The following is a 288,358-nucleotide window of genomic DNA, read 5'->3' on the forward strand; positions in this document are numbered from 1 at the left end:
CCAGAGTGTGAAAGAAAGTAATATGTGTTTTTACTGTAGGTTTGTGACAGGAATCAAATTCAGAATAAGCCTGAGTGGATAACAAGGACTGAGTCTGAGATCCATGCTGTCCCTTTTAAAACAAACATGCAGAGTTAACCTGTGGAACTCATTGCTAGGGGATATTTCGAAGGCCAAAACTATACCAGGATTCTAAAAAGAACTAGATAAGTTCATGGAGGATAGGCCCATCACTGGCTATTTGCCAGGATGGTCAAGGATGCAACCCCATGCTCTGAGTGTCCCTAGCCTCTGTTTGCCAGAAGGTTGGAGTGTATGGCAGGATGGATCACTTGATGATTGCCTGTTCTGTTCATTCCCTCTGAAGCACTTGGCACTGGAAGACAGGATACTGAGCTAGATGGACCATTGGTCTGACCCAGGATGGCCGTTTTTATGAAACAGAAAGCTGTAAAATATTTGAGCAGACTTGACTTGCAGCACCAAGTCCAAAGTAAGGACCCTGCTGAAAGGATAGATTTCAAAATGCTCTGGAGAGCAAGGATTCAGTTAATTAGCATTGTTTAATTAAAATCATGTCACAGGCAAAGGAGCTGGTGCTGTCATTAGAGCCAATAATATAAGTAGCACTAAGAGCAGGAGGAAAGTGAAATCTTCCATATTGCTGATGTGCAGCTAGTTAAGGGACAGCGTGGATCTCAGAATGGGTCCTTGTTACATACGCAGGCTCATTCTGAATTTGATTCCTCTCCACAACGCTACCATAATCACACTTATTGCTGTGGTCTTTGCTAATGCTTTAGATCGTGGACTGGAAACTTCTCAGCTTATTGTGGCATTTCAAGCTCCTTGGAATGCTTCCCACCCACTTAGTGCCCGAAAGCTGGGCTCAGCTATCCAGATTGCCATTGATAAAGTCAATACAGACCCATCTTACCTGGGTAACTACACCATGGATTTTGTTTATGCTGATTGCGGCTGTGATGCCAAGAAGTCCGTCAATGCTTTCATCCATCAGGTTCAGAAGGAGAACGTTTTGGCCCTGTTCGGACCTGTCTGCTCAGAAGCAGCTGAGGTAGGTATGACTTCCCACCACTTTCTCTCTCCCAGCCTTGCCACTCTCTGTACTGTGTGTATTTCTGCTTTCCTTATGAGTTGACTAATTCAGGGAGTTGTGTTTCACCTATAAATCTCTAAATGGGCTACCTTAAAGATGTGAATTTAGCGCTGGTGCTTGAGTTAACAGCTGCTTGTGGAAAGTGGCCCCTGGGAAGTTGTTTCCCCTGAATTCTTCTCAACTCTGGAACTTGCTTTCCTCATCCTTGGTCTGATACAGCATGAGATTGCTGGCTGTCAGAGCATTCTGCAAAGCTGATCTCCTTTCACAGGCTTTTGTGAAGGGATGAATTAAGAGGGAGAATGTTGTTAGTTCTGATGGGCAGGGAGCATTTTAGTTGTGCTGTCAGTCCAAAATGTATTTTAGTTCGCATGTGTGCTTAGATCTTAGGGCACAGTGTACAAATCAAGGGAAAAAAATAAAATTGACAGGTTTCAGAGTAGCAGCCGTGTTAGTCTGTATCCTCAAAAAGAAAAGGAGTACTTGTGGCACCTTAGAGACTAACAAATTTATTTGAGCATAAGCTTTTGTGATGAAGTGAGCTGTAGCTCACGAAAGCTTATGCTCAAATAAATTTGTTAGTCTCTAAGGTGCCACAAGTACTCCTTTTCTTTTTGCAAATAAAATTAAGATATTTGCTCCTTGGCGGGGGGGGGGGGGGGAACTATCAGTTCTGAAAGTTAATGAAAATCATGGAAAGGATAAAAGTGATACTTCCTAATAAATAACACTTATTCTAAGTCTAGGACATTGTGTCTATCAGATATATCCAGGCTATTATACACAGTTAACCCCCTCCCCCACCAACTTATCTCAGGATAGAAGAACGATAAGTTACTGTCTATTGTTAAAATGCCCATATTAAATTATTCCCATAGGCTATTTTAAAAGTTGCCTGCCGGGGTTGTTTGCCAGTTTCTACAGGCAGCTTGGAAAATCTCAGCTGTTCTGCTTACGAAGCTGCTTATGGCTAGTTAATAGAATTCTTTCTGTAAGTCAAATCTTCTTGTTTTACACCAGTAAGTTTCATGGGTCAAAAGCCAAACCTCAGTGACATTGAACAGGATTGATTGTTGTTGTTGTGAAAATTTTTCTTTTAAAATCTGCTGGAAACAACTGAAGACCTTTTAGTAAGAATGTTAAGAAGTTGGCTGACTTGTAAGCAGTGATAGGCAAAAGGCCCAGAGTTTTTGTTCTATTTGGATTGGAATCCAGACGGTCAAAGGTTCATCTGAATCTCTTTGGCCTGCCAATCCCATCAGAACTAGCTTTCTTTTGAGATGTTCATTTCCTCCTGAGAAAGTGCAGGTTTGTTTGCACTATAGTCAGAGCTACAGTTCGCACGTTGCGTGGCAATGAACAATGTGGGACTTTGACTACAAATAGAGCTTTGCCATATCAAAGTTCACAATAAGCAGAATCTGGTATACTGTGGGATTACCCCCCACCCCTCACAGTTTCTGTTTCTAATTATAGAAGTGGGTTTGGAATAGTCTTTCTTGTTCAACTTTCCATGCCATTGCTGCAGGATTGTTCCCTAGACCTGTCCATTTGGTGCATTGTCCCATCTGGTTTAAATATACCAACTGATGGCGTTTCTGCTCCTCTCCTTGGGACTATTCATCAATGTAACAGGGTAATTTCCCTGTGCTGGTGATTGATGATTAATTAAGGCCCTCTGCCCCTCATGCTATGCCCTGGTACAGATACCACCAGATCTACTTTATTCTGTAGTTTCTCTCTCTTTCCTGTCTTCTTTTCTCTCTTTTTTTCTTCTTCTTTAACTCACTGTCCCCAGTTCCCCATTCACACCAGTTAACTTCATGTCTCTTGGCCTGGGAGATCCCCTGTTGTCTCTGAGGCCACAGCGTGTGCTCCCAAGGCTCAGCTGCACAGGCAGCGGTCGGAGATCAGACTTTGAGACAGCAGCCAGGTGTCTCAGAAAGATGCTTCTAGGGCCAGCTGCCTTAGAGGCCACTGAGGGAGCAGCCAGTTTCCAAGGGGGCACCACCTGCTTGGGGCATGTTTGTACTGAAGTTGGATCCAGGGTCATATCAGAGCTTCCCTGACTTTGCTAGTCCCTATCCAGCCACCCATTCCCAGTCCCTGATCTCACCCCTTCCCTTCTGATCCCGATTCCCTGATCCTTTCTGACCCCTTCCTTCCTGACCCTTCCTTTTCTGCTTCCCATTCTCAAGCCTATTCCTGCTCTCTTCCTGTGACAAATTGTTTACATGGGAAAGTGATTTTCAGACCATATCAATTCCCTCATTGCAAAATATTTCAAATAATCAGGCCTGGATATCGGGAGAGAGGGGGTGCACGGGGAAATGCGAGTGGGGTGGGTTTTGCTCCTGTGCAGTGGGAGGGGCGCTAGAGTGCAAGGGAGGGTTGCGGGGAGCAGCACCATGGGGAAGGAGCTGCGGGATGTAAAGGAGAGGTGGCTCTCCCAGGGAGAGCTGTAAAGACAATTGGAGGGCAGAGGTTTGTGCAGGGCAAAGGGCCCATACAGTTAGGGGTAGTGAGTGAGCAGGTGGCCCCTACCAAGAGCCACAGGAAAGAGGCAGGTGGAGAGGGAGATGAGGAGCTGCAGAGGAGCTGGCTAGGTGGATGGTGAGCAGAGATCTACACTTAATGTACAAGAACTTGCTTGCTTGTCTCTCACTTCCCCATCTCTCTGTTTGTCTCATCCATCCCCTGCATCCTGCCTTAATGTACTCTGGGAGCTCTTTGGGGCAGAGACGGGTCCAACAAGTGGATCTGATCCTGGACAGGCGCCCTTAGGCACCCCTGTAATAACGAATAATAATACAACCGGGAGGGAGTCGAAGCTGGAGAATTGGGGCGTGGGAGGAGCATGGTGCCCACAGGGAAAGAGCTTCCTTCTCAGCAGTTCTGTGACATCAAAGGCTTGAGATGTCGAGGAGCAGGTAACCCTTGGCTTCTCCACTGTAGCACATTGACCCCAAGAGTGGGCAAGGAGATACGGTGATAAAAGGAAGTCAGAGCTTAATTAGCCCCCTTTTGGATCTGTGCTGTTCATACTCTCTCTCCAGGCAGGCCTTAGTGGGGTTGATGTCCTAGATGGAAATAATACTGGAGCCTCGGCGCCAATGCCCTCAGAGAAGTCCTCAAGAGCTCCCCATAACACACCATAGCCCTGCTCTAAGCATGTATTAACCATGGCTAACACTGTTGAGCCTGGCTTGTCCTGGCCTACGCTTATAGGCAAGCTCTGCTCATCACTGCTTCAGCTCTACCTGTCACTGACACCCACTGTCAGCAGTGAGTCTATTACTAACGTAGACAGGCTCCTCTCTTCCACCCCCCCATTCCTCTATCTCCCTGCCTTCCTCATTGTCTGTGACACACTCCTCAGGTAGTCAATGGATGCTGAACACGGTTATTCATGAATGCGCCTTTGAATTCTTAAATGGATTTGCTGTGGCTGTGCTCCCAGCAGTTTCACATTTGCTTGCCATGTGTGAGCTAGGGAATGAGTTTCTTGGCAGGAATGTTGGAACACAAATTCGGTGTTTGTGTAACCCACACACCTCCTGGGTGAGGTGCTCTGTCCCATTTAGCGGCACTGAGACCACTTAGAGAGAGATTAATGAGTCTGCTACAGACTTAGCTAAGGGCCATGTGGCTTTTAGCTCATGCAGTAGAGGCTCATGCATTTAGCTACAGAGATCTTAGGTTCGATCCCGCCTGCCGACGACCGGGATCTGTTAGTGTTACATTTGCAATTGCAAGGATCCACACTGGAAACCTGACTCGAGGGACTCATACCCATCTACTCAGTGACCAGAACCATACAATATGACCTGCATGTCCAATCCAAATAGCTTGATGGTCAAAGCAGCCCTGCCAGGATGAAGCTTGCAGGCTGAAATACGGTGGTGAAAAAGTATCCAGCAGATAATTTCAAGTGACAGAAAAATTCATGAAAGTTGTGATCTGCTCGTGATCAGTGTGGATTCTAATAACAGAATATTCATGCCAGCCAGTTGAACTCTAGTGTTCACACTCTAGTCACATTCATGCTCCTGGGTGCAGAAGCACATTGGACCTTCTCACTATTCCTACCACTCCTTTATAGCAGCATGCTCCAGGGATGGCATCATGGCAGGCCTGGGGGATTCAGCTCAAGGCAGCATCTCTTGCAATTGCCGGGATTAGATAATGGAGGTTCCGGCCCCAGGCTCGCAGGGATGGAATGCGAATGGGCAAAGGACTTGTCCATGGCACCCAGTCATATTCTTTCCTACACTGCTGTTTGTAATTACCTTGACTTTATTACTTATATTAATTACTGAGATCAGGACCACATTGTGCTAACTGCTGTACAAATGCAGTGTGAGATAGTCCCTATCCCAACAAGTTTAAACAGCCCAGGAATGGAAGGGGAAATAGAGTCCCAGAAATGTGAAATGATTTTTCCATTGTCCCACAACAGAGCTGGGAATAGAACCCAGCTCTCCTAAATCCTATGCCTTAACTACTGCACCATGTGTCTTTTACCACCTTTCGTCCAGCTGTGATCCCAAAACAGTGCTGATACCCAAACCAATTTAAATGATTTTTCAGAGTATGTTATACCAATAAAATAAAAACCAGCAGGATCTTATTAAAGAGGAAAAGGCAAAATGCCACATTTTTGTGAATACAGAAAGAATCATAGTAAGCAGTTAGTTATAGCTATAACATTCCATTCAATTTCATATTTATTCACACATTCATTCACACACACACATATACACACACACACAGATTCTGCAAGGTTGTTATCATAGTTACCAGCCTTAGAGTTGCTCATGCCAAGCCATTGGCCAGGTGGCCTGGACATGAGGAGGGAGCAGGACCTTGTCTGATGCTCCTGGAAGTTGGTTTGCAGAATCAGACTCCAAGGTTCTCACTTTCTAGAGTCCATTTTTATAGGAATTTCTTCCTATGCCAGTCTATGGGAATTGCTTCATCATGCTGTTGCTGAATCAATCAGCAGATGGCACATTCCTGACGGCTCCGTGCTGCTAGATGTTATCTTGTTCTTTGGTTCTCCCATTCTTGAGGCTGTTGGGTGGATTCCAGTCTGCCCTCCGGGGGTCCTCTAGTTATTTCCACTTGACGCCTTCTTCAGCTGATGGACACTGGATTCTTAGGCTGGCACCTCCCTGATCATTCAGTTATTATCCACACCAAGCATCCATCCACATACATCCTCTATCTCTATTTTAATCACAACTGTTAATACAACAAAAGGGCAGGGAGTCTCTGGGTGCTGTTTCTGTTGTTACAGAGTATTGCTTTGAGTCTCTCTCTGTGTGAGTAGTTGTTGTTACAAAGAATTGCTTTGAGAACAGACTCTGTCTTAGAATGTACTAACACAATTAGCAGCTTGCAAGTTTTACACATAGAGGGAGAGAAACAGTACCAAAACCCAAGAGACCTCTTAATTAGTAATACCCTGGAATTTAAACTATGGGGAATCAAACTCATTTGTGATTTTAATACAGAACTTCTTTAATATGATCCAACAAGTACGCTCCTTCAAGATTCTTTAGCAAACATTTTACTAACATCCAGATATATAACATCTCTACTGTGCTTCTTTTAGCTACTAGTTTTGCAATTCTGTGTTTAAAAAAATAGAGAAAAACCAATCAAGCTTGTCTGGCAAGATTAGTTTCTTATGAATGTAGACTATTTATAGTTTCTGGCACCTTTTGCTTTTAGATATTTAGTGATTATTTTTCTCTCTTCATAGTTTGTTTCAATATTTTACTATGTTTAGAAATTAGATCTAAATTAGATCTAGGATCACCCTTCTTACTTTGGCTGAATGCTGGTATGTTGTTTTGCTTTCCCCCAATCTTCTGGTGTCTCCATAGAGCTTCAAAATTAAATCCAAATGTAAATTCATTCACTGTTTCCCTTTACACTCTAAAAGCTGATTCACCCAGGCCAGCTGATTCATATACATTCTCCCTTTTCAGGAGTTCCTTTACCTGATGTTCACCTCTGCAGCCCTCAGCACGTAGATTTCCGTTTGTAAAACACAGCTGCCTTGAGACACAGCTCACCACAAAAATGCTTATCTTCAGTCATTGACCACTTTCAGTAGAGTATCCATAGTTGTTTGTTCGTGTAATCTCCCTGAAACTCTGTTGTTAGCGTCACTCTTCCACTTCACTACTCAGTGTGCTTACTCGCACACCTGTTATACCTGTGACACTAAGAATAGTTTGCTCTTATATACTGCCTTCCCCTTTGCTGTTAACCCAGCCTACACACAGAGCTTTCAAACAAAGAAATACAGCTGTAATGGGGAACAGTCCGTCAATCAGTTCTGTACCTTCACGCACTTGCTACTCTGAGTAGTGTGTGTGTAGTTATGTTTGCAACCTAATTTCCACTATACGTTTTCATGCCTCCTTGTAAACACCACAAAAAAAGGTTTTATTGGCATTGAAAGTGGTGGATTAGATTTTGGGTCCAAGGTGGAATTTTCCTATGAAACTTGAAATGATGTAAGCAAGGGATTTTTTTTGAATGACAGCACCCTAAAATTAGAGAGACACACCCATCCAGGTCTAAAATGTTGTTTAAAGCCCATGCAAACAGTTAATAACCTTTTAATTGGCAATCTCACTGGGGATTTTCAGCCACAGTGATCTTTGTATCGTGCATAAGATGATGGGTTTCCATTTAAAATCTCTCTCTGCCCCCACACCCCCCCCCTCAGCTCTATCCCTTTTCCTTGCAGAGAGAGACTTCAAAGGCCATGTCTTGATTAGAAAAATAGTTCAAGTTTTCAAACGTGTTAATTAACGTCATTTTAAACAGGACTTTGCTCCCAAGGTAGGCAGGGCAAGTTGTGTTAACTGTTGTGTGTGTGTTGGATGTGGCAAGCCCTAGAGGGGAGCCTTTGTATTAGCTAACGCGTTTTTTTAAATAGGCTGTTTTCCTTGTCTAGACGTGGCCAAAATGTAACCTGATTTCTAGGGAAGATTGTCAGTGGGATAAGAAAATGTTAGCCATGAAAAGAGGATGTACAGCCATCTCTCCCCTTTGCATCATATCACAGAGGGCATGATGTCAGTGCAATCGGCCTCATCATAGACTCCTATAAAGCATGCTTAAAGGTGATTTTGCAATTGCTTATAACAATTGTATTTGCTTAATCACTTATGATTGTTTTATTTTTAATTTCTCCATGACTAACCATTCCCAAACCTAAAACAAATTCCTCATAGAAGACAAGCGGCTTTTTAAGCTTGGAGCATTTTTGTTCAGCCATTTCTGAGTTACTGGAACATACATCTCCTTGCTTAGATGAAGTATGAAAAGCTGGTCCATCTGGGGCCACTAAATGGTTTAGTAGTTACCTATGGAACCATCTGCTCCAATTTTATTACTTTTGTCTTTCCTTCTCCCCGATTTTCCTCCTGTTCATCACACTCACTTATTGCATCTTGTATCCAATTACACGGTGAACTCTTCAGGGTAGGAACTGTCTCTTACTGTGTGTATGTACCGTGCCTAGCACATAGAATCATAGAATATCAGGGTTGGAAGGGACCTCAGGAGATCATCTAGTCCAACCCACTGCTCAAAGCAGGACCAATCCCCAATTTTTGCCCCAGTTCCCTAAATGGCCACCTCAAGGATTGAACTCACAACCCTGGGTTTAGCAGGCCAATGCTCAAACCACTGACTATCCCTCCCCCCGAAGGGAGATCAGTGAGGTCCTGATCTTCGCTGGGGTCACTAGGGTACTGTACAATACAAATAATAAATAAAAGTTTCAGTAGGTAAAAGTGGGTTTCAGAACCAATTAGGAGTGTGTGAAAGTGGGTTACAAAGAAATTCTGGCGGGAACTCTGTCATAGCGTTAACCAAAGCGACCATAGTGATATTTACATCGAGTCTTAATAGATGCAGAGTGAATATCCTTCCGGGAGCAGTGGGAGGAAAAAAAAATCTCCCTTTTATTGTGCTCAGCTCTATGTGATCCCCAGCTCTTTCAAATATGTAAATTCCTTTTGTCAATGGGGAAAATATTTAAAGATATACATGGCCATGAATGCATGGGATAAGATATGGGAAATAAGCACTGCTCAGTAAAGGTACGGCATATGACTCAAAAAGAACAGGAGTCCTTGTGGCACCTTAGAGACTAACAAAGCCACAAGGACTCCTGTTCTTTTTGCGGATACAGACTAACATGGCTGCTACTCTGAAACCTGTCATATGACTCAGTGTAAACTACTGAATAAGCTTGTGCTTTTTTGCAGAGGGCCAATGGAAAGCCGGTGCCTGTGGGACTTATATGGCATGGTGGTCTTTTTCTTTTCCTCTGTTCACTGGTGAATTTCATCCCATGTAACCAGTTCAAATATAACAGCAGTGAACCCCTGCCCTGCCGGAGCTTCTACACAATTTCAGTTGCCCAATAATTTTAATCATAGACCCACAGTAGCTGCTCAGCAATGAGGTGATGCTAAATGCTGTTTGAGAAGTGACTCTTAAAGCCTACAAGGAGGCTACCCTTGTGGATGTGTGTTTATGTTATTTGTTAGGTGTGTTTGACTTTGTGGGTAGAGAGAAGAGCAGAAAAACTTTCAGGCTGACTTTTGCTGGCAGCCAGAATCATATGAGATGCTCACTAGAGAAAGTATTATCCCTGATTATCAATGGTATGGGTTACCTTAGCAATGGAGAAACCTATCTGGACTTTTACAGGGATCCCTATATCATCAGGACTCCTTTAATAGACTTCATTAATGAAATGTCAAATTGGCACCACTAACTTTTCTCTTTCACATCATTCTTATCACAGAATAGAGCCTGCAGCATGAAATATTTCTGTGTCCTCATTTGAATTTGAAAGTGAACTTTGATTTGACCATGTTTTTGATACTTCCATGTTTTCATTCTAAAAACTTCCGAATACTTGAGGTTTAATACTATGAATTCTCAAGAAAAATGAATTTCAATCCTGACTATGCACTAATTTCAAATAGCCTGTGTTGAACAGAAACAATGCAGCATGGTTTATGTAAGTAACCAGCACAGTGTGAATTTGTGTAACTTGCATAGTCATTACTGATCTTTTGTTGTTCTGAATTTTGAAAATGATTCCTACCTTTTGTAACAGATCAAACTAAGTCTTCGTACTGAAACAACCACAGACATGAGGATGTCCAAAATCTTGATCTGAGTCCTCATTTTGTGGCATGAGTCGAGCTCTTAGCACTTAATTTGAGGAGTGAGGGAAGAATTTGGAATGTTGAAGTCAATGGAGTTAACCAGGGATTAATTTGGTCCATACAATATTGAACCCCAATTCTTAGGCTTTACACAGGATAAGCTAGTTCTTCAGCTATACAGCATCATTGTTCTATAACAATATGGGGGGTATTTCTGATTTCACACTGGTGTAAATTAGGAATAACTCAATTAAAATTAATGGAGTGACTGTAAAACTGGTGTGAGAGGAGAAGCAGATGCCAATAAACCTTATTAATCAAAACAATTCACTGCTACTTATCAGTCTAACCTTTGCATTTTAAATACTGGCATTAAATAACAATGTCTGAAAAAACCCTTTTTGTTGCCACCTAGATTACTGGTTTGCTGGCTTCTCATTGGAATATCCCCTGGTTTGGATTTGTTGGCCAGAGTCCAAAGCTGGACAATGCAGATCTATATGACACCTATGTCAAACTTGTCTCCCCTCTGCAAAGGATAGGGGAAGTTCTGCATAAAAGTCTGCAGTATTTTGGCTGGAAATATGTTGGATTATTTGGAGGTTCATCTGATGCTTCCACCTGGGAGAAAATGGATGAACTCTGGACGTCTGTCGAAAACCAACTCAAAGTCAATATCACTATCACTGCTAAAGTCAGATACAACACAAAAGATCCAACTCTCCATCGGGAAAACCTCAAGTACATATTGTCTGTTGCCAGAAGTAAGTTCCAGTTTATATACAGTTTATATATGTTTTATACTGTCTGGCTTTAAAGGGACTACATGTAGAAGTTTGCCAAATACAGATGAATGAAAAATTACTACAACACATTACTTGTATCAATCTGGAAGCTTATCTGGTATAATTTTATTAAACATAGTGGGCTATTAGGGTATGTCTACATTGCATACTAAGCCCAGGCTCTGACTCAGGGTTCAGTCCAAGCCTCCCTTCCTTCCACAAACAAACCAGTCTGACTTGGGTTATCAAGCACTCAACCCCTAGGTCCTAAGACCCTGCCGAGGGTGTGGGTGGCTCAGATCCTGAGTCCCTCTGAGACTTCGCTCCAAGTCCAGTAATTTTGCAGTGTGAATGCATGTCAAGCTGCAGACCCAGGTCAGAAAGTCTTTGTACCACAGTATAGATGCATTAGCACGGCTGTGAGACCAGACTCCAGCCATTTTAAACCCAGGTTTACAATTCAGTGTGGATGCTCAAGCACAGGCTTGGAAATATCAAAGCCAGAGGTCTAGGTCCCAAAGACCCAGGTTTAGTGTGCAGTGTAGACATACCCTTAGTTACCTGTGGACTTCAATTGGAGAGCAAAATATGGCCCGCCATATTTAAAGCAAAAATATGCTCATACCCCTCTCCCTCCTCCCCCACAGAGTATATCTTGACTCGTATTTGTGTAATAACATGTCAATGGGAATAGACTATGGGAGTGGAATGTGATTGTCAGATCAACCTGGCTGAACCAGAATTTTGCCCTTAGCTTGTCTCACATATGTAGGTCAGAGGAAATGAGATGCACAGCGTTGCCTGGGGCTTATTCATTTTTATGCTTAAGGAAAGAAACTCTAGCAGGAAGCTTGAATTGACTACTTCTTGGTGTATATGCTGCATTATTATTTTAGAATTATTATATTCAAAAGGTCAACTTTGAGTGACTTAGAGGGGGTTGATATGTTCTCACTAGCTGTGGAGTAAAGCAGGCAAGGCTCTATAAATAGGAAACATTCCCCTCTGAGTGAGAATACAGCAGAAAGAGTGTGTTAGTGTGGGTGGAACCTGGAAACCACTGACTTAAATGGGTTCATTGTGATTTGCATAGACATCATTGTGCTAGGCACCATACAGTCTATGAATAGGCGACACTCCCAAACAGGCGACACATCTCAGAGGGATATGAAGAGTGATTCAGATGTTGACTTGTTTTTAATGTAACTGGAGAACTCTTTTTATTCTTTATTTCAGCGTCCTTGTTAATTCAAATAAATTCAATCATAACTACATAACAGCAGCAAACAAAAGAACTCCCCATATGCAACACTGATCTCATTTCAGTTTGAAGTGCATAGCACTGCTGTGACTGTCAACTACTGCAAGAAAAAGGATCTAAAAGCCATGTGTAACATGCAAATGGACCAACAACAATTTGCAAGTCTGGTTAGCTAGACTTGTTAGATAAACTCGTTCGTTCGTTAAATGGCTTTAGAAACGTCTTTTTCTAAAATAGCCCTTTGGCAGCTGGTATGTCCCCGTTAAAACTGACTTCTAAAGGGTTTAGTTACAGATTTCTCTCCAGCAATCAAAGGGTTAAACGTGGCTTGTGAGCGGGGAATGACTAGAACCGGTTGAAAAATTTGAAACAAAATATTTTCCCATAAGAAAGCTGGGTTTTGTTGAAATGAAATTTTTCCATCTAAATGAACAAGAGAAACATTTTATTCTGGGCCAGCATTGATCTGTGTCCTAATCCAATCCAGTGCCTCCAGGGAGTTGTATTTCCAGGTCTCTCATGCCCCTGTAGTCCTCTATCGGCCCAGCTGCCTGCCTGGACTACATTTGCCATAACATTATAGTCCCTCCCTGTTGCCATACCCTCGTGGCACGTCAAGGACAGGGAATCACTGGGGTCATTAGAGATCTAGAACTACTACACTCATAAGGAACTGCAACAGCTCGGGCAGACACGGAGGTTAGTGTAGACCCAAACAGAAATGCAATGGGTTTGTTTCAAGTTGACAAAGTGAAATGAAATGTTTAAATTCAGGAGCATTGATTGAAATGCTTCGACATTTCCAAATCAGAATGTTCATTTGGAACTTCGACAGAAAGTTTTGAGATTTCAACTTTTTGTCCCAATTTGGAATAAAAGCAAATGGCAAAATATCAAAATTTCCTGAATTCCACCCTACTTAGCCAATCTCTTAGCTCATTGTCTGGGTCCCTCTCCTCCCCCACCCCTTTGCTTCACCAGTGACAAAGTGGGAATTTTTTGTAATATTTTTATGACTTCTGTTTGTGCCTCAGTTTCCCCTGTATGTTGCATTGTTTCCTGGTGGGTGGAAAGAGACTGTTTGCTCTTGGGGCAGGCTAAGACACAGGTGTGAATTGTGCCTAATTGTCTGGGGTTTAGGTTCCATATCAGTGGAGCTCTTGAGAATACAATGGCAGATCCAGTTGCCTGGTCATTGACATCTAGCAAGCAACGCCATAGAGGGATATGAACTTCCCCACCTCTCAGCAGGGCAGCTGAATGGCATTTTCCCAGCTCGAAAACAAAGGACTGGGTGGAGTTCAAGTGTGGGCTGAAAGAGGCAATCGGGGGCACACTTGGGGCTCTGATCAAGGAGGTTGGAGAGATGGAGCTTGAACAATGGGTTTCTCTATGGCTTGGCTGGGCTTTGGGATAACCAGAATGGACTGTGCTTTAACCTTCATTCCTCTAGGCTAACCTAGGGACTTCCTATGCTGTGTTCCAGATGACTAATAAACCCTACTCTTTTGACAATGCTGTGTGAGGGTCATGGCACGTGCTTGGAGAGGCGCATTGGTCCCCGAAAAATATACAAGTCTCCATGGGGGTATGTTTCAGTTGGACTTGCTGAACAGAGCTGGGGGTGTGAAGCAGGAGTGCTGCAGGAGGCGGTGAAGCCGTGTAGCTTACCCTGGAGGATGTGTGAGATCACTTGAGGGGCTGGCTTACTGAAAGAGTTCCTTCGAGAGACTGTCCCAAATCTGGGGCCTTAGCACTGATCCTGTGGATCCGTGACAGATAGCAACCCCATTCACCTGCTTGTCTGCATCTTCCACACGTTCCATACGTTCTTCTATGCTGTCCCCTGTGCACAGAACACTCTCCCACTCCATGGTCTTAGGGCATCCGTCTCCACAGGGCTCAGCCTGATTGTTTGGGCTGTATACATGCAGGGACTTGCCCATAGGATTACATAAAGCACTTGAATCACGCAAGGAGCTCCAGTTGCTCGTAGAAATAGAGAGAGCTCTCTCCCTGCCATTCAATGGACAACATGTCCTTCCCACCATGCTGCTGACAATGTGTGTCAGTATTCCCTGGTGGCACAGTTACACAGGTCAGCTTTCTGTATTCATGAAAACTCTGCCTATGGACACAACTTTTCCAAATCTGGTCACAGGTGAGAGGAGAAGACAACTTGTCCAAAACAAATCAATTGACCTGTCAACTAGAGCTGGTCAAAAATATTTCATCAACCAATTTTTTCAAATATTTTTGTGAACAAACTCCTGGAAATGTGCTGGAAATGGCCCACCTTGATTATCACTTCAAAAGGTTTTCTCTTCCCCCACCCCACTCTCCTGCTGGTATAGCTCATCTTAAGTGATCACTCTTCCTACAATGTGTATTTTTTCATGGTCTGTGTGTATATAAATCTCCTCACTGTATTTTCCACTTTATGCATCCAATGAAGTGAGCTGTAGCTCACGAAAGCTTATGCTCAAATAAATTGGTTAGTCTCTAAGGTGCCACAAGTACTCCTTTTAATTTTAATTTTGGTCAGCATGTTCCTAGATTTTCAACAACCACAGCAACAACAAACCCCCAACATTTTCTGTTAAAAAGCAAAACACAATTTGGTTTTCATTAAGAATATTGGGTTTTGATAAACTTTTTGTTTTCAAAAACTAAATTTTACTAAAACCAGGTTTTGAAATCACACAACTTTTTATTTTTTTTGGTTGAAAACCATCATAAAGTTTGGGGGAAAAAAGAATGTTTTAAAAATTTCCGCTAAAACAATGGGAGACCTTTGTTTTATTCCTGGAAGTATGTGATCAAGGTTCTTCTTGATCCGTATTATACAGAAACCTCATCGGTTTAAAAGCTATTTGCTTTGGCAGTGCAGAATTCTGAAGCAAAATGCTTGGTGCTCATTGGCATGTCAGTATGCAAATGCTTGGGTAGGTCAGAATGATTTCACAACAGCACATGGTTTAGCTCTGCAGCAAGCTGCAAGTTTTGCCTATTGCTTTCAGCTACAATAAGAATTTTTTTCTGCTTGTGTTTTGAAAGGCATGATTACAGAAAGCTTTCCTCATATTTAGCCTCCACACCTTTCCCTTATTAGCACGTCATCTTTAAGGAGAAATGAAGAAAGATACTAACTCAAATAAACATGTTACATCAGAAAACCTACGAAGCTGAATATAATTGCGGTGCACAATTGTAATGCTGGCGACAGACCCCAGCTGAGTCATTTCCGTTCACTCTTAGGCTCATGAGAAGCTGATCTTTGACAGGGTTCCTGCTGACTTTCTCTTTGGCACCAACAGCATCTTGAAAGTGTTTTGATTTTCCCTTTGTAACTAGACGACAATGACAAGATGCAGCCTAAGGATTTTGCTCTCCTTACTGAAGATTAGTACTTTGCTCTTACTACATAGAAAATGTGAAACTGACAATACAACAGGCTGTGACCTAAATCCTCCTACAAATGCCATTCTATGACACCAAAGTTAGCACTTCAGAAGAGAAGAATACAAGGCAGACTAGAACCTACTGCCCCTTTTTGAGCTGCATAGGAGATACGTAGCATAAGTCAGAGGAACTGTTCTGAAGAGCAAAGGATCAGAAGAGGAGCAGAATTCCTCTGATCCATTACAGAGGTGCATCTGACTGTTTAGGGCCATGCCAATACAAATCAGTGCAGAGGGGGAAGAGATAATGTGTACATCATAAAGAGCAGGAGGAATTGGGGTCGTGGTCAGACAACTCATTGACATGAGGGTCAGCAATGTGAAAGGGAAACAGGAAACCTGTGGAGGGCGCATGCCCCAACCTGCTGACTTTCACCTACTCAGGAGAAAAGGACTCTTCGTGTGATGCTCGAATTGTCAGGCCCTCGAGCTTCTCTCGAACATCCAGTCCCACCGACAACAGTGGGATGTGATTTGTGTGTATATGTAGGACTCAGGTTGTAGATGGCTATCAGCATTAGCGAATGTTTGCATGCAATGGAGCTATAAGGGTTAGTGTAATCTGACCCCAACCTGTTTGTTTCCATTGGGCGCCACAGTGATACAAATAACTCCATCTGGAAAGTATATATTCTTACATGGGGAGTATTCCTTATGTAGCATCTGCTCGCTGGACTTCTACACATATCCTTGCTAGAGTGGCTGGAAATCTGACCCCCCAGCTCCCCGCATGCAAAATATGTGCACAAGAACAATATCTTTTTGAAATTTCCCTCTTGGGAAATTCTGTTTTTGTGGGTAAGGGTTCCCCCAACATTCACTTTCTTGCTGTTTTCCACTTTTTTCCAACTGGGAAACAGTAAGAAATTATGGGAGAGTTGCTGGGTGGGGGTGGATAACTTTTCATGTTTAAAAGTAACACTATTACAGTTACCACTTAGAAGTGAAATTATTACTTTCTTTTACTGCCAGAGAGAACATTTTGTTACTGTTTTCCAACTGACACAAGTTAGTTAAAGGTCAAAAAGTCACGGCGGGGGGGGGGGGGGTTAGTGGTGGAGGCAGGAATCCAGAATTTCAGAACAAAAAAATCACTCTTTTTTTTCTTCTCAGGGATTTTTGTTTTAAAATAGTGCAAATAAAAAAAAAGACTGTGATAATTTTTTCCACAATTTTTAAATTTTTTTTTATTGAAACCCCCCTTGACAAAAATACCCAAACATACCCAAAAAACACTTTGTGTGAGGAAATGTATTGACCATCTCAAGTTGCCACTTGCCGGTGACCTACGTCTGCAGAGGTTTCCTGGCTATGTTTGGTTGCTGCCATGTGTCTGTTGATGGGAATGTACCACTCAGTGTGTTTTGAGCTACCCCGTAGATTTGCTTTTTTTTCCTGGAGTAAATTACTACAGATATTTCTACCTCTCTACTGTGAAGCACAGAGACGCCTATGACCCTGGCAACTCTTATTCATAACAGTTACACTTTCTCACATGACAAATCACATTGACTTCAATGGGACTACTCACATGAGTAAGTAGTGGGTAAAGTGTGTAGGATCCTCGTTCCTTACTTTCTAGCTACCACTGAAAGCCTCAGTGAGCCATGCATGTTTCATTTACACAAGACCATGACAAAGAGTTTTGATTGACATTGGTCCATGCTGGTTAAAGCAATAAATATGATCAATGTGTAATCATGAGCCATGTAATTTAACTCTTCTTTTTAAAAATCATCCCAGTGTTGATTGGCAGCTCTGATTGTCTTGTCCATTTTTTTTTAATTTGGTGGATGAATAGGGCGCAAATGACTAAACACCTTTTTCTCTTGCAGTTATTGTTTTAATCTGCAGCTCTTCAGATGCCAGGTCTATTATGCTGGAGGCCAAACATCTAGGGCTGGTGAATGGGAAATTTGTGTTCTTCGTTTTGCAGCAGTTGGAGGTCAGTGGCAACCTGGCGAGTATTGCTCCAAGTTGGTTTATTAGCACTTGTTTTTGTATATCTGGAACCTGTCACCAGCAGAGAATTGACACTGAAAATGTTGTAGCAAGAAAACTTTATCAACCAACGTACGGTAACGATGGCCCTGACTCTGCACCACAGTTTGTGCTAGCAGATCACAGTTCAAGCCCAAGCTCAATAATTGCACTTTGAACTAAGAGCACCATCACTTTAAGCCACTTACTCTACCCTCATCTTTCTCCTTCAGGACAATTTTTTGAAAGAGGCATTAAGCAGCGAGAAGAACAGCAGTGTGCTTGAAGCCTACCAGCCAGTGTTTCTGATTTCCCTCAGCCCTTATGGAGGATACACTATGTATTCAGATTTTCTGAAGCAGGTCTATGAAAAACTGAAGGGACAGCCATTTTACAGCTCACTTTCTTCAGAAGAAGAGGTTTGATATGGTCGTCTCTAATTGCTGCACGTGCGGCCACTGGGTTCAAGTCATACCAAGGGCCATCTCCCTCTTGTGCAACTTGTGTGTGTAGTTCTGTTGATTCCACCAGGAGTACTTGAATGAGGTGGCCTGAGATAAAAAACATATGTGGGTCACCCATTTATTGATTTTCAGTGGGTGGTGATGATATTGCCAGTTAAGTAGAAGGGTGACTTGAACCATTTTTATAGAGGTTTTCTTTCACTCTCATGCCATCCTATCTGGACAGTGATCCTGGTTGCTTTTCTATACAGAGGATCAAATTCGTATGTATGTAGACACAGCTCCAATTGCAGTCAATGGAAAATTGCACCTGCTTACTCCAGGGCTGAATTTGGCTCAGAAATTCACTGTTGACTTTGTCCCAAGGTTTAGTATCAGTGCTATAAGGTTTATATGGAAATTTTGTAAGCAAACCCTATACTCATTCTCTCGGGAGAAGGCCCTTCTGTCTAAATCCTTTATCTCTGAAGCTGAAACATTGCTTTTCCATTTTGCACTTTTCAGGTGAGTTCTTACTCTGCCTACCTGCATGATGCAGTCCTGCTTTATGCCCTGGCCATCAGGGAAATGTTAAAAGAAGGGAAAGATATCGGAGACGGACGAGCACTTGTCAACACTTTGAAAGGCTACAACAAAACCCGTTTGTATGGTAAGCTGCTGATGCAGAGATTTTGTCAATCACATGTAACTGACTTAAACTAAGCATCTCATGAATTAGCACACTTCTTATTGTCTTAGAGGGAAGATATTCTTGATTTGCTCTGGGCAGTGTGCAAAGTAACATCTTAATTCAAATTAATCCTTTTTAAAAAAATTTTTTTTTAAATACTGATGAATTGTAGAAGTTTTTCAAAGGTATGTAAGGTTGGATTCTGCTCTCAGTTATTGGAGTGTAAATCCAGAGGAACTCAATCCAGAGAACTAGAAATATTATCCTACTTTATTTTTGCTAAAATGGTGGCTTGCTTGTAAGCATTCATTTTTCTTTTCTTTTTATGCCTTAGCAAAACACCAGCTCTTAGCAACCCCCACGTCTGTCATTTAAAAACAAACAAACAAACAAACAAAGCGTTTTAGTGCTGGCCAAGGTGTACTTCCCATGTTCCCCTTTTTGCAGAAATGGTAACAAAGCATTATTGTGTTGGGGTTTATAGAATCCATATACCAAGAGAGTAAGGAAGGGGTGTAGGTGGGCACTACAAACCCAGAGCTGCTTTAGTTGGAACTGTTTCTTGTCTTTATAAACTGTTTGTTTCCAAAATTGCTTTGAAATTTTTAACTTTGAAAAATATTGACAAGCTCCATAGTTAGCAGGGTGTTGTCTTCTATTGAAAATGGATCCTTGAAGCTTACTTGGGCACCAGACAACTTCAGCTCCAGTTCACTCTTGTTGCAAATCGGGTTCCTGGTTTCCCTCCAGTTCCCTCTGAGCTGGGCAACTCTACCAGTCTCACTGCAGCCCCTGGCTTCTCTGGAAAGGCTCTCTCACAGAAGGACTTTCCAGAGACAAGTCCTGCCTTGCTCCTGAACTGACAACTCCTTCCCCCTTGGTTTAAAGGGTTCCATAGTCCTCCTTCATGGGGCAGTACTGCAATTCCAGCAGGCTTCTCCAGCCCACCAGTCCCCAGGTTCTTGAACTCCTACACTTCTTCCCTTTGGTTCCAGGGCCCCACAGACCTCCTTCTTAGGGCTACGCTATGGTTCAGGCAAGCTCACTTGGAGGGTGCCTGGCTTGTGCTTAGCTGGGTGTCAGCTCCAGCCTGTTAGCTACTAGTGCTAAAGAAGGAACATGGAATTAACCGTGAACCAGAAAAAGCCCAGCAGTGTTGAGTGAGTATGCTATGTACTCTTTTATCTTTCTAGGGGTTACTGGCCTGGTGTATATCGATGAATCAGGTGAGAGGTGGATGGATTACTCTGTATATGGTCTGCAGAAAGCTGGGAATTCTTCACAGTTTGTTCCTATTCTTAATTATGATGTCGAGAGAAAAACAATCAGGTACTGCGGGTAATATTTTTAAGTGAAACTACAATATTGAAAGTAGCTTATGGGTGATAAAAGTCACCCCTGTTCAGAGAGCAAGCACAAGGCCTTGAATATTGCTCAATATTGGGCTTATGTGTTACATAGGCCTTGTCAGATCCTCTGCACGGGGGTGAAATTCACTGGTTGTGAACATGTCTGCCCAATGGCTGATGCTAACAGAAGATTTTCTGAGAGTACTGCCTTACAGAGTTAATTCTTCTAGGACAGTGTTTCTCAAACTTTTGTATTGGTGACCCCTTTCACACAGCAAACCTATGAGTGCAACCCCCCCCCCCTTATAAATTAAAAACACTTTTTTGGTATTTAACACTATTATAAATGCTGGAGGCAAAGTGCGGTTTGAGGGTGGAAGCTAACAGCTCATGACCCCCCATGTAGTAACCTTGTGATCCCCTGAGGGGTCACAACCCCCAGTTTGAGAACCCCTATTCTTGGAACTGCTGCAGATATAACTTCGCAGAGCTTAGTTAGAGCAAATGAGACAGCCTTATATAAGTAGAATATGTTTTGTGTTTTAGTCTTATTGTATATGACCAGCATATGCTCTGATATTGAACTCATATGAAAGTGGCCTCTTTTCTGTAGTACAGGTCACACACATAAGTTACATGCATCTTTGTTTCCACTTGCCTTTTCTATTAGGGCACACTTTGTCAAAATGAAAATGTCTTACACAAGCAGACAGTATCACCTGAAAGTAATGGCTCTGCTGAAAGGCAATCAATTGCCAACCTTAACTGAATGTATCTGAGAGTCCATTAGCAGGTTCCCGATTGGCACATGTTGATAATTAGCAAGTTTTTTTCTTTTAAAGGGTATTGATTACAGGCAGGTGGATAATTTCCAGTGAAACACTTTCCCATTGGAAAAAAGGGTTTCAATGAAAATTTTTAATTTTTACAAAATATTTTGGTTTTTTTTAAATTTTCATTTCACTGGTAGTTGCACCGCCCTGCCCCGCCCCACGTACACACTTTCTGCCTTTTTTCCAACCTTTGGCAGCTGAATAAGAGCAACAAAGTATAAGGGGCACTGTTATGCGCTGAAAGTGTTTCTCTTTGAATGTGTTATTTTCAACACCTTGACAGTTTTCTAACAGACAAAGGTTGGGAAATGTTAAGGAAGTGTTGGAAAGTGGTGAAAAATCCTATTTTTAGCACCTTTTGCTGTTTAAGACTGTACAAATGTGTTACACTGGTTTTAAATAGTAGAAAGGTCTCAAAAGTAGGCTTCTCCCCCAAGTTCTACCTTTTTGTCAATGGGCAAAAAAGGGGGAAAGAAAAAAGGGGAAATCGCCCCAAATTTAGCAACCCTAAAATTTTTCAGCTTTAAAAAACTAAAATGAAATACGTTTGAATTTGAGATGAAGCAAAAAAAAATTCACTGTGTTTCTAAATATTGATTTGAAAGAAACATACATCTAAGGGAGCAGGGAGAACTGGAAGTCCTGGCACAGTCAAGGAATTATGATGTGATTGGAATAACAGAGACTTGGCGGGATAACTCACATGACTGGAGTACTGTCATGGATAGATATAAACTGTTCAGGAAGGACAGGCATGGCAGAAAAGGTGGGGGAGTTGCACTGTATGTAAGGGAGCAGTCTGACTACTCAGAGCTCTGGTATGAAACTGCAGAAAAACCTGAGAGTCTCTGGATTAAGTTTAGAAGCATGAGCAACAAGGGTGATGTCATGGTGGGAGTCTGCTATACACCATCGGATCAGGGGGATGAGGTGGACGAGGCTTTCTTCCGGCAACTAATGGAAGTTACTAGATCGCAGGCCCTGGTTCTCATGGGAGACTTCAATCACCCTGATATCTGCTGGGAGAGCAATACAGCGGTGCACAGACAATCCAGGAAGTTTTTGGAAAGTGTAGGGGACAATTTCCTGGTGCAAGTGCTGGAGGAACCAACTAGGGGCAGAGCTCTTCTTGACCTGCTGCTCACAAGCCGGGAAGAATTAGTAGGGGAAGCAAAAGTGGATGGGAACCTGGGAGGCAGTGACCATGAGATGGTCGAGTTCAGGATCCTGACACAGGGAAGAAAGGAGAGCAAAAGAATACGGACCCTGGACTTCAGAAAAGCAGACTTTGACTCCCTCAGGGATCTGATGGGCAGGATCCCCTGGGAGAATAACATGACAGGGAAAGGAGTCCAGGAGAGCTGGCTGTATTTTAAAGAATCCTTATTGAGGTTACAGGGACAAACCATCCCGATGTGTAGAAAGAATAGTAAATATGGCAGGCGACCAGCTTGGCTTAACAGTGAAATCCTTGCTGATCTTAAACACAAAAAAGAAGCTTACAAGAAGTGGAAGATTGGACAAATGACCAGGGAAGAGTATAAAAATATTGCTTGGGCATGCAGGAGTGAAATCAGGAAGGCCAAATCACACCTGGAGTTGCAGCTAGCAAGAGATGTTAAGAGTAACAAGAAGGGTTTCTTCAGGTATGTTAGCAACAAGAAGAAAGTCAAGGAAAGTGTGGGCCCCTTACTGAATGAGGGAGGCAACCTAGTGACAGAGGATGTGGAAAAAGCTAATGTACTCAGTGCTTTTTTTGCCTTTGTCTTCATGAACACGGTCAGCTCCCAGACTGCTGCACTGGGCAGCACAGCATGGGGAGGAGGTGACCAGCCCTCTGTGGAGAGAGAAGTGGTTCGGGACTATTTAGAAAAGCGGGACGAGCACAAGTCCATGGGGCCGGATGTGCTGTTTCCAAGAGTGCTAAAGGAGTTGGCGGATGTGATTGCAGAGCCATTGGCCATTATCTTTGAAAACTCATGGCGATCGGGGGAGGTCCCGGACGACTGGAAAAAGGCTAATGTAGTGCCCATCTTTAAAAAAGGGAAGAAGGAGGATCCTGGGAACTACAGGCCAGTCAACCTTACCTCAGTCCCTGGAAAAATCATGGAACAGGTCTTCAAGGAATCAATTCTGAAGCACTTAGAGGAGAGGAAAGTGATCAGGAACACTCAGCATGGATTCACCAAGGGCAAGTCATGCCTGACTAATCTAATTGCCTTCTATAATGAGATAACTGGCTCTGTGGATGAGGGGAAAGCGGTGGACGTGTTGTTCCTTGACTTTATCAAAGCTTTTGACATGGTCTCCCACAGTATTCTTGCCAGTAAGTTAAAGAAGTATGGGCTGGATGAATGGACGATAAGGTGAATAGAAAGCTGGCTAGATGTCGGGCTCAATGGGGAGTGATCAATGGCTCCATGTCTAATTGGCAGCCGGTATCAAGTGGAGTGCCCCAAGGGTCGGTCCTCGGGCTGGTTTTGTTCAATATCTTCATAAATGATTTGGAGGATGGTGTGGATTGCACCCTCAGCAAGTCTGCAGATGACACTAAACTGGGAGGAGAGGTAGATACACTGGAGGGTAGGGATAGGATACAGAGGGACCTAGACAAATTAGAGGATTGGGCCAAAAGAAGTCTGATGAGGTTCAACAAGGACAAGTGCAGAGTCCTCCACTTAGGATGGAAGAATCCCATGCACCGCTACGGACTAGGGACCGAATAGCTCTGCAGCAGTTCTGCAGAAAAGGACCTAGGGGTTACAGTGGATGAGAAGCTGGATATGAGTCAACAGTGTGCCGTTGTTGCCAAGAAGGCCAATGGCATTTTGGGCTGTATAAGTAGGGGCATTGCCAACATGATCGTTCCCCTCTATTCGACATTGGTGAGGCCTCATCTGGAGTACTGTGTCCAGTTTTGGGCCCCATACTACAAGAAGGATGTGGAAAAATTGGAAAACGTCCAGCGGAGGGCAACAAAAATGATTAGGGGACTGGAACACATGACTTATGAGGAGAGGCTGAGGGAACTGGGATTGTTTAGTCTGCGGAAGAGACGAATGAGGGGGGATTTGATAGCTGCTTTCAACTACCTGAAAGAGGATTCCAAAGGGGATGGATCTAGACTGTTCTCAGTGGTGGCAGATGACAGAACGAGGAGTAATGGTCTCAAGTTGCAGTGGGGGAGGTTTAGGTTGGATATTAGGAAAACCTTTTTCACTAGGAGGGTGGTGAAACACTGGAATGCGTTACCTAGGGAGGTGGTGGAATCTCCTTCCTTAGAAGTTTTTAAAGTCCGACTTGACAAAGCCCTGTCTGGGATGATTTAGTTGGGGATTGGTCCTGCTTTGAGCAGGGGGTTGGACTAGATGACCTCCTGAGGTCCCTTCCAACCCTGATATTCTATGATTCTAAGGGGAAAAGGAGTTCAGGAGAGTTGGCAGTTTCTCAAAGAAACAACATTAAAAAGGCAAGTGCAAACTATCCTGATAGGAAGGCGAGATGGGAAAAACCTTAAGAGGCCAATATGGCTCCATCAGGAGCTCTTTAAGGACCTGAAAATCAAAAAGGAATAATACAATAAGTGGAAACATTGCTAAGGATGAGTACAAAAGAATAGCCCCAATATGTAGGGACAAAATCAGAAAGGCTAAATGAGCCTAGCAAGGGACATAAAAGTCAGTGAGAAGAGGTTCTATAAATATATAGGAGCAAGAGAAAGATGATGGAAAATGTAGGTTCTCTATTTAGTGGGGAAGGAGCTAATAATGGACAACATCAAGAAGGCTAAGGCGTTTAATGCCTATTTTGCTTCAGTCATCATTAAAAAGGTAAATTGTGATCAGATACTTAACACAATTAATATTAACAAGAAGGAAGGAGCGCAAATCAACATAGGAAAAGAACAGATTAAAGAATATTTAGATAAGTTTAGAGGTATTCAAGTCAGCAAGGCCTGATGAAATTCATCCTAGGGTACTTAAGAAACTAGCTGAATCAATCTCAAAACCCTTAGTGATTATCCTTCAGAACTCAAGGAGGACGGGTGAAGTCCCTGAGCCCTGGAGAAGAGCAAACATAGTACCTATCTTTAAAAAGGGGGACAAAGAGGACCCAGGGAATTATAGACCAGTCAGCTGAACTTCGATTCCTGAAAACATACTGGAATAAACTGTCAAACAATCAATTTGTAAACACTTAGAGGATAATAAGATTGTAAGTAATAGCCAACATGGATTTGTCATGAAGAAATCATGCCATACCAATCTAATTCCTTCTTTGGTGCAGTTACTGGCCTAGTGGTTGGGGGGGAATCTGTAGACATGATACACCTTGATTTTAGTAAGCATTTTGACACAGTCCCACATTACATTTTTATAAACTAGGGGAAAATGATCTGGATACATTATTATAAGGTTGGTGCAAAGCTAGTTGAAAGACTTACTCAGTGAGTAATTATCAGTAATTTGCTGGCAAACTTGGAGGACATGTATAGTGGGGTCCTGCATGGGTTTGCTCTGGGTCCAGTGCTATTCAATATTTTGATTAATGACTTGGATAATGGTGTGGAAAGTACACTTATAAAATTTGTGGGTGACACCAAGCTGGGAGGGGTTGCTACCACTTTGGACGACAGGATTAAAATTCAGAATGACCTTGACAAATTGGAGAATTGGTCTGAAATCAGCAAGGTGAAATTCAATAAAGACAAGTGCAAAGTACTTCACTCAGGAAGAAAAAAATCAGACATGGTAACTACAAAATGGAAAATAACTAGTGAAGTGGTAGTACTGCTGACATGGGTCTGGGGATTAGAGTGAATCACAAGTTGAATGAGAGTCAACAATGTGATGCAGTTGTGGAAAAGGCGCTTATGTTCTGGGGTGTATTAACAGTAGTGTTGAATGTAAGACACAGGAGGTAATTGTCCTGCTCTACTTGACACTGGTGAGGCGTCAGCTGGAGTGCTTTGTTGAGATCTGGGTGCCGCACTTTATGAAGGTTGTGGACAAATTGGAGAGAGTCAGAGAATCATAGAATATCAGAGTTGGAAGAGACCTCAGGAGGTCATCTTGTCCAACCCCCTGCTCAAAGCAGGACCAGTCCCCAATGTTTGCCCCAGATCCCTAAATGGCCCCTTCAAGAATTGAACTCACAACCCTGGGTTTAGCAGGCCAATGCTCAAACCACTGAGCTATCCCTCCCCTCCAAAAAAACAGCTGTCACACAGAATGGCCGCCTCAAGGATTGAACTCAAAACCCTGGGTTTAGCAGGCCAATGCTCAACCCACTAAGCTATCCCTCCCTCTCATAGAAGAGCAACAAAAGTGATAAAAGGTTTAGAAAACCTGACCTATAAGGAAAGGTAAAAAACGAGGGCATGTTTTGTCTTGAGAAAAGAAGACTGAAAGGAGTCTTTTATAAAGAGAATGGTGATCAGTTGTTCTCCATGTCCACTGAAGGTAGGACAAGAAGTAAAGGGCTTATTCTACAGCAAGGGAGCTTTAGGTTAGATATTAGAAAAAACTTTCTTACGACTATTTATGGATAGTTAAGCTCTGGAATAGGCTTCCAAGGGAGGTTGTGGAATCCCTGTCATTGGAGGTTTCTAGACAAACATCTGTTAGGGATGGTCTACGTAAACTTCACCCTGCCTCACCGCAGGGAGCTGGACTAGAGGACCTCTTGAGGTCCCTTCGAGCCCTACGTTTCTATAATTCTATAACAAAAACTGTGTTTCATTTCATTTAAAAAACCCCTGCAGAAAATCAGAAATTTTTGATCAAAACATTTCAAAAGGATTTTTTTTTTCCTGGTAGAAATTTATGGTGGGGTGGGGATTACATTTTCTGATCAGCTCTAGTATTTATGAGCTTTTAGAAATTATGCCAATTTTGTGTTCCCCATTGGAAAATAACTTTAGGAAAGGAGGACAGGCAGTAGAAATGGTCACTTACATTTATCTATCTCCATCTATAGCCCAACCATGGAAATTGCCTACATCAGCTGGCTGGCTGGCTTTCCTCCCAAAGACAGACCGTACTGTGGGTTTTATAATGAACAGTGTGAAACTTCAGTTATAAGTGAGTATGGTCATACTTAATGAGATCAGCGCTCTTGGGCACATGGGAAGGGGAAAGAGACAAAGGAAATACTTTGCTGCTATTTACCATCTTTCATTCAAAGATCAAAGAAGCTTTTTACAAACATTGATTAATGAAATTTCATGATACCTCAGAAAAGGAGAAATGTTGTGAGTGTGTCTGCAGTATACCATCCTCATTTTACAGGGAAATTGAGGCAAAGAGAGCCTAAGACTTAAGGCCAAGATTTTCAAAAATGGATACTTAAATTTACATACCTAAATCCATATTTATGCACTTAAATAAGTAGAGCTACTGTGTGCTCAGGACTTCTGACAATCAGGCTATTATTTAGGTGTCAGTACTACATCCATATTTAAGCATTTTTTGAACATTTAGGCTAATATTTTCAAAAGTGTCTGCTAATCATTGGTGATTTCCATTTTTTGGGTTCACAACTAGTGACACTTAGGGCTGATTTTCACAGGGGGTGAGCATCTCCGACATCTCCAGTTGAATCCAGTATGAGCAGTGAGTAATCCGCATCTCTGAAAGTCAAAAGGAGGGTGGCTCTGTAGGAAATGTTAGGAGGGCATTATTCCACTGGATTCTCCACTAGGAGCCAATTAAACTGGTGTTCCAGCTGTTTTATGCCGCCTGAGTGGTGCAAAGCCCCTGGATTGGAGCCAAGGATCAACCAAGCATATGATATCAATATGAAGCAAGGTGACCACTCACTCCTGAAAAAATCACCTGTTTGGTTGTGCCATCAAGATTTTTCTCCACCTCCATATAGCTGGGAATGATCTGTATCATGTCTTTAACAGGTACACCAGTGACCGTTCTGATTGTCGTCCTGTTGTTAACAGCCTCAGGAGCTGCCAGCATAATGGTGTTTTTAAAGATCCAGGAAAGGAAGCTGCAAAAGCAAATGGATGACATCTGGTGGAAAATAAACTACAATGATATTAGTATGCTTCAAGATCATAAGGTAAAGCAAGACCTTGAAATACCAGGAATCACACTAGTTATAAATTATACTCTAAGCGAGAAGGAATCCATAAGTTTGTGATCATGTTAGCAATTAACCATGCTTTTATCATGAAGTTGTAGAAATTTACTTATAGCAAAGTACATAAGCATGTCCTTACTTTAAGCACTTAAGCAGTCTTATTTAAATCAATAGGCCTTGTGCTTGAAGTTAGGCATTCACCTGAGTAATTTGCAGTATCAGGGCCTAAGGAGTTAATGGGTCAAACCATGCCTGTGGTCACAATGATGGGATCTGGAGTGATTCCTTTGTAGTAGTAGATGCTCAATACAGGACTGGGTCCTTATACTATGTTGATCTGACTAGTCGTTGATCCTTGCCTGGCAGTGTTAGGTCAGGAACACTTTTTCCCAATGATTTCTAAAACATTTTCTCAGCATATTACTCGCTAATGGGTGAAATATACTGCTATCCAGAGGAGCAGCACAAGGTATATTCAGCACAACAGTTCTACTTACACCTTAGTTGAGAATAGTTTGGAGAGGGCTCATATTAGTTCTTTGTCAATCCTGAGGGTGGACATAACCCGCAGGGTTTAAATATAGAGCTTTCTGAATACCGATTTTTTCAGTTCAGTGGCTGAACCGAAAAATTTAAAAAATTCATTTCAGGTTAATCGGAAATGATTGTTTTCAATTTTTTTCAGAGAACTGAAAAAGTAAAAAAAAAAAATCGTTTTTAAAAATGTTTTCATGGTTTTATTAAAAGTAAAATTGAGGGAAATACCAAAATGAAACATTTTCCAAAACGAAAAGTCAAAACGTTTCGTTTCAGAAATTCCCAAACTGAACCTGTTTTGACATTTCAGAATTTTTTTTTGACTGGAACAATTAGCCAAAATTGATCTGAATTTGTGAATTGTGTTGGTCAACCCAAGTCTGCATTTTTTTGTGTGAAAAAACCACATGCTTTCTCATGAAATTTTTGTGCCCATTTCTATTTATGTGGGTCCTATACTTTGTGCTGGTCCTCTGTATAGGAGTGAAGCCCAAGCATATGTGATTTCCTTCTACATCAGGGTTGGATGGCAACTTGCTTTTCATTACCTGTGTTTTGTCTTTATCATTTATGGTAGGCACTGTAGGAAAACCCATTACTGGGGTTCTTCCTCATCAGTTTGTCTTTGTCAATATCGGCAAGTCTTAGGTTTGTCAAAATTTACCTAGGTTATTTATGAATTTTTAACAGTATCACGTCTCTTGTGTTTTCTCCTAAAGGATCATTTTGAGCTATCAGAAACAAGCACACCAGTGTCTAAAGGACAAGAAAGTGTTGCGTCCAGTTTGATATTTTCAAGCAATTGGCGGTCTGGGCTGAAGGACAAGCAGGGGAAAGACGTATTTTATACCACAGTAGGTCTTTACCAGGTACGACTACAAAGGGAGATTAGGTGAGCTTCAGTGGGCGTACTTTCTGCTCTGTTATGTTAACTGTGTCCTTTTTGGTTTCCTTTGTGTGGCTTTGGGTGCTCTCTACAGGTAAATAGGGCACAAGATGGCCAAAAGAATAAAAGCCACAGTAGTTCTCAGGATTCACAGGTAGGACTGTGAAACTGATGGTGCTAATTTACTAAGGTTGCTGATAAATGTCCAACTCTGCTTTGCCAAAAATGGCAGATTGCAGAAATGTCCTATATGAAATTCTGACAGAGATGGAGTCAGAGTTTTTGGGTAGTATAATTGGCCTTCCAAAAAGCATGACGTATCTTATCAGTCTTAACTTACTGGCTATATAATATAGTATTTTTCCTATGACAGCATTGCAGTTCTTGGTAATTCCTACACGAGTACATTATTTCATCTGCAGAAAGTTGTTCTGAAAATATATGCTATATCGATTAACATAATTGGGCAGCACGTTATATAAGAGAACCTAAATTAAAATCACTTCTGGACTGTATCGTCTGTGACAACCATTGTTAATTTGACTGTTAGCACAGGGTCTTCACTTGACTACCATGCTTTGTTACAGTCAGCTGGCTTCCCAATATAAATTTGGCATCTTTCCCTTCAGAACCCTTAAAATTTGATTTAAAAGGCAATTTCAACTTTGTCTGTCACTGGGCAAGTTAGTAATCCAGTACCTTGTACAGTGAAGCTCATATTGGTCATCTCTTATGGCTGCGTGTCTGTACAGGGAAGGATACTTTTAACCATTTTAACATATGGGAGTTCTAAACTTCTAAGCACATGCTATGTTTTCTCATAGGTCCCTTCATAACCTTTTTGTGCAGATCTCTTCCAAACTGTTTCTGTGTTAAAGTACTGTATGTTGGATTCCACCTTTCTGAATATTCGTTTCAGGGAACTCTTGTTGCACTCAGGTATATAGATAACCAAATAGATGCCTGGATTCGGAAACAGTCAGTCCTTCATGAAGTTCAGATGGTAAGGTTCAACCTCAACATGATCCTCCTATGCCCAACTGAAATGAAATGCAAATTATGTTACAAACATACTGTAGGTACTGCTGAATCGGGCAACTGGTCCGTCTATCTTTAGCAAGTTGAAATTCACATCCAGAGCCTGCAGTATTTTGTTGGTATTGAATCTGGGAGAAGATTGGATTCTACTTAGGCTTCATCAGTGTCATGCATTTTGGTTTTGCACACCTTTACATTAAAAAGATATTGACATGCTGGAGAAGAGCAATAACAAATAGGACTTAACTGACTGACAGGAGGGACTGACTTTTTAGGAGAGATCCTGGGCCAGATTGTGATACCTTTTCTCATGTTGAGTGTTAATCTTGCTCCAGAAGTAATCCTATTGATTTCAACGGGTCTAATCATGGTTCAAGGTTCTATTCAATGTGAGTAAGAGTGTCAGAATCTGGCCGCAAAGGACTAAATATTTATACTGTGAAGATAAATCAGGGAAATAACTGCCTTCTCCATCTTAAAGGTATAAACATTAAGAAGGGAGAGGAATTGTCTAGGATGGTCCAATGGAGTATTTTCAGGGGCTGTGAAGAAGATATTAAGCTGAAATAATGGGCATTGTCCTAATAGTGGTGATCTATCAGGCTAGAATAGACTCCTGGGGGCTGGAATAGACTCCCGGAAATGGTGGAAGTTCAAATGCTTGAATCATTTGAAACAAGACTAGTCTCAGGAATAGAAAATATATTGCAGAGACATTCCTGAACTAGCCAGGCTTGGACAAGGATGAGCTAATGACCTTTTCATTTCTAACTTGTAGGATTCTTGTAATAAACAATGGCTAAGGAACAACTCGGGTGTGGGGCTGTAATGTAAACAAATGTGTTTAACAAGGCCTCCTTGCTTTCAGATGCGCGAGTTGAGGCATGAGAATCTGGTGGCCGTCTTTGGTATATGCACTGAAATTCCAAATATCTGTATTATTACAGAGTACTGCAAGAAAGGAAGCCTGAAGGTGAGAATACCAGCATCATTTACACCAATAGCCTTTGGGTTGACTTGTAAGAGAGCTTGCAAAGGAGCTGTTCTGAGCTCTTGCCAGGTCAGCAAGGACTGATTTTTCCTCCTTTTTGTTTGTTAGCTCTTTTTGCTGCCTACTCTTGCTCTGTTGATATCAGGACTTTCCTGGCATCTAGTATCTACGACTTCAAGTGCATGTGTCCCTTCCTACTCCTATGAGTCTTCATTGCTTTAGTGCTCAGTTCTTTCTTATGTGCAACCATTTTGTGAATACCAGGTATGAGAAGCAGAGTAGCACCCTGGAGAACAATAAAAAAACAGAGACATTACGCCACAGAGGCAGTGAGTATTAGGACATCTTATTTACCAAGAAACATCTTATTTACTCAGCTTATTGTGTAATAAAGCTCTACAGAATTTGTATGTAAATATTGAATCAAGTTTGTAATTACCACTTGCCCAATAGTGATATGTACAGACTATTCTCAGCAACTGCTGATTTGGAGACCCGTACACATGTATTAGGAAATAAGTTTTCATTTCCAATAAATGTTCACAGAGCAAATAGACTGAGTTCAGTTCCATGTGCTCACTGCACCTCCATCTGATGAGATTCAGTCCAATGTCATTTTGAACGTTTTTGTTTTTCAGGACATTTTAAGGAACTCTGATATTGAATTGGATTGGATATTCAAACTCTCTTTTGCCTATGATATAGTCAATGTAAGTATGACATTGAGTTGTTTTCTAATAGAAAACCTTATTAAAAAAGTTATGGAGCCTAGAAATGCTTATTGCTCTGGACTTTGAACACGTCAGAGACAAAAATGAGAATAATACACTATCCCGTTGGAGCCAGATGGAAGTGCTGGGTTTGCATTTGATAGAGGGTTGAGGAAGTTGTAATTGTAAATTACCCTTATTTTATTGCATGTATTTATTTTATTAATTTGGGAGTTCTGTTGCAGTGGCCTATGCTTACACCATTAAACAAATTAAACATTTGTTACACATGGGGAAAAAAAAGGGGGGGGAGACAGTTAAAAGTAAAACATAAAAAGTTCTAAAGTTTTGAGAAAATTGTTTGACGTTGTAAGCTCTTCAGGACTGGACCAGCCATTCAAAAAGAACTAGATAAGTTCATGGAGGATAGGTACATCAATGGTTACTAGCCAGGATGGACAGGGATGGTGTCCCTAGCCTCTGTTTGCCAGAAGCTGGGAATGAGTGATGGAATGGATCACTTGATGACTACCTGTTCTGTTCATTCCCTCTGGGACACCTGGCACTGGCCACTGTCAGAAGACAGGATACCGGGCTAGATGGACCTTTGGTCTGACCCAATATGGCCGGTCTTATGTATTCACTATGTACAACACTGAGCACAAAGGAAGCCTAACCTGGTTGAGGCTTCTAGACAGTACTGCAATATGAACAATAGTAATAAATAATACACAAAACCATTATTTTAACGTTTCTCTTCTCATTTGTACAGAATTGTTTTCCAAAAGTAAAAATTTTGCTTGAAAATTTATAGATGCTACTAAATGAGGGGCGGGGTGGGGGCGGTGGGAAGGAATTCAATGTTGAGTTGCAGCTCTTACCATTCTGATTTTGTTGTTAAAGTCTGATTCTGGTTTGTGTGTGTTATTAAGACACAAGATGGGAATGAGGAGAAAGGGGGAAAGATTACCAAATGATACAAAAGGTTGCTTATTTTTCGGATGCTTGTTGGTCATTTACTTGAAGACCTGTAGTGCGTGGCCCATGACTCACGTAGCCATTTTGTAAGCTGGCTTTATTCACCTGGCCCTGGCAAATATTTAGCTACATTCCTTTGTCTGGTTTGTGGAAGTGAGGGGACTGGGGTGCTCATGATCCCCATGGAAGTGCTGGGGTGCTCATGATCCCAAGGCGGGCAGGAAGGAGTATGGCTATGCTGCCACATCCAAAGGAATAGGCCACACCATTCTAGTCATGAATTTTCTTCTTCAATAAGGAATGAATGAAAAGTGCTAAGTAAAATGATTTGTTTGTGTGACAGCAGTGTAAAAAGGCCTCTCTGGATTGGGGATCCATTGTGTTAGGTGCTATACAAACACACAGTAGGAATAAGTGCCTGCCCTGAAGAATTTGTAATCTAAAGTTTTGGTCCAATGATTAGGGCATAAGTCTAGGAGGTAGGAGAGACAGGTTCATTTCCTATCTCTGTCACAGACTCTCCTATATGATCTTGGGCAAGACACCTAGACCTAGATTTTTAAAGGTGTTGTGGTGCTCAGTGTCACAATATCTAACTGATTAGGAGTCTGTCTTGTTTTCAAAAGTGACTTAGGCACTTAAGAGTCCTACAATGGTATTTAGGCTCTAAGCACCTAAACCCCTTTTGAAAACAAGACAGGTTCCTAAATCAGCTGGGCATTGCAATGCTGAGTGCCACAGGCCCAGATTTTTACAGGTATTTAGGCATTAAGTCTCTGTTTCCCATATAGGGATAATAGTACTTCCTTACCTCACAAGGGTGTTAGGATAAATCCGTAAAGAATGTGAGGTGCTCACATACTGTTGTGATGGGGAGTGTCACATTTCAGAGCAACCGCACCTGTATTTCTCTACAATGGTCCAGCAAGGGTACTCACTGTCAGGTTTCCAGCTCCCATGCCCATGACCTCTCTTGGTCGGAGAGAGGAGTCTCACTCTTGCCTGACTGGGGTATTTCCAGACTGCACAGTCCCATGACTATACGGTATTATTCCCAGCAGAGACAGACTGCCCAAGCAGGCCTGCTTGCTTTGTCTTCAGAGATGGTTAGCAGTACGACTGCCTACAGTTATATGTTACTACACAGCTCTTTCTAAGTAAGCCTGTTTGAGCCTCAAGGCAAAAAGTATTACAGAGAAAACATATTAAAATCAATACGAGACGCTACACACATGCTAACAAGCTTACCAGAGATCACCCCAGCCCTAACATGGGCTCTGGTAAGGACAGTCCTTCACTACTCTGTCCAAACAGGGGGCTGGAACAATTTTGATAGTGGGGGTGCGGAGAGCCATTGAACCAAATTATGGTATATGATGGAAACCACTTCCAGCCAGGGGGTGCGGGAGCGCCCCTAGTTCCAGCACCTCTGTGCCCAAGGGGTTTCCTTGTGGTACCAAGTTCATCACAGATTCAGCTCAGAACAAGCATGCATTCTTTTGGGGCTGAGCCCTCAGCAAGCCAAGTTTCTCCAATCCTTCCCTAAGAATTGGGGGTCTTCTTAGAGCAGGGGTCCTGTCTATTTACTGGATCAGAAATGGTGTCCTGAGCCTGTCTGAAAACAGGCTATTTAACCAAAAATCTTTTCTTTGTCTGTTGGCCCCTGGAGGATCCAGTTTGAACTAATATATGTGGACCCTACCAGATGGTTTCAATAACCAGAGGAACTACATTACCATCCCCGTATTCCTAGAGGAGTTACAAACAATTCCACAGTAACACCGTTGCATTTTTAATACAATGGGCCCCAAAAATATCAAACAAAACTCAATAAGGTTTAACTTAATTCAGGAAAGTTTATCTTCATTCCATCAGGTTTGTCCAGGGTATTGCATGATGTTGTCAGTCTGTCACAGGGACCATATTAAGTACCCAAGCTCTCTAGGTAGACAGGTCAGAGATTCCATGTGGGCAAAGGGATTTGTCCATATGGAAATAATATCCAGGATCGGGGCCTAACGTAAGACCAGATGCCCTAGGTGAATGGAGGGAATGAGGACAATAGCAGCAGTGATAGGAGAAAGTGGCTCTCCAGACGAAGTATGGGCATAACTAGTAGGTTTCTGGATGGGCTTGACCAAAGCAGACCATTGCTACAGATAGCTTGGACAATGTAATGGAAAAAAGACTTGCATAGATACAATGAGATTTAGGGATGGTGTTTCGGATCAGAACCAGCCGAGCCAAGAGCTGGTTATACTTGCTGTTTGTTGCATTGACAGCCAAAACTAGATCCCGCCATTCCATTGGTGGTATTTTATTCTGCCTGGTGCTTCTGTAGCCACCATTCTATAGTCACCCTGTTCCTGTTTTTGTAGGGGATGTTGTTTCTTCACAGAAGCCCATTGAACTCCCATGGAAATCTGAAACCTACTAACTGTTTGGTGGATAGTCGCATGCAAGTGAAACTGTGTGGATTTGGGCTATGGGAGTTTAAGTATGGAACGAAATACAGAGTAATTACTGAGAAAAATACCAACTATGCAGGTAAGAGGATTATACAAGAATTACAAGCACAAGGGATGCAACAAAACAACAATTCGTGGATTCCTCTAGCGGATGCTTTTCTTCATAATGGTCTTCACACGGATTTTATCTACAACACCTCTTTGAATATTGGTGATTGGAACACAGCTTTTGGAAATTACAGAGGGTTTTTTTTATTCCAGTAATGCTGCATATGGATGAGGAAATAGCAGCAAATAATGCATATGATCAGGTTTTGTCTCTATTTTGCTCAATAATTGTCTCTGAGCAGCTTATGATTTTCTTCAATTTATTTGTTGTTTGAAAATGTTTGCTGAATAATTTTGGTGAATAATTCTTGGTCTGTAGCTGGGGATGAATTAAGGCATAAATGCTACAGACATTTGTCAATGTTGATAAATGCAAAGTAATGCACACTGGAAAACATAATCCCAACTATACATATAAAAAGATGGGGTCTAAATTATCTGTTACCATTCAAGAAAGAGATTTTGGAGTCATTGTGCATAGTTCTCTGAAAACATCCACTCAATATGCAGTGGCAGTCAAAAAAGCTAACAGAATGTTGGGAACCATTAAGAAAGGAATAGATAAGACAGAAAATATCATATTGCCTCTATATAAAACCATGGTATGCCCACATCTTGAATACTGCGTGCAGATGTGGTCACCCCATCTCAAAAAAAAAGAAAAAGATATATTGGAATTGGAAAAGGTTCAGAAAAGGGCAACAAAAATTATTAGGGGTATGGAACGGCTTCTGTATGAGGAGAAAGAAAAGGAGTACTTGTGGCACCTTAGAGACTAACCAATTTATTTGAGCATGAGCTTTCGTGAGCTACAGCTCATACAGACTAACACAGCTGTTACTCTGAAACCTGTCATTGTATGAGGAGAGATTAATAAGACTGGGACTCTTCAGCTTGGAAAAAAAGACAACTAAGGTGGGATATGATTGAGGTCTATAAAATCATAACTGGTGTGGAGAAAGTAAATAAGAAAGTGTTGTTTTAACCTCATAACATGAAAACTAGGGATAATTAATGAAATTAATAGGCAGCAGGTTTAAAACAAACAAAAGGAAGTATTTCTTCACACAACGCATGGTCAACCTATGGAACTCCTTGCCAGAGGATGTTGTGAAGCCCAAGGCTATAACAGGGTTCACAAAAGAACCAGACAAATTCATGGAGGATAGGTCCATCAATGGCTATTAGACAGGATGGATGGGGATGGTATCCCTAGCCTCTGTTTGCCAGAAGCTGGGAATGGGTGACAGGGGATGGATCACTTGATGATGCCCTGTTCTATTCATTCCCTCTGGGCACCTGACATTGGCCACTGACAGAAGACAGGATACTGGGCTAGATGGATCTTTGGTCTGACCCAGTATGGCCGTTCTTATGTTCTTCTAGACCTGTGCCTAGAGCCCCAGCTTCTGGAATCATTTGATTACAGGAGAATTGCTGCCTTTATTTATAAAAAAAGAAAAGAAAAAATTCTAGCCTTTATAGTTGCAAAGAAAAGCTTGAAAATGTGACTCAAATGCAGCTGATGTAGTGAAGTCTGCCAGAGTCTTCAGGTGGCTGAAACAATCGCTCTGAGATGTGTTAACAGCCCCATGCATCCGAATAGGGTGCTTACTCCAAGGGCCACAGCTGTGAGGAGTCATGCCAATACCACCCTCTAAGGTGCTGGCTTCTCCCCAGCCCACAAAGGCCTCACTACCACGCTCAGAGTATCTTTCGAGGCACAATTTTATTTCACAGATGTAGGCTAACAAATCCCAAAACAGTTCCTCAGCCCACTCTGGGCTACAGCTCCCAGGGGATTTCCACCTTTGCCTTACGCAGACTGCGGGGCTCCAGGGCCTGTGGCAAGATCCTTCTGTGCTCTTTTAACAGAGCTCCACCTCCTCAGGCTTTCTCCCTGGAGCCCCCCACTTCCCAGCGTGTTCCCACTGCCCTGCCTCCTGGGGGGCTCTGGCAGCCTTTCCCAGGGAACTTCCTGCTGCTCCTGCCCCCCTGCTTCCAGACAGCCTGGCTCTTTATGGCTGCAGGTGCTGCTCTCCCCTTCTAATTGGCTGAACTGGGAGACCCTGTTCTAGCACAAGGGAGCTAGGTCTGCTTCATTTATGCACACTGTGACCCTGACAGACGACTCCACATGTGGGCCTACCTCTCCCACCTGCTGGGAGGCCACTCTGCTTTTTATCTCTATTCTCCCAAAGGGGATCTTACTGCCACTTCTGGGGTGGGGAGGAAGGAGTGCCCTTGCTGCTGGCTACCAGGCAGTGGTGTTGTGTGGATGAATGAGTGCCTGTAAGCAGCAGAGAAATCCTCAGTTGGACGGCACTATAAAAGCACAAACCATCCCATAGCGTGATTAGGATTTTAAAAGGCTGTCTAGCCTCTTCTTTGCCAATGATGAGTTTGACCCAGCTGGAGCACAGACTTCTTTGCTGTTTCCTATTTTGCCTTGTAGATCTCTTTTGGACAGCCCCAGAACTGCTCAGGATGGGGGAATTTCCATTCCATGGGACTCAAAAGGGGGATGTCTACAGTTTTGCTATAATAATGAGGGAGCTGATTTATAACAATGAGGATGGCCCGTTCCAAGACCTGAACAAGGAAGCAGAAGGTAGAACTTTGTTCCTCACATTTCCAGATCATCTTCCCTCTGTGAGCACCTTTTTGTATCCTGGAATTACCCTAAATGTAGCATGTCTTCACTGCAAATAAAATGTGTTTTAAAATTCAGATTTGCTGTGACCCATGTTAGCTAACTGCGGTTAAAATAGCAGTGAAGACACAGCTAATTCAGATTAGCAGGTAGTTCAACCCCAGACTCCTGTACAGACTTTAACCTGCACTGCCATCTCTTTCGTGTTATTTTAACCCAGATTAGCCAGAGCGGGTTAGCTACTCTGAGTTAGGAACACACCTTTAATTTGCAGAGTAGATGCACCCTTTGGAAGCAAGAGACTTTTTGTACACTGAACATTATGAATGAGTATAGGCAGATAATTGTATCTCTTAACTATCTGCTTGCTAAGGATAGACACCTTTGGTCTTTGGAGAGTCACACAGGCTTAACTGTCTATATGTTTTAAATGATTTTGCAATTTTACCTAATAAATCATAAGAATTTAGAACTTAATTTGAGCAAGTGCTCCATGCTGGTTTCATAACCCTGTACTGATTTCCTGTCACCATTTCTCATTGCTTCCCACTTTATAAGAAAAAAACAACAACAGTGGCTTTATGTTTAGTGTTGCTTCAAATACAGCAGCAGCTGTCTTCTCCCACAAACTCCTATAGTCCACATATAGTATCTCCTTGAGGTGCATTGCTCGTAGGAAAACCTCTCTCTCTTGTTTGACCTTCTATTGATCTGAATAAATTCCATGTTGTCTATTCTGTTCAGATAATAGGGCTCTATGCTCCTTTTTATCTGACTTTATGTGCAAATTAAATGCATCACAGCAAAGTGAAGTGTAGTAATGGCTCAGCTGAACATAGTACCAATGAAAACACCACACCATTCACATGTTGGAGCTACTCAGCAGCCTGCAGTAATATGGCATGTACCAAGTTACTCTGAAATCCCTGTCTCTAAGAGGAGAAAGCATTCATCTATAGTGACAGATTTAGTCTGTAGCTTTGGAGGAACAATTTCCCCCCAGCGCTCCAGGGCATGTGAACACTGCACCTGTGGGATGGTACGAAAGGCTTCCTTCTTTGAAACTGGCCAGCTGCATGGGTTGCATAGAAGAAGCAGACCCTAAGCTCGTCCAGGTGAAAGACAGATTTGCTCTGACCATTATGTTAGGTGCATAAGAGAAAAGGAAGCTCCATGCATGCTGTTTTTCCTCCTCCTCTGACTTCTGCATTAAGGACTAGGACAATTTGCTCCAAAGTTAGGGATACTAAAATAATGAATAGACTCAAATCCTGATTGATCACGTTTGCTAAATACAGAGATAATAAACCATCTCAGGGACCCAACTGTGCCCGTCCCACTGCGGCCATCCCTGTCAACAGAGAAATGCAATGAAAGGATCATTGCAATGCTTAGAACTTGTTGGGATGAAGATCCAGGGAGAAGGCCAATGTTCTCCTCTGTGAAGAGAGGGTTAAGAGATGCAAGCCCTGAAGGGTGAGTCTCTCTTACCTGTCTGAGAATGATACCAGATATACATTGTGCTTTTCATCCAGCAGGCTCCCAAAGTGTTTTATAGATGGCATCCATTATGTAGAGATTACTCACACACTGCTGAAATGCAGCTGCATCAGAGATGGGATGTAGCAGCTGTTTATCAGCCCACAGCACCACTGCAGGATAGTTTAGAACAGGAAGATGAAGAGTTAGATTTTCCCAATATCTCACCTTTCTGACTATAAGGGTAGTAAAGATCTGGCATAGGCTTCCAAGAGAGGCTTTGGAATCCCGTCACTGGAGGTTGGACAAACATCTGTCAGGGACGGTTTAGATTACTTGGTCGTTTCTCATCACAAAGGGCTGGTCTAGATGACCTCTCAAAGCCCTTCCAGCCCTACATTTCTGTGATGGTATGAATAATGTCCACCTGAAACCACAGTTGAGGGGTGGGGTGGGGGGTTAAATGGATATAGTTAACTTGAAATCTAGTCAGTTTTTAGAAGAGAGTTTAAAGTTATTTCCAAGTACTGTAGCTCCTCCCTGTCAATATTTGCATTTTTGCAATGACATTTTTCCTAATGGTGAAATGTTTTTCTTTCCTCTCTTGAGTGAAAGACGCACATGGTGGAAACTGTGGGCTATACAGGAGGAATCATGAAACTAATGATAGGCAGAGTACTGCCAAAGTAGACTGAAAAAAACAGGCATTTTATGCTCTAATCTTTTTCACTTACAGTATCTTAAGTGTTACCAGTAATAAGTATGTACAAAACCAATCGGACAAAAATATATTTAAATTGATCGTATCTTTAAGTAGTCAGCATATAATTGTCCACAGCAGAATGTGGCCAGGATGCCAGGCTACCACTTTGAATCTTGTAAGGGACTTTGGTTTGAGGTTGGCCCTTCTGGCAGCACAGTGCTCCCAAAGACTATGCGGGGGCATTGGGTCGGTACTAATACTATCTGCAGGTTGTATAGTCTCCATGGATCGCTCTTATCCAAGTTAAATGATGAGATCTGATGAAAGGCCCATAGTGGGGAGTAGCCAAGTATCAGAAGTCATTTCTCCCCCATGGACTCTAGATGCTAGAGGGGATCTTTGATGGAAATGGAAGTGGAATACAGTTTCCATCAATATTTTGTATTACTTAGTGCTATTATGTAAATTAAAAGCAATATTTGTTTGAACAATTCAATTAGCCACATTAGCATCTTGGATAACATGGTAAACAAACTGGAAAAGTATGCCAATCACTTGGAGGATGTGGTGGAAGAAAGGACAGCCCAGTTGGTGGCAGAGAAGAAAAAGACAGATACACTTTTGTCAGCAATGTTGCCCAGGTAATCAAACAGCTTTTGTATTTTCATAAGTTTGTCGACAATAGAATTTGGTGCAAGACAGAGCCTTCCATACTCAGTGCGTCTCAGAATGCTTTGCAAAGTACTAGAGTCACTGAACCACCGGTAGTACAGTGTCTCCTGAAGCTGAATGTGGCAATCATATGCTCAACAGTAGTGCACATGCTCACAGCTTTGGACAAAAGGTCTCATTCTATTGAAAAACTTGTGGATTGTTGCCTTGGGTTCTAACTAATGAATGGTAATTAAGCAATTAATTATTATTATTCGTTATATTGTGATAGTGCCTAGAAGCTCCAGTCAGGAACCAGGAGCCCATTGTGCTAGGTGCTGTACAAACATAGAACAAAAAGACTGTTCCCCCAAATTGCTGACAGTCTAAGACAAAGGATTACTGCTGGGTACCCCAGACATGAGGAGCAGAAGGAAACAATCAGACTGAACTGTTCAACAGAAATTGCGGTCTCAGCGCGCCAGCTTCCTTAATCCTTGACAAATATTTTGTAGGTATAGCCTGAATCCATGCTAGCCAGCATCATTTTAAAATGCATTTAATGCCATCAACTTCTTTTGCTCCACTGACCTTCACTCTCCCACACCTCTCTGGCAAGTGGCCACTTTTCTCTGTTGCACCCTCTTCCCCTCCAGTAGATGCTTTAATTTGGGGACCTTTTGCCAAAGTGGAAGCTGGTGTAAATCCAGATTGAATCTGGTTTGGGGATCTTTAAGGCAGCCTTAAAAGTGCTTTAAATAGGCCATTTGGTGTATTTCCCAAACACGCAGGACGTTAAGGCCAAATGGATTTATTCTGAGGTGGAGGGAGAGAGCGAGCAAGCAAACAAACATGAAGGAAATGATTGCTTTCTCCTCCTGTCCCAGCTTCGTCAGAGAGCAGCTCATTGCTGGGAAATCTGTGGAGCCTGAGAGTTTTGATTCCGTGACCATCTTCTTCTCAGATATTGTTGGATTCACCAGTTTGTGTTCTCTCAGCAACCCCCTGCACGTGGTTAATCTCCTGAATGACCTGTACAGCCTGTTCGATAACATCATTAAAACGTACGACGTATACAAGGTGAGACATGCTGCTTCCTGTTCTCAGGCAGCACAGTTGCTGGGCCCAGTGCTGCAAGCAGTGTGTTTGCAGAACTTCTATCAAAGTCAAGGGAAGTTTCCTGGAGAGAGAGCACTCACAGAGTCAGGCCCCCTCTCTGTAGTCACTTGCATCCAAAACCAGTAATATCACTGACTTGCTGTTGTTCCAGTTGTTGATGGTTGAGTGCAGTCAGTGGCAGAAACATGACTAGAACGTAGAAGATCTTAACTCCCGGTTTTAAGCTTAGTTCACTAGTTTGCACGGTCTCTAATATTGGCTATTATTTGCCCTGTGCCCCAGACACGTAACGTGCTGCCTAAGTGCTTTGCTTTCCTAGCGACAGGTTGAAACAATTGGAGATGCCTACATGGTTGCCAGTGGCCTTCCCATCCCCAATGGAATGAAGCACGTTGAGGAAATTGCTACAATGTCTTTGCACTTCCTCAGTGCAATGATCCATTTCAAGATAGGGCACATGCCCAACAAGAAGCTGAAGCTGCGGATTGGCATTAACACAGGTAAGTAGCATGAGTCTCACCCGCTTCTGATACTGAGATTTGTTCTCGGTCTATACAAATTGAGCCACAAGTAGATAATTCACATGTTTGCATGAATTCGTAATTCACCTCAGGATGAGTCAAGCATCAGGCTAAGATGAGACTGGAGAGTGTTTTTTAAGGGGGCTTATTCTCCGGTACTAATTCAGCCAAAATTCCCCTCGACCTTAATTTGGATTTTTGCCTGAGTAAAGACTAGACAACTGGTGGCCAAATGTTTGTTTTAATCTTGGGTATGGGGTTCATCCTTAATTCACTGTAGCACATATTGAGCAGTTACCGCATGAGATAAGGAGTTAGGAATTCTAGATTCTTTTTATACCTCGGCCGTGATTTGCTGTCTGACCTTGGCTACTTACGGAACTGCTCTGTACCCTCAGTTTCCCCATCAGCAAGCTGGCAATATTAACATTCAGTATCCTCACGGGGTGCTGGGGAGATTAATTAGTTTCTATTTTTAAGCGCTTGGAGATCCTTGGTTGAAAGGTTCTATAAAGGTGTAGAACATTAATATCAGACATTCAGAAGTGCTTACAGTGCTCTTTCCTGTGTTTGTAAATCACTGTGTAAATATACAGTGCTATGTAAACATTTTACAATGATTATACTGTAGTCATGTTGGGCTTCTGCTTTAGTACTCATCTAAGGAATGACACCTCCATTCTCAGCTGGTGCTTTCCATTTCCTATCCAAGCAATACTGGCACAGCTTGGCGTCTATGCTGACAGAAGAGTTTGTGGGGAAGCTCAATGCAGCATATACCAACAAGATCGTTTAGACGTGCATTTCAGTGGTCGGACTCTTCCTGAAAAGATAATGCATGTATCCAAGGTCATCTCACAAATACTGGCCCAAAACTATAACGTTACCTGCCATCGGAGTGAATGGGATCTAATTTCTACAGCTGGGCAAAATTTTTCGAATGAATAGTTTATTTGCTGAAAAATGCAGTTTCAGACAACATGAAACTTATTCAAAAATTTGACACAAATTTGCGAAAAAGTTTCATCTGCAAAAATGGAAGAGGAGGCCACGTCCCCTATAACTTTTTAGCCCAGTGTGTGTAGGTCAGTCACCGGAGATGTGGGAGGCCTAGGTTCTCCAATTGACAGAGGTCAGGAAGAAATCTCCCTTATGGGCAGATTATTACACAATTGCCTGCTGCTATAGAACGTTTTGAAACTTTCTCTGAAGCATCTGGTACGGTTGGAGTCAGGATGTTGTTGCAGATGGACCACTGATCTCGTCTAGTATGACAATATCTATGTTCCTTTCGCAGGGTGTTTCAGTGACAACTGCAAACGTTGGGCAAATAATTGTCTGAATGTTTTGATCTTCATACATGTCTCAGTTCTAATAACACAACTAAGCATTTCTATGCTGTTTTAATAATCCCTAGCTCTTTTCCCTCCATTGATCGTAAAGAGCCTTAGAAAAGAGGTCAGTATTATTATCGCCATTTTGCAGATGCGTAGCAAGATTAAGTGATTAGTCCAAGGTCACCCAGCAGGCCCCTGGCAGAGCTAGAAGTTGTACGCATATTAGTTTTTACAGCAACAGTCAGATGAGCTAGGGATTATTGCCATGTTCGCAGAAACATAGACAATAAGTCATGAGTTGCGCAAGTCAAGAATGGAAGTTGGTATCAAAACTGGGATTAGAATTTAGGAGTTGCACATGCCCATGCTTGGGCTCCAGATAGGAGACAATGACACTCCTTCATTTAAACTCCTTCTCCAGTGCCTAGTTAGGAGCCCCAGTGTGGGGCAAAGTTGCTTTGCATAACACCTTCTGTCTTGATAGCTTCATGGTTTGTGCTTTCTTTTTTGTACTTTAGGACCTGTTGTTGCAGGAGTGGTGGGAATCACAATGCCACGGTACTGCTTGTTTGGAGACACTGTTAATATGGCATCAAGGATGGAAAGTACCAGTTTGCGTAGGTACCATTTTCGACGAGTTTGCAGTCATCCTGCATGGAATTTTTTTTAACCACAAACAGAGGCAGTGTTACACATAACCCATTGTTCATTGACATTTTTTGTGTCAAACGTTTGCCATGCAATGCTCTGATAATCCAGTTTGATGAACCCTGAGGGTTTCTTACATCTGAGATCATTGTTGTCAGATAACAACAACTAGTTCTTACAAAGCGCTTTTCATCAGCAGATCTCAGAGCGCTTTACAAAGGAGGTCAGGATCATTATCCTTATTTTACTGTGGGGGAAAGTGAGGGACAGAGAGGTGAAGTGACTTGCCCAAGCTCACTCAACTGGCCTGTGCCAGAGCCAGGAATAGAACCCAGGTCTCCTGAGTCCCAGTTCATTGCTCTGTCCATTGCTATCCACAGTGACAATGTTTCATGTTTCACAACCAGCTGGGATGTCCAATCTTTGAAGAACTTAAAATGAACATGGTGTTTTGTGTGTTTGTTACTGCCCTCAGACACACATGACTGTGCATCATAGACCCTATACTGCTACATGGAGAGGTCTTTGCTTGCTCATTTGTTTCCCTGCTGATGCCATGAAGCTCTGAATGACCATATCGTGCAGCGTAGTGACAACTGTGAAGACCTAGATAGCCATGGATGTTACGATACCAAATATTAAAAGAGAAAGTTTGAGGTTTATATAATAAATACCATGCTTTTGCCCTGGGGACCATTTCTGTCAAGTGACTTCATTTTAAATGGAGTCAGACTAAAGCCTAAATCTTAATTACAAACCCTTCTGAACAGGAGGAAAGATTCGGGCCAAAAATGAAACACAACCTTTAGGAAGATAAACATTAGGTTCTAAACAGATTGATCCTGCCCCTTTAACTAGTTAATCCTCCCCAGCCAGCCAGTCATATACATTTATAAAATAAGTAAATAGATTTATTTTGCTGTAGCTCTCCGAATCCATGTCTCCACAACCACTGCTAATGCCTTGCAATCCATCGGTGGGTATGACCTGCAAGAAAGAGGGACCATAACAGTAAAGGTATGAACATTAAGAGTGCAGAAGGGAGCCTATCATGCCAAGTAGGTAGGTCTAATAGACTAGACAGCATATGGAGGAATTTTCGAACACGTATAATGTATGCAGAACATATGCTTTCCTGGTTATGAACTGATGTTAATGCATCAGTGTAAAAACAAAACAACAAACATGTAGAGGTGTTCATAGGGTAACCAGACAGCAAATGTGAAAAATCGGGACGGAGATGGGGGCTAATAGGAGCCTATATAAGAAAAAGACCCAAAAATCGGGACTGTCCCTATAAAATCAGAACATCTGGTCACCCTAAGTGTTCAGTACTATGGTGTGACTGAAATCAGACACTTCCATCATTTTGTATATGATAACCATCTGCCTAACATAGGACAGTGCTTTGCAAACTAGAATTAAGCATTCCAGAAAAACAGGACTCAATGCTGTGAAGTCGTTGTGCTTCCACAGCCCTTTCAGCATCTCACATCCTTGGATCCTGTGCATGGTTTTTACCTTGTCATGCTCTATGTTGATATTACTATTCTTTATTGCTTATGTTGCTGGAGTGCCTTGAGGCCCCAATAAGGGACCGTGGCCTCATCATGCTAGCCACTGTACCAAAGTATAATCAAGAGATGGTTTCTGCTTCAAAGACCTTACAATTAGAGCTTGCCAGAAGTTTTCTGATGGAACAGTTTCATTGGAAAATACCCATTTCTCAAACCTGAAATATTTGAGAAAAATGGTTTGAGTTCCAGCGTCCATGGCTCTGGGTCAGCTCTGCTATGCAGACTGCCTTGGGGCCAGGGACCCTGGGCTTCCAAGTGGGCTACCTTACGACCCAGCTGGTCAGGGAATCTGGAAGGCCTGGGGTCTCCTGCCCCAGAGCAGTCCAGGCAGCTGCTGACTGAAATTGACATTCGTGTCAATTTCATGAGCGCAGTAGGAATTTCAGTCAGTAGCAGTCATGGTTTCAGGCAGGGCTGGTCTTAGAGGTAGGAAGTCAGGACATCTGCCCTGAGCACCGATATTGAGGGGCACTGGATCATTGTACATGGGGGTGCCAAACCCCTGGAGGCAGGGAGGGAGTTGGTTTGATTTTTTTTGTTTTGTTTTTTATTTTTTGTTTTTTTTATTGCACCTTTTAAGTATGGGGGACACCAAAAATATTTTCCGTCCTGGGTGACAGAACACCTAGGGGTGGCTATGGTTCCAGGGAGCCTATTTAATTTTGAAAATGCCACGTGTCGATGTTTCTAAAACAATTTTTTCCCCAAGATTTCCAGTTTGGGGGAAACTGAAAAATTTGGAACAAAACCAAATTCTGAAATACCAAATTATCCCACAATCCAGACATTTCTAGTTTGGGCCAGCTCTACTTACAAGCAATGCGTTTCTTCCCCTCCCCCACATCCCCGATTCTTTTGTACAACTCCATTTTCACTTCTTTCTGTTGTCAGGGCAAAGGAGAGCAAAGAACGTTTTGGTTAAAAGGAAAAGCTGGCTTTGACTTGTCTCTCCCAGAGTTCAGTGACAATTTGTGAGGCCGTTTAAAGGAAACATTGCAGGTAAGACAGTGATTAGATTTCTGTAGGGAAGGGTGTTAAATCCATATGCTGATAATTGCAGTTATCAGTTCAAGGACTGGAGGAGTGATCTAACATGTGGGTCTACTGAAGCTACTAGGTGTGGCTTTGCCTCTTAGGAGGTATGTTTGTGCTGCAGTTGGGAGCGTGCCTCCCAGTCCAGATAGACGGGCATGCACTAGTTCTGCTTGAGCTAGCAAGCTAAGAATACCAGCACATCAAGGGCTAGACACCAGAGTACAAGCCCACCTGAACCCCTCGGTCCGTACTCAGGTGGCTAGCCTGTGCTACGCTGTCCACACTGCTAGTTTTAGCATGCTACCTTGAGCAAAGCAAGTGTTTGTCTGTCTGCTTCGGGAGACATGCAGTGCAGAAGTATCCTTATTGAAATATACGAGATTTTGGAGTGATTAACCTGACTCCTCGGGTGGTTTAAATCAGTGTTGCACCATTGACTGCAGTGGAATTATGCTGTTGTGCATCACCTCAGGATCTGAACCTATTGTGTGTTATCCAAATACTCTAGTTCCGGCATGACAGTCTGAGTTCAACAGAGGCCTGGCGGGGTAATGGCATCGTGGTTCATGAGGATTGTGAATAACAATTCCTGGGCTATGAGATGGGATTATCACTTACAATAACATTTTCAAGCCACACTGTTTTGGTTGTTAAATCTGAAAACAGCAGTTTATTCCTTGCCCATTAACTCCTAGACTCAATTGAAACTCAATCCACTTGGGATCTATGCTGGCATAGAAGTGTAACCAACTGTTTAGTGTGTGTTATGCAGCCCACCGCCACATGGTCAATCCACATAGCATCTGAGTCTCTTAAAGCTCCCAATTATAAGACAGTACTTAAACTCAAGATGTAAAGGTTTTGGAGCTCCGTGGCTCAATCCCTGGTCATGACCAAAATGGCAGTTGTCACAGATGCACATGAAGAACTCTCCATTCATGCCAATGGGATGTTCTCCTTTAAAAGCAATGGTAGGATATGACCTTTGGTACATAAGAAATAGAGGGAATTAAACTAGTCTTTGCACCACATTATAGCATATTCACTGGGTAAAATTCAATTCTGTCATAAACAGATGACATAAGTAAGATCTATATGAGCAATTCATTTGGCCTACAGTCTTTCCCAATCTGAGGACTATTTGGCTTGTTGCATTAAAACCTTGGCAAATCCTATCTCTACCCACAGGAGATGCCCTTTCAAAGCAGATGAAGTTTTGTATCTTCCTATTTATGTTCCTTTACTAGTTGATTAGAAGACAAGACAGAGAGTGTGTTGCAATCCTATGCAGCGTAGTCTTTTAGAGGGGAGAGAAACATTTTCACCATTTGTAAGCTGATGATGCATTAATATGCATAGCCCACCAAAAACATCCTGGAAACAGAAAGCATGTTATGCATTTTGAAAGCTTTATATAATTAGGAAGCAAAAAGATCAGGAAACATTTGCACCGCTGTGCTGTGACACATCAAGAATTTGGAGGCTGGCATTTTTCTTCTCAAGATATTTTTGCCTTTTGGTTGAGATGTAAAACCCAAAGGGCCAGATTTTCTGGTCTGCAAAGGCCCTTTTGTGTTGCGCTGATGGCTGCAAGTGACCGTAAAACTAGAGAGTGCCAGTGGAGAATCCGCCCTGTTCAGGAGAATTCTCTACTGGTGTATGCCAGCATCCCCCTCCTACCCAGAGTAAGGGGAATGAGAGAATGTGGGTGAGATGGGGCAGGGAAGAGCTCTGCTACACCCAATCCTCTTCTGGTGTAGGCCCATTATACCACGTACAGGCAGCCCTGAAATGGGGGAGCCATTGCAGCTGTTAATCTCCATGATAGCTGAGTACAGCTCAGGGAATGAAGAATTAGGACCAGCTTAAATTCATAGGCTAGGTGGCTATGCACTGATATGCCACATTCAAACCAAGAGCACACTGAGGTGAAATAATTCTTATAATGTGTTAAGAGCCCAGTCCTGAAGTGCTCATGTGGCCAAACCTTTCTTAACTTCAATGAGCAAAACTCCCACACCCGGACTGCAGAATTGGGGCTACAGGTTTTGAATCCATTTGTAAAACATTTTGGGATCCTTCTGAAAGAAAGTCACTGTCACAAGATGGGCTGGCCCTTTAAGGGATTTGGACCTAGCCCCACCTGTGCCTTGTCGTCAGGACCCTGGTGATGAGTTTGGGCTTCAGCCAATGGTTGGGTCTGGTGACCAGGCATCATGTGATGGTAGCCCATTGGCAGGGCTTCTGATAAGAGAGAGCCTGCTCCCTCAGAGAAAGGGAGGCCAGGAGCAAGGACAGACCTGGGACAGGGCTCTCCAGACAAACCCAGAGGGGACCTGGCAGAGGTGCCCTGCTCAAAGGGATGCGGGGAGCTGAGAGAGAGAGAGCTGAGGTCCGAACCTCTGATATAAAGGAATCTGGGGAGAGAGGCCTGCAGGGATCTAGGGGGAGATACCAAGGAAAAGGGCTTCCCTCATCACTGAAGGGAAAAGGCCTGGCTGGAGCAACCTGCAGTTAGCAGCAGGAGCAGAAACCTTAAGAGATGTAACAGCTGTAAAAGGAAGAGGCTTGAGGAAACACTAGGCAGGAGAAGCTGGGTTTTTGGAAAGAAGCCCAGCGAGAGGCTTAAGAAACTGGAGTGGGGAGACAGGAGAAAGACTTGTTTTAGCTGCTACTATACTTGTTGCTTTTTTATAATTGTGGTGATGTCTTAATAAACCCAGACCCCAAGAAGGGGTAGTATTAGACTCACTGGGCACAGTTTTTGAGAAACCCAAGAAGGGGAAACTGAGTCAGCAGCAGGGTCCCATGCTGGATCAGGCCTGACCCTGTTACAGTCACCCATATAAAGGAAGTCCTCATCTCCTCTGCATTGAAAATTGAATCGTATTGTGCCACTTCTCCCCGAGGTTCTTGACACTTTGGATGACCATCACCTTCTTGTTGCAGTAGGAGGAATTTGTTGCTGGGACTGTTGAACACAATACAAACTGAGGCCATTTGACTGCAACATGGAATGAATGGAAGACTAATATCATAGTTCAAACACTGCACTGATGAATGCGGAGATCTTCAGAACTAGACAAATATCTTTCTTCCCCACCAACCACAGCAGACCCCCCGTCTTCTCTTGTCTTGGAAGGTGATCTCTTGTAAAAGCTAAATAGATTGTTGTGAACAAAATGGGCTAAAATCTCTTGCAACCAGCCACATTCCAGAATGAACCCTCAGATACTAGCAATGTAAATAGCAATAAGTTGGCCGTTACATGGGGAAATTAACAACCATGAACAATATGGAGATGAGCAAAATGAAGGTTAAGTGCAGTTTCCCTTCTCTGCATTACAGGCCCCATTAAATAATGTTACAGGTCTTTCCCTTGTAGGTCAGAACGCTCCTGGATTCCCTGGGAATAGCAGCTGGGTCACCACTGCAGCCTGTACGTGCTGCTCCAGACTGGTTGAGTTGCCCCCTTTGGGATGGGGACTGATTTGGCTGAAAACCCCTAAGGAGTTGTGTACCCAGTCACAAGCCCAAACCTGAATCACTTCTGAACTTTGGGGAACAACCGATCCAAATTTGGATCAGGATCCAAACTTCGTAGCTTGTGTTATGACCCCATGCAGCTGGTTGCATGGGCTAAATCAGGAGCGGTGTAATATCAGCTGGGAAGTTCGGCACTTAGACGCTTGGTTCCACAACTGGCAGGGACTATGGGAATTCTGTGACACACTCAGCTCCTGGGAACACATGGGTGTGAGACTCACCTTGGTGCAAATAATAGCTGCTATATCATCAGTAGCAGCATTAATGAACCTATCAAGGGAGCTCAGTTCAGGCTTCCTACGCAAGAGTTGTGGTTCCAGACAATCTGATACAGGGATAGATAACCAACATGGACATAAGAACCTGCCTTTGGTGAAGGTGCAGGGTAGACCCAGAGCCAATACTGTCTAACCTTCACATTTCGTGACATGAGCATGTTAATCCCTTCTGGCATGGACAGGCGGAAAGCTTTAGGCAAGAAAGCAGCTGGGAGGAGTTGCTAGTGTTAGGGGAGGTGAGCAAATAAAGAATGAAAACAGCCACGTGAAACTTTTGTGGAGTCAAGATGCTCTGTGAATCTCTGAAACGTTCAACAGGATCTGCTGGGGTCTAGGAAATATCTCAAAGCAGTAAAATCTCATTGACATGTCTTCTCGTGGGCAGTTTTACTGATAGGAACAGGCCTAAGTGAGGAAAGCCATCCTCCTAATGTAAACCCAACCTAGCTAGAACAATTTGTCTGGAGACTGTGCACTCTAGGCTCAAAAGGCTAAATACAGTCGGATCTGATACTATTATCTCAGCGGTCGTCATGGTGGATTCTGCTTGTCACTTATTTTAGCTAATAGGATCCTTGCTTTAAGCTACTTATAAATTAAACTACCTATATTAGATGCCTTACACCTATTTACACAAATAGTGCCCAGAGTGAGAGAGAACCTATTCAGAATTTGAGAATTGTGGACATACAGTATCATCTCTGAATACTCTAACAAGGAAAAAGGAGGACAATAAGTTTGAAAGGTATTTTACTGGAATTACTTCAGGGTTTCTCCCCGGCATTAGCTTTAGCGGTGTTGACTTTCATGTGCTGCCATAGTTTATGTAATAGGTGAACACTGAAATTGTACGTTAGTTTTTTTACAGTGGTTAAGTACTATATGTGCAATGTCAAATGAATTATTAACAACTATTGTTATTAATTCTATAATTCTGGTAGCACCTAGAGGCCTCAACCAGGGCATGGGGCCTCAATGTGGTAGTGCTGTGTATGATTACATAGTTCATGACTGCCCCTGCTCCAAAGAGCCTAGAGTCAGACAAGATGTATCAAACCGGTGCAGCTGGGAGGGAGTGGGAAGGAAGAATGGAGGAACCATAACAGGATATTATAGCATCAGGAGCAATGATCCCAATAAATGAAATGGAAAAAAGGCAAGCACATTAAAATGGTAGCTTGAAAAGAATGCAGCTATTATAGGAATTTAGCAGGGTTCAAAGAGGGACAGCATGGTTACTTAGCTAACAAAGAACAGACAGAGTTAGGATAGTTAATGCAAAGTGCATTGAAAAGGAGATAGAACCAGATGCCTCAGGCTTTAAACCAAACTTGATTTGGGATTAGGATAAAACTGGCATGTGAGGCAGATTACCCCATCTCTCTGCCACAAGGCTTTTTGCACTTTTGTGTGAAGCATCTGGTGCTAGCCACTGTTGGAGACAGGATACTGGACTAGGTGGATCTCAGATCTGATCCAGTCTGGTATTGTCTATGTTCTTGTTTAGTCATGTTCTATGTTCTGTACTGTACTGTATGTATAGATATGTGTAGTGCCGGCACTGGGATTAATAGGGGCAAATAAAAACTGATTATACCTAGTGTATTCATTTTAGTCTCTTTTATCATAGATACATAAAAGTTTGATGGAAAGACCTGTTAGATCCTCCATCCATCTCCTTGCCCACTGGAAGAATGGTCCTTTCTGGACATTTTCAAGTGTTTTGTCCAATCTGGTTTCAAATGTGTCAACCAATGGACCTTCCATCACTTCCCATAAGACACCATTCTACAGCTCAACACATCTCGCTCCTGGGAAATGGTCATGTCTCCCACTAGTGGGAATCCCCAGAGGTGATAATTACCATCCACCTACTGACAGCTCAGAATTGTTGTTACTATTATAATTTGTATTGTGATAGTATCTTGGGGCCCCAACGGAGATCAGGGCCCCATTGTACGAGATGCTGTTTGAACACTGTAGTCATGAGGCACTTTTACAGCAGGAGCTGAACAAACCGGAGTTAGATTTGCTTGCGCTAGCTCGCTCAAAAAAAGCAACATAGCAGTATAGCCCCCCAGTTATGGAACCCTCCATATGTAGGGGTGGCTGGCCCCATGCTGCCCCTCCACTGATATTTCTAGTGAGCTAGCTTGATCACGTCTAACTTGGGTATGCCTACACGTGCTGCCGTCACACCTTCCGACTGTCTGTCCATAGTGAGAGAGAGTCCCTGCCCCAAGAAGCTTGCACTTTAAATACTTCTCTCATTCAAGGGGTGAGGATTTGTGCCTTTTGTGCTGCTGATCACGCATGTGACCCTTGCTGACAACAGTGGTGTCTGTTCGTATGGAGCCATGCTAGATTATATTGATCTGCTTCTCCACCGAGTCAGTTTTTATGGCTAACATAGGTCTAGGTAAAAGTTAATGCAACATTTCCCATTGTGTGGTGCTCAGACCCCTGCTGGGCTCACAGGGGTAGGGAGAGGAGGTGAGGTGCACGAGATGTGTGAGAGCTCAGTCCTGTATGGTGCTGAGCATTTGGGCCTGATCCTGAGACTTATGCACATGAATAACTTCGTGACTTCAATGGGACAGCTCTTGTGCTTAAAGTGCTTCACTGGATCATGGCTGACTGCTCAGCATCTTGCAGGATCGAGTCCTTAACTGAGCTGGGGAAGTCTTTAGCAAGACCCAGTGGAAGGGGGCTACAACTGGTGGGCTTTTTGTTTGTTCGTTTATTTCTGAAGGGGGCTCAGCTTTGGGAAGTGCTGAGTTTGCATGTCCCTGTGTTTCTTGCATACTAGAAACAAGCCCTGTTTCACACCACACCAGTTCAAAGAGGAGAAGTGAACAGCACATGTAAGCCCTTGCTGTTCACTTTTATAAAATAACTGCAGAGGTTGGGAAAAGAAAGATCAGTGTTATTATTTCCCATTATTATAGAAACAAAAATCAAGCCATGTTTTATTTATTTTTCCTGTAAAACAATAAGTTCCCCCTCTACCCCCCGTTAGTAAAATAAACACATTTTTAAGTAGTAAAGTACCATGACAAAGTGTGTTTGGGCTGGCGGGGGAGCAGGGGAATGATTTGAGAACTGCAGCTGGGTTGTGTCTCACAGTAAAACAGCACAGATTCCAAGCAGGAAGATTAGATGACTGAGAATAGCTGCAAGGAAATCACAGAGAGTAAGGTAAGTTCTCAGGTGAAATCTTCAAATGTCTTAAATTAAATTCTGTTTAGGTTCTGATCCTGTGCCCATCGCGTTGGCATCTGAGCTCCCTAAAGTGACTCGGTCCGCGTGTTAGGCTTTTGAAATGTGTTTTACAAATCCGAACAGGAATAGAAATGTTTTCATGGCATTTTTTCTAAGCATGAAAATAAGAGTGAAACTGACACTAGAAGAGAGTGCAATTGACAGGTCTAGTTTCACTGTCCAAGGTACCCCAAGTGCCAAAAAAGGAAACAAACCACATAAACGTTGCAAAATAAAAATCGATATTGAAAATTCTTTCTTCTGTAGGAACTCCATTTGCTCTGAGTAGATTTACAAGTTTTTAAAAAAGCATATGGGATTGATATGGACAGTTGCTTTCTGGGATGGGCATTTTTGGTGTCTTATTTTGCTCTTTACCTGAGAAGTTGTAGTAACCGGATAAACCTCCATCTGTATAATATTAGAAAAGAGAACAATTGGATGGCATTGTTTAAAGGAAGGCAAAATCCAGCAGTGTGATGGGGGAACAGAACAGATAACATGCAGGTATATATGTCACATTTTGATAAGCATTTTCTCTCATGGCTTTAACATCTCTGTGAACTTCACGCTGAACAGGACTAATCCTCCTCCCATCTCCAGTGCCTAATTCTCCTCTTGCTTACATTGATGTAAGTGTGCATATAGGAACAAGAGCACTGAAGTCAGTGAAGTTACACCAGGGTAAGTGAGAGGAGAATTCTCATTTACACTAAAGGCTTCTTTATACTGCTCAGGTAGCATAAAGGGGCTGTAAAGTTGGTGTTGATTTAATTGTCACCCTGGTGTAAAGGGTCCCTAGTGTAAATGAGAATTAGGCCCATAGTGTTCAAAGAATCCACACGAAAAGACTTGCACGTGAGGGCTGGATCCTACAGTCCTAAGAGTGCTAACTTCTGGGCCCTCCTCTAGGGAGAAGTAGGCATAGGTGGACATGATGGGTTTGAGCTACATTTCTCTGTGTGTGTGTGTGTGTGTGTGTGTGTGTGTGTGTGTGTTGGGGAGGGGGGATATCACTGGATGGAGCGGCAAGTGGATCCACAGTTGTGCAGATCCACCAGCCAAAGAGCCTTATCCATAGAAACACCTGCAGCACAGATTCACTGGCATACAGAAGACTTAGGGGAGATTCTCCCCCCCCCCCCCCCCACAGTGGAACATCCCTGCCTGCAGCCCCTTAACCCAGGCTACATGGGTATTCCAGGATTATAGTCACTGAACTTAACGGTCGCTTTATCTATGGAGGGACTTTGGAACTGGTCTTTCTATAGCAGTTGTAGCAAAATTCAACCCTTCCAAGTAACCACCAAAGTCTAAAGATCGTTATTTAATTGCTGCTAATCTTCTCCATTCTCTGACTAGGGATAAATGTATATGGAAGCAGTACCTCTCCCTCTTACTGTCATCCCTGCTCGGAGAATGACTGACTGTTCCCATATGTGACACTTCGTAAGAGAGAGAAATTCTTTTCCAAATAGAAAACATTCACACTTACTGTGTACTGCAAATTCCGCTGCTAGAATGCCTCCGGTTTGTTCGGTGCGTCGTTTTCGTTTTTCACATGGCTCAAAAGAACAGACAGAGTCATTTATTTAAAAAAAGAAACCCTGAAGTTTTCCTTTGTTAGAAAATGAAATCTCGGTCAGTCCCTGTATTTTGCATTTTAAAATGAAACCTGATAGACTCCAATTACTAGCTCCTTGCATCACTCCTGGGAGGGGTAGAGCAGGACCAGCTCTCACGCTTCAAAGACTATCCCTGTTACATATTTTCTGAGAATCCCAGAGTGGATTCAAACGGGCCATAGGCAGCAGTCCTTAAAAAATGACCTTCAAATTAATTTGCTGCTACTTTAAGGTGCTGAAATGACAGCTGCCATCAAAACCCATGTCTTGTATCGAACCACAGACTTGGCCAACCTGCCCTCTCTACAATAGGTTGGAGAAACCCCCTCTAGAGGGGAAAGCAGGGTTGATCCCCATGTGTTCAATACTTGGCCGCTCTACAAGGTGGTCACTGAGGTTACTGCTATGGTTATTGCCAGCTGAGATTCCTGTCCACTGGGGAGTGGCCTGAGACCACCAAATTCATTCCTCATAGACTGCCAGATACGTAGCATAATGCCTTCTGTCACTATTGGTCTTGGAACCAGTGCACTACAGCCTGAGTGATCTTGCCTGTTCCTTGGCCCTTCCAGATTACATAACTTGTTTATTTTTACACAAGCTGCACATGGTAACTTTGGTTTCCAGAAAAATACATTGCTTGTAACCCCAGAGCCACCACCTTGGTTCAAGCTTATCTGCAGCAGGCAGGCTGCGGGCCTTCCTGGTCAGAATGGGCTCCTCTAGCTGTTAGACTCCTGGAGCTCTTTGTGCATGCCAATGAGACAATCCCCATCCTATACCCTCAGGCTGGCTGCGGAAGATTTGTGGCAGCTGAATCGTGATAATGGGAATACTTGGAAGTACTGCAACCACCAGCTTGGCTCTCTGTCAGGTTCCATTCCAGGCCCAGGGATTCAGGGGGCTTTGTTTGCTTTATTTTCATAAATGATTTTGTTCATTCCTGGCTCCATGTGATGATAACTGGGACACCCAGGAGGACTGGTAGGAGACTGTTTCCTGGCCTTAGTTGCATGTCATGGGTCAGGGGGACAAAAGTTTCATAGAGCGGGCTGGGAAAAACAGTGAACATTTTTTGAAAAACACTTGTGATTTTTGTTTTCTTTTACCGTTTCTTTCAAAACTGTGATAATTTTTTTCACTCAGCTCTATTGCTGGTGGAAAATACTGAAAAAAATTCTATACAAATCTTTCACTGAACTTTTTCCATTTAAAAAACAAAACAAAACTGAATTTGCCCCAAACCATTTTATCAAACTTGAAATGCAGACATCAGCCTACTCAACGTAGGGACAGTATGTGCTGACTCCTCTTACAAGTGCCTTGCTTTGGCTCCCTCTAGTGGACAGAACATAACTACACAATGAAGAAACTTCTCTTGAGAGCAAAGAAACAGACCAGACCCCCAGACTCCAAACACTTGACTGGGGGCTGATGACCCTGGATCTGAATTTTGTAGCTTGGGCCCATCTCTAATCCTTAGCGGAGGGACTTACCACAGGGCAGGAAAACTTTTCACTGTCACAGACATGTGTCTCACAGTGCAGCCAGACTTTGGACAGTTTGGGGATGTTTTGGAACCGGAAAGCATTGAACTGGAAGGTGGCCCGGCTGTTTTTCCCATTTTCGTGCACTAAGATAGAGTTGTCCGTTGCGCACCTAAATTGCACATTGAAAAGTGTCATGAGAACAGACACAGCTGCAAGGTCTAACGCCCCTAGATTTCTGATGCTCTGCTTTCTTTAGCCTCCTCCGAAAAGCAGCATCGGGATACTCCCTTTGCCTGAGACTGGAGTGAGACAGGCATTCGTAATGCTCTTCTCGAGCCCATCTTGATAGTCATTTTGCTTTCAGCTGCACTAGTATGACATGTAGGGGAATACATGGGTTGCTTGGGTGTCAGTGAAAGCAGAATGTGATACAGCTTCTTCATGCAACCCTCTTACTTTTGGTATCCTTGGATGATTTTACAAACATTGGAGGCCCAACAAAGTCCTCTCGGTAACAAGCTATTACCTATTAATCTGTCCTGGACTACGTGCCTCAGTACCATAACTCCTAGGCTGCTACGCAAACCGCAAGACCAATCCCTCTTGTGCACACTTTGTATGACTGTAGACATCACGCTTTGCCAACCAGTACAAACATGACCTAAAAACACCCAACTTGATATTCACGTAACTCACCCATGTAACGCATCGTTTGGCCTCACTCATATAATTACCTACCCTTTTGTGATCAGTGGCCACTGGATTTGGTAGAAATACTCAGATGAAGGTGTTGCCCAGCAGTTGTTCAGAACTACTTTAAACCTGTGAGGAAACCAACCAATACACTGACATCAGCAACAAACTATCTGTCAGCGACAGTTCCCAGTTGTAAATGAATCAATACCTTTCATACCTCTTACTTAACCCCTTGGCTTCTACTCCAGCAAATACATCGGAACCAATTTCTGAGGTTTCAACGACAAAGGGGGCTTCTTTTTTGCTTGAAAACTTGGCATTCTTTGAGAGAAAGAGGCAGCGTGCATTAATAACACCACCAGAGCAAAGACGTGATTACGTAATAAAGCCAAGCACAGAAAAATGGAATTCAGAAGTCTGGATTCCCTTGATCGGGGTACTCTGATATGGGGTCAGACACGATTAGCTTTACGTATCACTATATCCATCCATCTTTGCTAACAGCATTTCCCCCATAATGTCAGAGCACAACAGTCACTGACATGATTAAGGCTTAAATTGTGAAATCGAGTTGCAGGAAGGCTCAAGAAACCATCTTCCTTTTCTCAGGAAAGGGGCTAGCCAGCTACCTTATGTTTATGTCCAGCAAGAAAGAAGAGGCTTCTGCAAAAGACAGTCTGAGTTGCAAAATGTGTTTTGCTGAACTGACAAGGATTGCGTGCTGATGTCCAGACAAAGCATGTCTCCATGGGACCCTGAGCCTTGCAGCTTCTCATTGCACTGTAGTAAAACAAAGCTAGTAAGAGACTGAAACTGTGTAAACGAAAGTGTGGTGTACAGTTCAAAGCTTTATCTATCTGGTTAGATAGAAAGATACACAGCCCCAGAGCTCCACAGAACCATCTTTCATCTGTTTCTTCCCTTGCATTGTTTCCTAACTTTCTCATTCTCTAGCACTGTTTTTCTCACATTCCTCTGGACAACAAAAGCCTAGAGACATTACAGCAGTCTCTTGTAGCCATAGCTTTGAAATATCCAATAGGCTGCCTGTATTGAACTTAAACCTAAAGACTGTACCTAGGCTAACAATCATGGGATGTCTGTGACATTAAGAACTTTACACTGGTTTATAATTGCTTAGCCTTGTTGCAGAAGGAAGAATGGATGACGGGGAATGCAGAAACTGGATGTACCAATCCTCACAGGGTCTATAAGATTCACTACCTGCAGAGATGGCCAAGAGAAGGAGGCAAGGGACGAAGGATAAGAGCACCATACTTATGGCTGCGATGGAATTAATCCTGCCTGACTCTGTGGCTGAGGAAACGCATCATGGTACAAAGTTTCTGCTGCTACCTAGTCCCTTGAAAGTGCTAATAGCATCCTGGTGGAGGCAGACACGTACTTTGCCTCCGTTGAAAGGATGGGGGAACTCCTACTCCAGTGTGAGCGGCCCAGGAGCGTCCGGAAGAATTCTGAGTCAGGCAAAATCCCTCCTGCAGTGAACTGCTGAAGTGCGCACCCCTGCCCCTCGTGTCAAGTACACTCGCTCCACCACATCTGCTGCATTGGCCTCATCCCAGTAGCAACCTATTGACGTGGTTTTTTGGTAAAACAGCAGGTGCTTTCTGTTGGAGGGCCCTGGCACATTCCTCTGGGTTTAAGACTTGGAAGGGGAAATGTAAGGCTCCCTGCTGCCCTCTGTTGGGAGAAAGCAGAATTTTCTACATTCTTTTTTACAACACAAGGTAATGTTAACCATCCTGAAAACACTGGGAAGGTATTTGTTATCTTTGGCCTGAGGTGATTAACATATTTGAAGGCATGAGGCAGCCACAAGCCTAACTCAACATGTTTTTTTAAGATGCCAGCATAGATACTATGACACTCTCTGTCAAGAAACAGAAGGAACCTCTAAGTCATGCTGAAGCCACAAGTGGTTTGAGTGTCATTAATCCTCACCCTGCAATGAGCTACACTTTTGAAGCTGGTTTTCCTGACCTGTACCACTTGACATTGATTTTTCTATTAGTTTCTTCCCCCAGTTTGTTTATTTCATTATGACACCAAACTGTGCAGGTGAAAATGTTTATGTGGGCTTGTGGTTACTGAGTCTGTGCGCACAAACGGCCATTTGGGCAATCAAAGTAGTTGCATGCAAATGTTTATAAAGCCCAAGCCCCTTATGCTTTTTAGTTTCACTCTGAGCCATTTGGCATCACCGTGAGAGCGATTAGCAGAGGTGGAAGGATCCCTGTAGTGATAAAGCAATATTATGTCCCAAACTAGAGCTGTTTGAATAGTACAAAGAATGGAGCTCATTGCAAAACAATTTTCATCCTGCAGGAAATTTTGATATTTTGACCTTTTCTTTTCATCTTGAATTGGGGGTGAAAAAGAAACTGCACTGTCTCATGACAGAGTGAGTCTGGCTTGGAAGCTGGGCCCACTTGGGCAAAAGGGGCATGAGCGACCCAGAACTGTAACTCCCCTGAGGCATCATGGCAGCTATTTTGCTGATGGAAAATTCCACCAAAACTGAGCTTTTTCCCATTTTATAGAGAGAAAATGTTTTGTTCAGAACATTTTGAGCAGCCCTAACAAAGTAGTGATTCACTCATGTTTTGCCCGTACATGTCATGAGTTAGTGCCACACTTATTCATAGTGGTCATTATTTGTAGTCTGTGAGTACTCAAGGGGGACTATTGGCTGTTTGTGACTCCTTGGAGCCTCAAGAATTTTAGTTCAAATAATTAACTTGGCTTAAGAACAGACTGGAAATAGCTTGTTCATTCTCCATCATTTGTTATTCTCCCATCATTCAGCCAGGAACTAGCAACAGGATTGTGGTATTTAACAGATCAGTCACACACCACAAATAAGCAGGGACCAAAGCCTTTGGTTGTTGGTTCCCTAAAACCAGCGGGGATGGGGAAGATTCCACTGGTACCCTAAATCCAGTAGGTATAGGGGAAGATTCCATCCATCCAAGCCCTGTAGAGGATCCATATGCAAAGCCTCCCCATAGCCTGGCCTCAGGATTTGGCTCCATATCATTACTAGTGTTGCGTTTTATTCATGTAAAATCTAGGCTACTGGGCTACCCTCCACTTACCCTGTGATTTTCTGGAAATAGATTCAGGGGTTGGTTTGCTGCTCTGCCAATGCAGACAGACACCCCCCCCCCCAAAAAAAAAGGTGGTAGAACTTTAAAAGGAAATCTTGCTGGCAAGGGGCAAACATTGGAAATCAAATCCAGTGTGAACTAAAGATCTCAGGGGAACACTAAGCAGCCAGCTCATCAGAGAACAGCTAAGCAAATTTCAGGAGGAATGAAAGGGGCTTCTATATTTTGTGAGACTGGAGGATAGAAGCAGTGTCTGTGGATTCACACAGTTCTTTGTTTAGGCTAAAAGCAAAGTTTGGCTGTTTCTTCTGACACCAGTCAAATCTGTAACCATGCAAGAGAGAAACACGCCTCTAGTCAGCGAAATCTGTGCCACAAAGGGACATTACATGTTTTAAAAATGGTATATGAGCTACTCTGTTCCATCTAGATTGATCCTTATTAATTTATTAGAAATAAGGACATCCCCCCCCCATAAATCCCATGTTCATTATCTGCTGCGTGGTGACAGTGTGCTCAGTACCGTACAAAACAGAGGCGCTCTTATGGCTGGATTCCCTTCTCATGGACGCTGGTGGAAATATGGAACGGCTCCCATGAAGTGAGTGGACTCACCCCATTGTGCAGGCTCTGACAGACTAAATACCGGCTGAGAAGGAGCACTTACAGAGTAGAAGTTGAGGGATAATTGACTTTCAAATGAACCGGAGCTCCCATTCTTCACATGGACTGTCGCCACTCTAGAAAATTGAGAAATTTTCGTATGACTGAAACATATGTTATTGATAATGGAGCCAGCCCTGTGCTGAAAATGGGGGAGTCTGTTCCTCCTGGGGGAGTTACCTTTGGTCGAAGGCAGCCTGGTTGACCAAGTAGTTTGCATGGTAAGTACAGGTGAATGAGTAATTCACAGGCTGGCTCTTCACAATTACCGAGCTGTCGTTGGAGATGATGGAGTTGTAGAAGTGATAGATAGGGTTTTTAAACTGCAGTTGGGGGGGACAATGAGAGAAATGCTGGCAGTGAAAATTGGATGCAAACAGGGACCTCTGCCTGATGTTTGAAACAGGAAAAGGCCGTTCTTGTGACATAAATGATCAGCAAAACAATCTGTTCTGGTTCTTTATGCATTTCTGTTACAGTAGAGCCTTGAGGCCCCAGTTGCCGCGAGCTGGGCACTCAAGTAATGAGAAAATGGTAATGTACATGTAGATGAATTGAACATGGACCTAATCCCATGTGCGTTTTGGCTGCGCCAGGGATGCAGGACCATCTGACTTCCAACAGAAGCGTTAATGATCCATGATATTGAAAAGCCCTAGAACAAATCATCTGAGTTTACATCCTGCCTGCCTCAGTTACAGCATGTATAGCCTGACCCAAAGAACATTAATGGTCATGGGAATCTTTCCACTGACTTCAGTGGGCTTTGGAACTGGCCCATGCTGTACAAAGTAGCTGCCAATGCGTGGGAAGCGAATTTTTGCCCCTGATGTACTTACCTCTGATTGAGTTCCACAGTAGGACTTGTTTTGGGGCGATAAATCTGGAATCGTGAATTGGTAGTATCCTGAATCATGAACCCCATTGTAGCAAACGCCTCCAAGAGCCAATTGATTAACCTCCCATCCATAGGGACATTCGGGAATTTTTGTAATGATGGTTTTAGGATAGCAATACACCAAAATGATGTCTAAAAGGAAAAAATACAGGTATTCTAAGTTGCATTCTCCTGCTAAGACTGATCTAGATCTGAACTTTGTGGGTAGTGTTTGCATCTGGAGTTTACATTTGGATCTACCTTTACCTCAAACTGGATTAAATCTGATGTCAGTGGAAGTTTATCTACTAACTTTAAAGGAAGCAGGTTTGGGGCCTGTGGGAGTTTGGCATTTGAATACCATTGGATTTAAATTTGATATCTACTGGGATTTGCCTGGCTAAATGCCTTTAGGTCTCTTTGAAAATCCAATCCACCAGCCTAAATCTATAGAGCAAACCATAATAATCGAAATTCTTTTGGTGAAAGTCTGTCCCCATTGGAGTCTGGGGGAGTTTTGCCTTTGACTTCAGAGGGGCCAGAATTTCACCCTTTGTGTAAATTTTATTAAAATTAGAACAGCTGATCAAAGAACAAAGAAAAAATGAAGTGAAATTGTACTACAAGGAAAATTGTCATATTACCGTACGTTAATGTTATGGGCCCAGATCCTTAGCTGGTGTCAATTAGCATATCACTATTGACTTCATTGAAAATAACCTGGGCAAGTGTGTTTGTTGTCTTCAGGAGACGTACATCTATTCATAGCAGCTTTATATCCGGGCCATACTATTACTAAAAGTTCTTATATTAATATCCATTGCTGTCGATACAGGGCCAATGTAAACATAATTGTCACAATTTCCAAGCCAAAATGCAGTTTGCAAAAGATGAAACAAACAGACCAAACTTTTTAATAACGGTCAGTACAGAGGCTGGACCCAGACATGAAGTACAGATATTACACATCACAGCATAGGGTTGTTTACTTGGTCTTGCAGGGATAGTGCTTCTTATTTACATGGAAGCAGGTTGCATGAATTTGAATATATAAAAAGTAAAAGCAGCCTAAACATTAGTGGGATGAAAATTGAAATTAGACTGCTAGCTACAGAAACAAAATATTGTTTAAAAAAATCCCCCCCAACCCAAAGCACACTGCTGCTTATGGGATACATAGGGCTTGATCTTGAATTCCCGGCATAGCCACGGGCTTTGCTTTGAGTTGTGGGTGCTCAAGGAAGACAGGATTGAGAATGTAGTTGTGGAGACATTAATAATTTCCACTTTTTTTAAATCAATGAACTTTCAAAACTCCCAGTCTGATCCTCCTTGTAACTGCGCTCTGATCCTGCACTCACCCACAAGTAACTTTGCACGCATTAGTATGCCTACTGAATTCAGTCAGACTACTCACATGAGTAAAGCACCTTACTCATGAGCAACTGTTAAAATTCATCAATAGCTCATGGAAATGATTCCTGCTTATCCATTTTGTTGACACAAGCACAGTGGACATGCAGATAAAGTGATACTTCATATTTTAAGGGATCCTGGATAAATTTCTAATACATGTTCTCTAATTTTTGAAAGTTGCAAGCCAAGGTCCCAGTCCTGCACTAAACCAGTTGGGCTCCCAGGCAGAATTCAGTGGAGGATCAGAAAGTTACTTTCACCCCCCTAATACAGTACCCTGGTTATATATGTTAGGTTTCAGCCCTACAAACCCTTATGCACGTCAGTAGTCCAACTGGAATCAATGGAACTACTCACATGAGTAATGCCTGCTCATGTGGCAAGGATTTGCAGGATGTAGCCCTTGATATGTTAGAATGCTTTAGATTCATTTCTATTTTCAGGGCTGTTTTAGGCCCTGATCCTGCAGAGATTCACACATCTTTAACTTTATGCACTGTGACCGCTCCTTAGTTTGGCCTTAGTTTGTTTTCTGTGTTAGCTGAGACTAAAGTCAGACCAATAAAAACTGTGCCAGAATTAAAAACTTTAAATCCCTCAAGATAGATATTTCATTGTTACCTAACCAGAAACCCTTTGGCTTCCTTTAACTGTGAGAGAAGATTTTATTTAGAAAAATAAATTGAAGTTATTTTACCTGCTTTATTTGGATTGCAGGGGGCTGCAAAGGCTTGAACCAAGATGTCCAGCAGATAAATAGCAACAATCACCATGTCTTCCAAAGGGCCAAGAATACACTGATAACAAAAGCAGAGTTTGCCTTTTAAAATGCTGTTGGGTCTTAATGCATTTTTTAAAAATTTTAATTTTTTTTAAAAAGAGAAAATGTCTCTGAAATTCACTTAAGTGCAATTATAGACTTGTAGATGTGGTTTAACATGCTCCTTAGTCACTGCTGGAAAAATCATTCTGTGATATTGATACGTCATCCAGTTTGATTGCAATTGCTGCTCGGAAATATTTACTGAGCACTTCTGCCTCTTTGGCATCATTATTGATAATTTCAGCATCTGAGTCTAGTAATGGATCTGTATCACTGCTAAGGATTTCTTTTTTGTTCCTATAAAAGTCACAGAACAAAAGAGCTACAAACATGAATGAATCGAAATTAGACAATGAATTTGAGGGAAAAAAGAGAAGCAGGAAAAACAAAATCAAGCAAGGAAATCAGAAGAAGAGAGAGAAGAGCTAATTGGAAGGAAGAAGAAGTGTAGAGGTGAGTAAAAATACACTTTACTTATTAGCCAAACAGAGAAACTATTCCCATATTCAGTCCGGATGGTTGTTATCCTGCAATATATATCTCACTCTCTCATGCAAAGCTGTTGAGTGAATGATGTGATTTCTCCTTTAATATTAGCCTCTGAGTTTGCAAAATAGCAATATGAATTAATAGTATTAAGAGTTCAGTCACAGACCTCAAACCTTCAAGCTGCTCTGCACCGATGCAGGCATGGTCCCAGCACAGAACAGTTTGCAGGATCAGGGCCATAATACTTGTATTTTTCCATACTAGACACTTTTTAGGTAATTCCTCTAGCTTACACAGATCACTCAGCAGACAGAAATAACAAGTATCATTTAGCCAGTAATGTGCCCAGATAGAAAAACAATTTTTTCCTTGGAATTAGTATTTTCAACACAAAAAACATTTTCAATCAATCAGCCTGTTTTTCTAATAATATATTAAATGTTTATACTGTATATCTAAGTGACAATTCCTTTAAAAAAATCACATGCACCCATTAGAAGTTTAAGGAATATAATACCTACAAGACAAGAACAGGCAAAGGATTCAGGTGTTCATTCTCCCTGTTTTATTCTGTTAGCTGTGTATCTGCTCTTCCCAAGATGTCCTTCTTTCAAATGAATCCAGCTGGCGTTATCGTCACTTTATATAGGCCATCTTGTGAAAGGGACCCATCTTTGGTTAAATCTCAATCAACCAGTAGTATCCAATAGGGTAGGATGGCCAAAAAGAATTGTACAAAGTAACTGAATGGAAAGTTCAGTTCCCCTGCTCTAGGGTAGACATTATTCATGCTATCTGAATGAGGTTTAAACCTATTTATTATGGTCTTCAAACAGAATTCTGCTAACAGTATGAAAGTTGCACCAAATTTGTTTTACATCTTAACTTGGAAGACAGTATGTGGATTTTTTTTTTATTGGCAGGAAGCCTGCTGCCTGAAATCTGCTTACTTAAAAGACACTGAATGCCCATTGGGTGGGAATTTCAAACAAGCACAAGGGCACTATGTGTGAGGAAGCAGGGCCTGCAGCAGATCTACTCTCTAGACAATCTAATAAGTGCAACTAGCCTTTAGCAGGCTGCATGATTCGTTCCATCACCTGGAAGGATCAGCAGACTGGCTCTTAAGACCAGTTGCAGCAGCAGTTCACTGGCTGCTCAAAGCATTTGCCCACAGTTATGATAGGTCCTGTGCCTGCCTGGTCCAGCCCTGCTCTTGCCTTACCTCACACCAGGTAACCCGGTCTAAGGGCATGTCTACACTTAGTTCCGGAGTGATCGATCCAGCAGGGGTTGATTTATCGCGTCTAGTGAAGATGCGATAAATCAACCGCCAAGCGCTCTCCCGTTGACTCCGGTACTCCACCGGAGCGAGAGGCGCAGTCGGAGTCGATGGGGGAGTGGCAGCTGTCGACTTACCGCAGTGAAGACACCGTGGTGAGTAGATATAAGTATGTCGACTTCAGCTATGTTAGTCACGTAGCTGAAGTTGCGTAACTTAGATCTATTCTCCTCCCCTCCCTCCCCCAGTGTAGACCAGGCCTAACCTTGGCTCTGATTCCTGACCTCTGACTTTGGGTCTAACCCTTGGCTCTGGCATCTGGCTGCTGAATTCAGTTCTGACCCTGGCTCTGCCTCTGTCTGTGATCCTTGGCTTGGGCACCTCTCTGCTCTGACCACTAGACCTGACTGCCCACATCCCCGTCACGGACACTGTGTGCCCAACTCTTATTGAATATCTATGGGAGTTAGGGCCTACCTCGCTTGGGTGTTTATGAAAATCCCACCCTCTAATGTCACTCGGATAGACACAGGAGACAATATTCAATAGATTATTTTCCAGCATTGGGGCTCTTTCATATTTCAGTAGATTTTATTATCCTTTTGCAGATGCTCACATGAATCCAAGATGGAATATATTTCCTTAGGTGGGACTTGCCTTTTGCACCTAATCCCAGAAAAGCGTCCATAATGGATAAAAGTCACCCTTGTGCGGAGAGCCAGATCAAAAGGCCTATATTCACCATACATTGTGGCCAGCTGTGGCTGCAAATGTATGTGGGTAGCGGCACATATAACCCATGGCTTCCCCATGACATGGTGTTTGAGACAGTAGATCATACAGAGACCCAATAATCATGATTGTAGCTCATCCACATTCTGTCCTTCACCAGGCTGTATGCTAGGAGGTGCAGAGCCCACCACCTATCCCTGCTACCAGTGTTCCCTCTAATTTCTTTTGTCTGTATGAGGAATTAATTTTGTTATGTGCACCAATATGGAGGTGATGTGTGGTAGGGGTGAGGCCTAGGTGTTCAGAGTGTGGGAGGGGGCTCAGGGCTGGGAGAGTGGGTTAGGGTGCGGGGGGGTGCGGCTCTGGGGTGGGGCTGGGGATGAGGGGTTTGGGGTCCAGGCTGCCCCGGGGCTGCGGTGGGGAGAGAGGACTCCCCCCAGCCCTCTCTCACTGCAGCAGCTTGGGGCCAGGTGAGAGGTGCCTCTCCCCAGCCATGGCAGCTCTGGTGAGGCTGGACTGGGCTGGGCCGTGGCAGTTCTGGCAGAGAGGTGCCTCTCCTGGGCTGTGGCAGCTCCAGTAGGGCTGGGCTTGGGTCAGGGGAGGGGATCCTTTCCCCAGCGGCTCCTGTGGGGCTGGATTGGGTGGGGGGATTGGCACCTTTCCCCACCTGCACGGCCCTTGATAGCCTGCTGCGCAGTCGCGCAGCTTACAGGGAACTTAGCCTGCTACACAGCAGGAAGTTGGCATTTTCATTGTGTTTGAGGACTTCAGAGGGTGCAGATGTCCAGTGAGGATTTGCCTAGAGAAGGCTGACAGTTTTCAAAAGCAAAATAGCTAAATAAAAAAACCAGCCTTTCATTCAAAATGAAAATTATTAAAAAAATAAAAGGGATGGGGGGGTTATTTGTTTGCAAAACTCTTGCTGCCTTTTTTTAATTACAAATTTTTGTCAAGGATTTGTATCAGAAACCACTGGAAACTGCTATCAAAATGTTGATTGAAATATTTAAGCTGTCTGAAAACCTAATTTTCAGCAAGCTACATGTTTTGATAATGGTATCAATAAAAATGTCAATTAACAATTTTGTAAAAATGGGGAAAAATTGCTCTGTTTTGAATTCTGCAAAATGTAAACAACTTCCACATTTTGAATTTTTCATAAAACTTACCAAAAAACCCCACAAAAACCCAGCCTAGATTTTCCCAATAAAATGTATACAACTAAAGTGATTCCTTACATGGTGAGTTAGTATTAGGGAAGTTTTTAATGTGTATTAACATTTCTAATGCGATGTGCAACTTCCTCTTCTCTTTACTCTTTACTCCTGCCATTTTTTCCTCCTTCTCATTCCTAAGGAGATGAGTTAGTCACCAATATCACAAACAGTTTGTCCTTGGGGTGTACTGGAGGGGAACTTGGTCTAAAAATAAGCAATCAGTTATGTGGAATTCTAGTATGCAGCATTGTAGCTGTGTTGGTTTCAGGATATTAGAGGAACAAGTTGGATGAGGTAATATCTTTTATTGGCTCAACTTCTGTTGGTGAGAGAGATGAGTTTGAGCCCTAATTTTCAGCTCTGTGTAACCTCGAAACATTATCTCCCTTGCCAACAGAAATAGGTCCAATAAGAGATACTACCTCACCGACCTTGTCTCTCTAATGTGGAATTATAGTAATATAAACACTATTTTCTTAATAGTAAAAATGTTGGGGCCATCTCAGGCTATGAATTTTTAAGCAGAACTCCCCATTGATTTCATTACAATGTGAGGGTACAATATAGCCCATGATATTTCAAGTAAAAATAGTGGAATACTGGACCTAACAATTCCCTATTTCAAACAATAAGCCACAAGCCTGACTCTGCAACCTTTAGTCACATAACAATTGCAAGACTAGACCAGAGTATATTAAATAGGCTGGTCCTTTTGCCCTCATAGGCCCAATTCTGTAAATAATTATCCTTTGATTTAAATGAAATTACTTACACATGTATTGACATGCAAGATCAGGCCACTCGACCCTAGTCCACTGTCATTGCAACTGAGTTAAAGAATAGTTCATTATACAAGAACTAGAGAGCATGAGTCAGCTGGTTTAATCCAATTACAGATGAGCCTGGGCCCTGACCAGAAATCCTGGAATTAGTGATTTTGAAAATCCAGATCTATATGTCACTTTATAAAGCCCAAATTCAAACATCTACTCACTTCTTGATCCAAAATTAAATGGAACATTTGTGGTGTGTGTTTTAACAAAAAAAAAAAAAAAAAAGAGAGAGAGAGAGAGAGAGAGATTGAGATAGAGTGGTTAACTTATTGTTGTCATTGCTTTTGTGATTCTCTACTTCCTAGTTTTGCTTAGGACTGGAAACATCAACATAAGTGTCAAAGCATCATGAGACAGGATACGTGCAGCCCAAACACAAGAGGAAGGATCTCATGAGAAAGCTTGTCCTTGCAAGTCTGCCCATCCCAATTCTTCAGACTCCAGGAACCAAATTCAGCCCTGTGGTAGACAAAGTGCGACTCCATTGACTTCAGTGGAGTTGGATTTGGGCTCAAGGCGTTTAACTGAGATTTGATCAAGAGCTATGTAGGTACGGACATAATACAAACACCCTGACTGACAAAGACAGTAGCATATATATTTTTGGTTGATCATCCTATAGCATTAGTAGAAACACTTAAAATACATGAAGATTGACTACATAGTAGTGCTTTTGCTTTGAAGCAGGGTGATGAAAAATATTCACCCCTTGGGTAACCCAACTGACTTCAGTGGAATTGCACTCAGATGGATTTATCTCAATAATTTTAGGAAGAAAATAAATCTCCCACAATCTCCTCATGGCAGGGGAAAAAGCCTCCAGCTACCTGATACTCCTTTTAGGTGAAAAGTACAAAACAGAATGAAGTCCATGAAACAAATTCGACTACAGTGCAGACTGGTCTATAGATGTTTCCATTTGCATAAGAAACAAGGACTGCACAAAATGTACTTAGGCCAACCGGTGTTTGATACCTGGGCTGATAAAAGGTTAAGACCTGGGGGAGGTTTGTATTTCTCTGAGTAATTTAAAAAAAATAAAAGCTCATTAAATAGCAAAGTACACCACTGAGACTCATTGCCCAGCCCCTCCCCTTAATTTAAGCAACATTTTAACAGTGTACGTATCAGTAAAAATCTCAACAAAGAGTAAATGAAAGCTTTGTTGTGAACCTAACCTAAAAGGCCAGCTTGTCTCTTTTGCTTTGGTCCCCTCCTTTGACTGAGAGCTGAGCAAACATTTACTGTCGGCTGTTACATGATGGAAACTAGTCTATGCTGGGATGAATATTATGACATCTGATTTTTATTACACTGGATAAGAGAATAAAGCTGATGGATGCTCAGATCTATAAGCAATGATCTTATGGGGCCTAATTTAACTTTAACTGGAGTCAGTGGAAAGGGTCTATCTGATTTCAATGGGAATTAGATCTGGCCTATAACCCCGAACCCTAGATTCCACTTCATATTGATGTTGTTTTGAGCAATATGTTTCAAAGCACATTATAGAAAAATTGGGCCAAATACTGAAGTACTTATTCATTTCCATGGAGTTTTGCCTAAGAGAGAGATGACTGATTAAAAACTAAGGCCCAGATTCTCAAAGGTATCTAAGCTCCTAACTTCCATTGATTTCAACAGGAGTTGGAAGCCAATACCTTGCAGGTTCTGGGCCTGACAGCCTGATCATGCCATCTTTATTCACCCTAGTAGTCCTTATTTAGGAGAGTAGTTAGTCTGTAGGGATGTTGTGAGGCTTATTTTCATACTTTGTATGTTGCTTTGAGATCTTGGATGACAGGAGATCTACATAAGTACAAAATATATTAACCTCTAAAAGCAACGATCCAACTATCCATTAGTTTACCCAGAAAGTTAGACCTTTTCTTTTCTTGTGAATTATCCAGCGACAAGCCCTGATTTGTATGAATATATTTGTTATTAGTGATTGTTCAGTTAACAGGTAGTGTGAATACATTTCAGTTCATGGAGTATTTGGGAACTGAGTGCTTCAGCTCTTCATAATGTTAGTCATGGTGTGTGATTGGTCGATCACCTGAGCTCATGATGGTGTTTCTGTTTCCTGATTGGATGGCTGAGCTAATTAAACAGGTGAATAATGGAAAGCATTTACTCTAATTCATGCAGGTATTCCCTGATGTGTTGTGTGTGTGAATACAGGAGAAGAATAAAAATACCCCAGACATTTATATCAACCAGTCATTCACCTGAATGTTCAAGATGGCCCATTAAAAGTGGTGTGAACATGCTAGAAGTAAACATCTATTAGTAACCAGAATGACTGCTCACAAATGTGATTTTTTTGTAGTATATACCCAGTTTTATCATCTAATTTAAATGAATATTCTTTTAAAATTTCTCTTACAAAGTTTTTGCCTGGGAATTTGTTTCCATTGGGACTCTTCAGGTATGTCTACACTGCAGTTGGACACCCGGAGCTGACCCGTGCCAGCTGACTCAGGCTTGCGGGCTTGAGATATGGGGCTGTTTAATTGCAGCAGAGATATTCAGGCTCGGGCTGCAGCCTGAGTTCTGGGATTCTCCCATCTCGCAGGGTCGTAGAGCCCAGGCTCCAGCCTGAGCCCAAATGTCTGCACCACAATTAAAAGTCCCTCAGCCTGAGTCCTGAGGGCCAAGTCAGGTGGTACAGGCCAGTCGTGGGTTTTTAGTTGCAGTGTAGACATACCCTTTCAGTTCTAACTAGTAGAGCTGGGTGATATTTTTTTCAGCGAATAGAATTTTTGTCAAAATATGCATTTTTGGGGACTCCAAAATATTTGTCAAATTCAACCCATATTTGCAAATCAGTTTTCGCCAAAAAGAAAAAAACCCTGAAAATATTTTCTCAAAATAGACAAAATGTTTTGTTTGGACCATTTGGAAATGTTTTGGGTTTTTTTGTTTTGGAATGCTTCATTTTGACTCTTCATTTTAAAACGTCATTTCACTTCCAAATTTGGCCAGTTTAAAAAAAAAAAAACACAAAAAAAGAGAAAAACACCCCGAATGACTAAATTGAAATGAAAAACTAAAAAAACCCAACTCCTCATTTTGAGTTGACTGAAACTATTTTGGTTGATTCAAAAAAAGGTTTTGACTCAATGACAAATATTGGAAAAAATTGGTTTTGGTTCAAACGGAACTGAATTTTTTGTTGACTTGGTCCCTGACTGGAAAATCCAGTATTTGCTCAGCTTTACTAACTTGTCGCATTGGGTAGTGATTTCATTTCATTAAACTCTAAGGTTTCAATGCAAGTTTCCTATTAAATTTTTTTAAAAGGAACATTTAGGGCCAGATCCTCTGATGCCAGGGAAGCTATCATTGAGTTACACCAGGTAAGGACCTGGCTTTTCATATTTTTTTAAATTTGCTGTACTGCAATCTCACTGTTTCTCCAGCTGTGTTGCTGCAGAGCAAGAAGTTGGGGAATGCAGCCTCGCTCTCTTCTGAAACGTAATGAGCAGAGATGGGCTAAGACAACTGCTCCAGATTTCCCTCTGAAAGGCTTGATGGATTGTCTCATACTATCGCATGCCGAGTTAGGGGCATTACAGTGCTGTTGCCATATCTGCAGCAACATTCCAGTGCTACTGGGACACTGTCCAGAAAAAGAACATTACTGGAGCAATAGCTATGGTGCCAGTGCTGGCTGCCAGCCTGAGAGAATCAGTTAAAGTAATGAACGACACAAGTGACCCATTCTCTCTCCTTCCTCCCCTTCCACTAAAAATTCTTCTACATTGCAAAAAGATCAAGACCTGTGGTAGCGACAAAAGAAACTAAAAGGCTTACATGAAAGTGCTGTTACCTCGTGCCCCATTGCTTAAAATGCCTGCATGCCAAATCCACCGTTCTAATACAGAGAACTGGGTACCCAGTAAAAACTCAGAGTAGCTCAGAGTCAGGGCTGGGGAATTTTCAGTCTAGTGAAAGAGGATGCTTCTTAAAGTGGCCACATCCTGGACTAATTGGGGAGGATAGAAACACGAGACAGACACATTTTCCACTGAACACACTCCCCATAGTGTCCCATATTTGGTGGCCTAAATTAGCACTATGAGAGTCATCTGGGGTGAGGGAGGGGGCTGCAAAAGCATCCAATCTACAGTTCTTTTCTGTTCGCACCAATGGAAAAACCGAATGTACCAACTGGTGTAACTTTGTAGCTGATTCTGCTTAGTTCTTTTGGAAAGGGGCTGAAATACAGAGTTTGGCCTTCCCGTAATGTCTGATCATTCCAGCTGACTTAAAACATGGCATTTGATTTGATATACGGCTGAAGACAATGAACAAAGACAGCTCCAGATCTTCAAAAAAGAAACCAGCATATGCTTAGCTATTTCAGAAACGTGTTTTACATGTGCAAAAAAATGTATAGGTCCAAAAATGTGACTAGTGATTGTGAGTGCCTAACCTGAGATGTGTGAAAAGGAACCTGATTTCAGAGCACAGATGCTCAGCACTGGCTGAAATTCAAGCCCCTTTTTAATGTCACAAGTTGGTCACCCCAAAAATTGAAGTGGTCAAAATATCTATTCTCTCTCGAAGGTCTTGGCCTATATTTTTAACTCTTTAGTGTCTGGAGAGTCAGGTTTTCAAGACCTTCAGGGCTTCATGCCAAAACCCCCAGTACTAACGTGGAACTTAAGCTCCCAGCCCTTTCACAGGGCGTGGGCTAACGCAAGTGAACATACATCTTCCAGCAGGTCTGAACAAGAACTCTTGCACTTTTTCCCAGTTTACGAGCTGAATTTATTTTTAAGAGCTGCTGAAGACAACATCCCAGTTTATTATACAATCTGTACATCATCCTAATCCACCAAAATACCCATGTTATAGAATAAGAAATAGAAAAGGAGGTAGGTACGCTAGCCACTGATCATCACAGGAGACAGATGGAGCATTGAACACAAACTGTTCTTAAATAATTTATCATGATCCAGATATTGATTTAGGGTTTAGAAATCAGTCTTTCCACAGCTGCTATTTTATCTTGCTGTGGAAAATAGGTATATGGCTGTTATTAAATTATGTCAGGACTTCTTGTTTACTTCCATTTTTTCAGGGCTGTCAAGCAATTAAAAAAATTAATTGCAATAATCACCCGATTAAAAAAAATTAGTTGCAATTAATCGCGCTGTTAAACAGTAACAGAATACCATTTATTTAAATATTTTTGGACGTTTTCTACATTTTCAAATACATTGATTTCAATTACAACACAGAATACAAAGCGTACAGTGCTCACTTTATAGTTATTTTTATTACAAATATTTGCACTGTAAAAAATGAAAGAAATAGTATTTTTCAATTCATCTAATACAGGTAATATAGTGCAATCTCTTTATCATGAAAGTTGAACTTACAAATGTAGAATTAGGTACAAAAAAACTGCATTCAAAAATAAAACAATTTAAACTTTAGAGCCTACAAGTCCACTCAGTCCTACTTCAGCCAATTGCTCAGACAAACAAGTTTGGTTACAATTTGCAGGAGGTAATGCTGCCAACTTCTTGTTTACAATGTCACCTGAAAGTGAGAACAGACTCACATGGCATTGTTGTAGCCGGCATCACAAGATATTTATGTGCCAGATGTGCTAAAGATTCATATGTACCTTCATGCTTCAACCACCATTCCAAAGGACATTCCTCCATGCTAATGAGGGGTTCTGCTCGATAACGATCCAAAGCAGTGGAGGCCGACGTATGTTCATTTTCACCATCTGAGTCAGATGCCACCAGCAGAAGGTTGATTTTCTTTTTTGGTGGTTTGGGTTCTGTAGTTTCCGCATCTGAGTGTTGCTCTTTCAAGATGTCTGAAAGCATGCTCCACACCTAGTCCCTCTCAGACTTTAGAAGGCACTCCAGATTCTTAAACCTTGGGTCAAGTGCCATAGCTATTATTTTTAAAAATCTCACATTGGTATCTTCTTTGAGTTTTGTCAAATCTGCTGTGAAAGTGTTCTTAAAACGAATGTGTGCTGGGTCTTCATCCGAGACTGCTATAACATGACATATATGGCAGAATGCAGGTAAAACCGAAGAGGAGACATACAGTTCTCCCCCAAGGAGGTCAGTCACAAATTTAATTAATACATTCTTTTTTTAACGAGCATCATCAGCATGGAAACATGTCCTCTGGAATGGTGGCTGAAGCATGAAGTGGCATATGAATGTTTAGCATATCTGGCATATAAATACCTTGCAATGCCGGCTACAAAAGTGCCATGCGAATGCCTGTTCTCACTTTCAGGTGACAGCATAAATAACAAGCGGGCAGCATTATGTCCCATAAATCGAAACAAGCTCGTTTGTCTTAGCGATTGGCTGAACAAGAAGTAGGACTGAGTGGACTTGTAGGCTCTAAAGTTTTACATTGTTTTGTTTTTGAGTGTAGTTATGTAACAAAAAAAGGTCTACATTTGTAAGTTACACTTTCACAATAAGGAGATTGCATTATGGTACTTGTATGATGTGAATTGGAAAATACAATTTCTTTTGTTTATTGTTTTTACAGTGCAAATAGTCATAATCCAAAATAATAATATAAAGTGAGCACTGTACACGTTGTATTCTGTATTGTAATAGAAATCAATACATTTGAAAATGTAGAAAAACATCCAAAAATATTTACTACATTTGAAGTGGTATTCTATTGTATAACAGTGCGATTAATCACAATTAATTTTCTTAATTGTGATTAATTTTTTTGAGTTAATCACGTGAGTTAAGTGCGATTAATCGACAGCCCTACTTTTTTTTATCATGACAAGAGCATATCGGTGCTAGAACTGTAGCAAATTAGTGTGATTTTGTTAAAGCTAGATTTATCAGTTTGTTATAGTCATGTCAATGCTGTGAGCCTGAATCCCTTCTGCACCAAAAACTCTTACTGACTTCCCCTTTGGCTCACTATAGCTGTTATTTGTGTCCATTCCCCTGCCCCATTCTTCCCTCTTACTACAGATACCAGAAAAGGGGTGTGATCTAGTGGATAGGACACTGGAGTGGGAGTTAGGAGAACTTGGTTCTGTTGTCTGCTCTGATCCTAAATTGCTTTGTGAATTTGGGCAAGTCACTTTACCTTGTTGCCTCTGTTTCCCCTCCCACCCTTTGTCTCCATTTTAGGGCAGAGACTCTCTGTGTGTGTACAGCGCCCTAGCACAACTGAGCCCTGATCTCAGCCAGGGCCTCTGGGTGCTGTTGAAATATAAATACATAATAGAAACCTCACTCTCCTTCTGCTGTCCCGCTCCCTCACCGGTTTCCTGGAGGCACTTCTGCAAGCCATAGATTATCTTTGAATATTCCGTAACCCAGAGATTGTATTAAATTTGTAAAGCAAATGGAGCCCAACAGATAAGGGGATGAACCCTGGTTGCCATGTCCTGCCTGACGCAGGCTCGAAAACTCACAGGTGTAAGGGGGGCAAGGCACAGATATGTCTGCTCTGATTCAGGCTCCCAGAAAAGCCCATGAGGGAATATAGGGAGGAACATTCTGGGGTGGAATATAGCTGGGCTTGGTCTGTGCTTTTGGGGATGTACACCCTGACCTGGCAGAGAATTATGCTTTCTCTCCTGAAGATTTTGTTCTCTTAGCAGGTATAATCTAGGCAAACCGCTGTCAGCAGGACCATTGATGTTGGGAATATGGGCACACAACAGCACTGCTTTGATCTGAGTGGGCAGGGAGGAGAAAACCACAGTGCACGCTGTTCCTTTGGATGCTGTAATAGGGTGGCCTGCGCCATTAAGGACCAGGAGGCCTTGAGGCCAGTCAGCTCTATTCAGTTAGCTCTGCTGGCTACACCTGGACAGGGTCGGACTTAAAAGGAAAGAAGTCCAGTAGTGGGGAGCTGGCTGGACAGGAGCGCAGAAGACTCTGAGAAGCCAGAGGAGAGTACAAGGCAGACAGAGGCCTGTAGAAGATTCCAGGCAGGAAGGCTGGGGAGTGGCTGTTCAGGAAAGAGCAGGGGGCAACCCAAAGGAGCCCAGGCGGGACTGAGGAGAGAGGTGAAAAGGAACCTAGGAATGGTGAAAGCTGAGCCCCAAGAAAAGAAAAGACAGACTCCTTGGGAAGGTGGCGCTAGGCCCAGTTGGAGAGTGGAGCGAAGACTTTGCACTGGGTATGGTTTGGACGTGGACCCCTGGAATGGGTGGTCTTTTGTTAGCAACTTGGCAGGAAGGCCAAGTCATGTCTATGGCAGCAAATTGCCACTAAAACAAGAATAGGCTGAAGACTAAAGGGAAACTGAGGCAGGGATTCTGGCACGGCCACCCCTGCTGCAAGGGGGGCACTCTGGAGACAGCCACCTTCCCCACTCCCATATGTTATCCAGTGGTGGCTAGCCTACGATCTTGGATATGGTGATATAGAACTGGACTTGGTGACTTGAGTGGGAGCTATGCCTATTTAGCATCTCTGACAGCCAGGGCACATCTATTTCAGTGCCTCTATCTAGATTTAGATGCTGAACTTTTGCCACCCAAGTATGAAAATGTCGCCTTTGAGCTTTTTGTGCCTCAGGTTGACCCTCTGGTATGATGCTGTGGGTATAACCATGCACACCTGCTCTGTGCGTGTGTGGCGCTGGAGTGTGGATGGCAAGCCTGAGGGCCCTTGGGAGAGTCTTAGAAATGGGTCCATATTGCTGATTCTTAGTACTGAGTTTGTTTGAATACTTTATTGCTCTGTATGTGTGTGTGTGTGTGATTAGCTTTGTAAACTACGTTAGCTGGGAGCTGCCTGTTTCAAAGTAGGGTGGGGGTGGCTTGGAATGGGCCCTCACAGGAGCCTCTCACCAGTGTGTGCTGCTGTTTGAGGACTTGGACTGGTCGCTGCGTGCTGAAGGAGACTCTCACAAAACAGTCTGAATTCCAAGATTAAACAAAGTTGTCTTTCAAAAGTTGGGCCTTGCTGCTGAAGAGGTAACCCAAGGCCTAATCCAGTTAATGCACAGTGCTCTAAGACAGGGGTGGCCAACCTGAGCCTGAGAAGGAGTCAGAATTTACCCATGTACATTGCCAAAGAGCCACAGTAATACATCAGCAGCCCCGTATCAGCTCCCCCCACCCCACTCCCAGCGCCTCCCGCCCACTGGCAGCCCCGCCAATCAGCACCTCCTTCTCCCTTCCCGCGTCTCCTGATCAGCTGTTTCATGGAGTGTAGGAGACTTGGGGGGAGAGGGGGGAAGGAGAGGAGCGAGGGCATGGTAGGCTCAGGGGAGGGGGCAGGAAGGGGTGGAGTGGGGCAGGGCCTGCGGCAAAGCCAGGGATTGAGCAGTGAGCACCCCCCTGCACATTGGAAAGTTGGCTCCTGTCACTCCAGCCCCGGAGTCAGTGCCTATACAAGGAGCCGCATATTAACTTCTGAAGAGCCGCGTGGGGCTCCAGAGCCACATGTTGGCCACCCCTGCTCTAAGATGATTCAGTGAAAGTCTCTACTAGCCAGTGTTGCAAACTCTCACCAATTTATTGTGAGTTTTGCAACATTTGATGTTTTCCCTTATAGCCTGTAGGCCTCAGCATCCAACAGAATCTCAGCTTTAATTTTTGTTTCTAAAAAGTAAGTTTCTAGCCCTTGCACAAGAAAACATGAACCCTAAAGATTCAAAAGCTGGAAGGCAAATAACAGGACTCCAAATGCATTCTTTTAAAAATCTCTTGATTTTTAAGCCACATAAGTTAGGCTCCAAAAATCATGATTTTTTGAAAGTTTGGGTTTGGCCATGCTGTGCTATAGAAGGGTAAAGTCTCCCTATTACAGACCTTAGTCCACTCTCTCATACCTCCAGTTAACATTCAGTTACTCACTGTTATCAAACAATCTTCCATCAGTATCTATAGTGCTGTCCTCTCAAATCACCGCCCGTATAAAATGTAAACTTGAACCTTTGCACTCTTATCAATAGCCGTTGCTGATTAGAATCAGTGTTCTTGTTTTCCAAGCCACATAATCCCACTAGTTCATTCTTAGACCTACTTTTCTTAATACACTGTAACCGTTAGCCTTCGAGTGTCCTACTTTGTAAACGTTTGTGATTTCCAGCAGGTCGATAACATCCCAAATGGATACAGTCTCTTATTGTCGAGGGTCTGATAAATGCATTATGAAGAGTTGTTAAGTGGCTTTTGAGTGCTGGTGCCCTTTCTTTTGAGATTATGCATCATACTTAACGGTGGTCATTAGAAATATAAATAGCTTTTGCTTTGCTTCTATGCTGTATCCCTTGCTTCTCCTGTAGACTATATGCTCTTGTGAGCAAGGACTGGCTTTCTCCAGTATATGTTTGTACAACACCAATGCAAACAAGAAATGGCTTTGTATGAAGTTGAGTTGAGATCATGTTGGGACTGATCCAATGGTCAGTGAACTCCTATTGTTGGCACTGGATTGGCCGTACGCTTGCAATAGGTAATTCAGGCTCTGTTTTTTTGTGCAGGGGCTGTGGTCCAGGTCATAAATCTTTGGTGTTTGAATTCTCACAGGGCTAGAGATTCTAAAGTGAGGCAGAGATGCCCAGGGATTACCCCTGGATCTGCCCTGAAAGAATCTTGAATTGACAGTGACCATCTCTGTCACCTCAGCAAAGCTCTCCCACCAACATAGTGCTGCTTACACCACCACTTACACTGGTGAAACTTACATCGCTCAGGCTGAGAGGTGACTCCTTGAGTGACCTAAGTTTAGTTTGTAGCCACCTTTGCCCCTTCCTCATCTCAATTGCAACTGGCGCTGTTCCTCCTGCGAGACCAGCACAGAATGTCACCCCACGTGTGTAACCAGGTTATATTAAAAAAAAAGAAAAGAAAATGTATATGTATTATATTTTAATGTAAGCGCTTACTCTCTTTTTGCTTTGTTTCACAGTGGTAGAGATGAAACTGCAGAGAGTATGTGATCTGGCATTTTAGTGGCAGAAAGAATGTAATTTTAATCCAAGAGAGCAAGGGAACATTGTGGTCATCTAAGCGGTATTTTTTTTTTCCAATTATTGCACATCAAAGCCATTCCTTATCGCTCCGTGCCTCAAGGAGATAACGTTTTACCGTCTCTGAAATTTATCAAAGTTCTTTTCTTCCATTAAAATTCCCAAGTGGTACAGAATCTGATTAATTTCCAAGGGATACGTGGAGTTTAAGGAGTGTAACAGAGTGTAACAGATCAGATTCTAACCTCAATTACATTGTTGTAGATCCAGAGTAACTCCATTGCCATCAGTTTAGAATCTGGACCCAGGTATCTGAAATAATTAACACAGGAACATAGAACTCAGTGCAGCTGGTAGCACTGTGAAAATTAATAGCTAAAGGGAAAGCTAGACAGGTATCTTTGTATTGAGTCAGCAGTGAAGATTTGAACAATGTAGGAACATTATAAAGCTTAACTGAATCTGAAATGCTTGTAGTGATGGATTTGAGCACTGGGTCAATTCAGGGGATTAGTCACTCTTATTTTTGCCCCAGGGTTCCTGTTAAAATCTGCCCCGGAGCGAACTTTAGAAATGTTTCGTTATTAGAGTTAATTGGACTCTGTGCTTGAGCTACTGCAATCTATGACTAAAACATCTCAGTTTCTTAAGGAGTCCATGATTCCCTCTATTGCCTGGTATGAAGGTGTGCGGACGAGTGGTGGAGACATGCAAAACACCCCTTTCTCTCCCCCCCACCCACCTGCAAAGCCACCTTTCCCCCCTCTGCCAGCGTCTATGCCGGCAAACTTCATAGTCGTAACTCACAGCCCATGCAGCTGCATTAGTGGTGGTAACAGCTGAAGCTGCATTGTAGGCAGAGCTGAGGCTTTGATGTGAAAAAGCACGAGCCCTGTCTACACTACAGCTTCTGCCATGTCTACTGCCCATGTCTAAGTCTGCCAGGCGACTGTAGACAAGCCCGCTACGGCTGCTGCTGCTGTGTTGGAGCTGAACTCTGCATGGCTTGGGAATCTGGGGAGAAGTAAGGTGAAGAGCTACTCCTAATGGGACATCATCCTCTCGAGTGCAAAAACTAGCCTAACGAACTGCTGCTCTGTGCAGAAGAGATTCCTCTTCCCTGGCTTTTCTGCGCTGCAGAGGGGTTGTGAGTGGATGGCTGCCATTCACCAAGCTAATGGCATAGGAGCGTGAACAAAAGTCATGTCATTGTGAGGAATGCTGGTGTGGGCAGGGAGAAGATCTAGGCCGAGCTCAGAGCTCTTCCTCTTGTTCTCTCAGATCTGAGCCTGTCCCCAAGGAAAAGAAGTTCCACTCACTAGCTGCCTGATTTTACTGCCGGCCCCTGCCTCCCGTGGAAGGCAGCGAGCAGAACTGCAATGGCCTGGGAGCCCTGTGTAGAATGACGAGTAGTGCTGGAGTAAGAGAGGGATGTAGAGTAAGAGAGGGATGTGGCAAGAGGGGATGTAGTCTGGTGAGAAACCAGGGGCTCAGGAATACAAATGTGGGCCAGTGGCTCTAGAACGTTTTTTAGCATGGGGGTGCTGAGCTGCGCCCTTCCTTACCCCAGTCTGTGCCTCTCACCACCAGCAGGGCTGTGGCTCCGGGAACCGGGGGGGAATGCAGACGGGGTAAGGCGGACGAGGCTGGGGCCACAGCTGGGGGAGGGTGCGGAGCCCCAGGTCGGGGCCAGGAGCGGAGCCCTGGATGTGGGGCCGGTGGCCAGGATTTGGGCCCAGCAGCTGGGACCCCAGGCCAGCAGCGGAGCCCCCGGGTGTGGGGCTGGCAGCTGGGACTGGGCTGGCAGCAGAGTGCCTGGGCGTGGGGCGAGGGGCTGGGACCCCAGGCACAAAACCTGGGGGTGCTGCAGCACCCCCTGCACACCTAATTCCTGTGCCTATGATGCGGGGACAGCCTGCAACATGAAAAACACAGGCCTCTCAGCATGGAGCCCTGGCTGCTTCTTCGAGAGTGTCCCTGTGGATGCGGCACTGTAGGTGTATGTGCTCCTCTGCGCCTCTAATTGGAGAGTTTCGGCAGCAGTGTCTGCTGAGTCCCCGCATGTGCTCTCCCTCCATTGTGGTCTGCCTGAGGCTATCTAACACTGCGGGGGATGAACCCCCCTCTCTTCCTTCTCAACTGCCTTTGGCCTCATGGAGGGAGCAGTCATCCTTTCCTTATCTGCGTCAGTAGCATAAGTAGTAGTTGGTTTTGTTTCTTTTGTTCTCCTTAATAGGTAGTGTTTCCTTTTTTTTACTCTGTTGGGATTAAAGAAATAAAAAAGAAGAGAGAGAGAGAAAAGAATGTTAGTTTCCTGCCCTGTCTGGGGGCATTCCCTCCCTTCCCCTGGGCATTTAGTAGACTCTAAGTCAGGGGTGGCCAACCTGAGCTTGAGAAGGAACCAGAATTTACCAATGCACATTTCCAAAGAGCCACAATAATACGTCAGCAGCCCCGCAGCAGCTTCCCCCACACCCCCCGGCTCCCAGAGCTTCCCACCCACCGGCTGCCCCGCTGATCAGCGCCTCCCCGTCACTCCCCGCACCTCCTGATCAGTTGTTTCGTGTGGTGCAGGAGGCATGGGGGGGAGGGGGGAGGAGCGAGGGCATGGCAGGCTCAGAGGAGGGGGCAGGAAGGGGTAGATTGGGGGCAGGGACAGGGGTTGAGCAGTGAGCACCCCTGGCACACTGGAAAGTTGGCACCTGTAGCTCCATCCCCGGAGTCGGTGCCTAGACAAGGAGCTGCATATTAACCTCTGAAGAGCCGCATGTGGCTCCGGAGTCACAGGTTGGCCACCCCTGCTCAAAGTTTTTTCAGTTTAAAAAAAAAGGGTGGGGGGGAGAAGAAGAGGAGTAAAGAAGACCTTTTTCTGCATTCCTCACTGCTGGGGGATAACAGCCCCCCGCCCAGGGGCATACCTGGCTCTCCCTGCTCCAAGAGGTGCCTCTCCCGCAAGGAGTCGATTCCTGTAAGGCCAGATACTCTCACTGTGTCTGGTGACTGGGAGAGCCTCACAGAAGAGCTTCACCTGCCACAGCTAAAATGGCAGTCTGCAGAACTGGGAGCTGAAGTTAAAACTCCTCCTCAAAAAATATTTCGGGATAGGAAAATAATTTCCTGCCTTAACACTTGCAGCTTAATATTTCAGCTTCGGAGGGAAAAGTGAGATTTCCCAATACTACATTTTCTAAGACCCTTGCTATGTAGAACACTTTCCCTGAAAAACACTCCATTCCAATTGAGTTGGATGGAGGAGAAACCAAGTTTAGTTTGCAGATCAGCTCTTTGTCTGTGTAAGCTCGAAAGATAGTCTCTTTTACCGACAGAAGGTGATCCAATAAAAGATATTACCTCACCCACCTTGTCTCTCCAATATCCTGGGACCAACAAGGCTACAGCGACACTGCAATCTGCTGATTCCAGATGCTTACTTCTTAATTTCAGCAAAGAAAAGGAATGGAGTGAGGCAACTATCCAAGGACTGCTCTACTTCTCCTTCTGTCTCTGATTAGTCTCAAGGCCCAAGGGCAAAGACTGTAACAGCTGGTAGAAGGAGTGTAAAAATATTATTAGGAAGACCAAAAAAGAATTTGAAGAACGTCTAGCCAAAGACTCAGAAAGAAATAGCAATTTTTTTTAAGTACATCAGAAGCAGGAAGCCTGCTAAACAACCAGTGGGGCCACTGGACGATCAAGATGCTAAAGGAGCACTCAGGGACAATAAGGCCATTGCAGAGAAACTAAATTAATTATTTGCATCCGTCTTCACGGTTGAGGATGTGAGGGAGATTCCCAAACCTGAGCCATTCTTTTTAGGTGACAAATCTGAGGAACTGTCCCAGATCGAGGTATCATTAGAGGAGGTTTTGGAACAAATTGATAAATTAAACAGCAATAAGTCACCAGGACCAGATGGTATTCACCCAAGAGTTCTGAAGGAACTCAAATGTGAAATTGCAGAACTACTAACTGTAGTCTCAGAGTAGCAGCCGTGTTAGTCTGTATTCGCAAAAAGAAAAAGAGGACTTGTGGCACCTTAGAGACTAACTAATTTATTTGAGCATAAGCTTTCGTGAGCTACAGCTCACTTCATCGGATGCTCCACTGAATGCATCCGATGAAGTGAGCTGTAGCTCACGAAAGCTTACACTCAAATAAATTTGTTAGTCTCTAAGGTGCTACAAGTACTCCTTTTCTTTTAACTGTTGTCTGTAACCTGTCATTTAAATCAGCTTCTGTACAAAATGACTGGAGGATAGCTAATATGATGCCAATTTTTAAAAAGGGCTCCAGAGGTGACCTTGGCAATAACAGGCCAGTAAGCCTGACTTCAGTACCGGGCAAACTGGTTGAAACTATAGTAAAAAACAAAATTGTCAGACACATAGATGAACATAAGTTGTTGGGGAATACTCAACATGGTTTTTGTAAAGGGAAATCATGCCTCACCAATCTACTAGAATTCTTTGAGGGAGTCAACAAGCATGTGGACAAGGGGGATCCACTGGATATAGTGTATTTAGATTTTCAGAAAGCCTTCGACAAGGTCCCTCACCAAAGGTTATTAAGCAAAGTAAACAGTCATGGGATAAGAGGGATTGGTTTCTCTCATGGATTTGTAACTGGTTAAAAGATAGGAAACAAAGGGTAGGAATAAATGGTCAGTTTTCAGAATAGAGAGAGGTAAATAGTGTTGTTCCCCAGGGGTCTGTACTGGGCTCAGTCCTATTCAACATATTCATCTGGAAAAGGCGTAAACAGTATAGTGGCAAAATTTGCAGACGATATAAAACTACTCAAGATAGTTAAGTCCCAGGCAGACTGTGCAGAGCTATAAAAGGATCTCTCAAAACTGGGTGACTGGGCAACAAAATGGCAGATGAAATTCAGTGTTGATAAATGCAAAGTAATGCACATTGGAAAACATAATCTCAACTATACGTATAAAATGATGGGGTCTAAATTAGCTGTTACCACTCAAGAAAGAGATCTCGGAGTCATTGTGGATAGTTCTCTGAAAACATCCACTCAATGTGCAGCGGCAGTCAAAAAAGCTAACAAAGAATGTTGGGAATCATTAAGAAAGAGATAGATAAATAATACAGAAAATATCATATTGCCTCTATATAAATCCATGGTACACCCACATCTTTCCTGTATATAAATCCATGGTACGTCCACAGATGTGATCGTTCCCTCTCAAAAAAGATACATTGGAATTGGGAAGGGGCAACAAAAATTATTAGGGGTATGGAACGGCTGCCATATGAGGAGAGATTAAGACTGGGACTTTTCAACTTGGAAAAAAGTTGACTAAGGGGGGATATGATAGAGGTCTATAAAATCATGACTGGTGTGGAGAAAGTAGAAAGGAAGTGTTATTTACTCCTTCTCATAACACAAGAACTAGGGGTAATTAATGAAATTAATAGGCAGCAAGTTTAAAACAAACAAAAGGAAGTATTTTTTCACACAATGCATGGCCAACCTGTGGAACTCCTTGCCAGAGGATGTTGTGAAGGCCAAGACTATAATAGGCTTCAAGAAAGAACTAGATACATTCATGGAGGATAGGTCCATCAATGGCTATTAGCCAGGATGGGCAGGAATGGTGTCCCTAGCCTCTGTTTGCCGGAAGCTGGGAATGGGCAACAGATCACTTGTTCTGTTCATTCCCTCTGGGGCACCTGGCATTGGCCACTGTCAGAAGACAGGATACTGGGCTAGATAGACCTTTAGTCTGACCCTGTATGGCCGTTCTTATGACTTCCAGTTGAAATCCCAGACGAGCCCTGACTTGTAACACCGACAGACCCCGATTATTGGCGGGCAGGATCGAACCTGGGGCCTCGGGAGCTTAGTGAATGAGCCTCTTCCGCATGAGCTAAAAGCCATCTGCTTGTTAGCTAAGGCTGTAGAGCAGACTCATTAATCTGTGTGTGTGTGTGTGTGTGTGTGTGTGTGTGTCTCTCTCTCTCTCTCTCTCTAAGTGGTCTCAGTTTCACTAGATGGGACAGAACACCACATCTAGGAGGTGTGTGGGTTACATTTGCACCTCAGAGCTAATTATTTTTATTTTGTGTTGTGATGGTTTGAAGCTGGAGGTGGACAGATTTTGGATTTGCATATCGTACTATTTTGCATATATACAGCATGTTTCATCTAAGACTCTCAAAGCACTTTACAAACATGAATTAATTCAGCCTCAAAACACCCACTGTCCTTTAGATAAATATTATTAACCTATTTTACAGATAGTCTTTCTGTGATTCAGGTTCTCTAAGTGACTTGCCAAAGGTCACGGGAAATCTGTAGTAAAGGTGGGAATGGATCCCATATCCCTGACTGCCTTAACCACAAAGTGATCTGGATTATTATTTAGTGTTGCATCATGTTAGTTGGAGCAAACAAACAGTGGACCGGATCACACAACCCTTTCACTTTATTATATGTCCCAATAAACTCCGGTCATATTAAAGAAAAAGGTTGAGTGGGGTTTTTTTTTTTTTGAGTGAGCAGATTGACCCTGAGGGGAATTGAATGACACAAGATCCTGGGATTTTTAGAATCCTGTTCCAAATCTTAAGCAGGGCAGGTAGCAATGAGTAGGTCTGGAATGTTGTTTCCTCTCGGAGGAGGAGCAAATGCCACACTTTCCCTCCCTCTTCCAGCACTGCTGATACATCAGTTATAAGGCTGTCTGAGTGAATAGCCAACACACCTCTCCTCGCTGCTACAACGTCCAGGTTTTTGTTAAATCCTGACAGCTCTAGTTATTTAATACCTGAAACCTCTCATGCCCTCCCCTTCCATTCCCACTGCTAATGCCCTGCTCCATGCCAAATCTTTTCTTATCAGTACTACACAGTCCTCCTCTCTTATCTCCCTTCAAATCTATCCACACCTGCCACTAAATCAACTTCTTGCCTGTGACTCTGACTATACTATTCCACTGCCTTGAATACCTGACCTGGATTTCAGGCATCAAGCATCTCATCCTCACCATTTCAGGATGGAAACCAGTTTAAAAATATCTGAATTTTTAAAAGGCATTTTTTCATGGAATTCTCTGAAAAAAAAAATGTTTTCTTGGCCAGTGCTGACAGATAAACTTTCAGTTTCATTAATCCTAAATGTTTCCTTTCAAAAATTCTCTCTTCCATCATCAACTCAACAGGGAGAGCAGGAAGGTGGGGGAAACTGCGTATGTGCATGGAGGGGAAAGTGGAGGGCAGGACCGGGATGAACTGGTGCGTGACAGAGGGGGATGGTGGAGGATAGGTGGGAGGGGAACTCTGGAGAGTGCATGTGCAAGGAAATGTTTTAGAAAAAAAAATCCAGGCTAACTATATAATTATCATCCAACCTTCCCGTAGAGTCAGTGGCTGGTTTCGGTGCATAGCCATGGTAGTATCAGGTGTATAGGAATTATTTTCAGTCATTATAATTATAAAGGTATTGGAGTAATAATATTATTTACGTCCAGAGATGTAATACATGTGCATAATTACATGTGCCATGAAAATATCTCGCTTGATTTCAACTGGGGAAAAGAATGATCACAATCAAACGAAAAGTGAATTGCATGAGCTGTTCTATGTATGAATATGCATTTGCAGCTGTGTACGTGGTGGAATCCAAATCCACCTCTTTGGAAAGATCGCTTTCAGTGCATGGGAGAATTAGCTTCTTTTTGGTAGATTGAATGATATATTTTTGAGAGAAATGGAAGAAAATGCTGGAAATAAAGAACAATTTACAAAGGGAGATATTTAAATTAACGTGTAATTGAAGAAGTGGGACTTTAGATTCCAGACACCAGTTCTTCCCCTCTTTCTTTATTTTGCTTTTCTTTTCTCTCCAGTGCTTCTTAGTTGGAATGAATTTCATATATTTATGTATAAATGAAGATTGCAAGGACTTCCTTTGATTTGTAGGAAATTTTTCCATTGTGTTTTTGCTTTTTCTTCTTGTCATTGTGTATGTATGTGTTATATGTACATATGTTGAATTTTTTAGTAAACAGCCCAATTCTATGCTCATTCAAAACTCCAGCTGAAATTAATGAATGTTTTAGATGCACAAGATATGCAAGATTGGACGTAATATTACATTAGAAGTGTTGTTGGTGTTTTAATCTCAAAAAATGCTGGTGCTTCTGTTGTTTGGAAGGCTTAATTAACGATGTGTGAGACTGGATAAAGATTTGGAACTTGATTCAGAAAAGCACTCAAGAACTTTATCTGCCAAGATTCATTCCTTCTGTAACCCATTGATGTTGAAGATATACTAGGAATTAATTAGCCCCAGATGGTTAGCTGAACTATCTGAACTTCTTGGATCTACAGAAATGAACTGGAAATCTTCTGAAAATAAGCTTTCTTGTGAGATTTTTCTGGTTCTTCCTGCTTCTGGTCTTGGCCAGAAATCCACAAGACAAGCTCTTCTTGCAGCATTTCAGCTGGAACCATAGGATCAAAATTATATTACAGTGAAAAATAAGTGTGTGAGGGAGGGGTGGGAAGGGGAAGGGAAAAAAAGGAGTTAATCAAACTTTAAAAAAAAACTTTGTTTAATCTCAAAGCCAAATTTAGTTCAGATTCGGTTTGAGTTGTGGGGTGAGGTTTCTAAAATATTTCCTGTTTAATTCTAATCTAACATATTATTTATTTCTATTGCGTGCAAAAAACCCAGCTTTCATAAAAGCTTAGAATTGAGAAATCAAGCAGTCCAAATGCAGGAAATGTAGAATTAGGGAACCAAATTCTACTTATGTAAATCTGGAGTGCAGCAGTGACATTCAGAGCAGAATTTGGCACAAGGTCTCTAGCCTAAACTGATTGGTGATGCAAATCATTGTGTCAAGTGCATTTTGAGTGTGAGTTAGAAAAAATACCTCTGTACCAAAGTAGTTCAAGATGTGCCAGTCTGAAACTTAAGCAGGAGTCTATGTCCTATAGTCACTCTGCAGGGTTGGTAATGAAGGGGGGAGGCATGGCTGGAAAAGGCAGGGTGGCCAACCCAGGAGCTTGTCAAGGGGCAAAATCTGCTAAAGCAATCTAGTGGTGGCATAAACAGTCACTAAGTGACTAATGGGGGAGTGCAAAATAAAGCAGCCTCAGCTCCCTGCTTTAACTTACACTCCCACCATGATGGGCATCCTTATCAGAGCTGGGCAAAAAATTTCTAGAAGAAAAGGTTTGTTTTCAATGTTGCAAAATTTTTCAGAATCCTGAAGGAAATTTTTCAAACTTGAGATTGGTCACACAAGGCTCACAGTAATAAGTCACAAGTTGCACAAGTCACACACTGGTTTCCTGTTTGGCAGAGCCTAACCCATGTGATCAGGAGAGGCAGCACAAGCACTTCTGACTAATTTTCTCTGTTTGAGGAGTTTTTGCCCTATATTTTGCTATGCAGAGCTTCTACGACCAGCAGGCGCTGGCTGCATCTAATGACACCACTCTGCTAGTCTTGTATGACAGAAAGCTTTCTGTCATTTTCCTGACTTGCTGACAAGGGCAACCTTAACTTTGAGGTAGTTGATATAGTTCTTTGCATGGAGTTTTCTCCATTTTTCAAAAATGGTGAAAGGAGAAGGAAAAAAAAGGGTACTCACGAATAGGAAAAAAAGAAATAATATGGGAAGCCCAACTGACTGCTGGCAAACGTCAGTGGAGTTGTTTCATTTGAAAGAGTGGTAAAATTGGGCCCAGAGAACAAATATATAGGGATGTGGGCCCTCATTAAAAGTCTTGTATGCGTGTATGTACAAACGAGAATAAACGTGTGCGTGTAGTTTGTATTTCGATACGAGAACATCTCTTATTTGAGCTTCTAGTTCTAGAGCGGTGAATCAACATTGCAATGTTAGTGAGGGGGTATTTATGCATGAATTCTATCTCTGGGTATGGTCTAATCATGTTGCACTTCTACAGAGATGCACAGTGGAATTTAATACTGTGATCCAAGAACTCCTTAATGCCAACTGGCAAGGACATTATGGGATTGTCCTGATTCTGGTTCATCAAAGAATGTATAGTGAGGTCTTAAATGAAAGCTGCAGTCATGCTGGTCATTAATATCATTGTGAAATGTATGTATCAATATTATGTAAGGAGTTATATGTGTATACACTGAAAATATGGGCTTAGTCTGTATCAAGGTATGACTCACCAGCAGAAGTGAAAAAACAGGTTTTCTGTCAGACGAGATGTTTATTCACCTCCGTCTATCTAGATGTAAATTAAGCATTGTAAGCACAAAGGGTGCCCATGTACATATGAAGTCAGCGAAGAAATGTGAAACCAATGGGGAAGCAGTACGCAGGAAAAACAATGCACGGGTGGTTACCTGTTTCTGAGTGCAGACAATTAACTTTGGGGGTGTATGTAGGAGAAAAGATGACACATTCTGCACCTAGGAAGTAAACAGACAATGCGTTTACAGCATTGAAGCAGGATCTCAGCCAACCTTGGCTGAAAATGCTGCAGAGGACTTCGGGTGAGATAAACTTCTTTAGACGGGGGGCTAACCTGATAGTTAAAGTTAGTCTCTAGAAAGCGTATTATGATTGTTTTATGGGTAACCATTTGTTTTCAATATCCTTACTTACTGTCTCCTGAATCTCTAGCCTTTGATAATAAACTTATTCTTGGTTTCACTATAAATATAGTTGTGCTGTTGCTAAGCAAAGTGCTGGTCCTGAGATGAATTGTACAAGATGGTGTGTATACTGTTCCTTTGAGAACAGCAGACCTAGTAGTTCTGTGAGTAGTCAGTGTCAGGAGCTGGATATCCCAGGGAAAGGGACTGGGGAGCACCTATGGTTAACCTGCAAAGCAAAGTAAGCCCATTGCCCAGAGGGGAGTGCTTGAGTGGCTAACCAGGCTAGCAAACCCAGCTAAGCAAACAATTCTCCCTCACAGTGAAGGCGGGAGTAACAAGGTGACTCACAGTGCGGGGTACCCCGAGAACCGTCAAAAATACATCACCGTAGGTTCCCATCAGACTCTAGGCACCTCAGAAAGTAATAGACATTTAATACTGTGCATGCTATAAATGAAATATTTAATTGGTTATTATCCCCCCCCCTTTTTTTTTCTTCCTGTTTACAAACTTACCCAGTGATGTGTCCTCATTAGGAGGTACCAGTGTCCTTGTTTCAAGTTTGAAGTGTAAGTCATTTCTATGAAACTCATTTTATAATCACTTATAAAACTAACAGTGTAATTATAATATTGTTACAGGCAATTCAAAACCAAACAAAACATGAAAAGCAACACCTCCATTTGATCCACACCATTTAACTGGGTGTCATTTCAGAGTTTTACACAGCTGCACAATGTATCTACCGACAAGTGTGTAGTCTCAGTTTTACCCACGCTGATTCCCTTCTCTGAGTGTTCCGCTTACCAGCTTATCTGCTCTGGAGAATTCGGTAGGGGGGAAGCAGGGAGGCCTTCCACTCTTTGCTGAAACAGGCTTCTTGCCTAGACCCCTTACCCTAGTAGCATTGCTCCATAGTTCCATTTCTTCCAGAGTCATGCTGCCATAGTTGGGTTCCCCCTACAACTGTTTAGTAATGCTAAATTGCATTAACTCTCTGCAGGATGAGAACACAGTGGGTCTGCAGGGCAATGTGTTACAGGGTAGAAAGTCATCCTGCTCCTGGAGCCCCTCATTCCCTTCAAAACCTCATTCCTTCCAAGGGTGATCAGGAATCTCACATGATTTCAGTGGTTCTTGAACACTTTGTTTCCAGTATTTATTGCAGATGATCACCCTTGGCTGCATTATATTTGATGACAACATTGAAAACTGGGTAGAACAGGACATCTTCGGATCTGTTTTTACACATCCCAACACCCACAGTGGATTATGCATTGCATTTCTGAGCTCAGGCTGTGTGGTAGGTATTATGACATAATTCCATCACGTGCAGCAATTTCATCTTGATAATCTCAACAGGATTTGGTGGTTGGAGGTATTTGTGCTTTTACATTAAAGTTTCATCTTGAGCTACTCTCTCAAGCTCTTGTAAGGTTAAGTCATTCTGAGCTTGGGCCAACATTGTTTTGGGAATTGGGTAATCTTTGTGTTGTATATACATCTATCACAGGGTGACTCGCCCCTTTAAGAAGAAGAAGTGTACCAGACTGATTACATGCTGTCCAACTGAGGCACCTGGGTCTTATGAAAGAGGGAATATGGCAGAAAGGTGCAGACACTGAGAAAGATCCCTGCAGGCAGCAAAAATTTGCTACCTGTGGACTTCTCTCTCAGCTCAGCGAGGTAAGGGAAGGTGTTTGGGTGTGAAAGAGAGAGGGCTGAAGAAGGCTGAGGGCCGGGAAGAGCAGACTCCAGGGAAGTAGGAAAAACTTCCTGAGGGTGGCAAGAAGTGCTGCAGAGAGCAGACTTGAAGTGGGAGAAGACTGAGTTTTGTTTTGTGTTTTATTCCAGGAAAATAGACTCTGGGAGAAAGAGGAGGGGCATTATTGGACAAAAATAAAGCCTGCCTGGAGTTTATTAAAGGAGCACAAAGAAGGGAACCGAAGCAGGGTGCTATAAAGCAACACTAAGGCAGAAGGGGCGCTGTAGGCGAGGTGTGCCAACTGACAGCATTCTCCTGTTCTTGCAGCATCTTGCATTCACTATTTATAGGCACCTTTGAAAGCATCCCTGCTATAATTAACTTATTTCCAGGCCTGTATATTGTATTTAACAAGTGCTTTTGCAATGTCAATGTTGTTTTATGAAATTTACCCAGTGATTTGCACAAAGGTTTCTATTAACGTAGCTTCCAAAGTTTTATGAACTCTGCTTCTAGTGTTTTCTGCCCATAAAATCGTTTATGAAACCATTTTCAATCAGATCCCATTACTAGCTTTTCTTTATCATCCTGTTCTGTTGTGATTCAGTCAGTGAAGTAGAATCTTATGCCACCATCAGATCATTTTGCAGAAGGGCAGCCAGCAACTCATGTGTTCTTGCATCAGCTGAGATCTTAAAAACATTTTAGTAGAGGTGGTGCTATGACAAAACTTTTTTTTAATTCTCCAAGACTTTTCTTTTCCCTCTTCTAGGACAGGGAGCATAGGGTAATGGCTAATAGTCCTGGCCTGGGAGTAATGAGATTCAGGTTTTATTCCTAGCTGTGCTGATCACCAGCTGTGCAACCACAGGAAAGTCACTTCAGCATTCTGAGCCTCAATTTTCTTTCTCACCCTCTGTCTGTCTTGCCTGTTTAGATTGGGAGCTCTTTACTAGGTATTTGTGCAGCTCCTAACACTATGAGACTTGAGCTCAGTTGAGTCCTTAGGCATTACTGTAATAAAACAATAAATAATACTCAAAGTGGTGCACTTGGGATAAATTAGGAATGAATTTGTTGAGATGTGTTAGTAAAGCTTCCTTATTTCAGGGCTTTTCCATTTGTACATTTGCTTATGAGCTTATTTTGTTTTTGTTTCTTGGTGTGTTTACTTGAACTCTGTTGTCACTGAGGACAGGTCTACACTACGGGGTTAAGTCGACCTAAGTTACGCACTTCCAGCTACATTATTCACGTAGCTGGAGTTGACATAGCTTAGGTTGACTTATTGCGGTGTCTACGCTGCACTGGGTCAACGGGAGAAACTCTCCCATCAATTTATCTTTGTTAGAGAGCTTATTCCTTCACCTTCTCACTTCCCTAGTCCTTCTCGCATGAACGGAGAGGAACAATACCCGAAGTCCAAAGGTGCAAACAATTCGATGTTTATTGGGGTGAACTTCCAGCAAGCTTAAATCCAAGTTCCCTTTTCCTTATTTTTGAATCCCAACTTACTTTTTGTTTTCCCCTAATTTATATAGTAATATTCTCAGCTATACCTTAACCAATCATTCTACTGAAATTTACCTAATCAATCCTAACATATTGTAACATGATTAGCTAACCAATTATATCCCACCACCTTAGTTTACACTCAGCAAAATTAATTGTACAGCAGTCAGAAACAATCACAGAACCAGACAGAGACCATGACAGTAAACAATAGCAAAGTGGGAACTATAATGACAAAACAATACGGAAGTGAGGATTTCACAACCACATCCGTAAAGACATAAGGGTTTCCTAGCTGTGTCTATTGATAAGTGAGATCTTACCAAACATCAAAGTAAGTTTCCTTTTACATCTTCTAGGCTCTTCCCTTTCTCTGGAGGTGATAGATCGGATCACCTTTCTAACAGCCCCTTATTTCAATGTGACTAGTTGGAATGTGAGGATGTGACTGTTCGCTTCCCAATTTATGGCTGCTCCCTCTGCTCAGCTAAAGGCCTTAGCTTAAGAACAGGGCCTCAGACTATCACAGTGAGAGAAGGCCCTTACACGGGCAGACAATGATTTTGATTCTTTCTTTTAGACCTCTATAGCTAGCTAAATGATAGGCCTTAACAGACAGGCCTGAATATTTATATCCTAACAACGTTATGCTTCTCGTTCTGGTGGAGTACTGGAACTGATGGGAGAGCAATCTGTGGTCGATTTAGTGGGTCTTTACTAGACCCACTAAATCGACCCCCCGGCGGATCAGTCGCAGCAGTGTCAATCCACGGTAAGTGTAGACATACTCTAAGTGTGTCCCCACATAACTGATTTCATTCAGGTCCATCTGGTATTTTGATTCCATTCAGTGTCAGGTCCTTTCGTTTGGTGTCACAGAACACAATGCAACTCCTAATTGTGCTGTTTGTTGATCATTTTCATCACAAATCAGCAGATCATCTATAATTATATCCACCCGAGCCAGGTCTCCAAAGATCCAGGATTTGATGCTTAGGTCCACCTCAAGTGCTGAGGCCATCCTGAAAGGAAGATACTTAAGTCTATATTGACAAAAGGGGGAGTTTGGGTAGGGTGGAGACCTGGCCTGCTTGAAGTCAATGGGAGTTTTGCCACTGACTTCAATAAAGCCAGGATTTCCCCTGTAGAGCTTCACACTCTCTGTATTGAGTCAGAGCTGACACAACCCTTGGCTTGAATCCAGAGGTGCAAATACGTTGGTATCTCGAGGTTTAGACATCACCTCCTCAGGTGTTCTTATGGGGTAGGCAAATATTTGAGGACTTTATTCAAATCTCTTGGATCTATACAAACCTTTAACTCATTTGCTTTTATTGTGGTAGCTATTCCATGATGATACCTGAATTCACCCAATAATATCCAATTTACCAATCAGTTCAGTTCAGCTTTTACTTGATCTTTCAGTACTTGTTGGACTATCTCTATTACATATGAGGCATGTTGGAATATGCTGTGATACAGTGTAAAGGTTTTAATGAAACTTGTTTTGGAGCCAGGAGCCCACCCCAGTCTCATGTTACTTAAAACCTTTTATAGAACTCCACCCTATGGAATTCCACAGGTATATTTCTAACACCACCTCCTAACTCATTGATCATTATGAATTCACAGTTCATCGTAAGTCCATCATTTGTTGATCGGAACAGAACTACTGTTGTGTCTGTGCCCATAGCCTGGTATCCAGGCAGTTATCGATTGCTCTACTAGTTCTCCTTGAAAATCCATTAACTTTTTCCTCTCCTGCTGCACCAGCCAGTAACTGTCCCAAATAACAAATACCTCCCAGTGATAATATTGTTACAGACTAAAAATTGTAAAACAAGGGAAAGCACAATTATGCTTAGATGAGTACTGCAGAGAGCATTGTTGGGGCCCATTTGTTGTTTCATTTTCTGCTTACTCAGTGTGTCCTGGTTGTATGTCCTATAAAGTGTGTCAGTGTAGCAAGATACTTTCCCCCTTATAGGCCCCAATTCAGCAATGAATATAAGCATATGTTTACTTTCAGGCATGTGCTTAAATCCATCCTTATTCAGCTAAGCACTTAACCATGATAATATGCTTAAGTGCTCTGCCTGCCTAAATTGAGGCCATAGATTGTTTGTAGCTTGGCTTTTGAGGTCGTAGAGTTAGATTTCCACTGGTTAGTAGAAATTACATCATCATATGAATAATACTTAGGTTCTGTTGGGTTTTAAAATCTGATAACTTTAAAAATGGCTGTGTTTGGTCTTTGCTCTTTACACAACATTGAGTGAGGAAACCTCATGGACACAGCTGGCTTCCAAATAACCATGTTTATTTGCTGTTTGTAAACATACAAAAAACCAGGAGGCCAACTGTGGACTCCCAAACTATTTAAAAGGGTATCCTATTCACTACAGTATGTAAGTAAGCCTTAATGAGCACTGGGTTTTTATTTGTTTGCTTTTGTGTGTGTGCTAAGTTTGGAAAATTAACATTTACCAATTAAAAAGTTATAAATGCTTGAACACTCTACTTCTACAGCTGCGTAGTCAAAACATACATAGCTACTTAGCTCCAGTATTAAAAACTCCAGCATTGTGAAACTAATGTAACTAATGAAACTTATGTAACTAATTCCCAGTCCTGCACCATTGCTTACATGAATAATTCTCACTTCTCATGCAGCAAGTCTTTTAGTGGGACTTCTCTCACTACTCTGAGTAAATTATATTATTCTGCAGTAAGCAGTCCTGCACAGTAATTGAATTTAATGGAAATATTGTACTGCACATGTGAAATGCTGACTTTTTTGCCAAAGGCTTATTGCATGAGTAGGAAAACCCACTGTTCACAAATCTATCCATGGAAAAAGAGGCCTTCTTAAGCGGAGTTATATCCATCTTTTCTCCAACCCCTTGGAAAATCTCCCATATAAACTATGCCTGGCTGGAGCTCCTCAGGGCATGGAGATAAAGTTGGGTGCAAAGGGTGCAGAACTGTAGAAGAGAAGTGGGCAAATCAGTAGTTTTTGGCATTCATTTCTATGCATTCACACTGCCTCGGAGGAGTAAGCTGCAGACAGGGATGCACTGGTAGTGTGGACTTGAGGAAGCCATGCTTTCACATGGGACGCTCTACCTACGGTATGTTAGAGGGTTCGGCCTTCCTGGTGAACACTTCAATCTTCAGCAGATGCTTTTGTGGTCCATGAGATATCCCTACAGGTCTATGGGCCATCACCATGCCAGAGAGGCATGGAATTCATACAGCTGCTCTGCTGTTAAAGAGTATTTTTTGTCAGGTTTTCCAAAGGAACCAGATTCACATTGTTTGCTTGCAAGAGCATTGCAGTTCCTTCTGGGTTACACCCAGATATTTTAGTAAACAACCCCTTCACTTTAAACAACCTCATGCATGTAGCACGTTTAGGAAAGACACTATCATTTATTGTTCACATAATATGTGACTCTGATGAGTCATAATTCATACATAGCTATGAAGGAGTGTGGTCCTCATAAGTGACAGAAATAAGTTGGCAGACAATGTTCTTTCCTGTAAACAGGCCAGGAAAAGTATTAATAAAACTGAACCAAATCAGTAAAATACCTGTTATGGGCATAGAGCCCGGGACTTAGGCTATGTCTGGTGCTCAGGGTCTGACTCCCAGCTTGAGTGAAGGTCCTCACACTAGCTAGATGAGAGCGAGTGTGATAAAAATAGTAGTGTCGCTGAGGTGGCATGGGCAGTGGTGAGCAGCCGTATGGGCTAGCTACCTTGAGTACAAACTCACCCGGACCCCATGGGTACATACTCCGGTCAGATGCGCTGTGCTCCTGCTCACTGCTACCACAGCTACACTATTTTATCACACTATATTGATGAGAGCTAGCATACGCCATTACACCTCCAGCTCCAGGTTTAGACATCGCCTCAGTCCCGATTAGACTGTGATGGTGATACGGTGGTGTTTCAGTGTGGTAATGGCTGCTGTGGTATTTCAGTGTGAAATTTTGAATGCTGGGAAAAATCATTCGACTCTGAGGTCCCCATTGGTCAACAATTCTGTGTGAACTTTTCTAAAAATGTTTTCAGTCAGCGCCAATCCAAATCTTGTGACCTTATGTACACTGCAAAGTCTAAATCACTTCAAATAGTATCTTTGACACAGTGAGACAACCTTAATTATGTGGCTACAGGGATGCTGCTACAATAATGACAACATTGTTCGCTTGCAAACCAGCCAACAGGAAGAAAAGGCCTATAAAAGAAAGTGCTCAGGTCAGGGGGATATGCAGAGAGGGGGGATATGCAGAGAGGACAGGCTATTTGGCATAGAACTGCAAAACGCAGTGTGATATTGCCATGCTTAATTAAATCAAACAGATAAGGGCAGAAAAGTCCTTGGTAATAATGGACTTGGAGCTGGTATGTTCATCCTTTTTACAATGCCTTTAGCATTAGAGTTTACATACTGGTGGGAAAAGGAAATATGCTGTATCTTTACTGGTAATGTGTCCTGTGACAGAATAATGTCTGGGTATCAATAACCATTGTTATAGGTTATGAATCCCAAAACTAGTGCTGGCTTTCTCATTAAAAGGCTACAGAAGAGAGCAGGTGTGTGGGGTTTTTTTTAAAATTTTGTCCAGAACTAAACCAAATTATAGCCTACTGTTATCCATCAAGTAATGAACACATGTTGGCATCAGTAAACTGTTTGAAATGCACTAAAGCAGGGGTTGGCAACCTTTCGGAAGTGGTGTGCCAAGTCTTCATTTATTCACTCTAATTTAAGGTTTCGCGTGCCAGTAATACATTTTAATGTTTTTAGAAGGTCTCTTTCTATAAGTCTATAATATATAACTAAACTATTGTTGTATGTAAAGTAAATAAGGTTTTTAAAATGTTTAAGAAGCTTCATTTAAAATTAAATTAAAATGCAGATCTTATCAGTTTAGTGTGATCCTTGCCCTTGCTTTTCCTTGTTGAGTTTTCCAATGTCTGGCACGTATTTGGATACTTGAAGCTGCACACAGGCTCCTGAGTGATCAGTTGTTAACTGGCTCTGAGAGGGACAGAAGACAGATTTCATGTGTGAAAATACCTGTTCACACAGGTATGTGGATCCAAATGCTGAAAGCCCTGCAAATGCAGTTTTCTTCAACCAGTTAAATTTCACTGGCAGGGACGACCAGCAGGTCAGAATAGAGGCCCCATGATCTCTCTCATGCACTCCGCAGATCTCCAAACTCTGATGCCCACATTTCTGAGCTTTTTAACTGAATGAGACGCATTTCGAAATCTTCAAAACCCATCCCCTGAAATACAGACAAATCCAAATCACTTTCATTGAACTTTTCAGGTTTAATTAGAAAATAAAGAATTGGGCCAAATCGCTGGAAATCTTGAAATCTGTCAGAAAATTCGGATTCCAGTTCTTGCGTGTACATTCTAATCTCAACGTCAAACGCAGTGCGCTGTTCCATGTGGCGTGATAGTGATGTAAGCTGCAAATCAGGACTTGAAAATATCCCAGTACCGTGGCACTGGAACAATTTTTAAGGTGGGGGTGCTGAGCTGCGTCCCCTCTTGCCCCTGTCTGCACCCCTCACTGCCCCTGGCTGGGGCCAGAGGGCCACGGCTGGGGCCAGCGGGCCACAGCTGGGGGCGGCTGCAGAGCCGGGCTGGTGGCCGGGACCCCAGGCCAGCAGCAGAGCCCCCCGGACCGGAGGCCAGGATCCGGGCAGTGTCATAGGTTGCCTACCCCTGCACTAAAGTATAATGCCTGAAGGAAAGATGTTGGATTAATAGAAAAAAGTCTAGAATATACCTGGAGCACCCACAGCTGTAGGGAAAAAGGCGTTACACACAAAATTCATGGCTTTGAATTGCCAAACAAGTGAAAATTTATGATTAGTTTAAAGCAACCCAACCCTGCTCATGACTTTTGGGTAGTGTTCCCTATCATCCTGAGAAGCAATATCCTCTAATAATGCTGGTGTTTGTTTCAATGTATTGCATACTTCTCATTTATAGAGACTTTCATCCAACTATCCTGAAGACTTTTACAAACAACAATTAATTAGACACAACCACACCCTAGAAAGTAAGTATTTCTCCACTTTACTGGTGTAACCCAGGAACTTATTTGTGCTAACTGGCAGAGGGCACAGGGAAGCATAGAGTTTTACAGGACTCTCTGGGTGAAGTTTATGGACAATAATTCACCAAACGGTGGCTTTACTGAAAGCCAGTAGCCCACTGGTTGTCATAATCATGGCAAACTGTTGCATGGATAAGAAGCTATGTATCTATACTAGACATTTTGTTCTTAAAACATTGACATTAAAGGCAGGTCACCAGGAGGTGATGTGCTTCAGACAGGTTCTGTCAGGCAGTGGGAGGTAGATGCTTAACTCTGTCTGGTCATTGTATACTGTATGCTTCATAAGGTTAGTCTATTTGCTAACCAGAGCCACCAGCTAATCAAGATAGCAAAATCAATTGCAAGATCACAAAATCTATTGGAAGGCATATGCTGCTGGAGAGTACCTTGTTTTTGACTAAGATCAAAGAAGGAGAATACATGGTACAGGAGGAGAATGCAAGGAGAGGCAAAGTATCCTTCACTTAGGGGACAAGAAGACAGTGTGGCCTGTCTCGTGAGAAAGGGATCACAGTCTGCCTCATTGAAAAGCGTGGGTGAGTAATACTTTATTACCGATGAGAGTATCTTGTTAACTAAGTCTATCCTCTAGAGTGCATGTTATGATTTTATTTTATATATAACCATTTGTTTCCAACATTTCTGCTTGCTATCGTTTGCATCTCTATACTTTATTAAATAAATTTTTACTTGTTTTCACTATAAACTTATCTAAGTGGTTTGCGTTAAGTGGAGTGGTGATCTGTGGTGTAACTGGTAAGCTGGAGTGTACTATTTATTTGGGAGCAGTAAATCTGTAAACAATGTGGGTGTCCCATGAAGCAGGGGCTAAGCACTCCAGAGGTCCCTTGAAAGGTTTGGGGGTTGGAGTGTGCCTATGGCTAAAAGGCAGAGTGACAAAGGAGCCTGTATCGGCTAAGAGGGGAATGCTTCTGTTGCCCATGGCTAAGGACAGGTGGTAGCAAGGTGCCTCACAATGCTGGGTACCGCTGGGATGTGGGGGTCGGCACCACCATGTTGCGTGATGGACACTTGATAAAATTACCATACTTAGTGATGGACATTGTGGGGGTTATATCATTCAGTCATTCAACGTTTTTTGAAAAATTACTGTAGACCTCAAATTTTTTACCACAGACACTTGTGTCCATGTACGAACACTTTGCTGACCTGTGCTGGGATGCATCACAAGAAGTAATAATTAATCATAATAATACTTCCCAATTTTATAGCAACCTTCATAGAAGAATTATAGAATGCTTTACAAAAGGCATTATTTTCTCAGCGGTGGTAAACCAGGCATACAGAGGTTAAGTGTCTTGCCAGTGGTCACAATATGAATTAGTAAGAGAGCCAGGAATAGACCTCATACCCCTGACTCTGTTTCATGCTCTAGCTATTAGGCCACACTGTCTTTTTATGCATCACTGTATGCACTAGACCCTTTACTTCCAGCCAGCCATTAGCTTGGACTTGCACCACTCAGTTGAGAGTAAAACACGTTTTTGTTCCTGTGCCATCTCACTACTTACATTTCTGATCTTGTTAATTGACTATAGTATGTAAGTATTTTGAGATGGCCTCTCAAGGAGATGGTCTTGAGCCGGTATATGTCCAAAACACCACCACAAACCACATGGAAATCAATAGGCAGCTAATGCATATCCTGGACAATTGGTGTCATGTGCTTCTGGTGAGATACATATTTTAACAAGCAGGTTGCCACATTCTGTTCCATCTTCAGTTTCCAGTTTGATTTGTAAGATGTAGCCACATTATAGGGTATGTCTACCCAGTAGCAGTGAGCCTCCAAGCACATCTCGACAGACTTGGGCTTTCGGGGCTTGTGCTACCGTTCCAAAAATAGCTGGGGGGTAGACAGTGCTTTTAGCGGCAGTTCAGGCCAGAACTCAGGCTCTGAACCCAAGATAAGGGGGTGGACTTCAGATCCTGAGCTCCAGCCTGAGCTGCAACATTTACCCAGCTATTTTTAGAACAGTAGCACAAGCCCGAGTCTGTCTACTCAGGCTTAGAGACTCACTGTTGCAGGCGGTGTCGACATACCTGGGGGACACATTGTGATAGTCTAATCTTGAGGCAACAAAGACAGTTCACAGTAGTAAGATCTGTATGCAAAAGTAATGGCCACAATCTTCTGGCCAGATGAAAAAGGAAAAATGGTTGTCTAGACATTGCTGTTGTGTGATCATCTGGAGATTCAACAATACCCCCAGACGGGAATTTTGATGATTGTTTATTGTCATTTCCATTTTTAAATACTTGCGAGGTTCCCAGATACTATGGAATGGGGGCCATAAAAGTATACAGCTAGAAATGGTTGGTACACACCCTTTAGTGATTAGGGATTTAGGAAACCCAGGTTCATTTACCTGCTCTGCCTCAGACTTCCTGTGTAACCATGGGAAAGTTACCAAGGCTTTGTCTCCACTTAAAAGTTATGGTGACATAGCTATGTCACCTAGGGATGTGAAGAAACCATACCGCTGACTGACATAGCTATGCCAACGCTACCCCCAGTGTGGACGCAACTGTGTTGATGGAAGAGGGCTTCAGCTGACGTAGCTAATATCATTTGGGACAGTGGTGTTCCTGTGTTGACAGGAAAAAAATCCTTGTCAGTGTATGCTGCGTCTACACTAGGGGGTTATGCCAACTTAGCTGTGCCGACATAGGTTCCACAATGGAGACATACCATTAGTCTTGTGGTGCCTCCATTCACATCTGTAAATTGGGGATAATAGCATTACCCTACGTTCCTTGAGTGTTGTGAGCAAAAATACACTAAAGATTGTGAGGTCCTCATATAGTGAGGTAATGGAGGCCATAAAAATACCTTACATAGACTAAGAGGGGCAGAGAAAATCCTTGCCACATCTTCTGGTTTCTTTCCCCGAACACTAACATCACCTTTGTTTTATATGGATTGAGCTTCAGCCAGTTATCTCTTATCCATGCACTAATCTTGCCCAGAGCCTGGATCAGGCACTCAATAGCACTGGCTGGATCTGATGAGACATGCATATATTTATTTCTTCAAGTTTCTAAAATACAGTGATATAGGTGCCCATCTAGTGCTTTCCACACCTTTCCCATGAATTAAAATCTAGTCACATAGGACTGTCAATTAGTACACAGCTACCTATAACTGATGTATTGAAGGCACTGCAACCCTGCCTTCTTACTTATTCTTCCTGTGACATCATGTACATGTTCAGCATGAGATGGAACACTGAGGAACTCATTAGAGATCATGTGCAATTTACCCACAATAAACTCCGGGAAGTCTCACAAGTTAAGAATAATGCCAACCACGACCAGCCTCATTCACTCTGGCTACAGTCTACAGGCAATTCAATAGTACTTCATGATCTGAATATCATTGTGGACACCTGATCTTCACCCATTACTAGGGCAGCTACCAAGACCATCACTGCGGCATCTCTGCTGTACCAAGGCCCATACATACATTAAGGGTCTAGAGCAGGGGTGAGCAAACTATGGCCCGTGAGCCATTGTAAGCTGGCCCCCAAGATCCTGCTGGGGAGCGGGATCTGGAGCTTGCCCTGTTTCGGCACTCCAGCTGAGGCACTGGGTGAGGGGGCCACACCACACAGCTCGGCCCCACTCCAGCCGGGGTGCAGGGTCGGGGGCTGCATCACGCGGAAGCCGCGGCATGGTCCTGCTCCGGCTCCTCCGTGATCCAATGGCCCCCTCTGGCATGCCAATGGGAGCTTCAGGGGCAGTGCCTGCAGATGGGACAGTGTGCAGAACCCCCTGGCCATGCCTCCGCGTAGGAGCTGGAGAAGGGACGTGTGACTGCTTCCGGGAGATGCTTGAGGTAAGCGCCGCTTGGAGCCTGCATCCCTTAGCCTCTCCCTATGCCCCAACCCCCGGCCCCAGCCATGATCCCCCTTCCGCCCTCCAAACCCCTTGGTTCCAGACCAGAGCACCCCTCTACACCCCAAGCTCCTCATCCTCAGCCCCATCCCAGAACCCGTACCCCCAGCCAGAGCCCTCACCCCTTCCTGCATCCCAACCCCACTTTTGTGAGCATTCATGGCCTGCCATACAATTTGTATTCCCCGATGTGGCCCTCAGGCCAAAAAGTTTGCCCACCCCTGGTCTAGAGACTTGATCCTGCTCTCCCAGAAGTCAGTTTTTTAAACTCCCATTGATATTAGTGGTGCAGGTCCAAGACCCAGGAGAAAAAAAAAAGTAACCTTTTAGGAGGTAGAGTGGACCAGGACCAGACTCAAAGTTCCCCTTAATTTTCACAGGAATTGAGGCCACTTAATATTTGCTGCACCTGCTCATAGAATGTATCCTTTTCACTGTCACCTGCTGCATTTGTCGATGCGGATTATTGTCCATTTGACATGTCTTGTTTGCAGCCTTGCTGTTGTTGTTCACCGGCTCCTAAGCCAGCAGGGTCTTTGCTGTGATGTTATGCAACCTAATTCTTACACCTCTTTCATGCATTCTTCCTCTTGTTTATCAGATTATAGCACCATCAGACAACATTTTGCCACTCCCTTCTCATCTCATCTCATCTCACTGATGCCAAGTATGTTCAGATGGATTTTTAAAAAAATTTCTCACGTAACTTGTGCCAGCTTTCCCATATGTACATTCCTCCTGCTTACGCTTGTTACAGATTTGGTCATTAGGATTTGATGTCTTGATATCTTAGCTTCCTTTCAGCTTTCAATGAGATATGTCAGACTTGGGCTTTTTGAACTATTGCTACCATATGCTGCTAATGTTGCTTTAAACTAATAATGTCTAAGGATACTCTACCAGTGCTAGCAACAGTGCAGGTCCCAAACCTGGATAAAAGAGGAAGGTTCTTCAGGTGGGTTTTCAACCTACTCAGGTAAAACCTTAGTGCAACAAACAGTTCAGTTAACAGATGCAACTCAAAACCCAACCGTCAGAAAGTCAGGAAATATTAAATAAAGATTCCAACACAAACTTGCCTAAAATCACTGATCCTTTGGTTATGTCTACACTAGGAGTGCTATACCAGTATACTATACCAGCAAAGCACTCCTAATGTGTACACACCTATAGCAGCAAAGCTGTGATTTCTACCAGTATAGTAAAGCCACCCCTTGCTCCATGAACTAAACAAGCTATACCCCTAAAAGCTCAGTTTTACCAATGTAACAGCCTCTTCACTAGGGGCTTCTGCTGGCACAGACATGTTAGTCAAGGCTTACACCTCTTCACTGCCTAACCACCATAGCTATGCTGGCAGAAGTCCATAGTGTAGACTGAGGCCTGGTCTATACTATGGGGTTAGGTCGAATTTAGCCACGTTAGGTCAATTTTAAAATGACTGCATCCACACAACCGACCCTGTTCCGTCGACTTAAAGGGCTCTTAAAATCGACTTCTGTACTCCTCCCTGGTGAGGGGAGTAGAGCTAAAATCGACCTTGCTGGGTCGAATTTGGAGTGGTGTGGACGCAAATTCATGGTCTTGGCCTCCGGGAGCTATCCCAGAGTGCTCCACTGTGACCACTCTGGACAGCACTTTGAACTCAGATGCACTAGTCAGGTACACAGGAAAAGCCCCGGGAACTTTTGAATTTTGAATTTCATTTCTTGTTTGGTCAGTGTGGCGAACTCAGCAGCACAGGTGACCATGCAGTCCCCCCAGAATCACAAACGAGATCCAGCATGGACCAAAAGGGAGACACTGGATCTGATTCCTGTATGGGGAGAAGCATCTGTGCAGGCAGAACTCCAATCAAAAAGAAGAAATGAAAATATATTTGCCAAAATCTCACAGGGCATGTTGGAGAGAGGCTACAACAGGGACACACAGCAGTGCCACGTGAAAGTTAAGGAGCTGAGGCAAGCCTACCAAAAGACAAAGGAGGCAAACGGTCACTCTGGGTCAGAGCCCCACACATGCCGCTTCTATGATCAGCTGCATGCCATTCTAGGAGGGGACCCTACCACTACTCCACCACTGTCCATGGACACCTGCAAGGGGGAAGTCTCATGCAACAGGGAGGAAGATTTTGTGGATAAGGAGGAGGAAGAGAATGCACAGCAGGCAAGCGGTGAATCCATTCTCCCCAGCAGCCAGGACCTTTTAATCACCCTGGAACCAATACCCTCCGAAGGCGGGATCCCCAACCCTGAAGCTGGAGAAAGCACCTCTGGTGAGTGCACATTTGTAACTACAGTACAAGGTTTAAAAGCAATAATGTTTAATGTTTGATTTGTCCTGAAGAATTGGGATGCATTCGCAGCCAGTACAGCTACTGGAAAAGTCTGTTCACATGTCTGGGGATGGAGCGGGAATCCTCCAGGGACATCTCCATGAAGCTCTCCTGGAGGTACTCTGAAAGTATTCTGGAATCATTGCAGCACAAAGTATGGCAGTGTATGGTCCTGGGTTTTGGTCACATTCAAGCAATATTCGGCCTATAGCTTTCTGTGTTAGCCTCAGGAGAGTGATATCATTCATGGTCACCTGGTTGAAATAAGGGAATTTTTGTAAGGGAACAGTAAAAGGACCCCATTCATGCTGGGCTGTTTGAGCGTGTCTAAAAGGGATCATCCCAGAGAATAGCCATGCGGTGGGGTGGCAGGAGGTGTGTGCTGTACATCCACCCCAAAACCGCAGCCCCTCCTTTTAAATGTGAAACCCAACCCATTGCTTGCTATGCGAAAGGATGGCGCTGCAGTTTGAAACCATTCCCACATGTTATGCATAAGAAGCCAACCCCACGTACTCTTTGCCTTACCATGGCTGCCTGGAAACCGAATTTTGTTGCCCAACCATGTGTGATGTGTCACCATACCAGCAGGCGCTCAATATAAAAGGCAAAATGCAACCTTGTACCTAGAGCACATGTGCTGTCTGCTGTGAATTGCTTGATTCACTGTGAAAGAGTCTCCCTTTTGTTCTCAGAAATGTACCATCTTAAATTTTACTCTCCCTTTTTATCTCCCCCCCCAAGTGCAAATGATTCCAGGTTCCCCCTATCATCTCCGTCCCTGAGGTTATCGCAGATTAGAAGGCGAAAAAAATGTACTCATGATGACATGTTTTCTGAGCTCATACAGTCCTCCCGCACTGATAGGGCACAGCTGAATGCATGCAGGCATTCAGTGTTAGAGGCTAGGTTTGATTTGTAGTGTGGCTACAATAAGCAATGTGGCCTTGTCCTTCCCTTCTCCCCCACCCCACCTGGGCTACCTTGTCAATTATCTCCCCTTTTTTTAATCAATAAAGAAAGAACGCATGGTTTCAAAACAATAGTTACTTTATTTCAAAGGGGGGGGGAAATTACAGGAAATTAAAATCAACAAAGGGGGTGGGTTTGCATCCAGGAGAACTGTCACACACAACTGTCACACTGAAGCCCGGCCAGTCATGAAACTGGTTTTCAAAGCTTCTCTGATGCGCAGTGCACCTTGCTGTGCTCTTCTAATCGCCCTGGTGTCTGGTTCCTCAAAATCAGACGCTAGGCGATTTGCCTCAACCTCCCACCCCACCATAAACGTTTCCCCCTTACTCTCACAGATATTATGGAGCACACAGCAAGCAGCAATAACAATAGGAATGTTGGTTGAGCTGAGGTCTGACCGAGTCAGCAAACAGCGCCAGCGAGCTTTTAAACATTCAAAGGCACATTCTACCACCATTCTGCACTTGCTCAGCCTATAGTTGAACTGCTCCTTACTACTGTCCAGGCTGCCTGTGTACGGCTTCATGAGCCATGGGAGCAAGGGGTGTTCTGGGTCCCCAAGGATAACTATTGGCATTTCAACATCCCCAACAGTAATTTTCTGGTCTGGAAAGTAAGTCCTTTCTTGCAGCTGCTCGAACAGCCCAGAGTTCCTAAAGATGTGAACGTCATGCACCTTTCCCAGCCATCCCACACTGATGTTGGTGAAATGATCCTTGTGATCCACCAGTGCTTGCAGCACCATTGAGAAGTACCCCTTTTTGTTTATGTACTGGTTGGCAAAGTGGTCTGGTGCCAAGATGGGGATATGCGTTCCGTCTATTGCCCCACCACAGTTAGGGAAACCCATTGCAGAAAAGGCATCCACTATGACCTGCACATTTCCCAGAGTCACTACCCTTGATAACAGAACGCCAATGATTGCATTGGCTACCTGGATCACAGCAGCCCCCACAGTAGATTTGCCCACTCCAAATTGATTCCCGACTGACCAGTAGCAGTCAGGCATAGCAAGCTTCCACAGGGCTATCGCCACTCACTTCTCAACTGTCAGGGCAGCTCTCATCTTGGTATTCCTGTGCTTCAAGGTGGGGGAAAGCAACTCAGAGTTCCTGGAAAGTGGTCTTACGCATGCGAAAGTTTCGCAGCCACTGTGAATCATCCCATACCTGCAGCACTATGCGGTCTCACCAGTCTGTGCTTGTTTGCCGGGCCCAGAATCAGTGTTCCATTGTATCAACCAGCCCCACTGCCACCATGACGTCCCAATTGCCACAGCCCATGCTTTCAGGAACATCTGTGCCCATGTCCTCATCAAAATCGTCCTCATGCTGGCGTTTCTTAGCCCGGTTCTGCATATACTCCAGGATAATGTGCAAGGTGTTTACAATGCTCACAACAGCAGTGGTGAGCTGAGCGGGCTCCATGCTTGTTGTGGTATGGCGTCTGCAGGAGAGCAGAGTTGCAGCAGAAGCGGTGGATGCCACGAGAATAGATATTTATACAGAACAAGAGAGGACCTGCGAGGTGGATTCATGGCACCAGGAGAGCAGAGTTGCAGCGGAAGTGGTGGATGATGACAGTTAGCAGTTGTACTGCACCGTCTGCTGACAGCAGCACCCAGGACACAACAGCAGCACTGACGGTGGGCTGAGCTGAGTGGGCTCCATGCTTGCCGTGGTATGGTGTCTGCATGGAAAAAAGGTGCGAAACGATTGTCTGCCGTTGTTTTCATGGAGGGAGGGGCGACTGATGACATGTACCCAAAACCACCTGCAACAATGTTTTTGCCCCATCAGCCATTGGGAGCTTAACCCAGAATTCCAATGGGCGGCGGAGACTGCGGGAACTGTAGGATAGCTACCCACAGTGCACCGCTCTGTAAGTCGATGCTAGCCATGGTATTGAGGATGCACTCCACCAACTTAATGCGCTTACTGTGGACATATGCAATTGACTATATAAAATCTATTTCTAAAAATCAACTTCTATAAAATTGACCTAATTTCATAGTATAGACATACCCTGAGACGAGGCCTACACACACAAGCTGTACTGCTTTAACTATGTTGGTATAATTAACGTGGAACAATCCCCCTAGTGTGGGGAAGGAAGACAAACTACACAGATATAAGGCATCTTTATACCAGTATAATTGCATCAATATTGTTGTACCAGTATAACTAGATCGGGGGGAAAAAGTCACCCCCCCCAAATGACACAGGTTTACTAGTATAAAAATTCATAGAATCATGGAAGATGAGGGTTGGAAGAGACCTCAGAAGGTCATCTAGTCCAATCCTCTGCTCAAAGCAGGACCAATACCAACTAAATCATCCCAGCCAGGGCTTTGTCAAGCCAGGCCTTAAAAACCTCTAAGAATGGAGATTCCACCACCTCCCTAGGCAACCCATTCCAGTGCTTCACCACCCTCCTAGTGAAATAGTTTTTCCTAATATCCAACCTAGACCTCCTCCACTGGAACCTGAGACCTTGTTCTCACTTCTGCCACCACCGAGAACAGCCGAGCTCCATCCTCTTTGGAACCCAACTTTAGGTAGTTGAAAGCTGCTATCAAATCCCCCCTCACTCTTCTCATCTGCAGACTAAATAAGTTCCCTCAGCCTCTCCTCATAAGTCATGTGCCCCAGCCCCTTAATCATTTTTGTTGCACTCTGCTGGACTCTTTCTAATTTGTCCACATGCTTTCTGTAATGGGGGAGGGAGGGACAGAACTGGATGCAATACTCCAGATGTGGCTTCACCAGTGGTGAATAGCGGGGAATAAGCACTTCCCTTGATCTGCTGGCAATGCTCCTGCTAAAATGCAGCCCAATATGCCATTAGCCTTCTTGGCAACAAGGTCACACTGTTCACTCATATCCAGCTTCTCGTCCACTGTAATCCCCAGGTCCTTTTGTGCAGAACTGCTGCTTAGCCAGTCGGTCCCCAGCCTGTAGCAGTGCATGGGATTCTTCCATCCTACACGCACTTGCCCTTGTTGAACTGCCAATTTCTTTTGGCCCAATCCTCCAATTTGTCTAGGTCACTCTGTGTTAGACCAGGCCTAACCTGTGGCAAAACCCCCATTTAGGAAAGCCCCCCCATCCAGTAAAAGCATGTGTTTAAGTGCTATAGCCCACTGATATCAATGGATCTACAAGTGTGTTTAAGTCTGGGTGGATGTAGATGCCCAATTCAATGGGTGCACTACACTAAACTGCTGAAGGGGCACTGATCATTGGCAGCAGTGCCCTCCATTGCAACACTAAAACCTTAATTCCAACCTGGTGTGGAAAAGAGTGTTGCTGAAGAGTAAGTCGGCCCGGTACTCATCCCACAATGGTTGTTCCTTACTCCTGGGGCCAGGCCTGGATCCATGCTCCAGGAATTGCAGCCTGGCACACAGGGTCTCAGTGCCATTCAAACCAACCTGATAGCTTTCTTTGACAGGGTAACAAGCCTTGTGGATAGGGGGGAAGTGATAGATGTGGTATGTCTTGACTTTAGTCAAGCTTTTGATACTGTTCCACATGACCTTCTCGTAAACAAACTAGGGAAATGCAACCTAGATGGAGCTACTGTAAGGTAGGTGAAAAACTGGTTGGAAAACCGTTCCCAGAGAGCAGTTATCAGTTCCCAGAGAGCAGGTTCACAGTCATGCAGGAAGGGCATAACGAGTGGGGTCCCGCAGGGATTAATTCTGGGTCCGGTTCTGTTCAATATCTTCATCTATGGTTTAGATAATGGCAGAGAGAGTACACTTCTAAAGTTTGCGGACGATACCAAGCTAGGAGGGGTTGCAAGTGCTTTGGAGGATAGGATTAAAATTCGAAATGGTCTGAAGTAAATAGGATGAAATTCAATAAGGACAAATGCAAAGTACTCCATTTAGGAAGGAACAATCAGTTGCACACATACAAAATGGGAAATGACTGCCTAGGAAGGAGAACTGCGGAAAGCGATCTGGGGGTCATCGTGGATCACAAGCTAAATATGAGTCAACAGTGTAATGCTGGTGCAAAAAAAGCAAATGTCCTTCTGGGATGTATTAGCAGGCATGTTGTAAGCAAGACAAGAGAAGTAATTCTTCTGCTCTACTCTGCACTGATTAGGCCCCAACTGGAGTATTGTGTCCAGTTCTGGACACCACATTTCAGGAAAGATGTGGACAAATTGGAGAGAGTCCAGACAAGAGCAACAAAAACGATTAAAAGTCTAGAAAACATGACTATGAGGGAAGATTGAAGAAATTGGGTCTGTTTAGTCTGGAAAAGAGAACACTGAGAGGGGACATGATAACAGTTTTCAAGTATGTAAAGGTTTGTTACAAGGAGGAGGAAGAAAAATTGTTTTTCTTAACCTCTGAGGACAGGACAAGAAGCAATGGGCTTAAATTGCATCAAGGGCGGTTTAGGTTGGACATTAGGAAAAACTTCCTGTCAGGGTGGTTAAGCACTGGAATAAATTGCCAAGGGAGGCTGTGGAATCTCCATCATCAGATATTTTCAAGAGCAGGTTAGACAAACACCTGTCAGGGATGGTCTAGATAATACTTAGTCCTGCCATGAGTGCAGGGGACTGGACTAGATGACCTCTCGAGGTCCCTTCCAGTCCTATGATTCTGCAATTCTATGCTTGTCCTGGATGCAGGACAGGATCTGCCACTGCAGGGTGAATGAGAACTGGGCTTGTTCTCTACTCTCTGCCCTCCAGGGTCTCCTTCCCTACCGGGCTGGGAGAAGCGTATGTTTGCCTGGTTTTGCACCCTTTGTTTCCTGATTTCTGTGGAAGCCGTGAATCCAGATACAAAAGCTGCCCCTAGTTTAAGTGCTTTCCTGAATTGAGGCCTAGATGCCAAATAAAACTTTAAAAAAGGTTAAGTAATGAATAGAATAATGCTTTTAAATTAAAGATGCCTGTGCACATCCTTAAAAAAAAATTCAGCCAGAGTTAATCTAGGAGTTTAAAACACATATGGTGTAGCACAGAATATTTTGACTACTTTAGTTAATGTCATATTCTCATCACTTATGAATAAGGCATATATAACCCGAAAAACTGCATGATCATATAAAGAGCCTATTTTTCGAAGTGTAGATTTGTGCTGTGTCTATTGTTTTTGGGATTTGAAACATCCATCACCACAAAGAATATTCTCCCTCAAACATAAAAACAAAAAAACCCACCACCACCCACCGTACAATTAAATTATGTAACCCAACACTGATCTTTGCAAGGTGAGCTTTCCTTATTATGTAAAAAAATGTAGGGTTGCCCAATAGGGTATGACTCTTAGGGTGTCTTGTAAGCTATGGTGATTACCATTTTGATGAAAAGAGACTTGCCTTTTTATCAGTTTCTTTTAAAGCATTAGTACGAGTATGTGTATAAAGCTATTTGCTCTTTTGGACAGGCTATGTGCAAACAAGCCAGTGACATTGACCCTCAATGCACTAGTTATGGTAGGTCTGAGAACTGGGCATAAGGAACAGAAGTGGAATACTTTTAAATGACAGCAATATTCACTCTTGCTTGATATTTTTTTCACCTTCGGAGAATAGAGCAATTGGGACATTTCATGATCAGCTTGTTATTTGGGAGGGAAGGAGGACAGAGCAGGAATGCTTTTTCTGTCTCTTGAGAGGGGGAAAAATGGGTGATTTGGGAGGGGTCAAGTTTTAAGGTAATTCTTAAAACTTATCTTTGTTTTGCTTAGGATCTTTTTAGTGATTTGATGGGTCTACTAAATCAGTGACTCAAGTGACTTCAGTGACTGAAGCTTGGGGGAGAGAATCATAAAGATTTCCTAAACATAGACAAGAGGATTAGAAGCAAAGTTGGATAGTCAGACTCTGATCAGGCTGTGAAAAAATCAGAGGCTTTCCTTTTCCAGTACTGCTGTTGCCTTGAAAAGGAGTGCAATGATTTGAAATAGCCACATTTGTCTTTGTACAGAATTTTGTTGCATTCCAAGCTTCTCTGCCTGCTTTCTTTCATCTAATACTACAACTTTGGCAGCTATTCTGGCTGTCACCCTTGCAATGGAATTGCCTCTAATATGTCTGAGTAAAAGAAAAGCTCTTTCCCAAAGAAGAAAAAATAATTTGATTTATTTTAAAATATGTTGTGTGACTTGAAAAAGCATAAATGTAATTAAATGCTCACCAACCTGGTGTATTAACTGTGATGTTGAAATAATTGTCTCTCTTCTAAATGAGGTATATGATCTAACTGTAGTAATCTGAGCAACCTTCCAAAAGAAATACTTGTCTTATCGTGTATGGTGCAATATGTGATGTTAGACTTGAGTGTTTTTTCTTTTAAAGGCTGGAGGGCCAGGTTTTGATCTCACACACCTATAAACTTGAAATGATTCCATTGAAATCAGTGGAGCCATTCCAATTTATACTAGTATAAATGAGATCAGAATCTGACCCATAAAAACTATGTCACTGTGCAGTGTTTATAAATGATACAGACTTTTTTGAGAGGTATCTTATGTTACCCCATTTCATGTAAAATGAGTATTGTTTCTCTAGAAAAGAGGCCAAAATTTTCACTACTTTGAAGTTAATGGGAAATCTGAGTTTTCAACATCTCTGAAAATTAGGCCACTTTTTAAGGTCTATCCACATGGATATAGGTGCCTAAATTTAGGCACACAGATCTACGTTAATATTTGTGTTGGATGTAATGAATGAGTTAAGTTATAATTAATGACAATTTTTATCATTTCTTTAGTAATACCCAGTAAAGGGTGTCACGGGGCAAGGCCAGATGGCTATAGAAAAGTAGTGGGAGATAGATATATTAGCTCCAGGCTAAACAAATCCCTGGTACCAGGATAAGTGAAATGGCAGCTGCTCCAGGTCAATTAAGACACCTGGGGCCAATTAAGAACTTTCCAGAAAGCAGGGAGAAGGCTAGGTTGACTGGGACACCTGAAGCAAATCAGGGGCTGGCTGAAACTAGTTAAAAGCCTCCCAGTTAGTCAGGTGGGTGTGCATGTCAGGAGCTGTGGGAGGAAGTTGTGCTGTTGGAGAGGCTGAGTAGTACACACCATATCAAGCACAAGGAAGGAGGCCATGAGGTAAGGATGAAGTGGAGCTTGAGGAAGTGAGGGCTGCTGTAGGGGAAGTAGCCCAGGGAATTGTACATGTCATGTTTCTAAAAGGTCAGCTACCATAGCTGATACTATTAGGGTCCCTGGGCTGGAGCCCGGAGTAGAGGGTGGGCCCGGGCTTCCCCCATCCCCACCTTTGCCCCCTGATTAATCACTGAGACTGGGAGACAACAGAGACTGTGCAAGGAAGGATAACTTCTCCTCATCTCCCTCGCTGGCTTATGATGAAAATGGCTCAGTAGACTCTGACCCTTGTCTCTAGAGAAAGAAGGGTTACGTGCATGGTCATGGTGAGCCTCTGAGGCGAGCGAAATCCGCCAGGAAACGCGGGACCCATGGAGGCAAGGACAGAGCTCTTTCACAAGGGATATAAGGTAAGTGAATTTTCCTGAGCTTTCCCTTCAGAGTAATAAAATACTTTATAAATTCATATTAGTTTCAAGAAAGTTGCAATCCAAGACCCTAATCCTGTAAACACTTACACAATTGCATAATTTAAGAATGTAAGTATAGCAGGATTAGGTGTTGTGTATCATGGATATTTATCTGTGTGTTAATGGTGATTATGTTTTAGATCAAAAGGTTGGAATTAGTCAGTACAGATATGCTGATGTATTGTGCATGTATGTTTTAGTAAAAAGTGTAATATCAACATGCTGTTCAGGTCATAAAGTTTAAAATAAAAAGCTTCTGTCTGGGAGACTGTTTAATATTTTTGATCAAACTGAAAAGAGAATATGAAAGGGACTGATAGAGAAATTGTGTCATTGTAAATTTAATGGAGGAGGAGGATTTGCAAATTAAGAATTGTAAGGAGATAAGTTTCTCCTGCCAGTTTATGCATGTTCTCATTGAGGCATTGTCTCTGATAAGAAATATTTATTAATTTTGGAAGGATCAGTCTGCACTGGCGTGATCGTCTATGGTACCACTGGCTGAAATCTGGAGCATATCATGAAAGACATTTAGCACAAAACACCTTTTCTATTTCTTGGCATTTGAAAGTCACTTCTTGCCAGGGGTGCTGATGATAGAAACCATATATTTGGTGTATGTTGTTACTACTTCAAGCCACAGGGTACGACAGCACCCCTAGTTCCAGCACCTCTGCTTGTTGTTGCTCCTTGCAGCTGTTACTCAAGATCCTGTCTAGTGGCTTGACTTTTCTGTTCATAGCAGAGTTTGTGTGATCTTGCGTATTTGATTCTTTATCCTGAATATCTATTACATAATGTTACATACTGCAGTTTCTTTGAGTTACCTTGTCCAGGTTACAAATGATAAATGGTTTATATAATGACGTTAATTAAATACATTATACAAGACAAATGTTGCATAGCTATTAATTGAGAATAGATGTATGAATTCAAAATTGATCACAGAGGATTTATAGCTATTAGATTATCACTTATACATAGCCATTGAGGTTTATGGTGCTTTGCAGATGAATAAAACACCGAGGGTGAAATCTTGGCTCCATTGAAGTCAATGGGAGTTTTGCTATTGACTTCAGTGGAGCCAGGATTTCATCCCACTTTTCTTAGCTTTGACTGGATAAAACCTGACAAGAACACAGGAGGAGATGATAAAATGAGAATAAGATTTGCACAGTAGAAGGTCATGCGGTTGTTGGTTTTTGTACAGCACCCACAGTGCTAGCCTTCTTTGTAACATTTATTCTACATTCATTTTAAGTATGTTGGCATTGGAGCAGGATCAGTGCTGGGGGAGAGAGTCAAAGGATGGCCTGGAATTGGCTTTGAACGCAAGCTGTGATAGTCAGAGAGTATTTGAAGGTAGCAGGAGTATCTCTTTAAAGCCCCAGTCCAGAAAAACACTTACTGTACTGTAGCAGGTTTCAGCTGGAGGCCAGCAGGCCTAGTGGGCAGGCCGCAGCTCGACAGATCATCCACTCCTGAAAGTCCTGGGATGGGCTTGCCTGGCAGTCAGCAGGCCTAGTGGTCTGTCGTTCCCTGCTTCTCCAGAGTTCTCCCAGCTGCACCAGAGCTGGGGGGAGAGGGTAGAAGAAAGTTGGGGAACTGTGCCCTTTCTCTCCACTGGGTCCCATGGGGGAGAGACATGGAGTGTTTCAGTCACCTCTTCCTGGTGCACCTGATCAGCCTCCTCTGGGCCGCTTCCCACCTCCCCACTCTCTTCAGTTTGGGGCATGGTCACAGCCCCCATCCACCCCTAGCAGGGAGTTTCCAGTCACTCGTAGCAGCTCAGTTGGTCAAATAAGTATTCTCCAGCTCTCTTCCCAGTGTTCAGTTATTCTCCCTCAACAGGGAGTGGGGAAGGGAAAAGGGTCAGTCCCCTAGCCTGCCAGATGGCATCTTACCCACAGTCTAGACCCTTCTCTTGTGGATTGCTCTGTCCCCAGAATCTTCAAACTGACTTCCTCCCTTCAGACAGTTTCTCCTCTATTCTTTCTCCAGGTTGGCTATCAAAGTCCCCTTTTGAGCAGATGCTCTGTTTGGAGTATGCACTGTAGCTGCTGAGAGGCAGAGCCCTCTTGGCCTACTACTGCTCCTTTACTCCTTTAGTCGCTGTCTGGGGACTGTAAGCCCCATCACACTTACCTAGGAGCTTAGCTTTAGGAACATGAGAAGTCACAATGAGCAGGACTGGGGACCAGAGTAATATAGAGACATACTTAGGAGAGTTCAAATGAAGTGTGACACTCAGATTGAAACCAAAATAGGAATAAAGGAAATATTTTAGGGTAGCAAAACATTGCCGTTGTTGCTGAATGGGGCTGATTGTCAGAGAATCATTCTGAGATGAAAGGAACTTGTAACGGTTCCATTTAGTCCAACTCTTTTCATGAATATCAGAGTGATCTCAACCCCACATCATTCCTAATAAGTGGGAGGCAAATCTAGTTTTGTATATCTCCAGTGAAATTAATTTTGCAATTTATTCCCTAAATATCTTTTCCTTTCCCTGACTACACCCGAGGACTTATAATTGTGTCTGAAAACATTTCTAACTGCTGTTGTAACAATAAGAACAAAGGAATCTTCATGCTGAATCAGAGCTGTGGTCTGTCTCTATTCCAGTACCCTGTCTCTGGTGGTGGCTGGTGCTTCAGAGGATAGTGCAAGGAAGCTTGAAATACACAGTTATAAAAAATCTGCCCATAGGGGAAGTTTCTTCCTAGCCCTCATTACCAACTTCCAGTTTCTACTGCTCTTACTAACATTGATTAGTACCTTATAGGAGTCTCATTGACTTCAATGGGGCCTACATGTGGAATAAGGTACTTTTCAATGCAAGGATGCTACAATTTGGTTCTTAGTTGGTTGGCTAATGCCCTGGTACATCAGGGTTTATAGCCTTTCTTTAAAAAAAGCCTCGGTCATGTAATTGTGGATGTTTTCATCATACAGATAAATATCTAATCCTTTTTTGAATTTTAAAATTCCTTTTCTCAGTTTTCAAGTTGTCATGGACTTTCAGTGATTGCCCTCTTGATTTCTGTACTGATAGCACCCAATTTACCTTTTCTTTTCTATTCATAGCTTTGCGTTTATATTTCAGTTAGTTCAAGGCATTAGCACTTGGCCTCTGCCACCCACTCAGTTAGGATCCATTAGCTGTTCTTACCTGTGACTCACTTCATAGACTCAAAGAGGTTGGTCTTGTGAATAAAGCACCCATGGGCTTGTCTACACTTGACATTTGTTGCAAGTTGAATGATTTTGCATTAAAATAACCTGTATCCACAAACACATTTTTTGTTGCAAATATTAACTCACTTTGAAAAAGGGCTTACTGAGCCTCAGGAGCTCTGGGTTCAATTCCTGGTTCCGCCACACACTTCTTGTGTGATCTTGGGCAAGTCACATAGCCTGCCTCACTTGCCCATGTGTAAAATGCTTCCCTTACTGACACAGGAGTTGAGCATAAATTCATTAATGTTCAAGTTGCTTAGATTCTATGGTAACTATTATCATATTGTGGTAGTCTCTAGGATCCCAAGCTAAGAACCAGAACCCCATTGTGCTAGACGCTGTACAAACAGAACGAAAAGACAGTCCCTGCCCCCAAAGAGTTTATAATGGGGGCAACATATGTATCTAGGTAGAAAGGGACTACTTTAAAGAGTTTTCGTTGTTTTCAAAAAGGACTAATTCAGAGTTTAAATTTATTAACTGCTCTTAACTCATCAGTTACTGCCCTAGAAATTAGTTAATACCTTTCTGACTATGGTTGAAATATTAAAAATAACTGCTCAAATGAGGTGTAAAAGGTTAATACTAATGAAAAAACACTCACACACTGGAATTCCTTACATCACATGAGTCATCTCTCTAGCACTATGGACAAATTCATTGTTCCTATTGAGTCTGTTCTAATTAGTCATCAACTGTGTTTCAGGCCTGGTCTACACCAGGGGAGGAGATGGATCTAAGTTACGTAACTTCAGCTACGTCAATAACATAGCTGAAGTCGACGTACTTAGATCTACTTACTGTGGTGTCTTCACTGTGGTAAGTTGACAGCTGACACTCCCCTGTCGACTCCGCCTGCGCCTCTCGCTCCGGTGGAGTACCGGAGTCGATGGGAGAGTGCTCGGCGGTCGATTTATCATGTCTAGACTAGACATGATAAATCAACCCCCGCTGGATTGATCGCTACTCATCAATCCAGCGGGTAATGTAGACAAGCCCTTAGTATTTCCCAAAAGAGCTGACTTAGAGGAACAGTTTCATTTTAGGGTCCAGCTGATTCCCCTCCTGCAGGGGAAAAAGTGTTTATAAATTCCCCATGCATTTAAATGCACGTAGAATCCAATGCATTCTCCCCTCTGTGGGGAGGGTTTAGTATAGGAAGGGAAGGGAAGATTGAGTCAGGAGAGGCAAGGAGTGTGTGGTCCTCCTGTATTAGTCTAGATCAGTGGTTCCCAAACTTGTTCCGCCGCTTGTGCAGGGAAAGCCAGTACGTCCCTTGGCCTGCGCTGCTTCCAGCAGCTCCCATTGGCCTGGAGCAGTGAACCGCAGCCACTAGGAGCCGCGATCGGCCGAACCTGCGGACGCGGCAGGTAAACAAACTGGCCTGGCCCGGCAGGGCTTTCCCTGCACAAGCCGCAGAACAAGTTTGAGAACCACTGGTCTAGATCTCAATGATCCATGCAGAAATCCAATCCCAACCACAAAGTTCTTAGGGCGCCCATGTGATGCACCTAGTTAACATTTTAAACTCTTTGTATCCCTTGGCTTTTGCAGGTATCTCATGTCCTTTACACTACAGCACAGAAGATACAATATGGAATTGAGCAATTTGGGGGTTATAGCGCTCTGACTGGGACAGCTGAGGATTATAAAATGTAGAGTGATCTGTGCAAGAATGATTATTCCTGAATCAGATCATTCAGGCGGCCTGAAATTTTCATAAGTTTTACCAAATATTTCCAAAAAGCTAACCATCTCCTTTCGGAAAATTGACCACCAAAGCACCAGCAAGCAGACTCTAACTTTCAGGCGGCAGGCAATACTGTTTGAGTTATTGCAAAACACCAAACAAGAAAAGCAATCCCACATTAGCACTGGAGAAGTAGAAAGCCCCCCTCACATTTGCTGAATGACTTGTTGAGTGTGTCTCTGTAACCAGGGGTTGTGCTATCCCACGCCATATGTTGAAATCAATTGTAGATGAGGCCTGGCAAATTCTGATAAAATTTGTGACTCATCTGTGATTTTTTTGTTTCCAGAATGATCTGCACAGCTTCCATGTCTCATGCTTCCTCCTCTTCTGTTCCCAATAAGGGTATCCCCAGAGGGACGGAAAGCAGCTCTTCATTTCTTGGCAGGAGGCCAGGCAATTGGAACAGGAAGAAATGGATCTTTGTACTTCCCCCTGCAGGGGGCTTGGCAGCAAGTAGTAGGCAAGGGGCCCTGAAAACGAAAACAAAGAAGTAAGTGGAACCTGAGACATCTGTGAAAACTGACACAAACCCAGTCTTATCCATAATACACTACAGCCTCCTAATACATACTGCTCTTTAACTGATTTACAAATTGACATATAAGGGAACAATGAACATGATTCTTTACCTACCCAAAGCTATCCAATGGCCAGTATGCAAGGAGTTAGTGTTCTGAGCTCACTCTATTTTAAACAGTTTTTCAGATTTTAAAAAAAAGTCACAAGTAACACTGACATCTTCTCTGGTGGTTTCAGCAAAGAAGGCCCAGGGCTGAATTAAATATACTAAATGCCCCCCTTCTTGCCCCTAGTAAGTTGCCTCTCCCGATCAGGGCAAAGGCATGAGGCAGGGAGGTTTTTTTTAGGGAATTTTGCATGTTTGCACTCAGTGCTCCATCTCGTCTGTTGGCTAGAAGAATGTTGTTTTAAGTGTTTTAAGATCACTGGCACTCATTTAAAACATACTAAGAAATTCATATGGAAAATGGAGGCATTTTAAATGCTTTTGCTGTAACTGCTTAATGTACAAATGATGCTGTGGTTGCAAGTTTAAAAGCTTGTAATATTGTCATATCAGTTCTACTGGTTTTAATCCAGTAATGCTTTCGATTAGAACAAAAGCCTTATTGTGCTAAAGTAAAGTGAGTAACAAATAAAAGGGAAAAGCTAGAAGTAGATTTGATGGCTAAAATGACCTTTATTGTTTCAAGATTACAGTAACAAAGATGATAGCTGGAAGGGGAAAAAACCCACAGGAGAGAGTCACTGTACTTGCACTACATTTTGTATTAGTTTTCAGGATATGGGAGGTGAAATAGATGCAAGGGAATATTCTGTCTTAAAATGAGACATAGGGATAGCTGAACCATTACTGCCTATAGCCTTATCTGTCAATTTCACGGCCTCTTGACATCTTCAAATGTTCCTCATACATTATATACAAAAAGTAATAACATTGGCATGGAAGCTTGCCACTGCCAAATTGCATCTCCTTTATTGTTCATAGTCCTGTCAGGTCAAGTTGAGTCACTGAAAACAATGGCTCTTTGTATGTATCTTTACTCCCTAATCACACAGCTTTTGGTTTCCAAATTTTTGTAGCACTCCCTGGTTGGAAAGTATCTGTTTAAACAGGATACTTTCACTCTTTTGTAAACATGTTTCCGTTAGTGAAAGCGACATCATGGGAACTGGTAAAAGCCAGTCAGGAGCAGATAATGCATATAGACTTTAAGAAAACAGTATTTCTCTCTCAATAAGATGATGTTTTGGAAGTTTTAATGCTCAATGTAATCTTAAAATTTTAAATTGGGGACTAATCAAAAATTGTTAAAAGGATTTAAAAATATACCCATCTTGCCAGCTTTAGTCTCCTTTGAAAACTGCTATGTAACAAAGCATCTTGCAAAATATAGTATTCACATAAAGCAAGGGGATTGCCAGTTTGTCATCATATGTAAATTATCTCCCTGGACTCAGTGGCATAGAAAATACATTCATTTAAGAAGAAAAAAATTTGGCAAACCTTAGGCTTGCTCCTGCTCCCATTGAAATCAGTGGCAAGACCGCCATTGATTTCAATAGAAGTGGGATAGAGTCTCTGTTTTATGGTGTCAAAAGACAACTGTATTTGAATTTTTGGAACTGATGCAGCCCTGAAAGTCCATGCCTTTAAGGGTATTCCAAACCTTTCCCCATTTGTTTGAGACCCATAGCAACAACACATAAATGGCAAGTGTTGAATACTGAAGAGAGTTTACTATTCAGAAAATTAAGATTTTAAACAAGTGTATCCTGTTGTACAAAAAGTTTTTGCTCAGGCTTAATTTTTCCAAAAGGACTGGTTCCAGCACCCTTTCAGATGAGTGACTGGATCACCTTTGGATTCCTTTTACAATGAACATATAATGCAGTAATGTTATCAAAAGTAGGAGAAATAATTTTAAAATCATACCACAAATGCACCTTGAGTCTCTCTTTGGAATAAGAGCTATTGCACCGAATAAACTACACTTGAGTATTTTTTAAAAAAAAATTTCTGAGGCCCTGAAGCAAAGTTTCCATTTACTGTTCCTTCCAAATGGAACAATATAGATTAGCCATTTCCCCCATAAACTAGAATGTGAACATACACTAAATGGGGCATAAAAATGATGACAAAGCCACTAAAGCTGAGAGGACTGTGGTTCTGATTCTCCTGTAACTTATATTGTTGTAAATCAGGTGTAATTTTTTGAAGTCAGAGGAGTTCTACTGGTCTAAAACATGTAAGCAAGAGAAGAATCATCTCCAGGGTCCAATGCGTGATAGTTCTTCATATAAAAAACATTAATGTAATGCAAATTAGCACATTTGTAACACTTCATTAGTGAGATTACAATCTCCGAGTAAATTTAGAATGACACTATTGAAGGCTATAAAGTTTCTCCAGGTTTACATGAGTGAAACTGAAAGCAGTCTCTGGCCTCATGTCAGCAAATTCTGTGTGAAATGAAAATAATAATAAGAAAAGCAGTTATGTACTTGTAACTGGTGGAACTGTGTGCTAAACTAAGAGTATGTCTACACTATGAAATTAGGTCAATTTTATAGAAGTCGATTTTTAGAAACTGATTTTATACAATCGATTGCATATGTCCACACTAAGCGCATTAAGTTGGTGGAGTGCGTCCTCACTACCGTGGCTAGCATCGAGTTACAGAGCGGTGCACTGTGGGTAGCTATCCCACAGTTCCTGCAGTCTCTGCTGCCCATTGGAATTCTGGGTTAAGCTCCCAGTGGCTGATGGGGCAAAAACATTGTCACGGGTGGTTTTGGGTACATGTCGTCAGGCCCCCCTCCCTCCCTCCCTCTGTGAAAGCAACGGCAGACAATTGTTTCGCACCTTTTTTCCTGGGTTACCTGTGCAGACGCCATACCATGGCAAACATGGAACCCACTCAGCTCACCGTCACCGTACGTCTCCTGGGTGCTGCTGGCAGACGCAGTACTGCATTGCTACACAGCAGCAGCTCCTTGTCTTCGCGGCAGATGGTGCAGTAGGACTGATAGCCATCATACGTCTCCTGGGTGCTCCTGGCAGACCTCAGTGAGGTCCATCAGGAGCGCCTAGTCAGACATGGCTATTCTCCTCTTAGAGCACCGAATGGGAGCCAGAGACTTCAGGTCATTCTCTTCTTTAAGTTTTGTCTCATGGAGATTCAGTCCTGCCTGGAATATGTGCATGTGAGCTGGAGGCTTCTGCCTCAGGCTGCTCTCCCAGCCGGCAGCACCGTGCGGTCGCACCTACCCTAGCCTACCCCTTGCTCCCATGGCCCATGAAGCCTAGACAGTAGTAAGGAGCAGTTCAACTATGGGCTGAGCAAGTGCAGAATGGTAGTAGAATGTGCCTTTGGACGTTTAAAAGCTCGCTGGCACTGTTTGCTGACTAGGTCAGAACTCAGTGCAACCAACATTCCCCTTGTTATTGCTGCTTGCTGTGTGCTCCATAATATCTGTGAGAGTAAGGGGAAGATGTTTATGGCGGGGTGGGAGGTTGAGACAAATCACCTGGCATCTGATTTTGAGCAGCCAGACACCAGGGCAATTAGAAGAGCACAGCAAGGCGCGCTGCACATCAGAGAAGCTTTGAAAACCAGTTTCATGACTGGCCAGGCTTCAGTGTGACAGTTGTGTGTGACAGTTCTCCTTGATGCAAACCCGCCCCCTTTGTTGATTTTAATTCCCTGTAAGCCAACCACCCTCCCCCCTTTGAAATAAAGTAACTATTGTTTTGAAACCATGCATTCTTTCTTTATTAATTAAAAAAGAGGAGATAATTGACAAGGTAGCCTGGGTGGGGTGGGGGAGGAGGGAAGGACAAGGGAAGGCCACATTGCTTATTGTAGCCACACTACAAATCAAACTGTTTGAATGACAGCCTTCTGTTGCTTGGGCCATCCTCTGGAGTGGAGTGGCTGGGTGCCCGGAGCCTCCCCCTCCGCGTTCTTGGGCATCTTGGTGAGGAGGCTATGGAACATGGGGTGGAGGGTAGGCAGTTATACAGTGGATGCAGCGAGGATTTGTGCTCTTGTTGGCTTTCCTCCAACAGATGCTTCATCATGTCCATTTGCTCCCCCAACAGATGCTTCATCATGTCTGTTAGCCTCAGCATCGCGTCCTGCCTCCGCTCTTTGCGCTCACTTAATTCTTTCCTGGCCTTTGCCACTGAATGCCTCCATGCATTAAGCTGTGCCCTATCAGTGTGGAAGGCCAGCATGAGCTCGGAAAATATGTCATCGCGAGTGCGTTTTTTTCGCCTTCTAATCTGCGATAACCTCAGGGATGGAGATGATAGGGGGAGCGTAGAAACATTCTACGATTCTCGGGGGACTGCATGGGCACTTGTGCTGCTGAGTTCTCTATGCTGACCAAACAGGAAATGAAATTCAAAAGTTCCTGGGGCTTTTGCTGTGTACCTGGCTAGTGCATCGGAGTTCAAAGCTGTCCAGAGCAGTCACAATGGAGCACTCTGGGATAGCTCCTGGAGGCCAATACTGTTGATTTGTGTCTGCACTACCCCAAATTCGACCCAACAAGGTCGATTTTAGCACTACTGCCCTCATCAGGGAGGAGTACAGAAGTTGATTTTAAGAGCCCTTTAGGTCAACGGAATGGGGTTGGTTGTGTGGACGCAGCCATTTTTAAATCAACATAATGCAGCTAAATTCGACCTAACCCCATTGGGTAGACCAGGCCTAAATTAAGACTGTTAGCTAGTGTAATCTACATACCAAGAAATTACAGTTAAAACACTTAAATGCTATGAAGTTTGGAAATGCTTAGGTAAGTTAATGTGGATAAAAAAATTAATTCCCTTACACTTACACATTTTCTTAGAAAATAGGATATTCAGATAGCTTAGATATTCAGAAATAAGGTAAACTCTGATTCCTGCTTCTTTGTTTCAACATAATCCAGTTGTTGAGCCATTTTTTTCTAACTCCCCTCTGATTTAGAGACCTATTCTGCTAGCTTTAGTCACATTTATGGATTCCCCACTCTGCATATAGTTCAATTAAAATCAGCAAGATTACTCGAGAAGCAAGGTACTATTCAACATGAGGAAGAGTGGCAGAATAGGGCCCTTAGATTGTAAACTCTTTGGGGAGAGACCTTGGATGTCTGTACCTCCAACTATGTAAACTAAGGGCATTGTAGAAATAAATGACATAATGTGAGATGTCAGTCTTAGGAATTCTAAGTACAAGTTCTGCCCATTGAATGCAGACAACTCCAATTGATTACAATGTGCCTTGCACGTATGCATCTGAGTTTGTCCCAATACGTCAGCCTTTTATAATTCTGGATTATTTTGCCAGAATCTCAATCTCTCTCTTTTTTTCCCCTTTACAATACCTGTATAGGTATCAATTCAGTCAAGCTATTTTTGACTAATACAGTACTACCTCTGAAACCTTTATTTGTATTCTTCCCTGGTTACTGCAAATACTAGCATTAAATAAAAGCAGTTTTAATTACAGCATTGTAATTTAAGACAGGTTGTAACAGACTCTCACCACTAATGAAAAATGATGATTGATTTCTGGCATTGGTTTAACAGAATTTAATTCTCCTGTTGTATTTCTCCTGCAGTATCTGGTCACCACTAGGAAGAGCAAACTTCTATCTGTGTTTATCATTAAAATAAGGATTTAGGTATGAACATCACCTGGTCCTTATAAGAAGCCAGATAGTGAGAGGAGTCCAAGGGAATCTACGCTGGTGTAATTTACATGTCAAAGGGTTGGCAGAAAGGTGTGCAGCAGGAAAGTGGGGTGACCTTATTTCATAATCTACATTCTTAAAGTCCTCCCAGATATGTTGCTCTTCCTGCTACGCCCTCTCATCTGGCGTCTCAGTATATAAATTACAATTTAGACACCCTTGGAATTAGCCTTACTGGTCCAAATTCAAAGGTGATGTGTAAATTGGTAAATGCATGTGTGTATGTTAATCTAAAGGATTAGTGAGCATAGTCTGAATCTAGGAGAGATTAAGGGAGTTTAAAGTAGTGGAATACATTTTGGGTGGGCAGGGAGATGCTGCACATTACAGAATCATAAACTCCTTTAGATTCACTAAAACTCACCTCTGAATATGGCCCAGCGAATCAAAGGGGAAATTCTTCTCTCACTTACCGTATGGCCTGTGCCATTCCACAGAAGTCAAGGAGGATGTAGTCGTATAAGGGTAACCTGGAGGACATTAACTTGTCTATGTAGCAATCAAAATCAAAACCAGAGTTTCTCATAATTAAGAGGGCCACTTGGGCTAGATTCTGTTAGTTATATAAATGTAAGTCCCTAGTAGTTTCATTCTTCTTAGCGTATGCACAATGTACCTGAGGTGACACGTGATCAGGATTCATCACGGAATTTTGACTTACGTGGTTATAAGTGAAAGCAAATTCAATCCATTGCCCCATTTTTGCTGAAATCCTCCCATCGAAAAGTTAGTATACAGCCAAGTTCAGTAGTCTTAGGGGCCTGCATTTGCAAAGTGACTAATGATTTTGGGTGCCCTGATTTTTGGATGCCCAACTTTTGAACTCTCTTCTAGGAACCTGAGCTTTATAGAGTGAGTGCTCAGCACTTCCTGAAAATTAGGCTCCTTCAGAGTGTCTCAAGTGGGTCACCCAAAAACAGAGACACCCCAAATCACTAGTCACTCTTGAAAATATTTGCAGTTTGATAATGGAAGAACTGGCTGTAGGGGTAGATGGGGAAAAAAATTCAATATGCTAATTCACTATGGGAAACATGAGTATCCTAATTAGGGCTGGGGAACTTCCACTCTCCATAATATTATTTTGATCTCTTCAAGGTCATAAACATGTCCTCCTACAGACTTATCCTTGGCTGAGATCCCATGTTTTTATGGACACAGACATTGTTTAATGTAACAAGTTTTGCCAGATTATGCCTTCATATTATGTATTTGCAACTTGAAAAACAGGTTTTCTTTTGCTTCAGTCTTCTGCATATACGACATTGCGACAGCATGAAAAAACCCCTCTGCTCGCTGAGCCTTAAATTAAGGGAAACTTGGATCCAAAAGTAGCATCTTTGTCACCTGAGCTAAAGGAGATTCTCCATTAGATATAAACTGTAACACAACACTGATATTCTCCAGCAGGCTTCCAGCTGTTGGAGGGCAAGGCTATTCAAGTATGCAGGTGCTGATATTATCCGTGGATATTTTTGCTAAAGTAAATCTGACAGAAATTTAGGACTATTTTTGGAAGCTATCAGAAACAACCAGGGTCTGGTTCTCTTGCACCGTGTAGTTTTTTAAACCTGTGCAAAGTGGGCGAAAAACACTGTTGTTCTGATTTGGTAGCACTTTATACCCATTTTTCACTGTGCAAGGCAGTGGAGACTCCGACCTTCAGATGGTAATGTAGTAGCAATCCCATCCATGGATACTTAGCTCAGACTAGGACAAAGAGAGGCTGTCTCTCTAATCCAGGACCTACAAATCCAGGAAGAATTACCGGCACAGGGTCTATTTGTGCCTAGCAACCTCGATAAACATTCACCTGAGTTCTTTCTCCTTGCTGCCATTTGTCTTGAATTTCATGTGATTGTTCCATTTTCAGTATAAATCTAGCTTTCGGGACTATTAAGTCATTATACACAAATATAAACATCATACCACATACCTTTTCCATGCAATTCTGACTTGGAAGCAAAATTTCCATAAACCAGCCAATGTTTCAGCAATATTTGCTTTAGGGATTAAACAATTATATCACTGCCTCAAGTAAAAATTTATGATTAAAATTAGCACATGGGTGATATCACCCATCCAGGTGATGCCAGATTTCTCATGGTTCCACAAAAACATAAATGCATCAGTAAGCAGTTATGCCATTCTATTAAAAATATGACCATTCGCAATGCATTTTTCTCTAAAATAATGAACACACTAAATGATTATTTTTAATTTGTTACCTCATCAATAATTGTCTATTATAGCTGGTGTGTCATGAATGGCCTTATTTTCAGAAGTGTTAAGCAAATCAGTGGGAGCTCTGAGTGCTCAACATCTGTGAAAATTGGGCTATAAATTGTCTCTTGCTATATATTTGTAACAAAACCAAGCATGATGGAGCTGGCCCTGATCTTGGTTAGACCTCAAACCAGTACTGTAAAACCACTAATAATAAACATACACTATTTATTTCTTGACTGCCATTAAACTTCTATTTCCTTTTGGAAATCGCCTATTGACGAATCAGATATGGATTTAGTCTGGAAAAGAGAAGACTGAGGGGTCATGATAACAGTTTTCAAGTACACAGAAGGCTGTTACAAGGAGGAGAGAGAAAAAATGTTCTTCTTAACCTCTGAGGATAGGACAAGAAGCAATGGGTTTAAATTGCAGCAAGGGAGGTTTAGTTTGGATATTAGGAAAAACTTCCTAACTGTCAGGGTGGTTAAGCGCTGGAATAAATTGCCTAGGGAGGTTGTGGAATCTCCATCATTAGAAGTTTTTAATACCAGGTTAGACAAACACCTGTCAGGGATGGTCTAATACTTAGTCCTGCCATGAGTGCAGGGGACTGGACTAGATGACCTCTCGAGGTCCCTTCCAGTCCTATGATCCTATGATTTCTAAGAAAGGGGGAATTGAAGTGGGGTGGGAGAAGCTACCTTATTTGGAAAGGACACACAAAAAACCATGTTCCAGTTTGGTGGTGTCTACTGTATATATGGTTAGTTATTGTAAATTAGGAGTGTTATTTTACATATACTGTAGAGCACAATGAAGAAACAGCTGACCATTTTGGAGCCAGCAATATTATAATTAGTATTACTGTTAATTATTATTATTTATTCTTATTAGAGTCACCTAGAGGTCACAAATGAGATTAGGACCCTATTGTGGTAGGCACTGTACACACACAGAGTAAGAGGCAGTGTCTGCCACAAAGATCTTACAAACTAAATAGACAAGGTGGGAGCCTGTGGGTTTTAGTGCTGAGCAGGAGAGGTTAGTGCTGGGCATTGGGATGCTGAGGAAGGGGGTTGGTGCTGGGTATGGAGTTTGGGGTGGTTGCTTTAAGGTAGTAGAGATGATGGAGGTTGGGGTTGGTGCTGGATTGTGATTAGGAGGATGGAGGGTTAGTGCTGAGCAGCTTGAATAACGGGATGGTGGATAGGGTGAGAAGTAGGTGGGGAGTCGATATTAAGTATGCAGGAGGAAATTGGTGTTAAGCAGCCTGAATAATGAGGTGGTGAGCAGCTGCCGGGACTGGAGATACTATGGTGTATGTGAGAAGGTGTTATGATAAAATATGGGAGTTAATGCTGGGGTAGCAGCAAGTTAAAGTAGTGTGGATTGGATGAATGGACTATAAGGGGGATAGAAAGCTGGCTAGATTGTCGGGCTCAATGGGTAGTGATCAACGGCTCGATGTCTCGTTGGCATCCGGTATCAAGCGGAGTGCCCCAGGGGTTGGTCCTGGGGCTGGTTTTGTTCAACTTCTTTATTAATGATCTGGATGATGGGATGAATTGCACCCTCAGCAAGTTCACAGATGACACTAAGCTGAGGGGAGAGGTAAATACGCTGGAGAGTAGGGATAGGGTCCAGAGTGACCTAGAGTCTGGAGGACTGGGCCAAAAGAAATCTTATGAGGTTCGACCAGGACAAGTGCAGAGTCCTGCAGTTAGGAAGGAAGAATCTCATGCACCGCTACAGGCTGGGGACCAACTGGCTAAGCAGCAGTTCTGCAGAAAAGGACCTGGAGATTACAGTGGACGAGAAGCTAGATATGAGTCAGCAGTGTGCCCTTGTTGCCAAGAAGGCTAACGGCATATTGGGCTGTATTAGTAAGAGCATGCCAGCAGATCGAGAGAAATGATTATTCCCCTCTATTCGGCACTGGTGAGGCCACACCTGGAGTATTGTGTCCAGTTTTGGTCCCCCACTACAGAAGAGATGTGGACAAATTGGAGAGAGTCCAGCGGAGGACAACGAAAATGATTAGGGGCCTGGGGCACATGACTTACAAGATGACGCTGAGGGAATTGGGGTTATTTAGTCTGCAGAAGGGAAGAGTGAGGGGGGATTTGATAGCAGCCTTCAACTACCTGAAAGGTGGTTCCAAAGGGGATGGAGCTAGGCTGTTCTCCGTGATAGCAGATGACAGAACGAGGAGTAATGGTCTTGAGTTGCAGTGGGGGAAGTCTAGGTTGGATATCAGGAAACACTATTTCCTCGGAGGGTGGTGAAGCACTGGAATGGGTTACCTAGGGAGGTGGTGGAATCTCCATCCTTAGAGGTTTTTAAGGCCCGGCTTGACAAAGCCTTGGCTGAGATGATTTAGTTGGGATTGGTCCTGCTTTGAGCAGGGGGTTGGACTAGATGACATCCTGAGGTCTCTTCCAACCCTAATATTCTATGATTCTATGTTTCTAAGAGGGCTGGATATACTGTTGTGTGGGGGGATTGCTTGTTGATATGGTGCAGGATTGGAGGTGTTTTTTTTGCAGGGGGGGGGAAGTTGGTATAGTTGGATGGAGATGCTTTGAAGGGGCTACAGGGGTGTGTGTGTGTGGGTGTATTAGTGCTGGAATGGGGTGTTGGAGATGCTGTTGTGTGTGTGTGTGAGATTGGAGGTGCAGTGATGGGTCAATGCGGGACTAGAGGATTGGAGGAGCTGAGGTGTGTATAGGGTGGTGGAAGTGCAGTGACAGGCGGGGGTGAGTGTGGAGCTGGGGGGTTTAAGGTGTTGGGGTGGGGAGGTTGGAGGTGCTAGTGTTTGGGGTGGGGTTGGAAGTGCAGTGACAGGTAGGGGTCAGTGCGGGGCTGGAAGGTGGAAGGTGTTGGGGTGAGGAGGGAGGTTGGAAGTGCAGTGACAGGCGGGGTCAGTGCGGGGCTGGGGATGCACAGGGGGTGGAGGTGCTGGGGCTGCCTGGGGGTGGGGTTAGAGGTCAGGTGTCACTGTGGGGGGGGCTTGGTGCTCGGGGGGGGGGAAGTGGGGGGGCGGGGTTAGAATGGGGCATCACTGTGGGGGGGGCTTGGTTCTGGGGGGTGGTGCTGGGGGGCGGGGTTAGAATGGGGCGTCACTGTGGGGGGGCTTGGCACTTGAGGGGGGTGGAGGTGGTGGGGGCGGGGTTAGAATGGGGCGTCACTGTGGGGGGGCTTGGTGGTCGGGGGGCGGGGTTAGAATGGGGTGTCACTGTGGGGGGGCTTGGTGCTCGGCGGGGGGTGGAGGTGCGCGGGGGGCGGGGTTGGAATGGGGCGTCACTGTGGGGGGGGTTGGTGCTCGGCGGGGGGTGGAGGTGCTGGGGGGGCGGGGTTACAATGGGGCGTCACTGTGGGGGGGCTTGGCGCTCGAGGGTGGTGGAGGTGCTGAGGGGGCGGGGTTGGAATGGGGCGTCACTGTGGGGCGGCTTGGGGGTCGGGGGTCGGGGTTAGAATGGGGTGTCACTGTGGGGGGGCTTGGTGCTCGGCGGGGGTGAAGGTGCTGAGGGGGCGGGTTAGAATGGGGTGTCACTGTGGGGGGGCTTGGTGCTCGGCGGGGGGTGGAGGTGCTGGGGGGCCGGGGTTACAATGGGGCGTCACTGTGGGGGGGCTTGGGGGTCGGGGGGGCGGGGTTAGAATGGGGTGTCACTCTGAGTGTGGGTGTGGCGGGCTGGGGGTGCTTTCGGCGGAGGGGGAGGGGGTGGCGGTTGCACAGCAGGAGGGGCGGCGTGCGCTCCGCACCATGGAGACGGGCGCGCAGGATTCGCGTCAGGCCCGCGCCGCCGCGAGTCCTTGAGCCAGGCTCTGACAGAGTCTCTGGCGCGGCCGCCGCCGGGAGCGTGCGCGGGACCTGTGAGTAGCCGGGGTGCGGGGAGCCGCAGGGGCGGAGAGACGCGTCTGGGGCGGGCTTCTCGGTGCAGGGTGAGTGGGAGGGTTTCCTAACTGGCAGGAAGGAGCGGGAGGCTGCACGCGGTAATAACGTGGGGGCCCAGGGCGAAGGGGGTACAGTGTGTGGGGATGGCGCACGGGTAGGTGGGGGCGGTACTAGTGTGGGGGTCCCAGGGCAGATGGCGGGCGGAGGTGGGGGGAGGGTGCAGAGGGATAGTGTGTGTGTGTGTGGGGGGGGGTTGCAGAGGTAGGTAGGGGTCGTGTGGCACACGGGAATAATGTGGGTGGGGGTGGTGCAGAGGAGGGTGGGGGCCCTGTGACATAGGGGAATAGTGTGTGTGTGGGGGTTGCAGAGGTGGGTGGGGGCGGTGTGGCGCAGGGGACTAGCGTGGGTGAGCCTGGTGCAGAGGTGAGTGGGGGCGGTGTGGCGCAGGGGACTAGCGTGGGTGAGCCTGGTGCAGAGGTGAGTGGGGGCGGTGTGGTGCAAGGGACTAGCGTGGGTGAGCCTGGTGCAGAGGTGAGGGGGCGGTGTGGCGCAAGGGACTAGTGTGGGTGGGGGCGGTGCAGAGGTGAGTGGGGGCGGTGTGGCGCAAGGGACTAGCGTGGGTGGGGGTGGTGCAGAGGTGAGTGGGGGCGGTGTGGCGCAAGGGACTAGCGTGGGTGGGGTACGGGGGATAGCGTATCTAGTGGGTGTGGGGGATGTGTGCAGGGGGTAGAGGCATGGGGGTATAGTGTGGAGGGTGCAGGGGAAGATAGTGTGTGTTGGGGGGGGGGGGGGTTGGTTATGGGTCGCTTCTGTCTTTTCTGTAGGCCTGGAATAGGATGAAGCATTCACTGAGCTGCAGAGATTCAGGCTGTACTCTGAATTTGAAGATTGGAATTAGAGGCTGGGAGCCCTATTAAGATTGGTTTTTCTTTGCCTTCTCACGCACCTTTATGCTCACTCCCTTCCAGACCAATGGAGCCACAAACCTTTATTGCACCTTGCTGATTTTGTCATATCCGTTCCTCAGTTCCACGTGAGCTTCAGTAGGACAGTGCAGTTTCATTGCCATTATGGTCTGCTCCTCCTCCAACATTGCCTCAGCGCAGTCCGCTTGGCAATATGCCCCTCTATTGCTCAGGGACATTCTACACCACATATTTGTGCTCAGTGTTTGTAGTTTTATTTTTAGCAGATCTTTTGTATTTTTACTCCATGCTGATTCACTTTAGATTGACATATTTATTGTAGCTGGTTTAGAGCATAAGCTGTTTAATGGGGTTTAGGTGCTGGAAGAATTTTTTTCTCTGTAGATTTATGTATGAAATTGCCATTGCTTAAATAGCTTTTTATTTCCAGTGTTTGTCTTCAAGTGATTGTGTATGCACACAAATGTGATCAAGGTGACCCAGAAGTGAATTAGGGGACATATCTTTCTGAATATGTGTGAGCATCGTATTTGTATTTATGGGTTACTTAGAGTATTAGTGTGTTTAAGACCCAGTAAAGCAAATAAAGGTCCTGAACCTGCAAAGATCTGTTCACGTGTACCTTTTTGTACTCACAATGTGTAAAGTTAAGCCAAAGGGCCTAATCCTGTAAAACGCCAGAATTTAAAATTTTAATTTAAGTTGAGAATTTTGTGTGTGGAGTGCTTGCAGGATGGATCCAGGGTTGACTGTTGTTTAGAATCATAGAAATGTAGGGTTTAAAGGGACCACCAGACTTCATCTAGTTCATTTCCCTGTGCTGAGGCTGGTTGATTGCCTGGGATTAAATGAAGTAAAATTTTGGGTTAGTGATTTTAGTCTCTGCAAACATTTATATACCAGAATATGCCCATTGAGTTCAGTGGAGAGTACTCCTACAGGTATTTGCATGACCTGGGCTTTGAAATATTTCTCTGTGGTAATAAATGAAAGAATTAGCATCCTCTCTTAATACTGTATACATATTGAATATAAATTGATATCTTATGAAATGTAACTCACAATTTGTAGTGAATATTACTACTTGATTTCAGAATGTCCAAGTTGTGCAAATGCTCATTGTAACACTCTCTTAATGCTTTTGATTTATTGGCTTATTAATCTTTCATGGAGTGATATTAACTAAATTTATTAGATTGATGATGAAATATTTTATTTAAAAAGGATTATCTTAATGCAGGCTTCTCCACATGCAATGTGGACTTGTGTTGGATTTTTAATATTTTTTATTGCGTGCCAGTAATGAGTTTGGAATTATACATGCACATATAGCATGAACCTTGCCCCAAGGAGTTTTAAATCTAGTTTCAACACTTAGTCTAGCTCAGACACATGCAATACACTGGCTGGTGGGGGTGCAAGGAGAAAACATTTCTGAAAGACTTTATAGAAGAAAGATGTTCCCAGGAGACAATTTATAAAAGAGGAATGTTGTATAGTATAAGAGGAGTGTGAGTAACTTCTTGAGCAAAGGTATCCTTTGGGTCATACAAGGCAATGTGGGCAAGGTGTTAATAGGTCTCTTCATCAAGACATACTGAGTATGCTATTTTGTCCATTTACTGTGTTGGTACAGCTGCTTGTATCAAAACCTGAGAGAGTCAATCTGGAACTTTGCAGGATATGCATTGATACAGGAAACCAATTTATGATGAATTATTTAGAATTGTAAATTACCCTTCACAAAAATACGCATTTTGCCTTTTAGCCCATGGTCTTAAATTTGTCCTGTGTCATGGATGAGGCTGCTTTGTCCCTTGGAACAATAGATGTTTCCTATTTGGCCTCTTCAGCAGAATATGCTGTCACTAGGTGTAAGCACTCCAGTGAAGAATGGGTAAGTAAAAATATGGATGTAAGTCCTCAAGATTCGCTTTATTTTTCCTTAAAGTATAAGATAGAATTTTCTTTTCTTTTCTTTTCTTTTCTTTTCTTTTCATGAGGAGTGAGGATAAGAATGTTATCTCCTATGTATACACAATTTCTTCCAGTACTTGGCTTAGAAATTGGTGATGAACCAAGAGTATAATGCTGTTGCAGAGACCGGTATTGCTAGGCAGTAGAATGCCTTCATTTTGTCAGGCATAGAAAGAAATGGTGTTAACGTCCTTAGAGCCTCATGGTATATTTATTAGTAGTTTTATATAGCTCTTGAAATGGTTTCTTAGAAGTGCTGGAGGGAGCTTGGTGGGCATTAATGGGGAGGCTTTTGCAGTTGTGCAGGCTGTTGTGGAAAAGGATTCAGGATTTGGAATATACAAAGTGGGCAGTGAACAGAGTAGGTTGGGAGGAGCATAAGGAGCAGCATGGGTGTAGGAGGAGATGATGTAGCAATGCAGGCAGGGTGGAATTGTGCAGTGCTCTAAAGATGAGAAGTTTGAACTTGGAACTTGATACGAAAGAAGAGTTGGAAACATGGTCAGAGTTGAGAGAAAGGATGTTGATTTTGGCAGCTGTGTGTTTTGGATCCAACTAGAGGCAGAGGAGATAGGGGGGAGCAGGCTGCAGTAAATGAGACAAGATTATGAGAGTGGGGATAATGGCACGCACAAGATGAGAAGGAAGAGATTTTGTAGAGAAAGTAGTAGCAGGTTTTAGCCAGGGCCTAAATGTGAGGGTTTTGACATCAAGGTTTTAAGCTTGGATGGTGACCGTTTGGTGGTGGTATTGGTAATAGATGGGGTTGGTGAAGGGACAGCATTTTGGTGCTTATTTCGTTTCTGAAAAAAACTCTTTAGGATAGGAACATTAGCCAATTCAGGCTATTACCTGTTGAACATTTCAATTTTTAATATGAACTTCTGCCTTGCTTTTGACTTTCTGGTTGTTTCTGAATGATGTGGTTTTCTAGTTGAGTATATGATAACCCACATTTAGGATTTCTAACAGGTATGCCGCATTGAAGGTACTGGCTGCAATCTGCTTTGCTTCCCTTTTATGTGTCATTTTTAACATCTTTGGGCTTATTTTGTTTTCTCTCTTTTGGGTTATATGGTTGCTCTTTATATCAATATTATAACAGATGATTTTGTAATTCCATTGAGTACAATGGTCCTGAGCCAGCATCCACAGGCAAGTAATATTCCCATTGATTTCAGTGGGAATTGTGCATGTTTAATTATGCATGCTACTGTAGTTAAGAATGGCATGGTATTGTTTTTCTAATTAATCAAATAAAAGAAAACTCCAGCTTTCTTGTTACTGACTCCCTGTACTTGGGAATCTTTAAAAATCAGCCTGAGGAATTAGGCTTTCGTACAGTAGTTATTTTTGCCCATTACTTTTCATATGGCTGTTGAAACATAACCTATAAGGACTGTAGAATTGGTGAAGTTCTTATATGTTCAGTCATCTTACAATTTTAAAAGGACATTGTCCGGCAATGAATTAAAATTCAGATTTCCTTGCTTACATTATGAACGACTCTAAATTATTAAAATGAAATCTGATTTACTGTTCACTATACTTTAACTTTTTACACTTCTCTCATTTCTGAAAATGAAAATATACTGGTTAATTTCTCATCTGTTTCTAGTTAGCTTATGTCAATTTCATTTTCAGCTTTGCAGGCATCAGTACAATAATGCAGTGTTAAGGATGTAAATAGTGTAGCAGAATGTAGGGGTTTTTTTGGTATCAGTTGGAATTTTAGAAAAAAAAATTACGGAAACATTTCTATTGGCCTTAGATTTAAAAAAATAAGTTGGGCCTGGTAGTATCCCTAAAATCTTTAAATTCTCAGTAGTGGATAATTGTGTCATTTTTGTGCTAGGGAGAGTGCAATTCGAGGCCTACTGTCTTCCGATCTGCGACTTTAAAATGGAAAGAGACACTACTGAGCAGAAAAAGGCCATTTGTGGGACGCTGTTGCTACATGTGTACTCCTCAAAGCCGGGTAAGAAGATTATGAACCGGATTATGTTTGACAATAAGAAGTTGAAATGTGATTACAGTGTATTGGAGTTTCAGTTGTTTCCTCACTTTCAGAATTAAGATCACAGTGTTGTTAATCTATACAGGGAGGTTGATTGTTACTTCTCTTTTGTTTGCTTGATAGTTAAGATTACCTTTCCTAAAACATTGTCATAAAATTTGGAGATGGAAAAGACCTTTTGTGATGTCTTGTCTGTCTGTCTTCCAGTGCAGAATTCCCTGCACTAAATTCTGTTTGAGAACTAGTATTTGAATTTTGTGAAAAACTCATTTGCTGTGCAAGATTATTTAAAATACATGTTAATGATGTAAATTTAATGCTCATGAAAGGTATTTCCAAAAATGAAATCTTAACGTCCACTCTGAATCAATAGAATAATTACAGTCTGACCATTGGTCTTGAAAGCTTCTTGTATTCTCCAATATGTTTCACCACTGGCTTGAAGGAACCACAAGTAGGTTTGAGAAGACAATTGAGTTTTCAGACCCAGACAATTCTTGGCTTGTCTGCTGAGCCTGGCAACAAGAAGTGCCAGTTGTAGTAGTTTTTGTGATGTTTTGTCCATTGGGAGCAGTATCCAGATGCTCAAGTAACAGATGATCTGCAAGATGACTTTAAAAAGTGTTTTGCCAAACTTTTAAACTATAGTGAATGAGCTTCCTTTGAAGGTGTGATTGTGTGAAATGGCACATTTTTACTTGTCAGATATGTACTCTCTTTTATTCAATTATATTTCATACATTCACAGAGTTTAAGGCCAGAAGGGACCATTAGATTATCTGATTCTACTCTGACCTCCTCTGTGTTACAGGTCCTTAAATTTTACCCAGTTACCCCTGTAGTGAGGCCAGTAACTTGTGTTTGGCTATAGTAAGTATTTGTTGAGTTCAGTGACAAAAGAACACTTTTTTGCTTCTGTTAACTCCTGCCACCAGAGTAGGAATGGTCAATAACGACAAATGGATACAGGGGATAAAACCTCAAATGCATTGTAAAGAACTATCCTTGGTAGGATATGGGGAACAATATAAGGATCTAGATAAATTGATTCCACCTCTTGTGTACACTTAAGGGTTTTGTGCCTCATATGCTTTTGCAATGCTTTTGTAACTTGCCATATCAAAAATATTTTTGGATTGTGTTTAGTCTGTGGAGCCAGTTTAGTTCTGAGAGTGAACTGATTTCTTTTCTGGCTCAAGCATCAAACTTGTTGTTGATGGTCCATTTGTAGGGCCACTTAATCCCATTTTCTCTGAATTATGCCCTTAATTATACCTGTGCTGCCCCACTAAAACCACTGCGGTTGCTTAGGTGTAAATGAGGGCAAAATTCAGGGACGCTGCTGGGGGGGGTTACATAGCCATGATCTCCTTAGTCATACCTAATGTGATGGAATACATATGGAACACCTCAGTGCTGTTTTTATAGTCCCTTTTCTGATGAGAATCTCAGTTTAAAGTTAAATTTGAAAAGGAAGGGGAAAATGCTAGATCTGTTGACACTAATCCAGTGATTTTTTCTGAGGTTGGCTTTTCATGCTACATATGATTTGAGGGGAATACCTGCAGCAGAGTGTTTTATGTCCTTTGCAAATTGTATTGTAGCAATGCATTGAAAGGTGGCTGTGGTATCAGACACCCTTTTGTTAACCTCAGAGCATAATTGTACAATACACTTGTTGCTTAATGTTCTAGAAGGGAAATAAATAGATATTTTTATATTATCTTTTATAGCATTTTCATCAGTAGCTCTTAGTGCTTTACAAAGGAGGTCAGTATCATTATCCTCATTTTATAGATGAGCATAGAGAGGTGAAATGACATGGCATAGAGAGGTGAAATGACTTCTCCAACAGGCCATTGGCACAGCTGGAAAGAGAACCCAGGTATCCTGAGTCCCAGGCCAGTGCTCTATCCAAAAAGCAACACTGCCACCCAAATACAATAACACTCCCTTCCCTGGTGGTGTTCCTCATTGAGTTCTTTCCCATCCCTGTGTCAGCTACATTCATGAATCTTTCTCTGAACTCATAAATTGTTTGTCTGGGTTGGCAATACAACAACAACAAAAGGCAACTTGTTATCTGTGTGATGATTTGCTTTATTGGCATCTTCTGTTTAGGGTGGGAGGTGATAAGTGACTTGAGTGGGCTGTGAGTCTCTTCTTGAATGAGTTCTCGCTTCCCAGGACCTGAATGATTCATATACACGTATTTATTTTTACATAGCAAATCACAGGAATGCAGGTTTTGTACTTGTTACAGCAAATGTCTAGATTTGAGAGAGGATCACCTTCAGTTCGTGACTGTCAAAATGGGCTACAGTACTAACTATAAACCTTCTCATGCAGATTCTGTGCTTGAGCCAGAGGGTTTGACTGGGGTAAGGTTTATATGGTGTATCTCCTGCTTACACCAGGTGTGAATCTGACCTCAAGTTCCAGTCTGAAGCATCACTTCATTGTTTGTCTTTGCACAAGTGCTGGTTTATGTAGTTTGCTCATAATACAATATTCTGGCTTTGTAGATGGACCCTGGTACTAAACTGTGACTGTTTTTGAACAGCTCATGACCTGCATCTATCTTCTGGTATTCTATAATACCCATTGCTTTCCCATTTAAGTGATTAGACTGGTTAGACAAGTTTGGATTAAACTAACCTTTATTTTGTTTTTCTGTGGTTTTCACTGGCTGGCAGTGTTACCCATGCTAAAAAGTGAGGGTTACTTCCCTTCTGTATAGGAACGTGCATTTACTTATACCCCCGCTCATTACATATCCTGATCTTCATCCACTTCCAAGTGGGAGGCACTGTTGAGTTTTCTAGGTGCAGTAAAGTATCATGGATGAACTGAACGGGCGCTAAATGTGGCCTGAGTAAAGGTCTGGGAGATAGGGCCTCCTGAGTTTAAATCCCAGCTCTGGTACTGGTTTATTTTGTTCTCATCAACAAGTCACATAACACTTCTGCCTCTGTTTTTTTATCTTCATATTTGAAGAGGAAAAAGAATTTACGTTGTTGTTAATGTGAAGAAACGACCATTATTTTATAAGGAAAAAGTCTTCCAATTATTTCTTTTCTCTCATTTTGTTTTGGTAGGATAAACTTTTCAATGCTAGTATCCCTTCTTTGGGCCTACGCAATGTCATCTATATCAATGAAACGCACACAAGGTAAGTTAAACTATTTCCAGCATAATTAATGACATTTTCTTTGTTTTTCTAAGTTACTGGATCTCCTGGCAGAGAAACCACCAAGAAAGATTTAACAACCTCATGAGGGCTAGAATGCTTTCTTGGTACGCTTGAATCTGTGCTGAATTTATAGCAGCAATAAAACCTATAGTCCGTCTTGGCATGCTGCTAACTACAGACAGTGTGTGCAAACTGCTTGTGTACTTCAGAGCAGTCCCAAGGTTGTCTAGTTACATTGACTGCATATAAGGAGTGTGAAGATGGCACCTAGTCTGCATAAAGTAAAGCAGATTTCAATCCCCATTGACTTTAATGCATTGGGGTGTGAGTCACAATGTGCATGTCCCACAGATATTGATTTGAATGGGTAAGCATATATCCCTGTATTAAAGATGAAAGCAGCAATAGATTAAAGATGAAAGTGGCCTCTGCATCCTTGGGTTGACTGTGTGAGTGAAGGCTGCATTGTTGAATTTGTCAAACAGTTTGGCCCACAGCCTACACTTTGGCCACTGTTGGTATACATAGGATAATAGCAGTTATAGGTTGAGCCTGTCCTTCCATGATAGCAAAGTACAGCTCTTTGATATGTGTGTTTAAGGTATTTAACTGGATAATGCATTTTTGTTCTGTTTTTATAGTTTTGTCCTGGGGTAATGATACTTTCATTTTGAAGTAAATGAAAATGTTTCTGTGTTCTGCTTGCCTGCAAAGTTGATTCTCACGATATCATAATTAACATAAGATTCTGTAGTATTCATTGTAGATTCAGAACAAACAGAGACAGCCTAGTAGACTGGAGGAAACGAGCCAAAATGTCTGAGTGAAAGAAAGACAGTGTTGTGTTGTACTTGAGAGAGAGAGGGAAGGCCTGGAGGTTAATACTGGAGATTACTGTCTATTGATTTAATTGATTATTTTTTGTGTGTGTCATCAGTGGTCTAGAATACTGAAAACCTTTTGAAATGCTGTTTAAAATAAAATAAAAAATAAAATAAAAAAAAATAGGTCAAATCCTTGAACGGTCTTGATAGCTCACGGTTCTGTAAAATAGGAATGTAAAACCAGTTGATTCATCGAACCATTTTTCCTTAAACCACAAAATGTGCTTAACTCACAGTACAGTTGTAGTGAACGTGTAAATGATTTTTTGAAGTTCCATATTTAATCTCTCAGTAACTTTCATACCACATTTGGTCATTTTCAAAATCAAAAAAGTGATTTTTCTAACTGCTAGTGAACAGTGACTATATTCACGGATTTTAATGAATGCATATTTTGTTTGTAGTTTAGCCTACCACTTTAAGTTCCTTTGGAACTCTTGAATGAATACCATCCAGTAACAACTTATTTATTTATCATTTTGTTTCAGCCCCTCTTCCTTTTGACAGTGTAGCATTTCCCTTGAATTTAGTATTGTACTGAAATGGAATTCTCAGCCAGTCTGATTCGAAGGGTGCTAGACAGTTATTGATTCCTAACTACAGTTTTTTCCCGCAGTAAATCCTTGTGCTCTGATTGATTGGTTGCAGATATCTAATTTACATAATATACAGTTTATCACTATGTATACAGTATGCAATTTTCTCTACTGTCTGACAGCCATTTAGAGAGTAGAGATTTGCATGATTATTTATTTCTAAGCCTCATAGTGAATGTGCTAATATTTGACAGGCTTTTGTGATATTTCTGTGCTGATCTGATGACTTACTCACAATAACCAAGCTGTTTGATAGCAACAAACGTCCCTTCTCAACTTTTCCCTTAAAATCAATTCGGTTTGGGCATATGACTGGTCCAAAAATAATTGGTCAATTGACTGGTCGAATAATGTCAAATATGGTCAAATATTTTAAAGTGCTAATTTATTAGAACAGTAAGACAAAAAAGTAAGACTTTATGGTCTACAGTAGGCATAGCATTTTATTTATATATATATATATATATATATATATATATATAATATATAATATATATATATACACACATGCGCGCTCACTCTATGCCTAATTTAAAAAAAAAAAAAGTTATTTGTTTCACATTTTTCGGAGTGAAAATAACTCAATGAAATGAAGTTCTAAAAAATTAAAGAATGGCTCCATGATGCAATCAGAAATGTAGGCTGCTGATCAGGGCATTCTTGGGTGAATATTTGACCATATTTGACCATAGTGAAATATGTGGTCGGTTGACCATTTTGTCAAGCCTAATACGAATTTTTTAAAAAAAAACCTCTCAAAGAATTTTTTTTTAAAAAAGGAAAAGCAATGAAAATGCGGTTGCCAAACAACTGAGAAAAAGTGCTTTAAAATATTAAAAAAACCTTTAACCTGTTTAATTTTCTTCCTTGTCCACAGTTTAGCAAGGCTTTTATCTCCAAAATAACTGTTTGCAAATTCCTAGAATTCTTACAATGCAAACAGGCATATATGTGCATTAAAACAAAACAAAATATCTTGTTAATAATTATAGGAGGAGGTGGCAGGAACCCCTGTCTTTAGGTTGAGGATTGACACCTGACTCAGGCAGCTTTGAAAAATGTCAGCCTCGATCTTTTTATAAAAAAGCTGACGAATGTTAGCTGGATTTATGCTGCTCACAGCAAGGTCACTGATTTGCTTAAAACTTGGCACTGGGTGAATTGTGTAGTCTGACCTGGCAGACAGCCGAAATATATGTAAGTTCTGAGATGTAACCAAGGAAAATACCGCAGATATGTTCTTTTGTGGCAATTTTTTTATGATTGAGCGAAAATGTTATGACACCAGCCTCCCATAAGTTTGTTGCTTCAGTTTGGGTTTCTTCCCACGTATCTTGTGATATATATCTATTCTGTCTGTAACACTGTTAATTTTCTGATATATTAGAAAATACAGAAGCTATGAGGTAGCTGTTCAAAGAATTTTACCTACTTTTGTAACCTTTTATTGGATGTATGTGAATGTTTGACAATAAAATTATTCTTTTAAAAGCTGACAATGTTTTTGGGACACATTTTGATGATTATCTTTCTTATGATGTAGGTACAGAGGGTGGCTGGCAAGACGGCTCTGTTATGTTCTTTTTGTGCAAGAACGAGATGTGCATAAGAGTATGTTTGCCAACAATGTGACAGAAAATGTGTTGAACTGCAGCAGGTAAGATGTGCTAAATACGCCAACATTGTTTTTTTGTGTCTGTTTCCAATTTCATGCATAATATTACATTTAATCAAAGATTGTTACAGAATGACAACACAGCAAATTCTGAAAGCTAGAATATTTAGAATAATAGAAAGTACAGTGTCTGTATGACAGCTCATCCCTCAAATTTAAGCCACATAACTTTTATATAGAATAGTTATGGGCGGGTGGGGTTTTTACACATCAGCCTCCATATCTTTGGAGAGACTGCTGGTACAGATACAATAAACTTAATATTAAGGGCTTGTTTACATGGGACATTAGTGCATGGCAAGCAGGTGTGCTATAGGTTCACATTAACGTCCCATGTGGACAAGTCCTAAGTATAATAAACTACTATGGAGCCCTTGGCAGCTTTTGTTACCAAGTTCATAGTAGATCTATATAGCTAGGGCCCTACCAAATTCACGGTCCATTATGGTCAATGTCATTTTACGTTTTCAGATGTTTAAATCTGAAATTTCACGGTGTTATAATGGTGGGGGTGCAACCCAAAAGGGGATTGTGTATGTATGTGTGGGGTCACAAACCTGTTGTAGAAGACTCGTGGGATTGCCACCCTCACTTCTGTGCTGCCTTCAGAGCTGGACTCTGAAGGCAGCAACCACGGAGCTTCCTGCAGCCGCAGAAGGTTCCCAGAGTGGAGATGGGTCTGATCTCCGCCATGCTGCTGGGAGCGCCCTAGCCAGGGGCAACCATCATAGGCCCTACTCCTTCTAAGAGGTGGATCTATAGTCTATGCTCTCATTCTGTAGTAACTTTTTGAGCTAGTGCTTATAGTTGGATTCCTAATTCACTCAGTTTCTGAGCCGACTTTTATAATATCCAGGAATACTTGCACAAATTTAAGGAATGCTTTGAACATCAGCCATTGATCTGAGAGCTCTCAGACCCTTGCTTTTAAAATTTTATATTCTATAGATGTGTTCTTAGAATGGAGAAACTTATTAAAGGCCAGCACTTGCCATACTCTGTCAAGGGTTGACTTTGATAGCCAGTGAATGATATTTTTGCCTCTGTACTGTATTTATAACTTTCAATATGTTTCTGCAAATCATTGACCAGCTGATACCAGTTTACCCGTGGGTTGGTCCATTTCATTTTACAAGTATTTAATCGAAACTTAGATGACCATTGAATTTCAGTTTATGGCAAATGAAACGCAAAGCATGTTGATGTGCATTTCTTTAATCTTCCAACTTACTGCGATATTATACCATAGAACTGCCCTAGTTCATTCCTTTTAGAAACCGTCTATAGCTTAACTCATTTGTTACAGAACTGTCTTGTGTTTTATTTTTAAAATCAGAGTGCAGAAGGCCATTGTAGAGGAGGCTTCTGTATTAAGTGCTGCAGGTACTTGGACAGACCTCAAGGCCATCAGCAAAGTGAAGAAAAAAGCTAGAAGAATTCTCCAAGAAATGGTAGCAAACATCTCACCTGCTTTGATCAGGTAATAACCATAGTTTGGTGAACTATTTTTATGCTTGCCTAGCATCAGGGGAAGGATCCCCAGTCTTTGCCCTTGTACATGAGCACAACAGTCACTTCCTGCCTAAAAATTCCTATTTTAAAGCTAACCCTAATGCTACCCCAAAACATGAGGATTATAGGTTTTAGCCTTAAAAAATGAAGTGTAATCATACTCTCATATTGGAACACAAAGAATCTGTGGGCTTTCCAACTTACAAATAGTATGATAAAATTTAAATAAATACACTTTTCCCCCCTGAATTAAGCTCCTTGCTGTCAGCCCCAGGGAACCCTCTATTGTTGTTGCCTAAATCAGCTTAAGCATCTTGCTGCAGTAACTTACGATCAATAGTCCATTTAACAGTATTTTTCTTTAGTTGTGACTCTTAAGATAGGAATCAAATTTCATGCTTCAGTGTGCAAGCTGATCACGAGAGATGTTAGGAAGGAATTCTCCCTGATTATGCCCCCAACAACTCCACTGACCAGCTCGTGTTGCAAACTCCACATCTCTATGTGACCGTATTGGTTATAAAAGCAATACAGCAGGAAGGCCACTTTGAATTAAACTTAAAATTCTCTTGGGTTTAACATTTTTCACCCTTAGGTTGACTGGTTGGGTGTTACTGAAATTATTTAACAGCTTCTTTTGGAACATTCAGATCCACAAAGGCCAATTGGAGATGGTCAAAGCAGCCACCAAGGTAAGAAAATTACATAAACTCTTAAAACATGGGGAAACTTCTGATGTTACTTTCACTGGTGTAAATCAGGAGTGACTCCATTGAAGTCAGTGAAGTTATACCAGTCTAAATGAGATCAGAATCAGGCCCCAGTTCAGATCCTGTGCTATCCAGTTCTGTGAACATACCATTCATCAGACCCGTCTTTATTAGATAATGCTAGGTAATGCTACTGTGCTCTTTCAGCTGTGTGTTCACAGCACCCTAAAAGACCAAGCCAAGTTCTTGTTTTGTCTCAAGTTTCAGGATCATTTTTGAGTGTAATGTCTGATGTGACCCACTGTAGAATGTACCCCCCAGCCCCCCATGCTGATACAGCTGCAGGCTAATAAATTACTAAACTTTTTAAAACTACTTATACATATATTTAGACTTCAAGGAGTAACCTGGTCTTCATACTTGTCTGCAAAGTGCCTCACCTACTGCTTGCTTATTTATTTAAATTTATTATAAGCATCCTTTCTACCAGTTCTACCAGTCCTTACCCCTCCCATTTCACAATACCAATATCCTGAATTTTCTACGCCTTTTATGCAGAATTTACCACAGAAAGGTGCTGTATGACCCATACACTATCAAGGAATAAATAATTGCACTGAAATGAGAGAGAGGCACCATTGATTTCTAAGGAACTTTACCGGGAGTATTTGGAGACATTGTGCAATATTGCTTAGATAGATAGTATGCAGTGAGAGTAAAATGGCAGGTTTTTTCCTTATGTAATCAGTTACCGTGTTAGCATTTTGGAGTACAATGCCTGGGAACATTGCTGTTGATAAAGTTAAGTTACTTTTTTACAAAACAAGTCAACAACCTGTTTACAGTGGAAAATTTTGGCACATCTCAAATAATTGTCGTCATCTTGCATTGATACTGTAAGTCTGAAAAACCTGCTAATGTCATTCTACTGCTCCCTGCAGTGCCTACAGAACAAACACTGCTAGTGCAATTGCCTAGTCTGTTCTCACTGCTAAAGCAAATAAGTGGAGAAGAGTAAACTGAAATTCTGTCAGTTTTACTAATGTAAGGTGTTACTCGGTAAAGAAAATTTAGAAGACAAAATTCTTCTTCGAGATGTGTCCCTGTGAGTGCTCCACTCCAGATGTAGGTGCGTCTTTGCTCGGAGAGTTTTACCGCAGAGCCCATATGGGTTGTGCATGCATGTTGCCTGCCTCGTGCGCCGTTGTCTGTTCAAGTGTCGCGTGCGCAATCTGGACTCCTCAGTTCCTTCTCAACTGTCCCCGGCCTGAGACGGAGCGCTGCAGTGCTGTTCATACCTAGTTTTTAGTTTAGTAAATAGTTATTTAGTGTTAGCCAGTTTATACCATTCGTATTTAGTGTCAAGTTTTTTTTTTTTCTTTCAACCCATAGTTAGATACTAGCCCCTGTTATTCCAAGCTCACCGGGTTTCACATGGTGCACCTCCTGTAGAGAGATGATGCCAGTGTCAGATGGACACTCACAATGTGTTCGCTGTCTGGGTGAATCCCATGTTCCCCAGAAGTGTGCCCATTGCGGCAAACTGAAAGCTAGGGCACTAAGAGACAAGGAACTGAGGCTGAAACTCATACTCATGGAACTGAGACCAGCCTCCGACTCAGGACAACAGCCCCCTGGGTCACCGGCTCCTTCACTACCTAATCTCCAAAATAGAGGGGACCAGCAAAAAAAGACCTTTTACGTTGTCTCATAGAGTGTAGACCAGTAAAAACGGTCACCAACGAAATTGCTCTCATTGGTGCAGATGGTGCCGCGCCTCAGCATGTATGATACGTCGGGCACTTCTGGCACCGTCCGCAAGATGACTGCCACCGGCACCGTCCACCCTGGTACTGAGGCTAATGGCTCCAAGTTGCTGGCCTCCACCACAGCACTGCCGGCGCCTCTGATGGAGACGGCACCGGCGACTGCTCCTGCCTTGGCGCTGCAACCTAAGACCTCCGGAACCATGGTGCCAATATCAGTGTAACCGGCACCCACGCAGCCCTCCATACTGACAGCGCAGATAACAACACTACTTATGACACCCACACCATCGGTGCCACACCCTTTTCTGCATCATAGGGATTTGTTTGTCTCATCCACGCCACAGTATCCTCTTTGCAGTACCAACGTTTCCCTGAGACCATCAGTTCTATATCAGCACCTCTCTTCAACTCCGTTGCAATTCTCCAATGACAAGGACGACGAGGCTGAAGGGGTATTCTCCCCTCACCACTGTTCCCCCGTCAGAACACCTACGACTGCTGCACCACCCAGGTCTCAATCATCCTATGACTGTGCCATCCCACCCTGGTATGGACACCCATGGATGGGACCTCCCATGCCCTATCCAGGCCACTAGCCTTATTGGAGCCCTTGGGGGTCACATAGAAGACGCCACAGCAGACACCCTGGCCCTCATAGAGAAGCATCTAAATCCCCGCCTCCACCTTCGCACAGGGCAGAGAAGGACATACAGGAGGACCCTGTGTCAGAGCAGGCAGTAGATACTACACCAGACACCTCGGCACCCACTAATTCCTCCTCCTCTCCTGATGAGGCTAGAATGCTTCCACCACATATGACAGCGGATGATTTTTCCCAGTTTCAGTACTCGTTTAAAAGAGAGGCTGACGAACTTAAGATTGCCCTTGAGGAGGTGTTGGAAACTCAGCGTGAGTTAACCGACATCTTACAAATTTCCTCCTCCTCCTCTAAGATATATCATGGACCTGGCAAAAACAGTTTGGCAAACACCAGCCACAGTCGTGCCTACCTGTAAAAGGGCTGATTGAAAATACTATGTCCCATCTAAGGGATCCGAATTTTTATTTACACATCCAGCTCCTAATTCGCTGGTGGTAGAGGTGACCAACCAAAGGGGCAAGCAACACCATTTCAGATCTACCCCTTCGGACAAGGACAGCAAGAGGCTAGACCTCTTTGGACAAAACATCTATGCTTCCTCTACACTCCAATTCAGAGTATCTAATTATTCAGCCCCACTGGCCAAGTATGACCGCAAGAACTGTGCTAAGTTTAACGATTTTATTGATGACATTCTGGAGGCAAAGAGACAACAATTCAAATCACTAGTCTCTGAAGGCCAAACCATCACTCACACGGTGCTGCAAGCTTCACTAGTCGCCACCGACACTTTAGCTAGATCCACTGCCACAGCCGTAGTCATGCGGAGGGCGTTGTGATTCACATCTTCCACATTCCCCCGCAAATTGCAGAATACAGTGGAGGACCTCCCATTCAATGGAGAGAAGCTGTTCACTGCTAAGACCAAGGAGGTTCTTCACACTATCGAGCCACACTCCAGTCCCTTGGCATCCATACCCCTGCCACAAGGAGAAGACAGTACAGGTATCAACCATACCAACGCCCCAGATACACTTCTTACACTCAGCAGAGACCATAAAGCAGCAGCAACAACAGAGACAAAGACAAAGGCCACAACGTCGTCGCCCACCACCAGCAATGGCGTCTCAGCCTCCTTCCTCCAATAAACAAATTCGAAGCTTTGGTTGAGGGCCTTGAAGGCCTTTCATAGAATAATAGAATATCAGGGTTGGAAGGGACCTCAGGAGGTCATCTAGTCTAACCCCCTCCTCAAAGCAGGACCAATCCCCAATTTTTACCCCAGATCCCTAAATGGCCCCCTCAAGGATTGAACTTACAACCCTGGGTTTAGCAGGCCGATGCTCAAACCCCTGAGCTATCCTTCCCCCCAACCTTTCACCAGTTCCAACACATGGTACTATCATCCAACTCTTTGGAGACCGTTTACACCCCTTCTACATTAAGTGGGCAGCTGTTACCACTGACAGGTGGGTCCTAGAAGTCATCCACTCGGGCTATATCATCCCTTTCCTTTCCATACTCCCTACCCACCCCTTCTTCAGGGCCCTGTCTCATGAACTACTGTTGTGCCGAGAGGTAGAACATCTCCAATTGGGGGCAGTGGAGTTGGTCCCAAACATCAGAGGGGAAAGGATTTTACTTCCACTACTTTTTAACACAAAATAAAAGGTGGGGATGGCGACCCATCCTCGACCTCAGGCGACTAAACAAGTTCGTAAGGAAGCAAAGATTTTGGATGGTCACTCTAACAACTATCATACCAGTGCTAGAACAGGGGGACTGGTTCTCAGACCTCGACCTCCAAGATGCCTATTTTCATGTGACGATGCACCCCGCTCACAGGCAGTTTCTCAGATTTACGTTAGGCACGGATCACTACCAATACAAGGTGCAGCCCTTTGGCCTGTCAGCAGCACCCCATGTCTTTTCCAAGATCCTCGCAGTGGCAACAGGGCATCTGAGGAAGCCAGGAATAATTATATTTCTTTATCTGGCCGATTGTCTCCTCATGGTGTACACTCTATTGGAAGCTGTTCACTCCATGCAAACGGCAATAAGCTGTTTCCACAGCCTCGGCCTACAAAGAAATCAATGATAGAACCTACCCAACAGTTGGTATTCAGCTTACAGCCCACGAATGCATACAACTTTTGGGCCACGTGGCAGCATGCACATTTGTAGTCAATCATACGTGTTTGCACATGCACTGCCTGCAGGGATGGCTATCAACAGTGTACAAACCAAACAAGCACAACATGAACATCCGCTTAACAATGCCCCACAAGAGCAAGGAATCATTTAACCTGGTGGACTCACCCACCCAACCTGTGCTTGGGGATCCCGTTCACACAGATTCCCCCCCCCCCCCAACTGTCACAATTGCTCACGACAGATGCCTTCCTCGTGGGGTAGGGGAGCAAACAAGGAACATCGCTCAGCACAGGGGCTATGGTCCACAACAGAGACCAGGTTACATATAAATCTCCTGGAACTTTGCGCTGTGCGCAATGCCTGCCTCCACTTCCTACCGTTCATACAAAATTAACATGTACGAGTGATGACTGACAACATCACTTGTATGTTTTATATAAACAGGCAGGGGGGAGCCAGATCCCTTTCACTCTGCTCCGAGGCTATCAAGCTCTGGAATCTACACATCCGTCACAACATCCACATTTCAGCTGCATTTCTACCTGGCTGCCAGAACACCACGACAGACGAACTCAGCAGATGGTTTTCTCAGGACCACAAATGGGAACAGAGCAACCCAGTACTTCAACATGTATTACGACAGTGGGATCACCCACGTATAGACCTTTTTGCCACAGTCCGCAACAGCAAAAGTCCCCTATTCTGTTCCAGAGCAGCCCTGGGGAAACACTCTTGGAGAGATGCGTTCTTAATCAGCTGGATCGCGGATCGCAGATCTCCTATATGTGTTTCCACTGATACCACTGCTCCCCAGGGTCATACAGAAAATAAGGACCGATAGAGCCAGAGTCATCCTAATAGCCCCTACATGACCGAGACAGCAGTGGTACCCCTTCTTGAAACGCATGTCAGCACAGCCCCTGATCACTCTTCCCTTGCACCCAGACCTACTTACACAACAGGAGGGACAACTGCAGCAGCCCAACTTGCAAATGCTACAGCTCAAGGCATGGCTGCTTTATGGCTCACTCATGATGAGCTAACCTGCTCAGAACAGGTTCAACAGTAGGAAGCTATCTACACGCTCCACTTACATACACAAGTGGAAGAGATTCATAACATAACACAAAACAAGCATATGCTGTATCTGCTCCTCTCCTGATGATACGAGACTATCTCTTAGAACTTAAACAGTTGGGCCTTTCCATTAGCTCACTGAAGGTTCACTTAGCGGTGATCACTGCTTTCCACCAAAAGATTGATGACACCTCAATCTTTGCTCACCCTATCACCAAACAATTCCTCCGAGGCATCCACACCCTCTCTCTGGATGTGAGGCCACATACTGTACCTTGGGACTTAAATCTCAGGCCAACCGTCCTGACTCATCAACCGTTCAAACCTTTGGCAACTTGCTCCTTGTTACACTTGTCCATGAAAGTATCCTTTTCGGTTGCCATCACATCCATGAGACGTGGGGGAGATAGAGGCACTGATGGCCGACCCCCACCCCCTCCCCCACTATCTTTCGTAAGGATAAAGTTATGTTACGCACTCATCCCAAATTCTTAGCTGAGGTGCACTCATCCTTCCACATTAACGAACCTCTGCAGCTCCCAACTTTCTTCCCCAAGCCAAACGCAAATTCGTTAGAGGTGACCGTGCACATGCTGGAAGTTAGAAGGGCTTTGACCTTTTATCTGGACAGAATTAAACCATTTCGGGCTTCTCCTAAACTCTTCGTATCCATAGCAGAACGGTCCAAAGGAGCGCACATACCAAACAGAGGCTCTCTAAATGGATATCTGGATGCATTCGACTATGCTATCAGCTAAAAGGCGCTCAGCTTCCAGCAACCTTAGTGCGCATTCCACGAGGTCCACACTGATGTCCACGGCGTTTTTAAACAATGTCCCATAGACATTTGCAAGGCTGCCATCTGGGCATCCAAACACACCTTTGCCAAACATTACGCTATCACGCAAGGCCCTAAAACAGATACTCAACTTGGCCTAGCCGTACTTTCCGCTGTTTTATTTCCTACTGCAAAGCCCCTACCATCCTAAAGGGCACTGCTGTACAATCACCTGGAGTGGAGCACCCACAGGGACACCTCTCGAAGAAGAAGGTTACTCACTTTGTGCAGTAACTGAGGCTCTTTCAGATGAGTGTCCCTGTGCGTGCTCCATTACGCACCCTCCTCCCTCTTTTTCGGAGCTGGATACAGGCTCTCAGTGGAGAAGGAACTGAGGAGTCCAGGTCACACACGCAACACTTCAACAGACAACAGCGCGTGAGGCAGGCATCACCATGCATGCGCGACCTGTATGGGCACTGCTGTAAAACTCTCCGAGTGAAGGCATGGGGATGCACCTACACCTGGAGTGGAGCAACCACAGGGAGACTCATCTCGAAGAACCTCAGTTACTGCACAAGGTGAGTAACCTTCTTTTCACTCCACAGTATCCTATTAATTTTGTTTTATCTTTTTTTCTCCCTCCCCCAAATAGATGAATTTGCCTCTTATCTTCTTGCCTGTTCACAAATCTCACATCGACTATCTGCTCCTCACATTCATTCTTTTCTGCCATAACATCAAAGCACCATACATTGCTGCAGGGAATAACCTCAACATCCCCATCTTCAGGTAAGGATAATATGCTGAGCTAAACTTTAACTTGCTCTCAATAAAGCCAAAGGGGCATATGCTCAGTTGGTGTATATTGTCATAGCTCCACGCCAGCTGAGGATCTGCCCCAAATTGTTCAGGATTTGTGATAAGGGAATTTAGTCTTGTGGTCATACTTTGGAATTTACTTTGGTCCTATCTAGCTTATCTAGCTTTACTTTGGTCTTATTTGGTCTTATTTGAGAGAGAGTCTTGAAAGAGAGATTCTTTAAGGAAGTTGGAAAAGGAAGAAGACTTAGTTGAGACTTAGTTACTGAGTCGCTTTGAGGAAGGGGTGTATGAAGAAATCCGGATAAATGGGGGATAGCACAAGTTTAAGAGCATCTGTTCCTCTTCATCTTTGGAGACTCATTGGGATTTAGGGGAAATTAAGTGTATTCAGTTAGTGGCAGGCAACATAGAACTTTGAACACTGAGGGCTGTTTAAGTCAAATACTGCAGCACTTATCTTTGTAAGTTATGTCAAGTGTTGAAGGATTGAGAACACTCACATAAGCTTTTGAAATTTGGCAGTAATGTAGGGACTAAAATTCTCCCAGAGCACTCCCTATCTATCTATCTTCAGTATTTATATGGCCCCCATCATTATAGAATTTGAGCACCTTAGAATTTGTAATGTATTTATCCTCCCAACATCTCTGTGAGGGAGGGCAGTGCTCTTAGTCCCATTTTACAGGGTCACAAAGGGAGTCTGGCAGAGCAGGGTCCTAGACTAGTGCCCTAACCACTAGAACATTCTTCCTCTCTTTCATTTGAGGGAGAATGGCTGAGATATGCACATTGTTCTGCCTCATCTAATTTTTTCCTGAAGCTGTTGGCTGGTTTATACATTCCACTCTTCTCATATTTGACTAAAATTGGTGAATAAAATCATTTCTTGATTTGTAGCACATTGATCCGCAAGCTGGGAGGCTTTTTCATTCGGAGGAGGTTGGATGAGAATCCTCATGGACGTAAAGATGTCCTTTATAGAGCTTTGCTGTATGTGGTATGTATCTTTTCTTAATTTGCAAATATAAAATTTGATTAGTCACAGAGAAGGGGGAAAGAGCACCCATGTATGTTAGGAAAATGTAGGTTGGTTCTCTTTAACTTCATTAATTTGAACAGCATTGCCTGATGAGAAAGTGAAATTATTTATTATCTTGATTTTAGCATGTGTGTGTGTTTTGGTACATTAGAGATAAACATCCGATGAAGTGAGCTGTAGCTCACGAAAGCTTATGCTCAAATAAATTGGTTAGTCTCTAAGGTGCCACAAGTACTCCTTTTCTTTTTGCGAATACAGACTAACACGGCTGTTACTCTGAAACTAGAGAAACTGTAAATTCTGTGCTGAGTGAGGTCCTGAATCTATGAAGTGCATGAGAGTCGAGGGTGTTCAGCACCTGTCAGGATCAAATTTTTCCCCTGTGTGAGTCTCTAACAGGGATATGGGATTGCCTTCAGTGTAAATTAACAGTAACATTAGGCCTACTGGGACAGCTTCTGATTTCACTTACACTAAGGTAAATCTAGAGCAGCAGTTCCCAAATTGTATGTGTTCATGTATTTAATTGGTGTTTGAAGTACCACATGCACACTTCTTTCTTTTGCACATTTATTTTAGGCCTCAGTAGGTTTAATTTAAGTATTGCTGGACTCTGTGGTAAAATATATCCCCAAAGAAGCCAAAAATGTTCAGTTATAATTAGGGCTGGCAGGAAAGCAAGAATTCCATTTTGTGAAAAATGTTGAGGTTTTGCCATTTTACATTCCGATGTGGCATGAAATCAAGACATTTCAAAAATGTGTAGTGAAAAAAGACACCACTCTAGAATAGCCAATAGCCCTGCGGTTAGACCACACATCTGGGATATTGGACATCTAGGTTCAAGTTCCTAGCCTAAAAGGCAGAGTGCCCTAATACTGGATTATGCTGTTCTATGGTCTCTCATATTTATCAGAAACGTCATGATGGAAAACCTTCCTGGTGAAAGTTGAATTGAAACTGCTCTGTTTCCATGAAAAGTTTTGGTTTTGTCAAATCAGCATTTTCCATAAAAAGTTTAATTGAAAAGTTCCCAACCAGCTGTAATTATGACATCCTTTGTAAACATCTCAAGTTTTTAGACAGTCCATCAAAAAGAAACATAATGAGGCAGCCGTTATTTCTTTCATCTTACTCAAATTATAAGAAACAATTAAATGTCATAAATGCTGTCTTGATATGCTATGGGATGCCATTAACTACACTCAGTGGATTGTTTCTTTTTAACTTATCTAGGCTAAGTTTTAAATTCCCGCTAATTTTATCGGAATTATTACTGAACAGTAGCCAGAATTCATTTAGCTTCCTGTCTGACAAAATTTAAATCAAGAAAATTATGAAATATTTTGAGAAAGCTCTGGGAGAGAATAAGAGAAGTGCCATTACAAAGAAGGGTGCATGTGTGCAGCAGGGCAGGGGCTCAGAGGGCAGATATAGAGAGATGCGGGGGACGCTTGGCTGGAATTGGAGGGGCTTCAGCTCCACGAAGCATCTTGCTCCTCAGCAGAATGCTGGGCATGTTGCACGGTGGCTCCCCCTGCTGAGAAGAAGCTCAAATTATAGCCAGCTGGCTGCTGTCCTGGTGAACAGCTAGGCAGTTCTCCTTAGTCCTGTAGCCAGGCTTTTATCCACTGGTTCAGGCCAACAATCCTTCCCTCTCTACCTCTTGCAGCAGCTCCCTGTGTGGGGGCCCTTTTATCTCATGCTCCCTGCAACTGTAGGTTTTGCAGTGGCTCTGAACTGGCCCTGAACTCATGTGTCTTTTCAGATGAAAGAGGCTCTGGCACTGTGATATGGAACTTTGCAAAATCGCCCCAGTAGCTGGAGCTGTGTGATTTGGTGCAAGCTGAAGGCTAGGCCCAGCAAAAAGCTAGGCAACTGTGCACAACTTGAGAGTGCAGTTCCCACAGCATTCAACACACTGCTAAATAAAGCTACTATGATGACATGGTCGTACAGAGTTACTCATCGAAATTGCTGAAAGTGTCTAGGAGGGTGTTTTGCTTCTCAGGCATTGTAGGATGTACTGAAGTGCATGGAATGACTTTTTATTTGAAACCAAAATATTTTTAAAAGAATTTTGGTGCATCATTTCCAGCAAGCTGTCATGCCACCCTGCCATACATGTACAAAAATTTGGGAACTCCTACCCTACTGACTTTGTTGAAATCCAGAGAAGAGAATAATTTAGGTGTCTTCAAAATATTTAATTATTGCTAGGTTGCTTCTTTTTGGTTTTGCAGCTGAAGTGATGTTTTAAAGTCCATGGTATTACTTTGGATATAGATTAGTGTAACTGGGATCAGAATTTGGTTGTATAAAACTCTAGTTTCCTTTTATAATTCTAGATTATACTTGCAGATTTGTATTTATTTCAGCTCCAGTTTTGTAAAGAGGATTCTATTGCTGATATGGAATTTCTATGTCTGTATCATTAGTTTTTTTTTGTTTTATTCACTGTCCCTTTAGCACATAGAGGAGTTGCTTAGACAGCAGCAGTTCTTAGAGATATTCCTGGAAGGGACGCGTTCTCGGAGTGGAAAAACATCCTGTGCCAGAGCAGGTCTCTTATCTGTGGTGGTAGATGCTCTCTTCACAAATGCCACCCCTGACATACTAATTATACCTGTGGGAATCTCCTATGATCGCATCATTGAAGGTCACTATAACAATGAACAGCTGGTAAGAAGCAACTGAAGACTTATTGTCTTGCCTAGGGGATTTTCTGCTTAAGTAAAAATGTATCTAATTTTTGTGCTAGCACTGCTATGCCATGAGTGCTTTAACTTTTTGTGTCAGAATTAAAAATGCAACGTAATGTGAATCATGAAAGCTTTCTAGGTCAAGTACTATCTTGATATTTGAGTCTTGTATATTACTAGATACAAATTCATCACTTAACAAATACAAATAATAATAAGGATAAAAGCCATATGATTCCCTAGGCTTTTGTCATGGCTCTACTATTTGACTTTTAAAGCTGCATGTCAAAAGACTTGGATTTATTGTAACTGTGGTTATGCTTCCGTAAAATATCAATGAACTTTTAATTGTAAATGAACGTTGGTTTTTGCTTTTCAATGTTTTGCAGGGGAAGCCTAAGAAGAATGAAAGCCTTTGGAGCATAGCCAGAGGAGTCTTCAGAATGCTGCGGAAGAATTACGGTTGTGTCAGAGTAGACTTTGCACAACCATTTTCCTTAAAAGTAAGTTTCATATTCATAGAAACACTTAAGTTCTTATGAATTCTTAGCCGCTTTAAAATGCGGGAAACCACAAGCTAGGCTGTTGGCGCAGAAGTATTGTTTTCAGCCTATCAATGCAATGAAGCTGTTTTTCCAAAAATTCACTATTTGATACCCCTGAGAAGATTCATAGGGTGTTGGTCCATGGTATGAAGTCCAGTACAGGTACAAGTGTTATAACATAATGTCAGACCAGACTGAGTCATTGGACATAAAGCCAGTATTTTTCTTCCATGAGTGATCAATAATAGAGGAAAGTAAAAATTCCCCATGATGCATCTGATCAATTGTGTATTGCTGTACAAAAAAATGGGGAAATATATTTCCTGTACAGTAGTTGACTGTCAAATAGTTTTTTATCTTTAGGTCTTACTCAGCAATATGTATTAAAATGTACAGAATTTCAGTTTGAAAAACAAAGCTAATTTTGGCATCCCAAACAAAATTAATGCCACTCAACCTGGGTTTATAGAAAGTAGACATAGTCAAATTAATTTAATATCTTTTAGCTGAGATTGAGTTTGATAATGGAAATAATGTTGATGTAATATACATATACTGCTGTAAGGCATTTGTGAACAAGCGGTGCAAGCTGAGTAGAGAGCTGTCTTTGAAAATTTACCCCTAATTATTTAAGTTGCTTTGCTTGAAGGTAAATGTTTTCCTGACCAGCAGGCAGGGTGGGTATATGGACTGCCGAAACAGTCTTTATTATAGGAACCAGAAGAGCATAATATCCTGAAGACAGAGTAACTTAAGTGGTAACCTTTAAAGACAGAAGTTTTAGTTGTTTGTTAAAAGCATAGAATTCTTGAGGTCCAGTCATGTGCTGTACCTCCTGAGAAACACAGCACAGAAGATACAGCTGAGAGGATGGGGGGCAAAGGTGGTTTTTAGACACCTTCCTGCTGCCTACGTTCTGGGAAGTGTAATTTACAATAGTCTCCCCATGGTTGCCTGTAGTTTGTCACTGCCAGAATTTCTGTAGTGGTGTTCATCTGTGGAGATGCCCTGAATGCTAGAGCCTGTGAGGAGGGCAGTATAAGACCGTTAATGTCATCCATATGCTGCTCCTCCACTGGGGACTTGATATTGCTCCCATTCAAATCAATGGGAAACCTCCCATTCACTTTAATGGTGCAGGATCTATCCCTAAGGGAGTTTCTGCCAAAGTGGTGCAGGGGAATCTTTCCCTTGGGTTTTTTTTTTTAATTGCAGTATTTTCCCCAAACTAACAATTCTGTTTAGAGGGAAAGCTTCTCCTCTACCTGATGCTAACTCCAGACAGAACCACCAATGCACCAGTGAAGAAACTGTAGTGATCTTCACACAATCTCGCCTCTGTTTTTTTGTACTTACTATTTCATGGTTTTTTTTTTTTTTGGATTTGTACAAATAAGATTGCAGAATTTGCTGTTAGATGTTACAATTAACGGAAAAATGTACAAATAAGTATTATATTTACAGGAATACCTAGACAGCCAAAGTCAAAAACCTATGCCTGCCATGCTATCTTTGGAGCAAGCTCTCTTACCAGCTATACTTCCTTCACGGTAGGATGTTTTTCTGGAACCTTTTTGGTAGTATTTTTGGATTAATGTATATTTCAAGTAGTGCCTGGTAGTTATATCCTACGAATAATTAAACTGTTTCCCATGTAACCCTTATGGAAAAATCCTATAAAATAGAACACAAACATGAAAATTTTACTCTAGGATTTTTAAACTATCCTATACAATTCTAATAAATTGAAGAATATATCCCTGCTGTAGAACTCCTGTTCAAATAAACTATAAGAATGCTATCATTCTCTGTTAAATTCTGTGTAGTTTTAGAATAATTTCAAGTGAACTTTATTGGTTTAATAAATTTTAAATTCTATAGGAGTGTTGTACAAGGAAAGAAAATGACACATTTTGAAACGTACCTTTTTTAAAATCTCCCACATAATCTAGATATTATTTCTAATTACTCTAAGATGAAAGGCATGTATTCATTCACTCACTAATGATTTCTGATTCAGCACTATACAATGATTGCCAGGGCTGTTGTCAGTGAGCTCCCGTCTGTTAATAACTTTGCTCAAAATGTAAAACTGTGTTGTGGACATATTCCTGAATTTTAGACTATTTTATATTTAATTTTTTAGTAATTTTCATGGCTTGTTTAAGCCTGTGTGGTACTACTTGGCTACTCTGATACTTGGTTCCTGTAAAGAGAAGTTGAGTAAGTCATTTGTCTTTAAAGCATTGCCATGCCATGCCATGCCATACTCTTGTTTTGATATGCAAAACAGCTGGACTGAAAACTCTCTCTTCTAAAAAGGTTTGCATAATATGTTTTTTGTTGCTCAAATTCATTAAAGGAAGGGATTGTGGGACATGTCTGATGTAATGGAGAAGTCTGAATAGCCAAAGAACAAAGTGAATACTCTGTGTTGCTTTTCTTAGAAGGTCTAGGAATATGTGTTATAACATGAAGAAAGAGTCTGGAATATGTTGAGAAAAGTAGTTAATGAGAACTTTGTGGGACTTGTAATGCTTAAAGACATTTTTGTATCCTTGTTAGAATGTCTGATTTTATTTGTGCATTATAGTTCATTTAATGTTTGTAAATGATGATAATGTAAGTAAGAGTTTGACAAGACTTGGATGTTTTCACACCATAAATTATTTGTATGCTATCTTCAGGCCTAATGATGTTGTGGATGAAGGTACAGAGGCTGCGCTGGGTGATTCCAGGGATTTATCCAGTGAGCCCTTTAGAAGACAGTTGATAGCCAACTTGGCTGAGCATATATTGTTGAGTAAGTATAGAATCAATCATATGTATTGACTGTATATCTTGGTCCTCTGACTGCATTTACTAATTTACCATTTGATAGCATTTTTACTTGGCTGAGGGTGATTTCTTTTCAGGTAAGAATTTTGTTTACTTAAACACTTAAAATCTCATCCCTTTTTAAATGAAATTGTCTCTCTACGGCATTCTTATTTCATTTGCTCTGATACATTTACGTTTTTTAGGCCTGTATCCTGGGTTGCTGCTGACTTGCTATAAGTGTTTGAGTCAACTGTTGTGCATTTACATTCGTTTTGGCAAGAAGTAGGAAATTGCCCCCAGAGGTAGAGCTGTTGAAATCACCATGTCTTTAAAGAATTACTTGAGTTTGTGTATCTGCTTATCCAACCATTGTCCGGCTTTGTAGGTTCTATAATATGCAGTTTGGACACCAGATCAGATACGTGAACAAAGATATAGCTATAAATAATGGTACTTAGTTATATATTTTAGCAAATGTTTGAGACAGACTTCTTCACTCATGCTTATTAATTAAAACCACTTTGGTCAGTTAATGTTTTACATTTCTGAAGTACTACAAAAATGTTGAGTAATCATCTCAGCCCCTTTCCTAGCTAGGTATGTGTAATCACCCCATGTTACACATGAAGAAAATGAGGTTCTGAGAGTTGGGGTGATTTGCCAAAGGCTGCATGGCAAGTTAGTGACAGAGTAGGTTGGAACTCTAGAGTTCCTCTGGCTTCTTGCTCTTTGATTAGTCCCTTAAAGTACACTACAGCTTGTTGAAAATGTAAAGCCCTATAGAAATGTGTAAGGGCCATCTATAATTATTAGTTGATTCGTGCTATCTGTCATTTTATGCCATACTAATGACTTGTTAAGCATTTCAGATGCTTAACAGGTCAGCATAGCTTTGTTTTGTTTGCTTCTAGCTGCTAACAAGTCATGTGCTGTGATGTCAACACACATAGTTGCCTGTTTGCTGCTCTACCGACATAGGAAGGTAAGGCTATATTGCTGCTGAAATAGCCATATGCTATCCAGTGGTGAGAAAAGTGTGCACTTCAATATTACATTAAAATAATTTGAAAGAGATTTCAGCTAGCTTATTATAATGGGTGTTCCAGTTAATGGTGGGTACTTACAGATTATTGTGCTACTTTGATTTCAGTTATCATTAGGCTTGGCAGAATTCAATTTTTATTTTTTTTATAATTTTGACAGATAATATTGATGGTTTTTAAAAGCATTTTGTAGGTTTTTATCAAAATTTTCATAGTTGTGGAAAATTATGACATGTTAATGGTGGAGGGGGGGGAAGACTAATTATTTAATGACCGTAGATGCTGAGATTAAAAGTTAAAATGGTATAACCAGTAAAACTCAAATTGTCAACATTACATGTCAAAATATACGAAGTAAATATCCTTAAATCAAACTTAAATTTTGATTATCAGTGGAAATATATTTTTGTCAGCTTGCATATGTATGATGAAATCTGTTTACCGACTTTTCCTGATAGAAATCAAGTCTTTCCAATCCTAGTTATCATTGAAGAAAAAGGAACCTTTTCCTAAAAATTTAACAAAAAACCCTGTCATCCCATGTTAATTTTAGGATTTACCTGTGATTCTTAAAAGCAATAATTTTGTTCCTTTTTATTGTTAATGGGTGGTGGTGCTTTGTTTTGTTTTTTGTTTTGTTTTTTTGTTTAAAATCTGTTATGTCAAATCGTTGTAGCTGGACAAATTGCTGAACTATTATTATGTTTGTTTTCAATTTATATGTTGTGATGGAATGATACTAATGTGTAACTGAATTTTAATGTGTGGCTCCTAAAGAAAGATACAATTATTCATTGCTACACTCTCTCTTTTCCATTTTATTTAAAATTCCTCACCACCCCACCAATCCAGAGCTCTAGGTACATGTTCAGAAACTAAAATAAAACATACAAATTAGAAGAAAAGGTCAAAATATAGACTCCCCCCAAAACTAGGGTATTATCACTTTCCAGTTCAATCCAATCGTTCCCCTTTCCTATAGAGAGAATCTGGGAAAACAGATGTGCTTTGCAACAGGATCTGAAGCTCAGCAAATATGGCTTTTGGTAAACTGAGAAAGGAAGTAAGTTCCAGAGTTGAGAAAATGTTCTTCCTCAAGCCTCCTATCAATTTAAAAAAAAAGGTCTGTTAGCAAAAATATCTCAGGTGATCATATGACACAATGGCAGGTGAGGGAGATGTGATCTCTAAGGAACACCGGTTCTGACCCTCCTAGGGCTTTATAGGCTGTGAGATGCACTACTAAACAAACAAAGCAATCACATCTTGCACTAGCTGTAGTATCTGGGTGGTTTTAAGGTGTAGCCCCATGTAAAGCATTTTGTAGCAGTCCAGTTGGAGCACAGTCGTGGATTACTTTGGTAAAGTCTGCTTTCGAAGAAAAGATTTGTTCATGTGATAAGTTGTGCTTTGGGTTATTACAAACTTATTATGCATTTGATTTATTTACTGTGTTTGGAGATTACAGATAAATTTAACCTGTCCTCTTAACATTTTTGTCTTGGGTTAGGGTTAGAGTTTGTTATTTAATCTTGTGACTCTGGTTCTTCAGGGAATTGACCTTTCCAAGCTGGTGGAAGACTTCTTCTCTATGAAGGAGGAGGTCTTGGCCCGTGACTTTGACTTGGGATTTTCAGGAAATTCTGAAGATGTTGTCATGCATGCCATCCACCTGTTGGGGAACTGTGTAAATATCACAAACACCAGCCAAAACAATGAGTTCTTCATCACTCCCAGCACAACTATTCCTGCTGTCTTTGAACTCAACTTCTACAGCAATGGTGTACTGCATGTCTTCATCAAAGAGGCCATTATTGGTATGTACTGGTTTTTAGCAGAAGCTTTATTTGTATGAAGGCTTTATTTTTCTTTTAATCCTTCCCCCGCGGCCTCCCACCTCCCCCCCTCTCCCCCCCCCCAAAAAAAGTAATACATGAAGTAAAACCATCTGCACAGAAATAACCAGTTTCCAAACAATTAAATTATCTGGGGTCAGAAAATTATTCCACCTGCCCTCTACCCCATATTCACCATTAAACATATAGCTGAATGAATGCATTGTGTTTTTTTCATTCTCCTCGGCAGTCTCCATGTATTGGCCACTGTCAGAAACAGGGACCTAACTTCATGGACCAGTGATCTGATCCAGCATGGTAGATGTTCCTATCTTGAATATTTTAATAAGATTTGTTAATGGTTGGATCTGAATCATTATTTAACTTTTACACACAGTGATATAATCTTTCATTTTTTAGTAGCTTTGTTATCTTTTAAAATGTTTCCTTCAGTTGTGCACCATTGTAGTTCATGTATATAGGATGATTTTGCTTTAGTCAATTGATAGTTTTCAGTTATATGTGTAATGGTTGTCAGTTTTTAAGCTTGTATAACTTTCCTGTTAATAAACCTAAGTCTCCCATATTAAAAAAACTCTGTAGGAAAACTAACCACCCTTGTATTCACATTTCTACGCTAGCCTGCAGTCTTCATGCAGTGCAGAGTAAAAGGTATAGAAATGGCATCAATAGCGTTCCTCCTAACATGATTAGCCAAGAACAACTGGTCCGCAAAGCCGCCAGCTTGTGCCACCTGCTTTCCAATGAAGGCGCTATATCCTTGGTAAGCGAAGTTCATCATAGTGCTTGTCCATAACTCCAGCTCCATTCTGTTAGTGTCTGTCTTCATTATTCTAAATAGAATGGATTTTTTTTAACTGCACTCTGTTTCTAATGTAGTTGTTTGGTCTTAATATATTTACTTTAAATAAAACGTATATGATCCATTACATGGATGTCCCATCCCCAGCAATGCTAAGAGGGAAATACCATTGTTTTAATTTGTTTCGGCAAAATGTCTCTGCTTCTCAATTGTGTAGCTGAATTAGTCTAGCTCACTTGAAACCATTTCTAGACAAATAACATGAATGATGTGAGCTTGACAAGTCAATTCATTAGCTGAGATTTTCTGAGCCAGGGGAGACGACATCAATCAACATGGTGCTCATGATATGGTTTAGATGTTTGCTGTGTGTGTAGTGAATACCTGTTGGCCATGCAAGTGAGCAACTGATAGTACTGGCAATGAGCTTGGAATATTTCTGCTATTCTAGTACTAGGCCTCTCCTGCAAAGAGACTGCTTGTCAGACTATACAGTGACTTTGATCTAAACAAACTTAAATTGTGAAATCAAGACTCCCAAACTCTTTGCACGTGTGACTGCAGTCAAATTGAAATCGGGTCTCCAGATTTTAAAGGCATTTTCCCAATTTATAGATTACCTCAGTAGTCATATTGCACATCATCAAATATTTATCAGTGATTTTACCCATGACTTACGGTAAACCAATAAAGGAACAGTGGCAAATACCGCAGTTTTAACTTTATAAATACTGATTATCTTTTAAAAACAATGTGTCTCCTGTTCTTTTTAATAAGTGTCCACCTAGAATCTTAGAAATACATGTTCTCCTCTTATAGATTTAGTTCTGATATTGGGAAACTTTGCTGCAGTTTCCCAGCCCCCTCTTCTTTCTTGTTGTTTGAATGGAGCATAAATTATGTTTGATTTCTTGTCTGGGTGCAATGCAATTTGAGGAAGAGAGCTGATTATTACATTTATACTCCTTATTCTACCTTTGAGGATAATGATTGTTTGTTTTTCTTAATCTGGTGGACGTTGCCCTACTTTTCAGTGGTTATAATCTGGTGGGGAATTTTGATTCTAAGATTCTTCAATGAGTTTCTTTAAACTGTAGGAGAATTTGTGGAATAGGTCTTGCAGCTTTTATATTTATGAAGATTTTGTTCCAAACTGCTCAATGATTAGCACTTATTCATTTTAACAAAATAATAGTAATAAGATGTAAAAGTCCTTTTATGTCACCTGGTCCAGCTCCTTGCCAGTGAAAGAGTCTCCATATCTCAAATGCTTTGTCCAGTCTAATTTTAAACATCCCATTCGTGGATTTTTTTGAAGTGTACGTGAGTGTCAGAGAAGAATAAAGCATGCACTAATGGAGTGGGAGCGTTGATAAAGAATTGAGGAACTTGCTTAAAAGGGACATTGCTGTATATAAAAAAATATGCTGGTTGACTAGGGGAAAAGAATCTATAAGAGATTAATTTTTTAACTTTTTTTTTATTTTTGTTAAGCCTTGTCAGATGTTATACCAAGTTTGCCACGAGGCAGTCGAAAGGTTTATACAATATGGCATTCTTTTGGTGGCAGAGGTAAGATGATTAGTGTTTTTTTTTTTTTTTTTTTTGTTCTCCGATTTGCCTGCAGTCATGGAATCCTTTGCTTCTCACTAACTATATGACTTATTCCAAGTATCTAAACTGGCACTTTTTCTCTTGAAGTGCATAACAACTAAGGCAATCCTAAACTGAAATGTCTTTATTCTTTTACTTTAAAGCACAAGGTATTCTGGCAGAATCACTTTTTGATGTTACGGATGACAACATATATGGGAGCAGGATCCTAATAAAGCTAGTGCTGCTGCTGCTGCTGATGATTACACCAGCTCTTAAAGTGGGCTGTGGTGATATCTTTTAATATTGAAGTCCTTGTAAATTTCAATCACTGTGTAATACAGCTCATCCTTAGCTCCTGTATGGTCCCTTTGCTCTGGTACAGCAGCTCAAAGGGACTAGGGGTAACTGGGGATTCCCCGATACGTGGGAATCCACAGGTGATGCAGCCCTAAGGCAGCTCTAGTTTGCACCAGGTTCTCCTAGTGGTCTCAGGGATCCGGGAATTGCAGAGTCAAGATATCTTTACTTCCCACATTCTACAGCACTGCAGCAAATGCAGCATGCCTGGACTAAGAATGGAGGCAATAATTTCTGTCTTCCAGATTTGTGTCCTTCAGGGAATCTCATAACACAATTTTTTTTTTGATAAGTGAGTAAAAAGATTAATGTATCATGTTGCATTTTTTCCATGTCAGAATCATACCACAGCTCCGTGACAATTATAAATTAAAGTAGTGGAAAAAATAAGACAGTTACATATACTTGGCTGCTTCCTTCTTTCAGTTCTCCTGTTTGAAGGGAAACTAGATCTACATCCTGTGCTTTGATGACCCTTGTTCAGCTCCACTCCGTTGCACCTCTTGTGGTATCCCAAGTTTCCCTTTTAATGTGTAGTTACAGAGGTAGAATTCACTTCACCTGTTCTCTGGAGACAGATTTTCCTGGCTCTAAAACTCTCTTGTTTTCTGGATGTGTTACCTACATTTATACATAAAATGTTGGCGTATAATCATGTATTACAATGCAGTCTCTACATGAAGCATTTCTTATCCTCTGAATCCTATTCTTATTTACTTAATGTTCCAGGCTCCAGGAAAAAAATAGGTGTGTATAATGGCATAAATGTCTGTTATGTCTTTGCCTCTCAAAGCATGTGTCTTGTCTTAGGGGCTTTGTTATGAACCTATATCGTCTGTCTCCCATCTGTCATTACCATCAATAAGTGGGATAGAAGTGGCTTACAGGTCATATATAAAGCTTGTCTGTCTTCTCTTGACTTGATTGTCTGATATCTGATTTCTCAGCATGTTTTTATCCATATCTATTTGCTGTGTAAAACTTTCTTACAGTCACGACACTCATAAGTACCAAGACATGATCTGTCTTGGTTCTTATATTAGGCCCCTCCAGTGTGGTATCTGAATGCCAGACAAACAGAACACCATCCTGTTCTCTGATACTAAGGAATCAAATGATACTGTTGCAGTTATTTCCTATTTCTTCTGCACAGGCTTGCATGATTCTGTTACTGCCTTGCTGAAATTCTAGATACCTTACTCATTTTCAAGTACTTTCCATGATCAGAATTATTAGGTTGGGTTGCTCTACCTTAGTCCATTTGCCCATTCAGTTCAGACTAACAGGAGTATTTCCTAATTTCTCAGATTCTCTGTACAGTTTTCCTAATACAATCTCACCATCAGTTTCTGCAAGATTTATTTCAAGTATTGTCTCCAGGCTGTACATCTGCTCTTGTCAGTTGTGTATATACTAATGTTTTCTCTTTTTTTTTCTTTTTCTTTGATGCTGTCTATCCTATCAATCCCATTTGCTTCACCTTGCATCCTTCTAACTCATTTCTCTGTGTAATCCTGAGGACTATCTATCTAGTCTGTTTTTTACCTGAGAGACACAGCAAGTCCATTATATATATCTTCTATATACTAGGCGAAAGAGAAAAACTAGGGACTTCATGTTTAATACAATTTAAAAGTATACATTATTAGTGGCAAACTGTTGGGAATAATCACCATTTCCCTCTTTAGGACAGTTGGAGTATATTTTCTGGGTACTTTTCCAACTTAACCTCTGAGAAACTTATCTGTGATCAACAGAAGCCTGTCAGTTGTCTGTGGCGTCTGCATCACCTTGTTTTTATTTATTTTTTTTTTCCAGTTTATTTCTTTACAGCTGATACCTGTACATTTAGGTCTATCTGACTGTCATATTAGTTTGAACTTTTGCCATCCGTAGCTTTTCATGGTTTCTCTTTTTCCCTTTGACTCCACTGTCCACTCTATTGAACGTTATGAGCTGACACATCGCATCTCTTCAGTTAATTTTTCTTTTGTCACTTAGTTTAAAATAAAACCCTCAATTACAGTAAGATTGGACAGATATTACTTCATTTTCTACAAAGACCCGTCTGTCTCTCTCATAGATGGCATGAAGATGAACACTCTGTACTTGGTCTCTGTTATGCTATTGTTTGAATCCTGCCAGGCAGGAACAGGATTAATCTAATTTTAATCACATCTCTCAGCATAAGAATTCTTGTAGCCTCTTAGTCCAGCTGCTTCACATTCATGAGATCTTGAAGCAATTCTCTACTATGTTTCTTACCTATGTGTGATTGTGAGTCAATGAGACTCAAGTCCCCTTTTACTTTTGAGCATCTACTTGAAATTTCTAGGGCTTCGTGCTTCTGAGAACATGTAAGTAATTTCTAATTTACTCTATTACTACTACAATGATTTTGTTCATCGGACTAATAAAGCTGATGTCAGAGGTCCATTTGTGTCTGTCCCCCTTTTTAATACTCTTTCCTAGTTAAGGGTGGGTCATCTGAGTCAGTCATATTTTCACTTCATCTTGTCAGCCATGCTACCTGCCTGATTACTGAACAGGATTGCCACTTGACTTCTTTGTAAGTCCCTTCTTTGAATCTAACACAGCAATGTTCGGACTCCTAAGCAGTCACATCCTTGATTATTTTCATGAAGATCTAAGGGAGCTTTTGTAATATAAACCCTCTCTCTGACTGATTATAATCCTTCTGAAGATATATTTTTACCAACAGTTTGTCCCTTTTGGAACATTTCTCCAAAATGGCTCCTACTTCCATACATTGATCTGTTAGGTGGAGCATTTGACACATCTCAGTCTCCATGTGATAATAGTAAATCACTGTCTAAGTAGGTATAGAGGCTTGTCGCTTCTCTGTTGCAGGTTAGTCCCTTAGGCACTTGCATAGGGAGTGTCAGCTTGGTAGAATTCCTTTTTGGTGAGATGGGTTCCTCGGCATACCAGATGAATTCCTCCTACAGATACTTCTACGCTATCTGATCCTGACCATCCCCAGTCTTGCCTTGAAACTCTTTAAGAACCCATTAACTTGGTCTGACCTTAACGCACTCTCATGCCTTTAATCCATTTCGTAAGACCATAGTCGTCTCCTTAATTATATTGATATTATAGTGGTCCCACACAAGCCCCTAAGAATTTTCACAGGTCTTTGTAAAGTGCCAAGCCCAGTTGCAATAATAGACTCTTAGTGTCATGGTCAGGTTTTGTTGCTTCCTTCTCTCATTCTAGTCTGAAAAGAAACTGAATGCCCTTCCTGTTGTAGGTAGATATTTCCCTGTCTGTCACACACAAGAGTCAACCTCTAGCCAAATTCTGTCTATCCCCAACTAAGTAAAATTAGTTAAGGGTACAATATGTTGAAACCTCAGCCATTGCAGTTCAGTTCAGCTAAAAAGAGAACTTGAAAAAAAATAACAGGAATATAAAAATAAGCCCCCTTATTCAACCAGGATGACCTCCCCAGAGCAGATAAAATACTCATTGGAGAATGGTACATTCCTCTTACTGAAAATGTAAGACATTCAGAGTGATACAGCCTTGGAAATGAGAGCATGTAGAACATGGAATTTTCCAGATGAAACCTATGTTGTCAGAAATTAGCTACCTGTAAACTTCAGTGTCTTTCTTATGGTAGCTGATTTAGCATATATACAATTTTTGTGTGTGTTTTCTTCGTCACTTTTAGATTTCTAACCATGTCTCTATCCTTTCCCATGGACATATGCATATTGCAAACATTAACAGATTTTACAAGAAAATGAGCCAGAGACCAATGAACTCTCCTGAGCCATTCGTGATGGCGTAGTAAACACCATCTCGCTGACACTCTTGCTAACACATGCCCCTCTCGAAAGCCTGAGGAAGCATATATTTTGCATCATGTTCTGATGGTCAGACTCAGAGCCTCTTACTGCAAATGGAGAAGTGAGTTTGAGTGAAGGACACTTCTCTGTAAATGCATTGCCAGCAGTCCCCTCCTAAATTAAACTGAGTGCTGTTAACTAAGGTAGCTCAGCTGATCTGATGCAACACTAGGAGAGAAGTGGTATCTCAGGGATTCAGAGCAAATCATTTAGAGTGTTTTAGATTAAAACCAACTCTTTGAATTTTCAACCAGTGCAGAGAGTATGGAGACAAATGCAACAAGCACATGATTACAAGAGGTAAGTAGCACTTAACAAACTTGCTGCTGAATTCTGTACTAGCTTGAAATTTTCAATTGGTCTTCAAGTATAGCAGCATGTAAAGCAAATTCAGTAATCCATCCTTGGGTTGACAAAGTTATAGATCACTGTAGTGAAATCCACATCCAAAAAATAAAGTCCTACCTTCTAGTGAAACACAGGTGAAGAAAAAGTTCTCTTGACATCTGCTGCCTACTGAAGTGCCAGTCCCGAGAGAGGATCCAGCAAGACTCCCCAACTTGAGCCCCTCTCTTTCATGTGATGGGCAGACTTTCCCAGATAAGGGAGAAGAAACAACCTTTACCAATTCTTCTGATTTGTTTCTATCCACTTACTTCAGTCTTGTGTGGACTGGGTCTCGGCCAGCCCATCCTCATTGTGAGCCCCAGTGTGTGAAGTACTGGTAAATCACTAAGGGGTGATATCAGGTCACCTGAGATTAAAATATAGCGCTGATTGTCACCTGGATTTGTTTTTCTGAATAGTTACCTTTTTCTCCCCTCCCCACTTCTGATTTAAGCAAGATGATCAGGAGGATATTAGCCCTAGCCTTACAGAGCAGCAATGGGGTAAAAAGCTTCCTGAACCCTTGTCTTGGAGAAGTGATGAGGAGGATGAAGACAGTGACTTTGGAGAAGAACAGAGGGATTGCTACCTGAAGGTACTGTATATAAAGCTAAAAGCAATAGTCAGGCCTATTATGTTAAAGTTTAAGTAAATCTTAGTTTACAAGTTCAGTTGGGGAAAATAATAAGATTTCTTTTTCTGATCATTCCCAGCATTAAAGTCTGCAATAGTCTGCTACAATCAGTAAATCATCCTTTCTCTCTCTTCACACACACCCCCCCCCCCCCCCACCACCCCACCCCAAAAAAGACCAGCTATGTGAGGAAACTTCAGATAGCCTGCTGGCAAAGTCTACATAACTGGGGTGGAGTGGCCATTATGGTGAAAACTACTACAGGCTTTAGTATCCTACAGGGTTCTAAAGTTTGTACTGTATTACTAATAACACAGTGCACCAAAGGTGGGCAGATACTGCTCGTGCATATTTTTCTGACTCAAATGTGGTGTACTGTTTCTTATGTGTACAGTGTTTTATATTTGTGCATGTGTGTACGTTTTTAATTTGTGACCCAAGACATGTCAGAAGATATGATTTCTTGATACAAAAAGCTACTACATAGTCCCCTTCTGTGGTCAGCCTATAGTTTCCTTGCTAGAAATTCAGTTATATTGTTTCTTCTTGGAAAGCAAATTGCGAGTTTTGTTGCTGGTTTGTTTGGTTTCTTTGTTTTTATAGTGGTGACACTTGTTTTGGGTTTTTTTGAATATTCATTTGGAAACTGGTGCTCATCTCTGTGAAGGAATGAACTGTGATTGTGTTATTTATTGCAAAGCAACGTGACCTCTTAAAGTGGTGAAAACAGATGCTTGACTAGTTTTTCCCCAGGACATTAACAGTGTAAGTGTGATTTCTGGAGCAGTTTTTCATACATCAGACCACTTTTGGCTTTGCTATAATAATGCACAGTTGTAATTTGTGCCCCTCCTCCTCCTGTTCTCCTGAGTGATTGTCCATATCCAGTGTTTTGGCTTTTACTGTGTAGCTGGCCATCTTTCTTCTTCAAGCTTCATTCACTTTCATTCCTGCTGCCTTAACTTAGGTGAACCAATCCCAAGAACACCAGCAGTATATCACCTTCCTGCAAAGGTTACTGGGACCTTTACTTGAGGCCTACAGCTCAGCTGCCATCTTTATGCACAACTTCAGTGGACCTGTGTCAGAAACCGAATACCTTCATAAGTTACACAAGTACCTAATAACCAGGACAGAGAAGAGTGTTGCAGTGTATGGTACGTCACGCAGCTTGGCTCTGGATAAAACAGAGCCAATATTTCAGTTATTGATGTATAACTCTCATTCTTCCTAGTACCAGTGTCTGATATTTGACCTGAAATGCGTGTGTGTTTTTTTCCCCCCTCCTCACAGCTGAGAGTGCCACCTATTGTCTTGTGAAAAATGCAGTGAAGGTCTTTAAAGATATTGGGGTAAGTGTTTTGAAATCAAAGCTTTCTCCTCTTCAGTTGAAACTGTTGGGGCCCTTTTAATGTGAGTGACTCAAAGGCAAACTTTGCGTAGTGCATGAATGCTGTGAAATATCAGCCTTTGCTAATGTTTTTCAAGCAAATGCTTCTGCATATATCTTCCTCTTGTGCTTTATAAGTGTGTACCTGTCTTTGAAGTTTAGGGCTGCAGAGGAAGTGTAACGTTGCACTTCTGCTTTTGCACTTCCTACTGCTAAGAGAAATTGACCAGTATGGCAGGATGCCAGCCACTTTTTCTTTTTATAGGTTGAGTACTTTTGTATTGGACTGTGATGCTACCACTCCTCAGTGTGCTCCAGGGGAAGGAGGGAAGGCTAGCTGTCTATTTGTATGTCTATTTACTGACCTACATAGCACAATAGTAATTAAGCACTTCCCCATAGTATTAAAAACTTACAGAAATATTAGTCATCAGATTTTGGCTCATTATTTTCTATCACTTTCCAACGCCTCCAGCAGATTTTGGCTGCACTAACAGCCATAAAATTAACATTCCATCCAAATCCTGAATGCACAGAAAGACACTGCCAGATGCTGACCTCTCCAGGACCGTCACAGTGACTGAGAGAGCTCTTCTGCCATTCCTGTATTCAGGCAGTAATAGCAGCAGTGTCCCAGTGAACCTGAAATGTAAGGAGATACCATGAAGATAGATATACTCCTTGACATAACTGGATGAAGCTGGACTTTCCATACTGTCACTAGCACCTTGACTGTTTTTTTTTTTTTTTTAATTGTACCTCTCAATTTTTTTTAAAGCTGGATGACATTAAGATCATACTGAATATTGCCTTTTTTATGTTGAAAGGTACAAAGCAAAGACTATTTCTGGATAGGGGTTACTGAATGCCTTTCAGTTCTTTGGCCATGACTTCCTAAGTACTAAGCTGACTATTAGAATGAAGGCAAATTTCTGCAGTTTGTTAAATGCACTTTGGGATGCTGCCTTATGAATGCATTTATCAAATACAGCATATTTATTCTAATATACCGTGCTGCTAGGGTAGTGGAACTAGCTGACATCTGTTACTTGCATCTGCTCATAATAATTCTGATTCTTGTTTTTGAAACTAAACATTGCACGTTGAGTTTTGTTTTCTTGAATCACATTGTTTCCTCTTATTTGTCTGATTATCATACACAGCATACTTTTTCATGTAGTTTTTCATACATATGATGTATACATCTGCATACAAGTAGTCCTGTTGTGTTGACTAAAAGCTGACCATTTGTCATTTTCTGTTGAATCATCTCATCATTTTGAATGCTTCTGTTTTCATTAACAAATGTTAATGTTTCTACGCTAAAGAATAAGCTTGTAAAGAATCTCCCCCAAAAAGATTGGTCTTTTCAGACCTCTCTTCCAAATTACAGCTTGTATCTCTGGAATAATCACTCTTTCCTCCTCCATGCTACTTAAAATCCCAACAATACCTTGATTTTTAAGATATCTAAAAGATACTTAAGATTTCTGTCATCCATGGTGGTGCTAGAAAGAAAGAAAAAAATCTTTACAATCGGTTCTAGTAAGCAGTCTTTTGTTCTTTATCACATGCATGAAATCACAGCAAACAGAATTCTCTTCAGGGTTTGTATGGAATAATATCCTTATGGCGTATGGTGTACTAAAGTGAAGAAGGGATTCTAGAGATGACTAACTCTAGCCTTTTGTCTCCCACCTGTTATAATTTTCAACAACCGCATGATTTCAATGCTTGAATGTTTATGCTAGGCCCAGGGTCTTAATTAGAATAAATCATAAATTGCTGTACATTATTCATTACAAATAAGTAACTCTGCTTGAAATTGTTAATGAAGAGGCATGTCTTCATCCTTCCCTTTAGGTTTTCAAGGAGACAAAACAAAAGAGAGAGACTTTTTTGGAACTGAGCAGTACTTTTCTACCTCACCGCAACCGGCAAAAACTACTGGAATTCATCCTGAGTTTCATTGTACTGTAGACCACGTTTAGTACCTTTTGCCAGGGAGATGAAACCAGGTTCTGAGATTGTGTCAAAACCTGAGGGCATTTGCTAGTCCTTCAGAGTATAAGGTGCCCTTGTTTGTTTGGTAAGGTCTTATCTGACTTGAACCACTGGAAGACAGTGCCTTCTTATGTACGCATTTATGGATTTCTGATGGTCCCAATGCTGTGATGATACAGTAATACAACAGGTAACACTTTGGATGCAAGCGATCAGTCGTGTTTGCAGCAAAAAAAAAATATTAAAACTAGAATTAAAATGAAAACTGACATTTTATCAGAGTTACATTTTACATAATTACTTTTAAAGACTAATGACTGTGACAGGTGCACAAATGCAGATATTAGTGATTTATAGCTAGCCCTGAGATCTTGAATTTAGAGGAAAAACACTGCTTGTGACAAAAAAAAGTAACGTGAAGGCTGTTACTTCAGAAAAGTTGTCATCTCATTCCTATCCGGTTTATTGTTTAAAATAAATGGTTTATAAAGATATGCATGGACAGTGCATACTTTATGGAAAAAGCCATAGTTTTTCATAATTGTTAGCATCTAGAATGAATGCCAAAATCTTAATGAGAATAACAATCGATTGAGTAGCAAACTAGTGCTATCGGGACTGCATAATGCAATGGTAAATTGCACTAAACACTGTTGTCATGGTAGTATGTGATAGCACAGTTTTACTAGGGCTTGCTATCCCTTACCCCTAATAGAAATAGGGAATTAATTTGCCTAAAACATGAATGTATTCTAACCACTTACATTTTGTATCTAATAAAAAAGAGTTGTTTAGCTAATACAGTGACAGTCTTTTGTTTTAAACATATAATTTAAGGGTAGCTGGCAAACCAGAAGTTTTTTTCCCCCAGTGCTGTTACCTGTTGGTTGGCATTTTATTTTGTGAAGTTACTTTAATTTTGTCTCTGAAATTTTCCGCAATAACACTGCAATCTTGTAGAACTGAACTCTCTAATTCCTTTTAAACTGAAGAAAAGTATGTTCCCATTCTGTTTTCTCCTGCTGAGTTATAAAGTGAGCAGTTTTAAATTGCTTTGACCTCTGGAAACAGAAAAATGTCGTAATGTTTTATTTTTGGTTTTGTTCCAATTGGGAGTTTTAAATTAATATTAGGTTCTATCTTAACAAAAAAAAAAGGGTGGGGGGCCCTGATTTTGCAACCTTATCCTTAGGATTGGCCCTCTGTGTCCATGTGGGGCCCCGCGGACTTCAGTTTGATTCCCCATGGGTGCAGATCGGACTACAAGCCCTAATCCTGTAGTGCAGTCTCACTCAGCTGATACTAGCTGAAGCAATAAATCTATGGGAGGTGGAGCTGGTTTGTTGGTGAAATGTGTGTTCTCGTTTGGATTGCTTTTTTTTCACGTGAGAAATCAAACATTTCAATCAGTGTAGTGTTTCACTTAACTCCTCCATCCTGTCCTTGCAGGTAAAACAAGCACTATGGTTACAAAATTTGTGATTTTAATGTAATCGTTTGTAATAATGGGAAAAGCTCACTTGAATGACAGAGGCATTGCACAGTACTCCAGCATAGAACTGCTGCATGCAGTTTGAGTCTGCTTTAGGAGTAACTTGTTTTTACTGCACATTTGTTAATAAAAAGGTTCTATACATCTACTGATTAAATCCTATTAATAGTGAAAACTTCAGAGTATGGTTTGTTAGTATTATCGCTTCTTTTTTGTGACAGGAACTATTATGCATGTTTTCTGTCACTAAACAGTGCTTTAAAACATTTAAAAGAAGAAATTCTGAACCAAAGTTACATTGATTTAGAGATGAAAGCTGATCATAAAATTGCTTTTGGTTTTATGTACGTCTACTTTGTTCGTCAGGATAGTGGCTGAAATATACGCCATCCTAGGAAAGTTGACCAGCTGCTTAAAGTACAGGCTCATCTCACCCTAGTTAATATGCACTATTTGTTAACTAGATATAGTCTCTGCTTAGCAATTGTTAAGATTGCTGTTGGCTTCCATTTAAGGTCAAACAGACGAGGTGCTTATAAATAAATAACTTCTCACAGTTTACTGCACTTCAGTAAATCTGAAGTATATTCTATACTGAAGACTGTGTGCTAACTAAATGAAAAAAAAAGCAATATGAAGCAGTTGCAACTTGACTAATTTTAATGAAAATGTTCTGCTTAATTTAGATAGATATGGAGTGTAGGGACCAGCATGGTCACCAGAACGTAACTGCTAGGTGTCACAATTAAAGATGATTTCTGCATTAGATTATTAAAATTCCAGTTCGTATAAAGTGCTGAGTGCGTTAGATAACATGCCTGTGAATAAACATTAATACCTACAGTAAACAGAGGGGGAAATATGCTTTTAAAACCTGTAAAAAGCTGCAATTTGAAAACCTCAGCATATGTATTATGAATTTGCTGACACAGGAAGTTTTTGCTTTCTGCAGCGTACATGTATACTTATGTCTATAGGCATGTGTAGTTAGGGCATGCAGTGGTTATGCTTTTCCCTGAATATAGTGCATAGATTAAAAACTTGACTGGTCGTAACACTACAAAATTTTTACACTGGATTTGGGCCTCTAGAGTCTTTAAACTCTCAAGCCTCCTTGGCTGATGTATAGAATGGATTCAGAGTTCATCATTTTTTATCAATATAAATAAGCATTTGGACCTGAAATGGCAGAATACTTTAAAGACTTACTCACACAAATCACTTTACTCACATGATCATAGTTACTCAGGTGCTTAAGTCTTTGCAGGATTAGGGTCTATCAATAAAGTATAAACATGATAAGAAATCTTCCCACATAATGTCCTGTGAACTTTATTTGTTGGGTGTAGAGCTCCCCCCTGCCCCCCCCCCTTTTTTTTTCAGGAGCTGTATGTTTGTTAGCATATTGAATCCTACCAGTGACTGCTTATTAAGCCTACATCCCTTATCTTTGATAGTATGGGCATTATTCTAATATCTTTAGCTCAAAAGTGCATTTGAGCATTAACTAACTGCCTGCTCTGTAAAGGAGTGTCAGAATCATACCATTTAAAACTAAAATGATCTTGGAAGATGCTATGCAGTGTCGGTTCCGGGATCTTAGAGAAATTGGGTGAGGTAATTTCTTTTACTGGACCAAATTCTGTTGGTGTAGTGTAGACACTAGAAATCACTGACTTAATAAATATACTAGATTTATGGTTAATTACAACAACCTGTAACCCAATAACCCCCCCTTTTTGTCTTATGACGAGAGGGGTGTTAAATGGCCACTTTACCTTGAATGATTAGAATATGTGCTAACTGCTTGTGCTAACCTGTCTGTTCAATCTTGTATTTAGCTGTGACACTGAGTACCTTTCCCAGACTGAAGAAGAGCTCTGTGTAGCTCGAAAGCGTGTCTCTCTCACCAACAGAAGTTGGTCCAATAAAAGATATTACCTCGCCCACCTTGTTTCTCTTGTAAGATGCTGTAAAATATAGCTACGGTGTGTCTGTATTTGTGAGTCCTGCCTGTAGTACTTTGAAACTGCTAATGTTACATGTAACATTGTGTCTGTCGTAAGAAGCACAGAGACATACTGTAGTTTTATTTTAATAAACGAATTAAAATGTTTTTTGTGCTAGTATGACGCTGAACAACTTTTTGTAGATTTAAAAAAGTGGTAAAATAAACAATTCTCTATATAACTTCTTTCCCCACCAAATATTTTCTTAAGTTAAACATATGGAAGTCTGCTCTTATAAGTATTGTGAGTTAATGGAAACGAACGTACTTAGCACTTTATTTGGATGGGGGACTGGGGAGATTCCGAATATAAATTACTAATCCTCATCCTGGGCACTGATTATTCCCTAACTGCCTACTGCAGGATTTCTTCCTCTGAAACAGCAGGTACTAGCAATCATCAGAATGGGGTACTAGGTTAGATAGACAAACGTCTGATCCAGGGTAGCCATTCCTTTATTTGTGTGACGAGCAGAATAATGTAGGATGGTACAAGGAATTATGAGAAACCAATAAGAAAAGATATATTTAGGCTGAGAGCATCAAGAAAAATCTCTTCTTTGGATTAATTTTGCAAAGAAAATGGTGCAAGTCTTATCACTAGAGATATGTAAAACTAGGCTGGGCCAAAGCACTGTGTTCTTTGGGAGCAACCCAACGCTGGCAGAGAGAGAGACTAAATGACCCTTTACGCAAATTCCATGAATAATCTGTATTATCAAATGTTGAGGCACTGTGCAATAGACCCAACAGCCATTCTGTTACTCTTGCATGGGCCTTGCGGACTTTGGAGTTTTATGGTCAGCCTGTTTTCATCTGAGTGCTGGGCATACGCCTGCACATTTTGTCATACCCAGAAATAAGGCTAAGATTTTGTCATGGTTATTTTTAGTAAAAGTCATGGACAGGTTACGGGCAATAAACAAAAATTCACAGAAGCTGTGACCTGTCTGTGACTTTTTTGCTGCTGCAGCTCCATGGTTTCTCCTGCCACCATAGTGTCTGGGAGCTGTGGGGTTCCCCCAGCCCCCATGAGGCTGTCACCCATTGCTGGAACCCTGAGGAGGCTGTCACCTGTCGCTGGAACCCTGCTGAGGCCCCGCTAGCTGCCAGCTCCAGACCCGTGGCCCCAAGGGCTGAAGCAGAAAATGTCATGGTGGGGGGGGTCTCTGAACGTCACGGATTCCGTGACCTCTGGGACCTAAATGTAGGCTTACCCACAAATAATCTCTGTTCAAACATCAGAGCCATCTGAGGTGTCTTCTGATATACAGGCAGCTCACCTTGTGTTTTTGCTATAAATGTATTTACATCATAATATGTTGAAGGTAGCCAGTTGCTCTGTAGGGATGGATGAAGCAGCTTTAAAATAAGAATAAAACTTTTACCTAAAGCTAGTGGTTCAGATATGGAGGTTCTACTTTTTTTTTTGGTTGGTTGGTTGGTCCATGACCCATAAAAGTCAATCATCCCATAACCCACCATTTTCTACAAACGATTGTGGATTGTGTTAGAACAAGAGACCTCAGGTGGGTTGGGGTTGGTGGTGGGACTCATGCTGAAGCAGTGGAAGAACGGTTGATGGTTGGTTGCTGAATTGGATCATAGATGAGGGGGCCTCTTCTGTAGTGGGGGTGTTTACAGGAGCTGAATGGTTTCAGAGGCTGCAGAGTTGGCTGCACATCCTCTTGAGTTTCTGCTGCATATCGTGTCCCAGAGCAGAGTGCTTCCATTTTGTCTCTTTCTCCCCTGTGCACAAAGGCTCTGTTTCACAGTTCTGTTGCTCCCTTTCGGAGGCTGTAAGTTCTGCTTGCTTGACCAAAACTGGCCACTACACTTCTTTACAGTTTGAGTCTGTTGCTTTCCCCTGCCACACTCCAAACTGGTCTGAGAGTATGTCTACATAGTAAAAGCTCTGCATGGGCTAGCTTACTCAAACTGGCTTTAATCCAGCGAATGCAGATAACAATAGCAGTGAAGACACAGCAGCAGGGGTAGTATAAGCTTGGTGTGGTCCCTGGATATGTATTCAGCTTGGTAGCCTGCCCGCAAGTGCTCATGGTCCCATTTTTATTGCTATTGTTACCCATGTTAGCTGGATTCAAGCTAGCTTGGGTAAGCTAGCCAAGGTAGACATACTTGTGTTTAGACTCACATTTCTGATCCTTCTGATCAGCCTTTTATATAGGGATAATTGCAAACTGTTTTACAAATTAATATTTTATGTTGTGTTTTATGGTAATACTGCCAGCACCCAGCCAATACATGAATAAGCCCGAGTAGGACTTTAATGTAATATACCTACCTAGCAAATTTTTACCCAAAGGGTATTTCTTTCACTCTGAGTGCAAAACAATTGAACTTTTATCCATGACTGATTTTGTAAGAGGCCTCTAGCTACATTCACATGCAGGCAAGGTGCAAAAGCCTATTATTTGTGAAAATAGGCTTAGATAGGAAACTAAAATGCAATTATTGTTAATGGCTTGTGTAAAACATAATGTTTATCAGTGATAACCTTATATAGAGGCTATTTTCTGTTTAAATGTCTTGCATCTTCCCAATCTTTTAAAACCCAAGATGTTAGATTAAACCCTTTATTTCTGAATTAAGCAAAAATTCAGTTTTGCTTGTAATAAAATCTTGTCATGCTGATTTAAAAGGATCTTTTGATTTGAGTCCTGTGGTGTTCTCTTGTATACAAGACCTTGTTTCAGTAGCCCTTGGCTTTTAATAGGTTAAAGATCCTACCTCACACATTGACCTGGATGATACTTAGAGAGGACTTCAAATTGCTTTACAAACATTAATTAGGCCTCTCACTTGCTAGGCAAAGTACTATTCCTATTTCACGGACGGGGCAGCTCACCAGAAAACATATGTAACTTGCCCAAGAAGAGAGAAATTTCTGTCTTGAGAAGAAGAATCCTCTCCCTTGCAAGAATTAGTGGGTGACATTCTGTGGCCTCTATTATGCAGGCAGTTGGACTAGATGGTCCGCTAAGTCCTTTCTGGTTTTAAATCCATCTGTGGTTTTTTTTTTTTTCCTGAAAGTTACAGAAAGAAAAGCAGAGTGTAGATAATTATACAATGCATGATTTCAAGCAAATGCGAATGGTATAATTGCTACAAGTAGTTTGCATAAATAATTATAGCACTTATACCGTTAGCATATATTTACCTGTAGGTCTAAATGCATTAAAAAGCAGTAGCATTTTGCAGATGGGGATACCTGCCAAGGTTAATGATAGCTAGCCCAATGCCTTACCCTTCCATATGGTCTCCTATGTGACATAGGAGCGAAGAGCAATAACTCAGATGATCTTGCTACTTGGGTGTCAGATTCTGTAAGAGAAGTAGCTGAGTGTCCAGATATTTGATCACCTTCTTCATGTGTTTTCCATCACCTGGTACCCAGACTGGGAATAGGAAGGTTATACAATTGGGCTGCAATGATAAGCCTGTGGTGAGCAGTTTTAAGTACATGAAAGGGTTCACCTTTCTGCAACGATGCTTGTTGGCTACATCCAGTAAAGCAATATACAGATGGATTTGTACGAGAGAGCCTAGGAGGGTTAGGCTGCTTTGTTTGGCTGTTTGTTCCAACGAGATCTGAACTGAACAGCCCTACCATATATTGAAGGGGGCCAACTGCTCAGTTACATTTCTGGCATAAATCATAGAATCATAAAATCTGTAGCATTGATTTCCATTCTATATTGTTTTTATAAGACAAGTTCTTTGCTATCCCATATTAAGATGGTTGATAGAGTAGTTTATTATTTGTACAGAGGTAGCACCTAGAGACCAGGGCTCCCTTATTCTCTAGGCACTGTACAAAACCATGACAGAGACAGCCCCTTACCCAAAGACCTTGCAATCTGTCTGTCCCTATACATAAAATATTTGTCAGTCTGCGGTGTTTCCAAATTGCCAATGAGGTATTTTTTTAACGCAAGATGAACTTTTTTGCAAGCCTGCCGTTGCTTTCGTGATTGTTTTGTCTCAAGACTTCAGCCTCTTTGTCTTTGCACCCAGGTGTCATTGATAAGAAAATCACAAAGTTGGAAGTGGGCTATTTCAGCATCAGACATTTTGTTTCCTAGGTTCAAGTTGGATCCGCCCCTCCCACTTAGCCAGGAATTCATATGAACTGCATGGAGGCCAAAGGTATCCCAATTCTCAAACAAGGAAATATATCCACCTGCAGGAAACAAAGGAGTGTGGCAGAAGGGAGAAAATAGGAGCATATTTGAGAATTTTAGCTCCTTTCAGCCTGATAGCGTAATGCACATGTGGATTTGTAAATTTAGATCTAATATAATTAAACTATGGTAAATAAGGAATATATTCTAACAGTGTTAGATCCATAATGATCCAGTGTTGTTTATCATTCTTGTACCATTACAATATTCAGTCAAACAAGTCAGGAAGGTTAAAACTCTCACTAGCTTTTTTTTTTTTTTTTTTTTTTTTTTTTGATGTAACAGTTCCACTGTTTGTGTGTTTTTCTCCCTTCTCTTCCCATGCCAATTGAGATAAGTTATTTTACAATCTCTTAAGATTGCTCAAAAGCCATTCCTGGAACAAGATCATTTAAACAGGGGAGGACGTTCATTTTTAAATGATACCAAGTCTAGAATATCAGGATAAGATGAGATTGTTCAATAAGCTTTTTGTAGATGTTTTGCCAGAGAAGGGTGGTTTATGAAGGTTTGAGGTTTGCCTGGACACGTACTCCAAAATATTTGCTAGAAGTTGAATAGTCTGTCATGTCCTCTTTAGAAAAACCTTTAGGGAGTCCCTTTTTTAGAATGAAGCCACAGAGGTGTTCCAAAAAGCTGACGATTAAAACTATAAGGTGCAATGTATTCGTTACTTGGATCATCTGCATACAGTGATAAGTATTTTCCTATCTAATACTATTTATTTACCTATTAGCATAAATTCTTTGAGCCAGGCATTCTGTAGCAAGCATAAAGAATGAAAGAAAAGGAATGACCTCATGGCACCTGTGAAACTCCAGGGCTCCATTCCATCGATAATTCTCGCTGCTGGAAGGTGAGTAACATCTCTCAATCCAGGCATAAATATAGGAAAAAAATCCCAGTTTCGGGACCTGAAAACAATATCATCCTCTTCCACACCACATAAGACTTTTTATACTCCCAGGTACTTAATCATATTTAGCACTTTCCACCTGTAGAGAGCAGAATGCTTTAAGAGGTGGGGGAAATACCAGTAATGCCATTTGATTTATTAACAGCACCCAGAAGTCTTGTAGGTAATTTACAGATCATAAAAAGACAATGGGTGAGATTTTCAAACCCAGTGAATGAGTGGATTTAGCTATGGAAATCTCATCAAAATTAGTGGGAGTTGTGTGGCTAAATTCCGTAGCCAGCTTTGTCCCTGCTTTGAAGAATTTACAATCTATTAATAGACAGGTAATAGACATTTTTCAGTGAATTATTAAATTCATCCTTTGAGGTGGAAGGGGTTGAACCTCTCTTAATTGTTCAGAAAAGAGGGAAGGATGAAAATGAAACAAAAATAGCTGTGTTTATAAAGTGCAAGAATAAGGAGAGAAACCATTTCAAGGCACAGCTGGAGATCGGGACATGACATTTAAAGGTGCACACACTTTCTCTGATGCATGTGTGAAGTTTAAAGATATTTTTAAATGATTTTTGCTTCCTAATTTAGAAATAAACATAGTTTCAGCTGGCTTGTTAATGCGGTATATGCCCGGTGTAGCGGGTGTGAGTGCTTTGAAATGTTCTTCCTCCTATTCTTGGATTTGAGGCCTGGACTACACTAGCAGTTTACACGGTTATAGCTATGTCTCAACGGGTGTGAAAAATCCTCACCTCTGAGAGATGTATCAATGCTAATCTACCAGCTGGTGTAGATAGTGCCAGGTTGACGCAGATTCTTCCATCGACCTAGCTACTGCTTCTCGGGGAGATGGATTACCTACTCCAACGGGAGAACATCTCCTGTCCCAGTGCTGCTGCAGTGGTGCAGCTGTGGCATTTAAGATATAGGTGTATCCTGAGTCTTAATCAGAGGAGTGCTAGTGTATATTGCTCTAGTATATAACGGTCAGGTCTTTGGAGGCAGGGACTGCCTTTGCGTTTGTATCAGAGGGGTAGCCGTGTTAGTCTGTATCCACAAAAACAACGAGGAGTCCGGTGGCACCTTAAAGACATTTATTTGGGCGTAAGCTTTTGTGGGTAAAAAACCCACTTCTTCAGATACATGGAGTGAAAAGTACAGATACAGGCATAAAACATATATTGGCACATGTAGAGAAGGGAGTTACCTCACAAGTGGAGAGCCAGTGTTGACAGGGCCAATTCAGTCAGGGTGGATGTGGTCCGCTCCCAATAACTGATGAGGAGGTGTCAATACCAAGAAAGGGAAAATTGCTTTTGTAGTGAGCCAGCCACTCCCAGTCCCTATTCAAGCCCAAATTAATGGTGTTAAATTTGCAAATGAATTGTAGCTCTGCAGTTTCTCTTTGAATTCTGTTTCTGAAGTTTTTTTGTTGAAGGATGGCTACTTTTAAATCTGTTATTGAATTCCAGGGAGATTGAAGGGTTCTCCTACTGGCTTTTGTATGTTACCATTCCTGATGTCTGATTTGTGTCCATTTATTCTTTTACATAGACACTGTCTAGTTTGGCCAATATACATGGCAGAGGGGCATTGCTGGCACATGATGGCATATATCATATTTAGTAGATGTGCAGGTGAATGAGCCCCTGATGGTGTGGCTGATGTGGTTGGGTCCTATGATGGATGTGTTCATAGTGGTTGTGTTTGTAGTGTGTTGGGTCTTGTGATGGTTGTGTTCGTAGTGTGCTTAGAACAATGGGGCCCCAAGGCCAGATTTCTAAAGGTATTTAGGTAGTTAAAGATGCAGATAGGTGCCTAGTGGGATTTTCAAAATTACCTAGGGCACCTAACTCCCATTAGGAGTTAGGCGTATTTAAAAGTCCAACCTGGCATCTGTCAGCATCTTTAGGCATCTAATTACCTTTGAAAATCTGGTCCATGGCTGGGGCTCACTGCAATACAAATAGTATTCAGCAAAAAATTGTTAAGCAACAGTTGAGCCTCAACTGCATCAATTTTATTGGTGATTGACCCGTCTCTATCGTGCTTGTCAGGTTCAAATTAGTTTTTCTAACTAACAGGACCCACCTTATTCCCCTCAGATTCTCCTCATCCCTTTTCTAGTCACCCAAACAGAAGAAGAGTAGTGCTAGCCATACCCGAGCTAACTTTCCTGCCTTTGTGTGTGCAGGATTCATACGGGAATGAGAAAGGGCTGCTAAGCCATTGGGTGTGAGTTTTTTCTTTCAGCTAAGCAGTTTGCTTGTGGTACTTTGTGGAAAGTTTTTGCAGCCTCATCTTCTGGATATACTAGTATGTGTTTCCCTAAATTTAGCTGATGCCTAATTAGGGTAGCAATATCCTTGGGCACCTTCTGGAATCAGGCTTCCTATCTTAGCTCTGCAGGATGGGGAAGACCAATTAAACTACCAGTCAGAAGTCTTAAAAACCTTTTTAATGTTTATATTCCCTCTTAATTACAGTTAATCATCAGGAACTCTGCTGTTCTCATTCTGTCCTGCCATTTATAGCCTCCAGTTCCCACAGCTAAATCTTCTCTTCCCTCTTGCCATAGGGTTAGTCCCTCAGCATTGTCACGATGATTTATCCAACTGCTCCTCGTTTTCGTTACATACTTGTCTCTCTGTTGTAGCTCTTTGCTTTAGTTACCCAACAATTTAGCATTGCAATTTGGGGACCTAAACTCACTTCAAAATCCAGACACTGAGATTCGAGCTGGTTGATTTATTTTTTTTAAATCTAAATATTTTTCTGTCAACAATGCAGTTTCAGGAAAGTGGGTGAAATAACATTTTTATTTCATTTCTGGCAAATATTTTTGAAAGGAAAAGAACATTTTTGTTTCGGGTTTTAAAACTCCAAATTTCACGATTGAGGGTTTAGTGAGGTCTAAAGAGACTAAATTAATGGTTATTTTTTAAAACTAAACCAAAAAAAAAAATTTCAATCTGAAGCAAATGTTTATTTCGTTTTGAATTTTTCATTTAAAAAATCAGTATGTTCCTTGAAAAATTTATACAAAATGATTTCATTCAAAATTATTTCCAAAAATAAAATTGGATTTTTTTGGACCAATTCTAAGCGAAATGGCATTCATACCCCAAGTATATGTTTTTCTTTTGTGGAAGGATCCAGACTAATCTAGTAATATTTTTTTTCTGAATAAAATGTTAAGTTTTAAAATATAACAAATGGATAGAGGAAAGGAGTCTAAAAACTACATCAGTGTTTATCAGACAGATAACAGTAAGTAATGCTGACTGCGTTGCTTGGGGAAGCAATGATACATTGCACGGTACGTACTTGCATGAAACCTTTGGAGTATCTCAAAAAACTGATGGCTATTAATAGCACATGGTGAAATAAATATTCTACAGATGGGGAAGTTGAGGCACAGGGAGGTGAAGTGACTTGCCCAAACTTTATAGTCATTGATAGATGATCTGGCACATTCACTAATGTTTCAAAATGCAGTTCTGTTGTTGTGAATATCTCATAATGGCTCTTGACTATTGAGAGCACTTTGGCAGCTGATCTTCGCAATCTCTATTACTTTTTCCCTCCTCATTCCACCCCATACTTGTTAGTTTATTCACGTGTTGTGTACTGTCTAAATCTTACATTGAGTGCTTTCTGTGTTGTTCATACAGTGCCTAGTACAATGGGGTCCTAATCTCTGGTGTCCTCAGGTGGCTAATGCAATAGAAATACTAAATCATACTTCTAAGGAATGGATTCAGAATGCCAGGGTACAGAATGTTTTCTAGTCCACATCTCACAGTTCAGCTGCACTTGATAGTATTCACGCACATAATAGGGAATAGAGCCTTGCAATCCAACAGGACTGGACTCCAGGTGTTGGATTTGGGTCAGGTCTGAAATCAGCCCAACCCTCTCAAGCTTGGGTAAAGTTGTCTCTGATCAAGTCCTCTTGCCCGCAGGGTCAGTGCAGCAGCAGCTGAGTGCCCACTGCAATGTTGCGCGCTCTGTGTACTGTACAGTGAGTGTGCTGACAAGTTGCAACGCCTTTCACTTCACCACACACACACAGTGCAGCCAGCAAGCGTGGGGCACATAGCTGCTTCCCCATCGACCCCATGGGCAGAACACGACCGGAGATGGATTGTGGGAAACCCCTACGAGGCTGAGTCTGAAGGACTAGGTAGTTGCGACAGTGCTAATACTGGGGAAGTGTCAGGTCTGGGTTGGGTCTGAAAAGGACTCAATACTCTTGGGTCAGATTTGAGTCAGCTGTGCACTGGTTGGGTTCAGGTCCAGCTTTAAAACTAGAACCAAGCAGACCTATAGTAGGGCGACTAATTTCCTCCACCATAAGACTCGCTGGATGAAATTCTGTGGCCTGTGTCATGCAGGAGGTTGGGCTAAATTATCATCATGGTCTGTCTGGCTTTAAAATCTGTGGCTTCCCAGAGTCCTGGGGTGAAGTCGTGGCCTCACTGATGTCAATGGGAGATTTGCCATTCACTTCAATGGGTATAGAATTTCAACCTTGATTCACAGTCCTATTCTTTAACTATCAGATACGTCCCTGCTTAAATAATAGAAGAGGCATGGGGTAAAATTTTCAAAACCAGCTAAGTGACCGATGAACCTAAGTCCCATTTTCAAAAGTGACCATAGGCACTTAGGACCTTAAGGGTAACATTTTTAGAAGCATTTTAGAACGCTTTTTGGAAATGGGACTTAAGCTCTTCAGTAGAGCTGATTGGAAAAAAAATTGATAGGATAGTTTTTCCTGGGAAAATGCAGTTTCATCGGAATGAAAACATTTCATGGGAATGTGTCAGTTTTGACAACATTTTCTACAGGAAAAAGTCTAAATGAATCATTGCAAGTTTCCTATTTTGATAATGTTGAAACATTTTGTTTTAGCGAGGTAAATGTTTCATTGTGACTTTTTATATTAAAATATTTGAACATATTAAAATATTTATTTTAGCATCTATATATAGTCTAATATTACATGAAAGTATAGCTAATATTTTATATTACATTTTGATAGTTCCTAATTGAAATTTTTGAGAATTGTGGTTTCATGGAAAATTTCAAGTTTTGGCTTTTCGTTCCAAATAAAAATAAATTTTGGAACATTGGAATTTTCCACAGATCAGAAATTCTTGTTTCTGACCTGCTCTAGTCCTAAATCACTTTGGCATTTTTAACATTTTACCCTCATTCATCTATAAAAAGTAACCCAAATATTAGGTAAATAAATCTGAAACAAAGAAGTATAGCTAGATTACAGGCTAAACTACTGTTTCTGGATACACCCATCAACTCAGAATTTGAAGAGTTAATGCTGAGTTTATTTTGCATTGATTATATAAAATGTTCCCTTTGCTGGTTCAGTAGGCAATATAATTGAACAATGTTGAACTCTTCATCCATGACACATGTAGTTCATCTCCTGTACTAAGTAAATTAAGTACAAATTGGCTATTAATATTTAAGAGCAAAAGATAAATGCTAGCTAGAAATTGGAGCAATTTGTACATCCATTCCAACCATTAAAAGATTAGTCTCAGCAATGCACTCTGTGGTTCCTGTATCTTTTATTAATGCCTTGCTTCTTTATTTTATTAAGGAATTTGATCAAAACTATGCAACAGGGTTTGGACATTGCTGTTCCAATAACCCTAGTGCATTCTGCAGTACTGAAAACTAAGGATAAACTAGAAAGCGGGTCAATGCTATACATTTGGAATGAGTTGAAATGCTGAGGTACAGCATGGGTATCGGGGATCAGAACACAGAGGCTTTTGCAGTTAGGTACATGGTTGAAATCTAGCTCAAGTTGATAACTGCCAAAGTAGTTATTGTTGTTATAGTGTGTGGTGCCAAGAATGCTGGCACTTCCTGGACGTGTAAAAAGATAGTCCCTATCTCTGGGGTTTATTACCTATGTAGGGCACCCACAAATGCAGGGATGCAACAAAAAGCAGTATGCATGGCAGTGATACATAGCACATGTCTTGTTAGTGCCATGATTTTTGCTGCTGTTATTAAATGGATATTGGATGTGCCTCCCTGAGGGGAAATCTAGAGTTCATAGGCTTGTTGGAAGAAGGGGCTGAAAGGATGGTCCTGTAGCTGAGGCACTCACCTGGGACTCAGAGGATATGGGATTCAATTTTTGGCTCTACCGCAGACTCCTTGTGTGAGCTAGGGCAAGTCACCTGATCTCTCGTTGCCTTGATTTCCCATCTATAAAATGGAGATGGTGGGTAGAAGACTGTAAAGCACCTAAGTGTCAAAAGTGTCAGGCAGTTAGGAGCCTTTGACTCATTGTAAGCCAATGGGATTTAGTTCTTAAGTGCCTTAGTATCATTTTCAAAAGGTACTTAAGGGCCAGATTTTCAAATGTATTTAGGCACCTAAAGATGTAGATAGGGATTTTTCAAATGCTTCTACGCAAGTGAGACACCTACCCTGCTTAGGCACTTTTGAAAATGCTACTATTCTGTGTAGGTTACCATGCTGCCTTTTAGTAGTGCGTTAAGCAACGTGACTAACACATGTTGTGTGTCTGTCCCCTTGCATCCTCTCTACAGCGGGAGAATGTGTGCATCTTTAGGCACCAAAATGCTTTTGAGAGCCTGGTCCTTAGGTTCCTTTGTCACTCAAGTTTTAAATTTCTACTCGGTAATCCTTGCTTTCGCCCACACTTTGTCCGTTCTGTCTATTTAGACTATGAGCTCTTCAGGGCAGGGACCCTCCCTCGCTACTATAAGGGGACACCAATCTCCGCTGCGGCCTATAGGCGCTACTGTAACACAAGCAATAATTGAAGAGAGCACGGCAGCACTTGTACGGGTGGCACACTCAGGTTCTATCAGCTGGCAGCCCCAATTCCCCGCTGCGTTGTACACAGCCCCTCCCTACACAATCTCTAAAACACAGGCAAGAGCCAAATCTTGATGCTATTTTAGTCCCTGGAAAAATTCATATTGACTGAAATGGGATGAAGATTCAGCCCGTGCGGTTTTTAAATGGTTTTCGTCTCTATTAACTAGTTCTCAAAGGGAAAGTTTTATTTCTTTTTCATGATTAAATTAATTCCAAATAACACCACTCAATTTTGCTCCATCCACTAGGTGGCATTGCAGTTTCATCTACAGTTGCAGTCATATCAGCTGGAAGGACAATAGCAGTACATGTCAGGCTGAAGGCCACTCATTTAAAAAAATAAAAATCCCCTCAATTTATTATATTCTCGACAACCAGATACGTTTGCTTAACATGGAAAGCGTTTCGTTTGGGGCTGATTTTATCTGTAGCCATTATTGATTTTTAGAAGCACAACAACTAGGCTGCCTTATGGAAACTGCTTGAGCAATGGCACCTTGAAATACCAACTTCCAGGAAAGGAAGAGACCATAACTTCAGCTCCTGCAAATATGGATTTGCATTCTGACTGCTCCACGAGGTAAGAAATAAGTAATACAAACAGAAACTGGCTCTCTTAGGGGCATTTCTTCTCTTCCTCTTCCCATGCCCCCATATACATACATGTTTCAGAGATTAATCCCACACCCACAGCCTGGATCATAGCACCCACAAACTGCAAGGTGTTTGAGACCCAAGATCTGAATTTTTTAGCTTAGACCCATTTTGGTCCTTTGCTTTTCCTTTGCATCACATGAAAGCTGTGCCACCGAAACCACACAGAGTCACATCGGTTAAATCCTTGCACGTTCTTTTGCAGCGTGGGTGAAAGTGTCATAGTGTTGCAGTTTGCCCTATGGTAGACTGACAGCCTTACAGAGGCTGTCAACTCAGGACAAAATCCCCTGGCGTATTCTTTTCAGATGAAACCTCCTCACCCAAACATTACCACATTGTAGGAAATGGCAGAGTCTCTGGACGTATGGATTCAGGGACTTCCCCATGGAGTTTTGGGATCTCCAAAGTTTTCTGTAAATTATAAGACTTCACTGGGGAAAAAAAACCTCTTTATATTAGTGTAGTGCCTAGGGGCACCAGTTACAGACAAGGACTTCCTCGTGCTAGCCCTCTCATTGTGAAGGAACTTCCCAAATGTGAACTATATTCTTCAGGCAGCCTGGAGCATCCCACTGTGCTGTTTCTTCTGACACTTACTAATGCAAGCGTGCATAGCAGACTGAGATCAGCAATGAGATCCCCTTGAGGTGGGGAATCCTCCGGTGCAGTAGAATCAGCATCAAGGGCTCTATCTTATCTCTCTTTGCAGTCAGTAGGTGTGGGAAGTGGGAATGGCCAGAGTGCTGCTGAGTTCTGGTAATAGACAGGGGCTGCTGAGTTCTGGTAATAGACAGGGGCTGCTGAGTTCTGGTAATAGACAGGCAGCCAGGCATAACTTAGAGCAGCTTTACATAGCACTGGGGCCTCAACCAGTCTCAAGCTGGCCCCAGATTCAGGAGGTGGGATATAGAGGTGATATAGGTCAGAATCTTTCAGAGCTGGTCCCTGTATATTACAGACAGTGGTGTAGCGGTAAAAAAAAGATAAGAAAGTGATTAAACATCTCCATATTCCCCAAGTGAGAAGTGGGTTAACTCTATTTACCTATGACTATACAACTTGTATTAGAAAAGCCTTGACAGAGAGCGCATGAAACCTTAGCTTCTGCTTCCAGGGTCCATAAACCCAGATATGATTACTGAGCTGGGAAGGGACCACATTAGCCCTCTTGGTGATTGTCTTGTCTAACCCGACCACATGCATATTTATGACCAAATAGGGCTTTTTCCCCTACTGTAAATTGTGTGGGATCAGAATTTTTGTTCCTTTTCAATAAATAATGGGCAATCAGTGATTTGACAATTACATTGATTGTGGAAGAGAAATAATAGTTTTAATACAAGAATAATCGTAAAAGGATTTGAACTTCGTCTGCATCTGAAGTATAAAGCCACTTTGCAGTAAGCTAATTTTCCTCTGGGGGAAATTTAGGGCTATTAAGTTAGCCACTAGAGGGCACCTTTTTCAATCGAGAGGAGCTCTGTGTAAGCTCAAAGCTTGTCTCTCTCACTAACAGAAGTTGGTCTAATAAAAAAGACATTACCTCACCCACTTTGTCTCTCTAATACCCTGGGACGGGGTGGCTACAATAATAATGCACTCAAATTAACTTTGTAACAGCTAATTCTTCCTAGAATTATTCCTGCAGTTCTATTCCTGTTGCAACAAACATTCCCTTTTGATATCTCAGGTTTCCCCCCTCTTGTTTCCAGTATTCTCAGTGTCAACAGCCCTTTGCGTGTCAGGGAATCAGAGCCTTCTCAACTCCATTCAACCCTGCAGTGGTGCAACTGTCCCTACTTTTAGTGAATGTGCTGCCCCAGCTTTCAACGCATAGCTCCACCGAATGTGCTTGGCTTGCTGTGCTTTTCTCCAGCAATACAGACAGAGCTCTGTGTGCTGCAAACCAAACGGTGGCATTAAACCCAACCGGCTATTTGTATTTACAACAAAGGTGCTTCAAATCCGAACCCAGAGTGAGGGGGAAAGAAAAGATTCTTCCTGTGAAACCAATAAAATGATTAACCAAAGGCAAGTAGAACTGAATGACTCAGCATGACAAGTGCTTCATTGACTACCCACTGCCACTTACTGAAGAGATTCAGAGGAGTGGAGAAAGAGAATAGCACTTGGACAGCGATATTTCCAACGGTGGCTGAATGGGCTGCCTGCTTATAGAAGGCACAACAGCCTTAGCTAATGTGTCCATGCAGTGGTTGGGCAAAAATTAGTGAAAGGGAGTTCCCTGGAACCTTTTGTGGTACTGAAAAAGTTCAAGATGATTAGAGATATATCATGCTGCAAGAGTTCCAATCTCATCCCGGGGCCTGGCCTGCAATGATCTCTGCGTGGGCAGGCCCTGGTACATGCTCACAACTACAGTGAAATTGGCTGACTTAAAATCTATTCTATGCCATTCATTCCATGGCACCAACTTCAGTGGGGTTCTGTGCAGGGACAGGAGGCTGCCCATGTGGGGTTCATTGGAGGATCAGGGCTTTAGGCTGTACACATTTAGGGCAAGGACTCTGTCTTCATCCTCATTTGAAAAGCATCTAGTGCGCTGTGGGAGTTACCGCGATAAGGAGTAGTCAGTATTTTGCTGGGAAGGAGAAAACTTGTGTCTTGTTGTTGGTAAAGTTGCTAGGAGAGCAGTTTGAAAGAAGTCCAGAGAATAAACAGTGGCAGGATACAAACATCATTTTTATTTGCATTAGATCAAATTATAAAACAAAGACCGTTTGATTTCCAAAGCTACTTTCGTGGTCTTGTGCTTTAAGTCTCTACAAGAAAACACTAGTCTCACAAAAACAGGGAGCTGGATAAAGAAAGGGGCGGGGGAGGGGGAGGGGGGGATTCAGTTTCTCTGCCCTCTACCAAGCTTTCTTCCAGTCTTCTACAAGTAGCTGTTAAACCTAAGAAACTTGAAAAGGCTTTCTCGTAGTTCAGAAGAACATGGCTAATAAATCTCCACTGTCAGGGACCTTATGGATTTTTCTTGCTCTGTCGTATTATGCAGCGGTGGCAGGATATATGAGAATGCTCTTGTGGTTAAGGCATAGGAAATATGTGTTCAATTCCCAGCTGCGCCACGGCCTTCCACCGCGACCCTTGGGCAAGTCACTTAAGGTGAGGCTGTCACTACCAGCATCTTGGATTTAATGAGCATGAGCCTCTACTGCCTGAGTTAAAGGCCGCAATCAGCAGTAGACTTGTAAAGCTTTCTACATGCGCTAGCCACTGGAGGGGAACAGGTTACATTTGCATCAGCCTTAATGCTAAAAGAAAAATCAGGTCTGAACCTGAATGACCTGGATTAAAATTCGGTGGGCTCAACTCTAACTCAAACCGTTGCTCTCAGCTACTGTGTGGGTAGTGCATTAACACCACAGCTGCTGATTCTGTTGCTCTTGTGGGCACTGGCATGCTATAGTATTTCAGGACTTGGGAGAATAACTAGCAAAAGCATGGGTGCCAGCTGCTAGGCAGTAGCCACGCTTAGATGATTGAGAAGCTTGGCCTGTGGTGTTCAAAGGTCAGCGCTGTAAACAAAACCAAGGCTAGCTCTCTCTGTGCCAGTCAGCAAGAACTCTGGAAACCAATTCTCCCTCTCTCCCTGTGAGAAGCAGCCAAGGCAGAGGCTGTAAAACAAGACTTAGAAATTATGAGCTGTAAATCAAGTCCTGTTAACAAGGCTGATGGCAATGCTGAATGCCACCTGCATCCAGTTTAGCAGGTAACCAGGCATGGCTGATAGTAAAGGCTTAAAGTAATCCATCTCGGAAACCAGAAAGGCATGAATGAGTGGACGAGACAATGCATCCTCTGCAGAAAGGCTCCTGCTCTGACTAGCAGAGGTTTGGGAGGTAACTGGAGTTTTTCTAATGAAGTGCTGGAAGAGCAGATGGCTGGACTGTGTGGCCAGATTCTACTATTTCATTAAACAGCATCCTAATAATAATTTTGCAAGCAACAGTATCTCTTTGCTGTAATAATGTGTGACCGCTTTACACTTTACTTCCTTGTTTTCTAAACAGCCACAGCCTGTTTCTTCTGTTGAATCTCCATGGAAAAAAAAAAAGGCTATTCCCAGTAGAATGATACTTTAAACATGCATAATTCCTTTCATTTAAGGAACTTGGATCCCCTTTCAAACAGCAGGTAAGTTTCCCAGCACTTCTACTCCCTATAAGACTGATAGGTATTGTTGGACGCAGCTTAGAGTGGCTAGCCAAGTTGAAGACCGAGTAAGGCTAATGCTTCCAAATGCGGATACCTAAAATTTAGGCATCCGTAGTTAAATTCACTCCTATGCAGAGGGCAGGCAAAGCCTTTCCACCGTAAGAAAGATATTTGCGATGCTGACAACCCCCTTCTACACCTGACTCATGACCAACGCAAACCCTGCCCCCCAAAGAATTTTGATCCCAGAAAGGGAGAAGTCTCAGAGACTCAAGAAGTCTAGGGACTTTGCAGTTGCCATTGATTGTACCTGGAAGGAACTCAGATACTACCATGATGAATGGCAGACTAAAACGCTCCGATAGGTAGCTATGGCCTATGCACCACTTAAGTTCTCAGAATAGGGCTTAAGTCAGAGGTCGGCAACCTTTGGCACATGGTCCATTAAGGTAATCCACTGGTGGTCCGCAAGACATTTTGTTTACGTTGACCGCCCACAGGCATGGCCCCCCGCAGCTCCCAGTGGTCGCGGTTCGCCGTTCCCAGCCAATGGGAGCTGTGGGAAACGGTGGCCAGCACATCCCTGCAGCCTATGCCGCTTCCTACAGCTCCTATTGGCCGTGGGGCCTGATTCATCACTTTGCTTCTCCAGCATAAACCCCTTGGAGTTGCATCTGTTTGTCACTGGAGTATCTGAGTGTCTCACATCCTTTAATTTATTTATCCTCAACACCTCTGTGCTATTATCCCCATTTTACAGATGGGGAGCTGAGACCTAGGTACTTATCCCCACCACTTTAGGCCACTGAGTCCACCAGTTAGGTACCAGTGCCATTTTCAAAACCACCACTCAGCTGCTGCCTAACCTCTTGAGTTGTTTAAGTTTCCACCCATGGCAGTCAAAAAGCTGCCTTAACTTTGATGCCATTCCACGATTAACCAGCAGATTGGAGCCCTCACTCAAACCGAAGGGGGATTCTCAAAATAGGCAGTGGAACGCCGATATCATCAGTGGGGCCCAGTCCCAGTCCATGCTCTGAGCACCCCTAATGCCTGACACTTGTCAAACCCTGCAGCAGAATTACCAGACCAGATCCAGGTTACTGATAGCTGATGATGGTGGGGGTAGGGAGCAGCACAGCATCCATACAAAAGACAGCTGGAGGCACAAGGAAATGGAGGCATGTGTTAGAGAGCTACCGATCAGGAGCAGGAGACACAGATGCTTTCGTCTTCTAGGGTGCAGGCTGCCTAAGTTAGGTCAGCTCTTAGGTGCCGATTTCCAGGAAGGATTTGTGATTGAGGATCCTGAACAAAGGGAAGTGCCTATCAGCCAGGCACCTCAGGTCAGCCACCTAGGTGCCTAAACCCCTTTCTTCTCCCTACCCCTCTCGCTGCCCTTCTTGGCATTTCACTGCTGGCTAGCTTGGGCTGCTTTGCATTCTGCTAGCTGACTTCTGAGGATCCTTTCCTTAGACGTCTAACTCTCCCCATGCATTGTAGCAGGAACCTGGGTGCCCAGCTCAGGGCTGTGGATTCCCTGTGGTGGCAGGTGACTTCAGTGGGCTTTAGAGCAGGCTCCTAATCTTTTCCCCTTCTTCTGGAAACAAGAGCAGAGAATCTGTGGCAGGGGTGTTAGGCTACTTCCTAAGGAATTATGTTAATGAACCTCCAAACTCCAAGTAAAATATTTTTGAGAAAGGGGGAGGTACCAAAGGAGCGGGGAAGTGGAAGACTGAAAAAATTAATCTTGCAGTCATTCTCTGTAGATGCTGGAATATCTTTTTAGCACCAGCATTCAGCTGAAACATTGGCATGTCAGTAGGGATGTCAGGGGAAGCATCAGGTGTGTATGTTTTCCCTAGTGCAAGTAGCCAATTTGTTTATGTAAATGTTTAGTAAGTGTCTACTGGAGCACTGGCTCCTCTAAAGTCATCCATAAATGCATAGAAAACAAACTAGATCTAAATGAACTCCCAAGGCATCAAAATCAACCTTTCCATTCCAACATGCTATTCACTCTCCTCCCTGGCCTATCCCATCCCCAAGAAACAGGCAAAGACCTAGAAGAGCCTTGCAGCATGTCCTAATCATCACTATACCTGGGATCTGGCAGACTAAGACATGAAGCTCATCTGAGTACAGAGTTGTTAACGGACAGCGTCCTGCCACCAGGCCCCTCCCATTCAATGCGGGAGCTGGCATTTTACGAAGCTGAGTTGATTACATCTGCAGAGGCATTGCACACAGGAAGAGCAGATTTTAAGGTTATCAGTTGGCAGCCGCAGGTTCAATGTGCTCCCTTATGAGGGATGCCATCTAGTCAGTGGGCAGCCAGCTGCTGTACTAATTTCATATCCCAAATGACTTTAAGGTGTAGTCTTCAGCAAGGCAGCACTGAACCAGTTAATGTTAGAGCAGCACACATGCCCTTTTGTCTTCTCTACCTGCCTGGGTTCGAGCTGCTTGTCTTTCTGCCAGGATTCTGATCTGATCTGGATGCACAAGCTGTCACATGGACACTTCTTCCTTTGAGGCTGTCTCTTGCTGGTTTCAATATTGAGCTGCGGGTGGTTATTTCAAATCAATATGAGTGAGAGTTAGACTAAAAACAAGTCATTGTGACCTCTGACATGACTTTAGCTCTCCACAGACAGCAGGAGGGAGAAAAGTCTGTTTTACAAACAGATTTTCCTTTTAGGTCTTATTGGGCTATTTGCTGCAATATAATAGCCCAAATTTCTCAGCTATGAGGGACTGGATGGCTCAGGGTTCTGACAATGAATTACGGAGCCTTTAACTTCTAGGGTCCCCATTTCAATGGGGCTGCTACAGGAGTAAAGCTAAGGGTGTGTATCTGTGTTTGCAGGATTGCGGGCTAGGTCACTGGCTCCCTGAAAGCTTAGCAGCCTGTTCTTATTTGGACAGGTGTCCACATCACCAAGGGCCTGATCCAAAGCTTGCTGAAGTAAATAGGAGTTCTCAAAAGCATTAGTCCTAATGGCACTGTTATTGGTCATCCCAGGAGAGCGACCCAGTACTGAATGACCCTTGAGAATGATGAGTTCTCTCCCAGTGATCCTCTGAGGCATTCTGACAGCTCAGTGTGGAGCAGCCTGTGCTGAGCCTTGTTTGGGACTTTAGAGACTAACAAATTTATTTGGGTATAAGCTTTCGTGGGCTAAAACCCGTTGTTTTTGCTGATACAGACTAACCCGGCTACCACTCTGAAACGTGTTTGGGTCTGACTCGAGTACACTGAGACTGTAGGAATACTTGAAGTGGCACTTACTATCGAATGGGACCAGCTTTCTTATCATTTCCCAAATGCACTTGGAAAATAACTGTAAAAAATAGCGAGGTAGAATATTGTTTTACAAGCAGCTTCTCCAGACCCTTGACTCCATGTGGTGGTTAGAAGATTCATTATAGCCATGCAACAGGGAGCTGGCTGCTGTGGGAAGCTCTGCATCACACTTGAAAAACCTTGTCTTTACGGAACATGATGGAGATATGATGATAAAGCAATGCCATGCTTCTGTGCTCAGTGTTTGCCTCTGGCTGTTTGCTGAATTATATCATATGCTACTAGATCATTGTACATTAATCAGATCTACCCTCTGAAGGATTTCTTCTTTTTCCCAGCATGGATGAATGGACACCACACACACACACACACACACACACACACACACACACACTCTTTTTCTGTGTTTTCTTTCTGTGTTGTAGATGAGACTTGAAAAATATACACATGCTAGTTCCCATGTTTCCCCACTGTGTAAAATACTGTTCTTTTAAATATTGCTTTTATTTCCCAATTGTAACAAATCTGTGACCACTAAAGGTCTTTGTTATTGTTGCTGTGATGCATAACATGGCCATTTGGGACTTCCCAGGATCAATTCTCCAGGCTTCAGAAGCACAGGCCTCATCCACATCAGCTGAGCAGCGCTTGACCACCTTGCTAGCATCCAGTGCTGTTAGAAGAGATGTGAGGGGGGGAGGGTGTGCGCAATTAAATTCCATGCAGTTTATTATGTAGGTGTCATTCAGATTCCTTAAAAAATCCACTGTTTGTAAGAGTAGGAGGTGTCCCCTGTAGTCCTTAGTTGGCATTTCCCCACTCCGTACTAATGTGTATGGTGCTAGTAGTAAGAAGCCATTGGTTACTGTCCTATACCCCACAGGTGGCAGAATTATTGTGGAAAAAATAGGGGAAGGACATGGGTCCTGGACTCACTTGAAACATCATTGACCCTTAAGATTTTGCACTTGTGTTGTGGAGGCTTTATAACAGCATCCATTTGAACTGAGAATCTTAAAATGCTGTATAAATATTAATTAAAATCTCACGAGGTTCCTGTGAATTAGGCCAATATAGAATCACTTCACTGTTGTGGAACCAGACGCTGTTTAGCACTTCACTTCACATCAATTCCATCACTGGTGTGGAAGCAGAAGCTGTTTAACACTGCACAGCGGGACTAAACAACTCTAGCTCAGTGAATGAGGGTACAGCATCGAATTGAAACTTAAGGGAAGGAATTTAAGTGGTCAGACGATAATTGGGTTGGAATGGCACCAAGATTTACTCCCTTAGCCTTACAAAAAGTAAAATGGGACCTTTAAGACCCATATGTTGTGCAGGACTCTGTTTCCCTAATCTTGTGTGTGTGTATATTCTCTTGCTGTGTGTATACTTCACTAGGGGCAGTGGATTGCCTCCCAAAGGTGAGGGGGAAATGCTTTTAAAATCCTATACTTCTAGCCTGCTCCCAATGGATTCTTGAAGAGCTTGGCAACACTTTCTGAGCCAGGGAGCTGGAGGGATAGAGGACCTGGAATGAGAGGCCTGTGATTCCAGGGAAGAAAGTAAATTCCCTGTAAAGAAACTGGTAGAACTAAGGTGAATGAATGAGCCTAATGGTGGTTAGAGCTGGGTACAAGCAGGGAGAGGGGCTGGAACTTGAATTGTGAAGTCAGGCAAAACACCTTATTGGACAACAGTGTAGAGAGGATTGGGTTTTTCAATGGGGTAGTGGCAAAATTCTGATGCCATCATCTGACTTGGATGTTCTTTCAGGGCCAGTCACTAGACGCCCCTCAGGGTCAGAGTGTCACTCGGAGCCATGGAGGGGGGCAGCCAGCAGCCCCTGCTTCCCCTGCTGTATCACTGTTGATAGACCGTGATAGAGTAGGTCAATGGGGATCACTAGGGAAGCAAATGATCCACAATGTAAGTGCAGGGAGAGTCTCCTGAGTGGACTTAGAAGTGGTTAATGGAGTCCATTCTCCAGCTCTTCTGGACTCACTCCCTTTCTGTCTGGGGGAAAAGAAAAGAAGAGACTTGAAGACCCCTCTGATCTGATGGGTCATTATCATATAAGGCCAAGGTGCAGAATTCAGATCTGGATTCAGATTGTTGACTCCCCAAATGGAAAAGCGGGTGGCTCTGGGGCTTTGGTTCAGCTCTTTATCAAGTTGGAGTCTGTGGGGAAATCTGGAAGCAGATCCAGTTCAGATTCAAAACTACTGTTAAATTCAGGGGAGTTAAGGCCCAGGAGTGTTGATGACCAGCTGGTTTCTTGAGAGAGAGGTTAGAAAGCTGGAGGGAAAAAAAGAGACATAGGGAAGTCTGAGGGAGCTAAACCTAGAAAATGAGACAAAGATGAAGGTGAGGGGGTGAAGGAGACTTTGTTCTACAACCCCTTGGTTCAGGAGCCACTTTCCCCTTTTCAGTAACTGTGTCTTGGCCCAAAGCTTTTCGGTAAAGAATAAATTCCTGGCCCAAGTGACTCTTTCTGTCCCCACTGCCTGTGATACTAAGAAGTTCTCTCAAAGAGAAGAACAGGGCACTGGGTGTAAAGGGAATAAAAGCACTCTGTTCTGATGAGAGAGAGAGACTGCTGAAAAGATGAAACTATTGGCTTAGGGTGAGAGATCAGGTGAAATGTAGTAATGTCCTTGAGCAGGAGCCATTTTAAAAGCTGCTACCATGGTGACGGCCATGCTGGGATAGCCCATTGGGCGTGGCACCACCGTGCCATTATGTATTCACACAAGAGAGAAGGGGAAGACAGAGAGAATGACGGGAGCCCATTCGCCAAACTCAGCAGCCCCCACAGGGACAGTGCAGGGAGTGTTGAGCTCTTGCACAATGGAGAGAAGATGAGATGGAATTTTTCAGCCTGCTTCTCTTGTGTTCTTCTGTCTGTGAGTTCTTTGGGGGCAGGAATGGGATGTATTTGTGTTGTGTAAGGACAGAGTATGTTCAAGGCACTATCCCCATGATTTATACTAACCCCAGCCCTGTCCCTGCAACATTGGCTTTAGCACCAGGGAAAGATGACTACCACATCCCTCCCTTCTAGGCCATGGAGACAACGGGAAGCATTGCATTGCCCTCACCAAGCTAACGCAATAACTATAATCAAATCTCATGCTTCACGGCTTCAGACGGTTGCCTCCAGAGGTCAGGAATGACTTTTTTCCTTCTGATGCATAATTGCTAGATATATTCTGGTTTTATCCAGCTTCTTCTGAAGTATCAGACATTGTCCACACCTGGAGGCTGGATGCCAGATGTAATGGAGTTATGGTTGGAGGTACTATAGCTTATTCTCTGCTCCTAGATTCTTAGCTGGGGAATCTTGCTCAGATGCTCAAAGTGATAACCAGATCTGGGGGAGGGAAGGAAGTCTCCCTCATTACCGATTGGCAGGGACCTTGGAGTTTTTCATTTTCTCTTGCAGCATCGAGCGGGGTCACTTGCGAGGATCATCTGGGCACATCTCGCTTATTCAATTCCCTGCCATGCCCATCTCTGCCAATGACACAGGGTAAAAGCACTGACCCCCTCTGAGCCCCACTATAGGAGTAACTAAAGCTAACAGGCAACTCACTTCCAAATGGATTTCATTGGACCAAATCACAGCCAGCTAGCTTGTGCACTTTTCAGTGCTCAGGACTCTGAACCATTGTGTGCCACAGAGAGAGAACAGGAGAGCCTGAGGTGTCACCAGCGATGGAGGTCTCTGTCATGTTGGCCAGCCACTGGGGTGAGATACACACCTTGCCACTGGGCTTCCCCGCTATTTGCTGAGGGGAGGAATGTTGAGATCAGTTCCAGGTTCTGGAAGAGAGTGTGTTCTAGTGGTTTCCTGCTCAGCTTGTCTGATGGCCCTGGCCCACTCTGCTCCCCCCGACCATGCCCCACATGCTGTCAGTTGCATACAGTAAACAGGGAGAGAAGCACAAATTCTTTAGTCCTCTTCTTCATCTCTTAAATGTGTCTTTTTGTTTCCTATTTTAAATCTTGGGCAGCGTGTACAAAAGGCCCTGGGAGGCTAAACCTCCCCAAACAACCCGCCCGCTGCCTTTGGAGAATGTGGCAGCTGAAAAGGCACCCCGGCTGTGGTCCTGCTCACCCTCCTCCCCGAGGCCCTACTCCTGCTCATCCTCTTTCCCCTAAGGCCCCACTCTCCCTTTACCTCTTCCCATCCCTGCTTCACCCGCACGGGGGCCTAGGAGGAGGCTGCGAAGAGGCGTGGACAAGTGGTGAGCAGCTGGACGGGCGGTGGGAAGGTGGGCGGGCGAGAAGTTGGTTTCCAGGGTTTCACTCCATGTGCAGTAACAATTATTAGTTATAGCTGTATCTCACTTCTCACACTCAGGTGTAAACATGCTTTTTAGTACCCTTGTTTAACAGAAGGGGGAAACTGAGGCACATTTCTCTCACATTTTGTAATATGATGCACTTTCCCAGGGTAGACAGCCCAAAACATCTTCTGCCATCTGCAGACTGGTAGAAAGATGAATGATTGTTTTGTGTGTGTCCCGCCTTTATATGTCACAATGTGTACTTTTATACTTGTATGTAATTGTGATGATTTTATGAAAGTGCCACTGTTGAGCCACTTGTTTTACTGATCTTCTAAAGAAATACCAAGATTTGTTTACTGCTGGGAATTGGAACAGGCTCCACCTATGACAGAATGGGAACCAATGTATAATTATGCTTGTTTTCTGTAATGTTAGTTAACTGGAACAAATCAACAGAAGTAAATATGTGAGCCATCAAAAGAAGCATTGTCAAAGTATGTTTATAGGCCATTTTAAATTCATTGTTGTCTTCCCCTTTGTGAGCTCAAAACTGAAATCTGTTTTCTTGTTTTAAATCTTTTCTCCTCTATCACATACACACCTGTTAAGCTTTAATTTAATGAGTTCGCTGGCTTTGTTTTGAAGAATCTGTTTTTGAACATCCCTTGTAAAGAACTGCATGGACTCTGGAAAACATCTAAAGAAAATGAAAGGTAGTTCAAAGCCTGGACCTGTTAAACCCGGAGAGTCAAATTGCTGGCCAGGTGCATAATGATGGCTTGGCTTTCCTCTGAAGTGCCTGATATTTCCTCCTGCTCGCTCACTGGAATTTTGGGACAGCCTCTTTCTGCATGTGAGAATAAGAGGTAATGGGGAAAGGGTTAATATTAACAACACTTAGAAACCTTAATAGTTTTTCGTGTTCCATTTGAGGGTTGGAGTGTTGTCTTGTCAGAAGCAGCTTACCCATAACTAGCTGATGTGCTCCTGCCAAAATGATCAAGGTGGGAAGGATGGAGTGCCATATTCTACTCTAATTTCCCAATGCTGGAGCTCCTGATTGCGATCTAGCCCCATTCTATTGTGCACTGAACACTAGCCAAATCAGTGAGGCATTATTAATTGAACCTTTCTTACATGCAAACATGCCTTTGTTTTCTGTGAAGTACAACTTTTAAAAAACTAAGGAGCCAGCAGTGATTTTTTTTTATCATGAGTTTTGTGGTAACTGGTGTGTTTTCTTAAAGCCCCAGCTGCTGGAATCAAGAGATCATATGAGAATTTCAACTTTCTTTTGAAATATAGCTGCCTGGTTGTGGAGAAGTTCATGGTTGAAACCATGAAGAGAGTGCACTGTAAAGGCTCAGAAACCCAGAGGCAAAGAAAAAGAACCCAAAATTTATTATATAAAATTCACTGATTTTTAAGCTAATTTCATGATGGTGGGGGGATAGCGGGGGGTGGCAGGGACCTGCCTTATGTTGTTTTTCAGTGCTTGGGATGGCAATACTGAGTCTTCCTGTAGCCATTTTGTTCTCCGTTTCTGTAGTCTGTTACACTGCTCTTTCTACTTTTGTTTTTCCTTAAAATGAAAACTATTGGACTTATCTATATATAAGGAAACCCTTACCAGATACTGATCCAAATAGATGAAAATGAAGCTAGCTATTTGTGAGGCCCCTATATGTTCATTTTTTCAGATGTCTTGGGAAGATACCTTTTTATATCGTATGTTCTATAGTAGAAAATAAAGGACCAGGTCTTATATTTCATGTGTGCTCTCATCTTCCATCACAGCTCAAGAGACTTTGAGGAATGCGAGGAACATGGGGATGGGTTTCATAGAACTTTATTTCTATTTCAATAGCTAAATCCCCCCCCCCCCCCTTTCTTATAATCAGCAGTTGGGCCAAATGCCATAAGTGGGCAGTTTTGCAACTGACTTCAGTGGACCCATGGCGTGGCTCTTATTGTATAGGCTTATTGAAAAGTAACATTGATTCCCAAGTGGTACCATGAACTAAGATTTCAGTAGTGATTTTAGCTCTCTACTGTCTGATTCCCAAGTAATAGTTCAAAAGTTGAATAAAATAGCGGAAAACTGTTCATCTTCAGCATCTACCAAACCTCTTTCTTTTTCAATTATACCAGTCATAGACTATCAGGGTTGGAAGGGACCTCAGAAGGTCATCTAGTCCAACCCCCTGTTCAAGGCAGGACCAATCCCCAATTTTTGCCCCAGATCCCTAATGGTCCCCTCAAGGATTGAACTCACAACCCTGGGTTTAGCAGACCAATGCTCAAACCACTGAGCTATCCCTCCCCACATAGTCCTTCTATAGTTTAAATTTGTATCAGTGTTTCTATTACAAACCTATGGTTTTGAAGGTTTTTTTTAACTGAACCATAAAAAAATATGCACCAGGTTTGAGTTTTGGTTTCTAGAGTCTTTACACATAAGACTTTGGGTTACTTTTTTTTTTTTTTTTTTTGTAAAATGTTTTACAGATTCTTAAAATATGTTAGGCATTTTTATTTCTTTAAAGTTAAATCAACTGATTCTCCACCGCAAACCTTTAAATGCTTTTATTTGCTTTAGTGTAAATCAAATGTATTAAATCATCTTTTTGTTGTCCGACATTCAGAAGTGAATATAGTGCTTACAAAAGACAGGGTCTTCTACATAATGCCCGGTATTACACATTAAGAAGCCAAGCAAGATTCCCCTGCTTCTCTGCTCATTCATCTAAGGCTATGTCTATCCTAGGGGCGAGGGGTGTGAAATGCATACTCACACTAGCTTTCACCGAGCAAGCACGAGTACAAATAATAGCGTAGGTGTGGTAGTACGGGCAACCATGCTGAGTAAGGACCCACTGGGATCAGGTGCATTTGTCCTTAGCTAGCACAGTCACGCTACTGTTTATACCGGCACTAGCTGGAGGAGAGCTGAGAATCACACAGCGAACTTGTGTAGGTGCAGCCTAAGTCTTGGTCTACAAACTCTTGTTATCCTAGCCCTGAGTAGGACTGGCCAGAAAAGAAGAACTCCATTTCATGAAAAATCTGCCGTTCGACGTTAGTTTTTTGATCCAATACGGGATGAAAGCTGGACTCTTTGAAATTTTCTCTGCGTGCACACTTGTGCGCACACGCCCTCCTAGAATAGCCCATACTCCAGCAGCTGGTGCACTCACCTGGGTTGTAGGAGACTCAGGGTTAAGTCCTTATTCTGATTTGTAGCAGGGACTTGTACTTGGGTCTCCCTCATCCCAGATGAGAGCCCCAACTGCTGGGCTATTGGCTATTCTGAAGATCTCTCTTTCTAGGTTTATCAGAAATTCCATCCTGGACCTGAGAAACCTTCCTAATGAAACTTTCATCAAAACTGATGTTCCAGTGACGTTTACATAATATAGACATGGACTCCCGGAAAGGTTAGCATGTTAATTGATCACCAGTGTGTGCCAATGTCTCTCTCTCATTTCTCTGGTGTATCTGTCTTAAATATTTACTGTTGCGTGTTTAGGCTGCGTTAACATACTACCAATTGGCAGGAAACTGTTTAAAAGATATCAGTGCACAAACACAACCTCACTGGAGAATATTTAGTCACATTTTATACAGCAAAATAAATTGAGGGAATAAGGTTTGGATTGCAGGAGATGAGAGAAATGCCAACATTTTCATTTGGATACAACGTTAGAAAACAAAGTGTGAGTGTACTTAGTAGTTCAAGGTTAGCAAATAAAAATCCTTATGTTCCTCATAAAAACTATAAGACCATAGTAATTGCCAGATTGAATCAGATTTGAGGTCTATGCAGTCCCATATCCTTTCTCTGAGAATGGTCACTAGTGAATGTTTCAAAGAAAGATGCAAGGAAATCCTGTAATAGAATAACTTGTCCATAGGGGGAATGTATTCCTAACCTCTCAGTTAGTGTTTGGCTTATGCCTTGAAGCATAATTTTATTCCTCACAATTTTTTGTATTCTACTAAGGACTTGGCCTCAATGACACCTTGTGACAATGAGTTTCATGGGTTAACGATGTGGGGTTTTTAAAGTATTTCTTTGTATCAACTTTGAATGTGTTTGCTGATGTGGTATGCTGATCCTGTGATGGCTGGGGTTAATGAGAGCCTGTGGGCTCAGTCAACCCCACTCCTTGACACCTTGTCAAATCTGGAGGGGAGGAATTACAAAAAGAAAAGTCCAGCTCATTAGTGGCTGATTAGGAGAAGGAATGGATCTCTTGTGCTAGTCCCTTGAAGGATGGCCAGACTAGGGCTGACCCAAGGACTGGTTGGGGCCAGGGGAAACCTAGAGACTGCAAGGAAGATGCTTGAACTAGAGCCAGGGCCTTCAAAGGGGATGAACAGAACAGGGTAACCATCGTGATCCATGCCGTTTTCTGGTCCCAGTGTCCAGCAGTCAGAGGCTTAGGGACACCCAGAACATGGGATTGCATAGGATTTACATTTGCTGTGTTCCCTGTAACTAATCTATCTCCTTTTTGGGATCTGCAGAGGAGTGAGCTTGGAAAGGGTCTGTGAGAAAGGCCAAGAGACAGGCTGGGGTAGAAGTCAGTCCAGAGAGACAGCACTAGGTCTGATTAGACAGCTGCTTACTGTGGCATCCCTGGATTGGAACCCTGAGCAGGGGCTGCCCCTGGGTTCCCCTTACATCCCACCGAGGACAGTGGCGTGAAGACCCTGGAGACAAGGGCTGGAAGGCTAATAAAGCTTGCAGTCAGCTTGAAGAGCTTGTGTGCTGGACTATTGATGTGCTTCATGCAGGTTACCCCAGAAAGACCTGGCCAGAGTGCTGGGTCATCTGATGAAACAAGCCACCTCAGGACTACAGCAGCTGGTGGCAGGGGTGCCGGAGAGGATCCTACTACTCTATATCTACCTGCCAGGGGGCATTCTGACAATGAGTTTCCTTTCTGTGGTCCCCTTTCGATTTAATTGGATGTCTCCTAGCTCTTCCATAATGAGGGGTAAATAGGAGTGTCTGATTTGAATTTGTCCTACTCATTATTTAAATACCGTACCTCTGTCACATCCACAGCCTTTTTGTCTCCCTGGTAACCTAAACAGCCCATGTTTTTTCAATCTCTCCTCATATTATGCTCTCTCTGATCTCTTTATCCAGTGTCATCGTCAGTTAGAGGAGGCTCAAGGGCTGCTCTAACTTACACCTGGACTGCAACAGTCCCCAAGGGGCCACCTCAGCAGCCCGGAACAGCCAGAATACTCTGTCCCTACCCTCAGGCCTGCACTGGCACATCCCGAGGCCGGCGGCTGCTACGACAGGTGGTTTTCGGCCATTACACCAGCCCTGTTCCACTCAGGGAATTCCCCTGCGTCAGCCTATTTTGCTGCTAGCTCTATACAGCTTTTAGGCTCTTCTGGCTGGGTTGGAGGACTTCCTTGTCTGTTTTCCTTTCCTGGGTGTTCTGCTGTTCGTTTGTATGATTCTGTTCTTACACCGCATAGAGATTAGAGACCTAGGACACGGGGTCAGGGTAAATGTAAGAATGTCTTTCTTTCCTATTTACCCAGACCCTTATTCCTTCGTAGTGACCACCTAAAATAGTGGATCCAAACATTCAGAACTAATTTACAGAGCAGAGTGGTATATAGGCATTGGAATGGAGCCCAGAAAGGGGGCCTGTATGTTTCACTGGATACATACTACTAGATGCCTTAGGTTTCGTGATGAGAGCACTGCTCTGAAAACAGGCATCATCTTCATGAAAGAAGCCACTTGCACCAACGTTATAAACAAACTAGCGAAATGCAACCTAGATGGAGCTACTATCAGGTGGGTGAAAAACTGGTTGGAAAATCCTTCCCAGAGAGTAGTTATCAGTGGTTCACAGTCATGCTGGAAGGGCATAATGAGTGGGGTCCTGCAAGGATTAGTTCTGGGTCTGGTTGTGTTCAATATCTTCATCAATGATTTAGATAATAGCAGAGAGAGTACACTTATAAAGTTTGCAGACGATACCAAGCTGGGAGGGGTTGTAAGTGATTTGGAGGATAGGATTATAATTCAAAATGATCTGGACAAACTGGAGAAATGGTCTGAAATAAATAAGATGAAATTCAATAAGGACAAATGCAAAGTACTCCATTTAGGAAGGAACAAGCAGTTGCACACATACAAAATGGGAAATGACTGCCTAGGAAGGAGTACCCTGGAAAGGGATCTGGGGGTCATAGTGGACCACAAGATAAATATGAGTCAACAGTATAACACTGGTGCAAAAAAAGTGAACATCATTTTGGGATGTATTAGCAGGAGTGTTGTAAGCAAGACATGAAAAGTAATTCTTCTGCTCTACTCCACAGTGATTAGGCCTCAACTGGAGTATTGTGTCCAGTTCTAGACTCCACATTTCAGGAAAGATGTGGACAAATTGGAGAGAGTCCAGAGAAGAGCAACAAAAATGATTAAAGGTCTAGAAAACATGACCTATGAGGGAAGATTGAACAAATTGTGTTTGTTTAGTCTGGAAAAGAGAAGACTGAGAGGGGACATGATGAGTGTTCAAGTACGTAAAAGGTTGTTACAAGGAGGAGGGAGAAAAATTGTTTTTCTTAACCTCTGAGGATAGGACAAGAAGCAATGGGCTTAAATTGCACCCAGGGAGGTTTAGGTTGGATAGTAGGAAAAACTTCCTAACTGTCAGGGTGGTTAAGCGGTGGAATAAATTGCCTAGGGAGGTTGTGGAATCTCCATCATTGGAGATTTTTAAGAGCAGGTTAGACAGACACCTGTCAGGAATGGTCTATATAATACTTAGTCCTGCCATGAGTGCAGGGAACTGGACTAGATGACCTCTCGAGGTCCCTTCCAGTCCTATGATTCTATGTTCTTTATGCCATAAGCTAGCGCAGGCATGCTTGATCAATTATATAACAGAGTAATTGAGGGGATTGAAGGGAAACTGTTTGGTGGTCTATGTGGGATAAGTAAACAATCTCAGTCCTTGCAGATGGGTGATCACATCACAAAAAACGCCACCAATTGACCTTCCATCCAAGACTGCCAATGAGGATATCAAAAATGGAATGAGAATACAGTCTGAACTAATCTTACCCATTAATGGTCCCCCGATGAAACAAGCTGAGGAACAATGGCAGGGCAGCATGGAGGGGAGCTCATGCTGCCTGACCTGGGGATAAATAGAAAATGGTTGAATTCATTATAAAGCTGAAAGTAAAACAAAAAGTGAGTGCCTAAGCCTGATCTGACTTCACTTCTGTTTCTCTACTCTGATTTATTTCCTCTCCTGGTATGATACCTACTGTATAATCCCACAAATGAGATGGATGAAGTGCCTTGCTATAGAGCATGTAAAGCGTGCTTGGTCAGACTCATTCATTTGCTCTAGGCAGGTAATAAAACACAGGAGAAAATGGCAACATATATCTTATACAATCTAGCTCTTCCTCAAGCAGACGTCTTCGAAGAGCTGAACACTATGGGGCCAGCTGAAAAATACTCTGAGCAGATGCTGGTGCACAAAGGCCTATCTATCCTTTCAGAGCACCACGCATGCATTTCTAGGTGGAGGAGTAGAATCTCTGCCAGCTTATGCCATTGTAACTTCAGGTGCATTTCTCATTGCTGAGGAATGTGCGTGGGACATGTGTTCCCCTGAAACATGCGGTAGGGAAACAGTGAGCTAGTTCTTTAAAAGATATGCTGAAAGATGCAGCTTTTCTGAAAGATCTGCTAGGAATTTATCTAGGGAAGTTCTCTGGCCTTTGCTACACAGGAGACGATCACAATGGTCCCTTCTGGCCTTGGAATCTATGAATCTGTCTGAGTCTCTCGGCATACAGCTGGGATGTCTATGTAACACTAATACCGCCAGGCAGAAGAAAAATATTTGAGCGCTGTTGTTGGGGATAGAGGTGGAGGAGTATTTAAAAAAAAGAAGTTGTATAGAATTGATATCTATAGATTTTTGAAGTATTTTATACATCTGAGAGAACTTCATCCTTTCTAAAATTCTATGGAATAGTTTTAAAAAAACCCAACAAAATCCCAGAGGACATAAATTCATCTATTAACTTCTATACGGTTTCAGAGTAACTTCCATAGAAATTTCTATGGAACCCTGTTGGTTTTATTGCTGTTATGGTTGATAGGTCAATGGCAGTGTTACAGGCATTGTGAAGGTAGAGTACTACCAGGTTGTGACGTTCCCCTCTGGTGTTGTCTGGACCAGTGATCTGCTAGGCCACTCCAATCCTTGACTCTGGGAGCCAGCCTGACCCTGCTCTGCTGTGAGAACCCCCATTCCAGGGCTTTTCACACACAGCCTCTGGCATGTAAGCTGCTCCCAGCTACTTGCAACCAAATGACACTAGCCAATATCTCCGGTCCCAGACACAACCCTGGGAACCTCCATCTTGCAGTGTCCAGTTATGCCCGCTGGACATTGCAAGCTTATATAAGTTTGTCATGCTAGGCAAGAGTTAAAATTCAGTTAGCAGTGAAACAGAAATCCACGTAACTAACAAGCAGAAACACTGGAAGCCCAAAGACACTAACAACTATAAACGCTTGATAAACTTATATGGTCAAATGTCCACCCTGTAATTTGGCTCTTAGAACAGAACAAACCTTCCCTTCACAGCCCTCTGGATATCTGTAAATACTCACCTCTGCCCCACCCCTTCACCTTAAGGTAGTCATGAATAATTGATGTAATCAAAACAGTTTGATGCGTATGTTCTGCTCCTGTCACTGTCGTGTTAAGTGTGTTCTCTGTCTCTGAAATAATGTTTGTCTCTGTAAGAACAAGATAAATGCAAATAATGTGATAAAAGAAAGGCATATAATTGGTCACTGTAACCCCACACCTTTGAAGCTGCTTGTCAGTCTTCCCAGCACCATAAATAAACCCCCTTCAGTATTGTCTGTGCCTGCCTGATTCTTGGGGAAAAGAATCTCTTTGCTTCACAGTCAATTTAACAAAGAAATTGATATGTACCAGGCTTGTTCTCCCAAGGGGAGTCTCTGACATGCTGCAAACCAAATGCACTGCTTCAGGTAGAATAAACAGATTTATTAACTATAAAGGTAGATTTAAGTGATTATAAATCAAAGCATAACAAGTCAGATTTGGTCAAATGAAACAAAAGCAAAACGCATTCTAAGGTGATCTTAACACTTTCAATGTCCTTACAAACTTAGATGCTTCTCACCTCAGGCTGGCTGCTGTTCAGCCAGGTTCTCCCCTTTGATCAGTGCTTCAGTCACCTAGTAGTGGTGGTGTCTGTAGAAGTAGGTGGAAGAGAGAGAGCAAGCATGGCAAACATCTCTCCCTTTTATCATGTCCTTTCTTTCCTCTTGGCTTTGCCCTCCCCCGCTTCAAAGTCAGGTGAGCATTACCTCATCACAGTTTCAGACTGCCCAAAGGAAGGGGGTGACTCCCTCAAGGGTCTGATTCTTTTGTTGCTGCCTAAGCCAGTGTCCATTGTTCCTGTGAGGCTGGGCTGGGTTTGTCCCATCCATGCCCTGACGGGGTATGAACCGCCTCTCTGTTCTTGAAGAGTTTTTGCATGGGCTTGCTTTAAGCCATGAGGATACATTTTCAACCTCATAACTGTATACATGAAATTATAACCTATAACCTTACTATAACATTACTGTAACAATTACTATAACATCACTATAACAACCATGCTCAGTGCATTATGAGCCTTCTGAAGACATCCAACATGACAAAGTTTGCATTGGATACCACACAATCATTTTATAAAGATGAACATTGGGGTGTAGGGTGTTCCCCTGAGGTACAGAGCGTCACACAGGTGTGCTGTGGGAATGCATAAAGGAGCAGAATTTTCTGCATGCTTTAAGATGTCGAGTGGGCTCCCTTAAATGCTGGCTCCTATCACCATCCACCGTGTAAAGTGGATGGAGCTATGAATCTTGTCTACACAAACATTTAGTTCATGGTAAGCAGGGATATGAATCTACCCGGCTCTAGTCTCCCATGGTGTAACTGTCCTTGTGGACCCTATTAATGCAGATTAACAGTTCATTAATGTGCTTTGAGCTCGTCCTGTTTCAAACAGGCCTAGCTCAAAGTGCGTTAATGAACTGTTAATGTACATCAGCAGGGTTCACAAGGACAGCTACAGTGCAGCAGGCTGATGCAGGATAGATTCACACTGGAGCTAGCTGTGGACTAAGGGTATGTCTACATTGGCACTTCATTGGCAAGACTTTTGTCATTCAGGGGGGTTAAAAAACACCTCCCTGAATGACAAAAGTTTTACCGACAAAAAGTGCGGGTGTGAACAGCACTTTGTCGGCAGGAGCGCTCTCCTGCCGACAAAGCCGCTGTCACTCATGTGGGGTGGAAGTTTTTTCATCAGCAGAAGAGCTGTTTTTAGCAGCATGTCTGTTCTGGTACAGCCGTATCGCTAAGAATTGCGTAGTGTAGCCATAGCCTAAATGTTCATGTAAACAAGCCCTTAGCTCTGTGGCTCCTAGTGCTGCTAAAACTGCAAGGTGCAGGTGTGCAAAGTGAGAAGGACTCAGTCATGCCTGTGCAAGCGAAGCCAACTATAATCCTCTAACAGGGGACCTGGTAATGAGGATGGAGAGATCAATTTATTTCTTCTGCTCTGTAAGTTGTTACATGGGATATTTTATCATAACACTTTATGTACATGTATACACAGAGAGGCCATCAACCACCTCTCTGAACACCAGGGTAGTGGAGTCTTGCCATGTAAGACCTGTAGTCTGAAGCTCTAGAGAGTAAGGGGTTCCCTACTCCATCTACTGGAGAAGTATGGCTACAGAGAGAGATTATGCAAATGAACTTTCTGTCCAGAATTCCTCCTGTAACACTTCAGGAGTCGTAGCTGTTCACCAACTCAGAATTGGTTGGGTAGTACAAATGAACTGCGAGACGGGGAAAGAACTCCTGCATTTTAGCAAGGAGTATAGGTCTGGTGGCAAGGCCACTTTACAAAGGTCCTATAAGCTACTGGTTCCCTTCCACTAAGGGTCATTTGGAGGAGTGGGAGAAGGTGCAGAGGTGGCCCCTAAATGAGGTACAATGCATAGAGGGCTCTCAGTTGAAGTTGAACGAACTCCAGGGAGGCCCTTCCTACCCTGCTGCTAAATAAAGCTGAAATCACTGTAGCTGGGCTAGGTGGTGGAGCCTTAGGACAGGACCAGGTAGCATTTCTAAGGAGCTGGAGATAAGCCTGGTCTAGTGCACCTCAGGATTCTGGGTCTGTGCTACCCACTGACACCAAATCACATGTGGGGTGTAGCAGATGGGGAAGGAGGAAGTGACATGGTACAGGACATTTTGCCGATGGAATGTTCACACTAGTGGGTGGGGAAGTGAGTTAACAGACTACAGCCAAAGCTACAGTGGGGGAATGTTTTACTTGTTGCTGTTTTTCCCACGTTGATGCTTTGTTCCATTTCCCCCAGTAACATTTTCCCTGTTTCATACTCCGTCTCAGAGCTTGCAAATGGGGAAGTATTGTCTATCCACGGTGCCACGGAGAAGATATTTACTGATCACAGAAATTACAGGTGGGGACGTAAGCCTGTGGCAATTTCTAGTTTTAAGAGGGACTCCTAGCTATTGAACCTGGCCCCAGTTGCTGGTGACAACACCTGGCAAAAGAGTAACCTTTATAAAGACTTCCATTAAGATTTCAGGATTGGTAGAAAACGTACCTGGTTTCATTTCACGGTTTCTCTAACTTTGGGCAAATCCAAATTTTCGAAAGTGGCCTCTACATTTTGAAGTTGCCCACCTTTAGACATTTAGACTTTATTTTCAGAAGTGCTCACCATCCACAACTCCTGCTGAAGTCAACAGGAGCTCTAGTTGCTAAACACCTTTGAATATCGGGCCCCTAAGTTGTCTCATGTTTAGTTCTCAAAAATGGAGGACATAAATTAGTGGGCACTTCTGAATAGTTAACCCTTAATTTTTCTGTTTGCAAAATAAACTTGATAATATTACTTTGGCCTGACCTATTTTCAGCAGTGCTGACATCCCTCAGCTTCAACTGAGGTCAGTGCTGAAACTCAAGCTGCTTGTGTGTATGGTTTGCAGCATTTTCAATGATAAACACCACCTCTGTAAGCCGGACTCCATAGATCATGGCATCTTAGATGCTATAAAAATTCTTCTGTTATCAAGAAAAATTTCTAATGTACCCTCTAAAGAAAAGCATCGATTCATCCTTTTTATTTCCAAGTGAGGAGATATTGTAAAGTGAGTGGCACGTTTTCAAAGTAATTTAAAAGACCTGTGTACTATATTTGAAACTAACTGCATTAGTTATATAAATGTGGAAAACAGATTTTTTTGTAATGAGTGCTTCTTGGTAATGGCATCAACACTCCGGATTATGTGCACTTTTGCTTTGACAGTACTTGGAAAGAAAAAAACACTGTGGTGAAAGGCATATTAGAAATACCTTAAAATACAGACTGTAGATAGTAACTGAATGGCGTCAGAAGCTGCAGATGAATGCATCTGTCTTGCATAATTCCTTGGCTTCCTAGCCAACTCCCACAATAGCTCCCAAGTTGATTGCAGTGGAATATTTCCTCCAAGTCTCCAAGCTTTATTTATGGAGGGTAAGATCGTAGGCTTTGTTCTCCCTGACACAGATGGGCCACACAAATTTGTATATTTCAAGTTTTTTTAACTGTTATGGGCTTTCTCATGGACCTTGAGCAATGGGCAGTGAGTTGATGCATTGCCCTTGGAGCAGCTTTGGTCTGAGAGTCAAAAATCTAACTTTTGGTTTTCTATGGCTGTACAGGAGAAGTATCCTGCACCAGGCCTATAACTGGCACAGCATACTGTCTTCCTCCCCCAGTTATAAGCACTTGGGACTATGAGGGTGCTAGGCTTCTGACATCTCTGACTTAGGCTAGGTGTCCCTCGGAGGACACTGTGATGCTAGGCTTGGCAGGAAGAACCACCCAGGAGGGCCTGAGTAGCGGGCCCTCATAGCCGACTGATTAGTCAGTACCCATATTAAACCAGGAAGCCATGATGGGGAGCTGTCTGAGCAACAGAACAGACAGACAGCCTGCTTCTGCTCCAGACCCTATATTCTGGCTTCTGACCCTGGTTCGTCCTTAACTTTGTTATTTGACTGCTGTCTGTAACCTGGGGCCTAACCGTGACTTCCTGGTATCCTGACCCAGCTCACTCCTGACCCTGCTATTCATCCCCTGATCGCAACCTAGCAGCTTACCAGGGCCAGCAAGTTAGGGTACAAAGCTCCTCCAATTCTCCACCTCTTTCTAGTCCCTTACAGACTCTTTCCCCAGTGCTTCTACTTATCATCAGGCAGCCAGCTTCAGGAAGGAAAGGGTTGGCTTACATTTCCATTGTACAGCCATGTAAGCTGGCCCACAATCTGGCCCTATGTGTATTTATTTTTAATGTCTGTGGACTCTCCCAGAGTGCCAGGCATAAGTCTGGTTTCTTGGAGCATCTAATGATCTTCAGATATGAAAGAGAACCAAGGGATAGAATAAGAACTGACCCCAAAAATGTCCAAAATGTGACTTAGCCTCCAACTGTCAGTCTGAAAATACTCAAATTAATGTAAGAATTATTTTTCCTTTTCAGGCCCCCTCTGACCCAGCCTTTATCTGGCCCCAGAAGCAGAAGAGCTGATATGTGTGAGACAGATACACACACAGGATGTTCTTGCCGGACTCCTCGCCCGGTTCTGAAGAGGTGTGGTTCAGAGGCTGCAGTACAGAAAGTTCAAATGAATTGTACAGGTGCTGTAATTTTTTGCCAGTTTACAGTCAGTTGAGGATCTGGCCCCTGGTGATCAGATAATGGCTGAATCTTGGTGCACCACGTCTGCATTACAGGCCCAATCATATGAGGTAAATAGCACAGGGGAATTCACCCTGTATGGAAAGTACAAAGGGTGACTGACCATAGGGTCATATACAATGTATAGTGTCTAATATGTTTAAGGAATAATTTTAAAGCTAGTATAAGCTGATGAGTCCCATGCTTGAACTTGATTCTTAGAAACAGGAGGGTTTTGTTTAAGGCTAAGAAGTGGTTCCTGGTGAGAATCTTTTACTTAAAAGCCCTTTAGAAATCAATAGAAAGCTTGTGCTAAGTGACAATATTCCACAGTATGGTTGTGCCCTGCATTCAAACCAGAGAAACATGGTGCCTTTATGTATACAAAGGAACAGACAATCCCACATAATCCCCCTTTGGCACATTGTACAGTGCCTCCTTCGGACCTGTTGATACTGCAGCTTTCGTAAAGCAGCATGATCACCCGCTGTTGGCTTTAGGAAAGATTTAAGTCTTCTTTTAAAACCTCAGAAATACGCTGTTCTTGTACCCCTTTATTGCTGTTTAGCTTCAGTTCTTCTCTGCCGCCAGAGCCACCTAAGCTGTTTCATGATTTTAAAATTAAAATTATGCATAAATACACATAACACTACATATTAATAGTAATAGCCTTTGAGGAGAAACTCAGTGGGCCAAATTTATCCCTAGTGTAAGACCATTGCAGCCCATGACAGTATACCAGGGATGAATTTGGCCCATTGACTTTAATGCTGATCTAAAATCAAAAGTCTTAGAAGTGCTTATCTTATTTCACTGGCTCATGCGACATCAAAGTTAGGCGACGACTTCCTATTCAGGGAGGGCCTGTGATCCATTGCACAGGACAGAGAATCAAGCACGTGGGTTTTATATCTGACCTGAGCTGCTGGATTGATGTGTCTTTAGTTAAATCCCTTAACCTCCCTGAGTCTTTCTCTGTAAAATGCCTGCCACTGAGAGATGTCTGAGGCTAGTCAAGCACTTCTGAGCTGCTGTAGAAGTGGACAGGTGTATCATTATGGTCTGTTTCCAGAATAAGTCTGTAGTCAAGAATTTTTTAAGGGTGGGGATTTCTTTTCTTGCAATATTGCTTAAATATTAGAGAATCTCCAAACCCATGCATGAATCCAGGGACAGGATAGGAGTCGAGACAGATCTTTTTCTATGGGTGCATGAGACAGAGAATGGGGTACGAGTCTAGTCCTGTGTTAATGCCATTCCTTAAATACAGTGCTCTTTGGAAAGTTCTACATTAACAAAGGAAAATGAATTCTCTGTCTCTTTAGTGGGATCCCTAGACATATCACCATTCTCGTGAGCTCCCACCACATCTCAAAGTACTGGTGATCCAGCCCTTCTCTCCTTTTCCCAAACAAACATTCCTGAAGTTCTGGATCTTGATGCAAACTTTGTGGCTAATCCCTGCCCCTACAATAGGCCAAAATGAAATCCCACACCCAAACCCCGCATTCTTGAATCATTTGGATTAACATCTGAAGGCACCAGCTTGGGCCCATCTCTGAGAAGCACATTTGTGATCTATGTTTGTGCTATCAGTTGCTTCATTTTTAGAGACATTTTATCTGTTAAAATGAAACAGAGAGAAATGAAGATTCAGGGACATAAATTGTTTTGCTCAGGATTTAGTGAACCTCAGCAACAAACGGAGCCCTCCTATTTGTCATAGTCTCATTGTTTTTAAACTCCTTAGCCTTGTAGAGTTTGTCTCACTCCTGCAGTCTTTGAATCCCCCCTCTCGTGATTAGCCCAGCTATGCAATCGAGCCACAGAGGGCTTATTTAAAATGAACTCCAGTTTGCTGTCACAACAAATGTATGGCTATTCCACCAAACCATTTCAATGCCATGGGCAGTATCTGAGCTCCTGTAAAGGGTGGCAAATCTAGTTCAAGCCAGTAGAGCCAGGGTGCAGTGTGCATAGAGCACTTCTTGTCTGTCGCTAATGATGCTTTCTGGCCATTTCAAAGCCTGGAGTTTTGCTTAGAAATTGGACCTGAAACTGTGAGCACATGTCCCTTCTGGCTCTGACTGGCAACCTGTAAAGTGACAAGTCCATGGAACCTCAGTGCTCAAATGCTATCAAGGGAATAAGCCTGGGACCAAAAACATGAGTTCTAATCCAATGCTGGTGTGGTGTGTGTAGCCCTGGACTACTGTGTGCCTCAGTTTCCCCTCCTGGAAAATATGGATAAAACCAGTTGCTACCTGATGAGCACCAATGATTAGCTAAGGCTTGTACAGTGCTTTGAAAAATCTTTTATGATTTGTACTATTGTAATCCCTCAGAGCCCCAGTCATGGACCTGGACCCCAGTGTGCTAGGCTCTGAATAAACATAGAACAAAACTGTTCTCCCTGCCCCAAGGGGCTTACAATCATCAAACCAGCGGCAACAGATGGATACAGCCAGATGTGGGAGTGCAAGCAAACAACGAGGCAATGCCGACCACCATGATAGGCCGTGCTCTCTGTGAATGAGCAACCTAACCAGTTTTTTTTGTCCCATTTTTCACAGGCATCATGGCAAAGGGGAGTTTTGAGGACGGATTTAAATGTGGGAATGAGGTATCTGCGTAGATGTTTTAGGGAGCTCCTCCCAAGCTAGCAGGGCAGCATGGAGAAAGCATGAAGATGCTTGTTTGGAAACCTGACACGTGGACAGCGGAAGCTGGCATCACAGGCTGATTAGAGGCAGTAATCGGCTTCTCAGTAATAAAGGAGAGACGCTAGGGAGGGTGGGGATTGACAGTGAAGGGCCGTGAAAGTGAACACAAGCAGCTTATGTTTGAAGGGGGAGCCGGTGGAAGGATTCATGAGAGGGGTGATGGACAAAGCTACACGTTACGAAAATGATCTTTTGTAGCATTCTGAATGGCTAGCATGGGGCAAGCCAGCCCTTAGCAAGGCCAGAGAGAAGGAGGTTGCAGTAATCAACACATGAGATGAGAGCTTGGCTGAGAGTTTTAGCTGTGTGGATGGATAAGACAGGCTGTATCTTACAGATGTTAAAGCACAATCGTAGTATTATGTGTTGCTATTGAATTGATTGCTATAGGGATTGTTCTTTTTAACGGGACCTTCCTGTGTTTGTTTCCCTCTAAGTTGTTCTGGGACTAGCACTCAGGAAAAGCAGGATCTTCTTAAGGCAACATGAAAGTGGGACCTTAGCAGAGGTACAGCAGTGGGTGGAAGTGAATGCACTTTGTAATGTCCTCTAGAGTAGACTTTCTCAACCTAGGGTCCGGGGTCCCTGGGGGGCCACAAGTAGGTTTCAGGGGGTCTGCCAAACAGTGCTGGCATTAGACTTACTGGGGTCCAGGTCTGAAAACTGAAGTTGAAGTCCAGGGCCCTGAGTCCACCACCTAGGGCTGAAACCGAAGTCTGAGCAACTTAGCTTTTCAGGGCCCCCTGTGGCATGGGGCCGCCGGCAATTATCCTGCTTGCTATCCCCTAACACTGGCCCTGGCTTTTATATGCAGAAAAACAATTGTTGTGGCACAGGTGGGCCGTGGAGTTTTTATAGCATGTAGGGAGAGGGAGGGGCTCAAAAAGGAAAAGGTTGAGAACCCCTGCTCTCGCCATGGGTGGGGAAAAGTTCTCCTGTTTCTTGGAAATTTTTCAAGGTTTCAAAAACTTTCCCAAATTGGGATGAATTTGAGACTTTTTGAAAATTTTCATGAAAAATTAGAGAGAGATGGGGGGAGGGCACCTCCCACCCCCCAAGAATAGCCAATTGTTTAGTGCACTTACCTGGGATGTGGGAGATAAGAGGTTGAAGTCCCTTGTGGAAATCAGGCAAAAACTCCATCCTGGGCCTGAGAAACCTTCCTGACAAAAGTGTCATCAAAGTGAGATGTTTCTATGGAAACTTTTTGTTCTGACAAATCACCAGTGGAAAAACCATTTTGTTAAAAAATCAAACCATGATCAGCTCTGGTATCCTCAGGGTTAAGGGCCTGATCCAAAGCCTATGGACATCAACCCTGTTGACTTTAGTGGACTTTGAATCAAGCCCTAAATGTGCACGAGGGGGTTCTCCTGTTTCCAGCATCTCTCACACAGCCTGAAAGCCAGTAGCACCACAAAATAGTTTATTTGGATTCCAACCCTTTGCTCTAAACACTACACAATAAATCTTTGGCTTCAAGGCACTCTGGACTGCAGTTTCATTATTAAAACTCATTTTATATACTTTCTGGGTAGCACTGCTTGAGAGAGCCCATGGGCCAGATCCTCCTCGGGTGTAAATGGGTGCAGGTCCAGTGGACTCAATAGTGCTGGGCCCACATACACCAGCTGAGGATCTGTCCCTGTATTTTTTTTCTCCTCACTGGTGGCCGTCGCTGAAATCACATTGTGATGAACGGCACAAAGGGAAGGGTACAGTTCTGATGAATGTTTGGGTTTTATTACTCTTGTGGCTGTGCAGTTTCTGCACCCACTTTATTAAAGACACTATATGGAGGAGCAATTTATATTTAAATAAAACTACCCAGGATGTGCACAGAGTCCTCAGGCTGTTCTCTGCCTGGAAAATTCCAGACTTACTGCATGAGAATTTGGGAATTAGTGACGCAGGGAGGGTGCAGGGACATGTGTTCCCTTTAAACTAGCCTTTTTTCCCCATCTGGAAGGTGCAGAATTAAAGCAGGAGAGATGCTGTAGTCATCAGGCTTAACGATAGGTCCTTCCTTGCCCTCAATTGTACAATGAACAAACCTAATAGAAAAGCTAGCTAGATGAGATTTTAAATTAGAATATAATCACACCCCTTAATCATAAATACACTCTGTTCAACAGCAAGTAGTACTGTACCATAAACGCCATTGATTTACCCCCTCTGCAATCCCTGGTCTTTGTGCTGTGTGCCTTACCTTCCCAGACAAAAATTACTGCTGTTCCTTGCATAATGCAAACAGATGCATTCAGCTGACTTAGAATCATAGAAGATTAAGGTTGGAAGAGACCTCAGGAGGTCATCTCGTCCAATCCCCTGCTTAAAGCAGGACCAGCCCCAACTAAATCATCCCAGGGTCAAGCTGGGCCTTAAAAACCTCTAAGGATGGAGATTCCACCACCTCCCTAGGTAACCCATTCCAGTGCTTCAGCACCCTGCTAGTGAAATAGTTTGACTTCAAGGAAGTCACATTGTTTAATTGCTCAGATCAAAGGCCAGGTCCTGCCTTGTGCTACATGAGTGCATTAATGTGGGCAGTGAGTACAGGGGGCTTTCCCACTCACTTCCGCACAAGCAGTACGGCAGCATTCTAACTTAGAGGGCTAGGAAGATGGATGGCTCACTTGCTATCATGTAGGCTGGTACATCATGGACCCAAAGGAGCATGGAGTACTGTCAAGTCGGTTGGCATGGAAAGTCTATTTTCTATGGCAAATAGTGATGCATTTGTTTCCATTCTGGATCAGAGGGAAAAGTTTAAACTTTGAAATGTCCTATGGTATGGAAATTCTGAAAATTAGCTATAATAACGCTGACATTTTAATACCACAGAAGTCTAAATAAAACAAGTCAAAACTAAATGAGAAAACCCAAACAATTATTTTTGACCTTTTCTCATCCAATTTTATCAGACCAGACCTGGTATGATGCATTTTGATTTTGACAAGACTGCGTTTTCCAATGGAAAACTGTTCCATCAAATACATTTTTTTTTTGGACCAGCTCTATTCTGCTGAATGGGTAGTGGGGCCTGTCCGAGCACGCTTACACACCTGCTGGCACATGATATTTGAGAGAGGAAGATGTCAGGGAGCATGAACTGCTGCTGCTTTGCAAAGGAGCAGAAATACGAATGTGCCCTTGTTCTGAGCCATCCCATCCTGGTCCATCCCTAAGAAGTGTCCATCTCTCTCGCTCTCCCTATCACACACAGCTGGCTCCTGCCTTTAGGGGCAGTGTCACAGGGTGACTGGGCCCTTTAAGGGGAGTTGGGGCCAGCCACACCTGTGCCACAATTAAGTCATTGCTTCCCAGATTGAGGTGGTGGGGTTAAGGCCGGTGATAGATTCATGGATGTCTGGGCCTTATAAAAGGACTGAGAGTAAAATCAGTCGGGAGTGGAACCACAGGCAGGTAGGTTCTCTGAGCTAGGGTCTGAAGGAGGCTGGATACTTCAGAGGAACCAGCCTGGGGGCCCAGTGGTCTGTACCAGAACAGGGAATAGAGCCTAGAAGGGGCTGAGAATGGTATTCCAGGGGAACCAGCCTGGGGGCCTAGTGCCCTATCCTTGAGGCGGAAAGACTTATGCAGGTGGCCTGGAAATGGGATGGGCCCAGGGACCAGAAAGTGCGCTGGAGAGAAGCCCTTGAAAGGCAGAAGGACCTCTTTGTTTGTTTTTAGTTTGGACTTTTTTGCTACCTTGGAAAGGGTTAAATTTTGTGTGACTTGGTTGTAGGGCGGAGCCATACCTCCCATACAGACTGGCATGTGGAGAGCTGAGGAGATGCACCTAGGGGAAGGAAATTCAGCCAGGGAGCACCACTGGCAATGCCATGCTGGGGCAGTGGCAGTGCTGTGGGCTGGAATGAGACTTTTGCACATCGCTCTTAAGAGAACTTGTGAAAAACCCAACAACAGAACTTCTGTTGCCCCCTGCTCCCTTTCTTTGCTCCAGCTATGCCATGTCTTCAATGAGCTGGCAGCATGTGAATTTCAGGAAAAATAAACAAAGCGTCCTGGAGTTGTCTGTGTCAGTACAGCCAGTCCCATCAGAACGTCTTTAATCATGTCCTAGAAGCTTATAATGAACTCCAAAGCCCATTCTCTGTGTGTGTCATCTGGCTGTTTTTTTGTTTTCTTTACTTGTCAGGCTGAACTAGTTTGAAGAGATCCTTGTACTATCAGGAGACTTATATTGTTGCTGAAGCCCCATACTGATGAGGGCTTTGGAAAGATAAAGATGCTACATATCTAACACATCATCCCTAATGACAAGAATGGGAATATTACGCCATGTTCAAAGACAGCTGGTTGCTCACATAATGTTTTCTCCTTCCCCTTGCTGTTTGCAGCTACCAAATATCATTTAAAGGGAGTTAAATACACACAAAGTACTTTCTATTCTACATGTCCGTTTTAGTGAGTGTGGTAGATGCAATGGGGCTATTAAGTGATAGGGAAGGCGAGGGGAAGAGGTCTAGAAGATCCTGAGTGGTGGTGGGGTGGAGGTGCTCATTAGACTCTATTGAATGTGAACTATTCTTTGAAAAAGTTTGAGGAGCCCTGTGCCAGACAGCCCCTGGCAATTGGTAATAGGGTACAGAGTCTTTCACCTTCCAGTAGCCTATGTAAGAACAACTTGTGGTGTCTGTACAGTTCCTGATGAGCATGTGTCCATTACAACTGTCTATTACAAACATCACCTTCAACAGAGAGCCTACACTGGCACACTCACTTCTGCTGATAGACCCACTGAGTCAAGACTGAGGCACATTAACTAGGTAGCTTGCACAGCTTCTGCCTGTGATGTGTCATCTCTCCGGAGAGATGACAGCAGTGTTCAGCCAGCTACTCTTATCAATAACTATCCTTTAAAAGAGACACTTTAAGAACAGAAACAAAGGCTAAAACATTCAAGCAACCAAAGGTATTTGGACATTCAATTGCCCATTAATTATCCCTTAGATGGCTTTGAAAATCCCATCCCAATTGTCTAAACTGCTCAAAATTTGTCACAAAGGCCCAGGTCTGGCATGACTTGGTTAAGCGCTGGCAGGAGCTATTGGGTTTCAAGATCTCTGAGTCAGGTGGCAAGAAGGAAGATGATAGGTGGAGGTGTTTCACTTTTTTTTTTAAGTAAGTGTGTGTGTGTGTGTGTGTGTGTGTGTGTGTGTGTGTGTGTGTGAGAGAGGCTGAATTTTCAGAGCTGCTGAGCCACTGAAATCAAGAGGAGTTTCAGGTGGAGTTATGGGAATGCAACACCTCTGAGAATCTGACCCAAAGTGTCCTTTCATGTGTTACTAACAACTTTGATTAATACACTAGAAAAGTTTGAAAAATATTTTTCTTTTCATTCGTAAAACTCCCCCTTCTACCCCAGTACATTCATGGGGGGTGGGGGGAGAGCGTATTCTAACTACTTTCCTCCCTCTGGCTATGTTTCCTTTGGTGAACTTGTGTCATGAGTAAAGTCCATTAATAGTGTTGTGGTCATAGCTGAAGGCCCCAATCACATTTGGGACACGGTTATGCTAGACACTGTTCACTCACGTCAAAAAATACCTTCCTTGGCCCAAAGAGATTATAATCTAAGTATGAGATGAGAGATAACTGGGGACTATAACCCAGATGAGGGAGCAGAAGCAACAATGAGACAATTGAAAAGTGGGCTAAGCAGTGGCTATAATTTAATGCCAAACTTTGAATGACAGTTGCAAGATGGAATACCTGGATATCCTATTACAATTTTCTTGTTGCTGTTGCATAATCAACTAAAATACTCTAGCAATTAATATTAAATATTCCAAGCTCTCTAATGTAGTAAGGGTCATGCTCGTTAATTTAAAATGACTGCTTTACTGGAATAACTGAATAGATTGTCTCTAATCTGACTTCCTATTGCTGGAGAAAGCAGGAAAAGTAAACATGTTCAAAAAAACTCAGCATTACACAGAGATAAAAGTGGAGAACAAATCTTGGGAAACTTCCTGTAGAAATTATGGGTTTTCCCTTCTAGTTTGAAACACAATTTTGTAGGTGCTTCGAAAGGTATATTTTGCATTCATTTTTGAAAGACTTTTATTTCTCTTATGAAAAATTGTTTCTGCAGATTTCAGACTGATCTTCTCTCAGACAAAGTTTAAAAACTGAAATTGTTTCCATTATTGTATTTGACAAATCTGACGGGCTGTTAGTAAAAACCGAAGAATAAGCCAGCACTTAAATAAGATTGTGCCATGACTGACAGGCCCTAGATATTAAGACCTTGTCTTTAAAAACCAGCACACTTTCATGTACACTGACCTCTTGATCCTGAAAAGTCTAAATATCACCCATCCTACAATTGGAACGTATTCAATGTTCAAACTGCAGTACTCCTTTGTGGAACTTTATAATAACAATCCTAGAATGCTAGATTTTCCTCCTTCAAAACATTATGTGAGATGACTAACCACACTGTAAGGAACTGTACAACAATTCCTCTCTGATAAAAATACCCAGCTGCATATAGCACTTTTCCTCTGTAGATCTCAAAACATTGGCTTTCTTGTGTATTTCAGAGTAGAGCAGAATGAATAGCATAATAATACTTCTGTTGCACCATTCATTTCAGGATAGCAAGTGATCTATAAACCTTTGTTGGGCCTCACAACACAGCTTTAAGTGTTTCTATCCCTGTGTTGTTGTTGGGGAAACTGAGGCACAGATAAGTCAAGTGTCTTGCCTGAGGCTGCTCATCAAGTTAGTGGCAGAGAAAGGACTCACCCAGGTGTTCTGACTTCTAGTCCCCTAGCTATATATCCTCACTAACTATGGGTCTACCAGCTCTGATAATGTTTTTGTACCTGACAAGTGATGACTACACATTAGAATGGACATAACCAATTGGCAACATCTCCCAGCTGAAAGCTGGATGTGTTGTCTTAAAATAGCCAAGTCTTTACAGTCCGTCGGCATCCTCCCAACTAAGCTAGTAGTCACTTTGTTGTGCTTGGCTCAAGTGGTGTTGCACTTTGCAAACCTTCCTGAGGACAACACTTTGGTTTAAAGGTTACTGAAGTCTACAGCCTAAGAGAAAAAGGGTGGGATTGCGGTTATGTCACTGCAACGGGTCTTGGGTTCAGCTGATAGCTCTGGGACAAACTTCCTGTTTAACAATATCCGTGTCTCAGCTCGTCATCTGCATGATCGGATAATACTTAGCAGGTGTTAGGTGGATAAATCCACAAAAACCTGGGAGATACTTTGATACCCAGATAGGGGTTTCTTGAAGTACCCAGAAAAATATTAGAATGAGCCTACAATATATTACAAAGAGGGTCTCCAAGAATCTACCTATTGTGTACATACTATTCTATGATGTCTTTATGTTAAAGATCTTGTAATTAATGCACATTGATTCAAGCAGCTCAGAATATAGTGCAAGAGCTAATCAATCCAAATACCCTCATGAACAATAATTCAGTCAACTGGCAAACTAATTGAATGTAGACAATGAAAAATGAAGACTCCCTACTTTTGTGAACTATTAGCTGGGTTATCTAATTTGCTTTTAATTATCTTTCTCTGCTGATATATTTTAAAAACCAGCATATGATGAAATTTCAGCACATCAAGCATTTATTTATATTAGCGAGGTCTCGGAGTTGCTGTGTTCCTAAAGTTTAAGATAATTTCTCTTCAGCTTTTCAGCTACGTTATCATCCTTAACATTCCCTTTGTCAAGTAAATGGTAGAGTCACACTGTATTGTTATGTCTGGCAACACCTTGGGAACCTTGGGACTATCACTGAGTCGGTTAGAAAATAATAGTTCCAGACACAACTTTCTATTGTTTGGCTAGGGCCAGGTTATCCCTGCATCAGATACAGTCCCTTGAGCAGCTTCCTTGGACTTTAAAGAACTTCTGCTCTGTTTCTAGCCCATCCTGTGGCTTTTGATCATGAGTCGGGCTTGCGGGGAGAAACAAAAGTTAGCTTGGTGCCCCTCTGCAACTGGAAAAAGCTATTATAATTCTGAGTTGACTTCCCATTTATTTTTCATCTAGGGGAAAGCTATGGGCATGGAAGAGATCTGAACTGTGCTGTGTATCTTTATAACCACAGGCCATATATTGTTTCATAACCAAGAAAGATAATCTCTGCCTTAAACTTAATTACAGTCTGTTCATATATATGATTAATTACTTGATTCACCGCTCATTTAATTGGTGTACTCTGCTGTAGGCTTCATCATCCATTTTGGCACAATCCATTTTAATGTCTTATGCGGGTAGTTTCACAAACAAATCCTATAACTAATTGTTAAGGCTTGTTTTGTGGAACAGAGATGTGTGTGTGTGGTACAAATTGCTCTGATACAGATACCAGCTAATCTCTACTTTATGCACAATGTGATAATACCTCTGAAAATAATTTCACATTTTATTGAAAGAGACACAAAGAATTGGTTTTAGATTGCATTAAAGAAAACTATTGGGTGGGGAAGGGAGAAGAGAAATGAGTAATTGGCTAGTAGATACAAATGAGCCAAATTCATCCTGGTGTTGTTTCAATGACATCAATGGAAATTGATTCCATTGGCATTAGGAAGCTGAATTAGGTAACCTAAAGATGGAGAAAAGCTTCTTAACTTCTGTGATTCTTGCACCAGGGACTAATCTGGTCCAAACTCTTCATTTAGAACCTTTAGACAGCGTTAACTACAGCACATCCTCCTAATTAGAGCACATTATTATAGTTAATAATTTGCATTAAAGCAATGCTGAGACCTTACCAAGATTGAGGTCCCTTTGTGGTAGGCACTTTATAAACACACAGTATACCCTGCCCACAGGAGCTTACAGTGTAATGAAATGAGATGTGAGAAGGGGGCAAAAAAGGGAAAGGGAGTTGCCCAAGGTCACCTAGCAGATCAGTGGCAAAGCCAGAAGTAAAACTAAGGTCTCCTGACACCCAGTCAGGTGCCCTGTCCTCTAGACCACACTGTGTTCTGTGAACTTAAATGTGATTTTTAATAATCCTAGTATATATTTTAGAACAAGACAAGGCTAGTTAATTCCTGTGTCAGGTTCAGGGAAATATAAATTTCATTATAAACACAGTCACAAGTAGAGCCGGTAGAAATTTTTGTTGACCAAGATATTTTCCCTGCTGAAATATCAGGTTTAGTTTAACTAGAATTTTTTTGTATGTGTGGAAAAATGACAATTAAACTTTTTGATTTTTTTTTAAAATGGGAAAATTGTAAAGGAAAGATGAAATGCTGAAAGGCTTTGTTTTGACATTACCAATTTGAATGTCTTTGAACTTCTTATTCTGGAATTTTTTCTGTATCTCAGTTTGTCCCATTTTGGGATGAAAACAAATGTCAAAACAACAGATTTTTCCCATTAGATGGAAATTCCATTCTCCAGATAAGTCTAGTCATCAGAGTTAGAAAGTTGACTTGGGATACATCTTTAAATCCAGTGATGTCTGAACTGTTTGGATTTGTCCAAAATGTCCCACACCTCTGAACATGAAAGCATTTAGACAGCTGTGTCCCTGAATCAAACTAAGCCTGGTTTTGAGTTTTCAAAACCTGAACTATCAGTGGACTCTCCCCTTCCATTTCGGTGGCTTATCTGCAGTTCTGAATGACTGAGAGGTTCACAAACCTTCCAGCAAAACTGGGCTGAGTTGCAGGTTTGTTAGCCTCATTTGCTGTACATATTGATTAGTTTAACATATGAGTGAGTGTGAGTTTCAACATATGGATATGCACAGTCAGTTCCGGTGTCCATGATATACATAGCTGTTGTGGCAGATAGTGATCCCCAAGAGGTAGCCTGAGATGTTATGTGAGATCAGGACTACACCAGGGCCAGGTTCTCCACTGGTGTAAATCAGTATCATTCCATTAAAATCAATGGAGCTAGGGAGATTTAAAGATTTGAGAAGCTGGTCTCCGGAGCTGGCGTGATTAACGGAGCACAAAGATACATTCCCATTGCCTTGGCCTGTTTAAAAGGACTATTGTGTGCTGTGTCTTTTAGAGCTGCTGCTTTAATGTGTCCCAGCAGACAGGCCATTGCAGTAGTCAAGTTTAGAGATGACAAATGGGTGAATCATGGCAGCCAATCTGCCTGTGACAGGAAAAAGGTGGCCAAAGATGATGCTAGGCATTTCTTTGTGAAAACAGTGGGGCAAATGGAACCATAGTAATTCCCTACTGTTCTGTGATTGATTATGTACTATGGTTTGAGAAGCCTTTATGAGAAATGGGCTCACTCTGCAAAATTCAAGTCTTCATCTGGATATCAGATGCCCCGAAGTCCAGGTGTATTTGGATCCATTGTTTACAGTATGACCCATTGTACAAACAGGGACCAAATGCAACATTCTGGGGTGTCTGAGTTTGTATTTCCAATGTTGCCTCTCCTACCTCAACCCCTAAAATTTGAGGGCAATCAGATGCATTTATGTATTTTGAAACATTCACTTTTATTTAAAACTTAAACAATAAAAACTAAATATATAAAAATAAAGAAGAAATAGGAAACGCGAAAAATCCCAAGTCAGTACATAAGATGTAAAGCTTTTATTTATAAGTCACTGTACTGGTGTTAGAGTTTTGTTAGAGCTTTAGCCAGTTCACTTTAATTCTCAGATTTGTTTTACAATTATTAAGTGAAGCACACCTTTGCCAGGTAATAGAATACAGAAAGCTATTTAGCTGAAAACAGCAATAAAAATGTACAGTTGAGCTTCTGTTTTTTAATTAGGCAAAGAAAGAACTGGGCAGAACATAAACTATGAATTCTGGCTGGAAAAGACAGCTGAAACATTCAAAAGGAAGAAGCATGTGGTGCAAAGAGTGGGCTACGGGGGAAAGCCCCGCAGCAAGTGTAGGGAGAACTTATTCATGTTAATAGGGAAAATAATTTTAAAAAAGGGAAGGGGGCAGCATTAGAAACCAGAGGAGGAGGGTGTGTCTGGAGGGGAAGAGACTGGTAGAAGCAGTGAAAAGAAATGCCATGTTTTATTTCGTTGTAGACTTTCTAATACTATGGATCAGATTCTTCTTCTGCACTATAAAGTAGACAAACTAACCTTAGCTGGGAGTACCCCTGGCATGGAGTTCCACAGTCTTTGGTGGATTGTTGCCAGCTGCTGCAAACTAGAGCAGCCCCCAGGCTACTCTAACTTGCATTCAAGCCAGGGCTGAGGCAGATAATGAGAGCTATAATGAGCTCCCTGATGTCCCCCTTTGTGTAAACAGCCTGAAGTCTGGCCCTGTATCCCTTCTCCCACCTTTCCCCATGGAGAACTATGTGGAATGTGGTGTACTGAGAAACAAGATGAGCAGTAGCACATTTGACTCAAGGGCATTTGATATTGTACTTACTAGTGAAGCAGAAGGAACCCGATGGGTTTTTGTTTGGTGTTGCGGGAAAAAACACATGCAATAGGAAGAGAGCTTTGTGTTGGCTGAACTCACTTTGCCTTACCACTGCTACATTTATAGCACAGGGTCTCTTTCTGCCCACTCCCAGGGCTCAGGAGTTCAAAAAACTCACTGGAGTAGGTCAGAAAACATTTTGCAGAAAATTTTGAGTTGTTGGCACTTAAAAGTTTGATTTTAGGTTTCTAAAGTGGCAGGTAAGCACCTAAGTCCCTCTTGTGAGTCGAGCCCAAATTATATTTGTACTTGTGCATTGTAGAACACATTCACACACACTTGGGGAAAAAGTAACTCTAACCCTGATCTGCTGTTGGAGTTAGAGGCTCGGGAGAGTTTAAGTGAAGCACTTCTGCAAAAACAGCAAAATCCACAGGGCTGCAAATTCTCTAGCTTGGAAATTCTTTCATAAGGGACCAAAGCAAAGGAAATATCTAACTCCAATGATGGAGATTCCACAACCTCCCTATGCACTTTGTTCCAGTGCTTAACTACCCTGACAGTTAGGGATATTACCTGAGCTCTTGGTCCAGATATGTGGGATGGGGATAGAAACTTGTTCATAACTCATGGAGTGGCTGGTAGGGTAGCCTACCTGGACTTTTATGCTCCAGCAGTGGAAGGGAGTACTGGAGTATCTATATAACACTAGGCTCTCTGGGTTTGTCCCATTGTTCCTTTAGTTCATCCATGCCAACTCCCACCTATCTCCAGGGGTTCCATGCTGGACAAGAGCTATTTAACACTTTGTGCAGCTTATCCAGATCTTGTAGTGCAGAATCCCTGGGCTGCCAGAGGGACTCTCCATGGTTGTGGATGAAAGGGTTAAATTTGCCCCTAAGTTACGTTTCCACTGCATGTGTCTCCCATTTCTCAGTCACAATTAAATTACCTTTACCACGTTTCAAGCAAAATATGTGTATGAGAGGGAGTGTGATGGGGTGGTGTCCACTCCCCACAAGGCCTGGAAGGGTTAAGATGGCTATGTGAGCTGCACCTGGAGAAGGAGACGGGGAGCAAGGATTTAATTAGAAGAGGCTCAGCTGGATGGGAACAGGCAGGGCCTATATAAGCCCGGGAGCTGGCAACAGAAAGGGCTGCAGGGAAGGAGTCTGCAGTCACTCCCTGGGAGAAGGGAGGTGTGTCTGGGGCTAGAGGCAAGTAGCTTACAGTTACTCTCTGGGAGGAAGGAGCTTGGGCTGGCAAACCCAGAGAAGAGGGAGAGCCAGAGAGGTGGGCAAGGCTCAGGGGCAAAATCAGCAAAGTATGGGATGGGTAAAACCTTGGCTGTCAACAGCAAGGCCCCTGAGCTGGGACCTCGAGTCAAGGGCAGGCCTGGGTCCCCACACCAGCCACTGACAAACTAGTACTGGCGGGGCAGTGAGCAGGAAGACTGCTAATCCCCACAGCGGCCAGGAGGAGGTGCCACCAGTGGTGAGTGAACCCCATGACAGGGAGACAGTATCAAAGAAAAGAAACGAAGTTTCAAATGTCTGTGTTTATAGTGACAAAGTGGGTGTTGTTGGACCAACTTCTGTTGGTGAAAGAGACAAGCCTTTGAGCTATACAGCGTGTACTATAAACACCCAAAGAAAAGCGCTATCTTAAAGCCCTGCATTTGTGGAGTTGCAAGGAGAGGGTGGGAGAAGGCTTCTGTGAGTTTGAGTGGGCAAAAAGTCACCGTTGTCTTTGGAAAGTCTGCTTCCATGGACGGGGGTGGGGTTCACTTCTTGCCTTGGCAGCTGATTGGGATGAGACCTCTAGAGCAGAGACTAGTCTTCAGTGGAAACCTGAGTCTCTCACAAGTGATACTAAATATCCTGGGTGGAATCCTGGTCCCATTGGAGTCCATGGGATGTTGCCATTTCCCTTCCATAGGGCCAGGACTTCAGCATCTCACAAAAATTGGGGACAGAGCCTCAGGTGGTGTAAATCGTGATAGCTGCTCACTTAAAATCAGGGGAGCACTGACCTTTTATATCAGTTGAAGATGTGAGTTCATATTTTAAAGTACTGTGTAAGGTGCAAAAAGAAAAGGAGGACTTGTGGCACCTTAGAGACTAACCAATTTATTTGAGCGTAAGCTTTCGTGAGCTACAGCTCACTTCATGGGATGCATGCTGTGGAAACTGCAGAAGACATTATATACACAGAGACCATGAAACAATACCTCCTCCCACCCCTCTCTCCTGCTGGTAATAGCTTATTATTATTATTATTATTGCTGAAGTGAGGGGCACGAAAGAAGAACCTAAGTAGAATAGCTCTTCTCTTTCTGAAGCTGTACAATTAGTCTTTATCTTGCATAAGTGTGTGTGGACATTGGGAACAATAGAATCTGGAAGTTTAGAGCCCAACTTTCAGAAACGCTCAGCATCCACTGCTCCCAATGACATTCTCAGCCTCTCTGCAAATCAGGTCCTGATGGAGAACACATCATTTACATTTGAAAAGGAGAACTTACAGGGATGCATGTAGGAATGAAATCAGGAGGGCCAAATCGCACCTGGAACTGCAGCTAGCAAGAGATGTCAAGAGTAACAAGAAGGGTTTCTTCAGGTATGTTGGCAACAAGAAGAAAGCCAAGGAAAGTGTGGGCCCCTTACTGAATGAGGGAGGCAACCTAGTGACAGAGGATGTGGAAAAAGCTAATGTGCTCAATGCTTTTTTTGCCTCTGTCTTCACTAACAAGGACAGCTCCCAGACTGCTGCGCTGGGCATCGCAACATGGGGAGTAGATGGCCAGCCCTCTGTGGAGAAAGAGGTGGTTAGGGACTATTTAGAAAAGCTGGACGTGCACAAGTCCATGGGGCCGGACGAGTTGCATCCGAGAGTGCTAAAGGAATTGGTGGATGTGATTGCAGAGCCATTGGCCATTATCTTTGAAAACTCGTGGCGAACGGGGGAAGTCCCAGATGACTGGAAAAAGGCTAATGTAGTGCCAATCTTTAAAAAAGGGAAGAAGGAGGATCCTGGGAACTACAGGCCGGTCAGCCTCACCTCAGTCCCTGGAAAAATCATGGAGCAGGTCCTCAAGGAATCAATCCTGAAGCACTTACACGAGAGGAAAGTGATCAGGAACAGTCAGCATGGATTCACCAAGGGTAGGTCATGCCTGACTAATCTAATAGCCTTCTATGATGAGATTACTGATTCTGTGGATGAAGGGAAAGCAGTGGATGTATTGTTTCTTGACTTTAGCAAAGCTTTTGACACGGTCTCCCACAGTATTCTTGTCAGCAAGTTAAAGAAGTATGGGCTGGATGAATGCCCTATAAGGTGGGTAGAAAGCTGGCTAGATTGTCGGGCTCAACGGGTAGTGATAAATGGCTCCATGTCTAGTTGGCAGCCGGTGTCAAGTGGAGTGCCCCAGGGGTCGGTCCTGGGGCCGGTTTTGTTCAATATCTTCATAAATGATCTGGAAGATGGTGTGGATTGCACTCTGAGCAAATTTGCGGATGATACTAAACTGGGAGGAGTGGTAGATACGTTGGAGGGCAGGGATAGGATACAGAGGGACCTAGACAAATTGGAGGATTGGGCCAAAAGAAACCTGATGCGGTTCAATAAGGATAAGTGCAGGGTCCTGCACTTAGGATGGAAGAACCCAATGCACAGCTACAGACTAGGGACCGAATGGCTAGGCAGCAGTTCTGCGGAAAAGGACCTAGGGGTTACAGTGGACGAGAAGCTGGATATGAGTCAGCAGTGTGCCCTTGTTGCCAAGAAGGCCAATGGCATTTTGGGATGTATAAGTAGGGGCATAGCGAGCAGATCGAGGGACGTGATCGTTCCCCTCTATTCGACATTGGTGAGGCCTCATCTGGAGTACTGTGTCCAGTTTTGGGCCCCACACTACAAGAAGGATGTGGATAAATTGGAGAGAGTCCAGCGAAGGGCAACAAAAATGATTAGGGGTCTGGAACACATGACTTATGAGGAGAGGCTGAGGGAACTGGGATTGTTTAGTCTGCAGAAGAGAAGAATGAGGGGGGATTTGATAGCTGCTTTCAACTACCTGAGAGGTGGTTCCAGAGAGGATGGTTCTAGACTATTCTCAGTGGTAGAAGAGGACAGGACAAGGAGTAATGGTCTCAAGTTGCAGTGGGGGAGGTTTAGGTTGGATATTAGGAAAAACTTTTTCACTAGGAGGGTGGTGAAACACTGGAATGCGTTGCCTAGGGAGGTGGTAGAATCTCCTTCCTTGGAAGTTTTTAAGGTCAGGCTTGACAAAGCCTTGGCTGGGATGATTTGATTGGGGATTGGTCCTGCTTTGAGCAGGGGGTTGGACTAGATGACCTCCTGAGGTCCCTTCCAACCCTGATATTCTATGATTCTATGATATTCTATGATTCTATGCTGGAACAACTTGTATAGTGGGGGTGCTGAGAGCCATTGAACTAAACTGGAAACCCGCTGTATGATGGAGACCACCTCAAGCCAGGGGGTGCAGCAGCACCCCTAGTTCCAGCATCTATGGAAAATTATGTTTTTTCAGGATCACTCCCTGGGTTAGCAGACCTGGAAATCTAAACTCGCTCAGACCAGCCTCCACACAGAATTTCTGCTGCGTAATATCCTTTAAATATTAATAAAACAAACCCTTTAAACATCTTATTGGCAATATGCAGAGTCTCAGCAATGATTATGCTATTAAGCTATAATTGCAGTTAAAACTCTACATCCAGATTGCTCATTACTTAGCAAAGCAAGCCTGTGCTGATGGTAGACAAAGTATTTCTGCTTATATAACTGCAAAGATTTCAAGCATATGTAATTTTCATGCTGAACTGAATAGGAAGATATCAGCATGGGCTGAAGAAGCCAAATTACTAGCATCAGATGACATAAAACAATATTACAGAAAAGGATAACTGGGAAAGTTACTAACAGCTGTGAATCATTATCACCTTAATCATTCTGATGCGGTGTGTGTGTGTATAGGATGGGACATAAAGGTACTCCCTGGGTACCTGCCTGGTTTCCAGCTGGCACAGAGGCCTGGGTCCACAAAGGTACTTAGGTGCCTAAGTCCCATTGTTTGGCACCACTGCGATCCACCAAACTCTTGCTCGACTGCTGCCTAACCCTGTGGATGCCCAAACTCAATACCTGAGGTTTTGCCGTAGAAGTTCCCTATGTGTCTGTTTCTGCCTCTGGGGGTGTGCACTGTTACCTCCCTCTAGGCATCCAGATGCCCCGAGCAATCCACGAACCGGGGCAAGATAGGTGTAGGTGTTCCTCTGCCTATCTTGAGTCCCAGGCCTGATCTGATGGGCATGCTCAGACGCCACCCAACTCCACACAAAATAACAGGCGTTGGGGAAGAGGAAGCTCTCCCTTATAACCTTTAGCCCAGTGGTGTGGGAGATCCCAGGTTCAAGTTCCCCTTCTGTCCAATGAGAAGGAATTTGGATAGGGATCTGCTATGTCTCAGGTGAGTACCTGAATCACTTGGCTAAGGACTATAAGGTAGTGTGACCCAGGGACCCCTCGGTGTCAGCTGGCAGAGGTCACAGGGGGTTCATAAGGCTTTACAAGAATCACCTGGGTTGGATATACGCATAATAGTTCACTGAAGGGTGGCATGTGAGGTCTCTACTGAGAGCCAGTATCCCACTGGTCCTCATAATCATTGTGAGATGTATGTACAGGTAATATTTAAGGAGGTATGTATTATTCTGAAACTGATGTTGTTAAAGTCTTGGAGTTAAGACAGATCACCAGGAGGTGACCTATCTCAGAGGCTAGAGGTAAGACAGCTATTTCCCTGCCTGGTTGTTTGAGAACCGCTGTGCTATACAAACTGTGGGTCGGGACCCCAAAGTGTGTCAGGGCTGGCATTAGACTGCCCGGGGCCAAAACCGAAGCCTGAGGCTCACTGCCTGGGATCAAACTTAGACTTCAACCTGTGGAAATGGGGCTCAGGCTTTGGCATTTCCTATTGGCTAGTTTAGGCAAGGAGCTGCCGAGCATGCTGGCTTTTGTGGCTCGTACTCCAAAACTCCTGTGTCTCCCCATTCATTGTATAGGAGGTCTAGGTGCCTAACTCAGGCTTTGTGGATCATATGTTGTTCTGGTGACTTTTTTTTTTAAGACACCTAAAAGCTAGCCATTGCCATACTCAGCATTTCAATACCCATGTTCCTTTGTGGATCTAGGCCAGAATGACTTGCTGGACCCTCTTTGAGGGTTGAATATAAAAACTGAACCATTCATTCTGATTGTATTGTAAAAAGTTAGGGAGAGGTTGGGAGGATCTCTATTGGCCAATTCTCTCTCTTGTGCCTAATCTTGCTCTGCATCTTCCTCTGTATGAGTATGAATGTTAACTCAGGAGGTTAGGGCCTAACTTTCAGCAATAAACACCTGTGTCTGGTCTGAAACATAAAAATAGTAAATGTTATTAGTTGAGCATCAACAGTAACGCTTGGTGCTTTGCAAACACGTGAGAGATGCAGTGGATGTCCATGTTACAGGCAGTGTTGTACAGAGTCTAGAATATTCAGATGCACTGGGTTAGTTTATTCCTGGTGTCAGCCACAATGGATGAAATGGGCTCATTGGGACGTGTTCCATCCTTATGTCAATGTACATTACAATGTCGCCTGGAAATACTTCACTCAGTTCTGGTCAACCAACCTTAAAAATGAAAGAGCAGAAATAGATGGGGGTTTTGAAAACAGTCCAGGAAGAGGATTAGTGACGGGGAAAGGCTGAATAGCTTGGAACAGATCAGTTTATAGAGAGACTTATAAGATGGAACAGGATAGAGGTACATAAAACAATGAAAGGAAGAGAGACTGTAAATCCGGCACTTCCATTTACCTTCTCCATAGTACAGCAATGAGGGATCACTTGTTGAAACTGAAAGGCAACCAATTTAAAAGCAATAAAAGAAAATACTACTTTGCACCATGGATAATTGGCTGTGGAAGTCATTTCCATAATATTTCATTGGGAATTCAAAAAGATTAGACATGTCCATGATTATACGTTCACAATGGATAATTACAAATTAAATCTTCACTATTTAGAGCACAAACTGATCACTAATTAATGAGAATTAGGACGATTGTCCACTAGTGTTTCTTGCATCTTCTTTTGAAGCATCTGGTTCAGAGGGGACAAGATGAGTGCCCTGGTCTGATAGCCATTATGATGTTCCCCTGTATTGTATTAAATCAGCAGGTTACATTGATCTCTGGCAAATGCCCATTCATGTCAATGGCGAGATGAATCTAGCCCAGTGGCTCACCGGGGGAGGGTATATGTGGGAAGGATTAAATCCTGTTAGAACAAGAGGAACAATTGTGAGTTTGAGGTGGCGAAAGTATCCTGTAAATATTGTTCTTGAAACGATGTCCATGATGATTACATGCACAAGTTAGCGTCTGCATATGCAATGACATATTCTTGCCTACCCGTGCATATTTTATAGATTGAATTGAGGCATCTATTTTGCAAATGTGGCCCTGATTAGATTGGTGGTTTCAATCAGGTGGTTTCAAGTGTCATGTACTCCTTTAAAGGGAATACATGACCAGTCTGGATTTGCTATCATTTTTACATATCAATTTTTGAACTACAATTCAGCGCTACACCTGAGGCACAAGGACCATTACTTCCTACAGCTGCATGGAGCAATTAACAAAAATGAGATACCAGTATTGTATTGCAACTGTGAGATGATATCTACAGCAGCATTCACTCCTTTTAATGTACAAATTCATCAAGCTCTTCAAAAACAATTCAATTGGGTAAATATTTAAGGCACCTCAGATGTAGATTGCCCTTCCCACCCCCACTATAATGGCATTGATAAATAATTGACACCCATTTCTTTTCAGTCCTTACAACCATCAGTTTTCTTTGAGACTCTCCCACTTTGAAGTGGCAGTTTTCATGCAGAAGAATGTTCAATATCTATTTTTAATGAACTCATTCATATTTCTACCTCTAATTTTTAACCTACAGCTTTAGCTTAAAAATATTCTATTCTCCCACTTTTGGCCCTGAGTCACCAAGCCACGCTTATTCAGCAAAGCACTGAAGCAAATGCTTAAGCCCTGCTGATTTTAATGGCACTTAAGCATGTGCTCAGCTTTAAGGATGTCCTTAAGTGCCTTTCTAAATTGGGCCATTGCAGTACTGCACAGTTAGTGCAGCAAAAGCTCAGCAAGGTAATAATTTGTAAAGGGTTAAAAAAAACCTGCAGAAGTCCTGATCCTGCGAGCTGCTTTGCATGGGCAAACTCCTGCAACTCATGAAGTCATTGGCACAGGGGTCCATCAGCATCAAACAACTTGCAGAAGTAAGGCCTTCCATAGCATTGTCATGCTTTACAAAAGTGGGTCATTATCCCTCTGCTCGTTTCTTTGGGCTTCCAGTACAGTAAACTACCTTGTTATCCATATCTGCCTCAGTGAGAGAGATTTGCTGCTGCTAAACTGTGGGTCAGCTCCTTGGCACTCCACTTAGGGTGACCGGATGTCCCCGTTTTATAGGGACAGTCCTGATTTTGGGGTCTTTTTCTTATATTAGCTATTTCTCCCCACCCCCATCCCGATTTTTCACACTTGCTGTCTGGTCACCCTACTGCACTCCGTTAGCCAGGCCAATAAAGTCCTCAGGACTCTGCCAGCCCTTTCCTTTCTTTGCAGGTAACACATGGTGCCCCGGTTCCAGAGCTCCCTGGAAGTGGGTTGAGCTGCAGCATACAGTCCCGGTCACCAGACACTTACAGAAATTAACAAGTCTGCTGTCTCCAAAGAGATAGAATACATAGCAGCCTGCTGGCTCAGCTGGGGATGCCCACCTCACTTAATATAGCAGCACGGAAATGAATTTAAAATAAAAAAGAATGTTTATTAAAAAAGAACAGAGATTTAAGTGATACTGAGCAGAGATAGTAGAAATAGAAAATGGTTACAAATAAAACAAAAATGTAACATGTTCCTAAGCGACTACACGTAAGTTTAGTAAGCTTCAATCTTTGTCTAAAGCAGTTTTTTTTTCCACCTACAGCTACTTCTCAGCATCTCCAACTCAGATGGCTGGGGATCCACTGTTCATAGATGCAAAGAGCACGGACCTCTTTGTTCACTCAGTGATGGATAATCAGATGCCCTTTTGTTTCTCTTTTACTCCCGAAAGTTCATTGTTTCTGTCTCCAGAGTCTGGAGGACCCCCTGGTCTTGGGATTGTGGTGGGTCCTCCTGTGTGCTGAAAGCCATGCTGTTCCCTGATCCTCCAGATAACTGGTGTTTATCTCAGATGCAAATGAACTGCCCATTGTCTCTGGCATCACCTTTTTCAATTTATATTAAAGACAGGCAAATAAACATTCCTTTGTTTGGGACAAATTTGTTTATCAAGTCTTCCCCCAAAACTTAGTTTAGGAACATATTTCCAGCATGCACAACTCTTTAGACATCATCTGCACACATAATTACACACTGTTATTAATGACCGGTGTGTCACCAGCAGAGGTTAATGTCTTGTTCAAAGTCACACACCAAGCTGGAGCAGTCCAGAAGACATGGGTCGCTCTACTTAGTTCATTACTGAGACTATTATACCATGCTACCTTCCTAAAATGGTTAATCAGTGCAAAATTAGCACTTTGGGAATCTGTAATTGTTTACTTTAAAGAAACCATCATTTGGGTGCTAGGTCTGGACAGAGAGACTGATAAAATGAAATCCACTCACTTTCAATGAATATTCAACCACAACATGAACCAAACCTCAGGTTAAAAAGAAAACAATCGTGGTGCTGCTTTGTTTGTTTTGTTTTCTTCTGGTTGAAGCTGGAAGTGGCAGCACTGGGATACATGGGTCTTTCCATGGTGTTTCAGCTCAGCCAGAACAGGAAATAGTGTAAGTCTCGTGAGTAAATCTGCTTTTGGATGGATCAGCCAAATTTTGCAGATCTGAGGCCTTTGGGTATTTCAGATGAGGTTCATATAAAGCATTCAAACATTTGGATGCTTATCTGAATGGAACTTCTGAAGTCTGTCCATCACTAATACACTTTAAGCTACCACTAATGCACTTTAAGCATGGTCATAAATTTTGACACTATCTCTTAAGAGCCATATTCCAGATTCTACAAATGATGTTCAAAAATTGTGACCCACACAATTCCGCCCCCCCTTACCATTAAATTAGCCAACCCTAGCTTACATGTAATAAGTAGAGTTTGTCAAAAGGGCAGAAAAATTAAATCTTTTTGAAAATTTTCATGACCATATTTTGTCAAATTTTGACTTCTCAGAAGATGCTCACTACTCCATAAGCTGGTTGCAAAACACCAAACGTTATCTGCCAAAATACTTTTGAAAATTTTGCACCATTTTTTTGTTATGTTTGAAATTTTCCACCAGCTCTAGTAATAAGTAATAATAATACCTAGCTCTTAGAGAGCTAGGTCTTTATGTGCTGGCCAACATGAGGAGCTTACCAAGGAAGAAAATAATATCTTTAGTTTATGTGCAGCATACGCTTTCCTTAGTTTAGATCATTCTCTTCATAGTTGAAGGGTTAACTCAATTTGAGGGGCAGAAATCCTGTGTGGGTAATAATAATACCTGACTCTTACATAGCACTTCTCATCAGTACATCACAAAGTGCTTCACGATCTTTAGTATATTTATAACTAAAGTGTTTCTGAATAACACAGAACTATTACATCACCTTTTTCATAAAAGCTATCAATTCCCTTTGGTAGCCAAACACTGTGTATGTATGGAAATAATGGGTAAAATCTTTGCCTTGTTGAAATCGATGGAAGTTTTGCCAGGATTTCATCCAATATTTATTGAGTACAGTTTGCATACGTGGCAAAGGAAAACACGACCATAAAGGCAGACCTGTTTTCTGCCCCAGGTTGCTTATGTGCTGGCCGCCATGTTGCTCCACAGCAGGGATCGAATCAGGGACTCGAGAGCTAGAAGCATAAGTCTTTACCAGTTGGGAGTTAAAGAACCAACCAGTGAGTTATAACAGACTCCTATCTGGGGAGCGTGGGCACAGAGAGGGATACACACATGCGGACCAGTTTGTGATGCTGGAAGTTCAGGCTGAACTTCTGAGTCCCATAGTCCCTCAAATCACAGATGAATCTGTGACGCTTTGAATTACAGAGACCCCCTCTACTGTGAAGTGCCACACACACAGGGCACTGTATAAATATTAAACAATAATCACAACTTCCTGACTGTTCCTGTGTTGATCTGTAAATTATTTTATTCACACTGTGGGGGCAAATTGAGAGGTCACACTGAGGTTCATCTGAAAAATTCCCAGAGGAAGGCTTCAGGCTTTTATCAGCTGTGGTGATGAAACATACAAGAGGTATGAGGCACAGCATGGATGTTCAGCTATAAGGCTCTTCTCCTCCACTGGGACTTGGGTGGGCACAGTGATCCATGCTGGTGGATCTGATTGCAGGAGTGAGGCTATATCTTGAGTAATGATGCCCAGAAGTGAAATATAAAAGCATCTGAAAGATTCAGGTTAAGTGAATGAGCAATTAAAAAGAAAGCAACCCCTGCCCCCAACCTTCTAGGCAGCACATAGGATGAGACATTAGATTAAATATAGCTCTCTTTCTTAGAGCTCCAAAGCAAGGGGTCAACCTGACCTGCTTTTTGAAAGAAGACATCTGCTCAGTAATCTCATGGCATGGGCAATGTGCTGTCATCCACTTGTGTTTACTGTCATAGCTCTGTTCATGTCATGAGAATGAAAGTGTGTTTAGTAGAATCCTTGGCTATTGATTAACTAAGTGTACGGAGACTCTGTTAAATGCCCCTTTATGAGGGGAGCCCAGTCCAAGTTTTAAGGTCACTGCAGTATTTGTATCTGGATCTTAGCTGTATATCCTTTAACATAGGCTACGTATGAATCCATGAACTATATGTATGCCATGGGGATAGCTATGAAAAGACCTCAATCGTATGTGCTCTGCAAAAGGTGTTGAGTGACATCTGTGGCAAAATGGAAAGAGGGTTAATTAGGATGCTTGTAAAGGATTTCTTTTACTGTTTTTGCAGTTCCCTGCTGTTGTGTTTAAACAGGTGAGTTCAAAGGACAATGAAAAGAAGCAAGATATCTTACCTGAAAGGAGTCACTTGAGATGAAAGTCAGTATATGTTGAGAAGCAGTAACTTTTTTTTTTTTTTTTTTTTAGGGCACTGTACTTTAAATCTTTATGGTCTCTGCTCTCTGTAGAGGTAACTATTCTATGTTCAGGTGAATACAGAGAGTCACAAGCCGGGGGAGGTTGGAGCTGAGCCAATCCTTAACTGCTGTGGTTTTGCCAGATCTAAACTATACCTATGATTTTGCTATGTGGTTTTTGTTTGTTTGTTTGTTTGTTTGTTTGTTTTGGAGGGGGGAAGTGCAGCAGTTTAAAATATAAGCATCCAAAGTCAGCTGTGATGTAACTCTATTGACTTTGAGTCACACCAGGGATGATGTTTAAGATAACGTATGCTATCCATTATCTGATAGACACTTTGAGACAGTAGAATATTAGTAAAGAGTAATATAATACTTCTCTGCTACATTTCCTTCTGTCAGTAGCTATCTAGCTATTTTAGCCTTTTGAAGTTGTGTAATGTAACCATCTTTATGAGCTCATGAAGTGGAGAGCTGGACCAAGCATCCATATCATTGTATGCCAGGCACTTCATCCAACCTATCTGTGGGATCCCTAACTAACTTTTCCAGGATCTGCTTAGACTAAGCTTTTAATTCTTGATGACCTTTCCCTCTATACATCTATGTCCAAGGATTGCAAGCATTCAGTTCTGTAACCATTCATTGAAGTCTGTATGTAATAATGTTATGAAACTAACAATAATGTGATCCTATATGTTACTTCTCTAAGGTAATTAAGTCTTATTTAAAGCAAAAATTAAGCATAGATTTTTTTCCCAGGAGGTATAATTAAAAAATGAAGCTTACTTTCAATCCTTATGGCCATCTATTTTTCTTTTACTGCTTCCGTTCATTAAAAAAGAAAACATGCCCAGAAGAACTTGTAAATTACACTGAAGACAGATATTGGATCTCATAAATATTTTCTTTGCATTAACAATTGTGATGTGTTTAAATGCATTTTCCTTAAGACAATTCATTTCTTCATTAACTCAATTATTGCAGTCCTGAGGGTTCTCAAACTTTTCTGGTTTACACCCAAATGTATGTATGGCTTTTCACTAAAGTATGTTATCCTCTGAAAAGTGACACCATCCAGAATAGTACTGTGGAGTTTTACATTTACCGTCTCTATGGTTTTGTACAGTATGGAAGTAAAAGGATGGTCCTTTTTTAAATAGCTGGCAATCCTTCAAATTCTGGCTCGGCTGTGAGAGTCGCACTAGGCTCTTTCCCTCTTGTGCATCACCATCCGTAAATTAAATTAGTCCTAACTTCTCTCTCTAATAATATTTGGCACTTCTAACCCTTCCCTCCCTCAGACGGAAGTTTTACATATTCCTGTTACTGGAGTATTCTGTTGTTATCATGGTACTTTTAAATTGTGGCAAGAAGTGCTGAGAGCTGAGTCTAACTCATTATTATTTTAGGTTTCTTGGCCATTCTGAAAAATAACTTCAGTGCAACCCAAATTTAAAAAAAAATTGGCAACCTGAAAAACGTTGGAAAAATGTTGTTTTGACTCAGTTCAAATGTTTTGTTTTGGGTACGTTTAATAAAAGCAAAAGTAATAGAGGGCTCGAGTCACAGAAAAGGAGCTGGTGATGCTGCTACTCCCCTTCCATCTCACAGCCCAGCAGGTGGGGAACTCACCTGGGATATGGGAGGCCCAGATTCAATTCCTCCTCCCACTTCACAGCAGGGAATTGACCCCAGGTATCCCAGGTGAGTGCTCTAACCATCAGGCAATAGCATACGCTGGGGAAGGGCGCGCTCAGTCTCTCTTGTTAAAGCAATTCTACTTGCATAGTCATTGAGCAGAGAGAGAGAGGATGTCTACACAGCGAAGAAAAACCCATCTCTGACCTGTGCCAGCCCATTCAGGAGCAAGCTGCAGGGCTGTTGCATTGCTGTGTAGACGTCTGGCCTCAGGCTGCAGCCTGAATTCTGGGAACCCTCCCACCCTGCAGGGTCCTAGAACCAGAAGGAGAGATTGAGACCCACCACAGAGCCGAGTGTTTGGGCGCTCTCTTGGGAGGCAGGAAGCATGGGTTCAAGTCCTTACTCCACAGTGGGGATTCAAACTGGGGTCTCCCACATCCCAAGTGAGTGCCCTAATGACTGCACTAAATAGTGGGAAGGGGGGTCCCTCTTCATTCTCCTCTTCCTCAATCCCTTTGTGAATCTAGCCCAAAAAATTAAAATGTGTTTTAATGTTGTCCAAATGGTACATTGCGATTCTTTCAAAACGTTCTTTCTTTGTTTTGGCCAAAACAATTAGCTGAAAATGACACACACTTGTTACGTGTTTTGGTCAACCAGAATCTGCCTCTTTTTTTTTTTTTTTTTTTTAATGAAAACCTAGTTTCATCCAAAATTAATTTCATTCTATCTGGAGCAAAGGAATTAGTGTACAAATCAAAATGCACACATTCAGTTTTTCGTGTCAGATGTGACATGGAAACACTAAGGCATTTGTTCTGGGTCACACAGAAGTCAGTCGTGGAGCTAGGAAAAAGAAATTGGATCTCTGCATTAGCCATAAAACCATCTTACCCCAGTTTCTACTTTCCCTTGCTGGGTCCCATCACACTATCTCCTGTCTACTCCGACATTGTCTCTCTCTTTGGAAATGGAAATTAGTTGATGCTTGCTATCTTATTTATTTATCTTTTCATACCACCTGGAGCCTTAGTCATAGACCAGGACCACATTGTGATACAGTGGTTCTCAATCTTTTGTACTGGTGACCCCTTTCACATAGCAAGCCTCTGTGTGCAACCCCCCTTTTAAATTAAAAACACTTCTTTACATATTTAATACCATTATAAATGCTGGAGGCAAAGTGGGGCTTGGGGTGGAGGTTGACAGCTCGCGACCCCCCATGTAATAACCTTGTGACCCCCTGAGGGGTCCCGACCCCCAGTTTGAGAACCCCGGTAATAGGTGCTGTATGAGCATGTCTCCAGATTTAGTTATGGGCTTTACAAATACGTGCTCAATTTTTTTGTTCTCTCCTGGCCTTTAAGGTTTGGGCTCGTTTTCGTGATATGCTTTTACTAGACTTGAAATGTTTGTACGTATTTGTGCATGAGGAGTCTGTTCCAATTCAAGCTTGCAGAAAGAGTGTGAGTCTCTATGTTTGCTGTGAAGTTTGCTCTCTGCTCTGTTGGGGGTTTTGTTTGATGTATGCTTCTCTTATATTCCTCTGTTGGCAATGGGCTTTGTTCTCCATGTTCTTTCTTCTGTGAGTGTGCAGTCAAGACAAATACAAGGAGAGTTTTTGCTTTTCTCATTAGTTTCTTTCATCTGTATCACAAATATTATATGATTATGTAGATACTCCATTGCCAGAGCCTGGGTAGATACACTTTTGTGTAGAATGCAGAGTTGAGGGAGCTTTTTACATGGCTCCAAAAAAATAAAGCATCTCAAGCTGAAAGAAAAGAGCTAAAGTGCTGGATATGCAAAGAGAGAGTGAGTCAGGGAGAACCTGGTTTATACAAAATACTTCAAAAAGGGTGGAACTGGACCATGACTCACCCTGTGGTCACTGCCCTGGTAACGGTAAAGCCATTTGAACATCAGACTGCTGTGGTCAGAGAAGAAGATATTTTCCTTGTCTGAGTATTTGCATTTCAGAGTGTAAAATGCCAGTGATGGTGTTTAGAATCATGGGCCTTTCACAGTGAAGTGCTTTACTGAGTTGTTAAGTTGCTTATCTGTCTCCTGGATATATACCCGTGACTCATAGATCTTGTCCGGTGCTTTCCGTTATTTTCTATGCTTAGCCAAAGCCAAGGAAATACTGGAAAAGGTATTTAAAAATCCTGATATAATGAGATGTTCAAATCAAAGATGAGCTTTGAATCTTAATATTTCTCCAAAATCAACCTCTGGATTCTGAACTTTAGCCATCACTGCCTGTCAAGGCTGATTCCCCATTCTGGCACTTCGAGTTCAGAAGATGGGGGCCTGCAAGGATTCTAAAAATTAATACTGGCCACTCCAGGCTTGTATTAAATTTCCAAGGTTACGACTTTTCTCTGACCTTGGATGGGTAGATGCTGCCACCACCCATGTTCAAGAACCCTCTTTTGAGAACCCAGGAAGACATGCTTGGGAATTCCTTCCTGTGGGGTTCCCTTAAGCCCTTTCAACCCCCCCCCCCCCCCGGGGAAGAGCTGAGAAAGAAAAACAAAAGTAATCAGCTGTTAATCAGCTAATTAAACGTCACATGCACAAACCTCTTAGGACACACAAATCCAATCCTGTTCTTATAAAAGGTACATTTTATTAAAAACAAAAAGAAAGAAAATATATTTGGAACTTAGGCTTTCGGCTAGGTTAAAAAAAAAAACAATTACAAAAATTAAGCATCAAGAGTAGCTCTCTTGGGGTCCAGCTTAAAGGTTACAAGCAAAACAAAAGCACCTGGGTTTAGCACAGAGGAGTCCACAAGCCATAAAGAAATAACAGAGATTAACCTAATCATGTTTTCCTAGACATTCCATGATCTATTTACATATCTGGGGTTTCAAATGAGTAGTTTCTAGGTGTGATCTGATGATTTTCCATACCTGGCTCAAAACATTGCTGCTCTGTGTCTCCTCTCTGGGAGACAACCACAGACAGACAAAAGGGGAATCTTGTTTCAATTTTAAAAAAGTTCTAGCCTTCCCATCGGCTCTTTTGGCCAGGTGCCCACTCACTTCCTTTTACGTATGCATGCAGTCAGACTTTTTAACCCTTTACAGGTAAAGCAAGTAGAGAACAGCTACCAAGAGGGATTTTATAGCTAACTGGCTGGCTGGGTGTCCATAAAAGGGAGCTACCCCCACCCCTTTCATTTATCACACGGCCATAAGTAGTTATATACTCCATGGCACAGAATTTTTAGTTTAGTAGGGAAAACACTTTTTATGATGACTAGATGTGTTTTGATGGTGTTAATCAAGCCCTTTTAAAATTAAAACACAGCTCAATACGGTGCGCCAGATGTTTATGAGGAATAGCAACAGATTTGTGTCAGTGTAACAGAGCAGACTTTTGCCTGTGTATCTGTTTCTGTTGAATCTATTCATGATTTACATTTTTATAATGATGCGTGGGAAAAATTATAGGTCTATTGCAGATCGAGGCCAGTGAATCACCGAGTATAGGTACATGGTTCAGATGACCAATAAAAACTTGGGATTGTGTCCTAGGCATTACATGTGTGGATTTTCAAAAGAGCTGAGTTTTAACCTGATTCAAACCAATGGTAAACCTTCATCACTTTTAGTGGGAGCAAATTAACCAGCACTGAATATTTTTTGAAAATCCCACCCAATGTTTTTCTTTTCCTTTTTCTGTTCTGGTTGGGTTCCTATTCCACACCTGTTAATGTGCTAGTTGAGCCCCTTCCAGTGATGTATTAAGCAACATGACCATGAATTAAGCAACCTGGTAATGCACATAATTGTACGTGAGTAATCTAAACTACACTGGGCAGACAACTGATCTGAGTCATCCGTTTTAAAAAAAAATTCCCATCAAGCGTCACTCTTGTTTTCTAACCAAGGAATTTGCCTTCAATGCTTCTATCAAAGCACTCGGTCCTTCTTCTGACTAGCATCCTGAAGGAAATGTTCCTTCGCAAAAGGGTCCTTAAGCACATCCTATTGCATATTTGTTCTATGTCTCAATCCCCACAGCAAACAAGGAGCCGTATTACGTGCACGGTGGTGCGAGCTGCCTTCTGGCTTGCTCTTTAGAGACTCCTGTGTAGAGTTATTGTTGACATTAAATTTGTTGCAGCAATCATGAACTGAAAACATAGAAAGCAAAGAAGAGCGTCTTGCAATTATCTTTGGAGCACAGACACATGGCAACACCTAATTCACTTGTAAATTAGAAAGGAGCCATTCCACCGATCAGAAACATACCCGCATATTTCAGTGATATGATGAATTGCTAAGAAGTCCTCGCTTTAGTGTCATTTGTAGTGTCAACTCAGACTGCACAAGGTACTTTAATTAGCACAAAACAATTATTAAATGGCAACTATGAAAACTTTATCTAACAAGCATAAATCTGTTTATAATTATATGCCTTACTATTTTCCTCCATGGGAAATGGTGCAGAAAAATATCTTACTCACTGCTTCAGAAAAAATACTCTGTTTATATTTCTAAGCAAGCTTGTCCATCTCTATAGGGGGACGTATATCAGTGCCCCCTACTGGATGGAATATATCAAACGGGCTCGAACTTAGTAGATTGATAGATGCAATCAGCCAGATTGTTCACCAACCTAGCTGTGCATTTGGTGCAATAGAAGGTAGTGTCTCTTCCCAAATGCAGCATATGTACAATTAACAGGCACCTGTTCACGAATGCAGCTGCAGACTGTCGTGATGCAAGTATAATAACTGCGCTGCCTCTACTGTGGTGAGAGACTGTGTTCCCTAGCAGTGATGGTTTAATTGCTTAACACATTTACAGTTCAAGCCCAGCATCTGACATGTATGTCATCCCCAGGTCTCTCCTTTTTAAAATGGTGAAATGTCATTTTTCAGTTTTTGGGGCAATAGTGCAACTGGGTAAAATGGGGGGGGGGGGTTGGGTAGAGAAGGGAAAAGAAAAGTATGGGGGAGGAGAGAAGGGAAATTTATCTCAAACACAGATAATGCATGTGCATGAATAGCCTCTCTCTGCTGTGTTCTCCCTCTTCCTCTCCGCGGGTTACAACTCCTATTCAGATACGGCTGACGCTGAGAGATGCTGAGCACCTGCACCTCCCAGGGCTCAAAGCCCACCAGCTATTCATCACAAAGCCCTTTAGAAGTCACTTCATCCGCATCTTGAGGGAGATAAACCAACTGCTCAACACAACACAACGAGGATTTAGGTAGGTAGTTCGCAGTTTGGCCAGGACGCTCCTGTTAATAACCTTATTTTTTTGAAAACTCCTATGGGGTCTTTAATGACCACAAAGAGTTGTTCCCTGTTTGCTATCTCACCAGAAAGGCAGCTCCTTTTAATAGTGTGGTGCCCCTTCATTACATGTGAGGACCCTGGTTCTGGACTGACTCCGAAGAGTCACTAACACCATTTCTTGCAGGAAACAATTTTTGTTCGAAGTCTCCCAGGCAAGAACTGGACCAGCCCAATATTGCTTAGTTTGTGAGGCAAGCCAGGTTGATAGTACAGATGCTCAATTCAGGTTTACAATAAGCCATCTCACCATCAGTTCTTGAAATGTTGTAAGCTCTGTTTCTGATTATCTCCTGTACGTTTTACCTCTACATGAATCTGAGATTCCTTTTGGAATAATTTGTTTGAAACCAGCATGGTCAATACTTTAGTTATTGTGATCAAAGAACATTAGAAGGCATTATGTGCAGTCCAGAACATGTTTATCCAGTGATTAGGGACACTTTAGGAGATGGATTGGCTTAGGGAATAATTTATAGAATTGACAAATTAGTGCACTTGCAGATAACACTGCAGTTTAGACACGCAAATGGTTTTGCAGGAAACTACAGATTTGCCTCTTCAAGAAAAGGCACCAGAGAAATACAGTAGTTACTAATCCCCTGTGTGACAGTTAATTCGAAGGTTGAATTTGAATGACCAAGAAACAATACCTGAGCATAAATAAATAGACTTTTAATATAAAGCCACTTCTTGAGCAATTTAAAATAAAAGATCTCATACTTCGTTCCCAGTTTCAAAACGTTATACAAACCTTAGCTAATTTTCTTTCTCCTCATGAACTTAATGCTGAAGCATTTTTTTCATATCCACCCCTGTCATTGTGTGTTAAGAATTTCAATTATGTTCACAAGCAATACTTAAGCACTTAAATTGTACATAGAGTACTGAGATTAATTGTTTGGAACAAGTGGCTTAGGGTAAATAATTTTGTAAACCCAAACCAAACACATACATAGTCTTTCTGTAAAATAAACCATCTGGAATACAGGGATATATGCTCCAACAATTTCACAACATCTTTGTGTTTTAATATTCATGATTCTACGCATTTTCCAGCCAAAAATTCAGACTTTGTTTCACACTATGTTCTTACCACTGTAGATTTAAAAACATAGAGCCCAAGTCTCCTCTTAGAGCAATTTTACACCAGTGTAACTCATTAATGGGCTAGATTCTCAGCTGGTGGAAACTGACACAGCTCCACCAAAATCTGCTGAGTGTCTGAGCTGTCTGAGTGTCTGAGCTATCAGTTTCAATGGAGCTACTCTTGCCACTGTGAGAAGGGATTGGGCCTATCCAGTGCTTCTGTCAGCAAAATATATGTCTGTCCCTCTGAGCCACACAGGATGCCAAAGGCTGGGGATACCAGCTCCACAGCTGACTGATCTATTCAGGAAAAAGAAACATGGAGCTACTCTGCAAAGCGACACATGCCAGGAAGTATTGTAGCTGTCCTAATGGGCAGAGGAGGGACATGAGCCCTTCACCTTTCGTGCCCCACTAATACCGGTTCTGAGGTTGCCTCTCTTACCTTGTCCCCTAGCAGCCTGCAAGAGCTCTCGGTTGAGTGAGGTTGAGTGGTCTGAGCCGAGGCCCAATTTCTCAAAGAAAATTTCTCTTATTATAGGAGTAGGAGGCCTTTCTCCCCTTCAGATTGCTGAAAATGAGTGGTTAGGCTGCCTCTTATCACTCCTTTGGAGAGAGAAACGGATAGGAACATCTTTGGTTTGACGTATATCTTTGGACTGACTTCTGGACTTGTTTCTCCCTGGTTACAGTTCACAAACTGTCAAACAGGGGTACACAGGGTTGTTGTAGCTCTTTTAATCCCAGGATACTTGAGATATAAGGTGAGTGAAGTAATATCTTTTACTGGATGAACTTCTGTTGTCTCTCCCACCAACAGAAGTTGGTCCAATAAAAGATATTACCACACCCACCTTGTCTCTCTAAACAAGGGTATGATAAGCATTTGGGTCACATTATCTGAAAATCTTACCCTGACAGTTCTGGTGTTAGTGGGTCTCTGTGTGTGATATCCACAGAAGTTAATCAACATTCAGGAGTTTCTCAGTATGATGAGTCAATGAGATCACATAGGACCTGCTCCACAGCCCACTGAAGTCAATGGGAACCTTTCCACTGATTTCACTGGGTTGCATCAGGCCCATAATGATTCTACCTTGTGTTTCACCAGACAAAAAAAATCATTCCCTTTTCAATTTGCGTATGTAGCCGCATTAATTTAACCAAATAAGTATACCTTCCCTTCCCCACACCCTAATATCCCTCTGGATTCTTATATATATATGGGCTTTGGCAGCCGGCATGTATTTCGTGGTGTCAACAGGATCCTTGGAAAGAGGCTGGATGTTGTACTGTTGGTGGATATGTGGCTCGCGAGGAGCTGGAAAATGTAGTAAGAGCTAAGTGACAACTAGTCTATGGTTTGAGTTTGCTGCTGCTTCTGTGCAGACAAAGACCCAGTAAGATTTCCACTGTGAAGAAATTTCTGAGGAGGATGTGGTCAACCTCTTTCATGGCTTGTCTATTGTCTGGAATCCAGGTCCAACAATGGTTGTTGAGGTGCCTGAAATAGGAGCCCATGACGGACAAACCCTCAGCGGTGCAGAGTGTCAAAAGCTGAGTGGTATTGCCATTTGGGGAACCTGGACTAAAGGAACCTATCATGGTTTCATCCCCAGTTTGATCCCAGCCAGTCACAACATCTGAAATCTTGGAGCACTAGCAGCGTATCATGTAGTGGAGATGACTGGATTTTTGCTGCTAGCTCATGGTAGAATGCGTCCTTTTCCTCAGGTGATGAGTCTTCTGTTAGCATGTAGGCCACTGTGACACTACACCCCATATTCATCATAGTAATATTATGATAAGATTATGGCATAGTTATAATGCACTCTGTACAATATGGGTCATGTGATGTGTCATTGGAAAAGTTATGATTTGCTGAATATGATTATCCTATTTGTGTGCATGTATCCTTTTTGGATCTGAAGTTATGAATATTGACTATGTGTCTGGATTTCAAATGTGGTTACATCTGGGTAACACCCACTAGGCAAAATGCTTCCAGACTGGACAGCTGGTTGTGAAGGGCCTATTCAAAGTAATGGGCCATTAGGGGAAACAATAGGCCTTAGGAGAAGCTTATCCCCCACCTGGTGAGCCTTCCTGAGAATGCTCCAGCCAGCCTATGAATAATGGCTGCTTTGATTCAGCAGGGCATGTGACCAGACCACGACACTGATCTCCATTTTGGGTACCTGTATTTTTCTACAAACTGGGCTGGGAACTATTTTTGGAACAAAGGGTTCCCGCCATATGGTAAAGCTATATAATGTGGGGTGTGACATCATCAAGGGGCCTCATTTCCCACACAAGAACACTCTTGGAAACACCTAAGGAACAAAGACTGAACTGGGGGAAGTGTTGGTCCCAGGCTAAAGGGATTTCCAGCCTGTCTATGGAAACCTGGTGGTCTGCTTGTATCATCAGCCAGGGTGAGAAATTGCTAATTCATATCCAATCTTTCTAGTATTTTAGGCTTAGTTTGTAGTTTTGTTTATTTACTAGGTAATTTGCTTTAATAGGTTTGCTCTCATTTATAATCACTTAAAATCTATCTTTTTGTAGTTAGTAAACTTGTTTTATGTTTTAATCAAAACCAGTGTGTCTTTAAGTGAAATGTCTGGGGAAAAATCTCAACTTGGTTAACACAAGTTTGTTGCATATTCCTCTCCACATTGAAGGAGGGGCAAACCTGGTAATAAATTCATACTGGTCAGAGTTTCATCTAGGGCAGGGCGATACAGCTCTGGGGTCTTAGGCTGGGGAGCTGGGGGTTATTTTGGCTACAGTCTCTCTTTTGTTGGTTCATACAGTGGTTGGTCAAAGCCTGCATGCAACTCCCGCTGGGTGTGTCCCTGCCGATGTGGATGCTGGTGGGAGTGGAGGACTGGGAGCGGTCTACAGCTTGTCACAGCAGCACAGTGTGAGAGGGAGCCCAGGCTGGTGAGTCAGAGGGCTCAGTGGTACCCCAGTTCCAGGTGGCACCCCGGGGGGAACCCGTCACAGCCACAGTGGCAGATAAGAGTCCTAGGTGGTGTTGAAGCCAAGCATAAAGTAGGTGTGGAGAGATGGCGTTCCGTGGGGTTAACGTCTGGTTGTCTGATAAATTCCACTCTGTGAATTGAGTGGAGTGGAAGAAGGTTGCTCTATCCACAGTGACTTCCACTTTATAGCAGGTGAGCTTCTGCGATGCTGGTGATAATAATCTTGTAGCAACTGAGTTCTTTGAATGGCACTTGGTACAAGACCATGTCAACACTGGGTACAAGACCATGTCAACACATATAGCGACATGGAACACACCTCTGAGGTCTGGTTTGGACTTCTGAGGAGTTTCCCCTCCACCGCCCAGAGTGCGTTTGGGTCATGCCCAGTATATGCATGCAAAACACATCCCTCTTTATGGAGTTGGTGACAACTGGCTCTAACCCTGCTGCTGTTGTCCCGGTCTGTCATAGCTGGTTTTTCCTTCATTTCACTCTGCGTCCTTGAGAGTGGGAAGATGTTGAGGGATTTTTTTTATTTTATTTTTTTTGTGGGGGAGACCATCCCCCTTCCCAGGAACTCTTCTGTCAGATGCTGTTGGTTCCTGAGGGCGTGGATGACCATTTCATAGATTTAGCTCCTCTTCTGTCCTGTGTGGGGCATACTCCCACAGCTATAGCTCATCAAGGCTCACCACCATTGAGAACTTGGCCCTTGTTTGCTGTGTCGCTCATTACCCTGATCATATACGTAACCTTGGTATCCTCCTGGACAACATGGAGATCACCTGCAGTGGTGCACATAATCCTATATCACTTGCTGCTACTGATACAATCTCTTTCAGGTGGTCATGCAAGAAACCTTGTCTTCCTGAAGAGGGCTTTGATATGTTAGCAAAAAAGGCAAGCAGGGAGATGTCCAAGAACATAAACAGTTGAAAGGCATTCTCCGGCAAAGGCAAAATGTGACCGTGAGATATACATCAACTTCCTGGCTGACAAAACATAGAGGATGATCTAAAGCACAAAGATTTGCATGCTGCCTACAGAGCTGTTGCACACCTGGCTGGCAGCTATAAACAGCCTTCTAATATTCCCATCACAAAACCAGATAGCTGCCCCTACTCATCAGTGGACGAGGCCCTGCACAGATGGAAAACACATTATGAAAGCATACTGAACCCTGCACCTTCTGATGATGGTCTAGAGCTATGTAACCTGGCAAACCATAAGGCTATAGACTCGGGAACAAACATTGATCTTCCATTACTTGAGGAAGTATGTAAGGCCAGCTGGAAGTTACAGAATAGATGTACTACTGGACCTGATGGTATTCCATCGGAGCTGCTCAAAGGTGCCTTGGGACCACTGAGCATTGGCCTACATGAGTTGTTCTTAAAAATGTGAGCATCAGGCACAGTGCCAGCAGAATGGAAAGATGGCATCTTAGTGTCCCAGTACAAGGGAAAGGATCCTGCACCGAACGTGGCAAGTGTAGACCTATCTCATTGCTATCAGTCCCTAGAAAACGTTTTGCTCATGTTCCGTTTAGTAGACTGCAGCCGCTCCTCAACACTGTCTTCCATAGCAATCAGGTTTCACTCGGCGATGAACAATGGTCACTGTCCTTAATTGCTGGCTTTGAGCTGAACTGCACTGAGCATTTAACTATTCGTTTCACGTGGCATATATTGACATCAAAGTGGCTTTTGACCAGTATTGGGTTTACAATGGCGCCGTGGGGCAGGGGCCCACATTTGGGAATGGGCCCATAATCCTGGGTGGTGTGTGTGGTGAGGGCAGCAGCTGTCTGTCCCTCAGCTAAAGGCAGAGCATGCAGAGGCAGCTAGCAGGAGGTGGCGTGGTGTGTCCAGCCCCACCTCCCCGCAGCAGCTCATACCACTTGGCAGAACCGGGGGCCGGGGCTTGGCAGGCCCAGTTCAGGGGTTTCTGGCTGCCGCGTGGACAGCTGGGCTCCCCCATTGCCCCTGCTTTGTCCCTGGGTTCTCGGGCTCCCTCTGGGCCCGGGGAAGCACTGGTGGGAGGACGCTGGGTGACAGGGCTCCACCACCCCATGCGCATTATTCAAATGCAGAGGCCGGGGAGCACGAGGGTCCCGGACCATGCTGGGCAGGAGGTGGCTGTGATGTCTGGCAGATGGGAACCCTGACCAGTGAGTGTTCATTGCACCAGGTAACCCCTCTTGGCCCGGGCTCCGCGAAGCAGCTGGAGCCCCATCATGTCATCCCCCCACCAGCACCCCTGGGAGAGACCCAGCGCCCCCGCCCCATCACCCCCACCAGTGCCCCTGGGGGAGATTGGGCCTCCCCCATTCCCCCACCAATGTCCATGGCGGAAACTTGAGCCCCATGCCCCCTTGAGCTCCCCTAGCCCACCTGTGCTCCAGGCCCAGTTGGGAGCTGCACCTGGCCTAGCTGCAGCCAGGTGAGGCCCAGCCTGGTTCAGTTCAGAGAACAGGGGCGGATCAAGTTGCAGTGGGGGAGGTTTAGGTTGGATATTAGGAAAAACTTTTTCAGTAGGAGGGTGGTGAAACACTGGAATGCATTACCTAGGGAGGTGGTAGAATCTCCTTCCTTAGAAGTTTTTAAGGTCAGGCTTGACAAAGCCCTGGCTGGGATGCTTTAATTGGGGATTGGTCCTGCTTTGAGCAAGGGGTTGGACTAGATGGCCTCCTGAGGTCTCTTCCAACCCTGATATTCTATGATTCTATGAACTGCAGGGGGTGGCTCTGGAATGGGCTGCCCAAGAGTGGTCTGGCTGGGGATTTGGGGGTGGGGTTGTTATACCAATAAAATAAAAATCAGCAGGATCTTATTAAAGGGGAAAAGGCAAAATACCACATTTATTGTGAATACAGAAAGAATCATAGTAAGCAGTTAGTTATAGCTATAACATTCCATTCAATCTCATATTTATTCACACATTCATTCATACAAACACACACACACACAGGTTCTGCAAGGTTGTTATCATATTTACCAGCCTTAGAGTTGCTCATGCCAAGCCACTGGCCAGGTGGCCTGGACATGAGGAGGGAGCAGGGCCTTGTCAGATGCTCATCTGATGCTCCTGGAAGTTGGTGTGCAGAATCAGACCCCAAAGTTCTCACTTTCTAGAGTCCATTTTTATAGGAGTTTCTTCCTATGCCAGTCTATGGGAATTGCTTCATCATGCTGTTGCTGAATCAGTCAGCAGATGGCACATTCCTGATGGCTCCGTGCTGCTAGATGTTATCTTTTTCTTTGGTTCTTCCATTTTTGAGGCTGTTGGGTGGATTCCAGTCTGCCCTCCGGGGGTCCTCTGGTTATTTCCACTTGACGCCTTCTTCAGCCGATGGACACTGGATTCTTAGGCTGGCACCTCCCTGATCATTCAGTTATTATCCACACCAAGCATCCATCCACATACATCCTCTATCTCTATTTTAATCACAATTGTTAATACAACAAAAGGGCGGGGAGTCTCTGGGTGCTGTTTCTGTTGTTACAGAGTATTGCTTTGAGTCTCTCTCTGTGTGAATTGCTTTGAGAACAGACTCTGTCTTAGAATGTACTAAAGCAATTAGCAGCTTGCAAGTTTCACACATAGAGGGAGAGAAACAGTACCAAAACCCAAGAGACCTCTTAATTAGTAATACCCTGGAATTTAAACTATGGGGAATCAAACTCATTTGTGATTTTAATACAGAACTTCTTTAATATGATCCAACAGGGTCTGGTTCGGGAACAGAAGTTTGGGAGGAGCCCTGTTCTGGTAGGCAGTGGGGAGGTTTGGGTCGAGAGGGGTCAGTTCATAGTAGAGGAGTCTGATCCGGTTCTGGCTGGAAGAGGGCCTGGTTCAGCTTGGGGGTTTTGGTCTGTGGAGGGATGCGGATCTGGTTCAGTTTGGGGGGGGTCATTCTGCAGGGGGATGTGGGTCTGGTCCCATGTGGAGGGTTGGCCCGGTCTTTTTGGGGGCACAGCTGGTCCTGATCCTCATTTCCGTGCCTCTCCGCCTGGAAGGAAGGACAAGCAAAGCTAGTATGAATAATGACACTAAATAAAATGTATTAAATTTTTTTCATATTTTTTTATTTTTAAAATGTTTTAAATCCGCTCCAATTTCATACAAAATGTAATTCAAACCCTGGTAGTTCACATGAGAAATGTGAAGGGTGAGATAGTGGGAAGGTTCCCTTTCAAGTGGCAGCAGCACATAGCTGGTGTTTTTGGCGGCTTTGGCTTTTGTTAGCTTTTTTTTTACCAATTGTGTTTTTTATTTTGTATTTTTTTATTGTATAATTTATTTTATGTGCACTTGTGTGTATTCTTTTTGCCCTTGGGCTACCATTGCTGGTATCTTAGTGGCAGCCACCTCCATCTGTAACTTAAACTTGTAAATAAAATCTGTGCATCTGTGTGCAGTGTCAAAGACAACTTCTGTGTCGATCTCCTGACTTTTACCCTTGTTCCCCATAGGGGCCCACAAATATGTTTGGCACCAGGCCCACAAAAGGTTATTGTGGCCCTGCTTTTGACTCAGTTGACAGGTCAGCATCTTAGCTTGCACTGAAAGGAGATGGCATCCCAGATGTCCTGCTAAGTATAGTACACAGTCTTCACCCTGGTACCAGTGTTAGATTGCATTTTGGTTCATATATTTCTCTACAACCTCAGGTGTGCAACAAGATGCATTTTCACATCAGCACTATTCTGTTGAGCTATCAACTGGATATTAGCACTTGCCGCTCCATGTGTCAGAATTAAGGTTAGTCAAGAAATCTTCATTGACTGAGACTATGCTAACAATGCTGCCTTCATTGTGGAGAAGCGGATAATTTTATCTCTGTCCTTCAAGGTTTCCAAGATTCTGGCTGGACTATGAGGTTGAACATTTCGTGGCAGAAGACCAAGGTCCAGAACCTCTGAGCTGGGCCCCCAGACCCCTGGTGCAGATGGAGTCAAGCAGCATGGAGGGCATTGTTGTGTTTATCTACCTGCACAAGAAGCAGAAGTCAAATGTTCACAGCAAATGGGATGTCCTCCAAAGAATATGTCTCTCCACCATCTGTCTTGCTAATGGATGCAAAAGCATCTCTGCACTGAGACTGGTTTGATAGATCCTGAATTTTGTCTGTCCATCAGACCAGTGTACTGCATGTATTAACAGACAGACTTGGCGTATCTAGGGGAATTTCATATGTGCTGTCAGTGCCAAATCCTGACCATCAGATGGTTTGACTTTGTGTGAAATGCCATACTCTTCCTCCAGTCACTCACTAGGTTCAGGAGCAGCTTTGCATGCTCTTTGGTTATGTTGCCAGGGTGGACAAAAACACTCTAGCACATCACGCTCTCAAACTGTCCATTGACATATGCAGGAGTTCATACCTTCGCTCTACCTGGCGTCACCCATGGGGCTGCCCCAGAGAGTTGTGGATTTTCAGGATTGAGCCAGATCTGGGAACTTCACTCTCTGAAGCCTGGTGTGATGCCATCAACTCTGGTCACTCTGACTGGTCCATGGCTCTCAGTAGACTGCACACTAAATGATGAGTTTACATACCCTGCTATTTCTCCAATCACAATAGGGAAAGGTGTGGTACTCACTAATGCCACCCACTGACATAACATCCCTGATTCCAGTTCCCCTACACACAGCGATCAGGCATTGCAGAGGTAGCTGCTAACAAATGTGGCATTTAGCCACTATCTGCCAAGGAGTGTGGACAGGAGGAGCCCTGCACAGCTCAAGAGATCAATGAAGTCTGTGAGTCAGAGGTCATGGGAGCTGCTTTTCACTTTCAATTTTGACAGTAGGCCATTTCTTCTTTGAGTGATATCTGAAACAGAAGTGGCTGTACTTTGGGCTTGGCCCCAAGCCCAGAAAGATACTTTCCCCCAGCAAACTGATTGGAAATGACACTCAGGTGGCACAGCAAAATGTTGTACAACATCAAAGCGTCGTTTCCATGAAAGTTGTTTTTTACTCGAGACATTTCAGATGTGAAGTGAAAGGAATAACCCCTGTGAAAAATAGATCCAGTCCCAGTACAACAAGTCCTTAAAATAAAAATGAGAGGACAAGTGTCTCTCTGGTTCTTCCCCAGGTGGAGTAATAGACAAAATGCTCTCTTGATACCTCTGTCAGATCAGTATTATGCCATATTCTAACATCCTGGAGGATGAAACCATTTTCTCTGATTGTGACTTGAGTGATGTCTCAAGCACACGCTCTCAAAACATGCCTCCGATTTACACCTCCATTCTGTTGACTCAGAAGTTTCACGTGCTGCAGAGCTGAAACAAAGCAATACTATTAACCCCCAACAGTGGGGTGTATAGGTGTTATATGCAGTACTACTGCCAAGTCTTCATGTAGAGTCTGGCTCATTCCTTTATTGCCCTGTCTACTCTAGGGGGATATGGAAATTTTTTCCCCATTGTTGCTACCAGTGGTTCAGCTCCTCTGGAGGTACCTATGTTGGTAGCCCCAGACTAGATTGGGTGCCATCTGCCACAGGTGTTGAAAACAGCACGTCAATAAAGACCACTTTGAGCAGGGTTAGATAACATGGAGCTTAAAATGCCAGCAGCAGATGGTGACATTTGTATATGACTCTCGTTGTTGTTAAACAATGGGGGAAGATGAACTGGTGTTGGCAATGGCTTGAACGTTTAATCTTTTGGCTAGCCTCACGTATTCTGTAATTGGGAGAGGGAAGGAACCAATTATTTCCATCTCTTAAGACATTGCGGCCAAGACTTCCATAAGTTACTAGTGATTTTGGGTGCCCAACTTTGGATGCCTTTAAAGAAGCCTGGTTTTCAGATGTTTCCGAGCACCCATCTTAATCTTCTCTGTAGTTTCCTACCAGTTATGGAAAGGTTTTTTTTTGTTTTTTTTTTGCGGGGTGGGGTGAGGGGGAATAACAAAAAAAAATGTGTTTGATCTACTATCCCTATACTAGTCCCCTGAAAGCTCCTTTCAGACTGGAATCCGTTCATCCATAAGAATAAATAATGGATTTCAGCCCTTCAGAACTTCTTATTTCTTCATTTGGGTCTCTAAATCAATAATGTAATTTACACTGAAAATACTTCTGCAAAAGCAGGGTCATTACTTGTCAGAGAGAGACATCCCTCCTGGGTCTCATTAAACTAAATTAATGTTTAGATTTGGGGGGGGGGGTTAAAAAGTTGAACAATTCAAGGACACCCTTTTAAGAGGTCTCCCTCTCTCCTGTTAAGTCTGACAAGAAGCAACTGGCTGAATGAGCTCAGTAGAAATGAGCTAACTGATGAGCATGATAAAATAAGGATTATCCTAAACTTTCAGGCACATTTTGAGATGAACCAGAACATTTTTGAGGTTCCAGCTAGAATTTTTCACATCCGTGTGCCCTTCCTAACTTCATCCGCCAGGAGAGGCAGAAGCACCACCAGAAATGCTGTTCTAATGATACTCATAACCTGTTAGAAATTACTAGCCATTTCATGTGATAGCCTGAGCTCGTGAGCTAAAGAGGTCTGAATAAGCATCCAAACTTTGGGATGTTTTCTTTGCTGGAACACTGAACATTTTGAAGACATTATCTATTGCTAACTCTATGTGAACTGGTCTTTAGGGCCAACATAGCTAGATGATAGTAGCAAACTACATGCTTATTGCTAAATTATTGTGACAGGTGCGGATTCCAAAGTGGGGATAACTCTGAACTATGGTAGGTTTCAGTGGTGTAAAGCCAGATGATTTACAGTCTCCTCAGTTGTCCTGTTTTCACTTATTACGGTAAGTCTCCAAAAAAGGCGAAATCTTACAAACTGTACAACAGGGGTGGCCAAACTTACTGACCCTCTGAGACATATATGACTATCTTCAGAAGTTCGAGAGCCGGGATGTGCCTGCCAGAGCTTGGGGCTTCAGCCCTGTGGGGCGTGCCTGCTGGGGCTTGGGACTTCAGCCCTGCTGCTGCTGAAGCCCCAGGCCCCTCCTCCCTGCTGGGCAGTAGCCCCTACCCCACTGCCCTGCTGCAAGGCAGAAGTCCCGTGCTCCCTCGCAAGTCTGGTAGGTGGAGAATGGGGAGTGGGCTCCGCCAGTCTCACTTTGACTGTAGAAGAGCTGCAAGTGGCTCATGAGCCGCGGGTTGGCCACCCCGCTGTGTAAGGTGCTGTGCATCTACAAAATGAAGTGACAGTGACATGAGAAGAGTTTCTGGGACTAAATATGTGTTTGTAAGTTTAAAACATATGCAGATTTAGCTGAGCATCACTGGGTCATAGAATGAACAGACTCTAATATCCAATGCTTCTGTTACAGGGACAAGCATCATGCTGCTTGATCTGGATCCTTCATGGGCTTAATCTGTCTGGTTGATCTGAATCATTCACGCTACTTTATTACAACTTTCTTAAGGACATGGATTATATTGCTGCAATTTTCAAATGGTAGGTTTCCAGGCAAATTCCAGAGATCCAATTGCATACACCTTAGGGGAGTGGTGTCTTTCAATGTCCATTTGGGCTAGGCCAGCCAGTCTTTTTGTACTAAGCTTCTTGGTTTCCACTTTGTTGGTAGGGCTTTCTGTAATGAGACAGTATGTCTTTCCCCTTAAAAAACAAACAAAAACCTACTGAATTATTCTACAGAAGAAGCCTCAAAACACTCTTTCAGGGCTAGTGTAATCTGTTGTATCCAGAGCCAGTCATGTAAAATACTTGAAATTTCTCTCATTTTTTGAGTTGATCCAAAACACAGCTGGTGCTGCAGGTCTAACTGTAGATCTACCATTTTTGATAACGTCCCTTCTTTAAAAGGGGGAAAAATAAATTGAAATCATTAAGAACAATAGCTGGCATGCAACAGCACAACTTGTTCAGCATTATAATGAAAAATGGAGGACAATATTTCCTTGGAAACACTGTGAAAAGCTCTGATATTTTGCTGATCTGCTGTGTACCATCCCATGATAAGGTATTCTCTCTCACAGACAGCGCATAACCACTAGATGCTCTAGTTACCATGGTGACTATCCTCTTTTTAATAACAATAAATAATTATGTGCAACTGATCAAATATATGGTTGCTATTGTTTCAGTTCTGTAGAAGCTCTAAATCTCTCTGGCTTCTTTACGCAGTCTTGTTTGATAATGCTCAGGTTGTGCCCTCTCCGGAATCTATATCTATATTTCCAGGAGAAAAATCCATTGGGTGAGTTCATAGGGGAGATGCAGTTTAACACAGCAGGGTTGTGACTGTAGGCATAGCCCTGAGCAATGTCCGGTGTGAAAGCTGCACTACCCCTAGGGTCACCCTGGGGGAGACATAGTGCCTCTGAGACACCCCACTGAGTCACAGTTCCTCTCCTGATTTTTCCCTTTTCCCCAAAGAGTAGTAATGTGTTACTGGCTATATCAAGAGATGGTGGAGAGTGAAAACACGTAGATTCCATCACTAGTTGGCTAAATGACACACCTCAGGCTATACTGTTCCTAGCAGCGTTTGTATAACACTGTCAAACCATTCTCATATATGCACCTGTTCTGTTAAGTTTTCTAGAATCATAGGAACGGAAGGGCCTTTGAGAGATCATCTAGTCCAGTCCCCGGCACTCGTGGCAGGATTAAGTATTATCTAGACCAGTGGTGGGCAACCTGCGGCTCGTGGGCTGCATGTGGCCTGTGAGGGTAATCCGCTGGTGGGTCATGAGACAGTTTGTTTATAGATTCATAGATATTAAGGTCAGAAGGGACCATTATGATCATCTAGTCTGACCTTCTGCACAACGCAGGCCACAGAATCTCACCCACCCACTCCTACGAAAAACCTCTCACCTATGACTGAGCTATTGAAGTCCTCAAATCGTGGTTTAAAGACTTCAAGGAGCAGAGAATCCTCCAGCAAGTGACCCGTGCCCCATGCTACAGAGGAAGGCGAAAAGCCTCCAGGGCCTCTTCCAATCCAGTGAACCGTGGCCACTGGGAGCTGCGGGCCGCTGTGTCTGTGGATGGGCAATGTAAACAAACTGTCACGTGGCCTGACAGCAGATTACCCTGACAGGCTGTGTGTGGCCCGTGGACTGCAGGTTGCCCACCACTGATCTAGACCATCCCTGACAGATGTTTGTCTAACCTGCTCTTAAAAATCTCCAATGATGGAGATTCCATAACCTCCCTAGGCACTTTATTCCAGTGCTTCACCACCCTGATAGTTAGGAAGGTTTTCCTAATGTCCATCCTAAACCGCCCTGTCAAGGTTCCTTCCCCACTCTGAACTCTAGGGTACAGATGTGGGGACCTGCATGAAAGACCCCCTAAGCTTATTCTTACCAGCTTAGATTAAAAACTTCCTCAAGGTACAAACTTTGCCTTGTCCTTGAACCCTATGCTGCCACCACCAAGCGTGTTAAACAAAGAACAGGGAAAGAGCCCACTTGGAGACATCTTCCCCCCAAAATATCCCCCCCAATCCCTACACCCCCTTTCCTGGGGAAGGCTTGATAAAAATCCTCACCAATTTGTACAGGCGAACACAGACCCAAACCCTTGGATCTTAAGAACAATGAAAAAGCAATCAGGATCTTAAAAGAAGAATTTTAATTAAAGAAAAAGTAAAAGAATCACCTCTGTAAAATCCAGATGGTAAATACCCTACAGGGTAATCAGATTCAAAACATAGAGAATCCCTATAGGCAAAACCTTAAATTACAAAAAGACACAAATACAGGAATATACATTCCAGTCAGCACAGCTATTTTACCAGCCATTAAAACAAAAGGAAATCTAATGCATTTCTAGCTAGATTACTTACTAACAAGTTCTAATAATCCATTCCTGTTCTGTTCCCGGCAAAAGCATCACACAGACAGATAGACCCCTTTGTTTCCCCCCGCCCTCCAGCTTTGAAAGTATCTTGTCTCCTCATTGGTCATTTTGGTCAGGTGCCAGTGAAGTTATCTTAGCTTCTTAACCCTTTACAGGTGAAGGGCGTTTGCCTCTGGCCAGGAGGGATTTTATAGTTCTGTATACAGAAAGGTGGTTACCCTTCCCTTTATATTTAAGACACGCCCTTACTGCAATTTAAGCCCACTGCTTCTTGCCCTATCCTCAGATATTAAGGAGAATAATTTTTTTCCCTTCTCCTTGTAACAACCTTTTAGTACTTGAAAACTGTTATGTCCCATCTCAGTCTTCTCTTCTCCAGACTAAACAAACCCGATATGCAACATAATAGCAAATAACTGCACCTGAATCCTGAATGAAGAAACATGCAGAGATTTATTAACTATTATTATTTAATTTTATTATTTAACCCAGTCAACATAATGGCTTGTGTTTCTCATGGTTACTCCAGTAGAATGTTTACCTGGCTATTTCCATCTTATTTTGAAAGTGTCTGATGCTTTGAGAATCTTGGGTTGACAGAGCTAAGTGACTTCTAAAAAGAATATTTTGGGGAGAGGAGAACTCAAACTACTTTATTTGTAAAATCTGTATGCCACTTAAGTGTATGAATTCCCACGAATGACCATATATAATGTAAAGGTAGTACATCTCATTGGGATTTTTTTTTTTGCATTTTGGTTTACACTATGTTTTGGCCCATCTGAGCATGGCCAATCACAACTCCCACTGAAAATAGTGGGAGTTACAGCCACTTATGCCAGGGCTGAATTTGGCCTTACGTGATCCAGAAATAGAAGACCAGATCCTAAGATGGAGTAAACTGATGTTGCTCCTTTGATTTAATGAAGCTACACTGATTTGCACTAGCTGAGGATCTGGCCCCAAGGATCCAAGAAGCAAACATTTAGAGCATTGCCTGGCACTTAACTGATGATCTTTCTCAATATTTTCTGAGGGTCTCTCTTGTGTTTCCTGCAGGCAGCAAATTAAGATTACAGACGAACGCGCAAGCTGGCATGCATTGTTTCCCTGAATCAGAGTAGAACATGTGCTCAGTGAACCAAGAACATCATCACCTGAGAGAATTCTAAGGCAGTTTCTCACCTGGATGCTCTTCAGATGCAACTATAGTTTGTTCTACTGTTGACAGGGTGAACTGTTTACGGAAACTGTTCAAATCAAAATCTTTCTAGTGTTTTCTTCCTTCTATTTTTTTTGTCATTACTACAGAATATTTTTCCTGCCCTGGTGTTTAATGAGCTCTTCCAACTTTCCAGCAGACCTACCTAGACTGTGTCATAGAAAAGGCTGAGAAGATTTACATATATTTGCATACAATTTGCATGCTAGCAGTATGGAATTTTTTTCCACTTTCACCATCTTGAAGGCACAGATGGTAGCTCAGTCCTTCTCACCTCAGGATGGTAATGGACCTCCCCCTCCCTCTAAAGTTCCAGTCTCTGTGTCTCTCCTTCTCTTCCCAATATCTGAGCCATACAACATAGAGCTTTTCCTTCTTTTTGTCTTTTTTTTCCCCTTCAGCTTTCTCCCCTCCTCAGGATCATGCCTCCACAAGAGAATGAATCCTTGGGGTTGATTTTGCTGCTTGGCTCTTCTATGGACAAGCAGTGACCTCCAGGAGAGGGTGGTAGATGATCATTTAAAAATAAAATCTTTGCCGTTAGCCAAGAAAATCCAGAGACACAGATGCTGTGCCAGGGAATGGGAGAACTATGTGGAAACCTGGGTCTTCCTGCCAAAAAACAGAGATCTGCTTTTTATGGTCTGTTGTCACACTGGCCGAAGAGAGGGATGAATGGAGCTCTCATTGACTTGAAAATCACACAGACATTAACAAACAGATATGCTTAAAAATTCTACAATTGCTCTGTGCATGGGATCCCAGGAACCTGATTGACAGGAGCTTTTGTTGGTACCAGGCTTTGGTGCCAGAATGCACTTAGTTCCACTTGAAGCTGGATGAGGCAAAGAATCAGCCCTGTGAGTCTGTCCAGGGTGATAAGGCCTTGGGCCTGTGGTTTAGAAGAGTGTGGAGACTGGTAACATTTGTGGTTTAATGTATACCTTTCCAGGGAACAAAATAAGCATGGTGAGTTGCCCTTAGAGTGATGCTCAGCTCTGCCTCGATGTGAAGGTGGTACTAGTCTCCAGCACCTGGCATCAGTTGGAAATTAAACTCTGTTTTGAGACTGAAGATGGCTGGCTGACTGAGTTGCAGACCCTTTCTGGGTATCAGCAAATGGAGCATTCAGTGTAGAGTCCCTACTTATAGAGACCGTTGAAGGAGTGGGATCTCAGGGAGCAGAGTCCCTTTTTGGAGTCAGAGGAATGTTTTTCTGAATCGGATGCTTTCCTTCTGGACTGCTCCAGTAGGTGGAGCTTGGGCTGGATATCCCCAGAATGGCGAGTTCTGGTGGAGAAGGAAAGTGACTGGAATGTGGCTCTTGACCAAACAGAACTGTGTCCATCAGTTAAAGGAATAGGTCAGTCACAAAACAGCCATGGCTTGAAGCCAGAGAGTTTAGGCTCAGCCATTTGGTGGGAAGATGCCAAGTTGTACTTGGATGAAGGAAGGAGAGAGACTATTTCAAGAAAATGAATGAGGGGCTGTTAACAAAGCAGAAATGTCTCTTAAACTAGTTATAGTAATTACAACTATGTACAACATTGATTTGATTAAATGATATTATGGGGGAGCAGGTGGCCACTGCCAAGTACCCTGTTGCTACCACAGGCAATAAGAAGCAACACAGAGATCTTTGAGTACACTCTGCCCTATATGCCCTTGGATGCTGGGGGCACAAGCCCATTCAGGGTGCAGGCATGGCCCGCTAGACATGTGCACCATTAGTGTGATTTATGTGGACAAACCATCTGGAAGAACCAGTTACAAAAAGGATTTAAGAACTGTAGGGTAAGTAATTGTTCTTTTTCAGCTGCTGAATATTGAAACATTGGGTTTTCGGAGGGGGGGAGGGGAGGGTTTTATGAAAATCTAAAAATTGTCAACATAATGCTTCCCTCCCCAAAAATGTCCATTTAATTGAAAACCCATTTTTCATCAAATAAGTTTCAATGAAAAAATTGCAACCAGCTCCATTTCGGTACCTGGGCTCTAGTGCCCTGGAACGGTTGGGATTAGGAGTGACGGAGGGGTACCTACAAGCATGTCCCTTGTGTGACAAAGTGAGAATTTTAGTAATAATTATGATTCCTATCTATGCCTCAGCTTCCCTCTGTGCTTTGCATTGCTCTGCACAGTGTGTAAAGGAGGGAATGGATGGGCTGTTAAAGACAGGCTGGAAACAACCCATATCAATGGAGCGTCCGGAAAGACAATGGGAACCCCAGTGACCTGGATGTTCATTCCTAGCAACCAACCTCCAGGAGGAAGGAGTTTTCGTCCCCCCCCACTGCAGGGCGAAGCAGAGCAAAGACCCGGAACTGGAGAACAAAGAGCAAAGATGTCAGGTGGCCGGGTTAAGAGCTGGCCTTGGGAGACCACATGCGTGTTCACGCCTATAGGGCTTCGAGACTAGCATGGCTCAAAGGAGCCCTGGCCTGGCGTTGGCCAGGCAGGCTGAACTCTATCTTAACCTTTGCCTCTCTGTGCTAACCTAAGGACTTTCCGAATCTGTGTGCCAGGTGACTAATTGTTACCTGGTTTAGGAAAGGCTGCCTGGTGTCACTGCAAATGCTTACTGGGAGCACAGTGCCCTTATGGAATACAGCACAAGCCTCCTGCAGGAGTCTGGCTTGGCTGGATTCCTTGCTGGGAGCCGTGGAGAGAGACAAGGATTGCTGGTGCCTGAAGGCCCAGTTTCAGAAACTTGTAGGCCAGGGCCTGCCTCTGTGCAACGGTGTGATTTTTGGGGCCTGTAACACTAAAGATGTCACTCCCAAGGGATTGATTCCTAGCTGGGCATACACCAGATCCTGTGGATCCATGACACCTTGCAATAAAAAAAGCACTAGGAGTCAGATACTGCCACCATTATGCAGGTTGAATAGTACCCACCTGACTCCTCAAGCTGCCCCATTGGGTACCAGGCAGCCTGAGTAAGAGTGGCAGAATCTGATCTGAAGATAGGAAAGGTCCCATGAAAGTATTCCTGGGTTCTAAAGTAGTGGGTCAATATATGAAGTTTGGCATTTTATTTTCTGAGTGTTGTCTTAGCATTGTTCCTTGCATTTTAGAGTTTGCATCATTGCAAAGAAAAACACCAGAACAATTTTGGCTGTAAATTCATGGAGGGTGAAGTGTGTGGCTTTTTTTAAAATTGGAAAAAAATAGAGAGAGAGAGAGAGAGAGAGAGAGAGACTGCTTCCTCCCTAATGAGATGTGTCCCAGTACACTGCAACACTGCACTAATGCCTTATCCACTGTAAACTTCAGGAAAAATGTAAGTGGTTGTAAATTGCTCCATTACCAACCTGGAAATGAGACAGGACATATAAAATAAGATCAGGATATATTATTCCCTTATGGCTATAACTGGCTTAGTTCCTTGAGTCTATTCTGCATATCTAGGAAAGGACCCATTTCTCGTGTTGCAGCAGAGCAGATGGAGAATGAAATGGGACATCTCATCAAATGAGCAGGGAGAAGGCGCAACAAAAATAATGAATTTTTCTTCTTTTACTTTCTTTTGGCTGAAAAAGGGTAGGACAAAAAAACAAGATCTAGAGGCTGTCATGCCAAGTGAGTCACAAGGATGATTTCAGAGTAACAGCCGTGTTGGTCTGTATTCGCAAAAAGAAAAGGAGGACTTGTGGCACCTTAGAGACTAACCAATTTATTTGAGCATAAGCTTTCGTGAGCTACAGCTACATCCGATGAAGTGAGCTGTAGCTCACGAAAGCTTATGCTCAAATAAATTGGTTAGTCTCTAAGGTGCCACAAGTCCTCCTTTTCTTTTTACAAGGATGATTGCAATGAATACTTGCGTGGAGCTGGTTTTCTGAAGCACTTCTGTGCTACTTTGATGGCCATTTGTATTAGGTTTTAATTCATGGGTCTAAGGCCTGGTCTACACTAGGAAATTAGGTTGGTGTAGCTACGTCGGTCAGCTGTGACAATCCACACCCCTGAGCAGTGCAGTTAGATTGACCTAACCCCTGGTGTACACAGCGCTAGGCTGACAGGAGAATGCTACTGCCTCTCGGGGAGGTGGATTACCTACGCCGACGGGAGAAGCCCTCCCGTAGTGGTAGGCAGCATCTTCACTCAAGTGCTACAGCGACACAGCTGCAGCAGTGCAGCAGCGCCCCCCGCAGTCTTTTAAGTGCAGAGAAGCCCTAACGCCTAAGAGTGGTGGTGTTGCTCATGGCTATTGTTTTTCCTATAGTGGGTTTTTTGTTTTTACAAGTGAAATGCAGGCCTGCCTCCGTTCCACTTGCTTCTAAGTCCCTAGTTATACAGCCCCTCATTTTCTATTGCCTGAGGTGAAACCTAACTCTGTCAAATGAAAAGGAGTACTTGTGGCACCTTAGAGACTAACCAATTTATTTCAGCATAAGCTTTCGTGAGCTACAGCTCACTTCATCGGATGCATTCAGTGGAAAATACAGCGGGGAGATTTATATACGCAGAAAGCATGAAACAATGGGTGTTATCATACACACTGTAAGGAGAGTGATCACTTAAGATGAGCTAATACCAGCAGGAGAGCGGGGTGGGGGGGGTGGGAAAGAAAACCTTTTGTAGTGATAATCAAGGTGGGCCATTTCCAGCAGTTGACAAGAACGTCTGAGGAACAGTGGCGTGGTGGGGGCGGGGGGGGGGGGGGAATAACATCGGCTGCTACTCTGAAATCTGTCAAATGAGTATCGGAAGCCCTGACAACTCTATGTACTCCCCCCCCCCCCCACACACACACACACCTATTTCTGGCTCTTGATGTGACCAGCTAATGAGAATAAAGACAGGGACTTAATCCTAATGACTTCTTTTTGATTGCAAAAATTCCTCTTATGCCACACTCTGCACTCATACACTGGTGGCTGGTCACCAGAACGCTCTCAACAGATTAGCAGAATCCCCTCTGTAAAGGGTGAATTCACATCCTGCTCTTTACTACTGCCAAAGTTCAAACCAGAACCCCTGTGGTCCATAGGCAGTGGCCTCCTCTAAGTAATCCAAAAGTGAGCCCCTCGCCTTCCCCCTGAGGAGAAGAGAGCCAGTCTGCATTAAAGCAGCTTGAGCTGGGAGCCTGCCTCCGATAACAGGAGTAGGTAGACTGAGTTATGCAGCGTACGTCAATACAGTCACGAGTCAGAAGCCCTCTCCCTGTCATGCTGAGCTCTTGGTTCAATTCTTATTCAGCTTTTAATGAGGCAACTGTCACTGAAGTTAATGTGGGGTTTTCCTGCAGGAGTAAAGATGGAGCTAAAAACAGAAGGAGGGCCTCAGGCTTTGGCCTATGGGGAAAAAGTTGGAAGATGCTGATTGCTTTCCGCTAAAGTCTGAGGAAGGCCAGTAGGGTTGTGAGCTTTGCTAGCTGACTGGTAGCAGCAGAAGAGAGAGAGACTGCTGCAGTCCCTTAAAAGAATGCTATCATAGAGTGTTTATTTGCGATGATAGCTGTGGTTTCAAGGTGTTAAATTGTGTCGCGTAGGGTAGACTGCAATGGGACTGGAGAAAAAGCAGAGCATTGCACTTACTAATTTCCTTTATGAGATTTATTTCCCCCCCACAAGGAGAGGATCTGCAGTTGGTGCTGAACTGACGGATGTGAAGGTGGATTATTTCACTGGTAGAGTTGCATAGGCTGGCACTCCTAGCAAAGCCACATTTGGAGCACTTAAGAAATCTAGTGAGTAAAATCCCATGAGAGCATGTGGAAGGAGGTGGGGAATTCCTAAAGACACTCTAATTAAGGCAAGGCTTCCCCTAAAGAAGAAGAATGCCAGGAACAAGAGGGCAGCCAGAGTGGCTTCAGAATGGACCACTCAAGGGTGTAAGGTTAACCAACAAATAACAGAACAAAACCCCGTATTCTACTTGGAAAAATGTGGTGGCAACCAACAGCAATACACAGCTAATCAAGGCTTCCAAGAGAAAGAGAAGACCAGCTAAAGAAGCAGAATGAGATAACGTTAGCTAAAGGGGTTAAGAAAGACCACGTCTATGTCTTCATTGTCAGATAGGGTGTGTTTTTACAACAAGATAGCTGTCTTGCAGTAAAGTCTTAGTGGAGAAAAGGCACAGGTAATTATTTACCTCAGTGTAGCTAGTCACGGTCAAAACAATGCCCATTCAGCCACCCACCCTGTTTGACCTTACCTAGCTTCATTGAGGTAAAATCTTCAGTGCCTTATTTTCATTAGGATTTTACTGAGGCTTTGTCTACACTGGACTTTCTTTGGTAAAACTTTTGTCAGTCAGGGGTGTGAAAAAACCCCCGCCCGAACGACAAAAGTTTTACCGATGGAAAGCGCCGGTGTGAAAAGTGCTTTGTCAGCGGGAGAGCTTTCCTGCCAACAAACAGCAGCTACACTGCACGGCCTTTTAGCAGCACGGCTGTAGCGCAACCGCTGTGTCGCTAAAAGGTGCGTAGTGTAGACATAGCCTGAGAGAGCTAACTCAAGCTAGTTCTCTCTGTAAAAAAAAAAAAAAAAAAAAGTCCCTCATTTTTGGCACTGAAGACATAGCCTACGTAAAGCTTTTTCTAAATATATGTGTGGGGAAAGTGTGGTATTAGACTGAAAATAAGTCTGCTACTGAGGACTTGATTCAGATCCCCTTACTCATGTTGAGTAACACCTTACTCTGTGAGCAGGGTCCTTGAAGTCAACGGGAGTATTTGTGGAGTAAGATACAATTCGTTATAAGTGAAGAGATCAGGATCTGATTCTCACTGGGGAGTGGGAAGACGCTAATAACTCAAACAGACGAACTATTGAGCTCCTTTAATAAAAAATCCGTCTACAACTACTAAACTAAAGGAAAGAAATCTGTATATTCAGGGGATGAGGACAACCTGGTAACAGCTTTGGGGCAAAGACTGTCACTTTGTTTGTATGGTGCCTAGCAGAATGAGGCCCCACTCTCTAGGTGCTGCTGCAATATAAACGTTAACCAATAATAATAGCTACGGAGAAAGCACAAATAAGGTAATAAAAAACATATAGGGCTTTGCCATAAGCCTGAAGCAAGTGGTAGCACAATGTTGTACTTCCCTGGAGCAGACTGGATCTGCCACTTAGGTTCTCCCTTGAGTAGCCTGTGCTGGCCTATATCTGACATAGTACATTGACATGGCTAAGCTAGCTGGGTCATAGGAGGGAACAGAACAAGGGATCCTCCCACTCCCTGCCCTGTCTCACCCACTTGCATGGTGGCATGGCATAGTTGCACAAAGGCTGCTCTGCTCCCTGTTATCTGTGCAAGTAGCACAAAGCAATCAGGGGTCACTTCTAGCCCCTTCTTCTTGCTCCCTTGCATGGCTGTGGAGAACAGGAGGGAGACTGGCTCATAGAAATTGGCTTCTCTGGATGGTAACCATCCTAAGGGACTTGGCAAACTAACTGCACCACTGATGATTGTTCCTGAAAAGTCATGGAAAACTGGGGCGGTCGCATAATGTTGGAGAAAAACAAATATAATGCTAGCTCTTCTGTGCTGACTATTGCTGTCTGACAAAGCTAACCTCTTCCCTGGCATTATTTTAATGAAAAAGGAATAAATGCTGAGAGAAAAAATGCATTAAACATGCAAGCGCCAAGAGCAATTAGCGTCCTGGGCTCATAAAGACAAAAGACTCGTTGTTGCTTTTGGTAGAATTCAATATGAGTGGATGAAGGAATAGCCTTTGCAAAGCCTGGGGGGGCCAATGCAGATTATCCTACCCATCAGTAGAAGATCGGTGGTATCACCCTGATTCAGCAAAGTACTTAAGCATGTGCCTACATTTAAGCATGTGAGTAGTCTCATGGGCTTTAGAGGGATTACTTACGTGCTTAAAGTTAGGCACATGCTTAAGTGCTTTGCTGAACTGAGGCCTGTTTAAGTAGAACAACATGAGTCCACCTTAACTGGTATGAGTAATAAATACAGGGAATTGAATTAAATCTCTGGTGTAACACCGATGAATGATGATGAGTGGATAACGTGATTGTAAATTAAGTGGCTCTGTTAAAAGTGAAGCTAATGGAACACAGTGGTTTAGAATCAGTGTAAGTGTGATCACAATCAGGCCCCCCTACACAATGAGTGGCAGAACTGCAGCCTTTAAAATAAAATAGAAAAGATGGGTGAACAAAGTTGTGTGTGTGTGTGCTGGGACTAGGCCCCGGTTTGCAATTCAAATGAATGGTTCCTGACTGGCATCTTTGCTGCATGTTGCCCTGTGCCTCACGTTGTTACTACTTTCAGTCATCCTAATGATAGAACGGGCCAGGCACAAACTGGCAATAATTGGCAATTTTAGTATCAGTCGTGCTGCTTTGAATTCTTTCCTCAGCTATTTCGCCTGAGATTTCATCTGTAATACGTCTGTTCACAAGTAAAGGCTTGCATGCGGAGGGGTTTTGTTTTTGTTTTGTTTTTATTTAAACCTTTGCCATTGCCAGGCTGTTATTTCAAGGCAGAGGTTTTAAGAGACTCCTGTGATCGGAATCCAGCCCCACGCACTGGCCATGTCTGTATATTGGAAAGGATTGTCATGGGTGGATACAGGACATGTAAAGGCAAACGAAGTATCAGTTCAATCACACTGGGGACAGATACTGTAAATTTGGCAGCTTAATTAATTTACAAATACCTAAGAAGTTACTGTACATGTCCTTTAGCCTTGAAGCATGTGTTGAGTCAAAATATTTAAAAAAGAATATTCCTAGTACTGATTTATATAGTTTCTTTGCTTTTGACAGACCATGTGAACAGCTTGACTCTGAATCTGTTCTGCTGTGTGAAGCAGTATTTCTGTGGGATGTAACAAAACTTTTAGTGGGAGGCTTCCGGTAACGAGAGAGCAAAAGGAAATGTTGATAAAGGACTAATTAGTGAAACAACTATATTAATGCTACAAAAATTACTAGCTCTGCTGCTCCTTTTAAAATAACACAATTTTAAAAAATGAAGGATGGAGGACTGGCTTGAGGAGATCTGAGTTCAATTCTCTACTCTTCCATAGGCTTCCTGCGTGACCTTCATTAAGTCATTTAATCTTGCTGTGTTTGTTTCCCCCTCTGTAAAACGGAGAGGATGGTATTTCCTTTCTCCCACCCTTTGTCTTGTTTGCTTAGGTCTTTGTGTCGGGGCCAGCTGCATGTGTGTCTACATGTGTACAGTGGCTAGCACAATAGGAACAAACGTTGTTACCTCTAGAGAATACTATCATGATTATACTACACAACAATAAAAATGATTGCATTGCAAAGTAATATATTTTGGAAAGGGTTTTAGTAGAAAACAGTTAACCAAATAGCACTTTTGCCATTTAACAAGCAGATGTACTGTAACTGCTTGTAATAGAAGGTTTGACAATAACTATAATTAGCCGCTTTTGCTAGAATAGACCTTATAATTTGTCTGATTTAAGTGCTTTTCCTCCAAAAGCATCCCTGGTGAATTAATGAGCACAGAAAATAGAAGTACCTCAAAGAGGTGACTGTAAATTACTGTCATCGAGATGGTAGCAGCACACCCTATGTCTAGTCTTGAAAGAAATTAAGGTTTATTTTCCACAGCTGACAACCCATCATCTCCCACGTTGACTATATCCATCGTGTAAAAGAGACCTTCAGCCTATAACAGCTGTGCAAATCAACCCTGTCTTTTAGGCTTGGCGAATTTGTTGATCAAAAGTCACAAAGCAGAAATAATTAATGTAAGAGATTTTCTCACTTGGTGCCTTATTGGAGTACTGAGGCTGAGTCTTTTCCTGTAGTTTTAAGAGGCCTAGACAGTTTGACTAATTCTGAAGCTCAATTGTATGTCTATAGTCTACACAGCTTGAGTGATCCCTGCAGACCTGCACCCTTTCCCCTCGGCCCATGATCTGCCGATTGAAGCATGGTCAGTATTTGGAAAGCAGACCTGAAAGAAAAGCCTTATAAGTAAGTACAAAGCCATGCTCCAGTATGGTGTTGGGAACATCACTTTGCTGGGTGAAATCCTGACTCTACAGAAGTCAATAACAAAACTCCCATTGAATTAATTGGGGCCAGGACTTCACCAGTTGTGTCTCAAGGAGATGCTAATCCCAGGTCCTGCATGCTTATCATTAAAGACCACATGGGACTTTTCATAAAGCTGGGCCTGTGTTAACCCCAGAATCCTGGCCAAATTCCAAAACAGACTCTCTAAATTCCTCCTGCAGTTTTATTTAGACACAATATTCAGCTTAACTTATCTTTAAGCTACTGTGTAGTTCTGTCGTGCACTGTCTGTCAGCTGTTTTGTTCTGTCCCAGAAACGGGTGAAACGATTTATTTCCTTTCCTTTCTTAAGCACCTATCCCAAATTTAGGGGATAAAATCCTGGCCCCATAGATATGAATGGCAAAACTCCCACAGATTTCAGTAGGGCCAGGGTTTCCCCTTAGAAACTCAACACCAACTTAATGGGGAAAAAATTAAAATATTTGTACACACACAAATGTTAATACACGGTCTGGATGAGGACAGAGTTATAGGCATTATAGAAAAACCTAAGAAGATAAATATCCCCTACCAACAATACCTGTTTCTTTTGTGTTCATGTGCACACACGCACAACAGCTTGTGGGTGGATGGGGGGACACCAGAATTGTCATGCTGAAAGAAATTCAAGATTTCAAATTTTGGCTTAGTCCCAAATTAGGACAGTCAGTCTTGGAAATTTTTGGAAATAAGGTTGAAATGAGACATTTCAGAATATCAAAATGTTTCCTTTTTATTCTTCCTATAAATTATAGTATAATTAAATGAAAAGAAAACATTGTCACCTTATCACTATTTTGTTTTGATCGCTTCCCATAAAATTTTTTTTTTACACACAAAATCAGTACGGTTCCCATAAAACATTTAGATTTAGTCAAGTCAGATTTTCAGATGGAAACATGTTCTGTTGGAAAATGTTTGACCCACTCTAGTGTGCACCCACTGGAATTCAGTGTAAAAGGGGTGGAGTGCACCATTCAGTTCTCCAGTTTTCTGTGTGTACTCAGGGATGCGGCCTCTTACTTAGGACTCACCAGGGAACGCAAAATTGCAGATTGGCTTTAATAGTTAAAATTATGGAATCAAAAAGTCCATACAAGAGTGAGGGATGGGTGGGAAAGGGGGGGAGGGGGGAAAGGGCCTGGAAAGGCAGAAGGAGCTAAATTGCTGAAACCAAAATGCGGTTAAGGAACTATAAAGCTAATCTCCAGCTCTTATGGAAGTCAGTTTAGACGCCTGTGTAGAGAGGAACTCAGTCCAAGTTATAGCTTTCTAATATAACCAGCTCTGTGGACTTCCTCCCTTCCTTCATTGACCTAAGTGAGTCTAGGACTCATAGTCCCCATGATATTGTTGTCTTAGTTCATGTTCAGGGGTTGATTACTGCTGCAGCAGGCCAGTCACTCCTGTAGCGGGGGTAACAATGAGGGCGGTACCTCAAAAGTTTAGGGTGAAAGACAGAGTTCTTGGTTCAGGCAAGGCTCCTGTGGTAGTTGTCTGGTATCTTGGGGTGGGGGTGATATGAGGGCTGAAAAAGAATGTGCAATAAAAATAGAAGCCTATGCCTGTACCCCCTGACTGCAATCTTGTGATCTTCTGTTCTGGTATGGTCTCTGGCCAATATTGAATCTGAAGGTAAGTGAAGGATACAGACTTTAACACCAAGTGAAAACGTTTATCACCTCCTTGTTCTGCCTCCGGCCATGACTTTAACAGGACCTAGAGTGGAGTTTCCCAGATGCAGCCAATACTTTGTTTGCTTTGCACCTCTAAATATCTCAGTTTACTAGACAATCTAACTGTCGCTCTGCAGTGGCACTTGCAGTAAAGAACGAATGCACAGAATGACGTGATAATCGACTCAGGAGGAATATAAATGGACAGGAAAATTAAAGCTGGAAGATACCATGAGTCAAATAATTATATGGCAACTGAACAGTTTGTCCAAGCTGTTTTGGTCATTACCCAGCTTTGGGTTTAATTCTCTAGATGTGCCCAACTGATGAAAAGTTCATGGCAATGCTGGCACCAGTGACAAATAGTACAGAATTTGTGTGCTTAAAACTGAAGAGAGATGGGGAGAGGGTAGATCAACATACTTTTTTCTGGTTTCAGAGTAACAGCCATGTTAGTCTGTATTCGCAAAAAGAAAAGGAGTACTTGTGGCACCTTAGAGACTAACCAATTTATTTGAGCACAAGCTTTCGTGAGCTACAGCTCACTTCATCGGATGAAGTGAGCTGTAGCTCACGAAAGCTTGTGCTCAAATAAATTGGTTAGTCTCTAAGGTGCCACAAGTACTCCTTTTCTTTATACTTTTTTCTGTTGATTTAAGTATATTACAAAGAAAAAGAGGAAGTTAAAAATAAGTACAAAGAAACATAGTATGAACATGCAATTCTACATGTTACTCCAGAATTTAAATGGAGCTCAAGGCTTCTTGCATGTAGAGAATTTATCATTGTTTTCAGTCAATTTTGGGAAGTTGTCTCTGGAAAATGTAACCATTTCCACCAGAGTAGGAGATCAGAATAGAAATTGTACTAACTGTGCAGCAATTTTATTTTTAATATTCATATATTCCACTTACAACAGCAGTAATTACCCCGATGTAGGGCAGTTACTTGAAATGAATAACCATCTGGATTTCTGTAGCCTAGTGAGTCATAAATCTCCTAGGAATCTCTCATCACCTTGATGATTATTGAGTCAGTCAAGGGCAACTGCGGGAAAAGGACATCTGCCACCAGCAGCCTAACCAAACTCATACGGGCCTGCCTCATTTACACAAAGGCCCTTAAAGACCACTTAAGACTCCTTTGTACTACCAGGGACCTTGGTATAAACAACATTCAGACCATGTCACTTCAATGTCCTAACACAGGCCAGTGGATAGATGTGCTATGGTATGCATCTTCCTGTGCCAGTTAGGTGTAGTGCTTCTTTCATCAGAGCAAAGACTCTGAACCAAGAGTCAATTTTTGCAAGTGAAACAATTACAGTACTTGAATAGTCATGGGATAAGAGGGAAGGTCCTCTCATGGATTGGTAACTGGTTAAAAAATAGGAAACAAAGGATAGGAATAAATGGTCAGTTCTAAGAATGGAGAGAGGTAAATAGTGGTGTCCCCCAGGGGTCTGTACTGGGCCCAGTCCTGTTCAACATATTCATAAATGATCTGTAAAGGGTAAATAGTGAGGTGGCAAAATTTGCAGATGATCCAAAACTACTCAAGATAGGTAATTCCCAGGCAGATTGTGAAGAGCTACAAAAGGATCTCTCAAAACTGGGTGACTGGGCAACAAAATGGCAGATGAAATCCAATGTTGTTAAATGCAAAATAATGCACATTGGAAAACATAATCCCAACTATAGATATAAAATGATGGGGTCTAAATTAGCTTTTACCACTCAAGAAAGAGATCTTGGAGTCATTGTGGATAGTTCTCTGAAAACATCCACTCAATGTGCAGTGGCAATCAAAAAAGTGAGCAGAATGTTGGGAATCATTAAGAAAGGGATAGATAATAAGACAGAAAATATCATATTGCCTCTGTATAAATCCATGGTATGCCCACATCTTGAATACTGTATGCGGATGCGGTCGCCCCATCTCAAAAACAATATATTGGAATTGGAAAAGGTTCAGAAAAGGGCAACAGAAATGATTAGGGGTATGGAATAGCTGCCATATGAGGAGAGATTAATTAGACTGGGACTTTTCAGCTTGGAAAAGAGACAACTAAGGGGGGATATGATTGAGGTCTATAAAATCATGACGGGTGTGGAGAAAGTAAGGAAGGAAGTGTTATTTACTCCTTCTCATAACACAAGAGCTAGGGGGTCACCAAATGAAATTAATAGGCTGCAGGTTTAAAACAAACAAAAGGAAGTATTTTTTCACACAATGCACATTCAACCTGTGGAACTCCTTGCCAGAGGAAGTTGTGAAAACCAAGACTATAACAAGGTTAAAAAAAAGAACTAGATAAATTCATGTAGGATAGGTCCATCAATGGCTATTAGCCAGGATGGGCATGGATGATGTCCTCAGCCTCTGTTTGCCAGAAGCTGGGAATGAGCAACAACAAATGGATCACTTGATGATAACCTATTCTGTCCATTCCCTCCGGGGCACCTGGCAATTGGTCATTGTCGGAAGACAGGATACTGGGCAAGATGGACCTTTGGTTGACCCAGTATGGCCGTTCTTATAGTGCCTCCAAGATTCCAAGTATTTAAGAAACAATGAAGAGACCATTGCATGCAATAGGCTAGAAAATGAGGACACCCTGTTCATCTAGGCATGCCTAATCTGAAGAATTTTAAATTGAAAGATAAACATTTTTATTTAACATGTAAGCTTTTCTGTGGCCTATAGTATCAGAGCATTTCAGATCCATTAATCAATATAACCTCTTGGCACCCCAGTGAATGTTGTTAACCACAATTTTACAGATGGGAAACTGGAACACGAAAAGATCTTCAAAGAAAACTACAGTAGTTGAGTTGAGGGGACCTACTTTCCTTAGGCTTCTTTTGAAAATCCTACCATAAGCGTCAACCTACTACTTCACAAAGAAATCTGTGGAATACAGTATAGATTCATTGGTTCCCAGTCTGGGCTTTCATGCCGTATACTCCGAACAGTCTAATGTAACAATGAAGAGGAGCTGCACAAAGTGAAGAACATACCGTGTTGAAGAAAAAAAAATACTGGCATGTTCAATAGCTTATTATCTGTGTCTGAATGTGATAGTTAAAAGTGGGGAAAGCCATGTATATAAAACTGTCTGTTACAAACATCCTAATCTGGTCATTACTGTCAGGTGTTCTGGAGCTGTATTTGTTATTCCTGTTTTCCCACAGGAGGAAAATTCTTGACCTTATAGCCTCCCTACACATGCAGCCCTTTCATTAGTCTCAGCACTGCCGCCAGAGCTGCAGTGTTGATGCCTGACAAAGCCCATTGTGCAGTCCAGCAATCTAATTTGCACAGATTAGGATTTGGAATGTGGAGTGTAGTAGGGTCAGTTGCCTTCCATGTACCCCCTTATGGCCAAGGGTGCCTCTGAGGCATAGGTGCTGGAACTACGGGTGCTGGGGGTGCTGTCATACCCCCTGTCTTAAAGGGGTTTCCATCATATACAGGGTTTACAGTTTGGCTCAGTGGCTCTCAGCACCCCCACTGTACAAATTGTTCCAGCACCCCTGCTGTGAGGTGACATTCTAATAATTCCTCCCCTCTTCAGAGTGTTCAGGGCTCTCCCGTTACATTCACACCAAAAAAACCAACAGTCCCACAGGCCCTTCTGGCCAGGCTTCTATTCCAATTTAGTTTTCCAAATACAGCAAACCAAAATCAAAAGCAACATAACAATTACCCTGCTTATCAAGTTCTGTCCTCACGGTTCTTTCTTCCACAGCTTACTCCCAGGCCTTCTACCCCTCACAGTCTCAGCAGCTCTCACAGCCCCCCTTCACTGCAACCTTTCTTTCTTTCCCTCTCTTTCTCTGCAACTTACTTCTTCTTCTTGCTGTTCTCATAGTGGAACAGCCTCAGCCAGGGCAGGTGTGGCTCCTTTGTAATAAGGATTGGCTAGATGTAAACCCTTCAGCCCCAAAGGGCAAGCCTCCCTCCCTGTTACATGGAAGTATTTCAGAAAAAATGAGACATGAAAATTGGAGGAGGCATAGAGAGGAAAAATAGAGGAGGAGAAAAGAGCACAGACAAATGATTTTAAGGTAATATAAAGCTGAAATAATTGATGGCAATATAAAGGGAGAAAAGAAATGAAAAGGACAGAACAATCTTGAAATGGAAGTGGAGTACATTAAAAATCCACAATTTTCTGGGAACCAAAGGCAGCACCTAGACATTAAGAACATAAATCGGGGGGGGGGGGAGGAGGGCAGAGAATTAAATTAGACAAAACTGCTGTAAAATAATGTTAATGATGTAATCTTCCTAGTCCAGAGAATTCAGAGTTCATGTTCAAAACCTTTCCAAAGGGCCCTACACCCAGGCTTTGACTGGCATGAACGGCTCCTGCTGATACTCAGGCAAAATGCATCAGACGTACAGGTATCAAGGCAGCCACTGTGGAATGGAAGACAACAGCTGCAGCACCGCAGCGGCAGTATAGAGCGAATTAGTGTGCTCAGTACAAGACTTGGTTCAGGCTTTTATCAAAGCCCATCTCTATTTTTATTCATCTCAGTTGACACTTAAAATATCTTCCAATGAAAATGGAGTGGAATCGATGGGATTAATTTTTGGCAGTATGGGGCTTGATACAAAACCTGCTGAATTCCATGCGAGTCTTTTTCCATTTGCTTTGATGGGCTTTGGATTAGGCTCATGATGAACCAATGACTGGTTTATCGGACTGGCGTGAATTGGGGGAAAGCAGGGAGGGAACCTAGCAACATCTTCGCTGACCAACCTCTTAACTGCAGGGCTACCAGAAAGCTGCTTTATTCTGGAGAATACTTCTGCTAACATAGGTTATTTATCCCACTGTGATAGTCTTGGCACCTTGTTTGCAACTAACCCCAGTACAGTCAGTCAGGTTGCTGCATGACTGACCTTTTTCTTCATAAACTTACATCTATCAGAAATCAATTTGTTGGTAATAATTTTGAAAGCACGTACTTTTATGGATAAGCTGTTTTCTGATTTGCCAAAGCAGCTTGGTAAAGGTTTGAATCACAGTTATTGCTCTACATCTTTCAGAGAAATGAATAACTCTGCAACAATGATTTGTCATGATAGAAATCAAGTCATTGTCACTTAAGTTCCATTCCGGAAGGGACTTTTCTTTCTTTCTTTCTTTCTTTCTTTTTCTTTTAGCACAGTTAATCTTGTATGTGGGGTGAGAATTTTTACAGTGCTATATAAATAATAAATGCAATAGAATATTGTCACAGATCAACATTACCTGCAATGAAAATTGACAGCTCTTGCATGGACAATAAACCAAGTGTGGTTTATTAATAAGCCAGTTGCCGACCAGGAGCTCTTGGTGAATTGGAACTGGGAAATTGGAACACAAATGTTCCCCAATCCCAAAGCTGTTCTGTGCCATGGCTGATCCCAAAATGTATATAGAAGAAGAACCTCCTTATTCTGGAGTGATGTACCTTTCTATCAGTGCCCTGAAGTCTGAATCTCCACTTTATGAGATGTCAGTAAACATTATGCAGCTGGAACACTGTATTATACACTGTTCACACATCAGTAAAATCTAATCTTTGTTTCTTTTAATAGAATAGACCAGATCTTGGGCCATACTAATTCCCTTTTGTATTGCTCTAGTGGTTAAGCACCACCATAGATGCTGGAACTAGTGCTGCTGGGGGTAGGGCAGCACCATTGGCTTGAAGCGGTTTCTATCATATACAGGATTTACAGGTTTGTTCAATGGCTTTCAGTGCCCCCACTATAACAATTGTTCCAGCACCCCTCAGCACCACCAAGGTTACGTACGTGTTTAAGTGCTTTGCTGAACTGTGGCCTTAAAGCTGCCTTTTGGGGATGTCCACACCTCATCTGGGAGCAAGTCCGCTCACCGGGTCCACAGATTTGTGCAAACACTCTAAAAGTAGCTGTTTAGATACTGATGCTTGGGCTGAAGCTGGAACTCAGGCTCTGAAGAGTGGAGGGGAGGAGGTGGACTTGAGATCCTGAGCTCCAGGCCAAGCTGCAAAGACCCAAGCAACATCCACACAGCTATTTTTAGAGTGCTAGCGTGAGCCTGGCTAACACAAGTCTGTGGACCCAGCTGGGAGACTCACTCCCAGAGGCAGTGTAGACATCCCCTTAGCAGCCAGCAGATTCACCTAGCAGGAGAGAAGTTTGACTAATATAGAGGTGGCTTATTTGGCTGTGGCCCCACTGGCCCTCTGGCATACAGAGCATGTCAGGGCAGGAAGATTCAGTGACTTCTAGGGCTTCCAGCTAAAGTAATGACCCCTAGGCAACTGTTCCAAGCTGGCACAACTTGGAGCTGCCTTAAAGAGTCTCTAAGTTACACAGGAGACCCAAGCAGCCCCTGGCCTGCTGAACCCTGGGGTTAGGGGATTCGCTGAAAGGTGGTATACAATTACTAGTCACATTTCCTTCCCTTTCCCCCTACTCTTCCCAGTCCATGTGAGAACCGAGCCCAGTGTATGTCATATTTGTCTATAAATTTAATCTTCATAAAATCTTAATGATTTAAGAAGAAAACCCTCGCAGAAATGTACACATTCATTTGGGATGAGCTTTGAAACCATTTCCTTCTGGCAGTGGATCTGATCGGGAAATTTCCTTATCTCAATTTACTTTATTTATTTATTTATTTATTTATCATAATGATATCTGAATTTTTTTGGATGAAACTGGAATTGGAAATCAGACACAAAATGTACGCTGCTTATATTTTGGGGAAAACAGTTCATTAATTTTAATTAAATGCCGATGCCTGCTTCCCTTCAATGTCAAGCAATAATCTATTCCAGCAAATTAAGATGAACCTAGTTTTACATAACAGTGAGGCTAACATGAAGGAGTCTAACATCACTGAGCTAGCATTCCAGAGCCTGTCTCTGCATTAATAATTCTTGGAGACAGGTTCCATTCCTCCAATGACTAGACCAGTCTAATTGCAGTTTTGATACATTTCTAATTATCAGATACTTTAAAGCTGAAAATTGCAGAAGTTCCCTAGAGAACTATTATTTTTTGTTAAATTTCTGTGAAATTCCTCAACTTATTATCTCACACTGATCTTTTGTTCCGTGAGTACAGTGAAGCTTTTCCCTGCATGCTAGGAAATAAGACTTTGATAACTAATCCAGCTTACTTTTGTCAATTATGTTAGTGCCACTTACATGCCAATTTTGTTTTAGTCAGGTTGAGCCAATATGATAAGAGGATATTTATGTAAATGAGCTTATTATTTCAAAAAATAGAGTATTGTGTTTTTGTAGCATTTACCTGTTTCCCTAAGGTTGTACTGGCCTGTTTTTTAAACACACGGGGAATGAGGGGAGTGGTACTTGACATTCAAGGTTGTGTGATAAAAGTGCTTAGAAATGTAGAAATGTTAATTGAAACTAGATCAGGTTCATTAGGTGGTCAATGAAATAGAGGACTTACAATTTTCCATTAGCAACTTGCTAATAGAGAACTATAGAGCAGTAGCTCAATGCTGACTGTTGGAGGGATGACGTAGAATATGACAGCCTTCCATTTACTTTTCAGAATCTGTTGTTCTCCCCTTTATAGTAGGATATTTATTGGTAATCCACCCCCTAACGCAATTTCATGTGAATGAAATCAGAGGTGCATTTTTACTTATGGTAAAGAGAAGTTCTTAGTTTCATATTTATCCTCTGCACCAGTTGATGCTCCTGATATCGGCATTAAAGGATGGATAATGTACGGTAGTAACAATATTTGATGGTGCCCTAAACTTTAATGCAGTGAGTTGGGATAATGCAGCTGGCAGCCTTGTTTGAGGTTGGGACCCGGTCCTGCATTCCTGCTCAGGAACATTTCCTATTGAAGCCAATGGGAGCGTCTCTTAATGACTGTCCCGTATCTGTTTAGGTAAAGCGAGCTGGGCCAGATCGCGACAACCTTACTCCTGCTGAACTGCGAACGCAGACTTGAACTCAGCAACTGGTAGTTTGGACCCATCCCTGCCACATGCTGAGCAATCCACACAAGGTGCTATGTAACTTCAACCCTGATTCAGGGCACGGGTTTTATGGGCATTTAGTACTTTACAAAATTGGGCCCTTAGACACAGCCACGTTAAAGGTAGGAAAGATTATCATTGCTATTACATCTTTTCATTGTGCTCCTTTTCACAGTTCAGGGCAGCGGCACCTGTATTTCTCCTCAGTGGCTCAGCAAGGGCACTCAGCCCTCAAGCTTCCAGCTCCTCTCGTGCATGGAGTCATCTCTCTCTGTGTGTCTCTCATCTGCCCAGGGTATTTCCAGGCTGGCCAGTTCCCCGCCTTCACTGTGTAATTCCCAGCACAGACAATCTGGCTAACCAGATCTGCTTGCTTTCTCTTCAGAGAGGGAAAACAGTTTAATTGCTACATATATATTACCACACAGTCCTTTCTAAGCAAGCCTACATTATTATTAACAAACAAACATCAGAGAGAACATATTAAGAACAATGAAAGAACCTCCCCGCTTGCTAATAAACTTACCAGGCATCACCCCACCCTAGGGGTTTCTTTCATAGATTCATAGATATTTAGGTCAGAAGGGACCATTATGATCATCTAGTCTGACCTCTTGCACAGCGCAGGCCACAGAATTTCACCCACCACTCCTGCAAAAAACCTCACACCTATATCTGTGCTATTGAAGTCCTCAAATCATAGTTTAAAGACTTCAAGGAGCAGAGAATCCTCCAGCAAGTGACCCGTGCCCCATGCTACAGAGGAAGGCGAAAAACCTCCAGGGCCTCTTCCAATCTGCCCTGGAGGAAAATTCCTTCCCGACCCCAAATATGGTGATCAGCTAAACCCTGAGCATATGGGCAAGATTCACCAGCCAGATACTACAGAAAATTCTTTCCTGGGTAACTCGGATCCCACCCCATCTAATATCCCATCACAGGCCATTGGGCCTATTTACCATGAATATTTAATTACCAAAACCATGTTATCCCATCATACCATCTCCTCCATAAACTTATCGAGTTTAATCTTAAAGCCAGATAGATCTTTTGCCCCCCACTGCTTCCCTATTCCAAAACTTCACTCCTCTGATGGTGAGAAACCTTCGTCTAATTTCTAGTCTAAATTTCCTGGTGGCCACTTTATATCCATTTGTTCTTGTGTCCACATTGGTCCTGAGCTTAAATAATTGCTCTCCCTGTCCAGTATTTATCCCTCTGATATATTTATAGAGAGCAATCATATCTCCCCTCAACCTTCTTTTAGTTAGGCTAAACAAGCCAAGCTCCTTGAGTCTCCTTTCATAAACAAGTTTTCCATTCCTCGGATCATCCTAGTACCCCTTCTCTGTACCTGTTCCAGTTTGCATTCATCCTTCTTAAACATGGGAGACCAGAACTGCACACAGTATTCCAGGTGAGGTCTCACCAGTGCCTTGTATAACGGTACTAACACCTCCTTATCCCTACTGGAAATACCTCTCCTGATGCATCCCAAGACCGCATTAGCTTTTTTCATGGCCATATCACATTGGCAGCTCATAGTCATCCTATGATCAACCAATACTCCAAGGTCTTTTTCCTCCTCCGTTACTTCTAATTGATGCGTCCCTAGCTTATAACTAAAATTCTTGTTATTAATCCCTAAATGCATGACCTTACACTTCTCACTATTAAATTTCATCCTATTACTATTACTCCAGTTTACAAGGTCATCCAGATCCTCCTGTAGGATATCCCTGTCCTTCTCTAAATTGGCAATACCTCCCAGCTTTGTATCATCCGCAAACTTTATTAGCACACTCCCACTTTTTCTGCCAAGGTCAGTAATAAAAAGATTAAATAAGATTGGTCCCAAAACTGATCCTTGAGGAACTCCACTGGTAACCTCCCACCAGCCTGACAGTTCACCTTTCAGTAGGACCCGTTGTAGTCTCCCCTTTAACCAATTCCTTATCCACCTTTCAATTTTCTATTGATCCCCATCTTATCCAATTTAACTAATAATTCCCCATGTGGCACCGTATCAAACGCATTACTAAAATCTAGGTAAATTAGATCTACTGTGTTTCCTTTGTCTAAAAAATCTGTTACTTTCTCAAAGAAGGAGATCAGGTTGGTTTGGCACGATCTACCTTTTGTAAAACCATGTTGTATTTTTTCCCATTTAACATTGACTTCAATGTCCTTAACTACCTTCTCCTTCAAAATTTTTTCCAAGACATTGCATACTACAGATGTCAAACTAACAGGCCTATAATTACCCGGATCACTTTTTTTCCCTTTCTTAAAAATAGGAACTATATTAGCAATTCTCCAGTCATAGAGATTGGATTTTAGAGATTCATCAGAGATTCAGTTTGGAACAAACACACAATTTTATGGGGCCTCTCCAGGCCAAGACTTTCCAATCCTCCTGTAAAGACTGGGACCCACTATGGACCCTCCAGGATTGTCCTGGAGTCTCCAGGAATTAAAGATGAATCTTTCATTAAAGATTGTCTTGTGATGAA

The 288,358-nt window shown here is 42.6% G+C and overlaps 3 protein-coding genes across 8 annotated transcripts; 2 read left to right on the plus strand and 1 right to left on the minus strand.

Moving 5' to 3' along the window:
• The first annotated feature begins 703 nt into the window (after positions 1–703).
• LOC141991359 (guanylate cyclase 2G-like) lies at positions 704–121,195 on the plus strand. Its single transcript, XM_074959654.1, has 23 exons — positions 704–1,075; positions 10,745–11,093; positions 17,672–17,781; positions 18,050–18,235; positions 18,785–18,929; positions 20,144–20,279; positions 27,112–27,215; positions 28,043–28,206; positions 29,484–29,633; positions 30,570–30,653; positions 31,557–31,661; positions 32,318–32,389; positions 35,746–35,914; positions 38,399–38,554; positions 39,895–40,072; positions 41,279–41,419; positions 42,317–42,509; positions 42,874–43,048; positions 44,925–45,023; positions 45,980–46,071; positions 47,523–47,630; positions 65,776–65,922; positions 121,086–121,195. Exons 1-21 carry the CDS (start codon positions 704–706, stop codon positions 47,604–47,606), a joined length of 3,264 nt encoding a protein of 1,087 aa, XP_074815755.1. The 3' UTR covers positions 47,607–47,630; positions 65,776–65,922; positions 121,086–121,195.
• On the minus strand, positions 54,560–66,576 carry TECTB (tectorin beta). Its single transcript, XM_074960061.1, has 11 exons — positions 66,480–66,576; positions 65,344–65,443; positions 63,193–63,383; positions 62,534–62,676; positions 62,358–62,430; positions 58,780–58,883; positions 58,605–58,688; positions 57,873–58,035; positions 56,247–56,316; positions 55,130–55,162; positions 54,560–54,663 (listed from the first exon to the last, which is right to left on the minus strand). The coding sequence occupies exons 2-11, from the start codon at positions 65,417–65,419 to the stop codon at positions 54,611–54,613; spliced, it is 990 nt and encodes a 329-aa protein (XP_074816162.1). The 5' UTR covers positions 65,420–65,443; positions 66,480–66,576; the 3' UTR covers positions 54,560–54,610.
• An 11,812-nt stretch (positions 121,196–133,007) lies between the features above and the next one.
• On the plus strand, positions 133,008–177,742 carry GPAM (glycerol-3-phosphate acyltransferase, mitochondrial). Of its 6 annotated transcripts, none has more exons than XM_074959351.1 (21): positions 133,008–133,113; positions 135,830–135,958; positions 137,894–138,016; positions 141,154–141,227; positions 144,272–144,385; positions 145,740–145,883; positions 146,511–146,607; positions 153,660–153,796; positions 154,727–154,826; positions 157,338–157,550; positions 157,960–158,073; positions 159,580–159,665; positions 160,803–160,918; positions 161,847–161,917; positions 163,531–163,795; positions 164,455–164,597; positions 166,131–166,208; positions 171,303–171,443; positions 172,450–172,639; positions 172,776–172,834; positions 174,736–177,741. In XM_074959351.1, the coding sequence occupies exons 2-21, from the start codon at positions 135,833–135,835 to the stop codon at positions 174,850–174,852; spliced, it is 2,508 nt and encodes an 835-aa protein (XP_074815452.1). In that variant the 5' UTR covers positions 133,008–133,113; positions 135,830–135,832; the 3' UTR covers positions 174,853–177,741. The 6 variants fall into 6 exon arrangements, with proteins under 6 accessions (XP_074815452.1, XP_074815455.1, XP_074815453.1 ...); XM_074959354.1 differs by having other exon boundaries at positions 133,086–133,182; XM_074959352.1 differs by lacking the exon at positions 133,008–133,113 and adding an exon at positions 133,180–133,233.
• Positions 177,743–288,358: the final 110,616 nt, after the last annotated feature.

This window comes from Natator depressus, chromosome 7, assembly GCF_965152275.1.
Source record: "Natator depressus isolate rNatDep1 chromosome 7, rNatDep2.hap1, whole genome shotgun sequence".
Taxonomy (NCBI): Eukaryota; Metazoa; Chordata; order Testudines; family Cheloniidae; genus Natator; species Natator depressus.

Coding starts and splice junctions, on each gene's coding strand:
- GPAM (XM_074959351.1), top strand. CDS start 135,833: ATGGTCTTAAATTTGTCCTGTGTCATGGATGAGGCTGCTTTGTCCCTT. Junction 157,551..157,959: donor ACTATAACAATGAACAGCTG/GTAAGAAGCAAC, acceptor AATGTTTTGCAG/GGGAAGCCTAAGAAGAATGA. Junction 160,919..161,846: donor GGCTGAGCATATATTGTTGA/GTAAGTATAGAA, acceptor GTTTGCTTCTAG/CTGCTAACAAGTCATGTGCT.
- TECTB (XM_074960061.1), bottom strand. CDS start 65,419: ATGGTGATTGTTGCTATTTATCTGCTGGACATCTTGGTTCAAGCCTTT. Junction 58,036..58,604: donor TGGCCACTGATCACAAAAGG/GTAGGTAATTAT, acceptor TGTGCAATTTAG/GTGCGCAACGGACAACTCTA. Junction 56,317..57,872: donor AAAAGTTTTCCTGCCCTGTG/GTAAGTCCCTCC, acceptor TGTTCTTTTGAG/CCATGTGAAAAACGAAAACG.
- LOC141991359 (XM_074959654.1), top strand. CDS start 704: ATGGGTCCTTGTTACATACGCAGGCTCATTCTGAATTTGATTCCTCTC. Junction 18,236..18,784: donor CACTTTCTTCAGAAGAAGAG/GTTTGATATGGT, acceptor TGCACTTTTCAG/GTGAGTTCTTACTCTGCCTA. Junction 41,420..42,316: donor TTGTCAGCAATGTTGCCCAG/GTAATCAAACAG, acceptor CTCCTGTCCCAG/CTTCGTCAGAGAGCAGCTCA.